Raw genomic sequence first — 288358 nt, 5'->3', positions numbered from 1 at the left:
TGGAGGCAAGAATTTTTTCTGTGATGAATTAGAACCTCTTCCCACATTAGGAGGGGGGGCTCCAATACAAATGAAATACAAATTTCCCCATAACTCGAGAACTAATCAAGGAAATGGAACCAACTTTGGCATGTGAAGGTTTTCGAGGGCAAGAAAATTTTCTACGGTGAATTAGGACCCCTCCCCACTCTAAGAGGGGGGGCTCCTGTACAAATGAAATACAAATTTCCTCCTAACTCGAGAACTAATCAAGCAAATAGAACAACATTTGGCATGTGGGTGTTTTTGGAGGCAACCATTTTTCCCATGATGAATTAGGACTTCTTACCTTTTTAGGAGGGGGGGGGGCTCCCATTCAAACGAAATACAAATTTGCTCATAACTTTAGAACTAATCAAGTAAATGGAACCAAATTTGGCATGTGAGAGTTTTAGATGGCAGAATTTTTTTTCTGTGGTGTATTACGACCCCTTTCCCTTTTAAGAGGGTGGGCTTCCATACAAATGAAATACAAATTTCCTTATAATTTGAGTACTAATCAAGCAAATGGAACCAAATTTAGCATGTAGGAGATTTTTGAGTCTTGAATTTATTTTATGATAGTTAGAGACCTCTCACCCCTGTGGTAGGGGGATATGGACTCTCATACAAATAAAACAGAAATTTTGGCGAAACTCAAAAACTAATCCAACTCGAGAAATTCGAGACTCTTCCATAAAACATTAATCAATAACAAGACCACAAAAACTATCTATAGTAACACTAGATCATTCAGGACGAGCCGGTCGCGAGTGTTGCCGGTGACCCGCCGTCGGAAGCGCCGCCCACTGGGGGACTTGCAAAACTCGAGAAGTGATAAAGATCATCCGAGATTCATGATTTATGTACAACACAGGTTAATTTGTGGCAATACGAAGTTTGTCGGGTCAGCTAGTATTAATTATAAAGCTAAATGTTGAATACTTGATACTAAATTATGAACTATATTAATGCTACAGAATGAAACTTAACCTACGCTGTTAACTACTAAATTAGAAGGAAAACGAAGGAGCCACTGATTTGTATGTATGCTTAATACAATTAAATTAAATTAAAATTAACAACTAAACTATGATAAACTTAATAGATTAGAAGCACTCATTCATCGAAATAAAGCTGTTCATTTAACCAGTGCGGTGACTTTCAATTTGGTGGTTCAACAATAAGCTTAATATCAAATCCAATATTATGTCATGTATTTTATAGCGAGTGAACACACTGACTACTTAAAAGTTTATTTCTTTATGCTGCTTCAGAAATTATTGGGTATCACTTGGTTTGTTTACGTCTGACGTTAACGTCAGCCTGGGTTACTTATTTTCAGGAAATTAAATTTTCGAATAGTAACAGGTAGCTAAGATTTGTTATACCTTCCACCAGTAAAACCCAGAAATATGCACACATTTTTATTGCACAACGAAAGTCTATCAGCACTAGATGAGGTGTTGAACTTTTGATAAACTCTATACCACCAAGAGCTTCCCCTCCGCTTATCTGTGACCCAATTAGAACCATTGCTACATACTGGAGTAAGGCCCATGCACCGTCATCGTGAGTGTCTGTTTGTTTACGGCAAAAACTTGCGCTCACTCGCCGAACATGACTTGTGTGCATGCGGCAGTGGCAACGGCAACATAAACCGATACGTGCGCCAGTGCACAGATACGAAGCATGATTGGAGCGCCACTCAGTACCCATCATCACCGGCATAATATACATATATACTTACGCCTGTGCGAGCGCAAAACACCATCAGTGAGTGACAAGGAACTGCTTTCGTTGTGGCTGCTGCTGAGCTACCACCGGAGGAGAAGCTCTGGCTTACAAAACACGGAGACCGGTCTGCGGTTTGCGTTCCGTTCAGTTGAGTTTGAAGTTGCGCTTCAAGCGAACGCACGATACGATTGGGTTTCTGTTTTTCTTTCCAACTGTCTTCCCACAAAGTGTAACACTGTAAGTGACTACGTGACTATTGGGAGCAATTTGAATTCTTCAAAAAAAAAAAAGGCGGTGGTGTGAACAAGTGAGAAAAAACAACAAAGATTTTTCCCAAAAAGTTTCCGAAGCAGTTTGTTTTTCGAAATTTAAATTTTTACTAAAAAAGCGAAGATACTCGAACACAATCATGCCCAGACCGGTTAAATTGTTTTACGATCTGCTGTCGACACACTCGCGGGCTCTGTATATGTTCTTCGAGGCCACCAAGATTCCGTACGATCCGATACCAGTTTGTACCACCAAAGGTAAGTAAAGTAGGTATAAGTGATGGTCTGATGCTGTGTTAATGCGATCCAGCAGCGTGTTGAACATGTTTTCGTGATATTTGCACATTTTCGCAGAATATTTCTGCAGAGTGAGCAAAAAGCAAAAAGGAGCCTTGATCACAAACATACACTTGAAAACATCGGCATGGTGATGTAACGGAACATTAGTAAAATGTTAAGAATTCTTCCTATATTAAAAGAGTATAATGGCGATATGTAACAACAATGTAAAGTTGACGTTCCGGTCAGAAAGTTTCCTTCACGTTTTGAATACAACGTCCCAAAGGAAAGCATATCACATACGAAACATGACTGATACAGTAGATTCACGTCCGACGTGCGATAAATCAACAAATCGCATGAGAGTGATGCAGCACAAAAATAGATAGATTTCTTAACACTCCTGATAGGTACTTAGCGGTAGAATGCTAAACTTTTTAGCCGTCCAAAAACATGCATCTAAATATTTCTGGCGAAAAAAATAAATCGGAAACAAATTGGCGCTTTCCGATCTTCAGTCAAGCGAAAGCGGTGAGGTCAGTAAGACAAATTAGATTAACACTGCTAATCAATCTAAATACGATAAAGGCACCAACAGCGTTATTGTTGCCAACGGTCTTGACTGCAAGTTGACACCTTAGCATCGTTGAAAAGACATCAAGATGTTTAAGAATCCCAAAATGAAGCCAAATACCGAAGAAAAGTTGAATTTAAAATCTAGACCTATAAAAATGGATTTCTGTCTGCTCTATGTTCCTTATAGAATCGAAAACTACTGAACCGATCGGCGCACAGAGGTGTAACTAGGACAAAAAGCTGGCCAAAATAAGAAAAAAAAATTTTTCGGTCTTCTAATATAGTATATATTTTTTTGTATGCTTAAATAGATGCTGCACAAAGTACTCTTAGTCAAAACACGTAGAAACATACCTGTAAGTTTTAGCAGGTGTATAAACATTGACAACATTTGAAACTTTGTTTTTCAAAATCATCAAGCATCAGGAAACGGATTCCATCAACAGTAAACCAAAGGATTAACAAAGGATGTTTATCAAAACATAGGTTCATCATAAGTAATTCTAACTGGTTTGCAGACACAAAATTTAAAATTTTGAAAATATGACTTGTTTTAAATAGTTTTGTCAAACAACTATTTTTTTACAATTTTGTGCTTTTTCAATGGTAAAATAGTTATCAAATCTTGCAGAATCTGGTCATATATTCTGTGGAGGAATGAATCTTTGTGGTATTCTGAACAAATCGGTACGTAAAGCTCATCCGGAAACGTCCGGACTGGCATTTGCGACCCTTTTGAAAATGATATGTTTTACATTGTTTTCAAGGAAATATCGACAATTCGCATCTAGTTGGGTACTATCTTTTGTGCAATATAATTCACCTTGAATACAATGGGTACGCTAGCTATACTACATGTCTAGGGATTATGAGGTCTGTTCTCTAGATGTGTCACTATTTGAATCAACATTCCCATTCAACAAAATTCGCTGACAAAAATAGAAGGAAAAATGTTAGCTGGATTTGCATATAGGGGTTTTTGGGGCCAGGGAAGGTTCTTATGATAGTTAGAGACCCCTCCCCCCACTAAGAGGGGGGGCTCCCATACAAATGAAACACAAATTTCTGCATAACTCCAGAACTAATCAAGCAAATGGAACCAAATTTAGCATGTGGGTGTTTTTGTAGGCACATTTGTTTTCTATGGTGAATTGAAACCACTCCCCTCTTTACACCCCCCCCCCCCCCCATACAAATGAAATACAAATTTCCTCATAACTCGAGAACTAATCAAGCAAATGGAACCAAGTTTTGCGTATGGGGGGTTTTGGAGGCAGAAATTTTTTAATGAAGGTTTAAAACCCCTCACCCCTGTGATAGAGGGATAAGGACTCTCATGCAAATAAAACAGAAATTTTTCGTAAATCAAAAAATAAACGAGCTCGAGAAATTTTAGACTCTTTCATAAAACATTAATCAATAACAAGACCACTGCGGGGGCAGCCCCCCGTAGAGACCACCTCTATCTAGGTTTATTTATTTTCCTAGATCTACTGACCTCTGTTACTTGCCTTCAGATGGGTCACCCCTGCGAAATGGTACTTTCTACGAAATGATTTTCCGTGAAATGGTACATCCCGCGTAAGCTTTTCGCGAAAAGGTATTCTGCGAAACTCTATATTCCGCGTTATAGTGAACTGAGAATTGGTGTTCCGCAAAATGGTATTCGGTGAAATGGTTTGTAATGATGGCGAATATTTAAATGCTATCCGCTTTATTCTATCAGGCTAAGCAGTGGGAAGAGTGGTTTTCTACTTTACTGTGAGGAAAAATTGTAGAGTAAGGAGGGGTAAAAGTGCGATGCGGGTAAAAGTGCGATTCAATGATTTATCAGTGCGGATTCCGAATAAATTGACTACATTGGCGTGGATGGGTGAGTACTTTCACAGCTTAAATCTATCATAAACATTTGTTGTTTACGAATCATAGTTGCTGAGTTATGGGTAAAAGTTATTTTAGAACGGTTTTGATGTAATATTTCGTTGTGCGGCAAATACGATATCAACAGGAGGATATTACTTAAGGGTGTTGTGGGTTCGAATCCAGTTATAATCTCAGATTACAGCTTGGTTCGACTCATGCACCTTCCAGCATTGGACAAAAGGTAGGAGTCAAAATGACTACTTGTCAAGCATAGCTACCAATACCCCCCCCCCCCCTTCCTTTCCGCTCTTCCCCCTCCTTCACCAAAAATTTTCATTTCTTTCCCCTACCGTCCCTTCATCAATTGTAGAACCATCGTTTCAAAAAAAAAAAATATTAAAATATATGTATGACCTCATTCCAAGGTCAAGACTAAAATCTTGAGATTAGTCTATGTAATTTTTTGTTATACGGGAAATACGATATCAACAGGAGGATATTACTTGTTGAAAATTTGTAGCAGTGTTTTACATCACTCGCGTATCTGTTTTGAAAATAAGGTGAAAAGAGTTTACAAAATATATTTCGCTTTTCCATAATTTAATCAAACCCCGTCAAGCGCCTGGCGGAGTAAAGGTGCGATTCACGGACGGGGCAAAATTGCGATTCACGGACGAGGCAAAAATGTAAGTAAAATGTAAGCTTTTGGCACTATATTACAGATACTAGAAATGGAAGATCTGCAGAAAACTGTGCACTACAGATGTTGGTCGAAGGAAAACAATGTTTTTCTGCTGATGAAACAAAAAACAAACGTTTGGGAAAGTTTCGATCTGTCGGAGGCTGCAATACACCAGCGCAAAATAGGAAAGGTGTAAATTGAGAATATTCCTGACCGAAACAAACCGCAGATTGACGATAATATGATTTTGTTAGCTACTGTTGTGCTAATTTCATGGATTGGAGCTTCGTACTTTTGCCCCGTGGTAATCGAACTTTTGCCCCGCTAGTGGGGTAAAAGTGCGAATCGGCACTTGATCAGAAGAATGAAGAATTTATTTTCAATAACACTATTATTCCAGATGATTTATAGTTGAATGTTAAGACATTGAGTAGCTGCATCACTATAAAATATATTTTGTTGTTGTTCTTCTTTATATCTCGCGAAAATTGATGACAACTTCAAACATCGCACTTATGCCCCGCCCTACTCTATATTAAAACACCCATGAACTCCCCAGAAACTTGCAAAACTCGAGATGGTGACAAAGGTCACCCAAGATTCACGATTTATGTACAACACAGTTTAATTTGCGGCAATACGAAGTTTGTCGGGTCAGCAAGTAATAAAATAGAATAATCAAAGTTAAGTGAGAATTCCAGGAATTATGGTCGTTTTAAGTCAAGTTTATTACAGTCTTCTATTGTAAAAGTTTTTATAATTAAAAGATTGTTTTCTCCGCAATACCTTAATTTTAGATATCATCAACGATTTTCAACTATGTTTTATTAAAATTATACCTTTTTGAATAAAATTACTCGACCCGTGGCACTAAGATATGTGAAAATACAGTGAAGAAGATACGTCTAAATGCATGGCTGTATTTTAATATTAGGTCTCCACAAGTGTCCACTAGTCGATGCACTACCTGCGGAACAATGTCGTTTTCAAAACAAATTATTGCATGTTTTCGAAGCACTGTTAATGATTACATGTATTTGAGTGCGCAGCGTGCTTCATACGGTGTGCAACCAAATTTACCCAAAGCAAGTACTGCGCACTTTGTTGTAAGTCCCTTGCACAAGGCAAATTTCCGAGTACATTGAAATAATCCATTATGTTTGCCGTTCATAAGAGTGGCGAAAGTCGGAATGTTAGGAACTGCAGAGGTATTACCAGCTTGTCTGCAGCTTCCAAGCCTTTTCAACTAATTGTTGGCACTGCAATTTGTCGTGTCCGTCGGTTATTTCCAACCGAGCCCTCCGGAATACGGAACAACGTCCGTCAAAGTCCACCTTCGAGCCTTCTGCAAATTACGGTTTTACTGCACATGGAATTCTACGGAACCACATTTGGGTACCACGAACCAGGGACAGCGTGGGTACGGATAATCACTGGGGTTGAAGAACTGTACGAGAACTGAAACTCAAAACTCGCTGGTATTGCTCCGTTGTGCTCGTCACTTCACTTTCAGTACATCTGTGGAGATGTAAACTGATCCAGGGATGTCGATCAACATAACGTTCAATTTTTTCAAAGCTACCGTCGGGTCGTAGGTTTCCTGGCCGAGTACGGTGCCACTGCATCGTGCTCATCTTATCGATAGGTGTGTCGACGCGTGCTAGGCGCTGGTAGTTCAGTAGTCATCTCTTCATTTTTGAAGTTGCTGCAACATAATCTGTGCTACAACGCTGCTGACAGCATTCCAGGTGCACTTCTCTTGACACATTTCGTCCTCTATGTTGACCGCACTCAGGAGTGGCATCGTACCGTGACAAATCATTAACATTCGAAGACCACGTGCTCTGATATTTCTTCTGCCTCCACTTTCCGGACAGACAGGCGTCAATAAGTCGATGCTTCCATCTACCGTTCACGGCTGTAGCCGTGTTTTGCTACCGTTTAGCCAGCGACTCCTCTCTCACCAGCTTCCGAGCTCCACTGGTGTTTCTTCGTCCATAGTAGTCGTTGTCTTACACAAGGCTGATGCTTTCAGTGACTCTCCTGTCTCCGGTCACACATCATTCTTCCCAAAGCCGACGATCACCACACTCACATCTCTGAGAAGCTTCAAAATCAATACACCACTGTATATCACGTTTCAAAAGTTGCAGAATTCCCGCCAATATCACCGTTTTACGTCCCACCGCACCGGTATTTCTGGTCTCGTAGAAAAGTAACCAGTTCTGGAAGGAATATAGCTTAGGATTCTACACAGATAAACCAGAATCGACATCCTATAGAGTGAGAGCCTCCTAGCCGGACCTGCTAAAGTCGTTTCTTAACCTTTCGTTACTCGCGCCAACTTCGATTTATAGCCATGCTAAAACCTAACAGAATTCACTCGAATACTAATCAGCGTTGCCAGATCAGCGGTTTTCCCGCTAGATTTAGCGGGATTTCAAGTCGGACAGCGGAACTTAAAAACCAAACAGCGGCTAGCGGGAATCTAGCGGTTTTCTTAAACAACTCAGCGGGATTTTAGCGGGATCTCGATTTAGCGATATTTGGTAGGCAAAAAGAGTGCTGAAAGAGAGGTTGACAGCAAAACACTTCGTTTATTGAGATTCTAATGTCTGCTCATGCATTGGCTGATTGTTCAGCATATTCTGTGGATTAGAAAACTCCGTGGTTTTTGCCTAGAATGGGATGAGTTCTGACAAATACTCATTAGAATTTACTGAATAAGAAGACCACCAAACCAATCCGTTTTTCGTATTCCTAATTTTTCTACAAACTAATTCGTTGCCGATGGTAAAATCCAACTTATTCATGAATTGGAAACAAAACAACACTTATGTATCTATATACATCATAGAGCCGTATTCTGCAAGTCATGTCGAGCAACTCGGCTCGACTCAGTCACTGTCGAGTGTCGAGTACAAGAAGAACGGGCAATATAGCGGCTCAATGCACGACCAAAACAAAGCTAGCTCAGGCGTCATTTGCTAACCGTTTAGTCACTAGCTTTTTGGCGATAGACTCAGTCGAGTTAGTCAACAAAATTGGGTCGCGTGTGACTTACATGTTACACTCGGCGTGACTTACAGAATAGGGCCCATAGTTTGGTATATACCACAATATTTGTATGATAACAAAACCAAAACAAATCGATGCTAAAACAAAATATAAGCGAGAACAAAGAGCCGATGCGCTTTACAGATATTTTTGATTTCTGGGTGCTTATGAAGATTGAAACATATCTTCTTTTGTCACCAAAAACCATAACCATTTGCCAGCGTTGCTGAAATTTTGCATGATTTTTATCATAGCTAGACACAGAAAAAGAATTTGTGCTAAAAGCTTCTTTCGAAATTTTCGCCTGTGTTCTTAGACTCTTTAATCTTATAAGTCTTGCGAAATTTCGTAGTAAACTGTCACTATATGAGGGATAACAAGATATTTCTTTTTCTGTTTCCTGAAGCCAAAAACTTCATCAACATGAATGCAGTAAATTTGCATAATGTTCAATTGCAATTTCTCAATTTCAGTAGATCATTTTAATTTAAATGCAAGCCTTACTGAAATGAATATATTTTTTATTCTGTACCAAAAACGAAAGAATAATATGACTTTTGATTCAGCGGGATTTCTAGCGGGAAATTGACTCTAAACAGCGGGATTTCAGCGGGAAATCGACCTCTGAGCAGCGGGAAAATGGGCAATCGACCTGGTAACACTGATACTAATGCCACTTGGTGAAAAACTCATCAAACTTTTTCCACCGTTTGAAAAATCTTGGTCTGCGGATCAACTTTGCTGAAAAGAGTAAATTTCTTTATTGCTGGAGTCCTGAGATGTACCGAGATGAAGTTAACGGTTCACAGGCGTTGTACAAAATACAATAGCGCAAGTAACGGAGGGTTAAATTGGACCACCTAACGGTGCAAACGTATTCTCCTCATCATTTCTATTCGGCCATCCCTTTCACCTTCCGTGTACATCGTCAACCTGTTAAAGGTGATCAGGATTCAGCAGGTTGAAGTTTGTGTCCCGTAGATATATTGGCCAATACGATGCTGGGGGATCCAACCAGTAGGCTTACCTGGCTCCGGCAACAATACTAGCTTCTAGTCTTTAGACCTGCCCAAAAAGCTACCATCTTCCAGGAATTGCTACAACGCTGTCCTGTACATGTTCGGAAGCGCGGTTTTTAATTCAGAGATTACAGAGTCGTCGGGCGTTTGGAGAAGGCTGAATTCGGCGATTGTTAAACAGAAAACTTCATAAACATTCGCAAATAAAAAGTTGAAATTTCAAATGGTTTAAAGACGACCCTACTAATGGAACCAGAACGTCTTCCAGTAGTTCCACGCACTGGTTGAAATGGTAGCAATAGAGGTTCGTGACGCATCGTGTCTCCGGAAATGTCATAGCGAAGCTATTCGCGTTGACGAACGTAAGCTGCTGCCACCTCCAAAAGTTTACTGTAGGGGCGAAGCAGAATAGGAATTTGTTAAAGAGCGCAAGAGATCGAAACATGTGGGCAGATTTTCGCCCACACTCATATATCGGAATCAGGGTTGCCACATGCACAGATTATTCTGTGTTTAACAGATATTTGAAAGAAATCGCCTGTGCAGAATCTGTATGCATAGAATACAGATTTTCGTCAAGTTACACAGATTAAACAGATTTTTGAGCTTTTACATGAGAGTGAAAGAGACGGAAATAGTCAGCAAAATGACTCTCTATCTCTTTCACTCTCATTGTTTTGCATTGGACAGATTTTTGCACAGATATTTTTCCTCGCCGTACAGATTGTCAGATTTTTCCAACAAAAACACAGAATTATATGTGGCATCCCTGATCGGAATCGGAGTTGCTTTGATCGTTTAGTGCCGTCAACGCGAAGTTCTAAAGGAAGGAGGGAAAAGCCACTTGCAAGATAAAGTGCTTATCCGAAGAATACGCCAGCAGTGAGTTAATAATTGGGAATACCGAATTGAGCGTGCTGACGTATGCCGCACGCACACATCGACGCGCGATTTGTTGTTGCTGTTGTTAGATTTTACAAGTTTGTTTTTGTTTTCCCCCAGTTATACCCCGGTAAAAAAACATACGTTTGACTGAAAAACGATAAGTTTTTGTAACCCTTAGCAAGCTCTATAGATTCCGGAATAGACGTAAGCTTAAACGATATATTCGTGGCGATATTTTTAGAGGATCTTCTTCAGAGCTGTGTATGTTTATCATTATCTATGGTTTAACCGAGGGTTTCTTTCTCAATTCACGCCAGTAGTAGGGTTTATTTATAATTCCCGTCGTAGTAAGTAAAGCCATTTTAGTTTTCATCATTTGTTGGATGGATTTAATGAATACTCCAAAAGTTCTTGTGGTGATTTGACTAAAACACTCTTACCTTCCTATCCGATCCGTGAACTGAACGTGAACTTGAAATCACTGACAAGCGATTATTAAAGCATATTATTGAAATTTCGCAACTGACTTTATTTCTTAAATTCGTCGTACCGTTTTAAAATCCGTCCATCTAAATTTTTCATCGTCCGAACTAAAAATCACAACAATCTTTACGAAGCTAACGCGCATGTATTTGTTTAAGACGGCATGACAAATGTTATTCTGCAAAATTTCTGCAGGTCAGGCAAGTTTTCCTGGCTGTAGAATAACGACAATGCCTTGCGTGAATTATTTTCATTTATGAATGACGGAAATTAAAACGATTAGTAGTCATTTTCTTCTTCGTCGCACGAAAAAAATGTAGAAAATTAGGCTGGTAGGACTCCTTTAATAAAAAAAGCATTAAAATAGATCTCAGCTCACTTTGATTGATCGCGTATGATAGACAACAAACTAAAATATTAGAGAATAACTAGTTTTGCATTGTGTGTCATAAAAATGCTGATATTTTTAATAATTTGTCGGATAGGACGGGAATAGGCAATTACGACGAAGCAGCAACATACCCTATGCACAACACAAATATTAATAAAGTCCAACTAGATTCGTCGTCATGTAGTTTATGTCGAAATGTAATTTGACTTGAATATGATTGGATAGACTCGATTTTTTTTTCTAGTGTAGGGTAACCAACGTATTTTGGACCCCATCAGCAGCTATACATAATTTGGACACTTCCATTTGATTTTGCTGTAAGTGTCCAAATTATGTACAGGTGCTGATGGGGTCCAAAATACGTTGGTTACCCTACTTAACGGCACGTCTATTCAGTGTCTGCACAGTTCGATTATGAATATTTAAGCAGGAATCCAAGTTCCTTCCTGATCCCCGATGCTTTGAACTTTCCAGGTGTTTGTCGTAATCCGTAATAATGTCGAAATTTTTCACATTTCTTGACCAAGTTTCGAATCACTGTCACCGTGCACGTTAGTTCACGAACAACTACTATCCCGGATTCGCTCAAATAACTATACTCGTCACCATTTTCTCCAAATCAGATCAAAACAAAATGCCAGCATTCATTGGTGTTTATTTTGCATACTAACACAACTACGAGGTTAAAAATGAAATGACAGATCGTTAAGGTTTCGGAAACGCAGGGTAAAGCCAGCCTGCCGTCCTATTGTAATGGAGTATTTTGCGGTTTCGTCACTAAACGAGAATGACATTAGCTGGGGCTCGTATGTGTAGGTTTCAGAGGGGAGCAAAAGGTGGAGGAGAGGATGTAAAAATTTCATCGTGCAAAATATGAAATATGGCATCAAAATGAAGTTTCAATTCAATTTAACCATTACTACAGTGTAGAGTTTATAGTAAGTGATTACAATTAAGTGAAGCCAAAAGTGTAGACTATTGTAATAAGTCATTTTAGATTCAATTAATGTCCACCGTTTAAACCGCACATTTTCTTGATTGCTTAATTGTAACTTAGCGTGTGTTTAAACGGTTTTCAGATCATTTCAAAAGTAGATTTATGCTACAATCTTAAATCACAGCCATTTGATAAGCGTAGATTTTTTCTCATAAACCGCCAAGTACGAGCTTGTTTTGTGAGCGCTAAATATAACTCACAGTTGATGGTTAATGTATTATTTTTTAAAAGCAAATTATTATGGAATAACACTAAACCTATCAACTCATTAATATTCCTAACTATTAGTATGGTCGATACTGAAAGGCAAGGCAATTGTTCAGTCGTGCTAAGTTTCGACTTAACACGGATGATTGCGCAGTTTCCTTCGAATTCTGTTCTGAGACAGCCTACCTACACCGTTCTTCAACACGGTTAAACAGGAAGTTATTGGGCCCTATCGGCAAAGGGGTGCTACAACATTCTTATTTTACACCGTGAAACTTTGTGTGGGGCTGAGCTTATTTGCAGGCCGCTGCTGCGTTCCAAACCACGGTTCGAAAAACGACAACAGCAAAAACAAACTCCATCGTCTGCAGGTCGAACGCTCGAACTCCTCGCGTTTGCGGCTGTGAAACCAACCACCATGTTTATTTTGATCTTCATTCCTCTTTGAAGGTCATTTTTGTTTTCCATTTTTTCGGCACAGGCACGCAGTTGTGGGGCTGCGGCTGCGACTGGCGACTCATTCAACTTCATTTTTGCAGGCAGGCGTGTATCTCACAATCTATTTATGGTTTGTTACCCCATCTTTCCATCCCAACCCAACCGACACACGCACATGGCACTCATTCTGGCTGGAACTCACCACCTTTGAACCGATGATCCGAGCCGTGTCGAAAATGTGCCCCCCGCGCCATGTGAAGCAAATCGATGCTAAGGCTGTTAGTGTTTTTTTTTCATAACTCAACAGTCACGCACTTAAGTATATGGTTAGTAGAAACAGCTACAGCATAAACAAACAACTTGCCACTTTTGCAACATAGTCTATGTAGGGTGCTGTATGTCTTCGTCTTCGTTCCCGTCAAGGAAACGGGAGCATTAAAACCACCTTTGATGCAAATTACTGTCGAACTATAACTGAGCAAGAGCATCATTAATGGATTGTCTCTCTGTTATTGACAAACAATAATGTAATGGAACCAGTATTTTCAGTAATTTTGAGCAGTTATTCAAACTATTTCTGGTCTTATTGTGGAAATTATACAGCCCGTGCAGGTGGTTCAACGTACATAAAAAGATTTTTATAAACAATTGCTCTCTACCCATGATAGACGAAAGAGAATCTTGCATATGATGACGTAAAATTTCTGTATGACAAACTGCCGCTGGAACATGACATGTTTCACTTCAAATGTAACTTGCAATTCTTTTAAAAACTCAAAAAATGGATTGTATCTAGTATGACGAAGTGAGGTCTGTAACCCTATGTAACAAATCAATGGCGCCAGACAACACCTGCACACGTCTAGACAGCGCCGGCCAAGCACACAAAACATTGATAGATATTATGACATAGCTATTAATTCAATGCTTGTTTGCTTTTGCAGAATAAACGACGCTTGTGTATGTAAATAAACTTCTGTACACTTAACCTTAAGTTCTGATAAAGTTCTAATACACTATAAAAATTTGTAACACTTAATCTGTAAATTACCATGTACTTTGCACTAGCTTGATTATAGGCTGTCCCACATCAAATTGCATCATGGAAAAACACTGTAGAAAACTACACATTGAGTATTTTCTCTTGAAACTTTGGGTAGAAGCAGCTTAGAGTGTATTCTGGACACTGTATTTTTATCGCTGCCAGTTTTTCGAAAATTGGAAAAAATGACGTCACCCGAGAAGCAACGTCGAGAATTGATTTTGCGCAAGCACCTGGAAAATCCTCAACTGTCTTGTAGTCAACGGTGAGTCGTGTGATTAAACGTTACTACGAAACTCTGTGCATCAAACGGAAGGAGAAATACTGTCAGAATGGATGTTCTTTTAGGGTTCAGGATCACAGCGTGTCGTAAAAGCGCTCAAGCGGAATCCCAATGCCAATGCCAGGGATATGGCCAAAAAGTTGAAGCTGTTCAAGTTTTTCAAGTTCAAACGGAAGGCGCCAATTGTGACTACCGGGACTATAAACGGGCAGATCTAGCTTAAGGAGTGTCTACAGACGCGTCTGCTTACTCTGTTGCAGCAACGCGAGGGCCCTACGATCTTCTGACCGGATCTAGCTTCGTGCCACTATTCAAAAGCTGTCATGGAGTGGTACGAAGCCAATGGGGTCACTTTCGTACTCAAGACATGAACCCCCCCCCCTCTTAACGCACCGGGGTAAGGCCCATCGGAAAATACTGGACTATAATGAAGCACTACGGAAGCATCCCAAGGAGTCGAATCTGAGGAAGACCTAACTTCATAAAAACGTCAAAGCTAAAAGCGTAACCAACACCTCGTAAAACTTATAATAAACCCAACAAATAACAAATTTTCGAGAATTATTGAAACTGATGATTTTACAATATTACTGTACAATAATTTTGCCCATCGCCAGCGACTACTTTTCCGTACTTTTACTTTTATTGCAATTTAAGATTTTATTTGGTTCACCCGTTATGTTGCGACGGTAGACCGTGCACGGGAGTTCCTAACCTCACTCTTTTGACAGCACTTGGTGGTTCGTTTACATAGTGTTAAAGTTTGAAAAATATCTATTTACGCCCGGCACGTGTTGGTCAAATTGTTTAATGAAAGAAAAGTGCTTTTTACGCATTTTTATGATTGACATTATAATCGACACAGTCATCTCTCACGAAAACTCAAATCGAAACCACTAAAATTTATGTAAATAAACCACCCGGTCATGTCATTCGACGGCAAAAAACATGAAATCTGGCTTTATTTTTCAAAAGGTCGCATAATGCATGTAAAAGGGTTGATTATGCGACCTTCTGAAAGCTAAAGCCAGAAATCATCTATGGACCAAATCATCATGCCGTCAGTTGACTGATACTGACGCCCTTGTTTACATTTTGGGCTGTTTTTTTTTCTATATCGAACGTAGCGTATGTGTTCAACATTTTACAGGGCTACACCTCATCGTCATCAGCAGTGCCTAGGGCAGGGGCACTCGGGCTGTTTCAAGCAGTCGTCTCCATTCAACTCGAATTTCGGCCGCTCGTTGTCAATTTCCCAGTCGTCTCAAAATTCGCAAATCGCTTTCGACTTGGCCAAGCCATCTTGCACGTTGAACCCCACTGTTCCAAGTGTCGGTGGGGTTATTGAAGAGAACTGTTTTCGTTGCACTGTCGTCTGGCATCCTTACGGCGTGTCCGGCCAACCGTAGTCTACCGGCTTTCACCAGATGTACGATGGGAATCTCTCCAAGCGATGCATGTAACTCGTAACACATATGCCTCCGCCACTCTCCGCTTTCAGTTTGTATTCCCCCAAATAGCATCCGCAGTATCTTCCGCTCGAACACGGCAATGACGCGAATGTCCTCCGTGAGCAGCGTAACTGCTTCAAGTCCATAAGGAACTACCGGTCTAATGAGGATTTTGTACATCATCAGCTTCGTACGGCGGCGCATGTTCGTTGATCGTAACGTTTTGCAAACGGCAAAGTAGGCCCGATTTCCCGGTTGACAGCGTCACTGGATCTCTATACTGGTGTTGTCGTCCGCGTTCACCAGCGATCCCAAATATACGAACTCATCTACCACTTCTAGTTCGTCGCCGTCAACGGTTACGCCCGTCGGAGGCACGCGTTTGTTTCCTTTGAGTCTGTTCCTGTCATATATTTGGTCTTCGACGCATTTATTTTTAGCCCAGTACTCCTAGATTACCGCCGCCGTCGCCAAAGTTCTTGGCTATGATATTAAAGTCATCTGTGAGGCCTAGGGGTTCGTTACCCTTGCTGAAAATCGTGCCTCTCGTTTCGAGCATGCAAGATAAGCCGTAACCTTGTCTCAACCCTCGCTGCGTGTCGAAGGGACGCGTCAGTTTATTCGGAAAACCGTTCTCGTGCATTATCTACCATAGCTGGCCTCGATCGACTGCAACGTATGCTACATTAAAATCAATAAAGATATGATGCGTGAGCACGTTGTACTCCCGACATTTCTGCAAGATCTGTCAGATAGCAAAAATCAGGTCCACAATTGCGCGAGCCTCCATGAAGCCCACAATCTGTTCCCAAGCCGCTTCCCTACGAAACCCTGTGCTATCAATGACAACAAGCGCAACGGGATCTGGGAGAGTACCATTGTAAGAGGCGTTTACCAGCGTTATGCCGCAATAGTTGCAGCAGTCGAGCCGATTATCCTTTTTGTAGATGGAAGTTACTGGAGTAAATCTCATGTTCAGTAATACCAAATTCGGCAGACGGAATTCGTCTCATTTATTTTCTAGTGTTCTTATGAAACTACATACATATAAAGTTTGACGTCACACTCGCTGTTCATAAGAACGACGGTAGAATAAAAGAGACGACGAATTCTGGCTGCCAAACCTTCTAGTACATAACATAGGCGTAAGTCAGCAATTCAACAGCTTGACATAAAGAAGCTTAGCATTTTTAGCCGCCTAAATCAACAATCATGAACGATTTCTTTACAACTATGTAAAGTTGCAGTTTTACGACAGCTCAGAATGTTTGTTGGAACGTTTACAGGTGCCGATTCTGGCGCTCGCGGAAGCTGAGAACAAGAGTTGAGTCATCAGTCAGAAGCCTGCTATGATTATCTCATTTTGCAACTAATCGCCCGCTATCGGGAAACTGTTAAAAGTTTTCCTATCACTAATTTTGAGATCACAGTACATTTCCAGTGATATTTAATACAAACCGTCACGTAGGTTTAGAAGCAGTTAGAATTGCATAGTGAGGACAAATCTCCATTTTATAAAAATGAAATGCCCACAAATAGTATTAAAATGGCAGCATACCAGTTGAAAGATGAGACAACTGATTTACAAATCACCCTGTATTCTTAATCAGGCACATTTGTAAAACGTTTAGATAAAAAAAGCAAAACCATGGGTTTATACCGTCTTTAGACATTACCCTTCTTTATCGACAGACTTCGCAGCCGACTGTTAGAGTACAGGAAAATTACGGGGCCAGTGCAACAATCCTACTGACTCTAACTAGCAAGCACCGCCTAACCGAGATTCGAACAAACTGGCTTGTTAGACCAGCATCGTACCTCGAAGCTAGGCTTGGCGGTTACGTTACGTTACGGTTACGTTTAGATAAACGTAAGCCATAAAAAGTACAACGCTCTGCGTTAAACATTGTTTCTACACATATTGATAAATACTAAACTTAATTTCGAATTCAACATACCGTGCTTCACTTAGTAAGCTCAGTTTTGTATTAATATGTAATTGTGCTTCGCTCACTGATGACCCTCGATTGTGAACTTTGCTGGAATTAAAAATTGAAAGTAATCAATGAAGCTTAACAACGCATGGCTGAGGTTGCACAGGTGTGAAATAATTTACTATCGATAAAAATTAGAACATTCTAGTAGGAAGAGTAAAACAAAACGAATATTTATCAACGGTTCATCGATTAGGTTCAAATTTCAAAAAAGATTAGCAGAAACAAATCAGAGACTGAGTCACTCCACCCAATATTTAAAACTGTTACATCGTCTGATGACTATTCTGGATAGATACCAGAGTTTGGTCAATCAATCAACGAAATGACAGCCTAACTCCAAACGATAATGGAATGCCAACAATCATTTAGTTATCTCATTTGTACATCTTCTTTTCTTCATCTCAACCCAATCACACACCCTCCAGCGTGCAGTCACGCAAATCATTTACCGAAGCGTCAAAAACGTGCGTCATCTGCATTCGACAGTCGCTACAATCGCAACAGTTGTATGTCTTCCGTGGGGTCAAGCAACTAAAAAAACTCGCTAAAAATAAACAAACGCGCAAAACAGGGTAATCATCAGACCAAACAAGGAGTTTACAAATATATGCACACTCAAAAAACCTCGTGACAGCCCCCTGGTGTACACAGATAACGATAACAAATTTCCAACGAAAACATGTCAACAACAAAAAAAATGCTAGCTGATCCGCTGACCGTTGTTGTTTGTATCCATACGAACAACATTTCTCTTTCATAATAAAAATAGCTTAACTCGAAATGATGTCATAACCGCTTTTTTTTTATTTCCACCTACTCTTTCAGGCGAACACCGATCGGACGAGTACAAGGAATGCATCGGCCGGTTCCAGCAGGTGCCCAGCATCATCGACGATGGTTTCAAACTGTCGAATGGCGTCACCATTCTGAAGTATCTGATTCGCGAGAAGTTGATTCCCGAACACTGGTACCCTCGGGACAGTAAACTGCGCGCCCGCATCGATGAGTACCTCGAATGGCAGCAAGACAGCGGTTCGAAGGTGTTCAACGCTTTCGTGCAGGAAAAATGGAACCTGGGCCTGCGGGACGCACGGTCGTCGCAGCAGAAGGCCGAAGAATACCGCCAGCAGGTCGATCAAACACTGAATCAACTGGAGCAGAACTGGATCCAGCCGGGTCGGTTCATCATTGGCGATCGGATTACGATTGCGGACATTCTGGCTGCTTGCGAAGTCGAGCAGCCCAAGCTTGTCGGCATGGATCCGTTCGAGGGACGGCCAAAGCTCTCGGCATGGCTGGAGAAGGTACGCTACACGATGACGCCCTACTATCAGGAGGCACATCAGGATTTCTACAAGTTTAGCGAAAAGATGGCGCTCAGACAAAACTGAAAACGAGCAGACAGGGACTGGCAGCCCTCAAACTCGCAGGAATCCATTAAAACATGGTGTGTGTTGTGTAATTCTAGAATGTTAGTCTTATAGATGTATTATATACATTTGATATGAATATTATTGTAGATATTAGTATGTACCAGTTAAGTTTCTAGTTTCTAAGTGGTTTTACAACAAGTCAATAAAATGGAAAGTATTTATCCATATTCATTCGTTCAATCTGTTTGCTTTGTTGAGGCTAGATATCTGTTCTCGCACAGGTGTTGAGGGATAGTATGAATAAATTAGCGAATTGAAGACAAGCTAAAGCTACGTTTGACAGCATACGTATGAGTATGAATGTTAATGTTACTAGTGAGCCACTGCATTCACTATTTCTAGCTTCGTTTGACTCGTAGAAAAGCGCTGTCGTTGAGCACGGAATGATAAATAAATCATTCAGATTTAGATAAACGGTTGATGTTTATTCCCTCGGTAATAATTGCCGGGTCTGACAAATAACAATTGGGAATATTTCACATTCATTTAATTGGCACCATTCACAACGCAATCGCAGGTCTTTACGCTACATTCTTCAAAACAATCTAAACTGGTTTTGATTGATTTCGAAATTTGTAAGAATGAAAGAAATCGTAACTAATCCTTTTGAAATTGATTGGACATTTTTTTAACCAAATATATGGAAAGTATCAATATATTCGCGTTAGTTAGATATCAAATAACATTCGCTTAAGCCCGAGCAGGAGCGAAGAACAAAATAATATAAAAACAATATCAAACTGGGTTATAATGGTATATTTTGTTATTGCATAGATATGGAGGTACATTGATAACACATTTTGTTATTGAGTAGATATTTTAAACAGTGGTTGTAAGATGAGTTTAATAACTGATTTTGGTATCATAACTTATTTTGACCTTAAAATGACTTTCGATATATTTCATAAAACTTTTTTTCATTGATTAAAGAGATTTTAGATTATAAATATTTTATAAAATGATTTTTTAATATCTCATATGCTACTGCATTTGTTATTCAATACCTTAATAATACTAAAATATGTTATTCTAAACTCTGAATACAGTCATGTTATTGCTTTGTTATTCAAATAACACAAGTAGTTATTCTTTTGGCCTTAAAGGAGCAAAATTTTGATATTATGTTTTGTTATTTTACCAACTATGTCAGCCAAAACAAGATCCAATTTTGATATTATTTATTCGATTTCCAATAACACATTTTGATATTTGATACATTTTGATCCTGCTCGGGCCCGAGCAGGAGCGAAGAGCAAAATAATATCAAAATGTGTTATTGGAAATCGAATGACTAATATCAAAATTGGGTCTTGTTTTGGCTGACATAGTTGGTAAAATAACAAAACATAATATCAAAATTTTGCTCCTTTAAGGCCAAAAGAATAACTACTTGTGTTATTTGAATAACAAAGCAATAACATGACTGTATTCAGAGTTTAGAATAACATATTTTAGTATTATTAAGGTATTGAATAACAAATGCAGTAGCATATGAGATATTAAAAAATCATTTTATAAAATATTTATAATCTAAAATCTCTTTAATCAATGAAAAAAAGTTTTATGAAATATATCGAAAGTCATTTTAAGGTCAAAATAAGTTATGATACCAAAATCAGTAATTAAACTCATCTTACAACCACTGTTTAAAATATCTACTCAATAACAAAATGTGTTATCAATGTACCTCCATATCTATTCAATAACAAAATATACCATTATAACCCAGTTTGATATTGTTTTTATATTATTTTGTTCTTCGCTCCTGCTCGGGTAGTCTTCCATGGACTTGAGACAGTACCCGAGCAGGAGCGAAGAGCAAAATAATATCAAAACTATATCAAACTAAGGTATAATACTATATTTTGTTATTGAATAGATATTGAGATATATTGATAACACATTTTGTTATTGAGTAGATATTTAAAACATTATTTGTAAGATGAGTTTAATTACTGATTTTGTTATCATATCTTATTGTGATCTTAAAATGACATTCGATATATTTCATAAAAAACTTTTTATTGATTGAAGGGATTTTAAATTATAAATATTTTATAAAACAATTTTTTAAAAAGTCGTGCTACTACATTTGTTATTCAATAGCTTAATAATACTAAAATATGTTATTCTAAACTCTGGATACAGTCATGTTATTGCTTTGTTGCTCAAATAACACAAGTAGTTATTCTTTTGGCCTTAAAGGAGCAAAGTTTTGATATTATTTTTTGGTATTTTACCAACTATCAGCCAAAACAAGGCCAAATTTTGATATGAGTTATTCGATTTCCAATAACACATTTTGATATTATTTTGCTCTTCGCTCCTGCTCGGATAACTCTGCTTACGGAAGACATACGTGCACTTGCACACTTTGAACGAAAGGTGTTGCAGACTATTTTTGGTGGAGTACAGACAGATAGCGCAACGTGGCGTACGCGTTTGAACCATGCTGTTAAGCCCAGCGACAATGAAACAATAATTTTATGAACCTCGAACAGCAATTGGTGTATTTCGCGAACGAAAGGTTATAAAATTCCTATGGAATGTATACTTTGTTAGGCCAAGTTATTATAAGTAGTATGTAAGACTTACTTTAAGTGTTTCTCGCTGACTCGGGCTTTAAATTTCTTGAGATGCAGTATAAAGCTTGTTCGTTAACGGAATCTATAGAACTGAATATGTTTAACTTGTTAGAAATTGATTGGCTTTGTGTTCAACATCTCACCTATCGACGGTGGTAGCGTAGCACGGAATCTTAGCCAGAGCTGAATTAGGTGACCGTATTCACACCTGTTCGTATGTTTAGACCTAAGAATTTGCTTTAGCTTTAAGTTATTTTTCGCTCACCTGCTTCTAAATCGTGGATAGATAGCTAATCGATCAAATATAAGATTTACCTAATACAATCTATACACTAGAGATTAAGTACAAATAGGTTAGGAACGATAGTTATAATATTCCACTTGCTTTTCTCACCGTTTAGTATTTAAGTATAGCAATCAAGGCTTTTCGTATGTAAGCTAGTATAAGCAAATAGGTTTACGATTACTTTTAACTAGTTTTACAGTAACTTTTAGATAGATTAAGTAGATTAAGAATAATTTTAAGTAGATTTAAGAAATCGCCGCTAACAGCACACTGATCTAGCACAGGTTTTGTTGTTATTCTGTTCTATTGTACGTCGAGATCGGTCAGACGAGTCCGCATTGCCCTTCGATCGCGGGACGATCCCTTGCATGCTGACTGGTGTGGTTGATCTGTCAGTGGCGTAGATTGGAGATGGGTGCAGTCGCATATCATTTCGACAGGGCGCAACTAACACATGCGTTGCAGGCATTACTTGAAAAGATTCTCTCCGTACACCTGGCGAAAGTTGGGATACTACGAAGGGTCGTCCACGTCGCAAGGATGCCGGACGATTGTGCAGCGAAATCCGCCCTGTTCAAGAACCACACTGGCACCAAGAATAGAGGGGCCCAACGTACTAGATGCCTCGATAGGTTGAAGCCGTCTTACGAGTGTCGAGACGCTCGACGAATTGAAGACGAGTAGCCCAGGGCCGAGTATAGTGGAGAGGAATTCTTGGTACGGCAAGAGCCACCCTGGTTCTCGAATGGTAGAAGTACAAGGTATTCAATAAGTTCGAATACAACTTTTCATCGTTGTGAAGTGCGCATCATGTGCATTTTGTGTATTAGTATTGGTGTCAGCTTTAGCCTTATATATAGGCTAACCGACGCGCAAGGTGTCGACTTGATGTCATTTGTTATTTGTTTACCGCGCGCGATAAAGGAGTACCGCAACAGTAGTAAAGTTGTTTGCGAGAGGTGAGCAACCCAGCGACATATTTCGGCGGTTAAAATCCCACGGGGCGAAGCGGAATTTCATCTATAACACCATCCGTCGGTACCGGAAGACGGACTCGGCCAAGGACCGTCCTAGATCCGGGCGGCCGCGTTCGGCGAGGACGCCAGCAGCCATCAAGATGGTAAGGGAGCGGGTTCGTCGAAATATGAGCGCCTCGATCCGGAAGACCGCTATTGACCTGGATGTGTCGATCGGGACTGGCCACACCATCATGGCGAAGGACCTGGGATGCAAGCCGTACAAGAAACGCGCAGTTCACGGGGTAACGGAGGCTACAGCGAAGAAGAGGTTGGACAGAGCAAAACTGGTACTTTCGCGGCACTCTGATCAGGAGTTCGTGTTTTCTGATGAGAAACATCTTGCAACAGCCGCACAATATCCAAAATGATCGGCTGTGGGCGCCGGCGTTGGCCATCATCCCCCCGTCCCACATAAACATCCCGCGGTTCCAGAGCGCCGCGTCGATGATGGTTTGGGGGCCGTATCCAAGCATGAGAAGCTTCCACTGGTGTTTACCGAGAAAAACGTGGAAATCAACGCCGCGTACTATAACACCTAGGTTCTGGAGAAGGTTGTGGCCCCGGCACTTCATGACCTCTACGGGAAAGATCATTACGTCTTTCAACAGGACGGCGCACCGGCCCACACGGCCGGAATATCGTCCAAGCGTGGTGTCGGGAGAATTTGATTGATTTTCTCGATAAGACTTTGTGGCCTTCCAGCTCCCCGGATCTTAATCCCCTGGACTTTTATGGATGGTCGTACATGCTGGCCAAGCAGAGCGACCATAAAGTGAGCACTATGGACCAATTTAAGAAGCTCATTTCCAAGATGTGGAACGAGATGCCCATGGATCAGGTGCGTGCCGCGTGTGATTTTTTTGAGAAACGTCTCAAGCTCGTCATAAAGCACAAAGAGGCTGCTTCCACCAAATATGTCGTAAAAGTTCTCAATAAAAATTGACTCAGAAAAGAATATCTTGTATTTTCATTTTTCAAACGCATTTTTAAAGCGTATTCGAACTTATTGAACACCCTGTAAGTGCATAGAGAGTACGGGATCCAATCTGGCCACCCCAATGGACCTGAACCTGGATTCGAAACTATACATAAAATAGGACTTGGCATTAGAATATAATTTGCATTTCAGTTTAAACTTAGATTCGGACTCGATTTGGACTTGAAATTGGAATTAAAATTGGTTTTTGATTTCAAACTCATGTCAACTTAAATTTAATTGGAAATTCGACTTTGAATTTCTCAAAATTGAACTTGAATTTGGCACCAGAGTGTTAAGTTAGCAGCTTTGTTTCTAATTGAACTGGAACTGAAACTAAAATTGGATCTAAAGGGAAGTAGGATTTGAAATGGGACATACAATTAGACTTGAATCTGTACGATATATATAAAAGTGAACGAGTATGTTTGTGTGTTCCGCCATAACTCCAGAACGGCTTGACCGTTGTCCACCAAATTTGGCACACATATTCTTTGACTTAAAGAAATCAACACTAGGTGGTTGACAAGAGCGGGGTCCCTAAATGGTAAAAGGGTTGCATTTCTCTTTCGTTTAGACCGATTGCAGTTGGGCAAGAGGTTAGGAGACAAAAAGGTGATGGTGTTATGGGGAGAGGGGTTAGGGAGGGACGCCCCCGAGGAGGAATATAAAAAAACGGCTGTGATTCTCTTTCGTTATAGGGATTATCAGAGGAAAAAGATACATTATTGGGAGGGTGCTGACTGGGAGGGACTTAACAGGGGGGCGACAAGGAACGTGAGTATGAATGTATGTTCCGCCATAACTCCGAAACGCCTGGACTGTTCTTCATCAAACATGGCACACATATTTGTTGACATAAATGCTGTCCATATTAACATTACAACACACAAAATTAATTAGCATAATTCGAGTTTTTATCCGATTGCCATCAAACTTTCAGTTCGAGAGATCGAAGCAAACTGCGGAAAAAAAGCGGACGTAAAAATTTTTTGCGCTGACATTTTCCATGTTTTTTGACAAAATTCAAGTGGATTAAAAGTGGAAACTATTATTTTCAAAAGTGTTTTGTTTCGGATAGTCATTGAGTGATCAAGTGTTTTAACTAAATGTTCACAAGTGGAGACGTCTTCGAAATATTACGAATGCTACTGTTGAAAAATGCCATAACCAAAACCTGTTTCATGAAATTCCGGTGGTTTAGAGCCCCTAGAATGGCAGAGTTCTCCTGATATTTGGCAACCTACGGTCTCATCACGGTAATGGTTGGATCGCCTCGCTGAAATTCTTCCGAAAAAATTACCGCACCAGCGCAACCCGTTTCAACCAACTACTTCAAATTTACCACCCTTCCTGAACATCAACCAAGTTAGCAGCACCACCTCCTACACCGATTCGAAAGACGGGACCACCAAACTTAGCTAACAGCATGCTGGACTTTAGGTCCAGGTTAATTATTCGACTTGAACCTGCCGGCAGCTGCCGTTCTAACGGAACAGAAGTACTGGTGAGATCGTTTTATAACTACATTATTTTAAAGTTGTTTTATGCAACTACATTCACGAAATAAGTAAATTTATTTACTTTATTATTGCTTCATTTTGTTGTTTAACAAATTAATTGATATATGCTATCATGTGGTTGGTGTATTTGATCTATTTTAGAGAGCGAAATAAGGCGCTATAACCTTGGCCAACAGCAGCCGGGCTTTTGGAGTAAATGCCATAAGTTCATCCCCAAGCCCCGAGGATCCGGAGTATCACTTAACCATTACTAGCATAGATACTCCCAACGAAAACAAAGTTAAAATTACTCAGAGACGGTTGGTACGAGACGTCCCCGTTTCTTCATCCCCTGTTGATTTAGAAATGCATCTATGTATGAATAACTTATTCACACAAGATTCAATTCGTATACCGTGGACCCCCGTTCGTTTGACCGTTTTTAATCTGAACATTTTTTAATTTGTACCCCGCTGGTTTGCACGACGTGCAAATTAAAAATGGTTCAAATGTCATTCTCAACATGGCATCATTTTCTTCCGCAGACAATGCCCGTGAACACGATTTGTTTGTACTGATCTAGCGTGTTTAATCAGTTTCACATTTCGTTTCCCAACGATTACGATAGAAATCCGATCGGAGAATAAAATATTCGCTGCTTGCAACTACCAACTAAATCAAACCATCAAAACAATAACAAAGAGCAGGGCGGCAGTTCATACAAGTTTCAGCATATTTAGGGGGCTGCTAGTTGTTTAAATTAAAAACTAACCCCGTTAGTTTGCATGAGGAATCGTTCAAACGAACGGGGGTCCACTGTAATCGTCTTTGCGGCAATACTTCACAGTTGGCCTGGCCGATTAAACATTTGTGATATATTTTTAATATTTTGCAAATGCTAATACTGACAAGAAAATAATTTGAAGTATTTCTATGATTAGAAATAAATAAAATTATTTCCAGGAATCCTTGATTGTGGCTGTGATTAATAAGATAATAAGATAATTAGATTAATAAGATAAGATAAGATAAGATTGCCATCAAACTTTCAGTTCTATCAGAGACTCAACGGATCTTGCAAAGGCTTTGTGCCACGGGCCGAAATGTGCAGAGATAAACATGGAGGTATCTTGACTGACGACCGTGCGGTAATCGAAAGATGGAAGCAGCACTACGATGAACAGCTGAATGTCGTGCAGGCGGAAGACCATGATAGCGGAGGAAGTGACCACATTAGTGTAGCAAGCAACGAAGATGTGCCATCCCCATCGATAAGGGAAGTTAAAGAAGCCATCCAACGGCTGAAGAACAACAAAGCAGCGGAAAAGGATGGCATTGGAGCGGAACTTATTAAAATGCGTCCGGACAAGTTGGTCGGCTATCTGCATCAACCGATTGTCAAGATTTCGGATACGGAACGACTACCGCAGGAGTGGCAAGACAGGGTTATCTGCTCTATGTACAAGAAAGGTGATAAGCTGGATGGTGAGAACTACCGAGCAATCACTATCCTGAATGCAGCCTACAAAGTGCTGTCCCAAGTCATCTTTCATCGACTATCGCCAATAGCTAATCAATTTGTGGGAAGTTACCAGACCGACTTTATGGAGGGTCGGTCTACAACGGACCAAATCTTCACTCTGCGGCAGATCCTCCAGAAGTGCCACGAATTCCGAGTCCCCACGCACCACCTGTTCATCGATTTCAAAGCCGCATATGATAGCGTAAACCGACAAATGGAAAGCATAAACCGGCTATGGGAAATTTTGGACGAAAACGACTTTCCGGATAAGCAGTAAGCTTACTAGACTTATCATGGCTACGATGGATGGGATCCAGTGCTGAGTGAGAATCTCGGGTGGATTGTCGGACCCATTCGAATCTCGCAGGGGACTTCGACAAGGAGATGGTCTTTCCTACCTGCTATTCAACATTGCGTTTGAAGGTTATAAGACGAGCGGCGATTGAAATCAGTCTTCACTGCTTCGTGGTTGAGATTGGAATGAAAATTTTATTTATAGTAAGTATTGGTTACACGGAATCAAGGATACATTATTGTATAGTTTAATAAGACCCTATAATCTCTCCCTCTTTTCAATAATGAACCTTACAAATAATTCGTATTAACAGAATACAATACATAACCATTAAGGTAGTTAGGTCTATGTTTAGTTCTTTGAGATGGTTGAGTTGGCAGTTCCGCAGAGCGTTTACGATTTTCTCTTTGCTTCTTTTCTTGAGGATTATTTGACGAAGATTGTTCATTCTTCGTGTCTGAAATGATATTGGGTATAAGATTCTTTTTAATAAGAGAAAATATAGATGACTTAATCAGAGTACCCGATCGAGACATTTGCTGAGCTTCGGAGTTTTGATTGAAAAGAGAATTTTGACAAATAATTTTCTTCGCATGATTCACGTGTCTATTACATATAACATCAGTTTTCCAATTCCGTAAGTGTAATCTGGTTCCTTCTCTTTTAATAACTATATACTCTTGCGGATTGAAAGTAGATGTAAGTTTATTTCTTTTTATTAAGTTTTTAACGACAACTATATCTCCGACATCAATGTTAGAAACTTTCGCCCGACGTTTTCTATTCGTGTAATTCTTTCCCTTTTCCTTAGCTTGTTTGTCATTGTCAATAGCTTGTTCAATCTGTATTTTCCTTTATCTTCCTGGTAGTTTGTCACGTATATTCCAGCCAAACATGAGTTCAGATGGAGAATAGTTAGTAACCGTATGAGGTGCAGCACGATAAGCAAGTAAGAAATCTTGCAGATCTGATTTCCAATCGCGACCCATAGTAACGCTAATTTTAATTGTTTTTAGTATTGTACGATTCTGTCTTTCAACCAATCCATTTTGAAGCGGAGCGTATGGAATTGTATGGTAGATTTCGATTCCATTTGAAATGCAAAAGGCTGAAAATTCCTCCGAAGAGAAAGGTTGGCCATTATCGCATACAAGCTGTTCAGGGTAACCAAATCTAGCGAAAACTTCTCGTAATTTAGTAATTGTATTCTTTGCTGCCATTGAAGATACGGTAATTGCTTCAAGATATCTTGAAAAGTAGTCTGTGATCACTAAAAGATGCAATCCGTTAATGACTTCAGTAAAATCGATGGCCACCTTTTTCCATGGTCTATCTGGTATATTAATTCTTGAAATCGGCTCAGTCACTAATGTACTAATTCGGTACACTCTTTCACAAAATTATCTACCTTTGGTCCATGCGTGTCCAGGTCCACCATACTTTTGCCCTCAGTCGTCGTTTTATTGATGTTATCCCTAGATGAGGATAGTGTGCCAATTGTAAGATGCGATGTTGAAGGCATCTTGGTATAACAATGCAATTATCCTTTAAAAGTAAATCGCCATCACTGGCTAGGCTGTTAGCTTGCGATTTGTATCTACATAGGGCTTTGGCCATCGTAGATGGCCAACCAATCCATCATTTGGAAAGGCAACCAATCCATCATTTCCTGCGATTCAATCCTTTTTAGTGGCAGCGGCGATTTCATCAATGCTAATAGCTGCTGGACAAGAAATGTCAGCAACTTCTCTGATGATTCGTTCAGATTCTTCGTCGAAACATTTTCCTTGATTTGGTATGGACTGACATAATCGAGACAATGGATCGGCTACATTGTTTTTTCCTGGTCGATACATGACTTTTTAATCATAAGCCATCAATCGTAATTTCCAGCGTTCAATACGGGCCGAAGGTTTGAGTCTGTCCCCGAAAATTGTAACTAATGGTTTATGGTCTGTTATTAGGTAAAAGAATTTTCCGTATAAGTAGTAATACAACTTTTCGCATGCCGCATAAAGCTTCACGTTCGATTTGTGCGTACTTTTGTTTGGTGGGAGTTAAGGTTTTGGATGCAAAACAGATTATCCGATTTTCTCCGGATGAATTGCGTTGTATTAATACCGCACCCAGTCCCACTTGACTACCATCCGCAATAACAAACGTCTCGTCTTTTAGATCGTAGAAACCGAGAATTTCACCCTTGAGTAAGATTTTCTTAATTTCATCAAAGTTTTTTTGGTGAACTGTCTCCCAAACTAATGGGGGCCCTTTTCGTGTTAACAAATTCAGAGAGTATGTAATAGTTGTTAGATTAGGAATATATCGATGGACAAAATTAATCAATCCTAAAAACTTTGTAGTTCCACAACTGATTTTGGTCTTTCCATTTTTTCAATTGCTTCCAATTTGGTACGTGATACAGAAATTCCTTGTTCTGATATTAAATATACAGGAAAATCATTTTCTTTTACACAGGAAACGACCTTTTCTGCATTCAGAAGAATGTCATAATGATTAAGACGTTCATAAACTAAATTAGTTCAGGCAATTAGTTGTTCATTGTCTTTAGCGGGTATTAAAACATCGTCAATAAATATGATAACCCATGGAAAATCTGCGAATATCATATCCATTACTTTTTGGAACAATTCTGGTGCTGTTGATAATCCAAACATCAGCCGCTTGTACCTCATCCAATTGGAGAAATAAAAGTAGTAATGTAGCGACATTCTTCTTTTAACATAACCTGATGGAAAGCTTGTTTAATGTCGAGCTTTGTGAAAGCTTTGTTTCCCCCGATTTTCTAGGAAATTTGTTCAAGGGTTGGTAAAGGATGTATTTCGCGAATCACAGCTTTGTTTGCTGCCCGCAGATCGACAGTTATACGAACTTCGCCTGAATTCTTTCTTTTTACAAGCATAGCTGAAACCCAATCGGATGCTTCGTTAACCCGTTCAATGATATCTCGGCTTTCAAGTTCTTTCAACTTTTCCAAAGTGAGCTCTTCAAGCGGGAATAGAATTCTTCTCAAGCTTTGACGGACAGGTGGAACCGTCAGATCTATTTTTATACAGACTTCAATTCCTGATTAAGTCAAACATTTCGATATATTTTGATCTAGTATTTCCTTTTATTATTATTGCTAAGTTATAACTTACCCTTCATACAAGGAAATGCGTTGTCGCTAATATTGAAAACAAATTCCATCAGACCTAGTTCGACCGCTGTTTTTCCGGACAGAAGTGAGCACTTGCCATCTCGAAGAACGTTGTCTTGAAGTATTTTGTGCTATCCTTCACGTCAGTTTGTACTTCTCCCAACACTGTTAATGCATTATTCGATCCATAACTGTTGAAAACCTTGCTACTGCCTTTCTTTATCGAATACGCCTCAAATCCAACACGCTTGAGAATACGCCAGTCATCTTCGCTTAAAATGTCTTCATCAGCACCTGTGTCTATGATGAATGTTAACGGTACACCTCCAACTTCGACTCCAACTGTCGGTTTTCCTCCCAGATGAAACAAGTCAAATACGCTGTTATCTTTGTTGTCAGCAGAAGTTTCGTGTACTTCCCGAACAAATCGTTTCTTCTTAATTGGTTTGGGAACTTCTACTGGGTTTCCATTTTTCTTCTTTTTGAGGAAACAACAGCGTGCAAAATGTCCAATCACTCCACAGCTTCGACACTTTTCAGATTTTGCTGGGCAGGCAGCGTCGTTCGAAAAATGTTGGTTGTCACATCGAGTACATTGTGGGCGGGATTGATACTTCCTTTTGGTATTTATTCTCCTCTCATGATGGATTCGTCACTTAAATTAGGATGTAGTTTTGCTATTTCTGGATTTAGTTTTTCTGTAGTTTCCCAGGCAGCAAGTTGATGATCAACGGATTCGTGAGTGCGGCCTATGGACAACAACTGATCCAACGTATAGTCTTTCTCTAACCATTTACGCCGAAGTTTTTGATTTTCTGTTGTTGCAATCACTTGGTCTACAATCATAGCACTAGTCTGGTCACCGTAATCACAGTAAGTCGCTTGTTTTTTCAAACGAATGACAAAAGTATCTAGCTTCTCGTTTAATCCGGGTTTGATCTGGCGAAACTTTTGCCGTTCGTATGTTTTCGATACCCGTGGAATGAAGTATTCATCAAGTAATTTCACTGCAACCTGGTACCGATTCTCCAAAATATGCTCCTCATTGGTTTGAACCTTAGAAATTATTTTTCGAACATCAGGTCCACCGAACAACATTAGGGATTTGAATTTTTCCTCGTGATCTTCTACGTCCTTCCATGCCAGATAAGCATCAAAATGCTCGCGCCATTTCTCCCACCGTATCGCAGTCGGGCCCTCGGTGTTCTCGATAAACGGCAGACCGAGCTGGTCTACCTGTTTTGTAATATAATGTCAAATAACCAGGAGCTGAGATTTTCGGTCTTATAAATCGTGGCGGTATAACGGAATCTTTCACAGAGGTTATTTTATAATTAAAAGTTTTTTTTCTTACTGCTCAACCTCATTACGGAAGTCAATCCATAACTCTTGATATCTTGCTTAAATGCATTCGTCAGTCGAGGAAGGGCTTACTGAAGTAAGAGTATCAACAGTTGACCTCTTCAACTTTAGCAATCGCAACCGCTGTCCTACGACCACGGATCATGAGATTTGTTGCAAAATCTCCTCTTTTCTTTACCTCTATTCCGGGTTCTGGTGATTCAACCAGAAAATTTACCGGAAAAGGCAGGTACGCAATTGGAACAACCTTGTGTTCCGTTATACCGTTTATACCGAATTACTCTTATATGTACTCACCATTGGCCAAGCCATCGTATTTCAACTTTCCAAATTTTCCTTCGTCGCCAAAATGTTGAAGTCTAAATCAGTCTCCACTGCTTCGTGGTTCAGATTGGAATGAAAATTTTATTTATGGTAAGTATTGGTTACACGGAGTCAAGGATACATATTTCTATAGTCTACTAAGATCCTACACGGAGCACGAACTTCAATAAATCCAGTCAATTTATCTGCTTTGCTGATGGCGTGAATGCTGTTGGCAGAACATTTGAGGCGGTGGAAGATCAGTACATCAGACTAAAAGCAAAGTAGAGAAGATTGGATTGAAGATAAATACGTCTAAAATGAAGTATATGCTGGCGGACGGGACCAAGCGCGACAGGGCCCGCTTGGGCAGTATCGTGGTAATCGACGGGAATGAGTTCGAGATAGTCGACAAGTTCGTATGCCTTGGCTCACTGGCAACAGAGGACAGCAATACCAGCCGTGAGATTGAAAGATATATTATCAGTGGAAGTCGGGCCTACTACGGACTCCACAAACACTTGCGGTCGAACAATTTGAACCCCCGTACAAAGTGTACACTGTATAAAACGCTAATTAGACCGGTTGTCCTTTACAGGCACGAAAAGTGGACATTGCTAGAAGAGGGCCTACGAGCACTCGCAGTTTTCGAACGCTGGGTGCTAAGAACTATCTTTGGCGGAGTGCAAGAGAACGGTGTATGGAGGCGAAGAATGAATCACGGGCTCGCGCGTCTGTACGGCGAACCAAGTATTCAGAAAGTGGTTAAAGCTGGACGGATGCTTTGGGCAGGACATGTTGTTAGAATGCCGGACAACTATCCTGCAAAATGGTTTTCGCATTAAATCCAGTAGGAACAAGACGAAGAGGGGCACAGCGAGCGAGGTGGCAAGACTAGGTAGAGCGAGATCTGGCGAGCACTGGGTGCCCGCGGAACTGGAAACTAGCTGCCATGGACCGAAACAGATGGAGAAATTCTACTGTGCAGGCCTTGTCGTAAGACGTTAGACCAATTAGGTAAGTAAGTATCAAATTTTCAGGGCATGAAATGAAACAATTAAACTTAGTTTTAGCGTCTATATTTTATTAAATTTCGCCTCCGTATCCGAATGACCATACTCTGGCCTTAACACCACCCATGAAATTTTGCACAACCCCAAAATCGACATGTTTTGCATATTTAGCCATGCTTTCTTCATTTCATCAACCGTTTTGACTACTTTAGGATGGTTTCAGAAGATTCTGCTTCATAATAGCCCAGCATTTCCCGATTGGCCACAGAACCTGTGTATTTGAGGGGTTATCATCTTTTGGCACGAAATGCCTTAAATGCCACTCCAGCACGGCCTTTGCGCAATGGCATGAAGCCAAATTCTGCCAGGAGATCCTAGGACAGTTGTGAGACTTCAGAAGAGGAAGAAGTCGCTTTTGGAGACACTCATTCAAATACACCGAACCATTTATGGTATCTGTGATCACCAGGGGTGTAGCCAGAAATTTTTCTTAGGGGGAGTTTTAAAAAAAATTCTAACAGCCTAACCTTTAGCCTGCACTTTTCGTAGACGGTGACGAACTAGAAGTGGAAGATGAGTTTGTGTATTTGGGGTCGCTGGTGGCCGCGAACAACACAAATAAGGAAATCTTGGGGCGCATTCAAGCAGGAAATCGAGTCTACTTTGCCTTCAGCAAAACGCTATCATCCGCTAGCAAACGATAGCCACAGTAGGATGCTGACAAAATACATAGCCCTTATTAGATCGGTAATTTTTATGGATTTGACGATGGTCACGGAGGACATGCCCACCCTTGCGGACGATATTTGACGGAGCAAAAGCTGGAGCCGGAGAGCGACGCAGGTTTACTACAATCTCTTTTAACGTCCATTCATTTTACATGATTTCCTTTTGCGTCAACATTTTTACGTCAGAAATTTGAATTAACGGCCTCCCTTTTTACGACCGATTTTTTGTACGTTCCCCAATAATAGACGTAGAACGAGACTTCAGTGTAAATGAATCACGAGCAGCAGACACTACTTGGGGAGATTACCATCGGACATCTGGTGAAAGTCGGTAAGCTACAGTGGACCGGCATCTTTGTCTCGAGCACCACGTTCCTCACAATCATGCGGAAGATTTGTGCCGATCCGGTGGACCAGACAGTTATAAGGAAAACGGTTCTATTTAACAACCCCACGGGCATCCAGAACAGAAATCCAGGCCCAACGTTGGTTCTACTTGCTCTTGCGACTTGTGCATTTGGAAACTATTTAACAAAATAAACAAACAAAACTACTGCTATACTATTACCTTACAGAAATCAAGGATTGTTTTTATTACCAATCCTTTCCCCATGTTAAAGACGTTTCCACAACACAATACATTCACTTTTCACTGCATTTCCAACAAAACGGCAACATGCGCATACATATAGAATTATATTACAGCTTAACACTACAGGTGTAGCGCACTAGTCTAACACAAATATCAAATTGACCTCGGAATAACCGTCGTACGTAAAAAATCTTCAACATTTTAGGACTAGGGGATTTTGTCACTTTTTTGGCGTACTTCCCAAGCAGAGACATCAAATTGATCTAGGTTTAATCGACCTAAAGAATCTTCGATGTGTTTGTGTTGGCCAGAGGAGATTGTGACACTTTTTTTTCTTAAAAGACGTTAAAAACTTTGACGACGTCTTTTCCAACCATTCACGAAGCGAGGATTTCCAGTTGGATAATGCTTCTTTATTTTCAATTTTTCAATAGTGCAATCTTAAGAATCAATATTTTTCTTCATTTGGGTCGATGCGTAGATTTTCCGATCTATTGAAGCAAAAATATGGAATATCGTTCGGAAAACTGCTGTTATTAGCGTTCAAAACCTGCCTACTTATTTATTGAGATTAATATTTTGGAATGACCCCCTATACCACCTACCTTCCAGGAAAACGTAGTCCTACGCCAAAAATATGAAAAGCTATAGAATTTGCCGACATATGGATTGTGCGGCAATAATTCTAATGAGGATAATCAGTGAACAACGATAAGAATTTCCATAAAAATTGCAATAGTCTGCTGGTATAGTTTTCAGTCTATTTAGTTTCAGTGTTCAGTATTCCTTTTACTGTTTGCTCAGATATCTCCACGGTTTTCTTAGCTCTATACTAAATTTTATCAACAGAAAGACTCGAACGGTGGACTCAGGATATTCTCTTTCATTTCTGCAATAACTACTAACTAAATTACTGAATTACTAAATCGTATTAAAGCAAGAATTAAAAAATGATACTGTCACAAATAAATGATCAAGCTATTATTAAAGGTTTAGCTATCGTATTTGTTCACTCTGATACATCGGAGATCAAACCAATCCATTCAGCGGATCATTTCGAGTTTCACTGTAGGTACTATTTTATATAAAAGTTTTATCGAAGTAGAACCCCAGGGGCACTTCCTTTTGTTACATACAACTACGATTAGAAATAGAATGAAAATCATGGTTTTCGGTAATGAAGTCTGATTGCTAGAAAATGTCGACAAATGTTGCAGCAAATATAAAAGCGTCAAAAAATAAAAAAATATATCTATCTTACAATATAAAAGAACGACCGCAGTACACATTACAGCTTCAACCGGAACTTCAGGAAAGGTAATTCGCCTGCAATGAGATTCAATACAATCGGTTAGTATAACAAACGGGCGTATTAATAAAGCACTGCGCATACATACCTCAAGAAATTTAGCCCACTTTTTTCCACCGACAAAGAGTTTAGATAAATCATCGACTTTCTTGAATTTACCGTTGATAGTACTGCAAAATAAAATAAAAGTCATTAGTCCATACCGTCTTTTCTATGGTCTTATGGACACCAACCGATGAGTAACAATTTGGTAGGCCGTCTTCAAGCCCACGGTAGGTAAAATCTGTACTTCTTTTATGCTGCCACGGTTGACGAGATCCAGCACGGCTTTGCCATGTTTCAAAGCCGTCATTTTGGGTTCCTTTTTACCTCCGACAGCAGGCGTCTGGTGAAAGTAACCGGCAATCACTTTATTGCTGATCGTCAACGGAGCTGGCTTCTTCCTGGGAACGACAGCAGTGTGCTCCAAATTTTCTTTTTCATCCTCGAACAGAGGCTCAAAATGTGGTTTTCTCTTCTTTGCCGACTGGCAGCACCCCTTCCGGTGTTGATGAGAAGTGGAATTTTTTCGCATGGAAATCCGAGTACTACGACGACGTACCATTCCATCTTGAATTTGCCACAAATAGCTCTCGTCAGGAATTGCTGTCACGGTGGCGGACGGTGCCGCAAAGCTTTGTTGATCCACGTTGGCACAAATCGCTCCGAATGGCATCCGTGGGTCGGAAAGACGCTTCGAGCGCCTTCTTCTAACAATAACGCCGTCCTCGTCAGCCTCACCGTTGTTTTCAATGGCGTTTTCTTCATCGCTATCGACATTGATCACCTCCCAGTGGCGGGGTGTTTTGTTGTTAGCCACAACGGTACTGTTCAATCCGCCCTCCCCAGCCGAATCGTCAGCTGACGACTGCTGCTTAGCCTGATCCTTCAAGCGTTGCAGTGCCGGATTCAATCGAATCGCTGTAGTTGGAGGAGCGGCACGGGATTCGTTCTGCCGCAGGTGACAGGGAGTGCTTTCGTACTTTAGTACGTGAGAATCGTTAATAGTGCTGATTTCCGAACGGATTGCTTCCTGAATTTCTCGGCGTATCATGTCCCACGGAATTGCACCAGCTGGGGTAGGAACTACATTCTCCGATGTTTCGGCAACATTGCTGCTGCTACTGTCCGGTTGTTGAGTGCTGCTGCAGTCAATAACGATTGGTGGGTTTACAGTAGTGGGTCCTTCTGGGCGGGCTTGCAAAGAAGTAGGAGCCTCTGCTGCCACAGCAGCAGTCGGAACTGACTGTATATGTTGAATCTTGGCAAACATTTGTGCTAATTTTTGCTCGATGGTGGCTTCAAAAGTCTCCATACACTTCTTCACGATGGGGCTGTAGCTGGAGGGTAATAAAGCAGTGATTTAGTTAGGTAAAGATAAATATTTGCAATTACAACGAAAAAGCAAAATAGTTCGATCCGAAATACTATTTAGAAAACCACTCACCTGCTGCTTTGTGACACCGCACTTGACGACGCCACCGGTTGATCTACCGAAGTCGAGCTGGATAAATTTAAACTGAAAATCGACGACCGCGAATCGGCCGGAATGGACTCGAAATCCTTCTCTGTTACGTCACTAAACCGGGGGAAAAGTGGAGGCGGTGGGGGCATCATCGCATTCTTTGCCTGCAAAGCCGCTTTCGTAGGTGGAGCCACCAGTATCGGTTCTGGCGCTTTAATAACCGGAGCCGGTGCAACAGTTGAATTCAGCTTTCCATAGTCCAATTTACGAATTTTACTGGGCGTACAGAAGGTGTTGCTATGCACCTTCTTCACCGATGAGCCGCCCCCACCGGGAGGTCGCTTGACCGCCGATTTTGGTGTTTTTGGATTGAGGTTCTTCGATTTCAGTGCCCCCGGAACGTAGCTTTTACCCGGTGTGCGAGTGCGTTCCTTAGCCTGTTCATTGCCGGAAGAGAAAAAGAAAAGAAACCGATTAGGTCACGTGTTTTGCAAATCAGTTGTAACCGCAAAGTTCCGCGACGCAGTTCGCGAAGATGTTTGCGTTTATTTACTCGTAGGTACTACAGTTGTTTGCCGCGGGTCGAGTAGCAGGGAAGAAAACGATCCTACCGCTCAAGGACGGCAGGCCGAGAATAGGCGGTGAATTCTTTTCGCTACGAAGCAATCTAACGATGTTTGATTCAATTGCTCTGACTAAATTGGCATAGTTTCGCATATAATTCTTTTAAATTGGAATTGGTATATCCCCCCGTAGTAAAATTCTTCAAGTTCGAGTGTGCCTGGGCGCGAATGATAAAAATGGACGTATGATAATTTTTAATTTATCACACCAGCAGTAAAGGTTTGAGACAACTCTAGAACACTCAATCTATTGGGAATTAAAACTTATCATTCGCTGTCAGTTCGGCAACGTTAAAAGAAGCCATCAATTAGCCATGCATGCTCTGTCATCACAGAACATAAAGACATATAACGGACCATCAGCTGTAAAACTATTTTGTGCAAATTACAGAGTTTAAACGCCAACAATAGATCACATGCAACTAGGCATGAAATTTGAAGCTCGCACGAAGCTTAGATGAATCGCATATCTGTCTGTGGGTCTGTGGTCTGTGGGCATCAATCAATTGTACTTAATCTAACGCAAAACCGGATCTGGAAGATTCGCACTGGCGACCAATAGTTTACCGAATTGTAGTAGAATGAAGTCTATAAATAAAAGCCATCCGAACGGATAACCGCAAGTCGATTGCTTCAAGTGTCCGCCGACGCGAGTTCTGTCGCCAATATTCTATGCGAATGATCAGCGCAAATTGAAGTGTCAATTCAGTGATAAACACAGCAAACCCAGCGGACGGCGATTTGACGGCCACACGCGGAATGACTAGCTACGATGAGGTTAGTGTGATAAGAGCGTTGTGCTTTTGTGAAATTTGCGATCTGGCCAAGCCAGCAGCAAGTGATAAGAAGACGAACTTAGCTGCGTTTGTCTAATTTCTTATGACTATATAAGGAGGTTACTAGTGATAAGATAGGAAACCCGGAGAAAAAACAATCGGCACGCTTAATAGGATGATTCGACGCTTTTTTTTCGAAATTGGCAGCTGATTTTGCTGACCGACCTAATGCAGAGTCATTTTATGAACCCTAAGCGTGCCTTTGATGATGACATAAAAATGAAATTGGGTTATCCAAAATAGTAGGTATCAAAGTTTTACGAGAGAGGAAAACATGTGTACAATTTTATTTCATGAAATAAATTTCCGTAAATGTTATTCTTCTCCCAATGGTGTCGTTTCGTCGACCTTCATTCTAATTCGACATTTTGCATTGTTTCTAACGTTACACGTACAAGCTACAAGCAACATGCAACTCTGTATATTTTGATGATCAATTCACAATAGACGTAGCAATTATGTGGTTTCTGCTATAGTTTTCTTTTTCAATCACTAATCAGTGAAAACTAACGAAAAGTTTCAAGGCCAAATAACCCCATATATTTTCTTCGTGATCGCCTTGCTTCACAGACAGGGACGACATCTAAATACACAATGTGTTTAATGTGATTTCAACTATTTTTCTTTTATAAAAAAAAAGTAACAGAGTTTCCCCGTCCCAACAGATTCTTTACATTTACACTGATTAAACCTAGACCATTTTGATTGATGTCTCTGCTTAGAAAGTACGCCAGAAAAGTGCCAAATTCTCCTCGTGCCAGCAAGAATACTTACGACCGCGATAAAACCTAAACGAATGTGATGTGTGTGCTTAGGAAGTACGCAAGAAAAAGTGACAAAGTCTCGTCTTCACAATAGGATTTCTTACGACCGCGATTAAACCTAGACCATTTGACGTCTGTGTTAGGAAAGTGCGCCAGAACAAGTAACAAAACTTGCTTGTCTCAAAAGGTCGAAAACTCTTTACGCCGATCAAACCTAGGCCAAGTTATATCGGTGTTGAGGAAGTGCACCACAGCTGTAGCTGTTGTAATATGACTCTATATGTACGCGGGCGTTTGCCATTTCATTGGAAGAATAGTAAAAAGAGAATGTATTGTGTTGTAGCAAGGATGTGCTACCGATAAAAAGGGATCAAATTGGTAAAATGTCTTCAACGTAGGTGGAGGATTAGTAATAAAATCAATCCCTGATTTCTATAAGATGACAGGATAGCAGTAGTTTTGTTCTTAATTTTGTTAAATTGTTTCCAAATGTACATTTTCGCCAAGGCAACAATGATATTTTCTCAAACTCAGATCCACTCAGTGATTTGAATGAAGCGTGTGCTTTGGTTTAAATGTCTTTATGCATTAAGGCTCAAAAGTGCGCAATTTAAATCTACAAATCCAATGCATGCTATGATCTTTTTGAGCATTGATTCGAGAAACATCAACTGTAGGCAGTTTCCCTGCTGCTGCTGCTGGGCTGTAGACAGCGAGTTAAGAAAACGTAAATGCCCATCAGTGATTGATATCTTTTCTCCTTCGGGTTAACGGTAAAACGTTTATTTTTTGCTTTGTTGAAAGACGGAAGGAGAAATTAATTCGTTTATGTGCTCTAAATATTCACCAATTTGTTCTAGATTATAGTATCAGATCATAGCATGTTAACTGTGCAAAGCGCTGGAAGCTGTGCTGTTCAAACTTGACAGACAATATCATGGGCGTAGCCAGAAAAGTTTCCTGGGGGGGGGGGGGGTTTTACAAAAAAAAAAATTGGAATAGCCTAACCGTAAGGAGTTTATTCAGGAAATGGGGAATTATTTTCAGTTAAAAGCTATTTTGGTTGAAATTGAGTGTTCTTTTGACTAAAAAGATAATATTGAAATAGTAGAAGCCAAATGTTTAAATTTTGCCTCCCAGTTGGCATTGAGATATGCCGTATGTTCGAATCTCGGCTGGGAGAGGCTGTTAGAGTCCATCGGGTCGAGTCTCTTCGAGACGCAGTGAAGGTGCTGTTAACAACTTATCTTGCATGATTTTAAACTTCGCTCTTGAAGTGATCCGACGAGCAGATTTCGAAACCGGTGGTTTGATTTTCAGCAAAGGCAGCAAACTTCTTGGCTACGCAGCTGATTTTGATATTAAAACCAGAAACTTTGCCACTGCAGAGACCATTTGCGCTAAACTGAAAGCAGTGGCTAGGAGGATTCGGCCTAAAATAAACGCGTCGGAGATGAAATACATTAATGACAAAAGCTCAAACGAAACGAACGTGATTTTTACGCGGACGGTAATCGTTGACGGCGACGAACCAAAAGTGGTAGATGAGTTCGCGTATGTGGGATCGCTGATAGCCGTGGACAACACAAATAAGAAGATCTAGCGATGTTGCTGTTCACCAATTACGGACAGCACAAATCCGCAGATGAAAGAACGATACCCACTATCTTTGAACTTATCCTATGGGCCAGAAGACGAATAGTATCGCATGACCGTACTTGACCATCTAAACTAAACTAAACTATCTCGGACAACAGTATTCTATTTATACGGACGGTACATTTTGTTCTAATATTCTTACATTTAACAAAGCTATTTGTCTCGCAGAGAATCCAGTAATAGATTCCGTCGCACTCAATCTCAGATAAAACAAGCGGCGTATTTGAACAGGACATCGAACCTGCTTTGCCCTTCGCAAAACGCTACGATCAAAAGGCATAAGCCGTCGTACGAAACCCCTACTAGGCCGATAGTTTTTATAGATTTGACAATACTGATGCAGGGCATACGCGCCTTTGCGGACGACATTTGGAGGAGTACAAGCTGAAAGCTAAGAGCAGCGGAGGTGCATGAATCAAGGGTAATAGATACTGCTTTTGGTGCGAAACAACCACTGGTTGAAAGCCCCATTAAAACGTTAATAAATAAATAGATACTGCTTGGGAGACGTACATTTGGCGAAAATCGGTAAGCCACGGTGTACCGGACAGGTCGTAAGGAAAACAGTTTTTCACAACAACTCCACCGGCACCCAGAACAGAGGGACTCAACGTGCGAGATGGCTCGTCCAGGTCTAAAGTGACATTTTTCATTTTTTAAATAAAAAAAATGCGACTTCAGAGACGCCGGGGAAATGAGCGACGAGTAACCCAAGATCGAGTTGAATAGAGCTTCAAAACAGTAAGAACCAACCTGGCTCTAAGCTGCTACTGACGACGATGAGGATCGTACAACATGCCCCGTAAATATTCCTGTGTTCTAAACAGCTGGCTGTGAAATTTCTAGCTTGAAAGTATAGAACAAATTTTCGTCTGGGGGGGGTTTGAACCCCCAAAACCCCCCCGTCGCTACGCCCATGGACAATATGAATGTCAAAGCAGAACTTGCATAAAATATTTCAAAATCAAGTAGGGTATGTTGCTCGTAATGTTCGTTGTAATTGCCTATTCCAGTCCTATCCAACACAAATTATTAAAAATATCAGCATTTTTATGACACACAATGCAAAACTAGTTTTTCTCTAATATTTTAGTTTGTTGTCTATCATACGCGATCAATCAAAGTGAGCTGAGATCTATTTAAAAGCTTTTTATTATTAAAGATGTCCTACCAGCCTAATTTCCTACGTTTTTTCGTGCGACGAAGAAGAAAATGTCGACTAACCGTTTTAATTTCCGTCATTCATAAATGAAAATAACTCACGCAAGACGCAAGGCATTGTTATTCTACAGCCAGGAAAACTTGCCTGACCAGCAGAAATTTTGCAGAATAACATTTGTCATGCCGTCCTAAACAAATACATGCGCGTTAGCTTCGTAAACATTGTTGGGATTTGTAGTTCGGACGATGAAAAATTTAGATGGACGGATTTTGAAACGGTACGACGAATTTAAGAAATAAAGTCAGTTGCGTAATTTCAATAATATGCTTTAATAATCGCTTTTCAGTGATTTCAAAGTTCACGGATTGGAAGGTAAGTGTGTTTTAGTCAAATCCGTACAAGAACTTTTGGAGTATTCAATAAATCCATCCAACAAATGATGAAAATTAAAATGGCTTAACTTACTACGACAGGAATTAGAAATGTGGCGTGAGACACATACCCTACTACTTTTTATATTTTTCAAGTTTTCAAGTTCAAATTTTTAAGAAAACAGTCTGAATTGATGCAATATCAATATCAGTCTGCTGAAGAATAATAGAGCCGCCGGAAAGGACCGACTCCCGGCTGAACTCTACAAAAATGGCCATGAACCGCTAGCAACGGCACTTCACTGGCTGATTTCAAGGATTTGGGAAGAAGAGAAACTGCCGGAGGAGTGGATGGAAGGCGTAGTCTGTCCCATCTACAAAAAGGGCGACCGGCTAGACTGCTGTAACTACCGCCGCATAACGCTGGTCAACGCCGCCTACAAGGTGCTCGCCCAGATTTTGTTGCGTCGTTTATCCCCAATAGCAAGAGATTTCGTAGGGCAGTATCAGGCGGGCTTTATGGGGGCCCGTGCTACTACGGATCAAATTTTTACTCTCCGACAAATCCTTCAGAAATGTCGAGAGTACAACGCATCATATTTTCGTGGATTTCAGAGCAGCATACGGTACCGTTGAACGCGAACAGCTATGGCAGATAATGCACGAGTACGACTTTCCGGACAAACTGACGCGGCTGATCAAAGCTTCTCTGGAACGAGTGATGTGTTACGTGCGCGTTTCGGGGACACTCTCAAGTCCTTTCGAATCGCGCAGAGGGTTACGGCAAGGGGATGGACTGTCCTGTATGTTATTCAATATCGCTATTGAAGGTGTGATCCGGCGAGCGGGCATCGAAACGAGAGGAACGATCTTCAGCAAGAGTAGCCAACTCCTAGCCTTTGCAGACGACCTCGACATCATTACTAGAAACCGTGGGACGGCGGAGGCAATCTACGCCAGACTAAAAACGGAGGCTAGGAGGATTGGGTTACAAATTAATGCGTCGAAACCCAAATATATGGTAGGATGAGGCTCCCGGGAAAGTAACGTTTGCCCCCCACGGACAGTGACTATTGACGGCGATGAACTGGAAGTGGTTGATGAGTTTGTATATTTGGAATCTCTGATCACCGCCGACAATAATACAAGTAAAGAGATTCAACGACGCGTTCACGCTGGAAGTCGAGCCCACTTTTCCCTCCGCAAGACGCTTCGATCTAGGAGCATCCGCCGCCGCACAAAGCTGACGATGTACAAAACGCTAATCCGACCGGTAGTCCTCTACGGACTTGAAACGGTAACTTTGCTTACGGAAGACATACGTGCGCTTGACGTTTTTGAACGAAAGGTGTTGCGGGCTATTTTTGGCGGAGTGCAAACGGAAAGCGGAGAGTGGCGGAGACGTATGAATCACGAGCTACAGCCACTGCTTGGAGAGATTCCTATCGCACACCTGGCGAAAGTTGGGAGACTACGGTGGGCCGGCCACGTCGCAAGGATGCCGGACGACTGTGTAGTGAAATCCGTTCTCTTCAAGAACCCTGCCGGCACCAGGAATAGAGCGGCTCAACGTACACGATGGCTCGACCAGGTTGAAGCCGACTTGCGTGTGTCGAGACGCGCAACGAATTGGCGTCGAGTAGCCCAGGACCGAATAAGTAAGCAAGTGATGCAATATACTGCTCATTCTTTGCTGTTTCTAGTACAGATGAAATGAACTCAGCTCTGCAAGCCTGAAACCAACGATTCGAGCGAATCACTTGCGCTCATGTTCATGTTGTTTTCTACATTGATTCATTCTCGACAATAGTGAATGAAATTAAGTGTGAATCATTCATTCATTTTGAACTGCCGACAACGACAAACGTAAACATTGCTCCGAAGTTTTAATAAATTTCCTTTACCTAGGTTTTGATTGATTTTAAAAAGCAGGCAGTTTAAAAAACTAAACTTTGGGACCTAAAATATCAGTCAAGAGCAAGAAAATTGACTGACAGGTTAGACCAGCAATCATTCAGTACTGTAATTCATGAATTAATTGTATTGAAGGGTAGAAAACTTCGAAAGATAAACACTGTCAGCAGCTCAGTAGTCATGTCCATGCGCTGACAGATAAAAGAATACTACCAAGGCTAAAACTGTATGCGCTGAATGCGTTTTATATTGGCCTTCATACAGAGTTGTCAATTTTTTCGAACATTTCACATAACATCATCATTTATTACGGAAATTTACAGTAAATCATACTGATATTAGTAATGCCCACGGACGAAGTGCCTCAAGATAGTGCTACAGAGCCAATTTGATCCTATAGATATTTTAATGTTATAACATGCAGAGTCTCGTTTTTCTAGACTTACATACTAGTTATTTGCAGTACAAAATATGTATTATAATGTTATATACTTTAATAGGGTTTTGTTTTCAGCTTACAGAATGTTTTCATTGGCGGAACTAGGGGGGCTAAGCCCCCCCTAGAAAAATGGACCTGGCCGACCAAAACTTGTAGAAAAAAATACCGGGGACTATAGCCCCCCCTAGAAATGTGCGCTAGTTCCGCCAATGAATGTTTTAATCAAACATTAGTAAAACCAAAATAATGTTATTTCCGAGTGCCCGAGTAAACTAAATAAAAATGCATGATAGTATAGTCAAGTGAGCGTGTGAGATTGTAGTAAGGTTACTGTGAATTTTGATAACGATCTTCGATTTAACGTTAACGCTGCGAAAATGAATGTGAAAGTGTTTAGACAGACAAATAATAAGACTAAACATTTTTTCCAATGACTGCTTCTCTTACGTCCGTTCGCCGTTATTATATAGATTCGTATGAATAACGTTTTTCTTGTGTCGAATAATCAATTAAAGAGTAAAACCTTGGGTAAAACCGTCTTTAAGACATTACTGTTCAGGACAATTACAGGGCCGAGATGAAAACCTTTTTGCAACTCACACTTTGCTTTGACGAATTTTTGATTCCGGGCTCAAAACAATGCTAGAATATTGCAATATGGCTCAGCATAAAAAAAATGTTTTCGGTGTTGAACTCCACCATTCTGCATAATAGCGCCAATAAATCTGTTTGGTCATGATGTTATCATTTCAATAGCACTATAAAACTAACAAGTTTAATGCGGTTTGACAAGCAACCGCAATTAGATCGCTTTTGTATTGATACACAATTGTATTGCTACGCCTTATCGTAGAAACACTTAAAGCTATTTTATGGGAGATGTTGCGCCGACAGCTAGTGTTGTCATGGTAATATGAGCAACCACAATAAATTTGTTTATTAACAGTTTTGTAATGGTTTTATAGCTAGCTATAAGTAGTTTTTGACTCGTATCATCTTGGTATTGCGTAATACCATGATAAAACTAGAAATAATGAGTAAGTGATGAAACACCGCAATAAAACCTTTATAAAATTCAAATAAAACTAAGCGGTTAAAGAATTGTTACTTGGGAAGGAGTCCAGGAATTCTTAGGCTGCTAAAGCCCTGTTTGGAACTTCTTTAATGTTAATCCATCATTAGGGACTGAAAGTTCCCAACTCATAGAAAACCTTCCGGCTAGCACTACAGACGGTAGATAATCTACAGACGCGCAAAGAGAAAAATTACCTAGTCGGCAACACTTTTTTTTATTTATTTTATTTAAACAGTTTTGGCAACCAGTCAGAATTGGATCAATCTTCCTATAATCTGCAGTAAGTTGCGTGAATCGCGAGGTATGTTCCGTGGTATTTCGCGAATTGCGACGCATATTTGGAAATTGAACAAGCCAACTGAATTTTTTAAAGCATTATATGATATATTGAAGTCAACTAATCCATATGTTATTACTAAATCAATAGTTTAAGTTTAAACATTTCAGGTAGATTACAAAACTTAGTCTTCCCTGCCTATACGAAACACAAGTTTGTTTACTGTGGTCATTTGGAGCCTCGATTTGACGGTTCGATTGGTGTTTTATGCCACGCTCTTTGCGCGTCTGTAGATTATCTACCGTCTGTAGCTAACACCAATTTATAAAAAGGGATCCTAAGTGAAAGGAGAAAACTGTAGAGGAATGAATATTCCAGCTGCAATCCCGAAGTTTTTTGAAAACTTCGTCTATCACGGGGTTTTCTTATATTTTAGTCGTGGTGACTAAGGCACATGAGCTAATTATTGGAGCCGACCCTTTTCATCTTTCGCTTCTACTTGCGCTACGCATTTCATTGCCCAATTCTCTACAATCTATTGCGGCAACTAAGAAATTCAATTCGGTAGAGCTAATTTTGTAGCCCTAAATGGATTATTGTGTAATGCGGCAAGTTCCTACCTAGCGCCTCCATGTGGCTATACCTAGAAATATTTAGATTTGTATGATTGAGTAACCAAACTAGGATTTTCAACTCCTAACATTACAACTGTAGTTTTAGGCGACCATTAAACCACACGACTCTATTTTCGAGTCATTATTCATATTATTTAAACTAATATTTTTGGTAGACTAATCTATTTTCGAAGAACGAAACAAAGCCCTATTTCCTTGGCCAATTGCAGCCTGGCTTCTGGTCTAAATGCCATTAATTCATCCCCGAGGGTCCGAAGTATTTATCACTTAACCTTTATTAGCAAAGATACTATATGAGAAGCTTTTAGTACGGGAGGTCGAAGCTTTCTTCCTTCCCCTTAATTTGGAGGAGTTGAATGGAATTAGGTACCGCCATCCGGGGTGAGATTGTGCCAAAAACCAAAAATGTTTATTTGTGAAAATTTATTATATCTATAGAAACTGGTGGCCTAAATTCTAAATGATGATGAAATTAACATATTTATTTATAACTTATTTATGGAACACAGATAATATTAGCAAGCTATTAAGCCTAAACAGGGTTTCAAAGTTCGCGTCAAAAATACTCGAAAATAACGCTTGTAAAAAATGTCCCCCATAAACCAACCCAAACAAGAAATCGCATCAACTTGCTATTTTTAAGGTATATAAACTAATCATTTACAATATATTGAAAGGTTATTACGCATTGGATAAGTTTTGATTAGGAAAATAGTATTTTTCGAAACTTTGTACTTTTCGTGCTTCACGGGGGTGAGATTGTGCCAAGTCATAATGATCGATCCAATTTGTGGATTGAACATACACAACAAAAATACGTCAGTATACACCAGTACACTCACATTCTTTGCTATTGAGCACAATATTTTGACAGATTAGATTGCATCATCCATTTTGTAGCAAACAGCATCATAGGTCTTCTAAATAATTTAAACTAATTTTTGCTTTTTCTCTGGAAATGTCAGATGCTTTGAATAAACACTCTAATATAGGACGAATATATTCTACCGTGTATAAACATCCAGTTTTAAGGGAGGATGGGGTGGGATAGGTCACATGTTCTGCGGCCGCGGGTTCTCGAACGAAGTAATGGTTACTTTTGTTAAATGATCAAATAGGTATGGCCCCTTAGGAAATTCCCTTTGCGGTACACATGCTGCGCAGTTGGTAATCGTCATTTTCCAGGATGCCTTCAAGAATTGGCTGCGTTAGTGTGAGATGAAATGCAAACAATCTGCTGCTTTGAGAAAGTATACGAATAGGCACATGTATACGAATAGGCATGGCATTTTGCATGCACATGCAAAATAAGCAACTTATAATCGTCATACGAATTCTTTCTATGTTAGGCCGTATGCAAGACGAGAAGGAGAGAACCCGAAACGATTCTGGTCATTAATGAAAAGCTGTCAAGCAATTAGGCAACCGATAAGCAGCACTTTTCCAGTATTTTTAATTTAAGCACTACCTCTGCTTACGAAATTAATTGTGTGATGCGTAATGCTTATTTCCAGAAATGTTCAATGTAATTCATATGTATCCGTAATCTCTCCGTCGAATTTGGTTCGATCGAGACAAATAACTTCTGTAACAAGTCCAAAGTTCCACAGGGATGTAATTAAGGACCATTACTTTTCCTCATATACTTCAACGACATTTGCTTTGTAATTCTATCTGGATGCTGAATATTCCTTGATGCAAGATCAGTAGAGGACTAAAAACTTGCAGCTGTTTTGGTAAACCGATTTACTGATTGGTGTTATGTGAACAACCTCCCTATAAGCGTTCCCAAATATTCAGTTAGTGGAACTGGACTCCAAGCTTACGTTCCAAAAACGCTTTTCCAGCATTAAAGCGAAAGCAACCCGCAACTTGGGATTCATAATGCGCATATCTAAAGCCTTTTGTGATCCGTATCCGTCTGAATCGAAAAAAATATCCGGGTAAAGCGTTAGACATGCAAAATAGAACAAAGAAATTGGACTAACGGGTGACAACTAAAATTTTGGACTTTTTTTCTCAAGCTGTCAAAAAAAGACAAAGATACATGACAAGATCTGATTTACCGAAATTTAAGATACATTATCCATTGTTGAAAAAAAATTAGTGTACATTTGAAAACGGTCCGTAATCGGTTGTTCGGCGAAGCTTTCGTTTGACGTCGAAACAGGAGCGTTGTACGGCCGTCATGTCAACTTTGCGAAGGCATCTCTTGATTCTACCAATCAACTGTTTGCAATTCGTGGCTCTCCGGTTATTTTTGTACACCAAGGAACTCAAAATCCCGAAGAAATCTTCAATTGGGCGCACTGAGACAGATTTCACGGGTCGTGGTTCATTGTGTTTTTTTTTTGGCGTACTGCGCTGATTCTCTATCCGGCCAAAACACGTATTGTCCATCTGCATGATGTTTTTGTAGAAACGAGATCAAAATTTTCTTCAAACATTCGTCTGGTGCATCTTAATTGATAGCCAAACCAGAGGGCTTGTTGGTGAGGAAACGAGAAAGGGAACGATGTCCTTCTGCGTCCATAATTTTGGCTGTTCTTCCACTACCTTGCTAGCGAATAGTTGTTGGGCATCTTAGGATATGGTAAACAGTCGAAGCCGCAACATATCCGTTTTTTAAATGTTGTACCGTTCCCGAGATTTCGGTGCAAGTTCGTAGAAGTTTCCAACGCTCTCGCGGAATGCTTCTTATTTTGACGCCATTTTAAGCAAAACTTGGTCAGCATAAACAAAACAAAAAATACTGACAGAAAGAGGAGAGAAAGAGCCAACACATACACACTCTCATTTCTCCCTGAGCTCGTTTGTTGTTGAGTATACGGGCCTCGAAAAAATTCCAAAATTTTAGTTGTCACCCGTTATTTCTTATATAAGAAACTAACAAATGTAGTCTCAGAACGTCAGAATACACAAGCTAGCTGCTACGGTGCGTAGCATAACGACACTGCTTCGACACGAATTCGAACAGAAGAGGCTGCATGTTGCAGGGTGGTCACAGAACTTCTTGAAAAAAAATCCCGACTTTTTCCCGATATTTTCCCGATCGGATTCAAGTTTTTCCCGACAGAAACTTCCTTCATTTTTCCGTTATAAAATAAAGGTAACATATGCTGTGTATATTGCAGTTTGCAGAGCAGAGCTAAGGGTCGAAACTATCACTCTACTATGAGTCTATGGAGTGCACTCGTCGATTCTGCCACGAAACAGAAGTGGTTCAAATAATGTAGTAGCCGAAAATCAGGTATCTTTATGGATAGCCTGGGCACGACTGGCTCGCAAGCCCACTAACTGTGCATCCAAATTAGTTTAAGAGTGCAGCACAACTAAGGGAACTTTCCCGCCAAAACAAAGTTTCATTATTCAGGGTGCCTGGACACTGCAGAAACGAGAGTAATAAGCTTGTTGACAGCCTAGCCAAACAAGGATCAGCTCAGACAGCAGTCCGTCAATGATACGCCAAGCTGAGGAGGGCTGTTAAGAAGTCTTGTAAGCAGGACTAGAGAGCCTGATCTAGCTGATGAATGACGACGTTACTTTTTACAGCCTTCCGCTAGTGACAAATTTTCGCAGGCTTCTGTCGTGCTCTGCAACATATTTCAATTTTCGGCGTTTTCCTGGCAAAGCACAGAAGACGAATCGATTAGTCGAATGTTATCTTCGCCGAGTTTTGTGTGGCTTTTGCAATGCTTTGATGCTTTGCTCTGCCGGCGAGTGAGCATCAGTTTGGTTTCATCTTTCTTTTCCTGCCGAAGCGCTACCGAATGCATGCTCACAAGGTCACGGGACAAATCGTTCCAGTCCATATTATTGCCCAACGCATATTCTCTTTGGGACACGGAGTAAATAGCCTCGTGTCTCCAGCGTGCGAAGAAAATATTAGCTCTGCTTGTCGTTTTCCGCCTTCTGCGCAAGATGAGTGGTCGTAAGAGTAAACAGTATTTAGGCATCGTTCGGAGGAAGAGGAAACGGTTGAACAGAAAACGAAAGCAATTGGATCGTTGTGAGAAGCAGATTACTCTGCCTCTGTATGCACAAGATGAGCAAAATGAAGCCTGGGCAAACCCATCTTTGTTAGCTCAAATGATGCATCAGCTTTTTAGCAATGTATTAGCAATAAGGAAACTGCAACTTTTCCGATGGACTGGATGCAGGGCATATTGGTCAAAATCACTAAGAAACTAACTAAATGCGGTAACTGGCGTGGCATCACGTTGCTTTGCATTACTCTCAAAGTACTCTGTAAGGTAATCCTCAACCGGATCCGAGAGAAAATCGACGCTGCTCTCCGGCAATAACAAACTAGATTCCCTGCCAATCGATAGAAATTCTGACCTGTTTTCTTCTGGTACTTGTTGGTTTCGAGAAAGTATTCGACCAAAACATGAAAACATCTGGGGCGTACTAAGGCGTAGATGAGTTCCTGATAAAGTAGTATATCTCATTGTTTTAGTGCAAATTGCCTCCTGTCGGTCCCTATATGTGTTACTGCAGGAGTGACATAAGGCTACATATGTACTGTCACCGCAACTGCTCCTCGTTGTGATGGACGAGATTTTAATTACAACCATTGACAGTTAACCAGACCGAGGTTTACCGTGGAGTCTTTTGACTTTGCCGCCCAGTTAGCTTCGAGGTACGATGCTGGTTCAACAAGTCAGTCGTCGTATGTTCGAATCTTGGCTAGGCGGTGCTTGCTAGATAGAGTCAGTAGGATTGTTACACTGGCCCCGTAATTTTCCTGTACTCTAACAGCCGGCTGCGAAGTCTATTGATATAGAAGGGTAATGTCTAAAGACCGTACCGTACCGTACCGATCCTAATACGAATTTTCAATTTAAACGTGAAATTCGTTCGATTGCCTGCAAGACGTGGTCCGTGTCGGTGGAGGCAACTGCAGGTCTTCGTTCTGCATCATTCAGGATTCGTGGTCTCACACTTGTATTTTCAATTAGGAACTCTATCGTCAATATCGCCACATAGAAACATAGATTCGGAAGCGTAAGTGGAGAAGGATCTGATATATTTTGAGAAGAGGGGCAAACGAAATCGGCAGGAAGACACTCAATAGGAGAACAGAGGAAGCAGATCTACAAGCTACTGACGGCGCACAGTGGGACGGCTTTAAAAATAGGCGGACATCAGCTTTTGCGGCGAAACTATTAAGTTTTCCGCATTAGTGTCTTGGCAAAAGTTTCTTGGTTTTTAATGTATTTTTTTTGTTAGATAAAAAAAATTACATTAAGGGGGTGGGTCAATATGTAGAGAAATTAACTTTTTTATTTTAGGACCAAAATAAACAGTCTCTAAGGAAAAGTGGTAGAGCACGTTATTTAAAGAGTATTTGGTGAAGGAAGAAAGTTTCTATCTCTTAAGGGAAAAAAGATATTGAGCTACACAATAACAAACCCCCTTAATATCAGTTTTCCTAATTTTACTTGCTTATTTCCATTTTTACGTATTTTTGATGTTCAGTAAAGTTTAAGATATAGCAAAAATACATCTTTTTGCTGAAGAGAGCGAAGCTCTAACCTTATGGGATTTTGAGCTGTTACAGTTTTCATATAATTTTATAGTGAATTTTAAACTGATTTATTTCAAAAAGGCGCAAGTATGCGCAGCCAACATCAGCGACTTTAAGTGTTGTAATGTAGTGCCTTTCATTTCATGTATATGCCACGGTGGAACACGGTGGAACATTTGAGCAAACTGCGACTAAAATATTACGTTTTACGTCTGAAAAATTACATAAAATAACATAATAGACCAATACAAATGGTATAAACCCGTTTAAAATAAAAATAAATCTAGTAAGGTATGATTTAAAAATTCAATGATGCTATATTTCTAAATAACTATTCATTTCTTCATCGTTAGCTTCGGAGGAGTCAAGAGTACCGCTTCCCGTTTGCTGTTTCAACATGTTCAAGGTGCATATTAGTCATCATATATGTTGTATTTTGTTCCTAATTGCATTAGCTTATGTTCACAGAGTATCTAAAAATCAAGATATATTTAACCGCTCAATGCTGTCATTTAATCCGATAATTTCAACAGTGGGTAAGAACACAAAACGGAAGAAAATGTCATTTAGTGAAGCAGCACTGAAGTTATTGCGTGAACCAGACTCTTCCGAAGCTAACGATGAAGAAATGAACAGTTATTTAGAAATATAGCATCGTTGCACTTTTAAATCATATATTAATAAATTTATTTTTATTTTAAACGGGTTTATACCATTTGTATTGGTCTGTTATGCTATTTTATGTAATTTTTCAGGCGTAAAACGTGATATTTTAGTCGCAGTTTGCTCAAATGTTCCACCGTGTTCCACTGTGACATATACATGAAATGAAAGGCACTACATCACAACACTTAAAGTTGTTGAGGTTGGCTGCGCATACTTGCGCCTTTTTGAAATAAATCACCTTAAAATTGACTATAAAATTATATGAAAACTGTAACAGCTCAAAATCCCATAAGGTTAGAGCTTCGCTCTCTTCAGCAAAAAGATGTATTTTTGCTATATCTTAAACTTTACTGAACATCAAAACTACGTAAAAATGGAAATAAGCAAGTAAAATTAGGAAAATTGATATTAAGGGGGTTTGTTATTGTGTAGCTCAATATCTTTTTTCCCTTAAGAGATAGAAACTTTCTTCCTTCACCAAATACTCTTTAAATAACGTCCTCTAGCACTTTTCCTTAGAAACTGTTTATTTTGGTCCTAAAATAAAAAAGTTAATTTCTCTATATATTGACCCACTCCCTTAATGTAATTTTTTTTATCTAACAAAAAAATACATTAAAAACCAAGAAACTTTTGCGAAGGCACTAATACGGAAAACTTAATAGTTTCGCCGCAAAAGCTGATGTCCGCCTATTTTTGAAGCCGTCCCACTGTGCGGCGTGGTCTTGCCTACTGTATTCAGATTATTATTGGAACCTAACCTGGCGACATGTGGCAGATGGCAGAAAACCATGGCAGATAACCGTCCACCAACCAGACTTGATACCTTTGTTCTGCCGAACCGCAAGCCAATGGACATGAACACATCAGTAATTAAGTCATCAGCAACCAGGTAAAAACGGGGAATATTACAATAATTCAAAATACTGGACGCGGTGGATCAGCCCCGTAACAGAAGAAGAAAGCTCTATTTATTACTAACTGTCTCCTCTCAGTTGGTCTCGTGGTACGATACTGATCAAATAAGCCAGTCGTCGTATGATCGAATCTATCAAATTTGCTACACACTAACAGTTGGCCACAAAGCATATCAAACACAACATTAGGAGGCCAAATCACTGACGAACTGACATGACACTGGCATTTCACTAATGACACATAAGATCTCACAAGCAAACGATCACTTGCTTGTAACCAGGTAGGCACAGTTGTTGTACTTTGCACATTTGCTTTTCGCTACCCGTTTTTTGATTTCATACATCTCTCGTAAAAAATCTACAGATCAAAGCTGACTACTTTAAGGTAAAAATATAAAGCACTTAACTTATACAAATTGTTATTCAATAAAAATTGTTATACGTGCGGAAAGAAGTATTAAAAATTTTTTAATAACCATGCGGCCAACCGGAAGGAGACGGTTAGCAATAAATGGAGCTCTCTTCTTCTGCTGCTGAACTGAACCACTGCGTCCAGTATTTTGAATTATTGTAATATTCCCCGTTTTTATCTTGTTGCTCATAATTTAATTTCTGATGTGTTCATCCGTTGGCTTGTGGTTCGGCAGAACAAAGGGATCAAGTCCAGCGACGTTCCTTGAGACCAACTGGAAGGCTGTACCCTCCACACACCACTATTACGAAAAAGCTGATACAGAGAGTGCCATGCGGTCACAATTACAAACGGGTTTCAGTTCGTCTTTGCAGGTGGAGGAAATTCCTGGTACGAAGATTTCGTTTGAGGTCTAAAGATTCATGTGTTTCAGAATTGTAGGGGTTTCGACATGTCTGCCAGATTCTATCAAGATATTCAACTTGATCATCTTTACGTAAATTCATGAATTCCCGATTTATAGCAATTTTCATCAAATTCCCGACTTTTTCCCGTATTTTTCCCGACAGGTTCCAATTCCCGACTTTTTCCCGCATTTCCCGCTTTTCCCGAGTCTGTGGCCACCCTGATGTTGCTAACTTGTGGAACGCCCGAGCAGTCAATAGACTGAAAAGAGCAGCAAGAATAAAGTTACACAGTACTCTCTAACCCAAGTGTGAAGTGCGCGATTCCGCAAATTTTCCAAGATGCACCGAGTTCCAAAAATTTATGGTCTATACTCTATACGATCAAACGCTGCTTTCAAATCACTGAAGATTAGAAAAATCTGCACTCTTTGTTTTATGATTGACATTCTAACCTGGCTCAAAGACGATATCTATGATTATCTCGTTTTATGATCTAAATGGGACTTTTTATTTAATAGAATAAATTTAACCTTTCAACTATTCATGTACAAAAAAGGAGCAAGGTTACAATGATTTTACTCACTTATTAAATGCTGCTCCTAGCTAAGTTGATTTCTGTTTATTACCCTTCTGTAGCTGTGTTTCTTACGATTTTTAAGTACCTACTAAGCAATATTTCTTATTTTGTCTGTCAAGCAAATTTGTAGGCATAAAGTTTCGCCAATTCCTTGACAGATAATGAATTATAAGAAATCTAACATTTCCCGATTTTTGAAGAGATTCTGGGCGAAAAAGTAAACAAACCAACGGGGTTTGTTTACTATTACAGATAAATCCTTTTTAAGAATCTAAGCCGAAATTTACTACGAGAATAAAAACACCCAAAACTCCAACACTCTCAAATGAGCGATGTTGGCTCGCACTTATCACCAGACTAATCAGAGGCACGCTGTCACACGTATCCCGTCGCTACCCGGTTTCGATGGTTTGGTGGACCAACACCAATAAATGCGGCACAACACAACACCAGCATCGACGCGTTCTCGGCGATATCACTGTTCGCGGTCGGTTTAATTTAAAAACACTCGTCAATCGGTAGTCCGGCTGAGAAGATCACTTGCGCAACGTACTAGCTGAAATCAACCGAAATTTGCCTGCTTCCTTGCGCAGTCATAACGTAGAAAAAAACCGGCAAAAAAGAATATAATAAGACATCCTTGGCTTTGGTGGCAGCTCAGTTAGTTAATACTGAATCGAGAAAAAACCCTAGGATAGTCAGTCTTAAGCGTTACAAAGTGTGTTCAGTGATATATCGTGGCAGCTACTATCGCTACTTACCATTGTTCCAGAAAATAAACATCAGGTTGGTTTAAGTGTTCCCTATCGGGTAGTAAACACGGCATCCTGCAGGCCGGCTGTGCATCCAAATGCAGACGACATACAGTAAAAAGCGAATGGCAAAGTGTATATTGAGCAGCAGTTGTAGAAGGTTCGAAATTTAATGACCAACTGTTGAGGCCGGTCCTCTCTGTAACGATCAGCTTTTTGTGATTATTTAACGATTTCGTTGAATTATTATCCGATGTTTTGCGAAATAATGAACGTAAAATGGAGGGACGTTGCACGCATTGCTGATCCCAAACAAATTAGTTCACCGCGCCAAAACACACCAATCTTCAAAAAACAGTTTCAACAAAAACGTGCTTAAGGCTTGCGGATGTAATGAAGCGTTTTAACAGGACCTATAATTCATTGCGTTTCTACGGCGTCAAAGCTTTTACGACACGAAAGTCGGAAAATTTATTATTCTGTAAAATAAAAAATTATTTTATTCCACAAGTAAGTGCAAATGCAATCTCACAAAAAAGCTACATTGATAGCGCCCAATTACAGGGGAAACCCCTGTTCTAACGATATTGCTAATGGCTTACACATTTAGCAAACGCTAAGTTTTCGGCAGAGGGAGAAAAACTGCTAATTACTAATAAAATTGCCTGCACCAATCAAGCGTTTAGGCTTGACCGCCTATCGGCCTCCTTCCGATAGTGTTCTTTCTTAGCGCCTTTATGTCCGTTGAGCCAATTGGAGCAATAAACCATTCATAGAGTGCAAATTTTGAACAAATCTTAAAGCTATGAGATCCTAAATGTTTTCGTCGAAATTCGCCTCTATACTTCACGACTGACATCGCCTTTAAAAATAACTACCTAGTGCACCACCATAAAACTTTTTTATAATTTATGATAAATCCGCTGTTTGCTCTTGAAGAGTTCGCAGGCTTTTTCAACAGCTCTGTGGTTAATGCGACTAACGTAGATGTCCGTCCACGAAATCTAAAAACATTTAGACTTCGTAAAAATAACATCCTCAACTGCGCTTCTCTGTACAACACTTTGCAGCTCAATGGTATGTTGAATAAATAATATCTGATATTTTACCCGCTACCCTGACTAATAATCGGGGACCATCGAAGTTGACACGAATTGTCCTAATCAGTTGTATTGAGAAACTATTTTCGCATATATTCCACGCTTTACTAAATCGTACGCTGCCTTGAAGTTTATAAGCAGTCTGGCTTCTCACTTTCTTCCAAGCCTATCTTACGATCCGGAAAATATAAATGTCTGTTCAGAATTCCGAAGACTGCGGATACATTCCATTGGCCAATGTTTGCGAAGATGTTTAATCTTTGTATTAGTTCTTTGAGTTCTTGTATTGCATAGAGCTATATCTAAGAAGTTGTATCTAAAAGAGTCAGCCGGAAACTGAAACAAATAGTTTTCATGGTCGAATTGAATTTTATTTAACTGAATAAAAACTTCTGGCTGTTTGCAACATTTATGCAGTTTGATTAGAGTAAAATGCTGCTTAGAAAATTCTTGATCGTTTGCTATCATTAACTCATTTTTTAAAATTCTGCGACTTGGTTCGGTCTGATTTAACACCGACCACATGATATCGCAACAAGCAATCAAGTTGAGCAGGCGAGTCTAGCAGTCGAATCAAGCAATCGAGTCAAGCAGTTGGGCCGAGCAGTCGAGTCGAACAGTCAAGTCGAGCAGTAAAATCGAGCAGTCTAGTCGAGCAGTTAAATCAAGCTGTTCAGTCAAGCAGTCCGGGCGAGCAGTTGAGTCGAGCAGTTGAATCGAGTGGTCGAGTCGAGCAGTTAAATTAAGCAGTTCAGTCGAGCAGTTTAATCGAGCAATTAAGTCGAGTAGTCCAGTCGCGCAGTTGAAACGAGTAATCTAGTCGAGCATTTGAGTCAAGCAGTCGAATCGAATGGTTTTGTCAAGCAGTCGGGTCAAGCGGTTAAGTTAAACAGTTGAGTCGAGCTGTTCATTCGAGCAGTCGAGTCGAGCAGTTCATTCGAGTAGTGTCGAGCAGTTCATTCGAGCAGTCGAGTCGAGCGGTTCATTCGATCAGTCGAGTCGAGCAGTTCATTCGAGCAGTCGAGTCGAGCAGTTGAGACAAGTAGTCCAGTCGATCAGTTTATTCGAGCAGTTGAGTCGAGTAGTCCAGTCAAACGGTTTATTCGAGCAGTTGAGTCGAATAGTCTAGTCGAGTAGTCCAGTCGAGCAGTTGAGTCGAGCAGTTGTATCGAGCATTTGAATCGAGCAATTGAGTCGAGCTGTCGAATCAAACAGAAGTCAAACAGTTGAGTCGAGCAGTCAAATCAAGCAGTCTAGTCGAGCAGTTAAATCAAGCTGTTCAGTCAAGCAGTTAAGCCGAGCAGTTAAGTCGAGCAGTCGAGATGGCCAGTTGAACCGAGCAGTCGAGTCGAGCAGTTTAATCGAGCAGTCCAGTCAAGCAGTTTAATCCAGTAGTTAAGTCGAGTAGTCCCGTCGAGCAGTTGAATCGAGTAGTCTAGTCGAGCAGTTGAGTTGAGCAGTCTAGTCGAGCAGTTGGGTCAAACGGTTCAGTCGAGCAGTTAAGTCGAACAGTTGAGTCGAGCAGTTCAGTTGAGTAGTCCAGTCAAGCAGTTGAATCGAGCAGTTAAGTCGAGCTGTCGAATCAAACAGTTAAGTCAAGCAGTTGAGTCAAGCAGTCGGGTTGAGTGGCTAAGTCGAGCAGTCTAGTCGAGCTGTAGAATCAAGCTGTTAGTTGAGTCGAGCAATCAAATCGTGTAGTCTAGTCGAACAGTTGAATCGAGCAATCAGGTTGAGCAGTTGAGTCGAGCACCCGATTCGAATAGTCGAATCGAGTAGTTGAATCAGGCAGTTCATTCGAGTTGTCGAGTCGAGTAGTCCAGTCGAGCAGTGGAATTAAGCAGTCAAATCGAGCAGTTGAGTCGAGCGTCGAATCGAACAGTTGCATCGGGCAGTCTAGTCGAGCAGATAAATCATGCTGTTCAGTCAAGCAGTCCAGTCGAGCAGTCGAATCGAACAGTCCAGTCGAGCAGTGCAACCGTGCAGTTAAGTAGAGCAGTCAAGTCGAGTAGTAAGTCAAGCATATGTGTCAAGCAGTCGAATCGAGTAGTCCACTCGAGCAGTTAAATCGAGCTGTTCAGTCAAGCAGTCAAGTCAATCTGTACAATCAAGCAGTTGAATCGAGAAGTCGAATCGAACAGTTCAGTCGAGCAGTTCAGTTGAGAAGTCCAGTCGAGCAATCAAATCGAGCAGTCTAATCGACCAGTCCAGTCCAGCAGTCTAGTCAACCAGTTGAGCAATCGAGCAGTCCAGCAGTCGACCAGTGAGGTGACTGGGTCCTGGTCAGGGACCTGGTTTTAGTTACCGATAAGCCTCTTATGACGTCCTATCAGAGACCTGGTTTTCGGTACAGACATAAGCCTCTTATATAAATAGATTATTGCCTGATTCCGTGATCCTCTACAGTACATAACCAGTGACTGACTTTTCGCTTCCTGTTTCTCTGCTAAAAATGGCTTTAGTGACCACGTGTCCAGCGCATTACAACCTACCAGCTGAAGTCCGGGAGTTGCGTTCAACATTTGGCGGTAAATTAGAATATGCAGGACCATGAAACGGCAGGTTGGTAAACGGCTGGATAATGCGGAATATAGACCCCATAGTGGTCGTTAGCCTCTTATCCAGCAACTCCGATCCCGACCTCCTCGTGGTACCAGCCGGAATACGAGCAACCTTAGCGAAGATCGGGTAACCAACCCCGGTGGAAACTAAGGTCGTATACTAACCGGGAAGGAGGTATAGTGAGTCTCGGCACTATAAGATGGCAGCCCCATCGCGTGACTCGGTAGTGTTGCCCCAGTACGGCTACACACCTAAATTAAACTTAAACTAACAACATTCAAGCATATTCGGAGCGGAATATTCGGCATCGACCTAGGCGACGGAATAAGGACGACGAATGGAGACTCGGGACTTGGAACTGCAGATCGCTAAATTTCGCAGGTTGCGAGCGGGTGCTGATTGAACAGCTGGAACCCCGCAAACTCGGCATCGTAGCTCTGCAGGAAATCTGTCGCAAAGGAGAGAAGGTATGGAAGATCCGTGGCGGAAAGGCCCAGTTTTACCAGAGCGGTGGCGCTACCAACGAACTGGGAACGGGCTTTGTAGTACTGGGCGGAATGCAGGATCGCGTGATAGATTGGAAGGCGATCAACGAGCGAATGTGTGTATTGAGGATAAAGGGCCGTTTCTTCAATTATAGCATCATTAACGTGCACTGCCCGCACGAAGGTAGACCCGACGATGAGAAAGAAGCGTTCTACGCGAGGCTGGAAGCAACGTACGACAGCTGCTCGTCACGGGACATCAAGATCGTCATTGGGGATATGAACGCCCAGGTCGGTAGGGAAGAAATGTATAGACCGGTGGTAGGACCCCATAGCCTGCACACCGACACAAACGATAACGGCCAACGATGTATAAACTTCGCAGCTTCCCGAGGCCTGGTGATCCGAAGCACCTTTTTCCCGCGCAAGGATCCACAAAGCCACCTGGAGATCACCTGACCAACGTACAATGAACCAAATTGACCACGTTCTCGTAGAGGGCCGGTTCTTCTCTAACATCACGAACGTACACTTCCGTCGGGGTGCGGATATTGATTCTGACCATTACCTAGTAGTAGTACATGGGCGCTCAAAGCTGTCCACCGTATACCGGACACGTCAAAGCCGCCCTCCTCGGCTGAACATCAGGCAGCTAGATAACCCACAAGCTGCCGAGAACTACGCGCGAGTACTGAATGAGGCACTGCCTTCTTCCGAGGAGTTAGGTGCTTCAAACCTCGAAGACGGTTGGGGCAGAATACGCTCGGCCTCGGCTACCGCGGCACTAGGTATTGAGCCTCGGAGTACACAAAATGATTGGTTTGATGGGGAATGCCAACAAGCGGTGGAGGAGAAAAAAAAATGCATGGAAAAAATATCTAAGTATTGCCACTAGAGAGAACCTGGCCAAATACCGACGAGCTAGGAACCAGTTGACCACGATCCTGAGGAGAGAAAAAAGCGCCAAAAGGAGGACAGAGATCGTGAAAAATTAGAGCAACTATTCCGAGCTAATGACACGAGCAAGTTTTATGAGAAGGTGAACCAAACTCGGAAGGGCTACACACCGAAACCTGACATGTGTAGGGACGAGGGAGGAAATCTAATAACAAACGAGCGCGAGATGGTCGACAGGTGGAAGCAGTTCTTCGATGAACACCTCAATGGCGAAGTCGCAGAAGGAGGCGGAACGGAAATTAACCTAGCAGCGCCCATGGAAGATAGTGATGTCCTAGCACCTGATCTCCAAGAATTCAAACGAGAAATCAGGCTGCTGAAGACCAATAAAGCCGCTGGGAAGGACTGCCTACCGGCAGAGCTTTATAAACATGGCGGAGAAACGCTAGCAATGGCTCTACACTGGGTTATTTCGAGGATTTGGGAGAAGGAAAAGCTACCGGAGGAATGGATGGAAGGAGTGGTTTGTCCCATCTACAAAAAGGGTGATCGGCTAGACTGCTGCAACTATCGTGGTATTACGCTAGTAAACGCCGCCTACAAGGTACTCTCCCAGATCCTGTCACGCCGGCTGTCACCGATAGCACAAGGTTTCGTAGGGAATTATCAGGCGGGTTTCAAGGGGGCTCGCGCAACTACGGACCAAATTTTTACTATCCGACAGATCTTGCAGAAATGTCGGGAGTACAACGTGCCCACGCATCACATCTTTATTGATTTCAAAGCAGTATACGATACGGTCGATCGAGAAAAGCTATGGTAGATAATGCACGAATACGGTTTTCCGGACAAACTGACGCGACTGATCAGAGCTACATTGGATCGAGTGATGTGTTTCGTACGCATCTCTGGGACACTCTCGAGTCCCTTCGAGACGCGACGAGGGTTGAGACAAGGTGACGGTCTATCCTGCATGCTGTTCAACATCGCTCTTGATGGGGTGACCCGACGAGCGGGCATCGAAACGAGAGGCACGATTTTTACCAAGAGTAGCCAACTTCTAGGCTTTGCAGATGACTCCAATATCATTGCCAGGAACTTTGCGACGGCGGAGGCAATCTACGCCAGACTGAAAGCGGAGTCTAGGAGAATTGGGCTAAAAATAAATGCGTCGAAGACCAAATATATGAAAGGAAGAGGCTCAAAGGAAACAAATGCGCGCCTCCCACGGACGGTAACCGTTGATGGCGACGAACTAGAAGTGGTAGAGGAGTTCGTGTATTTGGGATCGCTGGTGACCGCGGACAACAACACTAGTAAGGAGATCCAGCGGCGCATCCAAGCGGGAAATCGGGCCTACTTTGCCCTTCGTAAAACGCTACGATCAGGAAGCATACGCCGCCGCACGAAGCTAACAATGTACAAAACCATTATTAGACCGGTAGTTCTTTATGGACTTGAAGCCGTGACGCTGCTTACGGAGGACATACGCGCCCTTGCCGTGTTTGAGCGGAAAGTGCTGCGGACGATATTTGGCGGAGTACAAACTGAAAGCGGAGAGTGGCGGAGGCGTATGAATCACGAGCTACAGGCACTGCTTGGAGAGACTCCCATCGTACATCTAGCGAAAGTTAGCAGGCTACGGTGGGCCGGACACGTCGTAAGGATGCCGGACGACAGTGCGACGAAAACGGTCTTCTTCAACAACCCCACCGGCACCAGGAACAGGGGGGCCCAACGTGCACGATGGCTCGACCAGATCGAAAGCGATTTGCGACTTCTGAGACGGCTAGGAAATTGGCGACGAGTGGCCCAAGACCGAGTTGAATGGAGACGAGTGCTTGAAACAGCACGAGCCACCCCGGCTCTATGCTGCTGAAGAAGAAGAAGAAGAAGAAGCTTGATTAGTTCCAGAGTTATGATGAAATTTGTATTTCGTTTGTATGAGAGCCCCCCCTCTTAAAAAGGTAAGGGGTCCTAATTCATCATAGAAAAAATGGTTTCTTCCAAAAACACCCACATGCCAAATATGGTTCCATTTGCTTGATTAGTTCTCGAGTTATGAGGAAATTTGAATTTCTTTTGTATAGGAGCCCCCCCCCCTCTTAAAATTGGGAGGGGTCCTAATTCACCATAGAAAATATTCTTGCCTTCGAAAACTTTCACATGCCAAATTTGGTTCCATTTGCTTAATTAGTTCTCGAGTTATGAGGAAATTTGTATGGAAGCCCCCCCTCTTAAAGGGGAGAGGAGTTATAATTCCCCTCAATTTACCATAGAATAAATTCTTGTCACCGAAAACACCCACATGCCAAATTTTGTTCAATTTGCTTGATTAGTTCTCGAGTTATGCAGAAATTTGTGTTTCATTTGTATGGGAGCCCCCCCTCTTAGTGGGGGGAGGGGTTTCTAACCATCACTAAAACCTTTCCTGGCCCCAAAAACCTTCACATGCATATTTTCACGCCGATTGGTTCAGTAGTTTTCGATTCTATAAGGAACATACGGACAGACAGACAGACAGACAGAAATCCGTTATTATAGGTATAGATTTTTTATAACTGGGGCGTACCAATATAAAATTGATTTTATTGCGGTTGCTTGCCAAACCACAATAAATCAATAAATCTGTTAGTTTTACAGTGCTATTAATATGGTAAAAACTAGACCAAACAGATTTGCTGCTGTTATGAAGAATATTAGGGTTTAACACCGAAAACACCTTTTTATTCGAGACCATATTGCCACATTCGAGTATTGTTTTAGCCCGCAAACAAAATTTCACCAAAGCAAAGAGTGAATTACAGAAAGAAAGTCAACGTCAATCCGTTTTCATGTCCCAGGAAACGAATTAAAATGATTTTGCTAGAAATTGAGATTGACTAATTGAATATACTTATTATATTAAAACAAATAATTTTCAAAACTTGCAAAATTTCGATGGGGAGTTGATTTTATCCAGCTATTATACCATATTATAAAATTTAAAACGCATATGCTGCACAACCACGGAAACTGTCGAAAATTTACTAGATATTATGGTCACTATAAACCAAATCGATCAGGATGATTTGACAGTAAAACGGAAACTGTTTTGCTCACGGATATATATTTTCAAGTTCACAAAGCTGGCTGACTGATGACAAACTATTACCAGAGCAGGCGTTATCCTTTATAGCTTTGTGCAACAAAACGAAACGCTTTATTAAATTATGCCAGTGGCTGTCAACAGCAAAATTCATGATCGGTTTTATTGTTATGTTCAGCACAGTGTGATAAAACTACTTGAGCTTATAATCAGATCCTTTAAGAGGTTATAAGAACCTTGTGAAGAGTGAACCACTTTGTTGGAAAACAATTTTATAGCAGTCATCAGAAAGTTCTAGTTGAGTTTACAATTTTACTAGGGGCTTTATGAAATTGGTCATGAAAACCACTAGTGGATTGCAATAAATCTTAAATTGCTGCTTGGAAGTTCAACCACTGGAAGTTAAAACGCATTATCCTCTTGTACGCCACCAAGTGGAGAATGAGTGCGAGGAACTCGAGCAACTGTACCGATTTTATGATACACCGGAATTCTATCAAAAAAATCACCGAATCTCGCAATGGTCGGAATGTGCAGAGATAGGATGGACAGACGACAGTACGGATAATGAAAACTCAAGTGGAAGCAACACTACGACGAACACCTGAATGACGTGCAGGCCAAAGGCCGTTAAGGTAAAATAGATCGGTTATCCTCTATGGGCGAAGCGGACGGACCTGCGAACCCTCGGAGTTTTCGAACCGAGGATGCTAAGAACGGTGTGCAAGAGAACGGTGTACGGAGACAAAGGATGAACACAGTATTCAGAAAGCTATTAAAGCTGAACAGATACGTTAGGCAGAGCATGCTGCTAGAATGCCGGAAAAGTAAATGTTTTCGCATCGAACCCGGTAAGAACAAGACGAAGGACGAAGGGAACCGAGCTGGGTGGCCAGACCAGGTGGAGCAAGATCTGGCGAAAACTGGGTACCCACGGAACTGGAGACTAGCTGCTCATGGACCAGGTTAGATGGAGGAATTATGTTATGCAGGATTTGTCATAAGACGTAAGGAAACTTTTATGGAGACTTTTCTGGCTTAGTGCATCGCGACATTTTGTTGAGTGTTAAAGTTTTTTCTACAGCTCAATTCATATCTTTCCTCTCCATTCGTAAGCAAATCGGGCGTATTCACCACAAGGCCGTAACATAGGACCATCGCATTTCTTGTTGTACTTTAACTACGTAGCTTTACTTTTGCATGATAGATGTAAGTTAATGCCTACGCGGACGATTGAAAATTAGATCTCTGAAGTTTTTGGAGCGTCTTAGTAGAATACGAAACCTGGAAATTAAATAAAAACAAAACTTATCCAATTTAATTCTACTATGTATATATATATATACACTGAAGTCGCTTTTTACGCGGTTTTTTTAAGCGACTATTTTTACGCGAATTTCGGAATTTATGCGGTTTTTTACGCAAATTTCGGAATTTACGCGGTTTTTTACGCGAATTTCGGAATTTACGCCGTTTTTTACGCGAATTTCGGAATTTACGCGGTTTTTTACGCAGTTTTGATTTACGCGTGACGTATCCTTCGCGTAAAAAACGACTTGAGTGTATATAGTACGTATATATACATAGTAGAATTAAATTGGATAAGTTTTCTTTTTATTTAATTTCCAGAATTAGATCTCGTTCTTCGATCCATCGAAAATTGCCGTAATTTGCGAAAGCTGATGGATGTTTTCGTCAACTGCTGTCGCAAGAGGCGATTCATCGTTAGCACGGTTCAGTGTCAGATTATGACTTTCAATTAAGCTGTCACAGCCAAACATTGTTGACTCCAAAGAAGACTAAACATGTCAACGCCCTGGGGATTGTTTTTTTCTCAAGGTCAGTTATAATTTGAACCGATCGACTGTTGTTTCCAAAGTAATTCGCCAGCTCGGTTTTATGGGCAAAACTGGACCGAATTATAAGGATCCATACTGTACCAAGACCAAGACTTTGTATTATTGCTTAGTGAGAGCACTATTATTAAAAAAAAATGCGTGTCTCCTTATTAAGTAGCCTAGATATTGCCCAAGTAGCAATATGAGTTTTATCGTACTCTTATCGCGGTTTTCATGACCATTTTGGTCATAAAAGCTATCATAAACGAATCATCAGCGAATCCAATAAATGTTTCGTCTAAAAACACACGGAAACAAACGTGTGCTTTTAGACAGAACATTTATTGAACTCAGGGAATTGGGAAATAAATTTTACCAAAAGATATTGTTAATAATAGGATTTTATAAGCGTCCGTACCATTGCGCACTTAGTTTAATGAGAATTAATTGTTTTACCATGAAAACCATGTTTACTTGACATCTGATATTGTGGGATGTTATTTGTAATTTGCCCATTTCGAAGAAAAGATGTGTAAAAGGATGGTCTCTACTGGGGTTTGCCCATCCAATCAATCATCTGAATTCTATGGAGATCAAACAGGTTGGATGGCTATAAACAAATAAATATAAACATAAACACTGTAAAACCCAAGTCATTCTCACACATCTCTTTTTGAATAAATTTCAATGCGTTCCAATAAATGAACATTAAACTTAAAAGACAGCTTACCACATTGCTGACGAAGTTTTGTCTAATATGTTGCATATAGAAACTATCTATCCATGGAATTCCACTGATAAACAATAAATCTGTTCCTCCATTTACGAATGATTCCCAGCGAACATTTCAATTGAGTAACGATGAGGTGGAATAAAAATAAATTACACTATGACGTAGACAAAACATCGTACCGCAAATCACTTGAAACCGTTGACGAGGATTATCGCTGCCTGTCATGGAGATGAATTGGCAGCAAATGTCCACCATCCACAGGGGTCCAGTTGATGGACGGCAGTAGCTCTGTGATTTGTAATTAAAACAGCGAAGGTGTGTCTTCTAATACACCAAACAATAGCATCACCGGAATATACCTGGAAGTTGACCCCTCAAATGGTCATGTTTATTTCCTAAGGAACCAATATTGTGATAAGACGACACTGAGAATCTTCGACGACAACGACCTTGATTCCATTGATGGGAAGAAGCCTGTCGACTGACACTGATAAACAACAGTAATGTGAAAACCATTTAAATTTACTGCAACACCTGCAATTTTCTAGTCCAGTTTAGATATAAAATTTTATTACTAACTTGTTATTCAACCAGTAGATAACTTTGTGAAACAGTTTTGATCAAACACTGCAAGGTACCCTGTGGTGATTGCAGGTGTTTGAGTAAATTACTACGCGTTATTACGGTAATACAATCACGCCAATCACAAGCATTATTTACCATTTAGTAAACAACAATATTAAACATTCTGTACTGGTAGGTAGAGGCACCTTACGGGCGAAAATGAAAACAAACCAGATAAGCCCACCATAACGCGCGATGGCGGCTAGCAAGCACACGCCTGTGATCGTTATTTTCTCGTGCCACTTTTGCATTGTCATGGCCACCGGCCAGTGCCAGTCAGTGCGACCCTGGCAGTGATTGGATGATTTAACACTTTGATTGACTGCTCCAGGCAAAAATCACAATAACCGGATGTCGTTGGAAGTAAATACGAATGACGGCACAGGCCAACAAAAATAGCGGTTTTCTAGAATGGTATTAAATGTATTCATTCTTTAGTAGAATGTTTTTCGGTAAACCCTAGGTCTGTAATATGAGGTCTCATAGTAATAAATTGGACTTTAATAAACATAGAAATCTCCTTATTTATCCTTCACAGTACACGGAGAACAATGAAGATAAAAGTTTCAAAATTACTTCAACTATAGTTCAGAAATTTTTCCCCTCTTTACAGGTTATCATGTGCCTGGACGGAACCAACGGAACCGTCGGTAGTCTTCCGGTGGCCTCCAGCCAGCAGTTGCTTGAGAAGGCCGCCCGCGAAGAGCTGAGCTCCGATGACGTTGCCATCGACCTGCAGGCCGGATCCAACAAGGGTGACAACTACATCGGGATAGTGTTCCGGGCTCGGGTCGAGTGCCGTCGGACGGGAAAACACTTGAATATCATCGCCAAGCTGCCGCCGCAAAACGAAGCCCGTCGGAAGCAGTTCTTTGCACGACCCAGCTTCGAGCGGGAGATTAGTTTCTACACTGAAATATACCCAATGCTGGAGCAGTTCCAACGGGAGAAGGGTATCGATACCACGGACGGAGAACAGTCGTTCAATCAGATTCCACGCTGTCTGCGAACCTGCCTGGTGGAGTGCGAGGAGGTTATACTCATGAGAGATTTGAAGGAAGATGGCTTCGACATGTTCGACCGGCACAAGGAGCTGAGTGTAGAACATTTCCGTCTGGTGATCAAAGCTTTGGGACGTTTGCATGCACTCTCCTTCGCGCTGAAAGACCAGCATCCAGAACGGATAGAGCAGTTCCGAGGCATGAAGGAATTGTTTACATCTCGCGAGGAAGACGAACAAATGGATGCCTGGTTCACCGTGTTGATTACCAGAACACTTGAAACCTTGGATCCCGAGAAAGAACCGGATGTGTATGCCAAAACCAAGAAAGCCCTCGATGGGAAGTTTATGGATATGGTGAAGGAATTGACTCTAGGTGAAGCTGCCGAACCGTACGCTGTAATCTGTCATGGTGATTGTTGGAATAATAATATGCTGTTTAAGCACGAGGTAAAATTTGGTTATCTGAAATCCCCGTAACGCCCCTTACTATATCAAGTATTTATTTTCTAGAATGAAGTTCCTGTGGACTTCCGCTTGCTTGATTGGCAAATCAGCCGCTACGCGTCACCCGTTCTGGATCTCATGTATTTCATCTTTAGTGCATCGAACAAAGCATTTCGCGATCAGCACTACGAGGATCTGATGGATTGCTACTACGAAAGTCTGTCAAGCTTCCTAAAGCGGCTTGGATCCGATCCAGAACGCCTGTTCCCGCGGAAAGCTCTGGACCAGCAGCTGAAGCAGTTCGGCAGATTCGGACTGCTGATGGCTGTCATGATCCTACCGGTTATTACCACCAAGAGTGAGGACGTCCCAGATCTGGAGGAAATGGCCGAGAAGATGGAGAACGGAGTCGACCTAACGCAGGAGGTCAATCAATTTCGATCGGAAGACACCGAAGCAACCTACCGGCAGAAAATGTCCGATTGCTGCCGGGATATGGTTCAGTTTGGATATATCTAGACCCACGTTGCTCATCTCGAGGATGGATGCAATGTTTTACGGAAGCAGTATTTGTTTTCTACAAAAGTGTTATTAATAGTTTTTAGATTGTACAGGATTTATCAAATGCCAAAGTTTGGATATTTTCAAATAAAGAATAACACACAATACACACAATTGGATTGCAGTTTTCACGAGCATTATCAAGTACATATTGCATTTGTAAATAGTTTTACTCGGTATATTTTTAGCAGTTCAGACCTAGCGTGGTTTTGAGATATTTATCACGCAGGAAGAGAAAAGAAAAATAATTGTGTACAGCCACGTCCAAAATCCATTAATGTCAACTCGGGAGCTGGCAGAACTGCGAATTATCCTAATATTGCAGTATTGCAGCGCGAGTGAGGAAACTCTCACGACTACCCAGCTAGAGATGGTCGGGTATGAAAATTTTAATACCCGAACCCGACCCGTACCCGATTAAGAAAAAAATTAAAAACCCGTACCCGACCCGAACCCGCAAGTTAATTTTTTTAATACCCGAACCCGGCCGAATCCCGTCCGGCGCGGGTACGGGCCCGGGTACTCGACAATCTTTAGTGTTAAATGAGTCAATAGGGTGACCGGACGAGAGCCATAAATACGATAGCCATACAGACGGTTGCCATACGTACGAATGCCATAATGTATGGCTGATGGGGTGTCGTCAGTCAATAAAGGTACCCGTCCCGACCCGTACCCGGTGTCAAAAACAAAAATTAAGAACCCGTACCCGACCCGAGCCCGCAAATTATTTTTTTTTTTCAATACCCGAACCCGACCCGAACCCGGCGGATACGGGTACGGGTGCGGGTTTCGGGTAAATTTTCCGTTACCCGACCATCTCTATACCCACAAAGCACTTCGGAGTGAAGCCCTTGATCGGTAAAGTGCGGTAAGGTAATCGTTCGAAAAGTCAAAGCCGATTCGAACATCCTGGATTATGAATTGGCGAAAATAAACTGAAATGTACCCAACTGAATCTTTTTTTTTTCCTGTAAGCCTTCTTCTAGCTTATTTGTTAGTATTTAGTGCACATAAACAAACTAACTTATCCTTCTGCCTTTCAATAAAGCTGTCGTAAGTTTGAACGTTAAATCATCGCAATATTATGATTTGGGTTTTTTTGATTCTCCCAAATCAAAGCTGTTATAAACCTAACGGAGGAGAAAAGATATCAACCACTGGGTATTTACGTTTTCCAAACTCGCTGTTTACAGCCCAGTAGCATCACGGAACCAGTCTTCATTTGATGTTTTACGAACCATTGCTCATAAAGATCATAACATGCATTGGATACGCAATAAGGTTCGAAAAGCCCGAAACCGATTCTTTAGCACCAGATCTGTAGAAAACAGAAATCATCTACGAATCATCGAAAGTGACTACAATGATCTACTTATAGTGTCCTATGCAGCGTACGTGGACAGGGTGCAATTGAACTTTAATCGAATCCGTCGTCATTTTGGACTTTCATAAGGACACACAGGTCGTCAAAACGCACACCGAGTAACGTGGAATACAAAGGACGTGTTTTCAGTTCAGCCAAAGAAGCTGCCAACCTGTTTGCTAACTTCTTTAAAAGTGTGTTCCGCGCCAGTTTGCCCGCATCCAAGCCGGAAAGATTTCGTCTGATACCATCATACGATGTGGATATCCCTAGCTTTCGTTTCTCGGATAGGGATGTACTTGGTGTGCTGAACGATTTAGATGTATCAAAAGGTCCTGGAGTGGATGGATTGACGCTATTTATCATCAAGAACTGTGCGCAAGAACTGGCTACCCCGATATCTCTGATTTTCAATCGTTCTCTTGCTGACTGCACGTTCCCGTCCATTTGGAAGATTGCTAAAATGGTCCCAATTCACAAATCAGGAAGCATTCAACTCGTTGATAACTATCGTGGAATATCGATACACTCAAGTCTTTTTTTACACGGTTTGTTTTTTTCGATTACTCGAAAACGGTGCAGCTAAGTAACTATTTACAATCTACGTGAGGAATGTCGAGCTACTCCCAAATGTATTGAGAAATAAATGAATGGTGTCTGAGTTACCCCGTTCTTAATACTCGAAAAACTAAACCGTGTAAAAAAAGTACTTGAGTGTACTTTGTTGCCTTGCTAAAGTCTTCGAAACAGTCGTCCACCGTTTCCTGAGCAATGCTGCAAAACCTTTGATCAGCGAGTTTTAGCATGGTTTCGTCGAACGTCGTTCTACAACTACAAACCTTATGGCTTATACCAACACGTTGTTCCCTGCAGTTGAATCCCGTCGCCAAGTAGATTCAATTTACGTAGATTTTTCGAAAGCTTTCGACCTTGTTCCCCACACGTTTGTAATCGACAAACTTGCCCATCTGGGTTTCCCGAGTTGGATAGTTGAGTGACTGGAATCATACCTCACCGGACGAAAAGCTTTTGTACAGGCTGACCATGAAACCTCAACAACATTCAACGTCAGTTCAGGAGTTCCTTAAGGGAGTGTACTGGGCCCGCTTATTTTTATTCTGTACGTTAACGAACTCGCATATCGGAAATCATTCTTCGCTGACGACCTCAAAATCTTTCGAGTGATATCATCCGCCCAAGATTGCGCAGCTTTGCAAAGCGACATCGATCAACTCTTGTTGTGATGTGACGAAAACGGTATGACTGTAAACATCAAGAAATGTAAGCTAATATCTTTTACTCGCTGCCTAACTACTGAGTTCCCATACAAGATTGGCTCGGTCGTCCTTGAGCGGGCAAATTCCATACGTGACTTAGGTGTCATTTTAGATACCAAACTGCGATTCAATGAGCATGTAGCATTGCTGTAGCACTGCTGCCAAAGCTTTTTCTGTTCTGGGTGCCGTTCGCCGCCATACAGCATTTATTACAGACGTTTATGCACTGTATTGCTCATTGGTACGGAGTATACTTGAGTATGCAGCACCAGTATGGGCACCTTATCACGTGTCGCACGCCCTCAAATTAGAACGAGTCCAAAAACATTTTATACAGTTTGCCCTTCGTCAACTCCCCTGGACGAACTCTACAGAGTTGCCTCCATATACCTCACGCTGTTTACTGGGTTTACTGGTTGGCTTGGTAACACTCTCCGCTAGACGCCTAAGATTGCAACGAGTGATTATTTTTGACATTCTTACAAACCGCAGCGACTGTCCATCATTACTTGCAAACATAAATATAAATGCTCCAGCTCGCGTTCTTCGAACTCATGATGCACTTCTGTTGCCACTCAATAGGACAGACTATGGGAATGGTAACCCATTCAGTGCCTGCATTCGTGCTTTTAACGTTGTCTACAATCAGTTTGACTTTCATATTAGTAAAAATGATTTTGTAAATAGAATTAAGAATTTAACTTGAACAACAGGCTGTACGAGTATTTTCGAAGACAAAGAATCAATAAATAAAAAACAAAAATTCTTTAATTCAGTATTAACTCTTAGACTGTTTATTTGTTTATGAAAGTTACCTCGAGATTCGAAATAATTTTCTTCCATACAAAGTTAGCCCCATACCCCTGTTGATCCGTTAAAATATATATAGTTTAGCTACCGGTAGTAGGATGGAAACGCTGCCGATAGCAGTAGGGATGGGAAAACTATCATAATTACTGATAGTTATCAGTAAGCAATAATATCACTAAGTATCAGTAAGGTATCGCAGTTATTGATGCTTACTGATACAGTTACCCGTCGCCCCGTTAGAAAAATCAGTTGGATTAAATAAATGGTAGGTAGTTGCGTACGATAGACGAGAGTGTCACAATATATCGTCGTTGTCGTCAGCAGCCTAGAGCCGGGGTACTGCTCGTACTGTTTCAAGCAGTCGTCTCTATTTAACTCGATCTTGGGCCATTCGTCGCAAGTTTCCCAGGTAAAATTACTGATATTTACTGATAGTTATCAGTAACGTACTGAAACTATTGATAGTTATCAGTAACGATTTTTAATGATAGTTCCCATCCCTAGATAGCAGAGTTAAACAAAAAACGCTGCAATTCGCGACTTTTTACGCTCTTTAATTTATATGGTAAACAATTTTAAAATGTTTCGATCCCGTTTGATTACGTTATTATAGCATCAATCAGTCTTAAGGCATCAACTCCAAAAAATTGTGAATTTTTGAAAGATTAATACAGTGGGGTTTCGAATTTGGCAACAAATGCGTGTTGCCTATGTTGCCAAAATCGAAACCGTGTCAAAATCGAGACCCTTTTTCGGTATGAAAAAATTCAATGTAAATGCTTTAGAAATTGACTAAATATCATTAATCAACGATTGCAACCATTTTATGTTTGAAAAGTCCGCCAAGAGCTATCCGTCCGGTCTAAATAAGTTATTGAAACCCTGCGGTAAAACGTAGTCCTACGGCAATAAATATATTATTGTTCGAAACCACATAACTTTTTTTCATGAACATACTGAGGGCATCATTTTTGCGTCATTTAAAGCATGTAGGATTTATTTCTAACTCCCGTCGTATTAAGAAAAGCTACTCTAATTTTCATCATTTCTTAGGTGGATTTAATGAATACCACAAAAGTTCTTGTGCTAATTTGACTCAAACACAATTACCTTCCGATCCGCGAACTTCGAATTCACTGACAAGCGATTATTAAAGCATATTATTGAAATTTCGCAACTGACTTTATTTCTTAAATTCGTCGTACCGTTTTAAAATTCGTCCATCAAAATTTTTCATCGTCCGAACTAAAAATCACAACAATCTTTACGAAGCTAACGCGCATGTAACGCGCATTGTGTAGGACAGCATGACAAATGTTATTCTGCAAAATTTCTGCAGGTCAGGCAAGTTTTCCTGGCTGTAGAATAACGACAATGCCGTGCGTGAGTTATTTTCATTTATGAATGACGGAAATTAAAACGATTGGTCGACATTTTCTTCTTCGTCGCACGAAAAAAAAGTAGAAAATGTGGCTGCCAGGAATTCTTTACCGAAAAAAAAACATTTAAATAGATCTCAGATCACTTTGATTGATCGCGTATGATAGTCAACAAACCAAAATATTAGGGAATGACTAATTTTGCATTGTGTGTCCCAAAAATCACTGATATTTTTATCATATTGTTCAGGATAGGACGGGAATAGGCAAATACGACGAAGCAGCAACATACCCTATGTAGAAACTGGCTGATTTTATAGTTACAATATATATATATAGTTCGCGGATAGAAAACCAGGCGAATTGGCATCCCTGATTTTTTTTAAATTAAATTTGAAATTATGGAAAAATGTGCAGGTTTTTACGGAAAATAATCGCTGGCGGGTGTTGAAAATGACTAGTTCTATGAAAATAAAGTGTGTTTATTAACATTACTCCCACAATTCGAATTTTGAAAAACTTTTGGCTCCGTTTTAGACGTTTGATTGGCTCCCGATTTTTGTATCCGCCGAACTATATACTGGTCGGACTCGATTATAAACAGACTCGATTATAAATGTTTCGATGATATACAATTTTAGACTCGATTATATATAGTCCTAAAAAAATTGCTCCGATTTCGTTAAAACTCGCTCTATTTTTTCTTTTTTTGAATATAATTAAAGCCGTATATTTTTAGTTGGTCCCTAGGCCCCTTTCTGAATTAGGGTGGTTCTAAACAATGCACAGTGGGCAAAATCTATCGAAAAAACGGAACTTTTAACTGAGGTAAAAAGTGGCTTTTCTTAAGTAAAAAGTCACGAGAAATCGATTGGTGATGGTCTCAATGCGGGGAAATGACGAAAAGTAGCCCATTTTGCCCCATTTACCCCGATTTTCTAATAGTTTTGAAAGAATCATGAACAAACTCTCCCCAATTTGAGATTCTATGGTAAGGAAAGAAGTAGAACGTTGGGAAATAGGTATATGAAAAATTTTATTTTAACATAACATTATCTAGAAGTCCGTTTTGCCCCATTTTCCTCAAGGTTTTTTTTACTACAGGCAAAATATCAATTCGATAATTTTACCAGAGATTTCTAAGAAGGCCTGCCTATTGTGCACGTTGAAACAGTCAGAATATCGAATGACGATCAAGTTTTTCACAAAAATGTCGTGTGAGGGAGTATTTTGCGTTGTTTTACCCTACAACTTGCACTGAAATCTGAGAAAGTATTGATCGCAAAACGAGAAACTGTAAAAGTGTTCCGATTTCGTTAAAATTTGGAGTGTTTGTTCCTAGTCGAAAAGTTTTAGATCCATATTTTTTTATTGGACGCTTACTGTGTCCCTTTCTGAGTAAGGGTTGTCACAAAAATCATCAGGCTTTCTGATTTTACTTCATTCAAAACTCCATAACTTATGAACCACTGAACCGATTTTAATAATTGTTGTTCCAAATCAGTATTTCAATCAGCTTTTCAGAAAAAAACATTTGACTGTAGTTCAAAATATTCCAGACAACAAATATATTGAAACTTTGAAGAAAGAAAAAGCAACAAATATGATGGTTTTCGAAGCGCCCCTAAAAAGGGCACCCTAAGCGTCCAATAAAAAAATATGAGTCTAAAATTTTTTGATTAGGAACAAGCACACCAAATTTGAACGAAATCGGAACACTTTTACAGTTGCTCGTTTTTTTATCAATACTTTCTCAGATTTCAGTGCAAGTTGTAGGGTAAAACAAGGCAAAACATTCCCTTACACAACATTTTTGTGAAAAATTGATCGTCATTCGATATTCTGGCCTTTTCAACCTGCACAACAGACATGCCTTCTTGAAAATCTCTGATAAAAATATCGAATTAAAGCTTGAGGAAAATGGAGCAGAACAGACTTCTAGATTATGTTACGTTTAAACAAAATTGTTCGTATACCTATTTCCCAACGTTCTTCTTCTTTCCTCGGCATAGAATCTCAAATTGGAGAGAATTTGTACATGATTCTTGTATTCTAATGAACTATTAGAAAATAGGAGTAAATGGGGCAAAATGGGCTGCTTTTCGTCATTTCCGCACGTTGAGACCATCGCCAATCGATTTCACGTGGTTTTTTACATAAGAAGTCACTTTTTACCCCATAAAAACAGCGGCAACAAAAAGTTCCGTTGTTTCGGTCGATTCTGCCCACTGTGCAATGCGATTATAACCTACCTTCCTTCATAGCTTTTGAATCACTGCTCCGATTTAAAGCGTTGACGCAGCAAATGAAAGGTATTTTAATAAGGTTTTTAAAAGAAAAAAAAATATTTAAGTAGCAAGGTGAGTCAAAATTGCGTTTTTTGAGAGCACCCTAACTCAGAAAGAGCCACCTCAGGCGCCAAACAAAAACTATGAGCCTAATTATGTTCAAAAAGGAAAAAGTAGAGCGGATTTGAAGAAAATCGGGTGAATTTTTTTTTGGTAGTACTTTTCTGCGGAATTGTTGTATATTGTATATTGTGTTGTATATTGTTGTATATTCAATGTAAGACTCTTTTACACTTAAAAAACACAAAATTATGTATATAAAACAATGAAAAAAAATCAGAAAGGCTGTATTCCAGACACAACCGCGTAGTTGACGTAGAACTACATTAGGCGGGTTTTTGTGAAGAAACCGTGACTTGTCTTTCACACCATATTGACATATGTGTGGCGTAAAATAGCATTAAGTAAATAATAGTGTAATTTGTAATGCCAAAACCAAATATTTTTACCAGTGCCAGAATCGGAGTACAACCTGAAGTAGATTCAGTAGATTCGCTAATTGGGCCGACTGACAGTTGTTTGAAATTTTTAAACTCAAAAGTTCAATAGGATTTTGATTTCAAGTTGGAGCTTGGCCCAACTAACGAACCGTATCTCCCTCACGCACCCAGCTATTAACAAAATTCTCTCGTTAATACCAAACACTAATAACATATATATGTATTTTGATGATATCAAAAAGTTGTTATGTTAAAATGGCTTGACTATGCTACAGGTTGAGAAATCCAAATTTTTGCAAGCCGATCATTTTTCAGATCGTTTTATTCATTTTAATGATTGAAGGCTACTAAGTAAGTTAAAGTTGTTTGCAAAATGTTTTGTTGTATGTTTTTTACTGCCTTATACTGAGTTAACGGTCAAAGAAACATTAGCACCACTAGGGATCCCTTCTGCCTTGTCTTCTCCATCATTTTCGAAAGAAATTAATGCTTGACTATTGAATAGTAAAGAATTGCAGGCAACCCAAAATAATATAAAAACAATATCAAACTGAGTTATAATGGTATATTTTGTTATTGAATAGATATGGAGATACATTGATAACACATTTTGTTATTGAGTAGATATTTTAAACAGTGGTTGTAAGAAGAGTTTAATAACTGATTTTGTTATCATAACTTATTTTGACCTTAAAATGACTTTCGATATATTTCATAAATTTTTTACAGTGTATCATACAGTGAATGTTTGGTGTCAAATCGCTCCTATATCATTCAACGCATTTCGCAAGTTATTGCTTTCTCACCGTTTTGTGTTCTACATATAGTTAATTCAGATTCAATTTCCAACCTCGATAGTGCTTAGTGAAGCAATTCCAACAGCTATTAGTGATTAGTGAAGTGATTCCTATTTCTCCGTTTGCCTACTAGTGCGATTCAACATTTTGTTTACGTCTGCCGCCATCGCCAGATTTACCGTCACTGTAACGTCAGTCGGAAAGTCGGTTCAGATTAACCGTCACTGAACGCCGAAGAAGTCACTGAAGGCCGAAGACACATTAACCGTCAACGGAACGCCAACGTAAAAAGTCGATCTTTTCGAGCAGACTGTTGCCGCCTGTAGCAATAGAAACTATCTGCGACCATTGTGCTAAGCCGGTCCAAGATGATGTAGATCACGTTACGTGCATGGGTTTTTGTAACCAAGTTGTACATGCTAAGTGTGCTAAAATGAATGCGGCTTTCATGAAGGTTCTGCGCGAGCGGAAAAACCTGCTTTGGATGTGCGATGAATGTGTGAAGCTTATGCAAATTCCCCGCTTCAAAACGGTTATGTCTTCAGTAAGCTCAGCTGTCTCATCGATCGAAGATAGCCATCGTGTAGCCATTAGTGAGCTTAAAGAAGCTTTTTCAGTTAATAGTAAACAAATGCAGCAGCTTTCTAAGAAGGTCACCGAGACAGCGTCGACGCCACTATCTTCTAAAATAACGTTACGGGAACCGCCACTAAAACGTCGTCGTGAAGAGCGTGTGATGACTAGCTTGCCGCCCCTCATCGGCACCAAGTCCACCACTTCACTGACCATACCGACTGTTCCTCCCCCAAAAGAGCTCTTTTGGCTGTACATGTCTCGTTTTCACCCTAGTGTAAAGTCCGAGACCGTTACTGAATTGGTTCGGGACTGCTTACAGTGTGAGGATCCTATCAAAGTGATCCCTCTTCTGAAGAAGGATGCCGACCTAAATGCGATGAACTTCATATCCTTCAAAATTGGTCTGGATAAAAAATATCGCAGTGTCGCACTGGATCCAGGTACTTGGCCAAACGGTATTGCTTTTCGGGAATTTGATAACCCGAATTCCAAAAGTTATTGGGCTCCGCCTAACAATCATTCGTTGCTGACTACTCCTCGTGTTGAGGTAACCACGGTTGGCGATTTTTTATCCGCCAACACCGAACCGGGCTCTTCGCAAATGGAGTCCGCCTAGATATAACGGTCCGTTCAGTCCTCGATTCTGCTCCAGCTCCACCGTTACGCCGCTGGTTACCGGGATGCACCGATTCTAGCACTTTGGGAACTCCTGACCCCCCCGCCGTAGTCGCGCCTATCCTGCCTGCGTTCAACAGCCATCCCGGTCCCACGTGCGGCTCTGGGGAACGGGGTTTCCGAAATTGCTTTCATGGCAAGTACAAATTTGTTAGTCCGCAACTCACCACTGACCCGCTCTGCGCTTCTAGCCTACTGAATTCTAACGTCAATGGATTCCATCTGGATAGAAATGTTAATGACGTCTCCGACCTTGCTCCAGCTCCACCACTACTCCGGCAGCTACCGGGATGCACCGATTTTAGCATTGTGGGAACTCCTGACCCCTCCGCCGTAGTCGCGCCTTTCCTGCCTGCGTTCAACAGCCGTCCTGGTCCTACGTGCAGTTGCGGGGAACGGAGTTTCCAACATTGCATTCATGGCAAGTACGAACTTTCAAGCCCGCATCGCACCACTGATCCGCTCTGCGCTTCTAGGCCACTAGACCTCAACGCTCCTGCCTTCCATGGCCGACGCAGAACTGGTACTTCAACATTAGAGCCGAACAATGCAGCTGTTGCATCTAGCGATGTGGACGATAACCGTCTCATGCGTTGTTACTATCAGAACGTGCGAGGATTACGGACAAAGGTAGACGCGTTCTTTTTGGCTGCAAGCGAGTGCGACTACGATGTTATTGTGTTGACCGAGACATGGTTGGACGAATGTTTGTACAGTGCGCAACTGTTCGGCAATGGCTTTGCTGTCCATCGCACCGATCGTAACCCCTTGAACAGTAGATAAACCCGTGGCGGGGGTGTGCTGATTGCTGTTTCAACTCGATGGAACAGTTATATCGATCCAACGCCTGTGTCCAATGCTATAGAGCAGCTATGGGTCAGAATCGCTACGCCTCGTCGTGTTGTGAGTGTGGGTGTCATCTATTTGCCCCCGGATCGACGTAACGATATTAACAGCATTCATGAGCACGTGGACTCTATCGGTGCTGTTTTCTGCAACTTGGACCTCAGTGACTATGCTCTGCAGTTTGGGGACTATAATCAACCTCAGCTCCGGTGGTGCAAGTCGAGCGACGGGTCTTTCCAGGTCGACTCCCTAATGGCTTTATCTACTGCCAGCTCTACACTTATCGACGGTTTTGCCCTACATGGGTTGATGCAAGTCAATGGTATTGCCAACAAAAACGCCAGATTTCTTGATTTAGTCTTGAGTAACGAGGCCGCAACGCCAGTCTGCACCGTTTCGGAAGCAATTGAGCCCTTGATCACTCTCGACGCAGACCATCCTGCTTTGGACGTCCTGTTGAATCTCCCAACGCCGATCATTTTTGAGGCTGCCTTCGGGAATGATAGAACACCGGACTTTCGCCGAGCTGATCATGATGGAATCAGATCCGCTATCTCTCGCATTGACTGGCAGACAATAAACTCTGCTACATGTATTGACGACGCCGTCGATTATTTCCAGCGAACAATCGTAAACCTAATTAGTGAATTTGTACCCGACGCCCACCCGCCTTTAAAACCTCCTTGGTCGAACAATCGCCTACGCAGACTAAGACGGCTGAGGGCTAGAGCTCTACGACGATACTGTCGGAATCGTTCTCACCTTACAAAACAGGAATTCAACCGTGCGAGTAACGACTACAAGAAACTGAATGGATTTCTGTACCAACACTATGTTCTCCGCACACAGGCCTCTCTGTGCAGGAATCCAAAGCGATTTTGGCATTTCGTAAATTCCAAGAAAAAAGAGGCTGGTCTGCCAATGTCGGTTCACCTTGGGGAAGAAGTTGCTAACTCTGAACTTGAGAAGTGCGATCTTTTCGTCCAGCACTTTAGGAATTCGTTCAACGAACGTTCTGCCTCACCTGCACAAGTCGCCATTGCCATCAACGACTGTCCTAGTGATACTTTTGAGTTCCGTCCATTTCACATTAGTGAACAAATCGTAATGTCTGCACTCCAAAAGTTAAAGCTTTCTTATGCTGCTGGTCCCGATGGCATTCCAGCGTCCATTCTAAAGTTGTGCTCGGAGGTGTTATTTACTCCACTTACAAAACTATTTAACAGGTCACTGCAAGAGAACAAATTTCCTGAACCATGGAAATCCTCATTTATGTTCCCTGTCCACAAGAAAGGTGATAAGAGAGCCGTTCGGAATTACAGAGGCATCACCTCCTTTTGCTGCTGTTCTAAAGTTTTTGAGATTATTATCAATGAGGCGCTTTTCTGCTCATGTAAGAATTACATTTCAACTGCTCAGCATGGATTCTATCCCAAGCGGTCTGTTGCGACAAATTTGACCGAATTTGCATCACTATGCGTTCGCACAATGGACAACGGTGGACAAGTTGATGCTGTCTACACTGATCTCAAGGCAGCATTTGATCGAGTGGATCACGAAATACTGTTAAGGAAACTAGAAAAACTTGGAGTCAACAGATCCTTAGTCGCCTGGTTCAGATCCTATCTGATAAACCGATCGCTTCGCGTTAAGATCGGAGCTTTTAGTTCCGAAGTGTTTACGAATGTTTCGGGTGTCCCCCAGGGTAGTAACCTGGGGCCACTTTTGTTCTCGTTATTTATCAACGAACTTTCTGTCATACTGCCATCTGGATGCCGCCTGTTTTACGCCGACGACGTCAAAATATATAACATCATCAACAGTACTAATGATTGCGGCTACTTGCAACTAAGTGTAGATCGTATGCAGAGTTGGTGCTCCCGGAATTTTTTGACACTTAGTATCCACAAATGCAATGTGATAACCTTTCACCGTAGACAGAAACCGATCATGTTTACTTATTCAATTGCTGGACACAGACTTCAACGGGTCTACCAAATTAGAGACTTGGGAGTTACTCTTGACTGTGAGTTGACCTTTAAACCTCACTACAACGACATTCTGATGAAAGCCAACAGACAACTTGGTTTTATATTCAAAATCTCCGAAGACTTTCGCGACCCGCTGTGCCTACGGGCGTTGTATTGTGCACTAATAGTTTAGTAGTGTGGTATGGTATCCATACCAAGCGTGTTGGATTGCTAGATTCGAGCGAGTACAAAAAAGGTTTGTTCGCTACGCACTTCGTTGGCTACCATGGCGTGATGCTACGAACCTGCCTTCCTACACTGATCGCTGTCGGCTACTTGGAATTGATACCCTAGAACGGAGAAGATTCATCGCACAAGCTCTCTTTGCTGCTAAGATCATAACTTCGGAAGTCGATTCGCCTGAACTACTCCGGCAGTTTTACTTCTATGCTCCAGAGAGAGTTATACGTCAACGCAACTTTTTACACCTCGCAGCTCGTAGTCGACAATACGGACAAAATGAGCCAATCCGTGCCATTGCCAGTGCATTCAATCTCGCTTACAGCACTTTAACGACTTTAACGTTCCATTGCATGTTTTTATGAGAAGACTATCATGATCCTGTGTTCGTGCTATTTTTCATTAAGACAATAGTTTGTCATATGAATTTTATTCAATAAATAATAATAAATAATAATAATAAAACTTTTTTCATTGATTAAAGAGATTTTAGATTATAAATATTTTATAAAATGATTTTTTAATATCTCATATGCTACTGCATTTGTTATTCAATAACTTAATAATACTAAAATATGTTATTCTAAACTCTTAATACAGTCATGTTATTGCTTTGTTATTCAAAAAACACAAGTAGTTATTCTATTGGCCTTAAAGGAGCAAAATTTTGATATTATTTTTTGTTATTTTACCAACTATGTCAGCCAAAACAAGACCAAATTTTGATATGAGTTATTCGATTTCGAATAACACATTTTGATATTATTTGGCTCTTCGCTCCTGCTCGGGACTAACTGACGCAAAGCAGCAATTGAAACATTCAAAACTATTCTCGGGTAAAAGAGTCGCTGATTTTCCTCACTTTGAGAATTGCTGCGTTACTTCACATGCACGAATATCCCTTCTGCTGTGTTTCATTGTAAGACAACAGTTCCGAAAAAATTCTTGCAGTACCTATTCGCGACTGTAAAGAGCTACAGCCGATTTTTAATCCTGTTCGCACTTACACGAAAGCCCATTGTAAAAATTTGCGTGAAAACAAAAGCAAAAATACTTCCTTCACCTTTGTCTCACGCAAAAACCAAACAAATATTAGCAACTTCGTAGTCACGAATGTGGATACAATCTGGCAAAAGGAAAGGATTGCTGCTCACTTTTCTGTGACGTTTCACCTTCAGGACATCAATTTAGACTACTTGCAATGTTTAAAATTAAACTAGGTTGAAAGGAAGGGATGGTTTTATGCTTTAACAAAATTGTTTACTTTCAGGGCATAAAACTGGACTAGGTTTGTCGCAGTCCTAAGAAATCTTGTTAGGACGAGAGGACTTTATCATTCTTTCTGGCATACTTCCCAAGCACAGATATCAAATTAGTATAAGTCTAAACGTCATCAAGAATCTTCGACCTTTTGGGACGAGGGGGTTTTGTTGCTTTTTTTTTCTAAACATAAAATAATCGAAATCACAGAAAACAGATGGTGTATTCAACTGTCGTCCCTACCTGCGGAGCAAGGCGATCACAAAGAAAATGTATGGGATAATTTGACCTTGAAACTGTTCAGTAATTTTTAGTAAAATTAGTGATTGAAAAAGAATGTTACAAAGGAAATTACATAATTGCTTTTATGATCTTTTATGAATCGATCGGTATCCAAACCATGAAAATCCCTTCATAATTGGCAGAGCTATTATTAGCGTTCAAAATCTTTCATTTTTTCGTGACGCTGGGTTCAATCCAAATTTTAGGTTGACGCCCTGCGACTATATAATCGAGTCCGACCTGTATATAGTAACTATAACTGATATTTACAGCATATTTTTGGAAGCGAAATATCGTGTGTTGCCAAAAACGAATACTTTTGTTGCCAAAATCGAACCATGCCAAATTTGAAATCCAACTGTACATGATTACTTTTAGAAATTAGAATTTAGAAAAGTTGATAAACTGCATCGTTTTCGGACTGTAGTTTTTACTGTCTTTTTCATTTCGGTATTCTTTCAAGGCAACGTAAACGTATAAACGTTAACGATAAGAAAACTACTACGAATACTAATACTAACACGACCATCTTCATTCTCCGGTCAGCGCAACTGGCTCAATACATAAGCGTTTGTTTCATAAATTACATTATGTTTGTCAGACGCCGGCTTCGAGCTAGTAAGCTTTTAACAAAGGTGGTTCGGTTCACTCTCAACAAGGGAAGACGACGAAGAACACAATCAAAAACACTTATCTTGGCGTTATATAAAGTGACAAAAAAAATTGGTACGATAGGCAACATCACATCAGTTCAATTCTACCATCTGGACAGTATAGTGCGTTCCTCGCGAGGCAATGCGTGAAAATCTATAGCATTTAAAAAAAATTCACGTCGAACTAGTTCCACCGGAATACAACTAAGATGCAGATCACCGAAACTGTTCCTGTAGGCTATCCGACACTTCCCATTGCATCCTGTCAGCAGATGCTGGAAGATTTGCTCCGAACAGAAGTCCCAAATGACGATTTATCGTCACTGAATATAATGCCCGGCTCGAATAAAGGTGACAACTACAGTTGCATTATCTATCGCGCTCAAGTGAAAACCGGAGCTAAACAAACCGTCAGCATTATTGCCAAGCTACCCCCGCAGGACGAGACTCGCCGGAAGCAGTTTTTTGTTCGACCTTGTTTTGAACGGGAAATTTCTCTCTATACTGAGATATTTCCCATGATGATGGAATTTCAACGCTCCAAAGGTGTAGACCCGATGGACCGAACCGAAGGTTTCAATCTAGTGCCATGCTGCCTGCGAAGCAGTCTGACGGACCACGAAGAAGCGATTTTCATGCGTGATCTGCGCGAAGAAGGATTCATGATGGTGGACCGGTATAAAATATTGACCTTTGAAGAGTGTTCACTGATGATGCAGGCCCTAGCCCGCTTGCATGCACTTTCGTTTGCGCTGAAAGATCAGCAACCGGAACGAATCGAGCAATTTCGACAAATGACCGATGTTTTGTCCCTTCCGGAGGCCAATAGTTTGATGGGCGAACTTCACAATCAAATGGCTGCCCGAGCACTAGGTTTGTTAGATGAAAACGAAGAGCCGGAAGTGTATGCAAAAACAAAGAAAGTTTTAGGATTATCGTGGTCTGAGGTGGCAAAGGGATTACTGACAGCTGAGCCGGCTGAGCCGTATGCGGTTATCGGACAGGGTGATTGTTGGCACAACAATTTACTGTACAAGTATGAGGTAGGTAACTATAATTTATTCCAATAATGCTGGAGCAGAATATGAATATTATTTTTTAGAACGGAAAACCTATTGATATTCGCTTACTCGACTGGCAGTGTTCTCGATATGCATCCCCTGTTCTGGATCTGATGTACTTTATCTTCGTCGCTACGGATAAAAATTTTCGTGACAAGCACTATAACGAACTTTTGTCAGTTTACCATGGAACCCTGTCCAGTTTTGTTCGTCGACTGGGATCTGATCCGGAGCGGTTGTTCCCGTGGGAAGCTTTTCAATCACAACTGCGTCTTTTCGGTCATATGGGACTAGTGATGGCCGCTATGTGTTTGCCGATACTAGCTACCCGAACCATGGACATTCCCGATCTGGAAGATTGGTCGAAACAGATGCAGGAGGGAAAGAATGCCGGCCAAAGTTTCGACTCGAAGGAACTGCAAGAGACGTACCGGAGAAATATGACGGACTGCTGTCGGGACATGGTCCGGTTAGGATACATTTGAGGAAGGAATACCGCAAATAATACCTTGAACACGAAGCTATTAAACCGTATTGCGGTACCGTGTTTATGCCCTATTTCCGCGCGATTAATTTGGGGGCCTAATTCCACGCACCTGATGGCATTAAATCAACTATTTCCCCACACAACATGCACATTTCCGTCAACAATGTTTTAAAGGTTGAAAAAGTATACTTTCACTATACTGCCCGTGACCTTAAGACTAAGCGCTAGGAAATACCGCGGCGTATTTTTAAACGGTTTTTTACGCGCCACGTATCAGGCGTGTAAAAAAAAAGAATTAAACAACTTCCAAGCCCAATATTCTTACGGAGTAGCACATTTTAAATACTTGTCATTTGGTAGCAAAATCATTTATATCCGCTCAATGGTTCAAAAGGAATGAATTTTTAAATAGCCTATTGGCCCAGAACTCCACATTAAATAAAGAGTAGTAGAAATTATGTTTAGATATTTGGGACTATCCTAACTCAGGTACACAAAAGTTTAACAGAATTGCAACACTTTTGAATTTTGTTAACACTTTTTTATTGAATTGCGTGTCTGTTGCATTTTATATATAGTGCAGTGGTTAGAGAATTCGCAGAAAAATGATTATCGCCTGCATTTTACCTGCAGTACATTTCCCAGAATTGCATTCCCTCTAATGTACCATTCCTCAGAACGAACCACTCCCTAGAAAATCATTCCACAGAAAAAAAACATTTCATAGAAAGTTTGCAGGATATGAGTTAAATTTGTTTTATAAAATCTATTGTCCGTGGTCCCTACAGCCTGAAAAACTCGAAAAATGAGTGTACGAGCTGAGTTAACCCTTCGAGTACGATACAGAAATGGAAATTCGAACAATAGAATTTCCGAAAATCGTTCAAAAAAATTTTCTTTCGTTTTTGTCTTTTTTCACTGATTTTTGCATGGACAATAATACCTTATACATTAAAAGCAACAATAGATTTGACTTTCACGTTTAAAGTTTAAATAAAAATGGTTAAAACCCATATTTTTTTGCTCGATTAAAAAATTCACTTTGATTTTTTTCGCCCTCCAGTGGGCCAACACCAGGAGGACGAAAACTTTATAAAATATTTGTAATGGCCTAACTCATTTTTTTAAACTTTACGACTTGGCCCGGTCTGATTTAACACTGACCATATGATATCGCGACAAGCAATCGAGTTGAGCAGGCGAGTCGAGCAGTCGAATCAAGCAATCGAGTCAAGCAGTTGGGTCGAGCATTCAAGTCGAACAGTCAAGTCTAGCAGTCAAATCGAACAGTCTAGTCGAGCAGTTAAATCAAGCTGTTCAGTCAAGCAGTCCGGTCGACCAGTTGAATCGAGTGGTCGAGTCGAGCAGTTAAATCGAGCAGTCCAGTCGAGCAGTTAAATCGAGCAGTTAAGTCGAGTAGTCCAGTCGAGCAGTTGAATCGAGTAGTCTTGTCGAGCACTTGAGTCGAGCAGTCGAACCGAATGGTTTAGTCAAGCAGTCGGGTCGAGCGGTTAAGTCAAACAGCTGAGTCGATCAATTCATTCGAGCAGTTAAGTCAAGCAGTTCATTTGAGCAGTTGAGTCGAGTAGTCCAGTCGAACGGTTTATTCGAGCAGTTGAGTCGAGTAGTCTAGTTGAGCAGCTGAGTCGAGCAGTCGAGTCGAGTAGTCCAGTCGAGCTGTCGAATCAAACAGAAGTTAAGCAGCTGAGTCGAGCAGTCAAATCGAGCAGTTAAATCAAGCTGTTCAGTCAAGCAGTCCAGCCGAGCAGTTGAATCGAGCAGTTGAACCGAGCAGACGAGTCGAGCAGTCCAGTTGAGCAGTTTAATCGAGCAGTTAAGTCGAGTAGTCCAGTCGAACAATTGAATCGAGTAGTCTAGTCGCGGTTGAATCGAGTGGTCTGTTCGAGCAGTTGAATCGAGCAATCGGATTGAGCTGTTGAGACGAGCAGCCGATTCGAATAGTCCAATCGAGTAGTTGTGTCAAGCAGTTCATTCGAGCAGTCGAGTCGAGCAGTTGAGTTGAGTAGTCCAGTCGAGCAGTGGAATCAAACAGTTGAATCGAGCAGTTGAGTTGAGCGTCGAGTCGAACAGTTGAGTCGAGCAGTCTGGTCGAGCATTTAAATCATGCTGTCCAGTCAAGCAATCTACTCGAACAGTCCAGTCGAGCAGTTCAATCGTGCAGTTTAGTCGAGCAGTCGGGTCGAGTAGTAAGTCAAGCAGTCGAATCGAGTAGTTCATTCGAGCAGTAAACTCAAGCTGTTCGGTCAAGCAGTCAAGTCGATATGTCCAATCAAGCTGTTGTTGTCGACCAGTCGAATCGTACAGTTCAGTCGAGCAGTTTATTTAAGCAGTCCATTCGAGCAATCAAATCGAGCAGTATAGACCAGTCCAGTCGAGTAGTCTAGTCAATCAATTGAGCAATCGAGCAGTCCAGCAGTCGGCCAGTGAGGTGACTGAGAATACAACCCATTGCTACGAAAGCAGGGACCTGTTTCTAGTTACCGATATGCCTCTTATGACGTACTGTCAGAGACCTGGTTTTCGGTACAGACATAAGCCTCTTATATAAATAGAAGATAAGAAAATCGCAACTTTTCCTATAGACTGGATGCAGGGCATATTAGTCAAAGTCCCTAAAAAAGGAGATTTAACTAAATGCGGTAACGCGTGGCACCATGTTGCTTTGCATTACTCTCAACCGGATCCGGGAGAAAATTGACGTTGCTCTCCGGCAATAACAAACTAGATTCCCTGCCAATCGATGTGTGGATCATAACACGACTCTCCGTATTATGTTGGAGCAAGTCATCGAAACTCCGACCTGTTTTCTTCTGGTACTTGTTGATTTCGAGAAAGCATTCGACCGTAACACGAAAACATCTGGGGCGCACTAAGGCGTAGAAGAGTTCCTGTTAAAGTAGTCTATCTTGTTGTTTTAGTGCAAATTTCTGCACGATGGCCTCCTGTCGGACCCTATATGTGTTACTGCAGGAGTGACATAAGGCTACATATGTACTGTCACCGCAACTGTTCCTCGTTGTGATGGACGAGATTTTAATTGGAACTATTGACAGTGAACCAGACCGAGGATTACCCTGGAGTCTTGACTTTGCGCCCAGTTAGCTTCGAGGTACGATGCTGGTCCAATAAGCCAGTCGTCGTATGTTCGAATCTCGGCTAGGCGCTGCTTGCTAGATGGAATCAGTAGGATTGACACACTGGGCCCGTAATTTTCCTGTACTCTAACAGCCGGCTGCGAAGTCTGTCGATAAAGAAGGGTAATATCTAAAGACGATTTAAGCACAAGACTTTGCTTTTGCTTTGCTTTTGACTTTGGCCGATGACATTTTCTTGCTCTGCTGACGACAATATGATTTGCAGACCAACCTTGATGACAACTCCAAGATAGTAGGTCTCATATTCAACGTCTCGACGACCAAATCAGTGAGATTGAATATTATTAGTCCATCCAATTTCAAAGTTAGATACACGTATCAGGATTGCCAGGGACTTGGGACTTTGGAATTTGGGGATTTGGGCTCAACACAAAATTCAGATTACCGTACCGATCCTAATACGAATTTTCAATTTAAACGTGAAATTCGTTCGATTGCCTGTAAGACGTGGTCCGTGTCGGTGGAGACAACTGCAGGCCTTCGTTCTGAAACATTCAGGGTTAGTGGCCTCACACTTGGATTTCCAATTGGGAAATCTATCCGTCAATATCGACATATAGAAACAGAGATTCGGAAGCGTAAAGGGAGAAGCATCTGATATATTTTAAGAAGAGGAGCGAACAAAATCGGCAGGAAGACACTCAACAGGAGAACAGAGGAAGCAGATCTAGAAGCTACTGACGGCGTAGTCTTTGCTAACTGTATTTAGATTATTATTCGAACCTCACCTGGCGACAAGTGGCAGATGGCACAGAACCAAGGCAGATATCCGTCCATCAACCAGACTTGATACCTTTGTTCTGCCGAACTACAAGCCAACGGACATGAACACATCAGTAATTAAGTCATCAGCAACAAGATAAAAACGGGGAATATTACAATAATTCAAAATATTGGACGCAGTGAATCAGCTTCACAACCAATTTTTTTCAGTACATAGTAGAAGGTAGTTCCTACGCCAAAGTGTGTGCTACAGGAATGCTTCTATAATATTCCAGGATTTTAAGATCGTGATTAAAAAAGGCAGGAAAGCCGTCGCGGTCTTGGACATAGAGTCGTCAGTCTTTTTCGAACCAGTGATGCTGGTTTCGTAATACACAAATTATAAACCCTAACCAAGGCTATATTTTGAAGATATTCGAGAAATTATATTCAAAAAGAGCAGCCTCGCTGCTAAATACAACAGAAAACTTGATGAAGTTCGAATGTCGAACTTCAAGTATTATAGCGCTGTTGAGAAAACAACACAAGTTACGATTTTGAAAACTTTTCAATCGAAATAAAAAATCAGCATAAAAGGCATCGTGGAATCAATACGGAGAAAAAAGCTGCTCTATTAAACACTCTTCTCCCTGTCACCGCCGAAAAAAGTTGTGCCTGTGAAAGCTTTGCCGATTAAGAAAAAATCGTAGTCGAACATTGAAATAAACTTCGAAACAAATATTACTGTCATATATCTTTTTTGTTTTAATTGTTATCGTACTCAATAGAAGCTGAAATTGAAAGAATATTATTTTATCAAAGATATAATACTTTATGGTTGCCTCAACTGGCAAAAAGAAATGTTTCTAATGGACAGTATCATAATGGGACAGTTATGCTTTTATTTTTCGCATGGGACTGCTCAGAGTTGATATTTTTTGGAAAAATTTTCAAACAAAGTCCGTCTAAATTACAGTTTTTTAGGTAAATTAAGATATAAATAGGCTACTTTCGTGCTTTTCTCAAAGCAGATAAAAATCCATATGGGACAGTTATGCTTTTATGGACAGTATAACTAGTATACAATATGACTACTAAGGGATACCACACACTATAGTGTATCTGCACCATCGCAAATGACACAAATACAGTAAAACACTTAATCCACCTTTCCTAGCTTTCCTAGATGTCAAGAAAAATGTAAAAAACCTAATAACCTCAGTAAATCGGGTGTATCGACCATACCTTCTAACATTGGATATGAGCAGTGCTCACCGTTATACTATTTTGAAAGGAGTCTTACGAATCTTCTAAGCTGCCACATACGAACCAAACCCAAAAACGAGGTTAAAAAAATGTTTTCCTTTTCAAGATCTTCCAAGAACTAGTTTTTAGCTAGATCTGGCTTTCATCAAGGCTACAATTGTTTCTTACAGTATCGATGGTCTTTCGTGAAGTACGAGGAAGTTACACTGTTCTATATTGCAACATTTTGAAACGAATAAAACGATATTTTTTAGAAGTTCGGAGCCTGCCTGCGCAACCGTATCACAGTAGAAGTTGGTGGGTAGGAACCATTGGAAACCCGCTTATTAACTACATTCAGACTAGTTTTCACTTTCTTTTTCCTTTTGATACTCTATCGGGACGACGTCGACAAGTAGAATAATGCTGTACGACCATCTTCACCATCATCCGGCCCGACAGCGCAACCGACTCAATACATAAGCGTCCGTTGGATGAATTTCATCATGTGCGTAAATCACCGCCAGCGGTTTCCGGCGACGACGAAGAACACAATCAAAAACTGTTATCATCGGGTTCTAGTATAAATTGACAAGAGCATAGGTGCAAGCGATATCATTTCAGTTCAACCATCTGAACAGTGTGTTGCTATCGAGCCACCGTTTTCAATAAAAACGCGAGAAAAGCTGTACAATTTTCGTGCATTTTACACGTCGAGCTAGCTTTAACGGAAAAAGACAAACATGCAGGCCAGCAATACCACCCCTGCATCTTATTCGACGCTTCCCGTTGCTTCCTGTCAGCAGATGCTTTTAGATTTGTTCCGAACGGAAGTGCCCGATTGTGATCTGTCGTCTCTAAAAATTGTAGCCGGCTCGAGTAAAGGTGACAACTACAGCGGCATTATCTATCGTGCTCAAGTGAAAGGCGAAAAGAAACAAACCGTTAGTATTATCGCCAAACTACCCCCGCAGGATGAAACTCGGCGGCAGCAGTTCTTCGTCCGACCCTGTTTCGAGCGAGAAATTTTTGTCTATAACGAGATATTTCCAATGATGATGGAATTTCAGCGGTCCAAAGGCATCGATCCGATGAATCCAGACGGAGGGTTCAGTCAAATGCCGCACTGCCTGCAAAACAGCATGACGGATCATGCAGAAGCAATCTTTATGCGTGATCTGCGCGAGGAAGGATTTGTGATGGTGGACCGATATAAAATAATGCCCGTTGAAGAGTGTATACTGATGATGCGAGCCTTGGCACGGTTTCATGCACTCTCGTTTGCGCTGAAAGATCAGCGACCGGAACGAATAGAGCAGTTCCGACAAATGACGGATGTTTTGTCCATTCCAGAAGCCAATGGTCTGATGGGCAATTTTTTCGATCAAATGGCCTCCCGAGCGATGGGTTTGTTAGATGAAAATGAAGAGCCGGAAGTGTATGCGAAGACAAAAACAGTTTTAGAATCATCATGGTCTAAATTGGCGAAGGATTTACTAACAGCTGACCCAGCCGAGCCATATGCAGTAATAAGTCACGGTGATTGCTGGCAAAACAATCTGCTGTACAAGTATGAGGTGAGTAACGACCATTCATTTGAACGACTAGACATTAAAAAGCATTTTTTAGAATGGAAAACCTGTTGATATTCGCTTACTGGACTGGCAGCTTTCGCGATATGCCTCGCCCGTCCTAGATTTAACGTACTTCATTTTCGTCGCAACGGATAAAGCATTTCGTGATAAACACTATGACGAACTGCTGATAGTTTATCATGAAACTCTATCAAGTTTTATTCGCCGATTGGGATCTGACCCAGAACAGCTGTTCCCGTGGGAAGCATTTCAGTCACAACTTCACCGTTTCGGCTATATGGGACTAGTGCAAGCCACTATCGGGTTACCGATGCTAGCTACCCGACCCGAGGACATACCCGATCTGGAAAATATGTCGAACCAAATGCAGAATGGCGATAATACCGGCCAATCTTTTGGCTCAAAGGAACTGCAAGAGAAGTACCGACGTAACATGACCGACTGTTGCCGGGACATGGTCCGATTAGGGTACATTTGAAGAAGAAATAAAAGTACATTCCGTTAAAATCAGCAAGTGTTAGTTATATTTCGGCGAAAAAAAAACACCGATATTGTTCTTCCTCAATCCAAAAAATATCATTCACTTCAAATATAAACCTCCCAATCGAATGAGGCTCGATTAATAAGCAAGTGTCTTTCTGGGTAGCTGTACAAAGCTGTATTCAATAATTTAGGACTTATTATAAAAAATAATAAAGTAATTTTCAAAAAAAAAGACCAGTTCCGATCACTTACCTTCAGTTCGGCCGTAATGGCGTTGATTTGCGGATTATTCTTCAGCGTTTTTGCCCCTTGCGCAAACCGAATCGTCGACAGCGTCTCACTGAGATCCTCCGGAAGCGGGCTAACACAGGCCAACAAAGTCAGATACGAGTTGGAATTGAGCGAATCCTGCAGTACCGTGCTGAGGATGCTGTCACGATACGGGATCACTTTACTGCCGATGGACAATGCCTGCAGTACCTTTCCAATGCTCAACAAGCCCTGATTAATGTGGACACCTTCGGCCAATGCCACCCCCTGGTGGCCGGTGCGCCGAACTCCTTCGGAACCTGCCAAATCAACCAGATGCAGTGCAGAAACAATTCGGGCATCGTCATGCACGACCGAAGCATGGATGCTGAAAATAGCGTGCGATCTGGAACTGAGCGTATTCATCTTGGTCGGCCGTACGTGCCGGTTCTTGTTTCCTTCCATCAAAATATCCTGCGCTTCGCTCGCCCTGGTAACCTCACGCTTCGTACCACCATTAAACTTACACCCGCGCGTATTCACCGGCTCCGAAGAGCTTTCCGACAGCAAATCATATATCTTCTCGTTATAAATCTCCACAAATGACACCTCAATCTCATAGTCCTCTTTGTTTCTCGACTCTTTGAGTAAATCAAAGGTCTGATCCAGGGCTCGCGTTATCATTCCTCGATTAATGTCATGAGGGCCGCTATGGTCCCACTGCAATCCCATCGTGAAAGTTTTACCCGTCCCGGTCTGCCCATAGGCTAAGGCTGTGCAGTAAAATCCGTTTATCATTTTAACCACCAGCGGCCGAATCAAAGCATCGTAGACAAGCGCCTGTGAGGCTTCCGGCCGGAAAACATAATCGAACACAAATGGCCTTTCATCCACTATCAAAATCTGGTCATTTGCCGAATGACGTTGTATTGTGCTTTCGTCCTCTTCGCAATCACTCGGTCGCTCGCGGATGGCAATGCGAACCGGTTCCAATGCTTCACAGCTGGCGTCGGTAACAAGCTTCATGTTTCACTGATTATTTACTCAGCTTTGCCCTATATCATTCAAATTTTTCACGGTTCCAGCGGCTTAATTTTCTCACAAAACGGTTTATTGAAGTACGATGAAATTAATCACGACGCGAACAAACACGACTCTTCATTAATCAAAACGCGACACTATTTTAGCCATCGCTTCCCAAATCACGATGTATTTTGTAAACAGTCGAGTCGAACGATAACGGGCGAAAAGTGCGATTTTTAAAATAGGTAAAGCAGGCGAATTGAATCGATGAACAACGGTGATGGCCGATTCGCGGTTTCATCGAGTTTCGACCATCGATTCGTTTCTCGAGTAACATTTGAAAACGGTCTAAAAACTACCCTCAAAATAATTTTCATGTCGAAATTATAATTGGAAAAGTTTTGTGAATATTGCGCTCTTCACACTCAATTGGACTGCACAGTAGAGTGTCCCAAAATAGCACTATGTCAGAAAACCCGGGGGCTCACCCCTCAAATGATAGCTTAGGGTGTCACAATAAAACTTTTATATGACGTCAATATTGGTTGCCGCGATTTAGGGGTCGCACATTTGAGTTTTATGAAAAAATGGAATTTTTCAGGAGTAAATTCAAAAAAATATTTTTATAAATGTTAAAGTAGGTGAAAAAAGGTACTTAACTATTTTTTTCACAATCATTGGGATCTGATATATTAATAAAAAAATTATGGTGGCATTTCTGGAGTCATATTTGGCTACAAAAATTTATTGAATTCGGAAAAAATTTAAAATTTTCGAAATTTCATTTAAATAAACGTCAAAACAGGGTATCGAACAGTATCTCAAAGTAACGTAGCTATACTGTATAGATGGAAAATTTTATGACGAACAACTTTGCCGAAGAAAGTATGGACGTATGTTCAAATCTCGCTAACGTATTCACGTTTTTCTGAAGGCGGCACCAAATATATTTTCGCAATTTTCAAATTTTAGCAGTTCCACGTGAAAAAGGTAAATGATAAAACTTGAAGTATTTATTCTAAACGTTACCTACGTGTTTGATAGGAAGAAATATGCACCTTCCACAGAGTTTAGCACCATTTAGGCTCAAGAATCACTTTAAAAAAGGGCGTATTTATTTTAATAGCTACTATATTTGAAAAATCGTATTTCCCGAAACTAAGGTTGCTCCAAAACTATGCTTAAGCGTGAGTTGTAGAAAATTGATTTTCAAACCTGAAAAAATAAACACTGAAATTTTTTTTGACCCTTTTTATAATATCAGTAGATGGTAGAATCAGCAAGGTGTATTCAGACAAATTGAAAGGTATTATTTATTCTAGTTGCTAACATGGTAATATAACACGGATAACATATGAAAGGGGCACATTCAAAATAAAAAAATAAAATATATTAAACTGTTTTTTCAAATATCTTAAATACGGCTGCATTTAGAAGCTAATTATTATTTTGAACACGTGTTGTCAAGCACATATGAAGTCATTCTTCAAATTCAAATTATATATATGTATAACGAGAAATATAAGAACAATAATAAGAAATATAATAATAATCTTAGGTTACAAAATATTCATAAAAGTTGTTGTTCTACAAAATCCTTTGGTAAATGTTGTACCATTTCAGAAAAAATCTCAAAATGCTTCAAATCACCACTATTTTCCCAAAAAAAAATCGAAGTTACCATTTCCTGTATATTTTATTTTACATTTTTTCCTGACTTTAGAACATAGTGAATTTTTTTTCAGTGTTTATTTTTTCATGTTGAAAACTCAATTTTCAAAAACTAACGCTTAGGCTTCATTATGGAGCAAACCTAGTTTCAGGATATACAATTTCTCAAACATAGTACCTATTAAAATAAATACGCCCTTTTTAAAAGTAATTCTTCGGCCTAAATGGTACTAAATTCTTTGGTATTGGTACTTTGGTACACGTTTCCTCTTATCAAAAACGTGAGTGACGTTTAGAGTAAATAGTTCAAGTTTTTTCATTTACATCTTTCACATGAAACTGCTAAAATTTGAAAATTATAGAAATGTGTTTTGTTCCGCCTTCAGAAAACGGTAAATATCTCAGCGAGATTTAACGATGCGTCCTTACATTCTTCGGCAAAGTTGTTCGTCATAAAATTTCCCATCTATACAGTATAGCTACGTTGCTCGGAGACACCGTTCGATACCCTGTTTTGACGTTTATTTAAATAAAATTTCGAAAATTTTAAATTTTTGCCGAATTCAATAAATTTTTGTAACCAAATATGACTCCAGACATGCCACCATAACTTTTTTATGAATGTATCAGATCTCAATGATTGTGAAAAAAATAGTTAAGTACCTTGTTTCATCTATTATAACATTTCTAAAAATATTTTTTTGAATTTACTCCTGAAAAATTCCATTTTTTCATAAAACTCAAATGTACGACCCCTAAATCGCTGTAACCAATGTTGGCGTCATATAAAAGTTTTGTTGTGACACCCTAAGCTATCATTTGAGGGGTGAGCCCCCGGGTTTTCCGGCATAGTGCTATTTTGGGACACTCTACTGCACAGTTATTAAGTGCAACCTTCAAAACTGTGATGAAAAGTGTGGTACTGATAATATCGCTAGTAATCTTATATCGATAATACCATCAAACTTTATCGTCATGGAAGAATATCGAAAATTGGAGGGTTTAAAGTGAAATCTTCTTCTTGATTTGTTATTATTTTAACATTTTTGTTCTATTTCTTACGTATTTTTGCTTATATTGCCATATTATCGTTATTAATTATTAACGATAACAAAACTTTATCAATAATCGTTATAGATTTTGACCGACATTTCCCATCATTACAACTCTCCCATCTGAGCTGACATTGGATTTAGCAGTGGCGCCAGTACCAGTTGTAGGGAAAGCAAATAGTATTTAATTTTTCATTTATTGCATATATGCTGCATATTTATTATTAGTTATGAATTATGCGTGGAATTATGTATTTAGAAACTATTTTTATATTATTCTTTGCGTCGGTAACAACTCTACGTAAGCATTAGAATTTAAATAGAAATCAACCAAGATTCATGGTTTTTTCCCACGAAATTTTGGCAACTTTTCTCACCTACAAAATGTGTGACTGGACAAGTGTGTTCAAAATCCAACTTTCAATGCAAAGAGCAATATTTGCCATCCTACTTTTTCTGTACTACATATTTACATGAATTTCGGGTAGTAACGTAACGTAGCGGTAACGTGAAAATCAGGTGGATGTTATTATTTTTTCCAATAACAATCAGCTGAAAATCATGTAACTCTCTGTATAGGCGTTTTTGACAAGCTATCGCCCGCTTAGAGGCGCTGCATAAAAAAAAGTGATGAAAAGTAAAATCGCTGTCAAACTCCATACATTTTTGAAAAAAACTGAAATAAAATGCAGTTTTTGATTAACCCTTTCAATTGTCAGGATTTTAGATAGCGAAATATTGGAAGAAATTTGTTTATCTACGTTAAGGTAAGTGAAAATATTCGAATTAATTAACTTTATGGCAGAAAAATGTTAATGTTTGATTTTGTACCGCATGAAACAAAAGTACATAGAGTCAGCTGTAAAGTTTACATATCCTGGATAGAGAATCACCAATTATTTTCAGTCTTCAGCGTTTTCCAATGTGTTTTCAAATGCTAACGGATTTATTTTCTTGATTAGCATCATCTGCGCCAAGAACCAAACATATAACCTATCAGTTCGTAAACATAAATACACTTGCGAAGCTCTAATAATCTCCTGAAACAGAAACAATATATATCAAATGAAAGGTAATGCTTTTTCTTACCTTTATTATCCATTTTCATCATTCCCACTGTTGTTAATTCAATAAAATATTACATTTAAAGTCGAGTTCCATATAGGTGCCAGCAAGCATTTTGGGAATTGCACTTTTTTTGTAGTTCCAATAATCACAACCAGGTAGCGAACGGTAGCTCTTAGTTTTGCTCGAATTCGCCTATAGAGAAATCTACGTGATTTTTCACGTGGAAAGGACGTGCGGATTATTTTGAGTGTAGTATGGTGAACTGGAGAAAATACTGCAAAAATTAAATTTTGTATTCGAGTCCAGTTTTATAAAAATCTGCACTCTTAAAAAGCAACGAATTCGGTAAAATTCAAATTTAATCCAGCTTTCCACGAGCGATAATGGCGGTTTTTGAGCACAAGTGGGCACATTCATTGCAGGAGCGTCGAGTTTGCCCTCACGGAGTTACTATGGAAACATCCATGATTGTTTGTTGTTCGAGTGTAAAAATATAAACATTGTTTCATTTCTAGATAGAATTAACAAAAGGGCGAATGTCGCAAATGTAAACAAAACGAGTGAGAGTTATTTTTTGCTGGACCAGCATAGGAAAATCAACCCTCACTCGGTTTGTTTACGCTTGCGACATTCGCCCTTTTGTTAATTCTATCTTCATTTTGCAGATCAGCTGAAGTGGAACATAACCACCCCATTGGCAAGCAACCATGTTTTCGCTGCCAACATCTCGAGTGTGCGAAAATGAGATAGCATGTCAGCACTGCGTTTCACTCAACTGCCAGCAGTCTTATTTGGGCCCGCTGTCAAATTTTGAGCCCAGGACATGCTGTCGCTGACGTTCACTGCAGCTCGTTATAGAGATGTCGATGGGGTGAACATAACTGAACGGATTCAAACTTTTGTACCGTGTACCCCCGTTGGTATGACTAGTGATGTCCGATCCCAGATAACACAAAATCGTAATAGAAAGTTCACATTAAATCGTTTTCATGCCAATTTGACATTGGAATTGTATAATGATTAGAGTATGTCAAATCGAAGTGAACAATAAGTTGTTTTGCAGTCGTGCGTGTCTTCATATACAATTCATGACTGTGAATTATAAAGCAGTATAGACGGTTGCAATATTTGATTATATCTTAATCATATATTCAGGAGTATTTACTTGCGTGTTATAAAAACTACGCAAAATAGAATTACAAATAATTGTCAACATTTTCGCACGTATATCGCCTCCACTTTGGTACATATATGTTCTTATATGGCATGAAATATAACTTTTTCGTTCAGATATGATTTCGTATATCTCAGTTGCAATCGAGATATACAAACCAAATGGTTTACTGGGTTACTAGCCGTTAAAATCAGGTACATTGTGTCATCTCCTTAACGGTTGGAAGGAAAAGCTCCTGGCACTAATGTCGATATGGAAATAACTTCATTACTGTCCATCCATGTTTCGCTGAGCGCAAGGATATCTGCCGGTCTGAGAACCGCATCGGTTGAAATATCTGCTGAATGTGCGTGCGTTTAGACTCTGTACATTCAGGCTCAGCAGTACAGCATAATGGCTTACGTTAGATATAAATTCTAGAAGTTCAGTACCTAAAGTAACCAATTTGTGGTTTTCCAGGTGCCTAAGTTCCGTCCGTAATTCCTGGATGGAATGGTGATGCAGTTCCCTTGGCATGGTGAAACTTAAATATGCCTCTGTTATTCGTCAAATACAATCCTTCAATCGATGTAACTCTTGACATTCCCACGTACACCAACTGCTGTTCCTGTCCCTTGCCATACTCGTACGCGATTTCAGAAAATGTGCCGCCTTGACTCTTGTCTACAGTAAGAGCATTCGCACCTACTAAAGAAAATTGTATACGTTTGCACTTAATGCTACTACTTAGCTTAATATTTGCAGATCGCTTATCAATAGGTGTCCAATCGGGTTGAAGAACGTCATGCTTAGAGTACACAGCGGGCCTCGATTTGACCCGCAAGACCTTTCCAATGGAGTCGTTTTCTAATTTGAGCAATGATAATAAAGCACAAGTTGCGAGTATTTCACATATTAATATTTTGAACCTACATTATTTTTTATAATATTCTATCCGGCAAGTTGAAAGCATGGAATGGTATATCCATAAACAAGCCGAAAATGTTTGATGACGGATCCCGTACCCTACATTTTTACATCTTTTCGGCTTCTATAGGACTCACCTGTTACGTTAGGCGATACGCTGACCTCTACGTGCGCCGGAGCGGTCACCTCACGCAACACTTCAACGTTGGAGGGACCAGCTATTTCGTGCGATGCACTATCTAACGATGTATTGCCCACTTCAGAATACATTGAATCACTACGATTACCTTTTCTTCTCAAATGGTAGAATTTACAGTGCTCTGCCACCGTCAACGCTGGCCTCTTGCTGGTCCAGTTAATAATGTCTGCTCACGGACTCGCTTGCGGTATTTACGTATATATTTTGCTTGAAGCAATTGAGACATTGTTGAATCAGATGCACAAAATCACTCACTTCTCACTTGAATTGATTGTATGTTATTAATAACAATTTCATATGGTAACTATGGCGACGATTGAACGAATACTGTCTGTTCAGGTCCTCCAGAGCGCAGATGACATCGTTTTTAAATATTTGAATAATGGGGCGATTGAAATCGTGTGCTTGTTTATGGGCAAAACAGTTGACATTCGGCACTGGTGCCCCACTGCTGTACACGGTTTCGAAGAACGATACGAAGAGTTCTGCAGCGTCCCTGCTTGTGCAAGCGTCATTCGTCATTCGTCATCGTCGTGTACGGAATTAAGAATGCAGTCGTGTTTTTTCAGTTTCCTATTATAAGTTCAGAAACGTGCAGGGTTTTGTTTAACGCGGGACTGGATACTTGAGCTGTAGTTGTCATAAGTTGTTTGTAATCGTTCTTGATAAGTCGATTCAGCCACGCGGAGGAATGCTTGGAAAGAAAGAATCGTTTTCGAGATTTTCGTTGTAAGTTGCGCAGGTTGCGCTATTCCGAATTCCATTAAGGTTTGGCAAATGCAGAGTTGGAACTGTAGGAAATTTGAAAAAATTGTTCAACTTTACATGGAAATTCCAGAAGTACAAAACAAAACAATCTTCTGATAAAAACTATACAAAAGGCTTATCTTTGTGATTTAAATGGTATGCAAACCATAAAAATATATTCAGAATTGGCTAAGCTATAAGCGTTCAAAATCTATCACTTTGTCGTGTCGCGGTCATTTTTGCTTCTCCAACGTGCCACCCTATTAAAGTAAGACGTAGTCCTACGTCAAAAAAATAGCAAGAGCGGCATGGAAAATTATGGTTACCTGCCTGCCCCTTCACATGTGAGTTTCACAATTCCTTACCGACAAATCCTCTGGCATTTACGGTCAATTTTCCGCAGAATCCAACTCTATATGATTTAATCGACTGTCGATGTCGAAACGTCGAAGCGAAATCAAGAGCAACATTTCAATAGGGCCCAAGTGCAAAATATAAAAAAAACTGGTTTTTTGGTTATATTTAAAGCTTTTTTAAGTATCTATAATAATACCAAACATCATAGCGATTTGAAAACTTTATGAGTCTTAAAAAGCAAATTTGAAAAAGCCTTATGTGAAAACTGGCAACAAAGTTTTCATTTTGTGCTTCAGCCATTCTGTATGAAAAAGCCTATACGCAGTTTGTGTTTTGTTTTGCATTCGGCCCTATTTTTGTTGTGGGATTTCTACGCATAGTGGCGAATAATCACTGGCCATCTCAGGCTAAGTACGTTTAGTAAGTAATAAATACACAATTTTTGAATTTCCGTTGGTAATCAATTGTTAACAGCGCAAATTAAATATTTTAGAAACAGCCAGTTCTGCAGTTGCTGCTGCGAAGATGATCCCCGCCGTACAATTGCGCGAGAAACTCGACGGACGACCGAAAAAAACAATACGACGCTACCTGCATAAATAACACGGTCATTCACAGCCACGACATGTTTAGTACTTAAGCCAACAAACATTTAAGTTTGCGGCAACAAAAATTTAAGTTACTTTTCGGCTTACACGAAAAAAGCTATTTCGCTGTATATATATATCACCTGTGGAGGAACCGGACAGAGTTCGTTAGTTGCGCGCCCGAGACATTTACTATCACTGAACTGCCAAGGTGTGATGCACTTGCACGCTGTGGTGAGTTAGAAATGCTAAATGAATGAACTGCTGCTGCTTCACACTACCAATAGCGACTGTCGCACTGCCGCACCTCACGGGTAACACGTCCCGCTTCACAAACCTGTTCAACGGGGGCAGATTTGCCGATAAAATTAAACCCCAACTTTTCTAGTAGAAATAATAAAGCTGATCGGTGTCCCAGTTACGAATTTTTAACTTTTTCTAGCCATTGCGCTTCAAAACAACGTGATAAAAACAGGCCAAACGCGAAACGCTGTCTAAAAACCGGCCCAACACCAAAATCATATCACCACTGACAGTAAATAAAAGCCTCATGTCAAAGGCCCCATCAACAATTGATAATCAAATCAGCCTTATGAAAAAGTCGTATTACCGAATGATCTCCGAAAACGGCCAAACGCATATTTTTGCAAATTACAAAGTAAATCAATGTTTTTTCTGCTAGTTGTTGCATTACATATTAAACTATTATGTTTTTGCATCATAATGTGACATTCAATTCTAAGAAACACTGTTTATATCAAATAAGGAGTTAAAAAATGATGCTCAAGTTTCAACATCGATTTTCTCGAAACTGTCAGTTTTGACTTCGGCCTATTTGAAATGTTGCTCTTGAAATACGAAACTGTTTTCTTGAGGGGCTGCGTTTGCGTTCACTTGTGCAACGCGGTAATACATTAATGAACTTCATTGAAATAATATATTAATTAATCACTGAAACTCTGCAGTTTCAGTGACATGAATTACGAAATTCGAATTTAAATTTAAATTCTCGCGTAACTTTTCAAAAGGACCTAAGTGACATTGAGAGACTCTCTTTGACGTCCCTCTCTTCTGATTATTACGGCAACATAAATGCATTCTAACAAAAAAATTCCTCACGCTTAATTAGATAGTGACGCTAGCAACCGATTCATGCAAAGCTGGTGCTTCAAAGTGCATTTGCGTTGCCGTGGGAGGTGTAAGAGAAGAGGCACAAAGAGAATTTCTCATTGTTACTTAGGTCCTTTTGAAAAGTTACGCGAGAATTCATAAATGTTTTTTGACATGTCCATTATAGCACCCCCAGTTTGCGTCGAACTTCGAATCGTTGAACAAAAACGAAAAAATTCAAATCCATCATGACGGAGCTGTCAAATTGCGACTCTTTCGCCGTTTTCTGATGCAAGCTGATGGTGGTCGTGTACAATGAGGTTTAAAAAGGTGTGGCAAATGAAGACATTCGATGGTATTAGTAGCGAAAAATCAGAAAACGACGTCAAACTACAAAAACAAACCGCGTCGGACAATGGGGTTTGTTTTTGGAGTTTTACGTCACGCTTCATCGTGATTGGTCGACTTACGATTTCACCCACACCATGATGAAATTTCTTCATTGCACTAACACCACTTAACCAACATTGCCACACCTGTATATAACACATTGGGTCGTGTACGGTTTGCTTCGGCTTTTAAAACGTTACGAATTGTGCAAGTGTGTGAGTAGAGGTGCTGCTGCAAAGTTCCCATCATTCCGTCGCGAGAAACAAACTTGCAAATGCTGCTCGTCGACTCGTTTGTTAACTATAGCTGCTGAACTGCTGGTAATCTTTTTATTCGAAACGTCTAGCTGCTGGACCTCTCGTGGTTTTTGCCGTCATCGGCAGTTAGTGCGAGGACGGAATTTACCGGATAGCGGTTTTGCCTTCTGTCGTGTCATTCTCAGCGTAACATCGGGCAGTTTGTAAAGTTTGAAGCAACGTTCCGGGTTCGACCGCGAAAAGAAAAACACGGTTGATGGTATTTTCTTAAGAAAATCTTCTGGTGGATTGTGTTGCAGGAATTTAGTTAAGCGCATGTAACAGTGACCGTCGAAATTATAACTTCTAATCTAGGATAAAGAATTTTCGGAAGGGACAAGTCTTCCGGGTTGGCAAAATCTAAATCTCCGGAAAGTGGAGCCATTCGATCTATCCGGCATACGGAAGAGTCGAGAGTGTGCCATTATTGTGTGTTGGAAGTTTGTGTCACAAAACCTCTGAGAGGGGAGTGCTGCGGCTGCTGCTGCTGCTGAATCTAGTTTTCCATTTTTCTTTTTTTGCTCGTTTGGTGTGGGTTTGCTGGGCAGAAAGAGCAGTGTGCTTTGAAAGTTTTCGATTTTTTCTCGTTTAGGATTTTGTGAAATAAGCATATTTTGCTGTGTAGTTAATTCAAATTCCAGTAAATCCGGAAAGAGTCGTCAATGCCGAGCAACGGCTGATAGTTTTGAATGCATTTTGTTTTTGTTCGGCTTTATTGTTTCAACACGAGTGTCTAAAATTTGGCTTTCGATCGTTTCTTGGTGGGCTTGAAAATCCGGTGAAATATCAGTTGTCCTCAGAGGAAATACCAACAGCATTTAGTGTTGCAACTGGCAAAGCAAAAGTTCCAGCCATTGCATTTTTAGTGCACCCCACATTTCAGAGAGTGGATAAATCGAAACAGCAGCTACAGAAAAAGTAGTGTGCAAAGAGAAGTAGTTCAAGCTGTATTTGTGGTGAAACAAGAATAGCTATACATAGGCAAGTCAGCAACCATCGACCGACCAGCAGCGGAGGCACGAGAGTGCGAAAGTGTTACAAACCTAAAACCAAACCCTGCCCCGTTTGGGAAAAGCATCGACACGACAGCAGACAAAGAGGAAAACACACGTCCAAACCATGGATTTCTTTGAGAAGGGAAGCATAGTAAACATTAAGCGAAGTGATGGTGAGTAAAATCAATTGTTCCTGTAGACTCATATGCAAAGAATCGACGGAACTTCCGGTCCGGTGCGGATGGCCGTTGCTTCTCCATTCATTAATATTCGCATGTCGCAAAAAAGCTCCTCCCGAAATTTTGACAGTTGGGATATTTGCAGATTGATTCCGTTGCAGTGTTGCCAATACCCCAGGGCAGCGGTAAAAATTGAGTATTTTTCTAATTACATTCGGAATGGTCAAATAATATAAAACTAATTATAAAAAATGCTGGGTTTTTGTATCAAAATGTGTACGAATATGGTGGCTTCTTTGTACAATTTTACGCTTACATCAAACTTTGTTAGAGAATCTTTCAAAACCTTGTTCAAATAGCCACGTTTCTTTAATTGATCTTCACTGGTCCATCATTGATTTACAAATAATTTGTATTAACTGCAATAAAAAGTTTAAAAAGTATGGAGGTCTGTGCCTAGGGGAACGAACGAGGGGTTCACGTAGGACAACACGCGGTACAATTAGACAATGTTTGACAATTCGGAAATACTCAGTAGTTTGTTACGCAAATTGATAATTTACTGTATTGTAATAAATCCCCTTAAACATTAATATATATTTGTTAAATGATGTCTGTAGATGTCTGTACTCTGTCTACCATTTTTATCAGTTTGCTAGAGTTTATAGTTCCACTAAGAGTTAAACCATCAGGCCACAATTACACATCTTCTAATGATTGACGATGATTTCGCATTTTGAACATTTTTGCATTGCTTGTAGCACTAGGCAACTTTAAATAACTGGCTTGAAACTGGTATGCAGTTGACGAAGTTAGGTTACCTAAGGAGCTTGCTTACAGCTACGATGAAACCGAAAAAATAAATAATTATTCTTAGTAATCATTCACAACACTGATTCGTATTCGTCAATTTCCACGAAATAGTTCAATGTGATAGATCGATTTGAAGAATAATATCTTTCAACTAACATGTGCACAGCCGGTTAAAATATTAATTAGCTAACTTCCTAAGCTTCTTACTGGTTCCTTTTGGCACTCTACTTTACAGTTGTTTGCACAACTGACAGAAATCCTCTTGAAACTATGCAAAAAATTGCAAGCAACTAACTGATGCAAAGCACCAAATAAAGCGCTCAAAAACTATTCTTGGATAAGACAGTCGCAGATTTTACCCGCTTTGAGAATTGCTGCGTCACATCACACGCACAACTATCTCTACAGCCCTGTTTCCGTGCAAGACAACAGTTCCGAACAATTTCTTGCAGTATATGGTTGCAATCTGGCAAAAGGAGATGACGGTTCACTTTCAGGACATCAAATTGGACTGGGTTCAATATTCAAGCAACAAAATCGGTTGAAGTAGAGGGGTGGTTTTGCACTTTGGCCTATAAGTTTAAACATCTCAAAGGATCTTTTTTGCGACCTGTTGGGACGGTGAGGGTTTTGTTACTTTTGTTTTGTAAAAAGAAACCACACTAAACAGATGGTGTGTTTAACTGTCGTCCCTGCCTGTGAAGCAGGGTAATCACGTAGAAAATCTCGCGTAACTTTTCAAAAGGACCTAAGTGACATTGAGAGACTCTCTTTGACGTCCCTCTCTTCTGATTATTACGGCAACATAAATGCATTCTAACAAAAAAATTCCTCACGCTTAATTAGATAGTGACGCTAGCAACCGATTCATGCAAAGCTGGTGCTTTAAAGTGCATTTGCGTTGCCGTGGGAGGTGAAAGAGAAGAGGCACAAAGAGAATTTCTCATTGTTACTTAGGTCCTTTTGAAAAGTTACGCGAGAAATGTATGAGGAAATTTGACCTTTTTTTTCCATGTTGGGTATTTTTATCACTGCGACCATTTGTTTGATCTATTGTGATATATTCCCCGTTTTATTATAGCTATTTTGTCAAGATGACGCACCACTATCAGAAGTGATTGTCATTGTTTGACTAATAGCATTTGTCCAGCCCGGTGATGCACTTCGGATGAAGTGCACTACTGCGCTGAGAGTTGTTCTCCAAATATCAGAGGGTTCTAACAGCCCTCTTTCGAAGAACCTTAATCTTTTATTGAGAATTGCCGGACATCGGAATAACAGGTGTTCCGAGTCTTCTTTTTCTATGCCGCAGAAGCGACATGTATCATCATGAAGTTTTCCCATTAGCTTCAGATGATAGCGGACAATGTCCTGTTATAAGACCAGTATAAATGCTTAGATCTTTCTTCGAAAGCTCCAGTATTTTGCGAGTAATTGAAACGTTAGGAGAGATGAAACGTTTCGACTGCCTAGCATTGAAAGTGTTATTCCAATTTGATTCCACTTTCGTACATTCCCATGCTTTTTGCTCCATTTTTAAAGCAGAAGCAGATTAGCAACAGAAGGGCTCAGGTCCTACAAATTGATGAGATGATCCGAGTCTTGCTAGTGCATCAGCTCTCTCATTTCCTTCAATTCCACAGTGACCTGGGACCCAGTACAAGTTGACTTGGTTACGACGAGACAATTGTTGGAGTGATTGAATACATTCCCAGACAAGTTTTGATGTGCATGTCGCCGACTTTAGAGCATTTAGAGCTGCTTGGCTGTCGGACATGATGCATATATTTGAATGTTTATAGTTCCTGCGCAAGCACACAGTCGTACATTCTAGAATTGCTTGTATTTCAGCTTGGAATACAGTTGGCCATCTGCCCATAGAAATTGACATGTCTATTCCTGGGCCAGTGACTCCTGCTCCCACTTGATTGTCCATTTTTGAACCATCTGTATAGAAAACTGTCGAGCTTGGACGAATATCGGGACCACCATCTTCCCAGGAATCACGTCTAGGCTCAAATACACGAAATATTCGGTTGAAGTTGTATTTTTTCTCCATCCAATCTTCATTACTGGTTACAAGAGGATTAATACTAATAGTTTTTAGAATACTGAGATGACCTGTTAAGTCCCCTTCAAAAAGGTTCTTTGATCTTTTGATCCTCAGAGCACTTTTTTCAGCTTCTGATTGTATAAACTGATGCAATCTATACCTATAAAGAAGGATTTCTGTCTGTCTGTCCGTATGTTCCTTATAGAATCGAAAACTACTGAACCAATCGGCATGAAAATATGCATGTAGAGGGTTTTTGGGGCCAGGAAAGGTTTTAGTGATGGTTAGAAACCCCTCCCCCCACTAAGAGGGGGGGCTCCCATACAAATGAAACACAAATTTCTGCATAACTCGACAACTAATCAAGCAAATAGAACAAAATTTGGCATGTGGGTGTTTCCGGTGACAAGAATTTATTCTATGGTAAATTGAGACCCCTCCCCTCTTTATAAGAGGAATTATAGCTCCTCTCCTCTTTAAAAGGGGGGGCTTCCATACAAATTTCCTCATAACTCGAGAACTAATCAAGCAAATAGAACAAAATTTGGCATGTGAAGGTTTTCGAGGGCAAGAATATTTTCTATAGTAAATTAGGACCCCTCCCCACTTTAAGAGGGGGGGCTCCTGTACCAAAGAAACACAATTTTCCTCATAACTCGAGAAGTAATTAAGCAAATAGAACCAAATTTGGCATGTGGGTGTTTTTGGAGACAAAATTTTTTTCTATGATGAATTGGGACCCCTCCCCGTTTTAGGAGGGGGGGATCCTATACACATGAAATACAAATTTCCTCATAACTGAAGAACTAATCAAGCAAATGGAACAAAATTTGGCCTGTGATAGTTTTCGAGGGCAAGAATATTTTCTATGGTGAATAAGGACCCCTCCCCACTTTAAGAGGGGGGGCTCCTATACAAACGAAATACAAATTTCCTCATAACTCGAGAACTAATCAAGCAAATGGAACAAAATTTGGCACGCGGTTGTTTTTGGAGACAAATTTTTTTCAATGATGAATTGGGACCCCTCCCCACTTTAGGAAGGGGGGCTCCTATAGAAATGAAATGCAAATTTCCTCAACTCGAGAATTAATCAAGCAAATGGAACCAAATTTGGCATGTGAAAGTTTTCTAGGCCATGAATATTTTCTATGGTGAATTAGAACCCCTTTCCACTTTAACAGAGGGGGCTCCTATACAAACGAAATACAAATTTCCTCATAACTCGAGAACTAATCAAGCGAATGGAACCAAATTTGACACGTAGGTGTTTTTGGAGACAAAAATTTTTTCTATGATGAATTGGGACCCCTACCCACTTTAGGAGGGGGGGCTCCTATACAAATGAAATTCAAATTTCCTCATAACTCGAGAACTAATCAAGCAAATAGAACCAAATTTATCATGTGGGTGTTTTTGTAGGCAAGAATATTTTCTATGGATTTCCCCACTTTAAGAGGGGGGGGGCTCCTATACAAATGAAAAACAAATTTCCTCATAACTCGAGAACTAATCAATCAAATGGAACCAAATTTGACATGTAAGTGGTTTTAGACGCAAGATTTTTTTCTATGGTGAATTGAGACCCCTCTCTTCTTTAGAAAGCAAGTTATGGCCCATCTCCCCTTTAAGAGGGTGGGCTTCCATACAAATGAAATTCAAATTTCCTTATAACTTGAGAACTAATCAAGCAAATGGAACCAAATTTGGCATGTGGGAGTTTTAGATGGCAGAAATTTTTTTTATGGTTTATTACGACCCCTTCCCCTTTTAAGAGGGGAGCTCCCATACAAATGAAATTCAAATTTCCTTATAACTTGAGAACTAATCAAGCAAATGGAACCAAATTTGGCATGTGGGAGATTTAGGAGTCTTGAATTTATTTTACGATAGTTAGAGACCTCTCACCCCTGTGGTAAGGGGATATGGACAAATAAAACAGAATTTTTTGCGAAACTCAAAAACTAGGATCTTTGGCTAAATATGATGATTTTATATGCTCATCAATTATTTTTTCCATTGTTTTTAACACAACGGACGATAAGCTTATCGGCCTGAAGGATTTTGGTGAAGTCTTATCCTTCTTATTAGCCTTCGGAATGAACGTGACCCGTACTTGCCGCCATACTGCTGGTATATGACCTAGTATCAGGTTTGATTGAAAAAGGTTTGTTAGAATAGGTGTTAAAAACGCCTTGCCCTTCTGTAGTAGTACAGGAAAAATTCCATCCCTACCCGGTGATTTGAAGGGTTCAAAAGTGTCAATCGCCCATTCAACCTTGCTTCTTGTAAAAAATTTTTTGGCCAAAGTACAAGCATCATTCCTGTTTCTATCTAATCCAGTCATTTCACTCGCTATTTCGAGAATGTCTGTCCTGGTTTCAAGATTTACAGTTCTCAATGCCGGTGCACTTTGGTCTCCGCATGTATTAATGATTGAACAGGGAAAATGTGTTCTCATCATTAACTCTAATGTTTCCTTAGTTGAGTTAGTAAAAGAGCCATCCTCTTTTTTCAAAGTACCCAACCCATTAGAATGATCTTTAGCGAGAATTTTCTGCAATCTAGCAGTTGCTGGAGTATTTTCAATGTTTTCACATGTGTGCCTCCAGTGAATCCTCTTTGATCTTCGTATTTCCCTATTATAGGCAGTGAGAGTTTGTTTATACTCCTCCCACTGTTGTATTCTTTTTGCCCGGTTAAATAATTTCCGAGTTTTCTTTCTAAATTTCTCCAAAGTTTTGTTCCACCAAGGTACATCTCAATTCGTAGAGCGTTCCTTTGCAGGACAGCTTTCGTGATAAGCTTGTTGGATCAGGTTTGAAAGTTGTTTTGAGTTGTCCTCAAGTTCTTTACATGTCCTTGAGCAGCCTTTCAAGTTCTTGACTCCAACCTTCAGTTTCAAATTATACTGATCCCAGTTTGTTTTCCTGGGATCTCTTATAATTTCCTTAAGTTGCTGATTAGCTTCGTAATCAAATATGATTTGCTTGTGATCGGACAAAGATTCTTCATCCGATACGTGCCAATTTTTTATTTTATCAGTTATCGTTGGACTGCATAGTGTTAAGTCAAGTACTTCTTGCCTTATTGCGTTTACAAAAGTTGGCTCTTCCCCTTTATTGCATATATCTATATCATTTGATGATATATAGTCTAAAAGGAGTTCACCTCTGTTATTGGTATCTGTGCTGGCCCAAACAGTGTGATGGGCGTTTGCATCACATCCAATTACAAGTGCTTTGTTTTGTTTCTTGCAGTAAGAAACCATATTTACCACTTCTGGTGGAGGTACTTCACCCAAATCTCCTGGAAAATATGCAGATGCTACGCAAATTTCAGTCGTGCCATGGGTCGTTGGAACCTCCATCATTATTGCTGTGAGATCTTTTGTAATCAATTCTGTAATTGGAAAACTTTTTATGTTTTCACTTACTAAAATGGCAGCTCTTGGCGTGAGCTCACCTTCGGCGTAAATCAATTTACACGACGTTGTAGGAATTCCTTGTATCCTACCTTTATAGGTTAAGGGCTCCTGGATCAGTGCTACATCCAGGTTGCTTTCTGTGAATCTTCTACAAAGTTCAGCAGTTGCTCCCTTTGCATGGTGAAGATTCACCTGGACAAATTTAACATTTTTTCTTTGTAATTTTATATGATTTGTGGTACGACCGGGCTGTTTTGGGTTTAGTCCTGCACCGTTGACACAACTGGGTCCTGGGATTTGACTGATTATATCAGCATCGCCAGTTTCCTCTTGGGTCTTATCGATGTCAGGGTCCCTCCTGAGTGCTGATCCCCCACTTGATTTGTTATTTATATTTATATTAAAAGTTTCATTAATTGCTTCCATCTCAATGGTCTTAATTTGCTGGGAGAAAGAATCAGCTGTCCGTTACCAGCTTAGAACAGAGGGAGCAAATTACTGCACGGGGTGCCCTGGTACCATGCATGCTCCGTTCGACCTTGGGAGACTTAATTAGACCCCCCCAAGCATTCATCCTTAGGCACGGGTCGCGTTACACCGAGGATTGGGGTCCTCCTCCGCAATTTACTCAGAATGCAGCATGCTCCAATGTTGCTTGCTACATTGGGAGCAAACGTTTTTTTACAAAATTTGCCGCGGAAGAGACTCGGTGTGCAGATCTAGATGGATCCATCACGTGTTTGTCATGGAGCCATCCAGCGCTGCACACCGAAAGACAAATCTCAACACTCCTCCTTTATCCTGGCTTGTGACAGACAGTTTGGGTCCCGATCCAATTTCCCCATCACTTGTTCACTCTTTTTATGGAGTCACACGTGCTAGTTCATCAGCGTGGTCCCTCACTGGCGGAGTTACGACGAGTGATACAAAAGTAATGTCTATCCTTACGTAATTTAAAACATTCGACTGCTCGAATGCACTGCTATTCCGCCGGTGTCATCTGCAATAGGATTAATCAATCAAACGTGTTTCAAGCGCAGCAAAGCGGAAAGTATCGATGAAATAATTGGTTCATATTCAGTGAAACTTTTTTTTAGAGAAAGTTGATTGGACAACAACAAAGCACACAATTCCAATAATTCCCTAATCCGCATATCTGACAACACTGATCCGTCGTCCGTTGGTTTGCGCGTGAGTCACGACACGACCAACGGACACCGAACTTCGCTCGGATTGGAATCGAATCGGCTGCTGCTGTCGTCGTAAAACGCTAGAAGAAAAAAAGTAAAATAAAAGAAATAAGAATCGAATCGGTCGAATCGAAGCAAATGCAATACCACGCGAAGAGCTCTTGCGATACCCTTTATGGAATGTTGTCAGTTTGCTGCTGTGGTTGTTGTTGTTGTTGTTTTGGTTTTGCTATTGCTATTGTCACCGTTCGCAACTTGCTAATCAGTGGCTTTCAGTGTTGTTAGTAGGCACCACGAAGCAAGCAATCAACAACACATTGCAGTGCTGCTACAACGAAGGTTGGCGACCTTTCTTTCGTCTCCACACCGGAAAATGAACGCTTTTGCGTTCTGGAGATTAATTTGTTGAAAACATTTCGCTTTTGACGTAAGATTTCGTCTTACGGTGAGGTAGGGTGTCATTCCGAAAAATCTAAACACGAAAATTGGGCAGGTTTTGAGTGTGAATATATCAGCGACTTGCCTATTTAGCAAAATACTATTGGAATAAGCATAAATATCAAACACTGTCAGAAGTAACCGATCAGCCAATCACATGTAAGTATGCTTTTACTTCCCAAAACCGGGACGATAGATTTTGGAAAAAAAAAGTCGCAAAATCTCCATCCAACATATCAGAAATTACTCGTTTTGATCAAAGCTAAACCAAGCTGCTGTTCTGAAAGTAAACAATTTTTATGAAAAACGTGTAAAAACACTGTTCTTCAATTGATTTCATTGTTTAAACATTAAATCTAGTACAATTTGATGACCTGAAAGTGAACACTGAGCGATCATCCCATCCTTTTGCTCGATTCTATCCATATACTGCAAGAATTTATTTAAAACTGATATCTGGTATGAAAACAGGGTTGACAGCATATTCATGTGCATGTGACGTGACCACATCCCTGGCGCGACAACTGTCAGCTGAAGCCGCCTCCGGTAGTGGTGGTAATAGAGGTAGACAACAAATTTTGAAACAAAATTCATTTAATGCTGCGCAGTATGACGAATGGAGCGTGTTGTTTCCCCTCTGTCGTTTATTGTAAAAAAAATGACACTTAAAAGTCAGAATTTTTCCTATCTTATGTTGCCGATAACAGAAAAAACGAACATTTTTCCCTATCTACATCCCACATGCAACCAATTTTCTGAAGCATAAAACCGTATGATTGCGCAATTTTTACAGCTGCTGTCAAATTTGACGTAAAATCGAGCCAGCAAGCCTAGCTCAAACGGCTTCAATGAAAATGTATGAGCTTTATGGATCACCTATGGTCTGTGCCAAAAGGGAATAAATAAAAAAAAAGAAAATGTATCAGAATGACGTTCGTGCCAGGGATGTGGACGTGACGCAGCAAATCTCGAAGTGAGCAAGTCTTTGCGACTCTTCAATCCGAAAATAGTATTTTGGCATTTAATTTGCTGCTTTGCATCAATTAGTTGCGAACAAATTTTTGGCATACTTTCGATTGTATTCCTGTCAAATTTGAAAATAACTGATAAGCAAAATGTCAAATGTCAAACGAAGGCACAAGAGGACGTTAGCTAATTGACAATATTTTAACAGCCATACTTTTAACCGGCTGTCCGTATGTTAGTTGAAAGACAACAATACAATAATGAGCTGATTTTATCAGCCCCATGTCGAATTTAGGGCAGTAGATGAAATGATAAAATGACGAATTTAAGATAACCTTGTAATATAGAGGGCTTCTGTTAAAAACCAATTTCGCCGATTACATGTAATGTGCGTGTAATTTTCGTAGTATAATTAACATAATTCGTATTCATGATATATTTCTGATCGCCGATCTGCAACCCCGGTTGAAGCTTCAAGCTACGCCATGGGATTTTAAGTCACAACACAAAATGAAACGTGGTGAGAGTAAAAGTTCAATTACATCAGATAATGGCCGTATATTCTGATAGGAATATATAATGAAGCTGTACAAAACTTTTTGTCTATCAAATATTATCATTTGATGTCCCACAACTTGAATGCTTGGGCCAATTTTACATTTTACATTTTGAATACCTCAAAGAGCCAATTCCAAATTTCAGAAAGTGCTTGTCGGTCAGACTTGAATCGTTGACTGCACTGCACTAATCTACACTACTCACGTAAGAAGTTCACAAGCAGCAATCTCGCTTGGTTGCTCGATATGCGAGACTGAAACACAAGACTGCGTACTTGGTTAGACTTTCAAAATCCTGCCCGGGACTGAGTAAACATTACCCGGTTCCCAAGAAGTTTGTGAAATATTCAAGTGGATTCTATCGGGTCGAAAAAATATAACCCACCCGTTAAAGATTGCTTTAAAGGGCTGGTTTTTCTGAACTCTGAAGTAGACTTATTTCGGCACTTTTATTGATTCGGGTTAAGCTGCGAACTAAGTTAGTGAGAGACTCTTGTGGCTCACAGAACGCGCAATGCAAGCATAAGTAAAAAACTGCGCTAAAACTACTCAACTGAAGCACTCGCTGGGAAGTACTTTATTTTTTTTCGCTAGCGACATCAACATCCGAGCCATAACAAAGTGAACACCAGATTTGCACTCCTAAAAATTAGATCATTAAAAAGTTGGTTACTTTTTGAATGCGAGTATTTTTTTAACCATGTAACCAATAACCATTAACGTAACCAAACGTTTATTGGCATTTCTGGCATGTTTACTGCACGTTACTGTATATTAACTTTTCGACTGCATAGTTGTTGTAAATCGATACTGCCTATTAGTTGTTCTTACCTGGGTATTCTTTCAACCGAAACACTTTCTGAGAAGGAAGCAAAGGTTTTGCATTATATTTTATTAAAAACTGAAACAAACCATTTCGAGGAAATTCTCTTACTTTACTGCTAATGTCGTTCATCCGCCGGCACACACCTTCTTCAGCCACGGTATTGACCAACCGATCACACCAATTCTTCATCTGACCAATGTCACCGATGATTGCTTCCCTTATTAGGCCGTATGAATAAAACAGTTTGCTTTGCTTCTCCCGTTTAAATTGTATGGGAGCATTTGCTCTAACTCTTTTATTCATACGACCTATTGTCAACTCCTATTTCATTAACGCACAATACTTCTCTATAGGACGAAACTGGGGACAACAGTAGATCTGGCTAAAACATAACTAGCACCTGGTTGTACGACTTGCGAGCCCGGATTCCGGTCAACGCTGGTTGTTTAAGGCTCTGGTTGGAGTGTCTACTTATTCGGCAACATTTGTAGCCTTCCCGGAGATGGATTCACCACACAGTACAGCTGACAATATTCGTTTTTTCACCAAATCGCAATCCGGATGTGATCAGCCTAGATTTGATTGGCGAACGGCTGGATAATGCGCAATACCGACTCCGTATTGGTCTTATCCAGCAACTCCTGTTCCTACATCCTCGCGCTACTACGAGCAACCCTAGCAGAGATTGCGATACCAACTCCACTGGAAACTGTGGTCGTATACTAACAGTGAAAAAGGCACTGTGTTGTCTCGGCACTAAAGGATGACAGTTCCATCATGAGTACTTATTGTAGTACTTATTGGTAAATTTGTCGACCTTCTACTTCCGAAATTTCCAGCAGACGGGACTTACCAACGAAAAACTCTAGGCCGGGGATCTGCTTAGCGTCTGCTTTAATTCCCGGGGATCTGCTTAGCGTCTGCGTGGCCATGACCCGAATCGAAAGGTTCGGATTGCGCTTGAAGTAATCCCTCAGCTTCTCCTTGCCTTCACCGAGTCGGTCGTCTTCGCTTTTCTTCCGCTGACAGCTCGCCGCTAGGTCGTTAGGGTCTCCTTGAACGATTTTACCACACGGGATACGGTCGAATGATCGATTCCCAACTGTTTCGCGATTCACCTCTGGCACCGGCCTGGATTTTCTACGACCGCGCCCATGATTTGTCATCGAAGCACTTCTTGCATGGAAATCATTTTGATAATCACTTAACAGATTGTGACGAAATTTGGCACATGAAAACATTACACTCTAAACTAGCTTTACCCAAAATATGAATTTTTACTCAGCCAATAAAAAGTTATACACGATAGAAAGTGTTGCATTTTTTTCGAGTACAGTCAGAAGTACAGACAACGTATTTAAACTCACCGTACCGCAAACATTCAAGCTTATACGGATCGGAATATTCGGCATCGACTTAGGCGACGAAACAAGGACGACGTATGAATACTCGAACAGCTTGAGCCCTGCCAATTCGTTTTCATAGCTCTCCAGGAGACCTGTCGCAAGGGAGAAAAGGTTTGGAAGATCCCCGTCGAAAAGGCCCACCTTTACCAGACCGGTGGCATTACCAACCGGGTTTTGTAGTGTTGGCAGAATGCAGGATCGCGTGATAGATTTGAAGGCGATCAACGAGAAAATCTGTCTATAGAGAATAAAAGACCATTTCTTCAATTACAGTATGTATCGTCAACAGAGTATACAAAATGATTGGTTTGATGGGGAATGCCAACAAGCGGTGGAGGGGAAAAAACTGCTTGGAAAAACTATCTAAGTATTGCCACTAGAGAGAACCTGGCGTAATACCGACGAGCTAGGAACCAGTTGACCACGATCCTGAAGAGGAAAAAGTGCCAAAAGGAGCACAGAGATCGAAGAATTAGAACAACTATTCCAAGCTAATGACACGCGCAGGTTTATAAGAAGGTGAACCAAACTCGAAAGGGCTACACACCGAAACCTAACATGTGTAGTGACGAGGGCGGGAATCTAATCACAAACGAGCGCGAGGTGGTCGACAGATAGAAGCAGTTCTTTGATGAACACCTCAATGGCGAAGTCGCAGAAGGAGGCGGAACGGAAATTAACCTAGGAGCAGTACAGAACCTAGGAGCAGATGGATGATAGTAATGTCCTAGCACCTGATCTTCAAGAATTCAAACGAGAAATCGGGCTGCTGAAAATCAATAAAGCCCCTGGGAAGGACCGACTACCGGCAGAGCTTTATAAACATGGCGGAGAAACGCTAACAAAGGTTCTACACTGGGTTATTTCGAGGATTTGAGAGGAGGAAAAGCTACCGGATGAATGGATGGAAGTAGTGGTTTGTCCCATCTACAAAAAGAGTGATCGGCTAGACTGCTGAAACTATCACGGTATTACGCTGGTAAACGCCGTCTACACGGTACTCTCCCAGATCCTGTTACGCCGGTTATCACCGATAGCATCAGGTTTCGTAGGGAATTATCAGGCGGGTTTCATGGGGGCTCGCGCAACTACGGACCAAATTTTTACTATCCAACAGCTCTTGCAAAAATGTCGGGAGTACAACGTGCCTCCTGATTTCAAAGCAACATACGATACAGTCGATCGAGACACGCTATGGCAGATAATGCACGAACACAGATCAGAGCTACAATGAATCGAGTGATGCGTTTCGTACGCATCTCTGGGACACTCGAGTCCCTTCGAGACGCGGCGAGGGTTGAGACAAGGTGACGGTTTATCCTGCATGCTGTTCAACATCGTTCTTGAGGGGGTGATCCGACGAGCGGGCATCGAAACGAGAGGCACGATTTTTACCAAGAGTAGCCAACTTCTGGGCTTTGCAGATGACTTCGATATCATAGCCAAGAACTTTGCGACGGCGGAGGCAATCTACGCCAGACTGAAAGCGGAGTCTAGGAGAATTGGGCTAAAAATAAATGCGTCGAAGACCAAATACATGAAAGGAAGAGGCTCAAAGGAAACAAACGCGCGTCTCCCATGGAAGGTAACCGATGACGGTGACGAACTAGAAGTGGTAGAGGAGTTCGTGTATTTGGGATCGCTGGGGACCGCGGAAAACAATACTAGTAGGGAGATCCAGCGGCGCATCCAAGCGGGAAATCGGGCCTACTTTGCTCGTCGTAAAACGCTACGATCAGGAAGCATACGCCGCCGCACGAAGCTAACAATGTACAAAACCCTTATTAGAACGGTAGTTCTTTATGGACTTGAAGCCGTGACGCTGCATACTCGCCCTTGCCGTGTTCGAGCGGAAAGTGCTGCGGACGATATTTGCCGGAGTACAAACTGAAAGTGGAGAGTGGTGGAGGCGTATGAATCACGAGCTACAGACACTGCTTGGTGAGACTCCCATCGTACATCTAGCGAAAGTTAGCAGGCTACGGTGGGCCGGACACGTCGTAAGGATGCCGGACAACAGTGCGACGAAAATAGTCCTGTTCAACAACCCCACCGCACAGTGGTCCCATTGGTACCGGACCACACGTTTTTTTAATTGCGCCGAAATGGTTGATTATACTGATTAAGTAAGTCCAGAGAAATTTCTCAGCGTTAAAAGCTCTTTCATATGGCATGAACAATTTTTTGATTAATCCCCCTAAAAGTAAAATGAAAAATTTATTTTTTGAATAGTAAGAGATACAGCAAAACAAAGTTCTACAAATTTTTTGAAAAGATTATTATAAAGAACTTTGCCAAAGAAAGTAACCTTCTAGCTATTATAGTTTTAGAGATTAAGAACAATTTTAGTGGAGACTACGAAAATCAATTTTTTGACCACAGTTCTTTCTACAGTATTTATACGCATTTGACATGTTCGGCAAAGATTTTTTAGCAGTCAAATTACATACTTTTCTAGAACATAGTAACTTGCTATCGTCAATATTTGCGGAGAAAATTAAAGTTTTCGTTTAAAAGTTATACAATTTGCAACAGCAATAACTCCCAAACATGCAAATATATTCAAGCCATTTATTACCCATGTGAAAGTACAAGAAAAATACTACAAAATGCAAAACAAATTCGCTTGACCCTGGCTATCCCTCTACCACAACACTCGCATTGAAAATTGTTACTCGGTTGAATTTAATATGGCGTAGTGTAAAAACCGTGTTATCCCGATCAAGTAAGTGTGCAAAATAAATAATGAAAATATGTGATCCAAGCAGCATGAATTATTTGTAGAGATTCAGGAAAAGATTTTCAAAATTCGTTTTTTCTTGAAATTTAATTACTGCACTTCGAGGTGTACAAATTTCGAAGTGTATTTAAAGATACTTCATCCTCGAACGGCTCGAACGAAAGCGATTTGCGACTTCTGAGACGACTAGGAAATTGGCGACGAGTGGCCCAAGGTCGAGTTGAATTCAGACGAGTGCTTGAAATAGCACAAGCCACCCCGGCTCTATTGCGAAGAAGAAGAAGAAAAAGCCAACTCCTACGCTTTGCAGATGTTTTTGATATAATAGTCAGGATGCGACGGTGGAGGCAATCTACGCCTGACTTAAAGCGGAGTCTAGGAGGATTGGGCTAAAAGTAAATACGTCGAAGACCAAATACATGAAAGGAAGAGGCTCAAAAGAAACAAACGTGCGCCTCCCACGGTAACCGTTGACGGCGAGGAACGAGAGGTGGTAGATGAATTCGTGTATTTGGGATCGCTGGTGACCACTACAACAAATGCTACAATCAAAAACATACACTGCCGTACGAAGCTGACAATGTACAAAACACTTTTCAGACCGGTAGTTCTTTATAACTTTGAATCTGTGACGCTGCTTATGGAGGACGTACGCGCTTTTGCCGTGTTCGAGCGGAAAGTGCTGCGGACGATATTTGGCGGAGTACAAACTGAAAGCGGAGAGTGGTGGAGGCGTGTGAATCACGAGCTACAGCCTACAGTCACTGTTTGAAGAGATTCGCATCGTACATCTGGCGAAAGTCCGTAGCCTACGGTGGGCCGAAAATGTCGTAAGGATGCCGGACGACATTGCGAGAAAAACAATTTTATTCAACAATCCCACCGGCACTAGGAACGGTGTGGCTTAACGTGCCAAGGCGGCTTGATCAGGTCGAAAGTGATTTGGACTTCTGAGACGAATGGGAAATTGCCCAAGTAGGGCAATTGAAGGTTTTATTACACCCTTATGATGGTTTTCGTGACCAAAATTGGTCATAAATGCTATAAAAGCGTACAATAAAACATAAATTGTTACTTGGGTGGTCACGAGTGACCCAAGATCGAGTTGAATGGAGACGACGACGAGAATATCTCTTGGTTTCATTAGGATAAAATTGATCTTTTTTCGCCACAGGAAAGTTATTTTCATGTGGAATTCGATTTCAGAAAACATTTTCTTTTTCTTTTCTATAAAATCCACTGTGGAAAAAAAAATAAAAGTTGATACTAATATGTATACAACAACAAAGTTCCATTTAGATCAACGACATTATAAATCCGTTTGCAGTTTGTCTTGGAAATCCTTAATCGTACCACGTCAGCGGTATCATTGTTAATTCCTCACTAATCTAAATATTGTGTTTTTTGAATCAACTGGTCTGGCCTGGCCACACGTGCAAAGATTGAAATGCTAAAACCGCATGTCATGTCACTTCGAGAAGCATCAACATTTTTCACACAACCATTTGTTTTTACTTCAGGTTTATTGTTGCATTGTTCCAAAACATTTCCATCGGAATCGAAAAACCAAATTGTTTCGCAGCAATCCTACGTTAACAACAGCAACAATGCGACCGTGCCGCAAAAAGAAAACAAACACTCCAACTTTTTTTTTATTATTGTTTAAATACTCCGCGGTAACGTTTCCGGGACTTGTCAACCGATCACAAGAAGTGACAACAAAACTGTTTCTCTCACACATTTCTCAGGCCAGGGATGGAAGTCAGCTGTTGCACATGAGCTGACAAATAAGTTGCCGTCGTGGTTGCCGCTTCGTTCGCCTACGGCGGCCATGCTTTTCACCCGCGTTGCCTCTGTACGTATCTCCTTCCAAGTGATTTGCATGCGCGTGAACAACCACAAAAATACACGCTAATAACTGCGCACTGGATGACTAATATATAAAACCCCTATACAGACGTCGTCGCCCCGTCGGACGGCTCACAGTAATCGAACGGAATGGGAAATTGCCGTGTATCTCTAAGGAACGCATCCCACGCGGTCGATCAGTATTTGTCACAGAATTTAACAAAGCCAATGGGTTTCCCTGTTTGGAAAACGTTGGCTTTGCTTGCCGTACTGATCTTACGGTTGTTTGTGACAAGTACTGGTAACATCACTTAAAACGGTTCATTCATCTGCCGTAGGTTGTAGTTCCGTATCGATTACCTATATGATAGCAAAAGCGTAATTTGAAGCATACTAGACGGATTGCTCCTCGTAACGGACAATCAGCTTTGAAAACTTACCATAGTTTCGGCCGACACCCCCGCGTCGAACAGTAGAGGACCTATTAAGTGGTTTTTGTCTCATTTTGGGATTGAAAAATATTTCTGTTTTTCCTCATATTTTGCTCCAACAAAAAGTTTAGATTGCGTGATGTTCCGAAAAAAATAAAAAAAAACAATTAGGTATTTCTGTGTAGCTGTTATTTTGTCCACTACTGTATCGTAAGCTTCCTCCAGTTGCGACGGAGATCGGTGGTGGAGAGTTAACCGGTTATTATTATTTTTGTCGTGATCGCCGTCGTTGTCCTCAGTCCTTCTAGTCGTAGCAACCAATAATAAGCACACTCTGACTGACCGTATTTGGGTAATTGGGAAGTGGAGTGCTGCTGCTGCAGAGCCATGCAATGCCGTCATCAGCCAGCCAGCCGAACCGGGCCTGACCAAGTTGAGCCGAGCCGAGAGTATCGATTCGTCGATTGGAGAGCAAAAGAACATTACCTGTATAGTAGGCATTCCGCATGTTTTATTCGTTACGATTCTATGGGCGTGTTTGTGTGAGTTTTGCGCTTAGTCTCATGTGCCGCCGCTTGCAGATGCAACAGTGCTGGCAGCCCTGTTCCCAGCACGGTTGACTGATTTGATATGCATAAATAGTGGGTCGCGTGAAGTTCGATTGATGATTGATGTTTGCAGACAAGTGGAAGTTGATTTTCGATGTCGAGCTACCGGCTTTGGTTATTGCAGACCGGCAAAACGTGCTTGAGATGTGATACGATCTTCCGATTAGTTGACTCAACTTTTGCGGACCAAATTTACATAATGCTACGACACGGCTATCCTTCGAAGCGTTTCCTCCCGTACCCGTAAGATAAACTGTGGAATTATCGAGCCGAAAACAGAGTAACACAAATTATGACACTTGATTCTGTACAAAAAAGGTAAATTCAGGTTGATTCTTTCGTACGAGCTGAAGCCGTGGCACGACATTATTAGGCTATTTAAAGCTTCGAGCAGCGTAAAGTATATAAGAATAGTTTTTCCACCTCCAAATATATAGCTCCCAATTGTCAATAAAATTGGCACCCGCGTATTACATTGAAAATTCTAGCGCGACATTCGTGACCCAATGGAGCATAGAATCCAGTTTTTTATACGGAAGATGGTAACTGCTCTACTACGTGCCGACATCGGTATTGAACCTCTAACCAATTTTATGAGACGAGATGTCAAACACGTTTGGAGATAACCCGGCGTCGTCTAACGAGGAGCGGTCGATGAAACCATTCCGTTAGGTGACGTATTATCTAATCGCCAATTTCAAACCATGTACCTAACTTTTTCCGTTCAGTTCAGTGGTAGTGTGGCTATTGTTATTTGTCAGACCAAGGCAAGGCAGGCCATCACTGGCAATCGCTGCATCACCAATGCAAAAAGCATGTAGCCATGTGCTGAAGTAAAAATCAACCGTACGTAGTTCAATGAAAATTTCACCCCCTCTCCCCTTCGCTGACAGCCGCTGGCTGCGCTCCACTCAGTCTAGCGAACAGAAAATAAAAACGTTGCACAGAAAGAAAGCCTATTGCACTATCATCGGCTTTTACGCTTCCGTTCGCATCCGTCTTCGATGTGTAAGTTGAGCAGCATCGTTGCGCCTATAAACGGGATCGCAGAGGGGTTCCGACGAACGGATCGCGATTAGAGGCAATACGAATTGATTGGCAGGAACTAATCATTTGTAGGTACATAATGCAAAGAAAATAGTTTACGAGCAAATTCCTGGCCGCCAGTCAGTGTGAAGTATAATACATATGTTTTTCGTAAAGTGACTTCAAAACTTAGTAATGAGATGCAATGTACAAGCTTTTGTATTTATTTCAAACGAAAGATAGTGGAAAGCAAATTTTAACAAGCAATGAAATTACAACTTTGAATCGCGACCTCATGTTATAAACGATACTACCCAAGTAGCACACTGTAGGTCCATTATGTTGATGCAACCGAATTACGACTGAAATTAGTCATATTTCGGTTATCACAACAACTTTGTAACAACCGTGCTAGTATGAGGTATGAGACCGATTTCCAGAATACTTGGTAAAATAACTTTACAGAAACCAATCCAAGCAATCACCCATTTTCCTATTCTCGCAGATTACAGGAGCTTACTTACTTACTTTAGTGGCAACGGTCCGTTACCGATCCTGCGCCGAACGAATTATGGTCCTCCAGTACCGCCGGTCCTGGGCTGCCCTTCTCCAATCCCCACGAACACCAGCTGAACGTGCATCGTCTTCGACAGCACACACCCACCGGGTGCGGGGTCTGCCTCGGAGTCTACAGCCTCTTCCTGGTTCTCTGCTGAAAATAGTTTTAGCTACTCTTTCATCGGGCATTCTGGCCACGTGTCCAGCCCACCGCATCCTGCCACATTGCACTACCTTCACTAAATCAGCATATTTGTATACTAGGTACAGCTCGTGATTCATGCGACTGCGCCACACTCCATTTTCCATTTTGCCACCAAGTATAGATTGCAGAATTTTACGCTCAAAAACCCCAAGCACTCGCCGATCAGCTTCCTTTAGCGTCCATGATTCGTGTCCGTAAAGGGCCACCGGGAGGATTAGTGTTCTGTAGAGCGCCAGTTTTGTGTGAATTTGCAAACTACGGGACTTCAGCTGGCTACGTAATCCGTAGAAACCCCGATTCGCGGCTGCAACTCGTCGTTTCACTTCGCGGCTTACATCGTTGTCACATGTCACGAGTGTACCAAGGTATATAAATTCCTCCACTACTTCATATCGTTCCCCATCTAACTCCACCTCGGCACCAACACCACTTGAGCTCCCACGTTCCCTACCAGCAACCATGTACTTCGTTTTGGCGGTATTAATGGTAAGTCCCAATCTCGCAGCTTCCCTTTTAAAGGGCCTGAAGGCCTCTTCCACTGCTCTACGGTTGATTCCGATGATATCGACGTCATCCGCAAAACCAAGAAGCATGTGAGATTTCGTGATGATAGTTCCATGCCTTTCCACGTTTGCTCTTCGTAATGCACCTTCCAAGGCAATGTTGAATAGCAGGTTAGAGAGTGCATCCCCTTGCTTCAGTCCATCCAACGTCACGAAAGCAGCTGAGGTCTCACCCGCTATTCTAACGCATGATTTGGATCCGTCCAGCGTCGCACGAATCAGCGTAACTAGTTTCGTTGGAAAACCATGTTCTAGCATTATCTGCCACAGCTCATTTCGTTTAACTGAATCGTACGCCGCTTTAAAGTCCACAAACAGATGGTGTGTCTGCAAGTTGTACTCCCGGAACTTGTCTAGCAACTGGCGCAAGGTAAACATCTGATCCATCGTGGAGCGACCCTCACGAAAACCAGCTTGGTACTCGCCGATGAAGGACTCCGCTAACGGTGTCAGTCTGCAGAACAGGATACGGGAAAGCACCTTGTAGGCAGAATTGAGCAATGTAATTCCTCGATAGTTTTTACACTCCATTCGATGTCCCTTTTTGAAAATTGGGCAAATGAGGCCATCCAACCACTCCTCCGGCATTTGTTCTTCCTCCCAGATCCTGACAATGATCCGGTGGATTGCTTCGTACAGCCGCTCGCTCCCCGCTTTTAGAAGTTCAGCCGGGATACCGTCCTTTCCAGCAGCCTTACCGTTTTTCAACTCACTGATTGCCTTCTTAACCTCCTCCTGTGTTAGTGGCTCCACAGCTTGACCATCGCTTACAATTTCTATCCTGTCCCTGCTGATCTCCGTATTTACCTCTCCATTCAATAGTGTCTGGAAGTGCTCCTTCCACCTGGCTGTTACCGCCGTTTTGTCGGTAGGCAGGTTGCCAGCACTATCATTGCACATCACAGGCATGGCAAAATTCCTGCATCTCACCGTTTTATAGAAACTCCGTGTGTCGTTGCTGGCGTATCGCTCCTCTGCGCCGGCGAGCACGTGCTCCTCGTACTCGCGTTTCTCTAGACGATGGATTCTTTTTTCCGCTTTTTTCTAGTCTCTCTGTATCTCTCTCTGTTTTGACGCGTTGCCGCAGTGAGCATGCGAGTCCTGACCTGGTTCTTTTCGTCTGTCACTCTCTGGCATTCGGCTGTTTTCCACGCGTCGTGCCTACCACCTCTTTCGCTGCTGTTTGGATGGCACCATGGATGTTCCTCCACAGCCCATTTATATCTTCTTCTTCTACCTGCTGTTCTGCGATTCGCTGGTCAAGCTTCCTGGCGTACTCCACTGCTACGCCGTCTGCCGTTAACCGCTGGATGTTGAAACGCAGTGTTCTCTCAGTGCGAGCTTTCGCCGTGTTCGACAGCCTAGCGCGAATCTTACTCACTACGAGATAGTGGTCAAAGTCGATATTTGGTCCACGAAAAGACCGTATAACATCCGAAAAGTGCCGACCGTCAATCAAGACATGATCGATCTAAGAGCTAGAGTCTCCAATTGGATGCCTGCAGGTGTGTTTCCGAATTTTCAAACGTGGAAAGTAGGTGCTACAAATGGCCATCCCTCTGGCCGCGGCAAAATTTATGAGCCTCAGACCGTTATCATTGGTCGGCAGATGCAGGCTATGTCTTCCAATAACTGGACGGAAGAATTCCTCCCTCCCGATCTGCGCGTTTGCATCTCCGATGATGATTTTCACGTCGTGTTTTGGGCACTCTCCATAGGTCCTCTCAAGCTTAGCTTAGCTTAGCTTAGCTTAGACTGATTGCACATATCAATGGTTGCACTCAGTGATTGATCCGAATCAGTGAAATTGCACAATGAATCAAACGAATGGGGTTGGGAGTGACCGGTCATTCTCACTGTGCAAAATTCAGTGACTCGACATATGAAGGATCAATAACTGCGCCGGCCACGTCCTTGCAATCAGGTGGGATTGGGGAAGGAGTGTTAGTGTAATCTTTGTTGTTTTAGGGACCGTGTTAACCTCTGCATCCCAGCAAAGATTACAGGAAGGAGTTGAATTTTGTTAGTAACGTAGGTTTCGTTGGATCGGGATTCAGCTTGATAAGTGATGTGATCGTTTTTTTGTAAAGATTATGTATTTTTTTATATTTATTCTAATAGCGTTGTTCTTATATTCAATATTCATTCATTTATAAAAATAACACGGTTTCCACGGCGGGCAATCAGATATATCAAAACACATGCCGATATCTAAATTACCTAATAAAATAATCCGCGTAACTAGAAATAGAAGATATACCATATTAAGACGAATTGCAATAGTAATCAATACGACTGTATCAAATCAAACGCGCCATTATTCAGAGTATTCGGCCTTTTAATACGTATTCGTATTCGTTATTCACGTAACACAGTACGCTGATGCTCTAGCGCGCGACAATAATAGAGAACGCGACGATTTAACAATGTACAAAATCACATACAAAACTCTCGCGTAAAAAAACAACATTTACGGTCTAGCCGAGTTTGGTTTCGACTCTTTCCGGTGTTCGATAATAGATGGCGCAGAGTGTGATTATTGGTGATGTTCTTATTGGATAAAATTATCTACCGAAAAACAAATGCTAACTTAAAAAATACAACTTATCTTTTTAAACCGGCTATCCTCCAGCTACCATGAGCAAATCAGCAGTATAAATCACAACACTGCACGAATAAGCAGTATGTATATAAATCGTAAATTTCAAGTAGTAGGAGCAGCTAAAAAAATGCCGACCGTCAGCTGTTCTCTCAGACTACCTCCACTTTTTAACAACACTTATTTGATTCCATTTTTTCAGTTTTACGCACAAAAGACAAAATTCTTTTTTGTAACCTTTATTTTTGCGACTGAGACATTATATTTAACTTATTTTCTTCTTTTCACTTGTTATCGTAGTCACATATTGCTACCCACACAGTCGCATTTCCGTTTCCACTAGCATAAAATGTGAATTCATTACAATGTACACACAGCCGCCGGCAGATAGGCGCGAATATTCATTGCACGCATACATGCACGACGATTCCTGTACTGATCATTCGAAAAGAGAGAAAAAACATCGCGTAACATTCGGTAGCTCAATCTAGAAAACATCGTCAGCGACAGAAATTTTATCAGTCACAAAACCAACTATAACACTACAAATTTTAATAAATTTCGACGCAACTTTTGATTCACTTGCACTATTCGATATCAAACACTCGCGAACTTTATTTCTAATGCACTACATTTAGAGAAAAGGCCGAAAATCACAGGACCTGATATCGCCACGACACAGCAAGTCACTCTCCATAGGTCCTCTCAAGCTTGTCGTTAAACTCGTCTTTAGCATCATCGGATTTATCATTTGTCGGTGCGTATAAGTTGATTAGGCTATAGTTGAAGAATTTGCCCTTAATCGTCAACACGCATATACGGTCATCTACGGGCCTCCACCGGATAACTCGTTGCTTTTGTTTTCCCAACACTACGAAACCGACTCCATGTTCTGCTTTCTTACCGCCACTGTAGTAGATGTGGTACTTGAAAGAAGTGCCTGCAATAGGGTCTACTGCACGGAACTCCCTTTCTCCGGAATTTGGCCACCGCACTTCCTGAATAGCAGCGATCTCCACTCCGAGTTGATGCAGCTCTCGAGCAAGCAAGCCAGCCCGTGCCGGTTCATGGAGAGTTCGGACATTCCAGGTACCAAGTTTCCAATCGTTATCCCTTAATCGTTTCCTTGTCCCTTGCCGTGTCCTATACCGATTGTTCCGTCCTGAATTTCTTTGTTCGTTGTTCGTGGTAATTGAGTTTTCGGAATACTACCTCACCGGGGCCGCGATACCTACATCCTACATCCTACATCCCGCTGATGGGTCTGCCATATTAGCAGTGGCGACTCGTGGTGGTTTAGCTTACCTGTTCAAGGTTCAACCAGCGAAAAATACAAATTAATATGCAGCTTTTTTTATTATCGAAATTCTATATTTTATTCATAAAACAAACATTAGGTGTATGCACGTAGCGCTTGCTATGTTGCGTAAACGGTGTATTTCGTGTATATGCTGCCGCAATTCGCATAGCAGTTCCGGTTTCTATGGAAGCGGCAGAGTAGCGGCAGTATAAATACGCAATACTCCGTATACGCAACATAACAAGCGCTACGGGAATACCCTATAGTTACTATATATATATAGTTCGGCGGATAGAAAACCAGGCGAATTGGCATCCCTGATTTATGAAATTAAATTTGAAATTATGGTGAAATGTGCAGGTTTTTACGAAAAATAATCACTGGCGGGTGTTGAAAATGACTAGTTCTATGAAAATAAAGTGTATTTTTTTAACATTACTCCTGCATTTTGGATTTTGAAAAGCTTTTGGCTCCGCTTTTGACGTTTATTTGGCTCCCGATTTTCTATCCGCCGAACTATATATATAGTAACTATAGAATACCCCTATTATTTAAATAACAACGGAATACGGCGGTTTACTTTACCAGCAAACCCGTCTCTGAATTTTAACTACGAACCTAAGACTTTCCGTTCAATTTACCTATTGAACCAAATTCAAGAATAACCACCACACGCACCACAAGCAATATGCGTAAGTTGTTCAATGCTAAAGATGAACGAGTTAATGAGAAAATTTTGCGAATAATGCATGCCATCCCCTTCGTACCAATACATTGTCCTGGTGCTAATCTCTAAAAGCAACGTTCAAGCGTCATATTGAACGTTTTGCTCATAAGCTTCGTAACTCGATAAAATGGAATCAAAGCGCAGGCCATAGGAAAATGGGGTAGTAAGTTGTTCAATGCTGAAGATGAACGAGTAATGAGACAATTATGCGCCCGCGCCTTCGAGTAAAAGCTGTTTCACATTCTCTTTTTATCTCCTTCGTACCCAGAATCAACACCAGGAATAATGTGTTGGTATATGCTTGTGCATTGAGATCAAAGCAACGTTCAAACGTCGTGTTGAACGGTTTGCTCAGCAGCTTCGTAAACTAAACTAATAATTTACCGAATTATTCGTATTGCATGTGCGTCGGTTCAAACGAAATCATGAACTAGTGATGAAAACAGTGGCGACTCGTGGTGGTTTAGCTTACCTGTTCAACCAGCGAAAAATACAAATTAATACGCAGCTTTTTTATTATCGAAATTCTATATTTTATTCATAAAACAAACATTAGGGGTATTCACGTAGCGCTTGCTATGTTGCGTAAACGGTGTATTTCGTGTATATGCTGCCGCAATTCGCATAGCAGTTCCGGTTTCTATGGAAGCGGCAGAGTAGCGGCAGTATAAATACGCAATACTCCGTATACGCAACATAACAAGCGCTACGTGAATACCCCTATTATTTAAATAACAACGGAATACGGCGGTTTACTTTACCAGCAAACTCGTCTCTGAATTTTAACTACGAACCTAAGACTTTCCGTTCAATTTACCTATTGAACTAAATTCAAGAATAACCACCACACGCACCACAAGCAATATGCGTAAGTTGTTCAATGCTAAAGATGAACGAGTTAATGAGAAAATTTTGCGAATAATGCATGCCATCCCCTTCGTACCAATACATTGTTCCTGGTGCTAATCTCTACAGCAACGTTCAAGCGTCGTATTGAACGTTTTGCTCATTAGCTTCGTGACTAGATAAAATGGAATCAAAGCGCAGGCCATAGGGATATGTGGTAGTAAGTTGTTCAATGCTGAAGATGAACGAGTAATGAGACAATAATACGCCCGCGCTTTCGAGTAAAAGCTGTTTCACATTCTCTTTTTATCTCCTTCGTACCCAGAATCAACACCAGGAATAATGTGTTGGTATATATGCTTGTGCATTGAGATCAAAGCAACGTTCAAACGTCGTGTTGAACGGTTTGCTCAACAGCTTCGTAAAATAAACTAATAATTTTGCCGAATTATTCGTATTGCATATGCGTCGGTTCAAACGAAATCATGAACTAGTGATGAAAAAAAAATTTGTCGGGTTGAATTTTGTTGCCTGTCCTATGAACAGGTTGAACATGCGGACGAGTCGCCACTGGCTTACACTGTTTATAGCCTCATGAAACCATCTTATCTTATATCGCGCCTGTCAAAGTAAACCTCTAGTCAATTTTGTGGTGGTAACTAGCAGCAACATCTTTCGCTGACAGCCGCTGAACGTTAACCTCTTCGAAAAATTAAATGATTAAAATCGGCACACTAATAGTTTGCAACAACATATTTCATTCACGAGCAACCACAATGTGGTTAAAACATGAGTAATTAACCTATTCGACAGAAACTTATGCGCTGACAGTGGTGGTCTTTGGAACTAGCCGAACGGTAAGAAAGTTGACAGTTTGCTTGAAGAATCGGAAAAAAGTTCACTGAAATTCAGTTCACTGAAGTTCAGTGAAATTATTATTGCCAAATGTAAGAAAATTGTGTGCTTTATTTTTTGTAGGGCTTACTTCTAATTCCCGTCGTAGTTAGTAAAGCCATTCTAATTTTCATCATTGTTGAATGGATTGAATGAATACTCCAAAAGTTCTTGTGTTGATTTGACTAAAACACAAGAACGGACTTCCGATCCGTGAACTTTGAACTCACTGAAAAGCGATTATTAAAGTATATTATTGAAATTACGCAACTGACTTCTTAAATTTAAATCTAATTCCTAAATTCGTCGTACCGTTTTAAAATCCGTCTATCAAAATATTTCATCGTCCGAAGTAAAAATCACAACAATGTTTACGAAGCTAACGCGCATGTATTTGTGTAGGACGGCATGATAAATTCTATTCTGCAAAATTTCTGTAGGCCAGGCAAGTTTTCCTAGCTGTAGAATAACGACAATGCCTAGCGTGAGTGAATTTCATTTATGAATGACGGCAATTAAAACGATTAGTCGACATTGGTTATACATTGGTAAAACGTATGAAATTTGGCTAGTAGGACTTCTTTAATGATAAAAAGTATTTAAATAGATCTCAACTCACAAACAAACAACAGACAACAAACAAAAATATTAGAGAATAACTAGTTTTGCATTGTGTGTCATAAAAATGCTGATATTTTTAATAATGTATGTTGGATAGGACGGGAATAGGCAATTACGACGCAACAGCAACATACCCTGTATACTTTGTCAATGGTTTGTTTACAGTATATACGAGAAAATAATGTTTTTGTATTTTTGTGCGACAAAAGGTAGGTTATATATTACGTTAAATTATAAAAATTGATGTGCTCAAGTGGTAAAAAACTTGTTTTTTTTGTGAAATTAACAGAAACCAGGCTATTGCAAGCAAGATACAGGATAACCAAAGAGAACATTCATATTTTCATGCAGTGCCGGAGCAACATGGTTCGCTAGGACTGACAGATGTTCGAATCTCCAGAACTTTAACTTGAACCGATACAAAACAAACATAAAGATTTTGCAAAGTAGAAAAACATTCCTCTCTATACCTATAAAGAAGGATTTCTGTCTGTCTGTCTGTCTGTCTGTCTGTCTGTCTGTCTGTCTGTCTGTCTGTCTGTCTGTCTGTCTGTCTGTCTGTCTGTCTGTCTGTCTGTCTGTCTGTCTGTCTGTCTGTCTGTCTGTCTGTCTGTCTGTCTGTCTGTCTGTCTGTCTGTCTGTCTGTCTGTCTGTCTGTCTGTCTGTCTGTCTGTCTGTCTGTCTGTCTGTCTGTCTGTCTGTCTGTCTGTCTGTCTGTCTGTCTGTCTGTCTGTCTGTCTGTCTGTCTGTCTGTCTGTCTGTCTGTCTGTCTGTCTGTCTGTCTGTCTGTCTGTCTGTCTGTCTGTCTGTCTGTCTGTCTGTCTGTCTGTCTGTCTGTCTGTCTGTCTGTCTGTCTGTCTGTCTGTCTGTCTGTCTGTCTGTCTGTCTGTCTGTCTGTCTGTCTGTCTGTCTGTCTGTCTGTCTGTCTGTCTGTCTGTCTGTCTGTCTGTCTGTCTGTCTGTCTGTCTGTCTGTCTGTCTGTCTGTCTGTCTGTCTGTCTGTCTGTCTGTCTGTCTGTCTGTCTGTCTGTCTGTCTGTCTGTCTGTCTGTCTGTCTGTCTGTCTGTCTGTCTGTCTGTCTGTCTGTCTGTCTGTCTGTCTGTCTGTCTGTCTGTCTGTCTGTCTGTCTGTCTGTCTGTCTGTCTGTCTGTCTGTCTGTCTGTCTGTCTGTCTGTCTGTCTGTCTGTCTGTCTGTCTGTCTGTCTGTCTGTCTGTCTGTCTGTCTGTCTGTCTGTCTGTCTGTCTGTCTGTCTGTCTGTCTGTCTGTCTGTCTGTCTGTCTGTCTGTCTGTCTGTCTGTCTGTCTGTCTGTCTGTCTGTCTGTCTGTCTGTCTGTCTGTCTGTCTGTCTGTCTGTCTGTCTGTCTGTCTGTCTGTCTGTCTGTCTGTCTGTCTGTCTGTCTGTCTGTCTGTCTGTCTGTCTGTCTGTCTGTCTGTCTGTCTGTCTGTCTGTCTGTCTGTCTGTCTGTCTGTCTGTCTGTCTGTCTGTCTGTCTGTCTGTCTGTCTGTCTGTCTGTCTGTCTGTCTGTCTGTCTGTCTGTCTGTCTGTCTGTCTGTCTGTCTGTCTGTCTGTCTGTCTGTCTGTCTGTCTGTCTGTCTGTCTGTCTGTCTGTCTGTCTGTCTGTCTGTCTGTCTGTCTGTCTGTCTGTCTGTCTGTCTGTCTGTCTGTCTGTCTGTCTGTCTGTCTGTCTGTCTGTCTGTCTGTCTGTCTGTCTGTCTGTCTGTCTGTCTGTCTGTCTGTCTGTCTGTCTGTCTGTCTGTCTGTCTGTCTGTCTGTCTGTCTGTCTGTCTGTCTGTCTGTCTGTCTGTCTGTCTGTCTGTCTGTCTGTCTGTCTGTCTGTCTGTCTGTCTGTCTGTCTGTCTGTCTGTCTGTCTGTCTGTCTGTCTGTCTGTCTGTCTGTCTGTCTGTCTGTCTGTCTGTCTGTCTGTCTGTCTGTCTGTCTGTCTGTCTGTCTGTCTGTCTGTCTGTCTGTCTGTCTGTCTGTCTGTCTGTCTGTCTGTCTGTCTGTCTGTCTGTCTGTCTGTCTGTCTGTCTGTCTGTCTGTCTGTCTGTCTGTCTGTCTGTCTGTCTGTCTGTCTGTCTGTCTGTCTGTCTGTCTGTCTGTCTGTCTGTCTGTCTGTCTGTCTGTCTGTCTGTCTGTCTGTCTGTCTGTCTGTCTGTCTGTCTGTCTGTCTGTCTGTCTGTCTGTCTGTCTGTCTGTCTGTCTGTCTGTCTGTCTGTCTGTCTGTCTGTCTGTCTGTCTGTCCGTATGTTCCTTATAGAATCGAAAACTACTGAACCAATCGGCATGAAAATATGCATGTAGAGGTTTTTTGGGGCCAGGAAAGGTTTTAGTGATGGTTAGAAACCCCTCCCCCCACTAAGAGGGGGGGCTCCCATACAAATGAAACACAAATTTCTGCATAGCTCGACAACTAATCAAGCAAATAGCACAAAATTTGGCATGTGGGTGTCTTCGGTGACAAGAAGTTATTCTATGGTAAATTGAGACCCCTCCCCTCTTTATAAGGGGAATTAAAACTCCTCTCCTCTTTAAAAGGGGGGGGCTTCCATACAAATTTCCTCATAACTCGAGAACTAATCAAGCAAATGGAACCAAATTTGGCATGTGAAGGTTTTCTATAGTAAATTAGGACCCCTCCCCAGTTTAAGAAGGGGGGCTCCTGTACCAAAGAAACACAATTTTCCTCATAACTCGAGAAGTAATTAAGCAAATGGAACCAAATTTGGCACGTGGGTGTTTTTGGAGACAAAAATTTTTTCTATGATGAATTGGGACCCCTCCCCACTTTAGGAAGGGGGGCTCCTATACAAATGAAATGCAAATTTCCTCATAACTCGAGAATTACTCAAGCAAATGGAACCATATTTGGCATGTGAAAGTTTTCTAGGGCATGAATATTTTATATGGTGAATTGGGACCCCTCCCAACTTTAAGAGGGGGGGCTCCTATACAAACGAAATACAAATTTCCTCATAACTCAAGAACTAATCAAGCAAATGGAACCAAATTTGGCACGTGGGTGTTTTTGGAGACAAAAACTTTTTCTTTGATGAACTGGGACCCCTCCTCACTTTAGGAGGGGGGGATCTTATACACATGAAATACAAATTTCCTCATAACTGAAGAACTAATCAAGCAAATGGAACAAAATTTGGCATGTGAAAGTTTTCGAGGGCAAGAATATTTTCTATGGTGAATAAGGACCCCTCCCCACTTTAAAAGGGGGGGCTCCTATACAAACGAAATACAAATTACCTCATAACTCGAGAACTAATCAAGCAAATGAAACAAAATTTGGCACGTGGGTGTTTTTGGAGACAAATTTTTTTTCTATGATGAATTGGGACCCCTCCCCACTTTAGGAAGGGGGGCTCCTATACAAATAAAATGCAAATTTCCTCATAACTCGAGAATTAATCAAGCAAATGGAACCATATTTGCAATGTGAAAGTTTTCTAGGGCATGAATATTTTCTATGGTGAATTAGAACCCCTCCCCACTATAAGAGGGGGGGCTCCTATACAAACGAAATACAAATTTCCTCATAACTCGAGAACTAATCAAGCAACTGGAACCAAATTTGACACGTGGGTGGTTTTGGAGACAAATTTTTTTTCTATGATGAATTGGGACCCCTCCCCACTTTAGAAGGGGGGGCTGCTATACAAATGAAAAACAAATTTCCTCATAACTCGAGAACTAATCAAGCAAATGGAACCAAATTTGACATGTAAGTGGTTTTGGACGCAAATTTTTTTCTATGGTGAATTGAGACCCCTCTCTTTTTTAAAAAGCGAGTTATGGCCCATCTCCCCTTTAAGAGGGTGGGCTGCCATACAAGCAAAGCCATGGGTTTATACCGTCTTTAGACATTACCCTTAATCGACAGACTTCGCAGCCGGCTGTTAGAGTACAGGAAAATTACGGGGCCAGTGCAACAATCCTACTGACTCTAACTAGCAAGCACCGCCTAGCCGAGATTCGAACATACGACGACTGGCTTGTTAGACCAGCGTCGTACCTCGAAGCTATTTAGGCTGCCATACAAATGAAATGCAAATTTCCTCTTATCTCGAGAACCAATCAATCAAATGGAACCAAATTTGGCATGTGGGAGTTTTACATGGCAGAAATTTTTTCTATGGTGAATTACGACCCCTTCCCCTTTTAAGAGGGGAGCTCCCATACAAATGAAATTCAAATTTCCTTATAACTTGAGAACTAATCAAGCAAATGGAACCAAATTTGGCATGTGGGAGATTTTCTCACCCCTGTGGTAGGGGGATATGGACTCTCATACAAATAAAACAGAAATTTTTGACTAATCGAACTCGAGAAATTCGAGACTCTTCCATAAAACATTAGTCAATACAAGACCACAAAAACTATCTATAGTAACACTAGATCATTCAGGACGAGACGGTCGCGAGTGTTGCCGGTGACCCGCCGTCGGAAGTGCCGCACACTGGGGGGCTTGCAAAACTCGAGATTGTGACAAAGATCATCCGAGATTCATGATTTATGTACAACACAGGTTAATTTGTGGCAATACGAAGTTTGTCGGGTCAGCTAGTAATGTATAAAAAACGATTAAGGATCACTGCTGTGTTCGACTAGTTAAGTAGCCACACCAACTTTTAAAGTATTCTTCAAATTTATGCTATTGCAATTCACTATTTTAGAAGTATTTTTAAAATACCTTGCAAAACTGTAAATTTCTTACAAAGTTTGATGAAAATTTAGTAAAGTTTTCAATCGAAAACTAGTTAAAAATTAAATTTATTGGAAATTTTTTGAGAAATATACCGCATCTGACGTATGTTTTCGTTTTTATCATCATCGCAGCAGGTAGCACCACGGTGGCAGTTTTTACTCCAATAGGTCAATAAAAAACCCGATTTAATCCACCTAGTGGTGAAAGGAACCTTTGTTATACGGTCTTACTTGCTATTTGAGATAGAAATCGACACGTCTTCGAAACATAATTCATCTATTGGTTAACGTTGCGTGGTGCGTTGGTTTTCATTAAATTTTTGGAAATTTAATAAGTTTACAAAATTTGAACAAAATAGCAGCACCTATAAATTTTGATAGATCCTTTTTTCATGAAATTACTGAGTAAGGGTAAGCTGGTTGTTTCTAATTTGAGTAAGTGCAAGTAAAAGCAAGTTATAAGAGGAAATATTATTCTTTAACATATACATTGCGTAGTAAAAGTCTAGTTCATAGGTTTTTGAACTACGCATAAATTTCTGTAACGCCATTATTTAAAGACATCAATAAAGTTTTCTTGAATAAATTTCATCAATTTCTATTAACCTTCGATTACTCACGCTGTTGCATTTTGTACAACACGTGTAGGTTTTTGAATGCCATATTGTTATAAAGTTACAAATCTCTGCTTAACTAACGTATGTTCTTCAATTACCTTGTTATGAGTAAAATGTCATAATTATGCATTAATACTTTAAATTGTTGGGCAAATAGATCAGCATAAACTGACATCACAGAAACGAAGCAATCAGCATGTGAGTTGTACCGCGATTGGCCCTGGAAGTTTCTCTCGTTTCTTCATATGTAAAAATGGTGTCTGTATGCAGCAACATAATTAGCAAATATAAAATGTTTAAAATGTATCTGTTGGTAGTCGAGTCATTCGGGGTCAAAATTAAGGCTTTTTTTTAATCAAAGTTCTACAGTACCTAAACAAACAAACATAGAGGTATACTATATTAATCAAAGTTGTGTATTTTTACTATTTTTACAATTTTGTAATACATGAAAAAGGAATGCAACAATTACAAAAAGAGCTAAAATAGAAAAAACTGATCTTACAAATTCATATACAATGAATAAGATTTTTCTCTCTTCGCTTAATAGATAGAAGGTTACTGTATTCAACAAAATTTCTTGTAATAATATGTTCTAAAACTTTGCAGAACACATCAATGTGTTATATTGAAACTGAAGAAAAATAATTTTTTTATTTCACTTATAGGGGGATTAATCAAAATTTAAATTGCACCAGACGATAGAACAAATTTAAATTGCACCAGACGATAGAACTTTCAATTTCAAGAAATTCTTCCGAAGGTTCCATAAACCTAAAACCAAGTTTTCCCAGTCAAATTCTAATGCGCATGTCTTTTTGGCTTTGGACCATTGTGCGCACGAGTAACCGAATTACAAAAGTCGGCGCGAGTGTTGGAGGGTTAATATCTTTTGATCGGCAAAACCGATTCTTCTGAAATTTTGCAGATATATTTGTAGCATTAAAATCTCTAATTTGATGCCAAAATAATTCAAACTAGATAAATCATCTTAGATGAAATCGTTATAAATTATTGTAAATTTTAATGTGTTGTATTCAATTGATCATAACTCTCAAATTAAACGTCCAATCAAAAAACAAATCAATAGTGATCTATTAGGTTATGTTACCTGTCAAATGAGACTAATAGCGTCTAAATCGCTTTAGTCATTTCTAAGAAACAGGCGATAATTATTACCTTGTCAAAACAGGTTTTTTAAGCATAACTTTTAAACTGATTCTTTGTTTTCAATAAAATTTATCCGAAAAATTTAGTGTTAACAAGAGCTTTCATTCGATACCAAGATCGTTGAAATCGGTCATTTGGGTACGGAGAAAATCGTGTCACGTAATTTTTACTTTTTTACTTATAACTTTTAAACGAAATGTCGGACCTCGAAACAATTCAATAGTGATATAGTAGGCAATAATACCTTTCAAACAAAAGTAATAGCGAACAAATCAGTTCAGCCATCTCCGAGAAACAGGCGATAGAAAAGTTGCGCCCCGCACATACACACATACACACACACACAGACATTGCTCAGTTCGTCGAACCCTGTCGATTGGTATATGTGGCTCGGCCCTCCGGGCCTCGAATCAATTTCGTGTTTTTCGACCAATTCCTAAACCTTTGTTATAGTATAACAAAGGTAAAAAGTGCATTTTTGGTCACAGAGAATAAAGGATGTTTCACATCAAATTGCATAACGGATAAAACGTTGCAAAAAATTACCCATTGGGTATTTTCTCTTGGAAATTTGGGCGAAAGTAGTTTAAAGTGTATTGTTTACAGGCGTGACGGCTATACTTTGGGCTCTACCTGTGCTCTAGTGGGCGACGTTGTCTGTCTCGTCAGGTAGAACTGATGTTTAAGATCTCCCTGACACTTTGTTGACATCACATAAGGGCCCCAGCGCAGAGTTTTATACGCTAATGAGCGACCAGTTGGATAACCCGAAAAAATGGAAAAAAAGGAAACATCTACTTTTACAGTCACTACCGTTGTTAACGCCTCTCTTACTATCACCAGTAATGTTTTGGCTTTCTACATCATTATTAGTAACATTTCCTGTAATATTGGAATTACTCAGTGGTTATGGTAAACTTCATTGATTGCGCTAAGTCTAGCGTAGGTTCGAATGCTATTTTTTTTCTTTTTTGCGAGTTTGTGACAAAAAAGAACTAGATAGAATAGAACATAGAACATTGATAACTAGACTACTACGTGACTATTTGACCAATCACTTGACATTGTCTGATCTTGGAAGCTCCAGAGTCAATTCGCTACTGCGTTTTATTGGCTGTCGCAAGCTGTCTCGGCAGGCAGAAATGACTCTTGGAGGCCCCAATATAAGATCACCCCTCGGGCCTAAAAGCAAAGCCTGGGTGCTAATTCCGTTATCGAAATTTGACCTTCTGTTTTTTATACGTCAGACCTCGGGCCTAGTGTAGAAGTAATGCGCCCATCAGCGTCCAGCTAGTCAACCCCCCACAGATTACAGATTACAGAAAGTAGTTTAGAATGTATTGTTTACACTGTATTTTTATCGCTGCCAGTTTTTCGAAAATTGAAAAAAATGTCGTTACCGGAAAAGCAACGTCGTGAATTGATTTTGCGCAAGCAGCTGGAAAATCCTGTGAGATTAAACGTTACAACGAAACTCTGAGCATCGAACGGAAGCGTGCATTCGGTCAGAATGTATGATCTTTTAGTGATCAGGATCACAAGCGTGTAGTGCAAGTGTTTACGCGGAATCCCAATGCTTCGCTCAGGGATGTGGCCAAAACGTTGAATCTGTCCAAGTCTTTCGTTCAGAGAGTAATTTCTAGCTCTTTGTGTAACCACTGAATTCCGCCGGTCGATGCTATATCTGATCACTTGAGGATTCACTATGTGTATAATCCTCACTAACCTCCAGTTCATGTTCGGTATTAGTGACACACTGCCGAAGGTTACGTCGATGATGGATTCGCGTCCGTCTTCACGAAAACTGCTCACGTTGCCTTCGTTCAACAGCGCCACATCTAGTTTAGCCAAAGCTTCTCCTCCAACAGGTTGTACCCTCTGGAGTTAGTACATCTGCTATTCCACTCCGCCGCTCAAGCATTGAAGTCTCCTCCGATGATGATTAGCGTTCGCCCGATGAGCTTCTCGGTGAGCGCATCCAGCATCTGGTGGAACTGATCCATGGTCCATCTTGGTGGTGCGTATCAGCATCTTTGGCTCGAGCAGCACGTTCTTCACAATCACATAGAAGATTTGTGCTTTTGGTGCATAGCAGCTGCATATTTGATTTTGACAATCATGAAACCTTCATATGAACTCGAAACCACTTCCTCAATGAGAAATTTACCCATTACGTGTATCGCAGCCATCGCTGCTCTGTCGGCTGTCCAGTTATCATTGCCGGGTGGAACTCGGTACGACTCTGCAATTATTGCAACGTCACACATTGTTTCCGTTGTTGACTGCCGTGCTGCGTCGCAATGATTGACATTTATCTGGGTTACCTCCATCAATGTTAGCGCACCTTCGTTTTCTTATATGCTGGGCACTACAAGCCCCCCGTTGTGTGGACATTTCTCGTTTCGTTTTTGCAGAGCATGCACTGCAAAATGGCCGTTCTCGCCACATTTTCGACACGATCTGGTCTATCCGGACCATGACAGTTGCATGCCTGGTGTCCGAAGCCCCAGCACTTGAAGCATCACTCCATTTCCTTGACCACGCGAGGGATGGCTTTTAACACGCTCATCGACAACTCAACTTAAATTTGGCCTTTTTCAGTAGCTTGGGCGTTGCTGCCGCCGAAAGGTGAATCACCGCCTTCTGCGTTCCACCGTAAGCCTTTATCAACCGGATTACCAACGGTACGTCGCCCAACTCGCACCGTGCCTTCAGTGCACTTCTCAGCTCCTGCTCTGTTGTGATCTCGTCCAGATCCCTGCACTCGATCGTGGTTTCTTGGGAGAGCGCTTTCACGCTCGTTTCATTTCCCAGTACCTTGGCAACAAGCTCCTTGAAGGCTGCACTCTTGGCCGATGGACCCTTTTGCAGCTTTTTTTCCATGTTTGGACTCATTGCTGCGACCAGTATAGTTGATCTATTGTAATATCGCCCGGGTGTTTGCTGTATGACCTGCACTGCATTTCTTTTTGCTACAATCGCTATTGAGTGAGCGATATGCTTATTAAATTTATGCGTGCTTGTGTGTATTAGTTTTGTATAGGTTTACCCTTCCTTCAAAGCTTGATCTACTTGACCCACTTATTCCTCGCTACCAGCACTATCCCATATTATAGCCGTCCATGGCGAGGACTCATTCGTACCTCTGACCAGTACACACTTAACTATAGGAGGGATATTTGCCCTGTCAGGAGGCTTCAGTTGATAAATATAAAGAATTCAGCATGAAGGAAGGCTATATGGAGTGCCTGAGAATAAACCCATGCTAAAGTCACTTAACATCGAATGGCTTGATTCTACTTACATTCGAACCCACGACCACTCGCTTGTCAAAGCAGACTCGGTAACCTTGCGGCTACGGAGCCCCCCTTTTGCAGCTTTAAAAGCATCTCCCATTTGGGTCCATTTGGTCCTCACTACTTTTTCGCCAACCTCCTTCAACTCCAGAGCTTCTCCTACTTTACCAAGGGATGCTGCGTACGAAACGTTGGCGCTGGTTTCAACAACCAAAGCACTGCCTTTACTTCTTTCGCGCCTAGGCCTAGACTTCTGGTCTTCTTTCTTCACTACATTTTCTTTTTGCTTCTGCTTGTCCCTCTGACTTACAACAGGACGCCATCCACTGCATTCGCCCTAGTCCAGATCCACTTCTTCGTTAGTCTTCGCCTTTTTTTGCTCCTGCTCTTCACCAGGCGTTTCTCTTTTCCATTTACCCGAGCGTGGATTGAGGTCTGGCCGTCCTCTCGGCGTCTCCGGTACTTCGGCAGCTCTCTTCGTAGCTTCGTTTAGTGCATTTTCAGCATTCTCGACTCTAGCTCTCAGATTCTTCTGCTCGTGTTCAGCTATAATCACTGCTGATTTTATGCTTGTGACCAGCTGCTCTATGTGCGTGTGAAGGCCTGCCAGGTTTCAACGGGACGGAGACAGCCATGGCGTTAGCGTGAATCCCATTTCAGCAAGGTGCCACCTTTTCCTACTGAGGGAATACGATACCACGGCCGCCAGTCCATAGCGTCGAATCCAATTCATTCATCCATCCCGTGTCCATTAATCTATACCCTGGCCAGTATGTCGTAATTCTACTGTACCCGGGGCTACGACGCTTTAAGCGGCACTAACTCGCTTTGACGGAACTGCTTTTCGAATATTGTGGTATTTTACAGAAGTTTGACAGAGTCCACCATCAGACCCTAGGTAGATTCCGCAACTCGCAGTATGACCAGGGGGGGTCGTCAAGTCCCTGGATTGTCGTCCCTGCTGCCTCTGTGTATGCGCGTGTGTGTGACGCTTAACTTTAGTCGTCTGTTTCTTGAAGTTGCTGAAGCGATTCATGCACTATTACTCCCGTTTGAAAGGTATTGTGTTATTACCTAGTTGAGCACCATTGAATTGTTTTGCAGTCTGTTTGCAAGGTCTAAGTAAAAATAGTGAAAACCAAAAGACTCGATTTTCTCCGGAACCGCTCAACCAATTTTAGATTTGGTACTAATCTAAAGCTATACAGTCAATAGGATGGTTGTACTAGGCGTAATTGACTGGTTGTGAAGTTTGTCGATAAAGAAGAGTCAAGTTCTAACGGACGTTTATTCTTCAAGGCCGTATTACTGTCAAGTTTTGTGCAAAGTTTACTTAGAATGGAACAAACAGTTCAAAAGTCAGGCATAAAAATTTCTCAATTACTCGAACTTGGTCAAACCTATTTATGCGCCATCAGTTTTGTTTGAAAGGTAATATAGTCTTATGGATCATATGGATTATGAATTTTTTGATTGGACATTTAACTTGAAAGTTGTGAGCAATTGGTTTCTACGCATTAAAATTTACAATAATGTATTAGGGGGGGAATCCTCATCAACTCTTCCGGTCCACCGCTAGCTTGAGGTGCCAGGTGAAAACTCACTGATTACCTGTCGCTCTATTTATCTAAGGAAGGCGTCTGCACTGAATTATCTTAGTTTGAAATATTCCGCCCACTATTATCACAGTAGCAATAGTGGCAGTAGCTGAGCGGAATGGAGATAAGGACGGCAATGGGTACAGAACCAAGTCCCCCCCGGCTGGCGCTAAAAGATGAGCACGCGAATGCTAGGCCGCTGTAGCAACATCAACAACAAGGAATCCCCACGAGACACGGAAGGACCACAGCACACAGCAAAGGGAATCAAATCAGAGATCTCCACTTCCGATGGTCGCCAGGACAGGTTCTCATCAACAGTCCGGATATCATTGACTAAGCTACGTCGCAATCAGCCTCTGACGCACCAAGTTTCGCAAGCGTGCAGCAATGCAGAATACGTAAGCGCCAAATGTTTAGCAGACCTGCAAAGGCAACGCAGGCCATCGCTCGGCCATGCCCATGGTATGCCAATCGCATAAGACAAGTTCTTCGACGATTTGAAGAAACACACATTGAGTATAGTATACAACTGTAAGTAAGATTGCATATTCCATATTCAATTCATTATTTTATCTCGTTACAGCAAATCAAAAGCTCTCTACTCTATTATTTCACTTTCTATCTCCAACTATCTCTATGTAATGTATCTGAAACTAGTGGAACAGATTGGTCTGAGTCTTCTAGTGGAAGAAGCCGGTGCGCTATACGGTCTAGTGCATATCCAAGTAACAAAGCTTAGTAGATCACTTGGCTTGGTAGAGAACTATCACTCTTCGGATCACTTCGGATAACGGTCAGGCTTGGTAGGTTCTCACTCAACATATGCGTGCATATGTAGATTGGCAGAAAGTGTTCTGCCAGGGTGTGGACTATAAATTACAATTACAATTACAATGGTACAATTACAATGGAACGATGGTACGTACGTATAGAGATGGTCATATCATCTACCAGATCTGCAGTAATACACACGAGCTGGGCACAGCTTTTATAGTGATGGGCGAGATGCAGAAGCGGGTGATCGGGTGGAGCCCCCGAATGTGCAGATTAAGAATCAAGGGCCGATTCTTCAATATAAGCATAATTAACGTGTACAGCCCTCACCTCGGAAGTACCGATGATGACAAAGACGAATTCTACGCGCAGTTGGAGCGTGGATACGACCGCTGCCCAAGACATGATGTCAAAATTATCATCGGGGACTGTAATGCTCAGGTTGGTCAGGAGGAGGAATTCAAACCGGTGATTGGACGGTTCAGCGCCCACTCGCAAACGAACGAAAATGGCATAAGACTTGTCGACTTCGCCGCCTCCAAGAACATGACCATTCTTCCAGCATAACCTCTACCATCGGTACACCTGGAGATCACCCAACCAGACAGAATCACAAATCGACCACGTTCTGATAGATGGTCGGCACTTCTCAGACATTATCGACGTCAGAACCTATCCGGGCGCTAACATTGATTCGGATCACTACCTAGTGATGGTAAGGATATGTCAAAAACTATCTGTTGTGAACAACATACGATACCGCCGCCCGCCACGGTATAATCTAGCGCGACTGAAGCAACCGGAGGTCGCCGAAAACTACGCGTTATCTCTCGAAACCGCGCTGCCGGAAGAGGGTGAGCTGGATGAAGCCCCTCTTGAGGACTGTTGGAATGCCATGAAAACAGCCATTAACAGCGAAGCGGAGAACGTCCTAGGCAGTGTGACACCGAATCGACGTAACGAATGGTTTAACGAGGAATGTCAGCAGATATTGGCAGAGAAGAACGCAGCGCGGGTACAAATGCTGCATAGAGCCACCCGTCAGAATGTGGAGCGACACAAACAGAAGCGGAGGCAGCAAACCCGACTCTTCAAGGAGAAGAAGCGCCACCAAGAGGAGAAGGAGTGCGAAGAACTCGAACAGCTGTACCGCTTTCACGACACATGGAAGTTCTATCAGAGACTCAACGGATCTCACAAAGGCTTTGCGCCGCGGGCCGAAATGTGCAGAGGTAAAAATGGAGATATCTTGGCTGACGACCGTGCGGTGATCGAAAGGTGGAAGCAGCACTACGATGAACACCTGAATGGCGTGCAGGCGGAAGACCATGATAGCGGAGGAAGTGACCACATTGGTGCAGTAAGCGACGAAGATGTGCCACCCCCATCGATAAGGGAAGTTAAAGAAGCCATCCAGCGGCCGAAGAACAACAAAGCAGCGGGAAAGGATAGCATTGGAGCGGAACTTATTAAAATGGGCCCGAAAAAGTTGGCCGGCTGTCTACATCAACTGATTGTCAAGATTTGGGATACGGAACGACTACCGGAGGAGTGGAAAGACGGGGTTATCTGCCCTATCTACAAGAAAGATGATAAGATGGATTGTGAGAACTACCGAGCCATCACTATCCTGAATGCCGCCTACAAAGTGCTGTCCCAAGCCCTCTTTCATCGACTATCGCCAATAGCCAGAAGATTTGTGGGAAGTTACCAGGCTGGCTTCATGGAGGGTCGGTCTACAACAGACCAAATCTTCACCCTGCGGCAGATCCTCCAGAAGTGCCGCGAATCGATTTCAAAGCCGCAATATGATAGCGTAAACCGACAAGAGCTATGGAAAATTTTGGACGAAAACGGCTTTCCGGGTAAGCTTACTAGACTTATCATGGCTACGATGGATGGGATCCAGTGCTGTGTATGAATCTCACGTGGATTGTCGGACTCATTCGAATCTCGCAGGGGACTTCGACAAGGAGATGGTCTTTCCTGCCTGCTATTCAACATTGCGCTTGAAGGTGTTATAAGACGAGCGGCGGTCGAAATGCGGGGCACGATTTTCAATAAATCCAGTCAATTTATCTGCTTTACTGACGACGTGGATGCTGTCGGCAGAACATTTGAGGCGGTGGAAGATCAGTACACCAGACTGAAACGCGAAGCAGAGAAGATTGGTTTGAAGATAAATACGTCTAAAACGAAGTATATGCTGGCGGGCGGGACCGAGCGCGACAGGGCCCGCTTGGGCAGTACAGTGATAATCGACGGGGATGAGTTCGAGGTAGTCGACGAGTTCGTATACCTTGGCTTGCTGGCAACAGAGGACAACAATGCCAGCCGTGAGATTAAAGACGTATTATCAGCGGAAGTCGGACCTACTACGGACTCCACAAACATTTGCGGTCGAACAACTTGAGCCCCCGTACAAAGGGCACACTGTACAAAACGCTAATTAGACCGGTTGTCCTCTACGGGCACGAAACGTGGGCACTGCTAGAAGAGGACCTACGAGCACTCGGAGTTTTCGAACGGCGGGTGCTAAGAACCATCTTTCGCAGAGTGCAAGAGAACGGTGTATGGAGGCGAAGAATGAACCACGAGCTCGCGCGTCTCTACGGCGAACCAAGTATTCAGAAAGTGGTTAAAGCTGGAAGGATACGTCGGGCAGGACATGTTGCTAGAATGCCGGATAACTATCCTGCAAAAATGGTTTTCGCATCAAATCCGGTAGGAACAAGACGAAGAGGGGCACAGCGAGTGAGGTGGCAAGACCAGGTGGAGCATGATCTGGCGAGCACTGGGTGCCCGCGAACCTGGAGATCAGTTGCCATGGACCGAAACAGATGGAGAAATTATACTGCGCAGGCCTTGTCATAGGACGTTAGGCCAATTAAGTAAGTAAGTACAATTACAATTAAAATTTACAATAATGTATTACGATTTTAACCAAGATCAAGATTTTAACCAAGATCTGGTTTCAATTATTTTAATTTTTTCATGAAAAAGGACGTATTTAAAAGTACTCCTATTTTGTTCAAACTTTGTCAACTTATTTCTATTCAGAAAGTTTTAGAGCCGTTTTTTTGTTAGCTTTTGGACTGCCCTTTCTGAGTTAGTGTGATCCCAGATCCAAAAATCGTCGTTTTGCCAACCTTTCCTTTTCTACTCTTGAACGACTGAATCGATTTTCAGGATATTGATACCGAATGGATGGTATTATAATTCGTGTTATCTATTAATCTTTATGTATCTGACTTTATATAAATCGACTTATATACGTTAAGGAACAGGTGAATTATGTTTCGGAGACCTGTCGATTTCTATCTCAAACAACAAGTAAGATGATATAACAAAGGTTCTTTTCACCATCGGGTGGATTGAATTGGGGTTTTTGATGATTTAGTAAAAGCAAATGATACCTTGTAGAAATATAATAGAATTGTTGAGGTTTGGCAACTAGATGTTTATATCTTTTCTGTCCTTCTGTGCTTACGAAAATGAAGTCGTAACATAATACAATAAAGATAGCCAAATGGAGTTGTATCACAACACGAACATCATAATAATTATAAATATGTCTATCGCCAGAACCCTGCAACTGCTTTAGATATCTTAATAATCTCCGACTTCTTTCGTGCTTTGCTTTTACTTGTGCACAAGTACAAAAAGAAACAAAAAGAGACCAACAAACTATTAAATCACTTTAACGACAGTTAAACCAATTTCAAAATAACAGGCCATTTCAAGCTTTCCGAGTGTTTTCATTGCTCATCCAATTACCGCAACACAACACAAAAAAATCAAGTGATGTGTTATCTTCAGTCAGTCTTGATGAAACAAACACGGCTGAGGGCTGACTAATAGATTTCCACGGAAGAAGCGTTTACTGCAATTTGGTGTGGACCTGGCTTTGTTTGCCGGGCAGCTACAAACTGTCTTATCTTTTGCTATCCTAGAACAGCGGACCGTTTTTTCAATCAATTCCGGTTGAGGAGCAATCATAATCCATCAACGCCATTCATCATTGCAACCGATAAACACCGGAAGCACCGCCGATGCAAGCGGCGAAATTCCATATAAAGGTATTTTTTCAATTACGATCCGTACAATACCTGCCTGCCTGCCTGGCCCGGATTGTGTGCTGCTTCTAGGGTAAACGATTAATTTATTCATTCAACGCTTAGCTAGTCCCAGATGTATTGGCTTGTTTATTCATAAAAACAACGAACACTACATACGCCTATGCCAGGCTGAACAAACAAGGAGCCGAGTTGTAACCCATCGAGATATTGGAATCGTTTGCATAGTCAATGTTCACTATATACTTTTTCAATGCTGTGTTGTTACTGGTGGGCACTGAAAGGGTTAATGCTCAATGGATTGTCGCTTGGATTGTGCATATCTGTGCTGTGCATCGTTGAATCGAAATTGCATTTAATAGAAAGAAGAAAAAAAAAGTTCGCCAGCGCACCCAGCCGCCAGTAGCGAGAAAAAGACAGACAGAAGATGGTAAAAAATGTACGGTGATATCGGTTAAACGATAATTAAATCCGGCTATAGATATCATCCATCCACCGTTGCCCGCCGCGGGCAGATTTCCAAACAAATAAGCGTATAGTTTTTTGCAATACACCTGATTTCTTTCCAGCTCGTGACGATTCGGTTTTGCGATGGTTGGATTACTTTGCGCTATGTTGGGAAATCGGAGATGAGGCACAAATTTAGTAGTGGTATTAAGGCAGAAATGACAACACGACTCTTTAGATTTTGTGTTAAGAAACAGGATGTAACAAACAATACTTAACCAGTCAGTTGAAGCGAAGGTAGATTTTTATTATTTAGATATTTATATGACAAAAACCAACAGTTGAACATAAAACCTCCAGTGGAAAACGCATTAAAATATTACTGAATTCTTCAAAGATAAATCCAGAATTATATACTCTTTCAAAACCTTTATTTCGAGCTTACTGAGTCCTAATGGTGAAATTCAAATGAAACGTCAATCATAAAGATTAGAGAATAAAAGTGGTTAAAGGATGTCCCACATCGAATTGCATCACGGAAAAAACGCTGTAGAAAATTACCCATTGGGTATTTTCTCTTGAAAATTTGGGTATAAATGGTTTAGAGTGTATTGTTTACACTGTATTTTTATCGCTGTAAGTTGTTCGAAAATTGGAAAAATGGCTTAACTCGAAAAGCAACGTCGCGAATTGATTTTGCGCAAGCGCCTGTACTCTCTCTCTCTCTCTCTCTCTCTCTCTCATCTCTCAACTCTCTCATCGGGATATCGAAAAACAACTCGGTATCGTACTGTCAACGTTGAGTAGTGTGACTAAACGTTACTACGAAACTCTGAACACCGAACGGACGGAGAAATGCGGTCAGAATGGATGCTTCCGTCAGGGATATGACCAAAAAGTTGGATCTGTCCAAGTCTTTCATTTAGAAAGCCAAGGACCGGGAGGGACTGCATACGTACAAAAGGCAGAAAGCTTCAAATAGTGACGAACGGCAAAATGCGGTGGGAAAGTCACGGATCCGGGAACTGTACACCCAGATGCTAAGTAGCCTCATTGTCTCATCATGGATGATGAGACGTCAAGGCGGACTTCCGGGGCTACTGTTCTCCACCGCCCAGCACTAGTTTGATGTTCCGGAGGAAGTAAGAAAGCAGAAACTTTCAAAGTTTGCCAATAAATACATGATTTGGCAAGCGATCTGCTCATGTGACAAACGGAGTACACCGTTCGTGACTACAAGGACTGTAAACGGGCAGATCTACCTCAAGGAGTGTCTGCAAAAGCGTCTGCTTCTCCTCTGTTGAAGCAACACGAGAGCTCTACGATGAAGTCAATGATTACCGTTCGTGAGTAGCGTATTTTCATCTCTTTTATTTTTCTCCGAATTCTCCTAGCTTCCGCTTTCAGCCTGACGTAAATTACCGCCGCCGTACTAAAGTTCCTGCCTATAATATAAAAGCCTAGGAGTTGGCTATCCATGGAGAAAATCATACCTTGTCTACACCCTCACCGCGTTTTGAAAAGCATCGAAAGTGTTCCCGAGATGTGCACGATACATCACTCGATCCAATAAAGCTCTGACAAGTTGTGTCAGTTTGTCCCGAAAACCGTGTTCGTGCATTATCTGCCATCACTGATCTCGATCGACCGTACCGTCTGCTGCTTTGAAATCAATAAAGATGTGATGCGTGGGCATGTTGTATTTCTGAAATTTTTGATGATGATGATGGTCCCACCTCATACCTCTACAACGGTTTGTTTGAGTAGGACGGTTTATCTACTTAAGATATTTATAATAAAACAATGTAGCCAGGTGGTAAAAGCAAATAACGAGCTGGCTTCTAATGCAGACATATCAACCTTTCGAGCGAATATCAAAATTTCAGAAAACTGTCCAAGGCTCGTTCAAAATGTTTCCAACCCGAAAATTATCTGGACTTGATTAGGAATCGAACCTAATATTTTAGAGCTCGAGCTAGTCAGAATTGGTTCTAGAGAACGATCTAGAACTACGGGAGAGATTCTGCAGTGCTTTGGTTCTCAAGATCTGCAAGATCTGTCGGATAGTACAAATTTGGTCCGCAATTAACGAGCCCCGTGAAACCCGCCTGGCAATTCCCTTCGAAACCCTGTGCTATCGGTGACAGGCGGCATAACAGGATCTGATAGAGTACGTTGTAGGCGGCGTTTACCAGCAACATGCGATATGCGATAGTTGCAGCAGCCGAGCCGACCAGCCTTTTTGTGGATGGAACAAGCCACTCCTTCCATCTATTCCTCCGGTAGCTTCTTCTCCAAAATCTTGAAAATAACTCAGTGTAGACCCGTTGCTAACCTTTTCCGGCCATGTTTATAAAGCTTTGCCGGTAGCGTTTCTAATTCTTCACGATCTCTGTCCTCCTTTTGGTGCTTTTTACTCAGGATCTAGTCCACTCAACTGGTTCCTTGCTCGTCAGTATTTGTCCAAGCTATAACTTTATCCTAGCATTTTTTCTTCTCTCCCTCGCTTGTTGGCATTCCCCATCAAAACAATTATTTTGCATATTCAGGGGCTTTTCACCTAGTGACTCTCCGACGGTCGAGCGTATTCTGCCCCAAGTTTCTTCGACGTTTGAAGCACCTAACTCCTCGGATGAAGGCAGTGCCTCATCCGGTATTCGCGCGTAGTTCTCGGGAGATTGCAGGTTATCTATCTGCCTGATGTTCAGCTGAGGAGGAAGGCTTTAACGTGTCTGGTATATACGATTGACAGTTTTGCGACTGCGAACATATACTGTTGCTTGGTGATGGTCAAAGTCAATATCCGCACCCCGTAAGAAGCGTTTGTATGTGATGTTAGGGAAAAACCGGCCATCTATGAGAATATTGCCAATCTTCTCCATTGTACGTTGGTCAGGTGATCTGGTGGTTTTGTGGATATCTTTGCGTTGGAAAAAGGTGCTTCTGATCACCAGGCCTTGGAAAGAGTATACATCGTTGGCCGTTGTTGGCGTGTAGACAACCATTTGAAAAGAATAATAAAATTTAAATTGTTGCTTAGGAGCTGAATTGCAGGCTTTGTGGATATCTTCGTGTTATTATACAATGGGAGCCTGTTACCAGTCTATAAACCATTAATATTTTTTTTGAAACGATGATTCTACAATTGATGAAGGGACGGTAAGGGAAAGTAATGAAGGATTTTTTTCCGGGAATGAAGGGGAAGGGTGGAAAGGAAGGGGGGCGGGGGTAATAGGTAGCTATGCTTGACAAGTTGTCGTTGTGACTTCTATCTTTTGTCCAATACTGGAAGGTGCATGGGTCGAACCAAACTGTAATCAGAGATTATAACCGGATTTGAACCCACAACACCTGCCAGGGCGTGTCGCTCACTGGTACCCGTGTACCTTTGAACCACAGAGGCGCTGGACAAAAGAAGTCTGCACAAACCCCCTTATTAACCATAGCGACATGGGTTGGTCTATTTTTAGACACTTATTGTGCCTCTTCCTCCACCTACTGTAGAAACCACCGACCGAGAAGCTTTAATCTAACGTGTTTTTACTTTCAGGACGACGACACTGTGCAGGCCCTTACGACTTGCAAGGTACTGCGTGTGACGCTGTTCGTCCGAAAGCGTGTTAGTCCGCGTTTCTCAGCGCGGTTCTTCGGAGAAAGGCTCCGTTCCTATGAAAATTGACCAAACTCGTGACTTTAGTCATGACCTTGAAATGCGGTCAGGCATATATTAATATTTTTTTTTTGAATCCTTCATTCCCGGAAAAAAAATCCTTCTTCATTACTTTCCCTTACCGTCCCTTCATCAATTGTAGAATCATCGTTTCAAAAAAACAAATATTAATATATGCCTGACCGCATTTCAAGGTCATGACTAAAGTCACGAGTTTGGTCAATTTTCATAGAAACGGAGCCTTTCTCCGAAGAACCGCGCTGAGAAACGCGGACTAACACGCTTTCGGACGAACAGCGTCGCACGCAGTACCTTGCAAGTCGTAAGGGCCTGCATAGTGTCGTCGTCCTGAAAGTAAAAACACGTTAGATTAAAACTTCTCGTTCGGTGGTTTCTACAGTAGGTGGAGGAAGAGGCACAATTTGTGTCTAAAAATAGACCAACCCATGTCGCTATGGTTAATAAGCGGGGTTGTGCAGACTTCTTTTGTCCAGCGCCTCTGTGGTTCAAAGGTACACGGGTACCAGTGAGCGACACGCCCTGGCAGGTGTTGTGGGTTCAAATCCGGTTATAATCTCTGATTACAGCTTGGTTCGACCCATGCACCTTCCAGCATTGGACAAAAGATAGGAGTCACAACGACAACTTGTTAAGCATAGCTACCTATTACCCCCGCCCCGCCTTCCTTTCCACCCTTCCCCTTCATTCCCGGAAAAAATCCTTCTTCATTACTTTCCCTTACCGTCCCTTCATCAATTGTAGAATCATCGTTTCAAAAAAAATATTAATATATGCCTGACCGCATTTCAATGTCATGACTAAAGTCACAAGTTTGGTCAACTATAAACCATTACTCGACCGATCATTAAGATCCGTAACAAAGCCGTACGTAGTGTTAATCGCACGTAGAAAACATCGTTTATTACATCGTCGAATCAATCTTCGTGGCAGTGCACGTTGACGATGGTGTAACTCAAGAAACGGTCTTTATCTTCAATAGACACATTCTCATTGATCACTTCTCACTCCATCACACGATCTTAACTTCTGCCCAGCACGATAAAACCCCATTTGTGGAGGTGAACACCTACGAAATTAGTGTTATCGTTCGAGACAACACGTATCCTTATTCAACCACCCGAAACGAGTCTTCGCTGTCGCGTGAGCCAATCTTTAAAATTTATAAAATATTCGGAAACAAAAAAATATTTATCAAACCTACTCATCTCAAAATGCAATGAACTGGAAGGTGTATATTGTTTTAATCTTGCTGAAACTCGCAATAACTGATATAACAAACCAGTCGTCGTATGTTGGAATGCATTTATGCACTGTCCCAAGATAAGTCTACGAAATAAGTTGATCGCAGCACGACTTGGACGTTCGCGGTAGTCGACAAAAGTTTTAAACCATAGAGTCGCATCCGCCTCCCAACCATCAAGACTAAACAGCTGCGCGCCTTATTTCTAACGAGAATGAGTTGCCAAACCCCAGAAACCGACCGCTGCCAAGCACCCCACTGTCTCCGCAGCCTGCATAGATATATGTTTGCAACAGCGTAATACAGACGATTGACTAATTATGTCAACGTTAAAACGTCGAAACGTTTTTCTCTCCTTTTTGAATTTATAAAATTAATCAAAAATTTTAATATTTTGCTCCCATGTTCCTTCAGCGGTTTACTTTCCCTCTTCTTATTCTCTCCCTGGTTAGCTTTACCTGTACTTCATTTCTTATCGAGATGACTTCACTTTATACATTCTAGAACCCTTCAATCAACATTAGCAGAAATCTTATTTGGAGTAAATGGGAACATCATTAGAATGAATGATGTAAAATTTAGGATAAAAATCATCCCCTGATATTTGTATTTTAATCAATGTAAGATTTTTCTTCCATATCCAATCGGATCCGGTGATTTTGCTCATTATCCTTTGTAACATGAGCCGGCTTCTCCATATACAGGATTTTTGGGAGAGTTTTGCGAGAATTAAGGCTATTCAAGTGTCCGATTAATTTAGAACTATTAGTTATCAGAGATTCCTAATTCACAACTGTATTCTAATATATACAGTAATACTTCGATATAAAGCAACCTCGATTCAAAGCAAATTCGATATAACGTAACTCGATACGTGCGAAAATTATTTCTATATCTTAAATGTTGTAAGTTATAATTCAATTTTAAATTTTAATTAACTAAATCTTTGCTTCTTCGCATTTCTTAACGAATCTTTCAAACTACATGGCCAATCATCGTGAAATTTGAAAGTCAACGGTTTGAAAGTCTACCCTTTCATTTGCAATTAATTTCTTTCGAATAGGAATAAATTTCGTTTGTGCTTCGATATAACGTAAGCTCGATATAACGGAACGAAAATAAAAATAAAGTTGCTTTTTATCGAGGCATTACTGTACACACATTCAGAAATAAGCATAAAAGCAGTGTTATTATTCATCGATAAAAGTACTGATTCGGTTTGAAACGCTCTCAAAGGTGATTCCAAAGCTCAAATTCTCTGGCAATTCTTTTCTAGCTGAGAATGATTTCATGAGTGATTGAGAGAAAATCATATTAAAACTCACGCTTTTTCATGCATGCATTGATCGCAAGTGATGCAATCCAAACACGAATAGCCTTCATTTTGAATCATCGCGATGAGTTTTGATGAATCGACAATTTTAAGAAATAAGCAAATGGCACTATAGAAGCATTAAGTACGTTATCCTGACCGCTCCTAATTCTTCGGAGCTCCTAATTCTTCGGAGCTCCTAATTCTGCGCATTTTTCTTTATATAAATACTAGCTGACCCGACAAACTTCGTATTGCCACAAATTAACCTGTGTTGTACATAAATCATGAATCTCGGATGATCTCTGTCACAATCTCGAGTTTTGCAAGCCCCCCAGTGGGCGGCGCTTCCGACGGCGGGTCACCGGCAACACTCGCGACCGTCTCGTCCTGAATGATCTAGTGTTACTATAGATAGTTTTTGTGGTCTTGTATTGACTAATGTTTTATGGAAGTCTCGAATTTCTCGAGTTCGATTAGTTTTTGAGTTTCGCAAAAATTTCTGTTTTATTTGTATGAGAGTCCATATCCCCCTACCACAGGGGTGAGAGGTCTCTAACTATCGTAAAATAAATTCAAGACTCAAAAATATCCCACATGCCAAATTTGGTTCCATTTGCTTGATTAGTTCTCGAGTTATAAGGAAATTTGAATTTCATTTGTATGGGAGCCCCCCTCTTAAAAGGGGAAGGGGTCCTAATTCACCATAGAAAAAATTTCTGCCATCTAAAACTCCCACGTGCCAAATTTGGTTCCATTTGATTGATTAGTTCTCGAGATAAGAGGAAATTTGCATTTCATTTGTATGGAAGCCCACCCTCTTAAAGGGGAGATGGGCCATAACTCGCTTTCTAAAGAAGAGAGGGGTCTCACCTCACCAGGAAAAAATCTTGCCTCCAAAACCACTTACATGTCAAATTTGGTTCCATTTGCTTGATTAGTTCTCGAGTTATGAGGAAATTTGTTTTTCATTTGTATAGGAGCCCCCCCCTCTTAAAGTGGGGAGGGGTCCTAATTCACCATAGAAAATATTCTTGCCTACAGAAACACCCACATGCTAAATTTGGTTCCATTTGCTTGATTGGTTCTAGAGTTATGAGGAAATTTGTGTTTCGTTTGTATGAGAGCCTCCCCTCTTAAAAAGGTAAGGGGTCCTAATTCATCATAGAAAAAATGGTTGCCTCCAAAAACACCCACATGCCAAATATGGTTCCATTTGCTTGATTAATTCTCGAATTATGAGGAAATTTGTATTTCATTTGTGTAGAAGCACCCCCTCTTGAAGTTGGGAGGGGTCCTAATTCACCATAGAAAATATTTTTACCTCCAAAAACCTCCACATGCCAAATTTGGTTCCATTTGCTTGATTAGTTCTCGAGTTATGAGGAAATTTGAATTTCATTTGTATAGGAGTCCCCCCTCCTAAAGTGGGTAGGGGTCCCAATTCATCATAGAAAAAATTTTTGTCTCCAAAAACACCCACATGCCAAATTTGGTACCATTTGCTAGACTAGTTCTCGAATTATGAGGAAATTTGTATTTCATTTGTGTAGAAGCACCCCCTCTTAAAGCTGGGAGGGGACCTAATTCACCATAGAAAATATTTTTGCCTCCAAAACCTCCACATGCCAAATTTGCTTGATTAGTTCTCGAGTTATGAGGAAATTTGTATCTCATTTGTGTAGAAGCACCCCCTCTTAAAGTAGGGAGGGATCCTAATTCACCATAGAAAATATTTTTGCCTCCAAAACCTCCACATGCCAAATTTGCTTGATTAGTTCTCGAGTTATGAGGAAATTTGTATCTCATTTGTGTAGAAGCACCCCCTCTTAAAGTAGGGAGGGATCCTAATTCACCATAGAAAATATTTTTGCCTCCAAAAACCTCCACATGCCAAATTTGGTTCCATTTGCTTGATTAGTTCTCGAGTTATGAAGAAATTTGTATTTCATTTGTATAGGAGCCTCCTCTCCTAAAGTGAGGAGGGGTCCCAATTCATCATAGAAAAAATTTTTGTCTCCAAAAACACCCACTTGTCAAATTTGGTTCCATTTGCTTGATTAGTTCTCGAGTTATGAGGAAATTTGTGTTTCTTTGGTACAGGAGCCCCCCTCCTAAAGTGGGGAGGGGTCCTAATTCACTATAGAAAATATTCTTGCCCTCGAAAACACCCACATGCAAATTTTGTTCTATTTGCTTGATTAGTTCTCGAGTTATGCAGAAATTTGTGTTTCATTTGTATGGAATCCCCCCTCTTAGTGGGGGGAGGGGTTTCTAACCATCACTAAAACCTTTCCTGGCTCCAAAAACCTTCACATGCATATTTTCACGCCGATTGGTTCAGTAGTTTTCGATTCTATAAGGAACATACGGACAGACAGACAGACAGAGATCCTTTTTTATAGGTATAGATTTTTTAACATTGTGCATAACTCATTACGTTATATTACGCCGTTATTCATAAACGGGCCACAATATTTGAGTGCGAAATAATTTAACGTGAAACTGAAAGTATTTTATATGGCAGAAAACATCGTCGTTAGCACCAAAGCTAAGATTGTCCTTCTAAAAAATTAACAAATTTATGATCGAAATGCTTTGCAATGATCAAATTACCCAGCATAATTAGAAAGAATAATTAGTTTTAGTCATGTTTCAGACAAAAAGAGTGATTGCATGCATTGCTTTCCTTAGGCAAATGCGATGCAATAATGCGCAGATTTAGGCATTTTTAATTTTTTTAATATCCAACCTCATGGGACTGTCAGAGAGCGGGGAAGTGGTTTCTAATTGAAAACAAATTTTTAGTATTAGTGTAAAGTGTAATGTTCAGTATGCAGAAAACCCGAATCAATTCGCCCTTCACGTTATCGAGAATAAAATATTTAAAATGAGGCAATCAAAATGATAACAATATTCCTTCGCCACCCGGACAGCTCAAGAAGGCCGGATCATGGATTTATTTATGGTAATGGCTAATGCCGGGTTTTTTGGTGTGCTTTCAGCGTATAAAGACATAAACAGAATGGCAGGAGTATTTATTTTCACTTTTTGGGTGCGTAGAATTAGGAGCAAACATGCGCAGAATTAGCAACATGGGCAAGAAAGTGCGCAGAATTAGGTACCGTGGATAAGTTTACAAAACGAAAAATATACTCAATTCTTGGTCGACTTATAATTCCCATATTTTTTACCAGATATTATAGACCGTAGCACTGCCCGCTGCTGATATCCACGTTGTTAATTTAAATCTAGAATACTTAGAATAGCGGAAGAATCATAAAAATGTCTTAACTGCGCAGCATATGGTACGTTCACGGTACATAGAACCGTCAAAAAAAACTTTTAAGTTGCCAGAGTTACCAATTGTGAAAATTTAAATCGGTGATGAGCTGGCGATGAGCTATCATCGCGATGAAAATTAGAAACATTCAACAAAAGCCCTACACCACGTGAAGGTTAAGATTCGCCGTGGGGGGAATGGTTTTTTTTGTTTGTTTAGATTATAGTCACTTTTACTAGTTTTTTGTCATTCGTGACTTCTGCGGGGTTGGGATTTGAACCCGGGTCCTCGGCGTGAGAGGAGTGAATGCTAACCACTACGCCGAGACTGACTAGGAGGAATGTTGTACTATGTACAATTATGTAAAAATATACTCGGGCTTCCGTGGCTAACATGGAGTACGCCCACATGTAACAGAGAAAAAAGAATATAGTAAACTGATTTCGACAACGCACAGTGGGGCAGATTGATCCGGCGCTCGGACAAAACCTCATAACTTCTTTCATATGCTTCGTAAAGCTTTATTGTCTTCAGCAACATTGTTTGTAATAAAATTGCGCATCTTTCTGTAAATTTTAAGTAGTTGTATTTTTATTCCTATAGATGGCGTTGAGATCTAACTTTTTAAATAATGACTTTAGAAATATTGTGTCTTCAGAAAAGTTGTTTGTCCTGTAAAGTTACGTAAAGTTACTGAACATACCAAAATTGTAGGACTTACGGGAATCAAGTTATAAATATTTTAAATACTCAAACACATTTTTTAAGTAGTCGAAATTGGTAGTGTGACGACCTCCTATACAAATTATCACAATCTGTATATCAAGAGTAATTTAGTATTATTATTCTGGTATAGGGTAAATCAACCATTTGTGGACCTTTCTATACATTATTTTGAACTCGTTGCGCTAAACACACAACCAATGGCACTTACAATATTAGTAACTTTCGAATAAGCCTAAATATATCAATTTCTGATGCAAATCTATATTTTACAGATTTTTTAAAACAGATTGGAATGTCCATTTTCCTTTTATGGACCCTTGCGGTTTACAATAGAATAACGACCGGGTCCATTATAGGAATTTTAGTGTATTTTGCATGGAGAGAGTCCGGTAATGGCGACATTTTTTGCATTGTATATAATGGACCCACTTGTTGAAAACGTCAATTTTAAAGCATTAATAATGAAATGCAGCTAAAATTTTATCAACTCAAATGTGTGTTATGTTTAGTACGGTTTGTTTCATGTTATATATCCTCAGAAATAAGAAGTATAAGCTAATAAATACCGAAATTTTATCCGAGTGTCCATTACAGGTAGAGGGTTTACTATATAGGTTAACTTACCCTACTATCTGTTTTAGTGCATTCATGTAATTTTTTTAATTCATTAGTTTGGCCATACGCAGCAAAAGGATATGAGTGGCGAGATAGGCTGTCATCGGCCTCAGCCAAATCCTGGCAGAAGGCACAAAAAATAACGAGTAACTGACAGAGTATAGCAATCTGTTTATCCTGCAAACACGTATCAACATGTTCGACTCTGAATAAACAAAATGGAGGCTAGTTGAATCGAGCTGAAAGTCCAATCGAACATATTCTACTGCCAACTTGACTTGAAACAGAGCTAATTGGGAAAAAGCTGTTAAGTAGCCGCCTTTACAATGTCCTGAATTCCCCTTATCGACTCCGATGTATCTCATAACGATAATAATGCTATGTCTTACATATACAAGCATGACTATTTAACGTACATCCGGAATGAACTTCGCACTGGCGCGCGCATTTATTAATTTGTAGCCTAAAATGCCGGAAAACATGCATTCGAAAAACTTGAATACCTCCGAACATCGCAACTAGTAGCAGCTAATTTTTTGCTTGTTACTAGTTAACACCCTGAATGTTGATTTTATGGTAGTGTCAGAGCGGAAATCTGTGGAAATCTTTTTCTACACGCTATTGAAAATTGACAAAAATAACAAATATTTTGTTCTAAAACACTTCGTCAGAACATAGCCTACTAGTAAAAAATCTGTCTTAATATCACCTAAACTATTAGTTTATAATCCCTTTAATGTGAATTGTCCTTTAAAAGTATAGAATTTTAAGCAGCATGGTAGCCAGATACTAAAAGATTAATTGATATTTATTTTTTCATTTTCCAAAAATTTTTTACACTGTGTTTCACCTTCTTTAATGCCTATTGAAAAACTACTTATTAAAACTATTTATGTATATTTTTTATAGATTATGTGTCTACTATACGTAGAATATTAAGTTTATAGAATATCTCAAATAAAAATTTTGAGGTTTTGTCCGAGCTTTTTCGGCTTCTGCCCCATAGTGCGACGGTAAAGGGCTCGGTGAAATTTGAAAATACAGTTTGTTGATTAATTAAATGAGCTATTGCCAATAAATAGGTTTTTCAAAAACAATTACATCGTATTGTATGTATGTAATGTATATAAAACCAATTCAATTCTGGTTAATGCATGGTTAATCGTTCTGGTACGAATTTATACTTCGTGTCATCATTGCATAAGTAAACTATTGAAAGTAGTTAACTAAAAAAGCTTCAAATTAGCGATGTAATTTTACTTTAATGTACTGCGTACAACATTTTTAAATAGTTCAAAAGCAAATAATAAAATTTTCACTTACTGGGCCACAAAGTACAGAAAAGCATAATTTCTTTACAGACAAGATTGCTTCTCGAGATGGTTCACAGAATTACGCAATTTCGAGCGAGCATGCCAATGATTCAATTTATTTATGAGCATTTATATTAGCAGTTTCTATTATTTGCTATTTGATTGAGGAAAGAAGTTGTTTGAAACTACTTAGTTTTTATACTCAACAAATATTATTTCCAAAACATGTTTTTTAACAAAATAAACTACTAAAACCAGGGTTTTAATAAGTAGACTCGGCTCTTATTACGCAACATTAGTATTTCGTAAGTACAGCCAGGTGACCATTTCTGTTGCTGTGTCAATTATTTGAATTATTGACATTTAGTTTTCTTTTATAAGACTTAAAAAAAAATAACAATCTACATAGATTTAATCAGCTTTTGTCTCTTTGTTTCCCTTGTTTCCTCTAAACTCATTCAAATTTACCCGACCCGAAAAAGTCGCACTACTACGGATCGTTTGTCTGTTTCCTAGCTTAACCGGCTCAGTACAGCAGCTCTGTGTTATTGCCCACCGTAAGTCAATCAGCTGGAACGGATTTGTGATAAGGCACGGCCGCCAGTGATTCTCACAGTATTGGTGTGGCTCTCACTCAGGTGTGTCAACTATACGGCGCACGTTACTCAATTGCCCTCCTGTGACAACTAGCATTGTTGTACTGTGACGGGATTACTAGCATTATTGTGGCTACCGATGGCGATGCCGATCGAGGTGGTGGACAATTATACCTACATTAGTATTTTGAATGATTGAAGCCCACAAAAACCGGTTGGATTTTTTCTAAGGACACAATATAGTAACGAAATAGGAAAATTAAGTAGTTTAGATTAAAGATATCAATTTAGTTATGAGTTCTACTAGTGAGAAACAAATCCTTAAGGTGAAATTAGTCATCATCGATTCTGCAAATTTCAAAAGCAGTTTTTTTGTTTGAAACAAAAATTTTGTTCATGAAAATATATTCTTTTTTTTAAATACAGAATATCTGTTTTGCACGCAAAAACTGCTTCCGAAATTGGGCTTTCCGATGAGGAGTTAATGACTGCTAGTTTCCCGTTAAAAGTAATTGAAATAATTTTTGGTTGAATTTAGTTGTAACTGCGTAAGTGAAACCCTAAATAAGTCGAAAGTTCATCAACCTTGAGAAACGCTATAATTCGCGAACAACTTGAACGGTTTCACTAATCTACCATGACGAAGTTCCAGACGAAGTTAAAACGATTGTCGAAGCAATTTATCAATTCTGTGAAGGTAACTTCTGAAAAAGGACAACTTATACGTCGGCCGACCGAAGGGAAGGATGTGTCCCCCTATCAAAATACTTTTTCTCTGCTTATGTTCGCCCATTCTTTCCAATCCTTTCATACAACCAAGTGAACCCTGTGTGGCCGCATGGTCACGTTCCACCATAATTGTTACTTCACTCAATTATTTATGACATTCGTTCGTCTTCTCGTAGCAGCGTCGAATCGATACAAAGTTGTTGCCCAACAGCACTTATATGTCACTATATTCGAGAACCATCATTGCCAAAATTGCGCCTTCTTATATGACATGCTCGGATGCAAAGCTTCGCTTTGCCGCAATTTCCAAACAGCCCTCAATGTTAAACGAAATTTTTGTCCTGGAAAGCTTACCAAATCCATGAACAACATACATATCAACACGCAATATCGGTTATTTCCGATATGTAGTTTGTCTCTTTCGGGCATTACTTTTAAAATATTCATGCCTCTATATGGTGGTGCGCTGGAGTATCGATCAAACTTGGTCGCAATGTTTGTGCCGCGCACCGTCATAAGTTGCATTTTAGTATTTGTGAAACCGAACAACAACGCCGGAAAGATGACAGCTGCTTGATCAGCTGAATAAGTGATGCACACCTTTCCCGATAGACAAAGAGGAGAGAGACAGGGAAAGGGCATTCTGATTGGGAGCGGTTTGCTGGCGATAAACAATGGGCTGTAAAATGGAGGAAATGAATATAAAACTTCAAAATATTGCAAATAAATAAAATCGTATGTTATGAGGTAGTCGAGCTTGTCTCTGCGAAACTCTATATTTCAATGCAGCACTTTTTTGGAGCCTTCACTGCTTACTGCATTATATATGATTCACTGTCATGGCTGTGATCCGGATTTTAATAAACTACAGCCCTAATAATTCTTAAATATTTTAAACGCTATTGTTGAGAGGACCGGTATAAAGGTACAGGTTTTTCACTTTCTCCAGATGTTCTAAGGATTTCACTCCGAAGCGAGGCTTGCACATTGCGGACAGTCGTGAGAGTTTCCTTGCACTTTTTAATCGCTCTCGCCACAGTAGTTTCAGGATATTCCAGCACTTGTACTACGACATAAATATACGAAGCTAGCTCATTAGGTATAAACAAAAATTATGCCATCATCATCCAATTCGTCGACGTAAACTTTGTAGTAGGCCTCAATATGGTTTACACGTGGCAAATGTTTTTTTCCATTCATAACAATGAAATGATGACGGGGGAAAAAACTCTTTGTTTATTTCATCGAATTTATCTACGTCACAAAAAAAACGAATAGTCGCGGGATAGCAAACCTTGTATCTTTTAGTCATGCAGTTGTACCAGCTCCCGACCCCGAGTTGACACTGGATTTGATTTTGAAGGTGGTTGTGCACCTTTTTTTTTAATTTTTCTCCTGCATGATGAATATCTCGGGCCACTCGGGTGTTTGATTCATTTTCCTTGTAGTTTTTACTACTTTTCAATACCAATCCCGCGCCTGAAGGCAGGAAATGCGAAAACTAGTTATAATTTACTCTCGGACAAGAGGTTTCATTACGCACCTAGGACCGGTACGAGCGTGATTACTTACCCTGGAAAGAAGTTTCATTGTTGGTAATGCAGAATTAAGTACGAAGGAATGATGTAGAAGAGCCTGAAAATAAACCACATTGAAGTTACTTGACATCGATTGATCTGATTCTGCTAAGATTCGAACCCACGACCAGGGACATGCACATATTATTCTGTGTTTAATAGATATTTGAAAGAAATCGCCTGCACAGAATCTGTATGCACAGAATACAGATTTTCGCCAAATTACACAGATTAAACAGATTTTTGAGCTTTTACATAAGTGTGAAAGAGACGGAAATAGTCAGCAAAATGACTCTCTATCTCTTTCACTCTCATTGTTTTGCATTGGACAGATTATTGCACAGATATTTTTCCTCGCCGTACAGATTGTCAGATTTTTCCAACAAAAATCACAGAATTATATGTGGCATCCCTGCCCACGACAACTCACTTGTCAAAGCAGACTTGCAGCAACAGAGGCCATCTTTCCTGAATGTTCCCTTCCTTGCTGTTCGCTATCTAACTGCACTCCTAGAACTTTGACATGCTGTATGAATAAAAAAAATGAATAAATAATTTGAAAGATTGTAGTACCGTCAGCTATGTTTTGTTTTTTGTCGCTTCTAAAAGCCGAGAAAAGAAATGGGTCTGGGTTGCTGCCTTGTGGGACTCCCGAATCGATTGGACCTTGTTCCACGAACGGAGGCCATTACAGAGAACTGTTGTAAGCGTTCTGACGCTGCATAACGAACTAAATTGTCTCCTTGCGACAAATCTTCGATAAAATTCGAGAATTCAACTGGCAGACCTCAGATATTGCTACAATTGATGATTGGATGACAACAAAGACAAACTATGACGTTCCCTTCAAAGTGATTAAATCAAGCCGATATGTTTGGAAATCTGGTGGGCCAAGCTTGCGTCCTGGTTTAATTATGTCCCGAGCAGGAGCGAAGAGCAAATTAATATCAAAATGTGCTATGGAAATCGAATAACTCATATCAAAATTTGATCTTGTCTTGGCTGACATAGTTGGTAAAATAACAAAAAATAATATCAAAATTTTGTTTCTTTAAGGCCAAAAGAATAACTACTTGTGTTAATTGAATAACGAAGCAATAACATGACTGTATTCAGAGTTTGGAATAACATATTTTAGTATTATTAAGGTATTGAATAACAAATGTAGTAGCATGACATATTAAAAAAATATTTTATAAAATATTTATAATTATAAATCTCTTTAATCAATAAAAAGAAATTTTATGAAATATGTCGAATGTCATTTTAAGGTCACAATAAGATATGATAACAAAATCAGTTATTAAACTCATCTTACTAACAATGTTTTAAATACCTACTTAATAACAAAATGTGTTATCAATGTATTTCCATACCTATTCAATAACAAAATATAGTATTATACTTTAGTTTTGATATTATTTTGCTCTTCGCTCCTGCTCGGGGTTCTACACCGATGGATCGAAGATGGGTGAAAATACTGGAACTGGAGTTTTTGGGTCTGGAGTCAGTAAAGCTATAACAATAGGTCACAGCCCGACAGTATTTCAAGCAGAAATTCATGCCATTTTATGATGTGCGAATATCTGATTAAATAGAATGTACAGATTTGCAAATACCTGCATATTTTCAGACAGCCAAGCAGCTCTCAATGCGTTTAAAGCTTTTAATTGAAGCTAGTGTGAGAATGCATTCTCTCTCTTAGGCAATTGGCCACGAAGTAGGAACGAAATAACTTTATACTGGGTGCCCGGCCATTGTGGTATTGAGGGAAATGAAAAAACCGAGAGAAGGTTCTGCATCAAATTTCATTAGTCCAGAACCGTTTTTTGGAGGCAGGGAGTGTGCTCTGAAAACCGAAATAAGAAAATGGGAACTATCCATGGTAGAATCAAATTGGAACGCCGCGAATACATCCAGACAAGCAAAAATATTCATAAGACCAAGTGCAGCAAAAGCCGGGAAATTATTAAATCTTAGTAAAAAAGATCTTCGGGTAATTACTGGTCTGTTGACCGGTCACTGCCCAAGCAGATATCACTTAAACAAAATAGGTAACCTAAAGCCTAACTGGCACCGCGTGCTATGTCAACCAATGTCAATTATACCTTGCTTCTGACAGTATATCTAACTAGCACCAAATCAAATATTCCTTATTCAACAATATTTCTTATCAATGGACGCAGTTGTAATATGGCTCTACAGAAGAGAACAAAACTGGCAGACGCACTATAATCGCTAAACAGATTTCAAGGCAGCGTACGATTCAGCAATGCGAAATGAGTTATGCCGGATTATGTTTGAATGCTTAAGCGGTAGTTTTTTTAAAGACATTAAGCCGTGTGAATAAAAGAGTTTTTTTTAACCTTTTCCAAAAAGGATTACACGGGAAAAGCAAAGTAATCTGTTGTATGCATACGGCTTATTGTCATTGCGACCAGTATTTTGATCAGTTGTTACAGGTACAATGACCGTACAGGTGTTTTATTCTGCACTTTATTCTTTTTGCAATATTTCTGTAGAGTAAGTGAATTGCTATTTATAATCCATGCTTAAGACTCGACATTTTTGCTCTTTACTTCTTTTATGCTGTTTACTACTTTTCAATAAATCATTAATAGTATAATTTGCCCTTGGAGAAAAAGCTTCATTGCGCACCTCGAGCAACTAGCCCCTCTTGTAAGGTGTGTATGTGTGTGTTTTTTCCTTACTACTTTTGCATCACCAATCTCATCCTTAGAAAATCAGGTAGTGGAACAAGCTATAATTTGCCTTTGACGAAGAGGCTTCATAACGCTCCTCAAGCTAGTACCATTCTTATTACTTGCCACGGCAAGCGGCTCCTTTGTTGGTAAATGCAGAATACAGAAGGAAGCAAGGAAGTATTTAAAGTAGCGAGGGAGACATCTTGGAATCTTGGACTCGGAGCTATGGCAGATAATTCGCGAGGACGGTTTTCAGAACTGTCATTTCTGAACAAATGCGACGAAAACCGAATGTAGGGAAGGAAGAGTCTCAAACGATTTGGCTGAGTACAAACTGAATGTGTAGAATGGCGTAAGTGTATGGACTTATTGGATATTGAACATGCTTCTAAGTTTTGCGAACGATCGATATGGTTATCGTTATCCCATCGACGTTAACCGTAGAGTCATAGAATACTTTTACGAACTGCGTAGCTAGATAAGGTCTCTGCCAAATCGAAGTATATGGTGTCTGGTAGAGAACGTGGTAGCTCTTCGGGTGTTTCAACTGCGGTGGTGATAGTTTTGAAGTGGTCGACGAATTTGTTCAACTTGGTATATTAGTGACATGTGACAACGATATGAACCGTGAAATAAAAAAGCAAATAGCAGCGGCTGCCAACAGGGCCGTCTGCGGATTACGTAGCCAGCTGAGGTCCCGTAGCCTGGGACTCCGTGCGAAACTCGCGCTCTATAAGATACTAATTTTTCCCGGTAGTACTATACAACCATGAAGCGTCGACGTTAAAAGAAATCGACTGATGAGCTCTTAGTGTTTGCCGAAATTTGCCAGCCACGTAGCAAGGATGCCGGATGAGAGACCAACGAATACAATATTATACAATATTCAACAGAGATTCAACAGATTTCTGAAGGAGTTAGAACCACGTATCGTCTTTTATCTGGTGACTTCTGTTGAAGGTTTAGTCACTACCCGAGCAGGGGTTTAGAGCAAATTGAAAACAAAATTTGATATCTTGATGTAACGGATTTTGAATACTCGGAGTGATTTCATTTTGGTCGACTTAGCGGTTAAAATATCAAAATTGATTGCAAAAATTCCACGCCGTGAAATTAAATTGAATACTACTTTTGCTATCAAAAATATCAAACGGAATACTAATCTTGCTGTTACACAATATTAATAGGAAAACAGAATTAGTTATCATTTTACTATCATATCATCATCATTTTGCTATCATCATATAATTTGAACCAACCATTTTACTAGAAAAAAATTTAAGTGAGAATAGATTGATCTAAATATTTAAGGTTTATTTACATCATATATAGAATCTACCAACACATTTTCTTTCAATAAAAATGAAAGCAAAATGATAGCAAAGTCTGATACATCATAAGTGCCATTTTGAGTTGGTAACAAAACATGTTTTCTATTTGATATCAACAGCAGAATATGTAATAATTTTGATATACTTTTGTTGTGAATCCTTGCTCGGGTAGTCACATTGATTATTAATACTAGCATTAACCGATTGTATTCAAACGAAATTCGTGCGGATCGTTCTAACATACACCCCGGCTGAATCGGTACACTATTTGGCTATCAAATGCTCTCTGTTACTGGCTGAAATCTTATATGACAAACCGGCAGGGATATGTAAAGATAGGATCGATTGTATCGACAACATTCACTACGCAGTGCGGTGTTTCTCAGGGAAGTAATTTAGGACCTCTTCTATTCGCTCTCTTCTTCAATTATATTTGCCAATTTGCCTGATCCTATCAAATGACTTTGCGCTGGTCTACGCGGGTGATTTGAAGATTTACCTCGCCATCCGCAAGTTAGATAATTCTTCCCGTCTACAAAGTAAGCTTGACAGGTTTACCAGATGGCGCCGACTATATCACTTCGTGATTAGTATAGTAAAGTGCTGTTGAATTTCTTATCGTCGTCTGAAGAATCCTGTTCTGTACTACTCTACTAGACGTTCTGTTAGATTACCAACTGACTTTTCAAATGCACTACGCATCTATGTAATGAAGGTCAATCGCCAGCTTAGTTTCATTTCGAAAGTTGCTGCCAATTTCACCAATCCGCTGTGTATTCGCGCATTGTACTGCTCATTGGTAAGATCTATTCTCGAATTCGCGTCAATTGTATGATTACCCTATGAAGAATTGTGGATTTCCTAAATCGAATCAGTGCAGCATAAGTTACGCGCTATGAAGTGTTCCATGGACACATCCGCAAGATTTGCCTTCTTATTCTTATATTATTATTACTAGCTGACCCGACAAACTTCGTATTGCCACAAATTAACCTGTGTTGTACATAAATCATGAATCTCGGATGATCTTTGTCACAATCTCGAGTTTTGCAAGCCCCCCAGTGAAAAAATTTCTGCCATCTAAAACTCCCACATGCCAAATTTGGTTCCATTTGATTGATTAGTTCTCGAGATAAGAGGAAATTTGCATTTCATTTGTATGGAAGCCCACCCTCTTAAAGGGGAGATGGGCCATAACCCGTTTTCTAAAGAAGAGAGGGGTCTCAATTCACCATAGAAAAAAATCTTGCTTCCAAAACCACTTACATGTCAAATTTGATTCCATTTGGTTGATTAGTTCTCGAGTTATGAGGAAATTTGTTTTTCATTTGTATAGGAGCCCACCCCCTCTTAAAGTGGGGAAATCCATAGAAAATATACCATAGAAAATATTCTTGCCTACAAAAACACCCACATGATAAATTTGGTTCCATTTGCTTGATTAGTTCTAGAGTTATGAGGAAATTTGTATTTCGTTTGTATGTTTGTATGAGAGCCCCCCCCCCTCTTAAAAAGGTAAGGGGTCCTAATTCATCATAGAAAAAATGGTTGCATCCAAAAACACCCACATGCCAAATATGGTTCCATTTGCTTGATTAGTTCTCGAATTATGAGGAAATTTGTATTTTATTTGTGTAGAAGCACCCCCTCTTAAAGTTGGGAGGGGTCCTAATTCTCCATAGAAAATATTTTTGCCTCCAGAAACCTTCACATGCCAAATTTGGTTCTATTTGCTTGATTAGTTCTCGAGTTATGAGGAAATTTGTATTTCGTTTGTATAGGAGTCCCCCCTCTTAAAGTTGGGAGGGGTCCTAATTCACCATAGAAAATATTCTTGCCCTCGAAAACTTTCACATGCCAAATTTGGTTTCATTTGCTTGATTAGCTCTCGAGTTATGAGGAAATTTGTATTTCTTTTGTACAGGAGCCCCCCTCCCTCCTAAAATGAGGAGGGGTCCCAGTTCATCATATATATTATATGTACGAATTATATGAAAATTTTTCCAAGAACGGTACAGTGAAGTTACAGCATAAAGTGTAGTAAACAGTAAAATTCATTGTAATCGTAAAGTTTTTACATTAAGGCGAAACCGAAAGTGGCTAACGTTATTGTGTTAGTGCGACAAACACTGTACTGTACATCTCAAGTGTTTGTTAAAAACCTAAACGTTTATTTGAATATTGCATTAGTATTGGTAATATATGTCAAATAGCGGAGCTTGCAAACATAAACAGCTGATCCGCAGCCAACCGCACTGACTACAAACATCCCGAAAAAAGGTTTGTTTTCTTTATCAAGGCATTCCGATTCAATCAAAATTAACAGCAGCAATTGAATAATGCGTAGGATCACTAGGATGTTTAATTAATCCGCTTGCATCGGATTGCGTTTTTGATTACTACGTTTGCGTTTTGTTTGTTTACCTCACTCTAAGCTCATCGATGCGGCGAAAGTTGAAAGCTCTTTAAAAGCTCATTGATGTGACGAAAGTTTGATACTGTGTTGCTGCTTTTTCGGAAATCGCTAGTTCAACGAAATATGTGCGCAACCAAATATCTATTAACTAATTCCAAATTATACATTGGTCGCTTTTATGAACACGTAATGATCGATATGATCAGTTAAATTTATTTTCCATTAGCAATTATGTTTTGCTGAGCGTTTATCGATACATAGCAGATCGATAAATTGAATTACAAGTTTTAGGAAACTATAACAGCGCTGGAAGCACTGATTACGTGGCGAAAGCGTACTCTGCCAATTCAGATGCATTTTTAAGGTGCAAACCAATACATGCTTCGAATGGTAGCCATTTACCCAGCCATCTTTGAGCCACTTTAGGTTTCCCCTTAATATGAACACATTATATGAAAAAATTTCCAAAAACGGTACAGTGAAGTTACAGCATAAAGTGTTGTAAACAGTAAAATTCATAGTAACCGTAATGTTTTTCAATTAATATTCGTAATGCATTTCTATGCGGGTAATCACTCCCTTATTCGCTGTAAAATTGGCGGTTTTCATTAAAATTTACTGTGACTACTATCTAGTAGACTACTATTTTACTATCGTAAAATAAATTCAAGACTCCAAAATCTCCCATATGCCAAATTTGGTTCCATTTGCTTGATTAGTTCTCAAGTTATAAGGAAATTTGAATTTCATTTGTTTGGGAGCTCCCCTCTTAAAAGGGGAAGGGGTCGTAATTCACCATAGAAAAAATTTCTGCCATCTAAAACTCCCACATGCCAAATTTGGTTCCATTTGATTGATTAGTTCTCGAGATAAGAGGAAATTTGCATTTCATTTGTATGGAAGCCCACCCTCTTAAAGGAGAGATGGGCCATAACTCGCTTTCTAAAGAAGAGAGAGGTCTCAATTCACCATAGAAAAAAATCTTGCATCCAAAACCACTTACATGTCAAATTTGGTTCCATTTGCTTGATTAGTTCTCGAGTTATGAGGAAATTTGTTTTTCATTTGTATAGGAGCCCCCCCTCTTAAAGTGGGGGAATCCATAGAAAATATTCTTGCCTACAAAACACCCACATGATAAATTTGGTTCCATTTGCTTGATTTGTTCTAGAGTTATGAGGAAATTTGCATTTCGTTTGTATGAGAGCCCCCCCTCTTAAAAAGGTAAGGGGTCCTAATTCATCACAGAAAAAATGGTTGCCTCCAAAAACACCCACATGCCAAATATGGTTCCATTTGCTTGATTAGTTCTCGAGGTATGAGGAAATTTGTATTTCATTTGTATAGGAGCCCCCCCTCCTAAAGTGAGGAAGGGTACCAGTTCATCATAGAAAAAAATTTGTCTCCAAAACCACCCACTTGTCAAATTTGGTTCCATTTGCTTGATTAGTTCTCGAGTTATGAGAAAATTTGTATTTCATTTGTATAGGAGCCCCCCTTCCTAAAGTGGGGAGGGGTCCCAATTCATCATAGAAAAAAATTTTGTCTCCAAAAACACCCACGTGCCAAAGTTTGTTCCATTTGCTTGATTAGTTCTCGAGTTATGAGGAAATTTGTATTTCGTTTGTATAGGAGCCCCCCCCTCTTAAAGTGGGGAGGGGTCCTTATTTACCATAGAAAATATTCTTGCCCTCGAAAACTTTCACATGCCAAATTTTGTTCCATTTGCTTGATTAGTTCTTCAGTTATGAGGAAATTTGTATTTCATGTGTATAGGATCCCCCCCTCCTAAAACGGGTAGGGGTCCCAATTCATCATAGAAAAAATTTTTGTCTCCAAAAACACCCACATGCCAAATTTGGTTCCATTTGCTTAATCACTTCTCGAGTTATGAGGAAAATTGTGTTTCTTTGGTACAGGAGCCCCCCCTCTTAAAGTGGGGAGGAGTCCTAATTTACTATAGAAAATATTCTTGCCCTCGAAAACCTTCACATGCCAAATTTGGTTCCATTTGCTTGATTAGTTCTCGAGTTGTGAGGAAATTTGTATGGAAGCCCCCCCTTTTAAAGAGGAGAGGAGTTATAATTCCCCTTATAAAGAGGGGAGGGGTCTCAATTTACCATAGAATAAATTCTTGTCACCGAAAACACCCACATGCCAAATTTTGTTCTATTTGCTTGATTAGTTGTCGAGTTATGCAGAAATTTGTGTTTCATTTGTATGGGAGCCCCCCCTGTTAGTGGGGGGAGGGGTTTCTAACCATCACTAAAACCTTTCCTGGCCCCAAAAAACCTCTACATGCATATTTTCATGCCGATTGGTTCAGTAGTTTTCGATTCTATAAGGAACATGCGGACAGACAGACAGACAGACAGACAGAAATCCTTCTTTATAGGTATAGATTTATATGTAATACGATGTAAAGATCATCAAGACCACCTATAGTTGGATGATTTTTTATACAATAAACAAGAACTAACGCACTTGTTCCAATAGACATTTATGTGCATATTATATGAACTATAGTACACAGATATTTTAAACATGTCCGAATATCTCGACAAAAAGTTAAACCATCAGATTTCTAACAAAAACGATCTTCTAAAGCACTTGATGTACGAACGGGACAAAATTATGACCGTATACGCGAAAAAACTCATAGACAGCATTCCAAAATGACTAAAGGCAGTTGCAATGAGCAAGAGATGCCATATTAAATACGAATCCTCAAAATTAGGTCACATCTGCGAAATCAAGATTGTTAATTCGAGTCCTGTCTTCTTCAGCATAGAGCCGGGGTGGCTCGTGCTGTTTCAAGCACTCGTCTCCATTCAACTCGGTCTTGGGCCACTCGTCGCCAATTTCCTAGTCGTCTCAGAAGTCGCAAATCGCTTTCGACCTGGTCGAGCCATCGTGCACGTTGGGCCTCCCTGTTCCTGGTGCCGGTGGGGTTGTAGCCAGGGATGCCACATATAATTCTGTGTTTTTTGTTGAAAAAATCTAACAATCTGTACGACAAGGAAAAATATCTGTGCAAAAATCTGTCCAATGCAAAACAATGAGAGTGAAAGAGATAGAGAGTCATTTTGCTGACTATTTCCGTCTCTTTCACTCTCATGTAAAAGCTCAAAAATCTGTTTAATCTGTGTAATTTGGCGAAAATCTGTATTCTATGCATACAGATTCTGTACAGGTGATTTCTTTCAAATATCTGTTAAACACAGAATAATCTGTGCATGTGGCAACCCTGGTTGTAGCCTGCTGATTTTCGCTAGATGTACGATGGGAGTCTCCCCAAGCCTGTAGCTCGTGATTCATACGCCTCCATCACTCTCCGCTTTCAGTTTGTACTCCGTCAAATATCGTCCGCAACACTTTCCACTCGAACACGGCAAGGGCGCGTATGTCCTCCGTGAGCGCACGGCTTCAAGTCCATAAAGAACTACGGATCTAATAAGGGTGTTGTACATTGCTAGTTTCGTGCGGTGACGTATGCTTCTTGATCGTAGCGTTTTACAAAGGGCAAAGTAGGCCCGATTTCCCGCTTGAATGCGCCGCTGGATCTCCTTACTAGTGTTGTTGTCCGCGGTCGCAAATCGTGCCTCTCGTTTCGATGCCCGCTCGTCGGATCACCCCCTCAAGAGCGATGTTGAACAGCATGCAGGATAAACCGACTCCTTGTCTCAACCCTCGCCGCGTCTCGAAGGGACTCGACAGTGTCCTAGAGAGGCGTATGAAAGACATCACTCGATCCAATGTAGCTCTGATCAGTCGTGTCAGTTTGTCCGGAAAACCGTGTTCGTGCATTATCTGCCATAGCTTGTCTCGATAGACTGTATCGTATGCTGCTTTGAAATCAATAAAGATGTGATGCGTGGGCACGTCGTACTCCCGATATTTCTGCAAGATCTGTCGGATAGTAAAAATTCGGTCCGTAGTTGCGCGAGCCCCCATGAAACCCGCCTGATAACTCCCTACGAAACCTTGGACTATCGGTGACAACCGGCGTTACAGGATCTGGGAGAATATCTTGTAGGCGCCGTTTAACAGCGTAACACCGCGATAGTTGCAGCAGTCTAGCCGATCACCCTTTTTGTAGATGGGACAAACCACTCCTTCCATCCATTCCTCCGGTAGCTTTACTAGCGTTTCTTCGCCATGTTTATAAAGCTCTGCCAGTAGGCGGTCCTTTCCAGCGGCTTTATTGGTCTTCAGCAGCCCGATTTCTCGTTTGAATTCTTGGAGATCAGGTGCTAGGACATTACTATCTTCCATGGGTGCTCCTAGGTTAATTTCTTCGCCATTGAGGTGTTCATCTGTCGACCACCTCGCGCTCGTTTGTGATTAGATTCTCTCCCTCGTCCCTACACATGTCAAGTTTCGGTGTGTAGCCCTTCCGAGTTTGGTTCACCTTCTCATTAAACTTGCGCGTGTCATTAGCTCGGAATAGTTGCTCTAATTCTTTACGATCTCTGTCCTTCTTCTGGCGCTTTTTCCTCCGCAGGATCGTGGTCAACTGGTTCCTAGCTCGTCGGTATTTGGCCAGGTTCTCTCTAGTGGCAATACTTAGATAATTTTTCCAAGCAGTTTTTTCCCCTCCACCGCTTATTGGCATTTCCCATCAAACCAATCATTTTGTGTACCCTGAGGCTCAATACTTAGTGCCGCGGTAGCGGCCTCTCCGATGGCCGAGCGTATTCTGCCCCAACCGTCTTCGAGGTTTGAAGCACCTAACTCCTCGGAAGAATGCAGTGCCTCATTCAGTATTCGTGCGTGGTTCTTGTCAGCTTTCGGGTTATCTAGCTGCCTGATGTTCAGCCGAGGAGGGCGGCTTTGACGTGTCCGGTATACGGCGGACAGCTTTGAGCGCACATGTACTGCTACTAGGTAATGGTCAGAATCAATATCCGTACCCGGTCGGGAGCGTACGTTCTTGATGTTAGAGAAAAATCGGCCTTCTATGAGAACGTGGTCAATTTGGATCATTGTACGTGTACGGTCAAGTGATCTCCAGGTGGCTTTGTGGGTATCTTTGCACGGAAAAAAGGTGCTTCGGATCATCAGGCCTCGGGAAGCAGCGAAGTTTATACATCGTGGGCCGTTATCGTTCGTGTCGGTGTGCAGGCTATGGGGTCCTACCACCGGTCTATATATTTCTTCCCTACCGACCTGGGCGTTCATATCCCCGATGACGATCTTGATGTCCCGTGGCGAGCAGCTGTCCTACGTTGCCTCCAGCCTCGCGTAGAACGCTTCTTTCTCATCGTCGAGTATACCTTCATGCGGGCAGTGCACGTTTCTTCTCTCCTCTGTAGGGTGCTCTTACCACTGCGTCCATTATTTTGAACTATTATGGTTTGCCCCGTTTTATTATTTTACTATACGCTACAAGCTTACCTATCACTTATTGAGGAAGTGACAGGCTGGTAGCTGGAGCGAGACATGTGCCAATCAGGGATGACTAGGTTTATGAACCTAGTTACCCTGATCGGCGACGCCAACCAGATCTCCCCTTTTTGAGATACTGCAGTCTGCGTACTATGTGTGCTCCACGATTGCAGAGCAAGTGTTCCGAGGTTAAATACCATATTGTACGAAACTGAGATTCCGAAGATGATATTTACTCGGACAATGTTCTGTTGCAAGACCGGTAAGCTTGCTGAGATCTCTCTTATTGAGACTCAGCAACTTTTGAGTAACCCAGGGAATTGGAAAACGATTGTGTACGCTTTTTGCATTGTTTGTTTATCGCTCTCTGTCTATTGGGACAATATAATAGAAATATCACTGAACCCACTGTTCCAATTAATAGGACGCATATTCTTTCTCTCTCTCTCTCTCTCTCTCTCTCTCTCTCTCTCTCTCTCTCTCTGTGTCTCTCTTGTTCACAAAACATTTGACTTAGTCTACTAACTAGGTGGGGTGAGAACATTTCCTGAGCTTTTATTCTGCGCTATTTCTGCTCTTTCAGAAGAGTTGTAAGAGATTGAAATTCATTTAATTCGTAGCAGACAAATTATATCTTGATGTACCCCACCCCGTTTTGCTTCTATTTGCTTAACATTAAATGTTGATGCTTCAATTTTGTTATTTCGCAAATCGCCGGCCAGTGGTACAAGTGGATGGAATTTCAGAAAAACTAGAAAACAAATGAGATGCATTCCGCTTTATTTCAATGTTTCGTGCACAGTCAAATTAATTCACTGTAGGCCTAGTTCTTCTCTCTGATTTTCTATCAGATGGTATAATTGTATGGTGTATTGCAAGTTAATACAATTTTAAACATACAACGCAAAATGTTCAAATTGTCTGTTACAGTAGAAGGATAAAATTGAAGCACACATTTCTAAAATAGTTTTCAATCGATCCGTTTTGGCCTCTCCAACACTACACCGCGCCGACTGTTCCGTTAGCTAGAAATGCGATCACCGCCCCTCTCGCGCGCTATCACTTTCTTGCTTATGCCTCCGTGTTTTGGGTTCACCCCCGATTTGGCCGTTGTTGTTGCACTGCTGCTGCCGCTGCGTCCACGTGCAGACTCAAACTCAACCCAGTAACGGAGCGCGACGCAACAAGATTTGCCGAACCGACGGTGCCTCACTGCCAACGGAGTTCCCCAGATCTGTCTATTGGTGGCCGCTATTGGTGTACGTCTCTCCCACCATCGATCCCATCAATATCGCGCCACACCGATGGGAGAAACGAAAGGTTGTGAGAAACGTGTGACTCGCTGTCAGGTCTACGCGCGAGTAATAACAAACCGAAGAAGCAAAAAACACGCTATTATAACAACAACAACAACAACAACAACGAATGTGACGGGAACCAACAGCCGTCAAGTTTGAGAATCAAGTCAACCGAATCGGATCGCAGTAGCAGCAGGCTTTCCAGGCGAAGCGAAATGTGATATTGACTCAGTTTTTCATCCGTTTTCAAGCAAAGTGTTACCGTGTGTAATCGTTCAACTTTCCCAGACGACGGCCGGTGGTGATTGTTATTCGTTGCACAGTCCGTTTAGTGCTCAAGTCCTCGACAGTTCGATGACAGTTCCGAATGCACTGTGTGGTGCCTATTTGTCGATTTACCTATTCGGATCCAACTGCAAATCGTTGTTGTCCAGTGCATAGTGCCGTTGCTAGTGAAAATGCTTTGGTTGAAAAAACGTCTCACCTCGCTGTTTGGCGGTGGAAAGTCCCGCAATCGGGACAAAAGTGTTGAAAAACTGTTTCAAACAACGGGAGAACCGCACAATCATTGCCATTTGAGTGCCGGGGTTGGAAGTTCTAAATCATCCGTATTGAACAAATCGAAAAAACACGATGAAAAGTCAAGCAAATGCCGCTGTCAAAAAGTTATTTCCCAATGTAAAAGTTTATTTCTAGCTGAAACCGTTGTAACGAAATTAATGAGTGTCCTTTTCGATGTCCATTTCAATTGCAGGTCGCGTACATTCCGCCATGGTGTCCCGGATCCACGAGGCGTCACGCTCGGTCACCGTCGAGTGGTACGAGCGTGGCGAAACCAAGGGCAAGGAAGTCGAGCTGGATATGCTGCTCGAGCTGAACAAACCGGAACTGCTGACCGATGCGGCCAACAGCGACACTACGTTAGTGCCACAGCTTAGAAAGGATCACATTACCCCGGCACCTGCCAACCTTGCTAGGGTGAGTACTTGCAGTGATTTGGCGCATTCAGAAAGCGCAGACCTTGTAACAGTTTACTTTTGCGTTCGATCAACAAGGAAACATGCTTCATCCTTCCGGACTCGGGCATCGTTATGAGCGCGTTGTCATCGTCTTCAGCAGAGTACGAAAATATCGAGCTAACAAGTTGAAACCGGGTCAGGTCAGGTCCTGAATTTCGCGAACAGGCAAACAGACCATAACTTTCCTTCTTCCCCTTTAGTCATTCATACACCTTGATGCTTATCTGCGTAACGTTACATTACATTACTATGTCTCGCAAACGAATCTACCAAGCGTAACGGATTGAGCAAATCCGTACAAAACCCTGATATTAGAGGTGCTGTTGGCGACACGGTTTCGGCTGCCAATGCACCCACAGCCGCACAGCTCGAGTCGGTAGAAAATAAACTTTGAAAGTGGATCGTTCAATTTATTCAATTCGTTCATCAACCATAAACAGGCAACAATAACGTACCATATATGTATATGGCCAAAGTTCATCTAGTTATGTGTTGTTATTATTTTTTTCTAAAGTGCACAATATGTGAAAGATATTTTTTTCCCCTTCGCAGTGGCGGTTGTGGGTGTTTCACCTTCACATCACAACCGTTGGCGCTGCCAGGCACCATCCATTCGGGGTGCACGTTTTGGTGGTTCCCTTAGAAACCAATTTGCAATGAAGGCTGTGATCGAAACTGCACGGCAGGTTCGGTTGAGCTAGTTTGGTGCAATAAAAATGAGTATTTTGAACTTGATAAACAGTGGGCAAGCTCAAATTTGCGTTTTGGTTCGATGAGCTAGTTTAGAAACCGTTTGAATTTGCAAATGTTTGCAATCGTCTTTTGCAACCTTAAGATAGTTTTGCATTGACCATTCTGCCCGGATATTGCGTGCCATGGGTTCATTTTATGTTTGAAAATATTTTGCATTTTTTTGTTTTGGAATATGTAAAAGTAATCAACGTCAATATCGTTCAAAATAATCACTATGGATATGGTTTCCTTTTTTGAAAAAAGCAACAAGAGCATCAAGCTTCTCGGCAAACTGCTGTCTATACAGATAACTTTCACCAACTAGTCTCATCAATTCATCGTAACATATGAACATAAAAACTGTTTCTATTTTGCCTAAAAGTGCCAAACAGTTCATATTTTTTCTTTACTCTGCTTCTTTACTTGTATTTATGTAAGGAATTTTTTGCTTTACGATGCACGTTGGTTCAAAAGAACGAAACGTGGAACTTTATTCCCAGCATCTTTTGCTTTCGTTTTAGCAATAAAGTATTATTGAAACTTTTGTTCGTATTTATACTCCCTATAATCTGAAAAGTTGTCAAAAGTTAATTACGGTTTGCTTATAACTAACTTTTTTATGTCAGGAGATAGCGACATGGTTTCTCCGGCAAAGTTGTAGAATAAGTAGACATTTCTAGCTATATCGGGTCCAAAGTTATGCAACATTTTCTATGGAAACTTCTTAAAAATTAGTTTTTCATACTTAACTCACATACAAACAGGCATAATTCTCACTGTTCATTCCTTCGCACGCTGTAATAGTCATTCCAAATTTATTGTTGGCTAGGTATGTCGCCGTACTCGTCAAACTAGCGCTTTTTAAGGGTCCGACCACGGGAAATGGCCGAAAAACGATCATACACATAAGCATTCCAGTGCGGCGTGGAACAACTTCGGCTGAATAAAACGCCGCTCGTGGAAAACCACGATTCTCAAACTTTATGTACCTTTTTCTCAGAAACTACACAACGTATTGGAATAAACTTTTTTTTGTTTTGTTGGTAGTAGCTTGGCAAAGACTTTTATAACTTTTGAGATTCGTAAACAAAACACAGCTTGAGAAAAAAGAAAAAGAAGACAAAATTTTATTTTTTCAGGCATCTATTTTCATTTCGGAGGGATACTCCTGTTTTATGTCGATCATAGATGGTGCTGGTGTTAAATGCAGAATACGTATGACGATATTTTTTGTTGATTTTTCTTCCAAGAGTTGTATCTGTTTATCTGTGCTTAACTTTTGTTAGTTGCATTTTACACGCATACATTGTTCTAGGCAATTATCGAAGCACTCAAAACACACAGAACTCCACAAATCTCTGAAGCCTCTTCTTGCAAAGTTAACACATATCTAAACTTTACTTTTTCTTAACTTCACAAACCTACAGGATGGAAGGGGGCAAGTGGAGACGTGAAATCAGTGCTTCACCTTGAAGCTTAGCTGCCGCTACTAGCATAACAGTCCTATTTTTATAGGAAGCTCCATAGAAAATGAGTCTGTTTTGCGAGTAGCGACTGTTAGGTCCAGTACTACAAACCTGTATAAGTGCCGCTTGCCCAGGCTAGTAAAATTAAGGCAAAATAAAGCTTAATATGCGATAACTTTATTGGAAAAAGAGACTTGCAGCCTTCTGCAAAAACATGTGTTTTAAATGCTTCGATAATTGTGTAGAACAATGTGTTTTTGTAAAATGCAACTAGCAAAAGTTAAGTATGGTTAGCTAATTTTTAAGGAACTTTCAAAGAAAATGCTTTATCACTCTTTGCACTCCATGGAGATACAAATTCCATTTCTCCAAAGAAGTTGCTTGTTTTTACATTTCCACATTGCCGAAGCGACCGTGCCTCTATCTCCTAACACAAAGTAAGTTTTTGGAGTTTCATAATATTAAACTATGACTAACTTTTGATTAAATTTCAAGTTCTTACTTCATAAGAGACTATATTGGTAAAATAAAAGCAAAATACGTTGTGTCCTTTTGGACCATAGTACAATAATTGCTTCCTAAGATATGCATTTTTGAAGTGGATAAATTGTTCAGGAAACTCAAGTTTTTCTTACATTAACCAGGAACAACAAGATACGCTATCGTGTACAGTATTCCCCCAATAAGGACGCTAATAGGGACCGCGTTAATCGAAACCGTGTTAATGGAGTCTACGTAGCATATGGGAATTGACCTAAGTGGTTCCAACATGGAATAACTTGTGATCTTGACCGTATAGAACGTTGGTGTCTTCGACAAAGTTGTTCAGCAGATCGAGGGCTTTTCGTTGGATTGTAGTATTTCGGAATTGCCTCACTACATGGCGCTAGCGTAGATGTAATATTTTTGTAAAGACTGTATCTTGCGCTGCTGATTATCTAGAAAGTTGCGGTCTTCGGGAAGGTTACTTAAATGACTGCTACCTTCAACATGGTTTGGAAAATAATGCAGAATTGACTCAACGGACGGCGCTAGTGTATTTGTGATATTTTGTGTTTGCCATAATACTCATGATTTTGGTAATGTACAAGAAATTGTTTTCTTCGGAAAGGTTGTTTAAGTGACAGTGGTTATTTAACTAGTAACTAGGCGAAAAAAATAGAGATTTTTTAATCACGCAAAAAAAATTGAGATTTTCAGGAATGTTTACTTCTAATTTTAAGTCTAATCGTGAAACCCGAATCCACAGACTAACAGACGTAACACTTCCTTATAAATTTAGCAATGCTAAAGATTTATAGCTATAGACAACAGCGCCAGCGCAAGCGAGTAGCGTTCTCGCGCACCGACTGTTGTTTGAGTCTTGGTTTAAGTGAACATTTGAAATGATCGTTTTTATTGGCGATGGAATGAGGCTTCAGTGTTACGTCTGTTAGTCTGTGCCGAATCTATTCTTGCTTTTTATGTATACGTTATTATTTTTCTTGCAAAAAACTTCCGAAATAGGGTCAAAATCGGATGAATTTTTTTTTGCCGATTTTCGGAAATTACATTATTTGTACTTCCACTTTTGTTTCGTGCTAGAAGCGTCAGTACTCCGTACTTTTTTCGAGTTCTTTAGGCTGCAAAACCCAGAGATCATTGATTTTATACAAAAAATCAGAGGGGTTGTGTACAAGACACGACCGCATATATAGGTGACGCAGGACTACGTAAGTCTCTTTATAATGATAGTAGCATGTATTCATGCTTGTAATCATTCGATTCTTCATGTATATACATGCTATATGCAACATATATACATGCTACATGCGTTGTATGTAACATTTATCAAAGTAGTAACATTGCATACGTTCAATTCTCAAAAGATTGTGCATTTGAAAACCATTTAACAAAATCAAGAACACAAACTATTGCTTTCCTGCTACCTTACTGAAATTAAAGATTGTTTTTATTACCCATGGTTCCCACGTTGAAGGGGTTTTACCAATTCAATCCTATTTTATCAACAGCACATCTTTTCACTGCACTTCTAATGAAACGGCAAGCATGCGTATTCACAGAGTCGTATTATAACCGAACACTACAGCTGTAGCACATTTTTCCAACACAGATATCAAATTCGCCGAGGTTTAATCGTCTCGCAGTAAAGAATTTGCGTTCTGTTGGGACAGCGAACTTGTCATTTTTTCTGGCACACTTCCCTAACACAGACATCGAATTGGACGAGGTTTAATCACGTTCGTGAGAAATCTGTTGGCACGAGGGGGCTTTGTCACTCTTTCTGGCGTACTTCCCAAGCAAGGACATCAAAATGGTCTAGGTTTAACCGCGGTGTTAAGAAATCTTGTTAAAATGAGGAAACTTGGTTACTTGTTTTGGCTTACTTCTTAAGCACAGATATCAAATTGGTATAGGTTTAGATCATCACAAAGAATCTTCCAACCAATCACGAAGCGAGAATTGTGGTAAAGCATAGGTTCATTATTTTCAATTTTTCAATAGTTTAACATCAAGAATCCATACTTTTCTTCATTTGGGTCAATTCTTAGAAGATTTTCCGATCGATTGGTGTAAGAATATTGAAAATCGATCGGAAAACCGCTGAGCTATTAGCGCTCAAAACCTTTCATTTTTCGTGACGCTCGCATTTTTCGATTTTTTGGAATGACACCCTATCTCAAAACTTGCCGTAAGACGTAGTCCTACGTCAAAAAAATGTACTCAAGTTTAACAAAAAAAATTTTGCCCCCCGATTTTTAAGGTCAATTTTAAAGGGCGGGGGGACAATAACTTTAAAAATAATTTGCAACGGCCTAAATATTGCTATAGAGTATAATTGAGCGTTCAGCATTGCAAGGTACAGCCTATATAAGAATACTACACATACGCGCCGCGAGTGAGTTCTGCGCTATTTTGCATACCACCTTGAAGGTGTCAGTCATTTGAGCAACTTTCCCGAAGACCGCAACTTTCTAGATAGTCAGCAGCGCATGATATAGCCTGTAGAAGAGTATTACATATACGTTAGCGCCACGTAGTGAGACAATTCCGCAATAATATAATCCAATGAAAACCCGTTGATGTACTGAACAACCTTCTATACGGTCAGGATCACGAGTTATTCCATGTTGGAACCAATTATGTCAATTCCCATATGCTACGTAGACTCCGATAAGAACGTTTGACCGCGTTAATGGAATCACTCGAGACCGTCCTTATTGGAAACGTTCTTATTCGAAACCGCGTTATTCGGGGGACTGCTGTAATTTTAATCACTAAAAGCCTATGAATTGACAAACAGGAAACTACTTAGGCGGTGCTGCTAGATAGAGTCAGTAGAATTGTTGCACTAGTCCCGTAATTCTCCTGTACTCTAACAGCTGGCTGCGAACTCCGCCGATAAAGAAAGGTCAAGTCTTAGAAAGTCGTTAAGGCCAAGGTTTTGTTTATGCTATCTTGAATCAGTAATGGCGGAAAGAGCAAATCCTATTTTTCGCAGTTTATTCTTAAATACATACTCCTCCTTTTCACTGTGATATTAGGATCAGAGAATTTCGATAAAATAATGTAAATATGCCCTGCAAGATGGCATATCTAGTTGCCGCAATTAGTTTACTTATCGCAAAAATACTGTTCGACAGCGATGCCAGATCAGCGGTTTTCCCGCTAGATTTAGCGGGATTTCAAGCCGGATAGCGGGACTTAATAACCAAACGGCGGCTAGCGGGAATCTAGCGGTTTTCTTAAATAACTCAGCGGGATTTTAGCGGGATCGCGATTTAGCGATATTTGGTAGGCAAGAGTGCTGACAGAGACGTTGACAGCAAAAAACTTCGTTTATTGACAGTCTAATGTCTGCTCATGCATTGGCAGATGGTTCAGTATATCCTGCTGATTAGAAAACTCCGTGGTTTTTGCCTACTGTTTTACCTGACTCACTGCGAATATGCGTATTTGAAATAAAACGTAACTATACGCTTTATTCGTTTATAACGCATATGCAGTTAATATCGATAACAAACGATTTTTTGTAAGTTGTGCTTTTGTTATTGCATTTAATTTGTAAAAAGTTGCATAAATAACAATTCAGTTTCACAATACAATTATTGCGTACTACTGGCACATGAAATATAACGTTTAAGTACGTTATTTTTAATGATCAAAATTAACGATCTTTTCGATACAAGGGCGATATTTTTCGAAACCTTTCGAACCAACACGATCCCGCGAATACAACGCATTTCGCAGTGAGTCAGGTAACACAGTAGAATGGAATCAGTTCTGACAAATACTCATTAGAACTTACTGAACAAGAAGACCACCAAACCAATCCGTTTTGCGTATTCCTAGTTTTTCTACAAACGAATTCGTTGCCAATGGCAAAATCCAACTGATTCATGAATTGCAAACAAAACAACTCAAACAACTTATGTATCTATATACATCATAATTTGCTATATACCGCAGCATTTGTATGATAACAAAACCAAAAAAAATCGGCTGATGAGCCGATAAACCCTAAGTCTAAAAGACAAATCGGTACATTTTTGCTAAAACAAAATATCAGCGAGAACAAAGAGCCGATGCGCTTTTCAGATATTTTTGAATTTGGGCTGCTTATAAAGATTGAAACATATCTTCTTTTGTCACCAAAAACCATAACCATTTGCCAGCTTTGCTGAAATTTTGCATTATTTTTATCATAGCTAGACACAGAAAGAGAATTTGTGCTAAAGCTTTTTTCGAAATTTTCGCATGTGTTCTTAGACTCCTTAATTATAAGATTAAGGAAAGATAAGATTAAAGATAAGATTATTCTTGCGAAATGTCGTAGTAAATTGTCATTATATGAGGGATAACAAGATACTTCTTTTTCTGTTTCCTGAAGCTTCGTCAACATGAATGCAGCAAATTTGCATAATGTTCATTTAATTGCAACCTCTCAATTTCAGCAGATCATTGATTTCAAATGCAAGCCTTACTGAAATGAATATTCTGCACCAGAAACGAAGGAATAATATGACTTTTGGTTCAGCGGGATTTCTAGCGGGAAATAGACTCTAGACAGCGGGATTTCAGCGGGAAATCAACCTCTGGGCAGCGGGAAAATGGGCAATCAACCTGGTAACACTGCTGTTCGATAATTTCTTATTCGGGTCTGATTTTAAAAGTCCTAAAAGTCTCTTCCACTGCTTTTCAATTGATCCCGTTGATATCAACGTCATCCGCAAAACCAAGAACCATATGAGATTTCGTGATGATAGTTCCGCGTTTGCTTTTCATATTGCACCTTCCAAATCAATATTCAGTAGCAGGTTAGCAGGAGAGTGCATCTCCTTGATTCAGTCCGTTCAGTATCACAAAAGCGATTAAAGTCACCCGCCATTCGGACGCATGATTTTAACCCATTCAGCGTTGTACGAATCAACGTAACTGGTCTCGTGAGAAAACCATGCACTAGCATTTCGTTTGACTGAATCAGATCATTTCGTTTGACTGAATCTTACGCCACCTTAAAGCCCACAGACAGGTGATAAGCAGGTTTCATTTTGGGTTTTTTGCTCAGTAGATGCTCATTTGACTACTGCGCCTCAACGATCCAGAATTCGCAAAAGTAGTAGGGGAAGACGGGGTAAGACGGCCCCCCTAAGCGAATAAATTGCTAGCATAAAATGTGTACGAAAATTCACATTTTCTTGTTCCACACATGGAAAAGCATTCGTTTATCTACCTTTAAAAATTATATAAAGAATTAATTAGTTTATTTTTCCGTGATTTTTCATCAATTTTCGAAACGTCTAAAAATTACTCGTTCACAACCAGGCGGGGTAAGAAGGACCACCAAAGGGGTAAGACGGACCATGGCGGAGTAAGACGGATTGTGGCAGACTTGAAGGTTTCTTTGAGTTTTAAACACAATTTCAATATTATTAACTAAGTAAGAACAAGTTCTTAAGGGGTGTTTAGGTACATGCTAAAAGAAGGTATAGTTTAATTTAGATACCTGCTAAAAGAAGGAACTTTACTACTAGTTCAATTTTGAAAATAAGAGTAGATGTTATTTTACTCCACTGGCTTTTATTTACTCTTGGCGTTATTTTTGTTGATTTGTCAGCAGGACGTTTACTCTTCGAATGCCATTAACTTTAGGTGAAGGTAAAGAAGGCAACGTTAAGTGAATTGGAATCATCGAATTTTGATTCCGTTAGATCCAAATTTACATTGATTGTGTTATTCGAATGGCACTTGTTGGCTTCTTTTGACGTGGGAGGCTCTGTGTTAGACAGGATGATCTCAGATTCAGGGATAATTTTTATTACAGGTGTACTCTATTTCGAAAAAGACACTGATGAAGCCTGCAAGTCGTAAACGAAATGCGTATCTGTCAGAATAATAAAATAGTTCGTCAAATTTAACAGGAAAAAGGTTGGTTTTTTCATTCAATATTTTTAAAATCTATTAAGACACTAAACAGAAGAACTTTAGGTAATTATGAGCACTATGACGTATGGCCCTTTTACCCCGTGAAAAATGGCCCGTCTTACCCCTAGCTAACAATTTACATTATTTTGCTTTTATCTCTCAATCCGTACTATTTTATATACTTTTTCCGCCACACGCAGAACAAGAATTGCTCAATCAGTGGTAAGAGAAACGTCAAAATACTTAGCTTTTTTTGCTGAAAAACCTTAAATTTGTTGCTGCTGAAATTATATCGCATGAAGACACTCCGAACGAAAAGTTTGTTTTGATTCTAGTTTTGACGTTGGATACGGCCGAGTGCCACAGGTTGTCTCGAAAGTGTTTAGATAGGCTAATAAACAAAACATACTGGAGTATTTGTAGAAAATTTAAGGATTTCTTGACGAAATCGATGTGGTCCCTTTTACCCCGCCGGGCCTTCTTACCCCTTGTTCCCCTATAGAAGACAATTGTGGAGATAATTATTATCTATAATATTGCCAAAGAAAGTATAGTTTTATCTTATGTATTTACGGCGCTATGGGGCTGCTACCTCGTTGGTACCAAAAAGAGCGCTCATTTGTCTACCAACGGGGTAGCAGCCATATAACGCCGTAAATATAAAAGATCAAACTATGCTTTTATCAACAATATGGAAGATAATAATTAACTCTACAATTGTCCTTTACACCACTTGTTCGAATTGTGTTTCGCTGAGACTGCAGTCTGCAAGTTGTACTCCCGTAACTTGTCTAGTAACTGCAAAGTAAACATCTGATCCGTCGTGGAGTGACCCTCCTGAAAACCAACTTGGTACGCTCCGACGAAGGACTCCACTAATCTACAGAACAGGATACGGAAGAATCGAACCCTTCCTACAACATTTATTCTTCCTCCCAGATTCTGACAATGATTCGGTGAAATGCTTCATTCAGCCGCTCACTCCCCGCTTTTGGAAATTCCGACGGGATGCCTTCCTTCCCAGCAGCCTTACCGTTTATCAGAGGCACGAAGCTAACAATCAATGACGAGAACGTGCTGTTCAAGCCACAAGTACTGATACCGTTTATCAGCTCACTGATTGCCTTCCCAACCTCCTCCTGTGTTGGTGGCTCCAGAACTTGGCCATCGCTCACAATTCTAATCCTGTTCTTGTGGGGGGCTCTGTAGCCGCCAGGTTACCGAGTCTGCTTTGACAAACGAATGATCGTGGGTTCGAATCTTAGTAGAATCAGGCCATTAGATGTCAAAGGATGGCTGTAATTGGGGACAGCGCTGTCATGTGGAATGAGGTGGGTAAAGTAGAGTACGCATAGAAGGAAAGATACCCAACTACACACAAGCACGCATAAAATTCAATAAGCATATCGCTCACTCAATAGCGATTATAGCAAAAATAAATACAGTGCGGGTTATACAGCAAACACCCGCGCGATATCACAATAGATCAACGATACTGGCTACTCGCAGTGATGAATCCATACAGGATAAAAAAATGCTGTTCTTGCTGTTTCCTGTGTTTACCTCTCCATTCAGCAGTGTCTGGAAGCAATGTTGCTATTCATCGATAAAAGTACTGATTCGGTTCGAAACACACTCAAAGGTGATTCCATAACGTCAAATTCTCTGGCAATGCTTTTCTAGCTGAGAATTATTTAATGAGTGTGAGAGAAAAGCGAATTACCACTCACTCTTTTTCATGCAATGATTTGATCGCTAGTGATGCCAATCAAAAACGAATACCTCGCATTTTGACTCATCGCGATGAGTAGCGATGATTTATCAATTTTGGAAAACAGGCAAAAGCGCTATCGGATATTGAATTATACCATCAAAAAAACTAACACTTATGTTGGTTTTTCAGTTCGACTATTAGCGTGTGAGACAGAGATACCGAGCAAGTATTTTCGAGCGTAATCAATTCATATTTTGCTCACCAGTTCGGCGATTCATTGCGAGCAATCAGGATACGATAGAGTTGCCAGTTGATAAGATTTAAATCGCTGATGAGCAGGTGATGAGCCTTCATCGTAATGAAAATTTGCCACATTATCTGGAAGTGCTCCTTCCACCTGGCTGCTCTCGCGATTTCGTCAGTAAGCAGGTTGCCAGCACTATCATTGCACATCACAGGCATGACCAAATTCCTGCACCTCACCGGTTTGTAGAATCTCCGTATGTCGTTGCTGGCGAATCTTCTCTGCGCCGTCGAACACGTGTTTTTCGTACTCGCGTGTTTTAGACGGACGATTATTTTTTTCGCAGCTCTAGTCTCTATAGCTTTCTCTGTTCTGACGTGCGTGGTGCGTCTATAGCCGCAGTCAGTATACAACTCCTGACCTGATTCTTCTCATGCAACACTCTCTGGCATTCGAAGTTCCGCTGTCTTCCACGCGTTGTGCCTACCATCTCTCTCGTAGTTGTTTCAATGGCACCAAACCATGGAGGTTCCTTCGCAGTGTACTTGTAGCTTCTTGCTTGTTTTACTACTGTTTGGCGATTTGTTGATCAAGCTTTCTGGTGTATTCCATTACCACGCCATCTGCTATCAACCGTTAGATGTTGAAACGCAGTGTACTCTCAGTGCGAGCTTTCGCCGCGTTCGACAACCTTGCGCGAATCTTAAACACGACGAAATAGCGGTCAGAGTCGTTATTTGCTCCCTGAAAAGCCCGCCATTGATGACATCCCAAAAATGTCGACCGTTAATCGATCGAAGACTTGAGCGATCTTAGAGCTGGAGTTTCCATTTGGATGCCTCCAGCAGGGGTATGTCCGAATATTCAAACATGGAAAGTAGGTGCTATAGATGGGGTAAACGGGATTACAACTTGCAGACCCATCATCTGATCGTGGACTTCAAGGCAGCGTATGATTCCTCTGACCGCGGTGAAATTTATGAGCCTCAGACCGTTATCATTGGTCGACATATGAAGGCTATGTCTTCCAATGACAGGACAGAAGAATTCCTAACTCCCGATCGGCGCATTTGCAACTCCGATAATGATGTTTACGTCATCTTTTGGGCACTCTACATAGGTCCTCTTGAGCCTGTCGTAAAATTCTTCCTTAGCATTTTCGGATTTATCATTTGTCGGTGCGTAAACGTTGATTAGATTGTAGTTGAAACATTTGGCTTTAATTCTCTTCACATCTATACGGTCATCTACGGGCCTTCACCGGGTAACTCGTGGCTTTTGCTTTCCCAACACTACGAAACCGACTCTATGGTTTGCCTTTTTACCGCCACTTTAATATATGTGGTTCTTGAATGAAGTGCCTGCAATAAGACTCCCTTTCTCCGGAATTTGGCCTTTGAATTTCCTGCACAGCAGCCATCTCCAATCCGAGTCGATGTAACTCTCGGGTAAGCAAGTCAGCTCGTGCCGATTAATGGAATGTTCGGACATGCCAGATACAGTCAGTCCACAATCATGGGTCACACACAATTGTCGGTCATTTTAGCTTTAACTGCTAATTTCCACTTAAATATCGCCTAATGATTGATCAAATCATTAGTGCTACCTATGAGTAATAATTTTATCAATTAATTAGTATAATATTTATGCATTAATTGGTAGATTAAGCTAAAATGACCCACAATTGTGTGTGACCCATGATTGTGGACTGACTGTACTAAGTTTCCAGTTGTTACCCATTAATCATTTGGACTTGATGTTTGACTCAAATTAAGCTTCAAATTATAATTATCACATAATATAAGACTTGGATTGGGACATGAAATTGAATTTAAAACTAAGCTTTCAATTGAAATTAAATTAAACTTAAAATTTAAAGTTAAAGTTCCACTTAAAATTTGATTTAAGACTGGATTTTACGTCATTAGTTTATTTATCACAAACATTTCGAGTTATTATTAAAACCTCCGTACTTTTTGGCTATTTTAACTTGAGCAAATCGTACATCGAGAGACCGCATCATCCTTCCATAGTGTCATCCTTTTAATCACCATTTGCAGATACCGGTTTTTTACGTTACCAATCCCACTAGTGGAAGTCACAGTTAGTCGCTTGTTTATTTAAGGTACTCCTCGAAGGCTTGAAAAATATTCTTAAGTCTTTACTTACACATCCTTTGACGACAGAATTGCATGAAGCTTTCTTGTTTCCAATATAATGGATAATTTTATTCGGAATAGTGGAGGACCTATATTACTACCTTGCGGGACTGCAATGCTAATCGAGATTAAAGTACTATGAACACTGTTTATAACGTAGCATAGCTTCATTTCCAAATTTTCCAGCTTTTTATCAAAACATTAGTGACTCCGTATTGCTCAAATTCTTGCAGTATAAATGGGTAGGTTGTGGTATCAAATACTGTATTGCGGTCCGCGAGTAAGTCGTCACCTAGATTTTTCCTTTGGTCATTTTCACAAATTAACTTATCAGCAAGCTTTATCAATGGCAGTTGAAGTTTCCCGCCAGTTTTTCCGGAAGTAATATTGAAATTTATACAGCCGCGTTGTGCAAGTACAGAAAAAAACAAGCCGGTTTATTTATTTTCATTTTTTGTTGTTTTTGGCTAGATAGATAGCCAGATGAGCCTCCCAGTTGGCTTCGAGGTATGACGCTGGCCTAATAAGCCAGCCGTCGTATGTTCGAATCTCGGCTGGGAGAGGCTGTTAGAGGCAATAGGATCGTTGCAACTGGCCCCGCAATTGTCCTGTACTGGCTACAGCTGGTTGCGAGGTCTATCGTATAAAAACAGAAGCTCAAGTTTCGATAACGGAATGTAGCACCTAGGCTTTGCTTTGCTTTGCTTTTTAGATAGCCAGATTTAAATGCTGGAGAGGCTCTTCTAATTTTTAAGACATAAGGATAAGGCCCGGTATCTTCTGTATGAAGAATTAAACCTGGATTCCGAAAGTTTACCGCCCAAATTGATTCAAAAGGAATGAAAATGCTATTGGCCATCTCAGCAACTTTACAATCTGAGTAAAACTTTTCCGTCAATTCGCAATTTTATCGGTTCACCAGCGTCCAAAAATTTTTTTCAACATTTTCAAACATTGGAATGACTAGATCTTTTTTTTATGTTTTCGTAAAGGTACTATCTTTGACACCGTTTCTTTGCAGGTTTTAACTTTTTTGAAACATGAGCCAGCATTTCGCTGGCTGAATATGTATCATTAGAGCTAGTTTTGACTTTTCGAAAGCAATTATTTTTTATTTGAAAAGCGTAAAATATTGTACTCTTTCATAAAATGGCATGACTTGATTGATTGATTCAAATAAAAAATAATAAGCATTAGCAAATGCTTGAAACTAATTTATGAAAGAGTACCATATTTTATGCGCTTCGTCGTAAAAGAAGTCTGGTAGTAGGTAAAATCTTCCGTTCCGAGTGAGAGAGGAGAATGTAAACGCTCTCAGCTGAAAATCACAAAACAGCGAGAAATTAAGCCTGTGAGTTTGGCATTCGGCATTCTACGAACACATCGTAGAATTTTTAGTGAGCTAAAGATTCACTGTTGGCTTGCATATAGCGCATGTCGCACCATCCTGGTGAAACCACAGATCACTCAACCGCAGGTTCTCAGCTTCTGACCATGAATCATACAGTTGTCCGTAAAGGCATTTGGCTAAGCACAATCCGTATCTATTCATCAATTCCTAAGTAACAATTCGGGTTTTATTGCATACTAAACGGTCCTTGTAATTGAAATTGGTAATGTAAACCGCAATATAGCATTATATAAATGAGAACTGTTTTCTGGTTTTCATACGTATTCAGAAGAGCTGTTTTCAAAGTTGAAAAAACACAAAGTATGTACGAAATCTTGACCCCAATTGAGATAATCGAAACAGTAGTTGAATCAATTAATAGAACAATATCAAAATGTTTCCGTTCTCAACCTACAAAATGGGCGGGCGCTCTCAAGTCTACACCCCGTGGGACGACAAAAAAAGCAAAACAATACACATCCTTGAGTGTGTGGCCTTTCGTTGCAAAGCTCACGAATTAGCACTTGCCAAAATGCATTTCTCATTGTCGTCACGAAAAAACTGGCCACTGAATTTCGCAAGACCTCCTCCGACGAGCGAGCGGTCGCACTTTCGCACAGTCAAGCAATACGGGCACTCAAGTCATTGCAACTTGTATTGAACATTCCAACCACCAGCGGAGTGGTTCCATGGCCAACGTGTGGAAAAATGGCATCAAAACTCGCTGGTGCCAATTTTCCGCATGCATAATGCCGTTGCCATAATGGCTGACGGCGGCATCTGCTAGCGCCGCAGTATAGCGGAAAATCTTCCACGTGCACCCCAACAACAGTTGAACCCGCCGGCGAATTGTTGACCGTGAACTTTTGCCGAGCTGCAACGGTATGCAACGTTCGTTGCGCTTTCGGCTGCATCCGCATCGATAGCTTCTAGGTGATGTATGCGAATGACAGTCAGCTTAAGTTAAAATCTGGGTATTGGTTATGGTGAGATTCATGTACTGATCCGTCCCTTGACGCGATCGACTTGATTTATGACCAAAAAACATTACGTTACTTCCGAATGTGTTGACTTTAATTGAGCATTAATTTTGAACCACAATCTGTGTGAACCCACTGGGCCCTGGTGGGGTTACGTACAACAATAGCGTTATGTCGTTCCGTTCTTGCAGCAAACCTAGTTCCGGAATTCCACCATGGAAACCGGAAAGTTTGTTTATTTAGCGACTCGCTAAAAATCCATATTTTACCTCGATTTTACCATTCTTCGGCGATAATTTAAGCAGTATCATCATTCGTTGGGTTATATCGCGATGGCCAAACCGAAATAATTTGGTACTGTCATAGTGGCGCGAAGGAATTCCGATTAGTCGGTGGAGGTTCGTCAGTGTTTCCAGTGGAAATAACGGTTTTCAAAGTGAACCTTCTCTCTATTATCGATGGAAGTTTGTTTAATCCAGCAGTAAGCAGTAAGCTTTTACAGTAGTACGTTGCCATTTTGGATGGTGATTTTGTGTGAGCCAGTATTTGTCATATCCGAAAAACAAACGGATGAAGCATGTTTCCTATATTCTTCGAGATCAGTTTCAACGACATCCACAATAATAATCGCACGCGACAACGCAGAACCAGTTCAAATTCCAGTGAAAAGGTGTTGTTATTTCATTTTACAATGTATCCATATCGCCGCATAGCTAACCCTAATAATTCATATACTAACAAGCAATACCCGATGCATTTTTCTCTCACCGTTCGAAAAAAAAAATAATCATGTCTTCCCCTCCCGACCGCCACACGTACCCGAAACCGGCAGGAGTATTCACAATCATCCGCGGAAGATGATGGTTTCCTTGAGGATCAGGAAGATCCAACGTTGCTCCAGAACAACGCCAACAACAACAATAACCACGGCAGTAGCAATGGAACCAACGGAACCGGACCGGGGTTAGGCGGGGGAACCATGCCTATCAGCCGGTCCACCAATGCGGCTTCCAAGGCGGTAGTGTTTTTGCTCCTTAAAATTATTGTTGGTTTTTTTTCTTCTCTTGATTTCTCCTGGCAGTGTCTGTGTGTATGCGCGCGTGTACTTGCGCGCGTGTTTTTTTTAAATGGTCTATCAAGTTTTTTCCCCTATGTTTCTGGAATTTATATACTCTTTAGCTGGAATAGTATTTCTGCTTTTGGTTTGCACTGCAGAATTGGTAGTATATTTTTCATTTGCACTTGGTTGGGTTTCTTGTAAATATTATAGAAAATGTAGAGTGAATATTCACCGGATACGTTATTATAATCAAACAAATTGTCAGGTTTAAAAACATACGCGATGTAAATAAAACTTATTCGAAATGTTTTGCTAGTAAATAGTACAAGCAAACAATGGCGCTTTGAAATAAAGTCAAGGAAGTACTTTAAATTTTTTTTTAAATTTTTTAAACGACAGGCTTGCCAATAGGCAAAGGAAATGGTAAAAGAAAGTATTGAAATACGGGTGATTTATAGCATCACTAAAGCGGAACAGAGAAGTCGTGAAGGGGAAAAAGAGAAAAATAGGTTCGTAGTTCGTTCCTTATTCTAAAATTCTGCTGAAGATCTACCAGGTGAACCAAGCTCTAATGCAATGAGGCTATAATGAGAATGGGAACCAATCATAGTCGCATTCGAGCTCAACTTTCCTCCTAGTCATCCGTGACCTACCGATATTACGAAGTCTTTGAACCACAGAAGACTGGATCATATTTAATATTCCGTTCTTTCTCTTTTTACAATTTGTCTCGCCGTGGGGGTACGATAAAATAGCTATAATTCCTTACTTTCTTCAACAATTTTCTTCGTCTATTGAATGGACACGTTATAAAAAATATTCAAATTTCTGTTTCCATTACTAAATCAACCCAAAAACATGCAGTTAATCTACTTGAATCTATGTGAATCTATTTCACACGCCAATACGTATATTTTGATTGCACGGAAAATTTTATTTGCATTTTTTGTGGTGTATCATGTCATCAAACTAATTTTACATTAATTTAAAATAGCTTTGGACTGAATTAACATTTAAGAGCCGTTGAAGATGTTACAAAGCAGGATCGAAACGTTACTGTGACAGTAAAGTAAATGGCTTCAATTGCTTTAAGATCGAGCAACCCAGTTATACTCATGAGTACTTATATAATCGGATAATGCTGTGAGACCAATCCCAGAGGAACACTTGAAATTTTATAGTACACCGGGAAACGCATAAATTGGTAGATGATCAATAGCAATAACAACTGAAAGGTGTTTTTTTATGTTTGTTTTTACCTGACTCAGAAAAATGAAAATTTTCTTTTCAGCTGCTCAATATTTTCTATTTTTCCATAGATTTAAAAAGCTTCACCTTTATCTAATTTACAAGTTCTACTAAGACAATTTCGAAGGAAAAAAATAAGTCAAGGTTGTCCGTAACTAGTATATTTTAGGGGAATTCAAAATTTTACTTCATTGAGACAATATTGACAGGTAACTGAAACAAAAGTAAGAAAAAATTTAGGTAAAAGCTAGAACAGTTTTGTTACATATTTACAGAACTAAAGTTTTGTCCTGTTCAAAATAAACGACGGTTTGAAACGATCAACTTGCTGATGTTTTGTTGATCTTATCCTATTTTTTGTTTTATTATACAATTTCCATCAACCATGTCTATATGTTTTATAGCGTTACTTCATCTTGAATATGCAGGCAAAGTTCCTTCACTTCAATCGTACGGTGAGAAACAAGTCTGGTGACGGCACTTTTTTTCGCCAAAACAGTTCAAGGTTAATTGAAAATATATTCGAACTCGCTCTCCTGGCGATTGCGCGTCAGGCTTATCACATGGCGACCATACACTTAGTAGAGAATTCTAATGCCAATGTTTGACATTTGCATAGATACTGGAAATTTGGTGGTTTTTGGTTAAAGTTGGTCTTGGACTAACACTGTCTAGTCGAATATAGTTATAGTGTCGAATCTGTTGCTCCTTTATCTAGATTTTGTCTGTTTTTTAATTTTCCCAATTTTGTCTTATATCCTTTTTAGTATATTTTAGTGCATCTAAATTTTTCTGTTTTCATATTCGTTCTTACAATTTTTGTCTTATTTTTGCCAAATTTTGACTCATGTTTTGTTTTTATTCAAGGACTCACGCTTGAGTCACCTTTCTCTCAATTTTACCTTCGTATTGTGTTAGCTTTCGCCCCATATAATTATTTTATTTTGCCTAGAAAAACAATTTTCTTTGCAATGAAATTTGTTTTAAATTGGTCAAAACAAACACAAAGCGCCACGTTACACATGGATGGCCATAAAGGTTGGTTGAAATGACCAAAAGAAGCTTTAACCAATTTACTCACCGTGAAGGCACCTAATTCCGATCACATGCCATAGGGGTGATTCAACTTTGAAGTCTAAAAAAATAACTTTTTGTCGTTTATTTACAAGCTATGCATTTTCAGTGAGTACTTTAAATTGTGTTTCGTCGAAAAATAATGAAACACAAATTATTTATCAAAAGCAAACAAAAATCACCACTATGATGTATCCGTGCATCCCATTCCACCCCAGTTAACGTCCCCTTATGTCAAGGAAAATGTGTGCCAAGTTTAATGACGAACCGTCCAGATATTCTGGAGTAATGACACTACATACAAACATACAATCTCTTTTATATATTTAGAAGATTTGAATTTCCTCTCATATCAGAGGACACCTGTTTTTTGCCTTCTTGTCACCTTCACGTTTGCTTTCGTTTCAGAAATTCCCATAGTGCAGGTAACCAATTTTTTCTCTCATTTGGACGTTCCCCCTGGCTTCTGATCAACTGTAACTCCATTTTATCACTGTTTTCTGTCTCAGAATTCCTATAATAAAAGACAAATCCAGCTTTTTTATTTGTTTTGATCTCCCCTTTTATGTTGACCCACTCCGTCCGTTTTCAACACCCCTCCCCCTGTCCCATTATCACCCCCTTTTCTTTTTTAGCGACCGCCCCCCTCCCTTCCCTCTTTTTGGCAACTTTTATTGCGATATTAATCATTAACTTTGGTTGAATGATGGTATAACGCAAAACAAAGATAATACGAATCAAATCATACTTATTGATAGCTATAAAACCAATAATAAAACTTAATAAAGCAAATTTATAGCAAATAATAAAACTGTTAATAAAGCAAATTTATTGTAGTTGCTTATATTATCACAGGAAATGATAAACTGATCTATTAAAACCTGCATCAATAGAAGAAAAAGATCCCAGAACAATTTAAAAAGCCTAGGTGCTACATTCCGTTATCAAAACTTGACCATCTGTTTTTATACGACAGACTTCGCAGCCAGCTATTAAAATACAGGACAGTTGCAGGGCCATTTGCTACGATCCTATTGGCTCTAACAGCCTCTCTTTCCTAGCCGAGATTCGAACATACGACGACTGGCTTATTAGGCCAGCATCATACCTCGAGGCCAACTGGGAGGGCTATCTATCATAGTAAAATTTAATGTGCATATGCTGCACAACTACTGAAACTGCTGCAAATCTATTAATTATTCTATCGGATACTTCATTATAGTCGCTATTAGTCGATCAGAATGATCTGACAGTAAAACTTTGACTTTTCTGCTCGCGGATATATGTCGGTTTTATTGCTGCTTTCAGCAGAGCATGATTAGATTACTTGAGCTTATGACCTGAATATTAAACAGGTTATTAAAACATTCTGAATAGTGGGTCACTTGCTCGGATGGCAGTTTTATACGGGTCATCTGAAAGTTCTAGTAGAGCTCATAGTTTTATTAGCGGTTTTATGAAATTGGTCATGAAAATTGCTAGAGGGTATAAAATAAAAGTTTTATTAAACTTAAATTGTTGCTTAGGATTGCTCGGTACGAATGTTTTTTATTTTATGAATGTTTTGACGGTTTTAGTTAGATAAGTCGCAATTCTGCTTTAGAGGCATCAGTGGCAAAGACGCACCAGAAATATCCACATGTACAACTTCTATCATTCCAAATGCATAAAAATGCGCCCATTTGCATTTGACCCATTTGAAATTTCTTCTCCCTAGTAAGAGACCGTCTCCACCTTGTGTCAACCCCCCTGCGCTGATTCTTTTATGCCAAATGTGTGTGTGTCAAGTTTGATGAACGGACGGTTCGTTGGCTCCTTCCCAGTCACTTCCCCCTTCTGTCATGTAGCCAATTATGCGTCTGATTGCTTTCCTTTCTGATTCCCTCTAACGGAAGCGAAACAAAGCTTTTTTTCTATATATAACTCGATGGACCCCCCCCCTTTCTATAACCCTCCCTTCTTGTCTCCCAGTCACTTGCACAACCGCAACAAGTCTAAATGTAAGAGAAACGCAACTTCTTTTTTGATTTGGACCCCCCCCCTCCGTTGTTGGTGACCACCCCCTCTTTTGTCATTACAACATACATTCATATCACTTTCTTCTTACCCTTTCCCCCTTTGGTTCCCGCCCAGTCAGCTCCCCTTTCTGTCACGTACACAATTATACATCTATTTGCTCTCTAAAAATCCCTATAACGGAAGAGAACCAAAGCTTTTATTCATATACAGTATTCCCCCGAATAACGCGGTTTCCAATAAGAACGTTTCCAATGAGGACCGTCTCGAGTGATTCCATTAACGCGGTCGAATGTCCTTATTGGAGTCTACGTAGCATATGAGAATTGACTTAATTGGTTCCAACATGGAATAACTCGTGAACCTGACGGTATAGAAGGTTGGTGTCTTCGACAAAGTTGTTCAGTACTTCAATGGGGTTTCTTTGGATTATAGTATTGCGGAATTGTCTCCCTACGTGGCGCTAGCGTATATGTAATACTCTTCTACAGGCTGTATCTTGCGCTGCTGACTATCTAGTAAGTTGCGGTCTTCGGAAAAGTTGCTCAAATGACTGCCACCTTCAAGGTGGTATGGAAAATAGTGCCGAACTCACTCACTACGCGGCGCGTATATGTTTTTTTTTTGTATGCCAGAAGGGCATTGGGTTAAAAGGACACTGCGACAGTCTTAATGGGCGCGTATATGTAGTATTCTTATACAGGTTTTATCACTATTTTGTTTTCAAATCGAAACTTGCAACTACTTAATAGATTTAAGAGTGGCGAATGAACTTTTAGATTTAAAACCACTCTCTAATAAAAATCAATACCAACGAACTAACTTAATAGGCATTAATATAATGCAGCATTAATAATGTGACTTTAACGACATACGTAATGTTACTTTTAGTAATTCAGCTCTCTCGTGTTGCATATATTTTTCATGTCCGTTGAAAGCTAAATGCGAGCAGTGAAAAAATTCTATGGAATTTTATCGACTGCCAACGTTGCATTTTGCAGAGAATTTTCGTCCAGCATTGTGTTAAATAACGAGCAAAATATTAGCTTGTTTCCCAACTAGTTAAATAACCATTGTCACTTAAACAACCTTTCCGAAGAAAGCAACTTCTTGTACATTTTACCAAAATCATGAGTTATGGCAAACACAAAAAAATCACAAATACACTAGCGCCGTCCGTTGAGTCAATTCTGCATTATTTTCCATACCATCTTGAAGGTGGCAGTCATTTGAGTAACCTTCCCGAAGACCGCAACTTTCTTCAGACAGTCAGCAGCGCAAGATACAGCCTATACAAAATATTATATAAACGTTGGCGCCACGTAGTGAGACAGTTCCGAAATACTACAATCCAACGAAAAGCCCTCGATCTGCTGAACAACTTTATCGAAGACACCACCGTTCTATACAGTCAAGATCACGAGTTATTGCATGTTAGAACCGATTAAGTCAATCCCCATATGCTACGTAGACTCCATTAAGACGGTTTCCATTAACGCGGTCCCTATTAGCGTCCTTATTGGGGGGATTGCTATATTCCTCCTCGAGGCCACCCACCCAAACCCCACCACACCACGCAACTACAAACGGTCTAAATAAAAGAGAAACGTAACCCTTTTACTTATTTGAACCTCCCCCTTGATGAGGACCACCCCGCCTTTTGCTAGATATTTGAACACCTATGAATAACCGTTTCCAGGATCTTTGTTTACTAATTACATAAACAATGTAAAGTGGAGAGAATCTCTTGTTAATCTCCAAATCCCCGCCACATCAATCTTTCACGCACTATATTTGTTTATTACTTTCGCGTCGTTGATTGGTTAGCGGATGGTTGTCATTGAAGGTTTGCTCAGCCACTTTAGATCTAACATGGTGTGTCAGACCCTTCTCGGTACCCCTTGCTACTTTTGCTACCTCTTCCAAGGGTTCTTTTAAACGTATTTCCAGATTTATTCTCGTCTGGCAGATGTAAGCCTTTTTGCAATGTGAACAAATGATTTCGTAAATGTCCAATTTTCCGTATTCCTCAATCGGGTACCTAGTTCATCCCAACTTACTTTTGTTTGAGCTGGTTGTTTCGGTGGGGAAAACGAGGTCGATTCCAAAGTTTTTCATTTTTCGGCGGAGAGGGCGTGTTATGTTTTCGTCGTATTCTACTGCCACTCTCTGATAGTTCTGGTGTTGTTGGTGTTAGTGTCGTTAGAGTTTTTTTATATTATTCCCTTCTTTTCTTAACGATAATGGCTTTGTCGGTCCTTTCATGATATCCGTTCAGTTTTGCAGTTGCGAATATGTATTTCATTTCGTTTTGTGTCCCTAGCTCATTCAACGGTAATGTTTCCACCCTATGTATCATATGATCCTCCTCTTCTGTTGGGTACTCTTACCACTGCGTCCAATATTTTGAATTATTGTGGTATGCCTCGTTTTATTATTTTACTATACACTCCAAGCTTACCAATCACTTATTGAGGGGTCAGTCCCGGCGTAGTGGTGAGCATTCACGCCTCTCACACCGAGGACCCGGGTTCAAATCCCAACTCCGCAGAAGTCACGAATGACCCAAGCTGTTGAAGTGACTATAATCAAAAAAACAAAAAAAAATCACTTATTGAGGAAGTGACAGGCAGGTAGCAGGAGCGAGACATGTGCCAATCAGGGATGACTAGGTTTATGGACCTAGTACCCTGATCGGCGACCCCAACCAGATCTCCCCTTTTTGAGATACTGCAGTCTACGTATGAAGTACTTTAATTATCAGACACATTGGTAGAACCAGAGGTCACAGGAGCTGATATAATTGGTGGGTCCCAAATTTATGCGTGTGAAAAAATCTGTGAATCTGGCATCTATGGTCGCAAGACCATAGTAAGCTTAAGCTAAGGTAAGCTTGCTGAGATCTCTCTTATTGAGACTCAGCGACTTTTGAGTAACTCTCATCCTCGACGTTACATATTTTATATGAATAATTCTCGCTGAAACGGGGCCACTACAGACACGAGGTCTTCAAATATCGGAACTTTTGCTCTGAGTTGGTTGAAAATGGTTAAAAAATAAGAATTACACTTTTGATACCTCGAAATAGTGGACCCCTCGTTCGCCAAGGGGCCTAACAGCTTCAAAAAAAGTTGAATTTCGAGCAAACTTTGAGATCTATATCATGAGATATTTTATAATTTGCCATGAAACAACTAACAAATGGCCCACAAATTTTATCAAAATATCGTCGTTTTCGCCATGATCCCCCAACCAATTTTAATTTCAAGACCACCATCGGAAAGCTGAGAAAAAATGCTATAAAACATTCATCAGGTTAGGTGTGCAATGGCATTAACTAAATAAAACCATTAATTTTCTGTAGTAAGATTGTCCGTTATATAAGCGTTGTAAAACTTGATACAGATAATTAACCGTCTCGTTTATTTAATGCCACTACACATGTAATTTGATGAATGTTCCTTATAACATTTTTTCGCAGCTTTCCGATGGTGGTCTTAAAACTAAAATCAATTGGGGGAATCATGACGAAAATGGCGATTTATTGATAAAATCCAACATGGTGACCAAATCCAAGATGACCGCCGACTTTTTTTCACTTCGTTTATAAACCCTATCTCTCCTCTTTACAAAACCGTGTCGTTTGTAGTTTGTTTTATAGCAAATTTTGAAAATATCACAATAATTATATGAAAATTGTGAACCTTTCTACAAATAACTGGTTGTTTTATTCAGTGAATGCCATTGCACACCTAATTTTATGCATGTTTCTTATAGCATTTTTTCTCAGCTTTCCAATGGTGATCATAAAATGAAAATCGGTTGAGGGGCTCATGGTGAAAACGGCCATTTTCTGATAAAACCCAGTATGGCGACCAAACCTAAGATGGCCGCCAAAAAAAAAATTCACTCCATTTGAAAGCCCTGTTCTTCTTCTTTACAGAATCGGATCATTTGTTAGTTGTTTCATGACAAATTTATGAAATATCACATGATATAGATCGCAAGATTTGCTCAAAATTCAACTTTTTTTTAAACTGTCAGGCCCCTTGGCAAACGAGGGGTCCACTATTTCGTGCTATCAAAAGTGTAATTCTTATTTTTTAACCATTTTCAACCAATTAAGTGCAAAAGTTACAATATTTGAAGACCTCGTGTCAGTAGTGGCTCCGTTTCAGCGAGAATTACTCATATAATAAACATGCTGGGATCTCTTTTATTGAGACTCAGCAACTTTTGAGTAACCCTTATACTCGACGTTGTATATTTTTAGATTGTTTGAGCGATTGTACAGCCATCCTACTGGCCACAACTGTTCGGCTCTCCTTTTGTTTCAGCCCACCCACCAGCACACAGTCAGAGATCAGACAGAGTGAATCTCGACCCGTGAGTGCAGAGTTGGAGCCACATCTTCATTTGTCGACTCACAACGAGTCGGCGTGTTGAAGATAGACGAGGATCAGGACTGAACCTCTGCTAGCGCATCGTTCAAGTCCTGTTCCTCCCCTATTCTCCTCTCCACCTCATTTGTTTCTTTGTTTTTCGGCAGAGAGAGCATGCACGCTAAGAAATCGTCCACTGCATCAGTGACCGGCTTGATGCAGCAAGGGCAAATTACTGTGGAGGGCGCCCTGATACTCCACAGGCTCCGTTGCGGCGAGAGAATTTATAGAACCCCCTCCACTATTCATCCCTTGGCTCGTGTCGCGTCACACCTTGGATGAGGAGTTTATCCATCAATAGCCATGGATAACAGCTATTAAAACCATCCTCCTTTAGGGGCTTTGGACCCTCTGCTTTGGTTCTTAGTAGCCTTACCTCCTACAAGAACCGTCTTGCAGGCGGAGAGTTTACACTCAGCCTTCGCATGAGTGCCCCCTTCTCTGTCCGCATACGGCCCTAGTTTTCACCGGTTGTCCGATTTCCACTAAGGAAAGTATCCCGGATACTACCACGAGGAGGTAGAGATAGGAGTTGCTGAATAAGAGGCTGTGGAACTTCGTGGTAGTTCTGGAGCGCATTATTCAACCATTTATCATCCATGTATCATATGGTAGAAAGCCGCAATTTTAGGCTGATACGAGTGACTGGATGAGTTAATTATAACTTGTTTTCTATTGGTGAGCTTTCTGTATGTCTCAAATTCCAAAATTTCCATTTGCCCCAATTGCCCCACTATGTTCAAAAAAGAAAGATTCTTTTTTCTACCTTGTAGGTAAAGTGTATGTCGTTATGCGTGCTGTTATGAATTGCTAGAATTGTTTCCAGTTTTCATTTTTCGATTATGTTCAAAACGTCATCGACGTATTGCCACCAACTTCTCGAAAGTAATGGTTTTGGTTAGCCATAAAAAGTTCGCACAGGAACGAACGGTGATAGCGGATTGCCCATTGGCATATTTTGCGACTGTTTGTAAAAGTTACCCTTGAATGTAAAGTAGTTCTTCTCCACACAATCGCGTCAGCTTCAGATATCCTTTTACTTTTTTCCTCCATGCATTGTCCCCATGTTGCTTCAATAACCAATCTCGCAAGATGTTTACCGATTCTTTCACAGGGATGCTAGGGAATAAAGCCGCAACACAAAGCCTGCAAGTCGCAGGCGAAACGCGTATCTTTGGTGAAAAAAAACTAATAGTGGAATTAAAGGGAAAAAGTTTTTTTTTTTCATTTAGTTCTTCGTATTCCAATAAGACGCTCATAAAAAACCAAAATTATTGTAATTGGATCAGTGGTTCAAAAATTTTATATTTAAACGTAGAAAAGTTAACAAAAATAACGATTTCTGAGACCACTCTAACTGCGCCAAATAAAAAAATAGGGTTTATCTCTAATTCCCGTCGTAGTAAGGAAAGCCACTCTAATTTTCATCATTTCTTAGGTGGATTTAATGAATACTCCAAAAGTTCTGCTGCTGATTTGATTCAAACACACAACAAGTTCACACAACACACAAAGCGATTATTAAACCATTTTATTCAAATTACGCAACTGACTTTATATCTCAAATTCGTCGTACCTTTTTAATATCCGTCCATCAAAATTTTCCTTCGTCCGAACTAAAAATCACAATAATGTTTACGAAACTAGCGCGCATGTATTTGGTGTAGGACGGCACGACAAATGTTATTCTGCAAAATTTCGGCAGGTCATACAAGTTTTCCCGGCTGCAGAATAACGACAACGAGTTGCGTGAGTTATTTTCATTTTATGAATGACGGAAATTGAAACGATTAGTTGGCATTTTCTTCTTCGTCGCACGAAAAAACGTAGGAAATTTGGGTGCTAGGAATTCTTTAATGCAAAATGGCATTTAAATAAATCTCAGCTCACTTTGATTGATCGCGTATGATAGTCAACAAACTTAAATATTAGGGAATAACTAATTTTGCATTGTGTGTCATAAAAATCGCTGATATTTTTAATAATTTGTGTTGGATAGGACGGAAATAGGCAATTACGACGAAACAGCAACATACCCTATCAAAAAATAAAAAAAATCAGAGCTCTTTCAAATTTCAATAGTACTTTTTTGATGGCACTGTTGATATATTGCTTTAGAGCAATTGACAATCTTATTTTCTGATGAATTTTCTTGAATTTCGTCCCGATTCGCCGGACATTTTCTTGCGACGACATTTGGAATTATTCACAATGCAGCTGCATTGTGCTGAACGATAATTACCCATAATAAAATAACAGCCTTTTCAGCGGTGATAGTGACATCATTTCCCAGAAAGTGAACTTAATTCACTCATTCAATATTGATTTTTCCACCGAGTCATCCCCGCGCCGTTTCTTCGCGCCTCGTTACAATTTGCTCTAAGAGGCCACGGTCAAGAAGCAAGAAGCGTGATACACCACGCATATGCCAGGCCAGCCGCGCCCAGCTGTGGTGCACCACGCCACGGCGCGGCGGTGTATTCGGAAGTGAAGCTGAGTGCTAAAAAGACGATGATGATGATGCGTAAGCAAATTCGCCACTTTAAAGTGATTAAACCAATTGAGCCCGGCCGGCCGAACATTTCCACCGGCCCGGTCGTTCCCGATTTATCGATCGTAGGTGCACCATAATCGACGATAATTATTAGCGCTTAATTGTCTTCCGATTGCTTGTTTGGTGATGATATATCTGTTATAGGTTTTCTACTTTTGCTAAAACTGTTTTGCGAACTGCTCGGTCAAATTTAAGTGCTCCCGGTAATGTTGGCAGATTGTGAAAATTGCAATCCTTTCTCGCAATGTGCGGGCCCCTTTGCACAGTCGAATCAAAGCACAGCAAGCCTGAAACGGTACCAGCATGCAATGCAACCAGAGTTCGATTTTATTTTCAATTGCCTTGAAACATCAAGCTATGTTGGTCAGCTGCAATGTACGACAGTGTTGCATACGCCAATATGAAACAGTTTAAATCACGACTAAAAATAGGAAAAAGCTGAACCAACTGCGAACTCAAAGCGAAAAGGAGAAATGCACTGCGAAAAAGGCTATTTCAATAAACATGACCAAAATGAGAATGTCAATCCCGAGAACACACTCTACGGTGCACTTGGAGTTTTGAACTGTTTATGTAAACAAGGTCATTGTACAGTCTTGGAAAAATGAAACAAAGTCACTAATAATGAAAAAATTATAATGAAAAAAACTCACTAATTAAATTGATAGTATTCAATGTTATGTTGAAAAACATCACAAACTTGTTTGTGAAAGTTCATGCAACCAGCTCGTTTATCTTCCGAAAGTACCGAAATGATCGTTGTCACTGCTCAGCATAATTACGCTCATTCGATCACATCTGGTAGATTTGCATAGATGCAGTTCAAAACACAATGCCATCATCACCGTGGAGAAAGCGGGATGTGGAAAACAAACCGCAACTAAATGAGGCCGAAGAGGCCGCAAACTGCCCGGCAGCTTCCGGCCGTACGCACGCACGCTCATCCAGTTTGACGACCCGACAGCAGAGGCAGCAGCAGTGTTTGTTTTTAATAATCGTAGCAACCAAAACAAAAAAAAAACGTAAGGCTCGTTGAATGCCCGACTGCAAAAAGAAAATATTCTGATTTACGGCGAACGAAATTGAAAACTAAACTGCTGATTGCCGGTAATTAAATTTCAATAGTAAACAAACGTACCCGCCGGTGTGCAGAGAAAATTTTGGGTTTTTCTAGTCGAATCTGGCAGCTGTTTGGCTGGTTAATTTAACATTGCAATGTTCACAACATAAAATCTGACGTGAAATGAGAGTTAGCCGATCGATTCGTTGCAAAATGTGAAAACCCAATCTTATCCACCTAGCGGTGAATAAATTTTTGATATCATCGAATTGCGTCACTGCCTTCACTTATATGTTGCTAAACTAAATAAATTTTTGCTTCGTAGAATTGATACTAAACGTGGTATACAACAAAGTGCAATAGAAAGTGGGATCATGTAGTGGAGTTTGTTATATTGTTTATTTTCTTTGTGACATTCATGAATGCTCCAGCCCCTGCTTCATTATCATATGCAATAAAAGACGTGAGTAGACTCAGTAAATATCGTTGTCGGTTGAAAATTGAACTCAAATAAAATTTAGTGAAAGGCAATAAAATAGTAAAAATCAAGTGAAAGCAGATAAAAAAATAACACAAACCAAATTAGGTGAAAGGAGATAGCATATACAGTGGTATTCCGATTATATCTACACCTGTTTTAATCTACACCCGAATTTAGGTACCCCCGATTTTGTCTACCATTTAGACCCGGTTTTATCTACCTTTTTTTAAATTGTCATTTCGGCATGAAAATTTGGAAGATTTCATGAATTTATGCATAACAGGGAATGTTTCTCTGTATTTTATAGTTTACTATATGGCATCTGTGGCACATGTAATTATAATGCTGAAGTCAAATACGCAAAGTAACTTCCATTTATTTTGTAACGCATATTTTTAACATTTCATAAAGATCCTTTGTGATATTTTTCTATACCGTAACGCTTACGGGCACATCCCGTCTCCGCTAGAAACTATGGTTATCACCTTTCTTTCCATAAAAATTCTAATCTTTTGAACCATTGAACCGATTTTAATAATTTTATTTCCAAATAAAAGGAATTTTATGAGCTTTTCAGAAAAAAAAACAATAAACTGACGTTCAAGGTTTTTTATGATTGCAAAAACATTTTTTGTAGGAGCCTTGAAACTCTTAAAATCACTTAAAACAATTAAAATATTTTGCCTTTCGAAATGCCTTTGCCACTCGAAAACCCGGAAATGGAAAGAAGGCTTTATTTTTTCATTATACTTTCAATGGCAAGCTAGTTGTTTATATACGATATCAAAAAACAGATATCTGACATTTTTAGTTTTTTAGATACTCTTTTTTAAGAAATAAAGATACGAAAATGCAATGAACTCGCACGGCGTTTTATATTAGAGACACATTTCTTTGTCAAAAAAACTTTTATTACAAGTAAAAACAAAAACCATGCGTCTCCATTGTATTCTCGATACTTTATGAAAACTTTCTTTGGTTCTTTGGTCTACACACCATGGAAACATAAAAAGTGAATGTTTTCAATGTTTTTGCGATAATAAAAAAAGTTTGGGCTTTAGTCCAATATTTTTTTCCGAAAAGCTCATTAAAATACTTTCCATTTGGTATTAACATCATTGAAATCGGCTCAATGGATCAAAAGTTATGACTTTTCAAAGAAAAAAAGGTGGAAAAATGGAAACTTTTGGGACCACACTTACTCAGAAAAGAAAACCGTAAGAAATAAAAATAACCAAATAAAAATACAGATCTAAAATTTACTGCAAAGGAATAAGTACACAAAATTTGAATAAAATCGGAGCAATTTTGAATTTCGATATGTCTTTCATAATATTGCTGAGTTGACATGCATTATGGCTAATGTGAATAAAATGAGCCCTATGCGTAAAATTACGCTGAAATCTATATCTATAAAAAAGGATTTCTGTCTGTCTGTCCCTATGTTCCTCATAGAATCGAAAACTACTGAACCGATCGGCGTGAAAATTTGCATGTAGAGGTTTTTGGTGCTAGGGAAGGTTCTCTCGATGGCAAAAGACCCCTCCCCCACTAAGAGGGGGGGGGGGGGGCTCCCATACAAATCTATGCCCATAAAAATGGATTTCTGTCTGTCTGCCCGTATGTTCCTTATAGAATCGAAAACTACTGAACCGATCGGCGTGAAAATTTGCATGTAGAGGTTTTTGGTGCTAGGGAAGGTTCTCTCGATGGCAAAAGACCCCTACCCCCACTAAGAGGGGGGGCTCCCATACAAATGAAATACAAATTTCCTCATAACTCGAGAAATAATCAAGCAAATGGAACCAAATTTGACATGTGGATGTTTTTGGAGACAAGAATGTTTTCTATGGTGAATTGAAATCTCTCCCTGCTTTAGGAGGGGGGGCTCCTATACAAATGAAATACAAATTTTCTCATAACTCTAGAAGTTGGGGGAGTTGTTTTCTACTTTACTGTGAGGAAAACTTGTATATTAAAACACCCATGAACTCCTAAGAAACTTGCAAAACTCGAGATTGTGGCAAAGGTCATCCGAGATTCACGATTTATGTACAACACAGTTTAATTTGTGGCAATACAAAGTTTGTCGGATCAGCTAGTAATACATAATTGAAGAAAATGATCAACATTAACAATATTTTTTGTTCATTTAAATTATTTTGGAGAAATTTATTTTTCCCCAAATGCGTCTACTTTCCAAATATATCTACCGAAAATTTTCGGATGGGTAGATAAAATCGGTAAACCACTGTACTATGTACTGCATGTACTACTCGAGTCACAGTACAGAACACAACTTTAACGGTTTTTTTTATTTTATGCATAACATAAAAACAAAAAAAAAATTAACAATGGAATTCATGGGTTTTGAATTGCATCGCTTAAACTGTTCAATTTAGCACAGTATTTTTCAAAAAAAAATCGCTCCGAAAACTATTCCAAATCAAGCTTATGTCATGCTCTAAAAAAAATCTAAATTCTCGCCGTTTTACAGCAAACCATAAAGAACAGTGGAATTTATTTGCTTCCTTTCTCGTGCTTCGTTTGAATAATGACGATACTTTTTTTTGCAATGCTTAGCTAGTTTGTGCTGCCGCCCAATGAGCATCAATTTTCTTTCATCTTTTTCTGGCGGAGCACCACACTCAAGTTCTTGAAGCACACCGTTTCGGTCCATATGTGTGAAGAAAACATTAGCTTTGCTTGAAGTTGTGCAGTTTCTGCGCAAGATTAGTTGTAAGAGAAAACAGAATTCATTCAGCATCATTCGGGGACAGAACCAACGCACAGTGGTCCAAAAGGGCGAAAAGTGGAACTTTTTACCCTTGTTATACTATAACAAAGGTTTAAAAATTGACCGAAAAATGCGAAGTTGATCCGAGGCCCGGAGGGCCGAGTCACATATACCAATCGATAAGGTTCGATGAATTGACAAACGTCTGTGTGTGTGTCTCTCTCTGTGTGTGTGTGTGTGTGTGTGTGTGTGTGTGTGTGTGTGTGTGTGTGTGTGTGTGTGTGTGTGTGTGTGTGTGTGTGTGACGCTTGACTTTAGTCGTCTGTTTCTCAGAGATGGCTGAACCGATTCACTCGCTATTACGTTTATTTGAAAGGTGTTATCACCTTGGAAATCACTATTGAATTGTTTTGCGGTCCAACGTGACATGATTTTCTCCGGAACCGCTCAACCGATTTCAACAATTTTAGTATCAAATGAAAGCTCTTGCTACCGTAAATTTTTTGGCAAAGGTTTATCGAAAACAATCAAGCGGTTCAAAAGTTATGCTTAAAAATGTGCTTTTTCAAGATGTCTATTAGTCGAACGTTTCTCAGAAATGGCCAAACCGATCTATGCGCTTTTAGTCTCATTTGGTAGGTAATATAGCCTCATAGATCACTATTGATTCGTTTCTTGATTGGATGTTTAATTTGAAAGTTATGAGCAGTCGTGTACAGCATAATAAAATTTACAATTTATAACGATTTTAACCAGATAATTAATCAGATTTTAATTATCTTAGTATCAAACGAGAGGCCTTAACGCTGTGAACATATCTGCTAAATCTTATTAGAATTGGCCTTTCCAGACAAAAGTTATTTGAAAAACATTGATGAAATTATTTAAGCAAAATTTACTGATATACACCAAATAGAAAAAAAGCGATCTTGTGCTCTAGCTCAAAAATGCCTAATTTTCCAGGTAGTGTGTCTTTGGAAGAGTTTATTTACAAAATATGACGCAACTTTCTACACTATTAGGGTGACCGTAAATCTACCTATTAGGGTGTTACAAATTTTTGTTTTTTTTAAATGCGTCCAAAAAAGTACAGTGTCTCTACAAAAGTTGTAGAACTGTAGTAAACGATTTTTTTTAAATGCAGCGAAAACTGAAAAATTGAGATATCGAAAAGCGGCTACGAGACAATTTAGATAATTAATTTTTACACGCCAAAAAAAATTCAGCCAAATCGGTCCTCTAGATACTGAGATACACGCACCATCTCTTAAATTATATGGTTTTGAGGAGAAGGCGTTTAAACTATTGTACAGCATTTGCACTTCCCTTCAAGTGATCCCACAGTTTTACTGCAATGTCTCAACGAGTACCGAAAAATACTTTGGGCTCAACATTTCTGAAGATAAAAGACTTCTGAAAATGCAAATCAAACCAGTTTTCCTACTTTCCAGTGAGGGTCCCCTTAAATATCAATCCTGCCCAAGAACTTTGCACACGATTTTTTGATCGCTTTCAAATATTGAGTTATCGGTTCTTACGTTGGCATAAAAATAGTTTTTGTAGTGACTTTCAAATATTCTATAAAGTTATCAGTAGATTACATACACATGCACATGTGTTGATGATAACTACCATTACTGCCCATAAAAGCAAAGCCGTGGGCTTAAACCGTCATTAGACATTACCCTTCTTTATCGACAGACTTCGCAGCCGGCTGATAGAGTACAGGAAAATTACGGGGCCAGTGTAATAATCCTACTGACTCTATCTAGCAAGCACCGCCTAGCCGAGATTCGAACATACGACGACTAGCTTGTTAGACCAGCATCGTACCTCGAAGCTAACTGGGCGGTATTACTGCCCATAAATGCATAAGAATTCCGTGTGATTTTCACCACTTTGGGGATAAGCCTGGGGATCATCTTTAAATTGTTCATGCTTTCAATATTCCAAACAGTAACGTTATGTTTGTTCCCAAAATTTTGAAAATATCAAACTATGTCAGTCACAAGTTACAAATAAACGCATAACAGTCTCAGTAGTGAAAATATAACAATAACCATCTGCTTTTAGAAAATGCCTGGAGCGATTTGACTGAATAACTAATAAACGCAAAGATTTGTGGCCTAAAAGAATTCTATTGAACAGAATTTGGAACGGATGTACGATTCCGAAGATATGTCTGGAGCTTATGGCACATAAAACATATGCTAACCGTACCCTAATATGGGAGGGTGGGGACAAGCGGCACCCATGCGAGTTTGTAGTATCTGACCTAAGCTGCAAGGTGAAGTACTGATTTGATATATCCACTTACTCCATCTTATTCAAAGAAAAATAAAGCTTAAATAAATCAATAACTTTGTTAAGAAAGGTCCTAGAAATTTACGGCCTTTTGTAGAAACATGTGTTTTGGGTGCATCGATAATTGCTTAGAACAATATGTTCTTGTAAAATGCAACCAACAATAGCTATGCACGAAAAATTAATTTTTCAAGTACTTACAAAAAATGTTCTGTATCTCTACGCCCGACAGAGATAGAAATATCATTTCTTAAGCAAATTTGTTTGCCTTTATGTTTTCTACAACTTTTCCGAAGAAACTCTGTCCGTGTTCTCCATCGCAGAAAAGTTATTTTTTTATTTTTATCATAGTAAGCCATGGATAACTTTTGACAGTTTCAGATTATGCGAGGTATTTCTACGAACAAAAGTTCCGAAGTCATAATACTGCTAAAATGAAAACAAAAGACGCTAAGAACAAAGTTCTACTTTTCACGCTTTTGGACTATCGTGCTACGGTTGCACAGTGGTCCAGAATCACAAAAAAGCGGACATTAGCAATTGGGTAGAAAATGCGTAATTTTTCAAGGATGGTGTCTATGGAGAAGTTTATTAGTAAAATATAGCGCATCTTTCTACACTAATAGGGTGACCTTGAATTCACCTATCGGGATGATACAAACTTTTTTTTAAATAATTTGAATAGAAATTCTTTCAGAAACCTGTAGAACATAGTAAAATAAGTAGCTTTGCTGAAAATAGTAACTATCTCTCTCTTACTTGTTGCGAAATATAATGATGTATTTAAAAAAGCACTTGAAAATCAATCCTATGCTCAATAGCTTTGCACATGATTTTTTTTATTGCTATCCAATGTTCTACAAAGTTTTTCGGTATGTTAAAATACACATTTTCTCTAAAGACTGTTTGGCGCTAGGCGTCTTTAATATCGTCGTTAGGAGTCTCCGGTGCGTATACGGGAAATGATAGAATTGGGAGAATAAAACAAAACTCCTAATATTACGGGCGGCAGTAGTTTAGTGAATAAATCATTCGAGTACTAACCGAAAGAGCGGGGGGCGCGAGCCCCACCTGCCGTTGCACAACGCAGTATATTTTTGGTCTTGGCTGGATCATCGAATTGTGACTCGTTTATCCGGGAGTCAAAATAATGTCAGTGTGGGTAAATATGGGTAAAGTGTGGGGTCATTTTGAAAAGATAATACTCAATTTAACAGTAAAACTCTTCTAAATTCTTGGTCGGTTTCGATATAAGCGCAAGAACGTCTATTGAGAAAAGCGATGACAAAAATGAGGTCCTGTAAAAATAGAATGTCGTTAAAAGGAGCATCATTGACCATGTACATTAAGCTAGAAAGAGTACCATCTTAATTCAAACGAAAGCCTAACAAAGACAGTGTTCGATTAAAAGAAACTATGTGCAATGCATTTATTTCGGGATTTTCCGGATTATTGAGTCGTAAGATTATTGGGTGTCAGATTAGCGGGGAGATTCTGTAGTTAGACAAAAAATATTACAACATAAAAACTCGGAAACAATGAGATGATCAATTTGGCATCACTTTCCGATTGTGTACATAGTAGAATCAATAAATCTAGAATGCCAGTGTCGCTGTATGCGTAACGCTGTTGTATGCGCATATGTGTGAGTGCTCGATTCGAAACGGGAATCTGATTGTCAAACTGAAAAGACAACCCATTAAATAATCCTTCCTGCGTTTCCGTAAATCACGTAGGACAAATCACCCGATTTGGTCGTTTCGGGGTATTTCGTCGGCAGGAAATATTTTCTATTGGGCAATTTGACAGAGTTGTTCCCGTCTCCAAGACACGAACCAGTAACATGTTTGCCACCAAAATATCCATGAAACCCCAGCGACACTGGAATTCTATATATATATTAATTACTAGCTGACCCGACAAACTTCGTATTGCCACAAATTTTACTGTATTGTACATAAATCTTGAATCTCGGATGACCTTTCTCACAATCTCGAGTTTTGCAAGTTTCTGAGGAGTTCATTGGTGTTTTAATATACAAATTTTCCTCACAGTAAAATAGAAAACAACTCCTCCCATTGCTTAGCCTGATAAAATAAAGCAAATAGCACTTTAATATTCGCCATCGTTACAAACCATTTCGCCGAATACCATTTTGTGGAACACCAATTCTCGGTTGACCATAACGCGGAATATAGATTTTCGCAGAATACCATATCGCGAAAAATCTTACACGGGATGTACCATTTCACGGAAAATCTTTTCGTAGAAAGTACCATTTCGCAGAGGTGACCCAACTGAAGGAAAGTAATAGAGGTCAGTAGATCTAGGAAAATAAATAAACCTAGATAGAGGTGATCTCTACGGGGGGCTGCCTCCCGCAGTGGCCGGCGTTAGAGGCAGGTCGCCGGCAACACTCGCGGCCTGTGTCCGTCTCGCCCTGAATCATCTAATGTTACTATTGATAGTTTCTGGTGGTTTTGTTATTGACTAATGTTTCATGAAAGTGTCTTAAATTTCTCGAGTTCGATTAGTTTTTGAATTACGCAAAAATTTCTTTTTTGTTTATATGAGAGTCCTTATCCCCCTACCGCGGGGCTGAGGGATTTCAAACCATCATGAAAAAAATTCCTGCCTCCAAAACCCCCCATATGCCAAATTTGGTTCTGGAGTTATGAGGAAATTTGTATTTCAGTTGCATGGGAGGCCCCCCTCCTAAAAAGGTAAGGGGTCCCAATTCATCATAGAAAAAACTCTTGCCTCCAAAAACACCCACAATTTGTATTTCATTTGTATAGGAGCCCCCCCCCCTCCTAAAGTGGGAAGGGGTCCTAATTCACCATAGAAAAAATTCTTGCCTCCAAAAACGTTCATATGCCAAATTTGGTTCCATTTGTTTGATTAGTTCTCGCGTTATGAAGAAATTTGTATTTCATTTGTATGGAAGCCCCTCCCCCCTCTTAAATGGGAGAGGAGTCATAATTCCCCTCCTAAAGAGAGGAGGGGTCTCAATTCACCATAGAAAAAAAATTGCCTACAAAAACACCCATATGTTAAATTTGGTTCCATTTGCTTCATTAGTTCTGAAGTTGTGAAAAAATTTGTATTTCATTTGTATGGGAGCCCTCCTCCTAAAAATGTAAGGGATCCTAATTCATCATAGAAAAAATGCATGCCTCCAAAAACACCCACATGCCAAATATGGTTCCATTTGATTGATTAGTTCTCGAGTTACGAGGAAAGTTGTATTTCGTTTGTATGGGAGCCTCCCCTCTTAGTGGGCGGAGGGGTCTCTAACCATCATAAGAACTTTCCCTGGCCCCAAAAACCTCTACATGCAAATTTTCACGCCGATTGGTTCAGTAGTTTTCGATTCTATAAGGAACATCCCGACAGACAGACAGAAATCCATTTTTATAGGTATAGATACTGTGTACATGCATTCGCAGTGTACGGGACGTTCGATAAAGTATTTGACCCCGCACACATATAAAGATTTTTTGACATTAGCTGTGGCCCTGGCAATAGAAATAATATCAACAATATCTCCTCTGCTCTTTGCTCCCCTCGCACTCCAACATAATCGAGCCTCAGCTAATGTCATTCGCGTTAGTGACGAAACCACAAATTACTTCATTGCTCTAGTTTCATGAAGGGCCTAGTCGATCACCTCAATACTTCGATTGCTCGCCTAAAGCGTAATACACTCAAGTCGCTTTTTACGCGAAGGTTACGTCCCGCGTAAATCAAAACCGCGTAAATTCCGAAATTCGCGTAAAAAACCGCGTAAATCCCGAAAATCGCGTAAAAAAACGGCGTGAATTCCGAAATTCGCATAAAAAAAACCAAAATTTTGCGTAAAAAAAACTTTGTGTATTTCAACACTACGCGAAAAAATAGACGTTTTGAGCACATCCGCGTAAATTCCGAAAATCGCGTAAAAAAACCGTGTAAATTCCGAAATTCGCGTAAAAAAAACGCGTAAATTCCGAAAATCGCGTAAGAAACCCCGTAAATTCCGAAATTCGCGTAAAAAAACCACGTAAATTCCGAAATTCGCGTAAAAAACGCGTAAATTCCAAAATTCGCGTAAAAATAGTCGCGTAAAAAGCGACTTCAGTCTATTTCTAACCGTTCTTAAAAGAAATCGTTTGAATTCCCGTCATTCATAAAATGAATCGCGTAAAAAAACCGCGTAAATTCCGAAATTCGCGTAAAAAAATCCGTAAGTTCCGAAAATCGCGTAAAAAACCGCGTAAATTCCGAAAATCGCGTAAAAAACCGCGTAAATTCCGAAATTCGCGTAAATAAAAACCACGTAAATTCCGAAATTCGCGTAAAAAAACCGCGTAAATTCCGAAATTCGCGTAAAAATAGTCGCGTAAAAAAACCGTGTAAAAAAACCGCGTAAAAAGCGACTTCAGTCTATTTCTAGCCGTTCTTAAAACAAATCGTTTGAATTCCCGTCAAATGAAAGTAACTCACGTGACACATTGTCGTTATGCTTCAGGGGGAAATATTGCATGCCGTCCTACACAAATACATGCGTGCTCAATTCGTAAACATTGTTGTGATTTTTGGTTCGGACGAAGGAAAATTTTGATGAACGAATTTGAAAACGCATCCGAATAATAAAAGTAAAGTCAGAGGCGTAATTTCAATAAATTGCTTATAATAATCGTTTTTAGTACAATTAAAGTGCACGGATCAGAGGGTAAGTATATCTTTGAATCAACTCAGTACAAAAGCTCTTGGATTATTTGTTAAAATTCATCCAAGAAATGATGAAAATTGATGTGTCTTTCCTTACTACGATGGAATTTAGCACCCTATTTGCAAGCACTGCCTTTATTAAACATAACTTTTCAAGGTTTAAATAGAAGTTGTAATAATAATACATTAAGTAAATTGTCTATATTATTTTTAAAAATGACCATAAATTGGTACTAAGATGTACCAAATGCACTTTTGAGTGGGGTTTCAATTTCTGTGCACTTTGTTTCATTATTTCGGTTGGTTAAGTACCTCATACAAGCTATTATTCAACGAACTTATTTTGGTTTTGTAGCAGTGTCTGTCCTTCTCTCATTCTTCGTTTGTTTATATTTACTCTTATAGGTGAAACTTTAAGTTTTACTACATTTGCCACCGCGGCGTTGTCATGCAACACACTGTACTAATGATATGATTCGTTTTTTTTTTCATCTTCTTTTTATTTCAACTTCAACCCATAATCACCGACATCGATGTCTTCGTCGCCCTTAACCATGCCTACAATGACGGCCAACGAACGCTACGGGCTCGCATGGGAATCATCGTTGCTGCGATCATCGACAACTGTGGTTTGCTTGCAAAACCGTCATCATCGAATGTGACGAATGTTCCTCCTACGTACATTTGCGTCAACACTTCTACTGCTGCTGCCGCGACTACTCGAACTACTACATTCATCGCTCAAAACAGAATGCTACACAAGGTGCAATCAGCAGGCTCAACGTGGTAAATGGTAAGTGTTATTTTCCTACTGTGTTTTTTTTTTCTTTGTTTCTTTTTTCTCACACCCTATTGGCGTCCAGCCGTTTTACTTACCTGTCATGACACATGTGGGTGGGTAACTCAGTTTTTTCCTCTGTTTTTTTTTCGCAGTGAAGCCAGCAAGATCTTGCATGCAAAGTGGCATGCAATGTTAGTTGTTTGAAATTGACCGGTTAGAAAGCACAGTAAAAAAGTAGTAGCATCAAAGCACTGTTTTGATCACAGTGTAGCTTTCTTTTGTAGCAGAAAACTTCGTGTTATAAAAAATAATCATTTTTTTCTGTTAAAGTACCTACATGCTTAAAATTAAGCTAAATAATAAAATTAAACAATAGAGTTAAGAAAACTGTTCTCAGTAGTTTTCTTAACTCTTTTGTTTAATAATTATTACTATGCCGCGGGTCGTAGCTGTCATTCATTTTTATTTTAGATTAACTATTTAATGTCTGAAAATTACTGAGTGACTAATTACTTTTGTGTAATGAACGGAAAAAAACACATTTCCTTATGTTGTCATAAAGTAGCTAAAATGTGTAAACATTTTCTATTGGCGCTGCTAGTTACCTTTCATTTAACAAAGAGATAGAGATTTTTCATTACCTCTGTGCAAAATGCCCATCTCTTTCCGGGGCATACACTTATGCTCCACTGGCAGCTTGTACACCTTTTATGTGTTGTTTTTATTTCACTTTCATTTTTTAAATTTTAATTCATTTGTGCTATGTTGCACAACCGTAGGTATGATTCATGTTTTTTATTTTTCGATCTAAGGTTACGAACGGTTCGAACGTGAAAGCTAAAGAGCCTCGACCGATACAGAAAAATATCGAACGAGAATCGACTATTGGAATAATTGCTCGGTTGACTTTCCTTCATTAAACTGCGAACTTAAACTCGTCTGTTACATAAAAACATTCCCCTTGACAATTACTATTCATAGTGATTCACGGTACATAGGAACACTAGTTGTACAATACGTCAGGTAACAGCAAGTCCGATCTAACTTTTATATCGTTTTCAACGTAATACATATAAAGAGGCTGCAAAATGTAAGCGAAAGGGCTCCGATGAATCATGCCTTTTAGGTTTATCTTTAAATTACACAACGAAAAGTACTATGTTCTGCGGTGAAACAATTTGCCAAGGTGCAAATGTGAGAGTCACACACAAACTGATAAGTTTGCTCGAATGTCAAAAAACGATAATATTAGATCTATGTCGCTCACAAAACTTAAAAAAAAAGTTTTCAACTAATTTATTTAACATGACATGATTTATTTACTTGACATAACATCAACCTAGGTTCTTAATTCTAAGGTCATTTCATTGAAAAGGTCAAATCTTGGTTGTTTGTATCAAATTTCAACAAGCGACACTAATTTCAAGGTACTTTTTATCCCCCTAAAAGCACACTCAATAACCGATCACAAGTGCTTGAAATGGGGAGATCGGACGGGTTTGTAAATCTAGTGATACAGGCTTGACGTAGGACTACGAATGTAGATACGATTCGTCGCCTCCCCAGAAACAATTTATCGATTGAAACCAATTGCGGTGCCATTATTTGACGTAGCAGCATTCCATAAATTTGATGCTGCCGTACTATTCCTGATTTTTCCAAAAACCACAAGGAAGTAATTTAAGACCGCTTACATTCATTCCAGCGTTACGAGACACCATGAGCAACCATTTTTAGTCTTCAAATCAGTTTTTATTTTTACAAATTGTTGGTAAATAACTGGCTACAAGTGATTAGTTATATTTACTGAAGCATGAACCAATTCATACAGTGAAAATAGATAGCCATGTTGTCTCGTGATAATGCTGGAATGGGTAATTTCTATTATCTTTTTATTCCATTTGATTAAGAACTTCCCCTACAGGGAAATGCGTGAACATTGCTCAAGGTTTTGAGAACAGTTTGAGTTATAATTCAATGGGATTTCATCAAAACGTTGTATTCGCATATGCAGTATTTAAGCACAGGCATTGTACAGGGACACCGCCGTGAACCTGGCAATTAGGCTACCCAGTGGCAAGTAATTCAAAGTGCAATGCTAAACAATAGCTTTTAATGTCATTTTAGCGTGTTACGATGCAACTAACCAACCACCTTACTTGATGTCAATGTGCGAGTGAACTTATGTTACCAATTCCCCAGCAACCTGTATAATCCGGAAATTGTTTTAAACGAAAAATAAATGTAAATTACAAAAAAGAATTATAAACTATTACAATTACAACAATTACAAAAAGAATTTTCTTGAAACTAAAGGAAGCTTCGGTCATGGTCCGTCGTCTTGCGGGCCATAACATCAACAATCGATCTGCTCCGAAATGGTTCAAATAGAGAACTTTTTACGTTACTGTTATCGTTACCTAATTTATGATACGAGCGCATACTAGCATATGACGACTGCGATGCATGGTCGTTGCACAAAGCGTGGAAGGAAAAAATAATGTCCTTGTCCACACAAGGAACACGAACCCGTACGAGGACACCACGTGTGCGGCTAATGTTCATAATTTTCAGCGTTCGCGCTGCTGTTGATGGTTCACGGCAAACGAATGTGATTGCTTATCGTGATTGCGCTGTTGCATAAACCGAGAAAGGTGCTCTCGGTTCGTTGCACAATGTTTTTATTGATCGAATGTAGTCGAAGTCGAGTAAAAAGTTTTCATTGCTCGATATAAATTTATTTCTTGCTTACCCTCCTAGAGTAACCCATAAAACACGTATCGTCATTAACGTTAGTACTTTGCTAGTTTGACTCCTAATCGCATGGAAACTACATTTCTAAAATTTACGTAATTGGTTCTAGGACTAAGTCATCATCGAAAGCCACAACTTCGAAACCATTTACCCCTCAGGTTCCTGGAAGATTAAGAAAGGGTATGAGAACTCCTCCTGATGGGCATCCTTCGGTTGCAGTTGACAGCCCTCCTAGTTTGCATTGAGCCCTTCCAGTTGCCTTGTAATGTTTGCATTGACTCTCGGAGAGTCATGCTTGCCATCATAGATTAACTTACATGTACATGTTAGGATACCTTGTGTTCTTGCTCCGTAGACCCAGGGCTCTTGAATCAGGGCCAAGTCCACAGCGTCCTGGACCTCCTGAAAAGTACGCGTGATGTCGCTTTCGCATTATTGAGCTTTATCTGCAGCACTCTAGTGTTCTGAAATTTATGAATTTTTCACGCGCTGGCTTCTGGGAAAGACGAAATCTCCGGAGATGTGTATTCACTAGGATCCGAATTCGCTTTGGATGTAGGGGGAGCTGGCACCACTGTTTTGTCACGGATCTTACTAGAGTTTTTTGGACCAATTGTGGACCACTATTTTAGTTCCGCAACGCCCTGTTTTGCACTATTGGCCCCATTGGTAACCTGATTATTAGGATTCTTGGAGCTTTGAGACTCAGTACCAGCGGAGTCCTATCCTCCTTCACTCGCTAGTACTGGTTTCACAAATTTTAACCTCCATGTCCTGTGATCTGTGATCCATAGCATGTGATTCGTACGAGCTGACGTACAGAAACTTCATCTACAGTTTGCGATCATTTCCCAAGTATTCCATTCGGATTTGATCGCTGCAGAATTCACCATTTGTCAGTAACGTGATTATCGTTTCGAATCTCTATGAGTCTCTTGAGTCTCTCGTCATTGAATGTCGCACTTTGTGGAAAGAAAGCATGAAGAATTTCTGGATGCGAAATATTTTTGCGTCCAGAGCAACAAGTCTTGCTGTGGCTGGGGCTGGGAACCACCTTCTTTAACCAATCCGAGGTTTCCTGGTATTTCCAGGTATCCTCGGACCTGTACGAAAAGTTAAAGAATTTGTGTTTAACCTGCTCATTTCGTTTTTGTTCTGTTGCTATTATTGTCAATGCATCCTGTGTTGAATCTAGCTGAACCGTGCTGGGCTTAAATAGCTCAGTTCAGTGCTGGGATAGTCCTCAGAGAAGATTCCAATGATCTGACCTACAGAGTCTCGTTGTAGGAGACACCAGTCCATGGAGTCCATGGGATGCTTCTGGGTTTCACTAGTAGCCTTCACTCAGATCTCTCCGTCACGAGCAGGATGGGGGGTTCACTTTCGCACATCCTGTCCCACTCGATTTCGGGGGCATAGACTCCCCTTCTGTTTTTTAGAGTTCGGCTTTCCTCCACTGCTAGGCAGCGCCGATCCTCTGTTATACCTGACATGGAGTCAGACTAAGTTAGTAAAGGGTGTCCATGGTAAAATTGCAACACACAAAATTAATTCGCAAAATTCGAGTTTTTATCCGATTGTCATCAAACTTTCATGGTATCAAATGAAACAATTAAACTCAGAGGTTTTATTTTATTAAATTTCGCCTCCGTCCGTATCTGAATGCCGGTACTTTGGCCTTACCCCAGGGGCGTAGCCAGAAATTTTTCTTAGGGGGGGTTTTACAAAAAAAAATTGACATAGCCTAACCTTAAGGAGTTTATCCAGGAAATGGGGAATTATTTTCAAACATCACAAGCTATTTTGGTTTATACTCCGGGTTCTTCATTTGACACAAAAAAATCAAAATGATATGAAAGTAGGTAAATGTTGCAATTGCGCCTCCCAGTTTTTATCGTGGTACGTTGTATATTCAAATCTTGGCTGGGAGAGACTATTAGAGTCAATAGGATCGAGTCCCTTCCAGGCGCGGCAAACGTCGAGACAAGTTGGCAAGCTTAAGCTGCATGCTTTTCTACATTGCCATTGAGACATTGAGAAGGTTATCCGGTGAGCAAAATCGAAACGAGAGACTTAATTTTCAGTGAAAGTAGCAAACTTCTTGGCTACGCAGATGGCTTTGATATTGTAGGCCGAAACTTCGCATGATGGTAGAGGCTCAAAGAGACGAATGTGCACTTTTCGTGGACGGTAATCGTTGGGATCGCTGGTGGCCGCGGTTAACACAAATAAGGAGATCTTGCGACGCATTTAAGCAGAAACTCGAGACTACTTTGCCCTTCGCAAAACGCTTCCATCCGCTAGCAAACGATAGCCACCGTACGATGCTGATAAAGTACATAGCTTTATTAGACGGGTAGTTTTTATGGATTTGACGATACTCGCGGAGGATATGCCCGCACTTGCCGACAATATTTGACGGAGCAAAAACTGGAAGTGGAGAGCGGCGGAGGTATAATAGAATCTCTTTTTACGTCCATTTATTTTACGTGATTTCGTTTTGCGTCAATATTTCTACGTACGGAATTGGAATTATTGTTTCTCGTTTTACGTCTAAAATTTGAATTAACGGCCACTCCGACTGATTGTTCTTACGTCCCATAATAGTGGACGTGAAACGAGATTTGCGTGTATATTAGAGTGTCCCAAAATAGCACTATGTCAGAAAATCCGGGGGCTCACCCCTCAAATGATAGCTTAGGGTGTCACAATAAAACTTTTATATGACGTCAACATTGGTTGCCGCGATTTAGGGGTCGCACATTTGAGTTTTATGAAAAAATGGCATTTTTCAGGAGTAAATTCAAAATAATATTTTTAGAAATGTTATAATAGATGAAACAAAGTACCTAACTATTTTTTTCACAATCATTGGGATCTCATACATTCATAAAAAAATTATGGTGGCATGTCTGGAGTCATATTTGGTTGCAAAAATTTATTGAATTTGTCAAAAATTTAAAATTTTCGAAATTTCATTTAAATAAACGTCAAAACAGGGTATCGAACACTATCTCAGAGTAACGTACCTATACTGTATAGATGGGAAAATTTATGACGAACAACTTTGCCAAAGAAAGTATGGACGTATCTTCAAATCTCGCTGAGGTATTCACGTTTTTCTGAAGGCGGGACCAAACATATTTTCGTAATTTTCAAATTTTAGTAGTTCCACGTCAAAAAGGTAAATGATAAAACTTGAAGTATGTCTTTCAAACGTTACCTACGTGTTGGATAGGAAGAAATATGCACCTTCCACAGAATTTGGCACCATTTAGGCTCAAGAATCACTTTAAAAAAGGGCGTATTTATTTTAATAGGTACTATGTTTGAAAAATTGTATCTCTCGAAACTAGGGTTGCTGCAAAATGATGCCTAAGCGTGAGTTGTAGAAAATTAATTTTTCAAACTGAAAAAATAAACACTGAAATTTTTTTTGACCCTTTTTGTACTATCAGTAGATGGTAGAATCAGCAAGGTGTATTCAGGCAAATATTAATTCTAGTTGCTAACATGGTAATATAACGCGGATAACATATGAAAACGGCACGTTTATAATAAAAATATAAAATATTTTAAACTTTTTTTTAAATATCCTAAATACGGCTGCATTTAGAAGCTAATTACAACACAACTGAACGTGAACGTTTAGAAGCTAATTACGACAACACGTGTTGTCAAGCACATATGAAGTTGTTCTAAAATTCAAATTACATATACATATATGAGAAATATATAGAGAAATATAAGAATAGTAATAAGAAATATAATAAAAATCTTAGGTTACAAAATATTCATAAAAGTCGTTGTTCTACAAAATCCTTTGATAAATGTTGCTCCATTTCAGAAAAAGTCTCAAATTGTATCAAATCACCACTATTTTTCTAAAAATAAATCGAGGTTACCATTTCCTGAATATTTTAATTTTACATTTTTTCCTGACTTTGGAGCATAGTGAATTTTTTTTCAGTCTTTATTTTTTCATGTTTAAAATTCATTTTTCAAAAACTCACGCTTAGGCTTCATTATGGAGCAAACCTAGTTTCAGGAGATACAATTTCTCAAACATAGCACCTATTAAAATAAATACGCCCTTTTTAGAAGTGATACTTGAGCCTAAATGGTGCCAAATTTTTTGGAAGGTGCATGTTTCCTCTTATCAAAAACGTAAGTGACGTTTAGAGTAAACAGTTCAAGTTTTTTCATTTACCTCTTGCACCTGAAACTGCTACAATTTGAAAATTACAGAGATGTGATTTGTTCCGCCTCCAGAAAACGGTGAATATCTCAGCGAGATTTAAAGATACATCCTTACTTTCCTCGGCAAAGTTGTTCGTCATAAAATTTCCCATCTATACAGTATAGTTACGTTGCTCTAAGACACTGTTTGATACCCTGTTTTGACGTGTAATTAAATGAAATTTCGAAAGTTTTAAATTTTTGCCAAATTCAATAAATTTTTGTAACCAAATATGACTCCAGACATGCCACCATAACTTTTTTATGGATGTATTAGGTCCCAATGATTGTGAAAAAAATAGTTAGGTACCTTGTTTCATCTATTATAACATTTCTAAAAATATTTTTTTGAATTTACTCCTGAAAATTGCCATTTTTCCATAAAACTCAAATGTGCGACCCCTAAATCGCGGCAACCAATGTTGACGTCATATAAAAGTTTTGTTGTGACACCCTAAGCTATCATTTGGGGGGTGAGCCCCCGGGTTTTCTGACATAGTGCTATTTTGGGACACTCTAGTGTATATGAATCATGAGCAGCAGACACAATTTAATAGAGATTAGAGGGGAGATTACTATCGGACATCTAGTGAAGCATACGGTAAACTACGGGGGACCGGACAGTCGTAAGGAAAACGGTTCTATTTAACAACCCCACGGGCACCCAGAACAGAGGGACCCTACGTGCGAGATGACTCAACTTGGTCTTGCGATTTGCGCCTTCTGAAATGCCTGGGAAATAGGTGACGAGTAACCCAAGATTGAGTTGCATGCAGCCGACTAGTTGAAGCAGCATGAGGTCTATGCTACAGACCACGACAACGAGGATCGTACAACTATTCCCGTAAATTTTCCTGTGCTCTAAGCAATTGGTAGCAGAAATTTCAAGCTTCATAGTGCAAAACAAATTTTCGTCTGGGGGGGGATTTGAACCCATGCCCATGCCTTACCCTCATCCAAGAGATCTTGCACAACCTCAAAATCGACATGGTTTGCATATTTACCCATACATTCTTCATTTCTTCAACTTTTTTAACTACTTTAGGATGTTTCAGAAGATTCTGCTTCAAAATAACTTAGTATATCTCGGTTGGCCGCAGCACCGGTATACTTGAGGGGTTATTATCTTTCGGCATGAAATCGGCATTATTGGCCACCACGGCCTTTGCACAATGGCATGAATTCGAATCCTTCCAGAAGATCGTAGGACAGTTGTGAGACTTCAGAAGAGGAAGAAATCGCTTTTGGAGACACTCTTTCAAACACGCCTGTCTATGTTTGTGGTACAGGGGTCGCGAAGGGTGTACCACGTTTTCCACATAAACAAATTGCTTGCCGAATCAAGAATTTCTTGGCAAAGTTCGACATATTCTGTTTTTGGAGGTTCTCTGGAACATTAAAGTTATCCTTTGCAGTAGGTCTTTGCCCACCTGATTAAAAAGACTCACACAGTATAAAAATGCACTTTGAACCTTCTCCATGCAAATTTTCAGTTGATTTTACCCAACGGGTCAAAAGTTAATGCAATTTGAGTGTGTTGTAATTTTACCGTGGGCACCCTTCACTTGCTACCGTACCCACTTTGCAGGAAGCCCAGAAGTAAGTAGACTTTTCCCTTTTCCTTTTCTGAGCTTTGGTTCGCTTACGTTTCCATGAAACGTCATTCCCAACTGGATCTTTAATTTCAGGTCCGTATCTGGTTATGCTGTTTATTCCGTCTTTCTTCATCTGCCGACTCGCAACGAGTCGGCGGGTTCAGGATAGGCATGGAACAGTACCGAACGTCGCGCTAGCGTTCATTGTCTGTTTCTCCCTTATACTCATTACCTACTTCTTCAAAACATTAGTTTCTGGCAGTGAGAGGCTGCCGGAGCCTAGTGGTTTGTTAGTGTTAAGGTTTTCCATAGAAATCCCACGAGTAGCACGATAAGAGGAGGTCCACTGTATCAGTGACCGGCTAAATGCAGCAAGGGTAAATAATAGTGGAGGGCACCCGGAAACTCCACAGGTTCGGTTTGCGGTATATGTTAACCCTTCCACATCGTCCATCACTCGGCGTGGGTCGCACGACACTTTAGCTTAGGGGGGTATCCATTCAAATCTTTACGTAATAGCCATGGGTAATAGCTATTGCAAACATCTTCGTTTTAGGGGCTTTGGACCCGCTGCTCTGGTTGTTGGTAGTAGCTGATTCTTTTGGACATGCTTACAGGCGGAGAGTTTTCAGTCAGCATTTGTATTAGTGCCTCCTTCTCTATCCGCATACAACCTTAGTTTCCGCCGGTTACAGGACAATTACAGGACTAGTGCAATGATTCTAGTGGCTCTATCTAGCACATCCCGTCAGCCGAGATTCGAACACATGACGACTGGCTTGGTAGACCAGCATCTGGGCGATCAACGGCACAAAATAAGGAAACGATTAATGTATAACGATTGGAAACTTATAGTGTCTGGAATATCCAAAGTCTTCATGAACCGGCACGAGCTGGCTTGCTTGCTCGAGAGCCACATCGACTCGGAGTTGACATCGCTGCTATTTAGGAAATTAATTAGTGATCAAATTCCAGCGAAAGGAAGTTCTATGCAGTAGACGGGACTTCTTCCAAGTACCACATCTGCAACAATGGTGGTAAAAATAGAACATGGAGTTTCGTAGTTGGCTTCGTTCGTACCAACGAGTTGCCCGGTGAAGGCCCGTAGATGACCGTATGTGTGTGTTGAGAAATAAGGCAAATTCTTCTATTACAGCCTAGTCAGCGTATACGCGCCGACAAATGATAAATCCGATTATACCAAGGACGAGTTCTACGACAGACTCGAGAGGACTTATGGCGAGTTCCCAAAATTGACGTGAAAATCATCATCGGAGATGCAAATGCGCAGATCGGGAGGGAGGAAATCTTCCGTCCTGTCATTTTGAGACTTAGCTTTCAACTGTCGACTAATGGGAAAGGTCTGAAGCTCATAAATTTCGGCGCGGCCAGAGGAATGGCCATCTGTAGCACATACTTTCCAAGTCTGAATATTTGGAAACACACCTAGTACACAGTAGCTCTCAGATCGATTGTGCACTGATTGACGGTCGACGCTTTTCGGATGTCATCGATGTACGGTCCTTTTGGGGACCAAATAACGACTCTGTCCGCTATCGCGTTATGTGTAAGATTCACGCAAGGTTGTCGAACGCGACGAAGGCTCGCACTGAGAGGACACCACGTTTCCACATCCAGCAGATGACGGCAGATGGCGTGGCGGCGGAATACGCCAGAAAGCTTAAAAAACGAATCACAGAATAGTAAAAAGAAAGGGAAGAAGATAGAAGTGGACTGTGGAACAACCTCTATGATACCATTAAAACACTTGCGAGAGAGGTGGTAAACATGCCGCGTGGAAGACAGCGTAACAACTGGTTCGCTGCTGAATGCCGGAGAGTGTCAGATGAGACGAACACGCTACACGTCAGAACTGAGAAATGTATAGAGAAACTAGGGCAGAGGAATGAATAAACCGCGAGTACGAAAAGTGCGTGCTTACCGGCACAGAGGAAAGATTCACCAGCTGCGACACACGGCGTTTCTACAAAACGGTGAGGTGCTGGCCCTCGGCTACCAACAGCCAACGGCCAACAGAGTTGAAGGAACAGACAGAACAGATTTGTAGGAACTTATCAAGCCGGCTTCGCCGATGGACGTTGTACAACGGATCAAATATTTACACTGCGGCAGATTCTCAAAAAGAGTCGTGAATACAGAGATCCCGCGGCAATCGAGCAGACTAACCCCCTGTACAAAGTGTACCCTATACAAGACGCTTGTTCTCTACGGCCATAAAATTGTCCAGCTCAAGAAGGCCCTGCGAGTGCTCGGAGTTTTCGAAAGATGAGTGCTAATAACGATCTTCGGCGGCCTACAAGAGAACGGAGTATGGAGGCGGATGATGAACCATAAACTCGAATAGCCCTATGGCGAACCCAGTATCCAAAAGGTGGCTAAAGCTGGACGGATACGATGGCCGGGCATGTTTGTAAGAATGCCGGACAACTACCCTGAAAAGATGGTGTTTGCCTCAAATCAAAGATGGTTAGACTAGGTGGAGCGAGACCTGGCGGAGAGTACTTGGTGTTCGAGGAATTAGAGAGCGGTAGCACACAACTGAGTAAATTTTAGAAACTTTAACAGTCTTTGTCTTAGGACGGCAAGCCATCTAAGTAAGTTATGATGTGCTGGTAACCTGCTTACTGTGGAAGGAGAACTTCCAGACGCTGTTGAATGGAGAGGGGAACACGGAGATCTGCAGGAACAAAATTAGAACTATGAGCGTTGCCCAATCTGGGGAGCCATCAACACGGCAGGAAATTAGGAAGGCAATCAGTGAGTTGTATAACGACAAGGCTGCTGGAAAGGACGGTATCCCGACTGAACTTCTAAAAGTGGGAAGCAAGCGGCTGTACGAAGCAATCCACCGGTTCATTGTCTGGATCTGGGAGGAAGAACAAATGCCAGAGGAGTGGTTGGATGGCCTTATTTGCTCGATTTTTAAAAAAGCGACGTAGACTCGAGTGTAATAACTATCGAGGCATTACATAACTCAATACGGCGTGTGAGGTGCTCTCCCATACCCTTCTCTGTAAACTGAGACCGTTAGTTGAATCCTTCGTCGGCGAGTCGCTCCACGGATCAGATGTTTGCTCGGATTGTTACTTGACAAATTTCTGGAGTACAACTTGCAGACCAATCAGCTGATCGTGGACTTCAAGACAGCGCTTTAGTCAAAGAAAATTAGCTGTGACAGATACATAGTGCTAGAATATGGTTTTCCAACGAAAAGTTACGCTGATTCGGGAAGCAGCAAGATTGGGACTTACTATTAACACCGCTTAAACAAAGCATATGGTTGCTGGCAGGGAACGTGGAAGTCCAAGACGGGGAACCATAAGAAGTAGTGAAGGCATTTAGTTTTTAGTATCTTGGTACCAAAACATGTAGCAACGATGTAAACCGCGAAGCAAATGACAAACTGCAGCTGCAAATCGGGCTTTCTACGGATTACGTAGCCAGCTGAAGTACCGTAATTTGCAAATTCGCACAAAACTGGCGCTTTCTAAAACACTAATCCTCTCGGTGGCCCTTTACGGATATGTATCATGGACGCTAAAGGTGGCTGATCGATGAGTGCTTGGGGTTTTGAGTGTAAAATTCTGCGATCTATACTTAGTGGCAAAATGGAAAATGGAGTGTGGCGACAAGCTGTGGTAGACTGGACACGTGGCCAAAATGCCAGACGAAAAAGTATTTTTGGTAGAGAACCAGGAAGAGGCCGTAGACTTCCGGGCAGATCCCGCACCCGATGGATGTGCGCTGTCAAGGACGATGAACGTTCAACAGGTGTTCAAGGGGATTGGAGCACGACAGCCCAGGACCTACAGTACTGGAGGACCATAATTCGTTCGGCACAGGATTGACAACGGACCCTCACCACTCAAGTATAGTAAGTAGTACATACCACGAAGAGGTAGGAATTGGAGTTGCTGGATAAGAGGTTAAAGAACACACATCAAGGATTTGCTATGCCACTCGAACCAGAACGATAAGAGGATGGTTTCCCCCTCCACAGTACCTCCATAGTTTCACCGTCTGCTCTCCAAAAATAGAGCCGTAAAAATCAAAAACGGCATAACCGTCTTTCTAATAGCCGCACTAATAGCAGGTAATAACCCGGAACCGATATGAAGCTAACTGTCCAGTCCAGGCACAGGAGCTCGCACTCAGCTGAATTTGAAGCAGACGCAGTCCAATTTCTATTATTGGAAACTTGCTAGTAAAGTTAGTATCACTTCTACTTGACCATACCAAACGATGGTTACGGTCGTCTAATAGACTTCCATAAGAATATCAGATTGGTCTAGCAGGAAAATTCTATATGTATGAAAGTCACGTTTGTCATTGTACGGTTTCCACGGTCACCAATTTCATATACACACTCCATGAAAACATGGAAAGAGCTGCAGTACGGAGGAAAAATGAAATAAAAGCTTGTGCAATTCACTGCCGTGCCGATAAAGCGAACTGAAAAGTCATATTCTTCCGCATTTTTTATTTTAGCTAGATGGTAGTAGTCGTTGTACTAAACCTCTAATCCACTCCTTTTAGGATGTATTGCTTTAGACTAAACTGGGTTTCGGTGTGTAATTTAATTTTACTTTTTATTGTTTCATACCGAAAAACTCACTGCAATCCTGGCCATCGTTTCATTCAAATCCTTGTGCACAATAGTGATACGAACTTAATCGACCGAGCAGTAGCAGTTCCTGCATTCTTACTACCGTTATAGTTTTCCCAAGGACTGTGTTGCTGCGCTGTGTGGCACAAAAACACGCACGCACACAGTGACGGAAGCAATCTTTCATATTGCAAGCAATCACCACCTCCGCCCGTGCACTGTGGAGAAGAGTTAATGGATGCAAGTCGTCCTTTCGTGACAGCTTTCGTTCCGCAAACAGCAGCGAGAGCCGAGAGGACTCTCGTCAATCGGAGCGAACGCCATTCGCGAAACGGACGTCGTAAGGAGCGTGTGTTTGATTTTCCGCCCGCGTGTAAAAACGTCGAGTGGACACCTGTTAATTTTCCCTACGCGCTGTGCTGTGCCTTACGTTCGGAGCAGCAGGTGAATTCACTTCTATAGGATTTTCCCTGCGTTTAAGCAGGCGATAGGCGCGTTATAATCGGTTCGAAAAATTAGGGCAAAAGTACTAATGTGAAGGGCAACGCGTCCCCAAGCATACATTAAATACACACAGCTCGGTCGATTAGGATCTACGGGGCCGTAACGCTGGTGTCTGTTGTGACCGGTTCAGCTGCTGTGCGTGGGGGTTTGCGTTTTCGGAGGTAGTTCACCTCTGTTGCCTATTTATTCAACGGCGCTTCTTTGTTCGGTGAGTCACGATTGTGAAGTTTACAGATGACATATAGGCAAAAGCTAAATATGGTTCATGTATGGGGTCGAACTTGAAGCTCAAATAATGGACAGCTTTTTTTGTGTATCCTTCGGAATCGAAATTAGAACTAAATTAAGCATTGATGCGTGCTGAGTGATTTTTTTGTGTGTGTTGTGTAAAAGTGAAAACCTCAAAATAGGGAATCATCCTGTGTGGTAATTTGTTATGATTAACAATTATTATAATATACTTGACGATTTATTCAACAAATCAGAGTGTATTGGGATGAATGATTGTCTAAAATAAAGGTCTGCAAAGAATACTGAATATATAAATTTTTCAGAATATGGATAATCTGGGTTCTACTTTAACAATCTGAAATGCCGGTAACCCGATTCTATTGAATGGATTTCAATAGAGTAGGGTGGGGCATAAGTGCGATGTTTGAAGTTGTCAAAAATTTTCGTGAGATATAAAGTATGACAACAACAAACTATATTTTATAGTGACGAAGTAGTAACTCAATGTCTTCATATTCAATTATAAATCACCTGGAATAATAGTATTATGCATAAATAAATTCTTCATTCTTCTGATCAAGTGCCGATTCGCACTTTTACCCCACTAGTGGGGCAAAAGTGCTAAACACAAATCCATTAAATTAGCATAGCAGTAGCTATCAAAACCATATTATCTTCAATCTGCGTTATGTTTCGGTAAGGAATATTCTCAATTTGCACCTTTCTTATTTTGCGCTGGTGTATTGCAGCCTCCGTCAGATCGAAACATTTCCAAACGTTTGTTTTTTGTTCCATCAGCGGAAAAACATTGTTTTCCTTCGGTCAACAACTGTAGAGCACACAGTTTTCGGCAGATCTTCCATTTCTATTATCTGTAATATAGTGCCTAAAGCTGTATATAATAGGCTCTACATTGTTGCCCCGTCCATGAATCGCACTTTTGCCTCGTCCCTGAATCGCACTTTTACCCCGCTAGGTGCTTGACGGGGTTTGATTAATTTATGGAAAGCGAAATATATTTTGTAAATTCTTTTCACCGTATTTTCAAAACAGATATTTGAGTGATGTAAAATGCTGCTACAAATTTTTAACAAGTAATAACCTCCTGTTGATATCGCATTTGCCGTATAACGAATAATTGCATCAAAACCGTCCTAAAATAATATTTGCACATAACTCAGCAACTATGCTTCGTAAGCAACCAAAGTTTACGTTAGATTCAAGCTGTCGAGGTAGGCTCATCCAAAGACCCATCCATGCCAATGTAGTCAATTTACTCGGAATCTGCACCGATAAATCATTGAATCGCACTTTTACCCCTCCTTACTCTACCTATTTTTATGGTAGTTATTTATGTTATTTGTCCAAAACATAGCACTAGGTTTCACTTTAGTGCAGGGTGTACCCCACAAACATAAAAATTAAACTCAAAAATTGGAAATTGCAAATTTCAAACGCATTAGTATAACTGTATGGATTTAAACCAACAATGATCGTTGTGAAAATGTTTTGTCACAAATTTGATACCTTTTATTCATCAAATTTGTGACAAAACATTTTTTTAGTAATGAAAACAGTGAAAAGGTTCAGTTGCTGTCGAGCAAACTTCAGTCAACCGCATCAACAAAACTTTACTAATACTCTGAAAAAGTTTTTGGTATTTCATAAATTCCTTTTTCTACTTTTCTAATTTCTAATTTTCTAATTTTCTAATTGCTGCACTCTCATATCTGAACGTATGCTTCTATAGTATCATCAGCACCTCCATTGCGAAGCTTATCACCTGCAAACGTACGTATTTAAGGAGGCAATAGTGTTTCTGGTGTTAACTGTTTTACGTCTTCAGAACCTGACACAGTGACGCTCGTTGCTTCTTTTCTGATGAGTATGAGCAGCTGGCTCCCGTTTGCCTTAAGATACGCTACTGGTCTAGCAAGCCAATCGTCGTCGGTTCGAATCCCGACTGGTAGCGACTATTGGAACCAATAGGATAGTAGCCCACGGCCCAGTTAGCTTCATGATACGATGCTGATTGAACAAGCCAGTCGTCGAATATTCGAATCCCGGCTGGGCGGTGTTCTCGGGGTCGCGTCGGTAGGATCGTTGCACTAGCCCTGTAATTACTTACTTACTTACTTCAGCCGAGAGCCGGGGTGGCTCTTGCTGTATCAAGGGGCCATCCATATACCACGTGGACACCTTAGAGGGGGGTGGGGGGTATGAAAATGTCCACGCTTGTCCACGGAAGGGGGGGAGGGGGTATGGGAAATGTCCACGTGGACAAGTTTTTTTTATACAAAAAAAAAAAATATAAACTAGAAAGAGAAATATTGATTTTATCTACATATTAGCATAAACCATTGATCGTTTGTTTTCAAACTCAAGGAAAGTGTTATCTTCTGAGGGATATATGTGCACCGAGCATTACAAGAGTGCATATGTGGCATAATCCGCGCTTGCGTCAAATGTGGATTGCAAATACAGCTCACCACAAAAAGGATATCCATGGGCAACGTATTGTTAAAAGATTCGCTCTCAGAAAATTTTACGAACCACGTCGGAAAGATCTTATGTTGTGTAAAATCAATATCCAAGCTGAGGCACTCTGGTTGGACAGGGATACTCTTGACGGAGATGAATCGTCAAGCGAAAATCGTGCTGAAACGGGCTCTTGTAGTCGATAATATTTCGCAATAAACAAGATCACTATGAGCAGAAGAATTAAACTGGATAACATGCCTATTACAACGTTCTTTTACGTAAGCTTTTTCCCTATTTTTTTTTATTAATTACTGAATAAGTCAAATTGAAAACAGGATTTAGCACCATGCATTTCGGTTTGTTGAATTTCACATAAGAAAAAAAAAAGTGTCCACGTGGACAAACAGGGTAGGGGGGTGGGGGTTGAGTCAATGTCCACGGAGGTGGACGGGGGGGTTGAAAATTGGTATTTTTATGTCCACGTGGTATCTGAATGGCCCTCAAGAATTCCTCTCCATTGTACTCGGTCCTGGGCTACTCGTCGCCAATTCGTTGCGCGTCTCGACACACGCAAGTTGGCTTCAACCTGGTCGAGCCATCTAGCACGTTGAGCCCCTCTATTCCTGGTGCCGGTGAGGTTCTTGAAGAGAACGAATTTCACTACACAGTCGTCCGGCATCCTTGCGACGTGGCCGGCCCACCGTAGTCTTCCAACTTTCGCCAGGTGTACGATGGGGTTCTCTCCAAGCAGTGCCTGTAGCTCGTGATTCATACGTCTCCGCCACTCTCCGCTTTCCGTCTGTACTCCGCCAAAAATAGTCCGCAACACCTTTCGTTCAAAAACGGCAAGTGCACATATGTCTTCCGTAAGTAAAGTTACTGTCTCAAGTCCGTAGAGGACTACCGGTCTGATTAGCGTTTTGTACATCGTTAGCTTTGTGCGGCAGCATGTGCTCCTTGATCGAAACGTCTTGCGAAGGGAAAAGTAGGCTCGATTTCCAGCTTGAATGCATCGTTGGATCTCCTTACTCGTATTATTGTCGGCGGTGACCAGAGATCCCAAATATACGAACTCATCAACCACTTCCAGTTCATCGCCGTCAATAGTCACTGTCCGTGGGAGGCAAACGTTACCATCTCGGAAGCCTCTTCCTACCATATATTTGGTTTTCAACGCATTAATTTGTAACCCTATTCTCCTAGTCTCCGTTTTTAGTCTGGCGTAGATTACCTCCGCCGTCCCACGGTTTCTAGTAATGATGTCGAGGTCGTCTGCAAAGGCTAGGAGTTGGCTACTTTTACTGAAGATCGTTCCCCTCGTTTCAATGCCCGCTCGCCGGATCACACCTTCAATAGCGATATTGAATAACATATAGGACAGTCCACCCCCTTGCAGTAACCCTCTCTGCGATTCGAAAGGGCTTGAGAGTGTCCCCAAAACGCGCACGTAGCACATCACTCGTTCCAGAGTAGCTTTGATCAGCTGCGTCAGTTCGTCCGGAAAACCGTACTCGTGCATTATCTGCCATAGCTGTTCGCGTTCAACGGTATCGTATGCTGCTCTGAAATCCACGAAAATATGATGCGTGGGCACGTTGTACTCTCGACATTTCTGAAGGATTTGTCGGAGAGTAAAAATTTGATCCGTAGTAGCACGGGCCCCCATAAAACCCGCCTGATACTGCCCTACGAATTCTCTTGCTATTGGGGATAGACGACGCAACAAAATCTGGGAGAGCACCTTATAGGCGGCGTTGATCAGCGTAATGCCGCGGTAGTTACAGCAGTCTAGCCGATCGCCCTTTTTGTAGATGGGACAGACTACGCCTTCCATCCACTCCTCCGGTAGTTTCTCTTCTTCCCAAATCCTTGAAATCAGCCAGTGAAGTACCGTTACTAGCGTTTCTTGGCCATTTTTGAAGAGTTCAGCCGGGAGTCGGTCCTTTCCAGCGGCTCTATTATTTATCAGCAGACCGATTTCTCGTCGGATCTCTTCGAGATCGGGAGCCGGTACACTGTTGTCGTTTGTAGGTACTCCGAGGTTAACTTCCATTGCGTCTCCTGCTGCTATATCGCCGTTGAGGTGTTCATCGAAGAACTGCTTCCACCTGTCGACCACCTCGCGCTCGTTTGTGATAAGATCCCCTCCCTCGTCCCTACACATGTCAGGATTTGGTGTGTAGGCCTTGCGAGTTTGGTTCACCTTCTCGTAAAACTTGCGGGTATCATTAGCCCGGAATAGTTGTTCAAGCTCCTCACGATCTCTGTCCTCCTTCTGGCGCTTTTTCCTTCTCAGGATCGTGGTCAACTCATTCCCCGCTCGTCGATACTTGACCAAATTCTCTCTCGTGGATATGCTCAGATAGTTTTCCCAAGCTCTTTTTTTCCTCTCTATCGCTTCTTGGCATTCCCCGTCAAACCAATCATTTCGTACACTCGAAGTTTCCACACCTAGCACCGTAGTTGCGGCCGAGCGTATCCTACTCCATCCGTTTTCGAGGGTCGAAGCATCTAGCTCCACAGAAGAATGCAGAGCTTTATCCAGTACGCGCGCGTAGTTTTCGGCAGTTCGTGGGTTGTCTAGTTGCCGAATATTTAGCCGAGGAGGGCGACTTTGTCGCGAGGTATAAACCGTCGATCATTTTGAGCGCACATGTACTGCTACTAGGTAGTGGTCTGAGTCATCCGCACTCCGTAGGGAGCGCACGTTGGTGATGTTCGAGAAAAACCGGCCCTCAATGAGAATATGGTCGATTTGGTTCGAGGCTCGTTGGTTAGGTGATCTCCAAGTGGCCTTGTGGATATCTTTGTGAGGAAAGAAGGTGCTTTTGATCACCAAGCCTCTGGAAGCCGCAAAATTGATGCATCGCTGGCCGTTATCGTTCGTGTCGGTGTGCAGGCTATGGGGCCCAATCACCGATCTATACATTGTGTTGTAACGCAGCAGATATAAGAAATGCTTTTGTAAATCGAGCTTTTTATTGCGTCGATCAAAACTAAAAATATAATTTGACCGTTAGAATTAATTTTGTCTTCACGTTATTCCTGCTTCCTACTTACATTATTATTTTCTATCTGCCTTTTTTATGCGAACTTATTTCCTGTCTGTCGTACCATTCACGTTGAACCACCCTAATAAAGGTTTTTCCGGCTTTAGTTTTCAATGTTATCGTTATTCATTATAATCTACTTACTGTTCCAATATTTTTCAGTATATATATTTCTACCTTTCCGTTTCTAGCTATCCGTATCTTCCCTCGTACTTGTGCTCGTACCTATAGCTTTAAATCAATCGTTTAAACACTTCAAAGCATAACATTGTTTTACATTTGACTTACTCGTAACTATTTTTCTTCCTGCAAACACTTTTCTTGTCACTACGAACAGCTATTTTCCTTCGCGCTATCTTCTAACTCACTCGAGAAATCTTTCCAAACTTTATTCTTCCAAAAACTCTTTAACTTCTACTATCAACACTTTTTTTATCCAACTATTTAGCATGACTTTCAATTTTCTATGCTCTATATTTGCTTCTATCACTATGACACCACTTTGTTTATCTTCTTCTGTCAACCTCACCAGTGTGGCCAGAACACATTGCTTCCCTGCCGATTTGGGCGTTCATATCCCCGATGACGATCTTGATGTCCCGTAGTGAGCAGCCGTCGTATGTTGGCTCCAGCCACGCATAGAACCCTTCCTTCTCGTCGTCGGGTCTACCTTCGTGTGGGCAATGCACGTTTATGATGGTGTAGTTGAAGAAACGACCTTTTATCCTCAACACGCACATCCTCTCGTTGATCGCTTTTCAATCCATTACGCGATCCTGCATTTTGCCCAACACTACGAAGCCCGTTCCCAGCTCGTTGGTCGCTCCACCACTCTGGAAAAATCGGGCTCTGCCGCCACGGATCCTCCACACCTTCTCGCCCTTGCGACAGATTTCCTGCAGTGCCACGATGCCAAACTTTCGGGGTTCTAGCTGATCGAGCAGCACCCTGTCGCCCACCAACGAAATTTAGCGATCTGTAGTTCCAGGTACCAAGTCTCCATTCCATGTTCTTATTTCGTCGCCTTGGTCCATGCCGAATATTCCGAGAAGATATTTCTTGACTCTTGTTGTAACCGTCCTCTTGTGACCGACCAATTATGCTGTGCTCCAATAACCGTCTGTCAATAAAAAAGGGTCAAGTCGCTTCAAGGGTTAAAAACGCTTATACCCAAGGCTTTGCTCGCAGCTAGCTGAGGAGTATCTCGAATGAAATTCAGAAAGTTAGGTTCCAAAATGCAATATAGGGGGACTGGGGGTATAATGCCCACGTTAAGAAGAATATCATATTATTCATCAATGCAGCATGCATTTCCAGAAACTAGACTATAAACTTTAAAGTAGAACAGTTTTTTACCTGACATGCTCGTCCTGAAGCATAAAAATCAATAAAACACGTCGAAATCGTGAAATCATATAAGGCATTTGAAAATTTGTTTTCAGATTCGTTAGGGGTAAAATGCGCATAGGTGTGTACAAAACGAACCACAACAAAGGGTCAAAATGCACCACTACAAATTAGCAAAATGCACTGTATGTTTTATTTCAATGCAAACCCAGCACGACTCAGAACAGCGTGAGGACCTACCTACTTGTTAAATCAGTTATTCCGGATCGCGGTTTTGCAATCGCCAGGTCCATTTTCGCTGGAGCGGTCGATGCTAACATATCACACAAGGGTTTTTCTTGGTACCTTGCCGGCAACGCGTCTTTCACTGTTTTTCACTGGTTTTCACTACCGCCGCAAGTGGCAGGCTCCGGCCAAGACCGACGGTGGGTTTTTCTTATGTAGCTTCGCGACATCTTAACCGCGTTTTTCGGAGCGAATCAGAATTAAAACAACACTTTGCTCTTTGCTTTTACCAACGTTTTGACGTTTGCCTAAAAGTGTATGGGCTACTAGATCGATTTACGTTTGGTTGCACTGCAAGTAAATTCATGCTTCTCACGGCGCATTTTGCCCCGCTAGAGCTTGTTTAAAAAAATCGTATAAATCACATAAATAATAATTCAATTAAGCAATTTTACGTTGAGTGCTGGATACCGAGACCATTGTTCAAAACAAGAGCCATTTACAGATACGTAATATTGTTTATTGGTGGCGTAATGTCTTACGAAAAAAGTTGCGAAAATTGTAAGAAATAAGCCTGCAAATAATTTTTTTGTTTTTTCATAGGATTTATGTAATTTAGAAAGCTTATATGCTCAGCACAAGTTTGTAATGTAAAACAGAAGCGATTGGCACCTTAATTACCGTTTAAAAGTGAGTAATTCGTGAAATATTACAGCGGCGCATTTTGCCCCGACTGGGCATTTTACCAGCAGTTACCCTAACACCAAAACTTTGCTTCACTTTATGGACGTCAGAGGTTTGGGGACTAAAATCACTAGGCTACTCTTACTGTTATCCAGTTTTGGATATGATGTTCTAAGACTAATCTCAAATTTTTTAGTCTTGACCTTGAAATGCGGTAATCCATATATATTAATATTTTTTGAAACGATGGTTCTACTATTGATGAAGGGACTGTAGGGGAAAGAAATGAAAATTTTTTGGTGAAGGAGGGGAAGAGCGGAAAGGAAAGGGGGGGGGAGGATATTGGTAGCTACGCTTAACAAGTAGTCATTTTGACTCCTACCTTTTGTCTAATGCTAGAAGATGCATGAGTCGAACCAAGCTATAATCTGAGATTATAACTTTCCCCTACCGTCCCTTCATCAATTGTAGAACCATCGTTTCAAAAAATATTAATATATACCTTTGAACCATAGAGGCGCTGGACAAAAGGAGACTGCAAAATCCACTTATCAAGATAGCGACCTTATTTCGGAATATAATCGCGTGTTCTCCGTCATTGCCTGTTGAATTTCACCACGTTTTTGGCGACCAAGTTGGATATGGTCGCCATATTGGATTTTATGAAAAAATCGCTGTTTTTTCATGAGCCCCTCAAAACTGATTTTTGTTTTATTCACCTAATATTATGAATGTTTCTTGTACCATGGACTTAATTGGCCTAACATCTTATGACAAGGTCTGCGAAGCCGGGCCCGGCATCGTCGAAACAAATAAATGAAACTGACTTTCTGACACTTTTTGATGAAGTGACTTGCTTCATTTGTAGCACAGAACGTTTCAAGCAAGCTTCAGTTGAAGTTGGTGGATGTTTCAATTGACGGCGGCAGAAAGTCAGGCACGATTTGTCGACATTGACTAGGTTAACTTTAATATGCGTTGCATTGTAGGAAATGTTATTTGTTACTCAATTGAATGCTGGCCTTCTTCTGAATATTTGATAGAAAAGTACAAATGAAAAGTTGAAACCGATAGTCATGATGAAGCGAAACCCGTTTCGCTGACGCTGACTGAAGCCAGTTCGAAACTGAAGCAGTGCTGCTTCTGTTGAAACGGAAGCTTCACTGTTTCATTGTTGACTGACGCTATGCAATTGAAGGTGACGTTGGTGGGCCCTGCTGCGAAGTATAATTTCTCCATCTATTTTGGTCCATGGCTGCTGGTCTCCAGTTCCGCGGACACCCAGTGCTCGCCAGATCTCGCTCCACCTGGTCTTGGCACCTCGCTCGCTGTGCCCCTCTTCGTCTTGTTCCCACCGGATTTGATGCGAAAACCATTTTTGCAGGATAGTTGTCCGGCATTCTAGTAACATGTCCTGTCCAACGTATGCGTCCAGCTTTAACCACTTTCTGAATACTTGGTTCGTCGTAGAGATGCGCGAGGTCGTGGTTCATTCTTCGCCTCCATACACCGTTCTCTTGCACTCCGCCAAAGATGGTTCTTAGCACCCGCCGTTCGAAAACTCCGATTGCTCGTAGGTCCTCTTCTAGCAGTGTCCACGTTTCATGCCCGTAGAGGATAGCCGGTCTAATTAGCGTTTTCTACAGTGGGCACTTTGTACGGGGGCTCAAATTGTTCGACCGCAAGTGTTTATGGAGTCCGTAGTAGGCCCGACTTCCCCTGATAATACGTTTTTTAATCTCACGGCTGATATTGTCCTCTGTTGCCAGTGAGCCAAAATATACGAGCCCATCGACTATCTCGACTATCTCCCCATCATCCGTCATCCCCGTCGATTACCACGGTACTATCCAAGCGGGCCCTGTCGCGCTCGGTCCCGCCCGCCAGCATATACTTTGTTTTAGACGTATTTATCTTCATTCCAATCTTCTCTACTTGGCGTTTTAGTCTGGTGTACTGATCTTTCACCACTTCAAATGTTTTACCGGCAGCATCTACGTCGTCAACAAAGCAGATAAATTGACTGGATTTATTGAAAATCATGCCCCGCGTTTCGATCGCCGCTCGCCATATAACACCTTCAAGCGCAATGTTGAATAGCAGGCAGGAAAGACCATCTCCTTGTCGAAGTCTCCTGCGAGATTCGAATGGGTCCGTCAATCCACCCGAGATTCTCACACAGCAGTGGATCCCATCCATCGTAGCCATGATAAGTCTAGTAAGCTTATCGGGAAAACCGTTTTCGTCCAAAATTTTCCATAGCTCTTGTCGGTTAACGCTATCATATGCGGCTTGGAAATCGATGAACAGGTGGTGCGTGGGGACTCGGAATTCGTGGCACTTCTGGAGGATCTGCCGCAGAGTGAAGATTTGGTCCGTTGTAGACCGACCCTCCATGAAGCCGGCCTGGTAACTTCCCACAAATTTATTGGCTATTGGCGATAGTCGATGAAAGATGACTTGGGACAGCACTTTGTAGGCGGCATTCAGAATAGTGATTGCTCGGTAGTTCTCACAATCCAGCTTATCACCTTTCTTGTAGATAGGGCAGATAACCCCGTCTTTCCATTCCTCAGGTAGTCGTTCCGTATCTCAAATCTTGACAATCAGTGAATGCAGACAGCCGGTTAACCTGTCCGGGCCCATTTTAATAAGTTTCGCTCCAATGCCATCCTTTCCCGCTGCATTGTTGTTCTTCAGCCGCTGGATGGCTTCTTTAACTTCCCTTATCGATGGGGGTGGCACATCTTCTTTGCTTGCTACACCAATGTGGTCACTTCCTCCGCTATCATGGTCTTCCGCCTACATGCCTTTCAGGTGTTCATCGTAGTGCTGCTCCCACCTCTCGATCACCGCACGGTCGTCAGTCAAGATACCTCCATCTTTATCTCTGCACATTTCGGCCCGCGGCACAAAGCCTTTGCGAGATACGTTGAGTCTCTGATGGAACTTCCGTGTGTCGTGAAAGCGGTACAGCTGTTCGAGTTCTTCGCGCTCCTTGTCCTCTTGGTAGCGCTTCCCAGGTAACCAGTAAGTATTAATATAAGCAGTAAATCAGTAGTTTATTAGCATCCCTGGCGTTTTATATTGCAGGTTGTTGTTTATCAGCTTTTTGACTGCATAACTGTTGTAAATTGGCATCCACAATTCTATTTAAATTCTTCTTGTTGGTAACTAGCTGCAAATCAGCATTGTCAGCACTATAAGAGGACTAGCAGTAAAGTAGCCGTATATTTTGCCAAAATAGCATTTAAGTAGCATTTAAGGCAACTTAAATGCTTATTGGCTTGCTTTTAAATTGCATTGGAAATGCTTATTGGTTACCAGGGTTCTTGTCCTTGAAAAGTCCGGTTTGCTGCCTCCGCTCCACATTCTGACGGGTGGCTCTACGCAGCATTTGTACCCGCGCTGCGCTCTTCTCAGCCAATATCTGCTGGCATTCCTCGTCAAACCATTCGTTACGTCGATTCGGTGCCACACGGCCTAGGACGTTTTCCGCTACGCTGTTAATGGCTGTTTTCTCGGCATTCCAACAGTCCTCAAGAGGGACTTCATCCAGCTCACCCTCTTCCGGCAGCTTGGTTTCGAGCGATAACGCAGTTAATTTAGGCAGCTTGAAGTCTCCTATTGATAGGATAAACTCAACATCCGAACGGAAGAACGATCTGATAATATACTGCAAAACTTTTACCTGCTCTGGGTAGCCGCAACGTAAAGCGATCGATAATGCAAATTTATGCAAACTGCATAACATGTGAAGCCATGTTGCCGTTATAATTGGAACGTCGTAGTCATAGTTGCTCAATTACAACCGCAGTTGAGTGATTTTAGTACGCAAATCTCTCTCGTTCTGATAATAAATCGAAAGCAGATGACCGTATTTCAGGATTGGAGGAGTATCGAGATTACTACGTTGCGAATTCTTGCCTGCGATAACGGCTTGGGTACAGGCTGTAAGGATTGCGGGACGCTGGCGGGAATAACATTACTATACCGAAAGGATCCGAGGCTTCCAAAATGCTTGCAGGTGCAGGCGCATCCCGGTAGCGCCAGGTTAAAGGTGGATGGCTTCTCGGCGACAGATGACGAGAGGGTGATCGATGCACGGTGTTCAGAATACTGACGTATACGAGAAGGACAACAAGTTGGAATGTAGGAACTACCGAGCGATCACAATTGTCAACGCAGCCCATAAAGTGCGTTCTCAGATCATCTTTCGTCGTCTATCGCCGCTAGGAAGTAGATTCAAGTTAGTGGAATTATCAAGCCGGTTTTTTACGGATGGGCGATCGATAACGGACCAAATTGTTGTGTTCTGTGTTATGGTGGATCCTCTGAAAGTGTAGCGGATACCAAGTCCCTACGCAGTCCCTGTCTTAGTCACGCATTCAGTTCATGCAGACTTGTTCTTCTTGCTCTCTGAAGAGGTTATGGGCTACTGCTGAAGGCCCAAGATATATAAAGTCTGCCTTGAAGAACTGCGAGAAGAAAATTTTTGACAACTGAAACTATAGTGGAAAAAACAGTAATCAAAAAATGGGAGTTGGAAGTGGAATTTTTACTGGTACGTGAGAAGCTGTGGAAGTTCGTGGAGCCTGGCCAGCGACCTGCGGAGCGATCCGGCACAGAGATGATTCAAGGCAATGAAGCGGAACTTTTAGAATGGGAAGAGGGAGACAAACGTGCAAGAGCCACGATTGGGCTGCCTGTCGGGTCTACCCAGTACAGCCTCATCAAAGAGACGAAGACCGCAAATGAAGCTTGGGAATCCATCCGTGATGCTCATGAGAAACAGGGACGTACTAGCAAAACTACAATCCTCAGGAAAATAATGCGGATGGAGTACAGTGACGGTGAAGATGGTGAAGGATCTGTTCGAGAAACTCGCGATCGCTGGTCAAGAGCTTGACAAAGATCTGAAGGTGAACATTGTGGTGGGATGTCCGGAGACAGACCTGACAATGGAGCTGATGGATGAAGATGCTCGGCGCAAAAACTCAAGCGGAGTCGAATCAGCGTTGCGAACGGAATTTAAAAAAAAACAATTCTGTGCCACTTCTGTCAGAATCCTGGTCACAAACGGAAGGATTGTCGACAGTGCAGAAAATGGAAGAAGTCAAAGCCTAGAAATCACCAGAAAGCATTAGGGTAGCGGAGGAAAATAGAGAACAGTTCGCATTTTTTTCAAAGACCAATGCTGCAGCCATCGTAAAGGAAGTTATTTCACCGTGGATCATAGATTCAGGAGCTTCCTGTCACACGTGCAACGATCCGTCCAAGTTTCTGAATATCGATTCAAGCGTCACCATGGAAGTCACTGTAGCAGACGGAAAGTAAACTTCCTCGAAAGGCATTGGAACGTGCTTGTTGGAGTTCTGTGATCAGAATGGAACAAAGAAATCGTTGAATCTAAGCCGTTCATGCTGGAGTTGGAAATTAATTTGATGTCTGTTTTGAAGCTTACGAGCAAGGGCGGTAAGGTTATTTTTCAAGATAACGAGTGTAAACTCGAGAAAGGACGACGCATTGCTGCAACGGCTACCGCGCCAGGTGGACAGCATTCCGTGACGGCAACATTCAACGGCGGTACAAGCTATGAAAGTATGCCAGGAATCAGACCATGTAGACAGTTATAGTTGACATTGAAAGTTAAGATACCGCGACAACGAAGCGATACTGAAACTAGAGAAGTAGGAGCTTTTTTGATAGCGATGTTTGCGGGCCAGTGAATACACAAACTTCTGGAGGAGACCGGTACCTTTTGACGTTGCTTAATGACTACAGCAGGTATACGACTGTATATTTCTGAAACCAGAAGTCAGAGGTGGTAGATTGTTGCAAGCAATTCGTTCGTGCAGTAGAAAATCGTTATGGTAAGAAACCAAATTTTTTTAGACCGGACCAAGAAAGAGAATTCAAAAACACCGAGATAGAGTCGTTCTACTAAGCAGAGGGAATAAAGCAGTAATTCATGACAGCGTACACCCCTTAATAGAAAGGTGTTGTGGAACGCAAGAATCGATCGTTGGTTGAGATGGCGCGATGCATGATCCGGGACGCGAAGCTACCGTACAAGTTTCGGCAGAAGCTGTAAATACGGCGAACTATTTGCAGAACCTACTTCTAATAGCTGCCGTGAAGCAGACACCATTTGAACTATATGGCCCAAATGTCCAAATAATATGGAGAACGTGCCACCCGAGCCAAAAAGTTCTGAACTATATGGCACGATAAGAAACCGGTTTTAGCGCATCTAGCAGTTTTTGGAACCCCCGTAATTGTCCATATTCCCAAGGAGAAAAGGTCGAAGCTGCATCCCAAAGCAATAAGGACGATCGTAGTTGGATATTCTGATTGCCACAAGGGCTACAGGTTGATCGATGCGAGAACACACAAGCTGAGGGTCGATATATGCGATTTGTTCCAGGTGATACACTGATACATTAAGAAAGACGAATCGGTTGTTGAACAACAGGTAGGCGAAATCCAACATTCTGTAGGACAAGATCGTGTCCCAGAGACCAATCTCGAAGAAGATACACAGAGCGTTATTTCGTTTCCTGATGATGAGTTTTCCGATCTCACGAGTGGAAACAAGATCTTTCTATGACTCGGGGGGAGATTTTAGAGGAGCTGAATGAAACGGTTGTAAAAGTAAAAGGCGATGTCAGGTGTTCATCGCGGAACAACAAGGGAGTTCCACCTCTACGTTATGGTTAGCTGCGAAGTCGCAAGATCCGTGTACAGTCACGGAAGCAAAGAATAGTCCACACTAGAATGAATGGAAAGCCGCGATGAAGGAAGAAATTAATTCCTTGAAAAGCAACATTACGTGGGTCATGACGAACCTAACAGTTGGCAAACAAGCAGTAGGATGCGAATGGATTTTCAACCAAGTACCTGTTAGCAAGAGGAACCGAACGCGATCCTTCTCGCAAGTGTCGTAATCGACCGGAATGAATTCGAGGTGCTGGACGAATTTGTATACCTCGGGATGTTGAAGAACGTCGGATAACAAACGCAGCAGCGAAAAACGCAGGCGTATTCTTGATGAAAGCCGTGCTTACTATGGACTCCACAAGACCATAATGTCGGGAAAATTTTACCTTCGTAATAAACATGTCATGTACAGAACGCGAATAAGGCCGGTAGTCCACTACTGGCACGAAACGTGGACAACACTGGACAGAGGAAGCACTGGCCATTTTAGATCGTCATGTGCTTAGGATCTTTGGCGGAGTATGTGAGAACGGTGTATAGAGGAACTTCGGTGAATCCAGTAGCCAGAGACGGACAGCCAAGGACCGAGTATGTTGGCAGAACATTGTTATGCAGGTGAAATCCCAAAAGCCGTCGCACAACGATAAGTAAGTAAATAAGAACGCTGACGTTTTGGTGGACATGGAATTCGGGTCCCACACACATGACCGTCCGTTTGGCGGTGGAATACGAAGGCTATGCATGATACAGCCACCGGTTGGCGCAGTCATACCTGCGATTGTACAGCAGAACGAATGCGTTCTGATCTTTCTTTTTAGCATTTTCGTTTCCATCAAGCTTCCTTTCCCGTTTTGAGCAGTGAATGACTGCAAAACAGTCAATTGCCGAGCAGTCACCGCACTAAAGAAAAGCAACCATGCTATCATAAGATTCAATACTATAAAACAAAACAACCACTACCTGTGCATGGGAAAAGTCGGACGGACGCCATCCGATACAAACGAATCTTTTTTCTTGTATCGGACCGACGCCGAATGACAAACTTTTACTGTGAGTAGCCGATTCGGAGACAAAAAAGAGAAACGAAAAAACATGCCACCTTGTGCTCTCAGTTAGTTTGCAGTTTACACTCTTCAATATGAACGCAAAGCGGAAGAAACTGTTGGCTTCTCTTGAGAGGCCACATCATAGATTGTCGGCTGCACTCTTCGCAAGCAGCAGATTGACTGCATTCAAAAAACAGTCAAATGATCGTGTTTGAAGCGCAAGTCGAATGCAGAAAGCGTACGCATACGCATTCACGCAGTCACAGTCAACTTGCGGTCCCATTTTAAATCACTTCTATAAATCCCTGATACTTCGTTTTTTTATATCAATATGCATTCATGTCTTTTCATTGTAGTCTAATCTATATCCATTCTAATACATACTTTGGCTTATTAAGCTAATTTAAAACATTTATTGGGTACGAAAATTAAAAAATTCTTGAAAACTAAGAAAAAACTCAGGCACCAGAGGGTTAAACTCCAAGTTTTATGTAACTGGTAACTGGGTTGGTAACAAACACAAGCAACCTTGAACAAAGAATAGTATGTTACCGGCAACAACTACAAATTTGTGCCCCTGCCCATGCTATGCTGCGCTACGCTACTTGAAAAAAAAGTGTAGCCCTATTAGGTGGATTTAATAAAAAAAAAATAAATTTTATACTTTTTGAAACACACATTCCTTTTAATTGCACAGTTAAACTATTGAGAAAGGCTTTCAAACATAAAATACTTGTTCAGATCCGTGGAATTCTGGTCGCAGATTGTTTCTCTGCGGTACATAATGCTGTACAAAAGAGAGTCGAAGTACTCAAAACCGATTCTCTCGTTCAGCGTACGGTATGTTGAATACCGATATAACCATTAGCACCAAAAATGCAAGCTATAAGCTTCCAATTACAAGTAAATATATATACTCGTCAAGTCCACGCACATGTTAAATAATACCAGGTGGGCAGAGCTCTAAATCAGACTGACTGCAAATTTACAAACGAAAAATTACAATCTCATACCCCGGCAAAAAGCATCGGTCAATTAATACTCAACTAGTTAATTTGCCTTATTTTGCCAAATAATAATATATTGATGTAAACTAAACAATCTAAAAGCATCAATCAGTATATCGCCAACTTTGCAAGCTTTTGCACGCTATATTCAGCAGAATATCCACCACAGTAGGTCAATTACAGGATATGTATTCCACATGCATTCGTTGTTCAGACCAGCAGCCTCGCTTACTTCTCGCACACAGGTAACTACCTGAATCTTTCCTCGAGGATTTTAATGGCAACCCGCTCGACGTTGCAAAAAATAATTGGCTCACAAGCCATAACTTTCGAAGGATAAGCAAACTCTGCTGATGCACTTCGCTCATCATTTTATAATTGAAAAATCAATGCAGCACTTTGGTGGAATCCAGCAGGGATTAGCTTTTCAATTGATTATTACTGACGCCATGCAGGGGGGAATGTAATGAATTGATGAGGCCTATTAGGAAAAATTATTCACGGTAAATATTCTAAACCTATCAAGGTCGTAATATAAACGTTCAAATGTTCTAAATTGATATTTGCCATGACAGCTATTTACGTTGAATACCATGTCTTCAAGTGACGTTCTTTCATTGGCAATTAAGATGAGCGCACGCATAGAATAGTTGATAAAACATTTTACTTATGTGATTCCACGATTGCACCGTGTGCAACAATTATTAGAGACTGCTTTTAATCACATGACCATATGTACATAGTTTGTACGGCGACAATACATTTTACGGTTGAAACTGTGTTCATTACGAATACTGTGCATTTTCAACTACTATCCTGATCAACTCGAACGTTCTCCTGAGCTGAAATGCTTGCGTTGATATTTTACTTCAAACAATATTTCAGAGCATTTTACTCTGATCAACTAACCCTCATATGTTTTGCACCAACACATTTGTCTTTAATGCAACGGTCGCGCGAGATATCCGATGACCTGACAATGCCCTAGTTTTTGGGCATTCTTTGCCCGCCTCCCCAGAGGAACACCTTCAGGAAGACCCTAGCAAGCGATCATGCGCCCTGGGGTCGATGAGTGTGGTATCGGCCGTAATTTGCATATCAGATTGGTGGAACCGGCCGGTGGCATTGGCTTCCGGTTTCGCGGCTGCGGTCATCAGATTTCCTTTTCACGTAAATTACGACGAACGACGATGGGTTTAACCTAACCTGGCCCAGTTTAGTGCAGTTTTCTCCGAATCGCTGTGCCGCCGTGTCTTTCACTCAATGTGCTTGCTGCTTCTTATATGTTTGCACAGGAGAGTAGCTCTATATGCAAAAGTTCGCAAAAGTTTCGCTTCCAATTCCTCGTCTAACACGACCAATCATGAACGAAATCGAAACTTGTGGCGTGAAGAAACCCAATTACCTACCTCTTTGGTAAGCTTCCGAAAGTTTTTTTTATTTTATTTTTGATTTTCTTTCTGTTTTTCACGCGGTTGCTCGAGAGGTGGACCGAGACTGAGTAAAGGGTTTTCACATCGTTGACTGGTAGTCGGTTGCAGTCGTTCCCTGCATGTGGTTTGTTGATTGTAGATCAATCGAATGGATTGTAAAAATTAGTTTGACAACTTGATAGTAACACAGTATGGCAATATTTGGAATGAGTCAACTGTAAAATGCAAATTCAAACGATTGCGGTGTCAGCCGTAAAAGCTGGTGTTAAAAAGAAAAATGTAAAAGTTTCCCTGCAGAAGCATCGTACTGCAGCGGATTTCAATGCAGGTTTGCAGATAATTGTGTTGTTTTATTGAACACTGTCTTTGGAAGAAACTGAGGAAAATTTCGCAAAATTTCCGTATAAAATTTTTATACTTTTAATGAATATAATAAGTTGAGAATTTCTGCGACTCATCACTTTTATTTTATCGTCTTTTGCAGGAGCTGCTCGCGCAGCACGAACCTCGCTGGCTCCCAGTTACAACGGTCACGATCAGTCGGAAAACATTCCCCCACAGAAAGCCAAGCAGGCCAAGGTATTTCTACTCGAATCCGCCAATCACCTGAATCCAGAATAATCCGCTTACTGTTTTCCCGCAGGCCCAGCCAACCAGCCGAATGTCGATGGCTTCGCAGCCGGCTCCGGTAGCCACTCAGATCGCACAACCGGTGGCGACTACGGCCGCCGCGCAGCTCAGTGCGGCCGCCTCGAACTCGCGGCGATCGTACGTGGTCAAAGAGGTGGAACGGTTGAAGGAGAATCGCGAAAAACGTCGAGCCAAGCAGGCAGTCATACGGGAGGAGAAAAATGCCCTCATGAACATGGACCCAGGAAACCCGAACTGGGAACTGGCGGCCATGATCCGTGAGTACCAAAGCCAGATTGACTTTCGACCGCTGCTCGATGGGCAAGCCATCGAAGATCACCAGATTACAGTTTGCGTACGTAAAAGGCCACTCAGCCGGAAGGAAATGATGCGCAAGGAATTGGATGTCATCTGTGTGCCCACGAAAGATACGCTTATAGTTCACGAGCCCAAAACCAAGGTTGACTTAACGAAGTTTCTAGAAAATCACAATTTTAGATTTGACTACGCTTTCGATGACTCCTGCGGCAATGAACTGGTTTACAAGTAAGCTTTTCCTAAAAGAATTTCTATTTATGATCAAATTAACAAAAATTAACAAAAATATTTCAGATATACCGCCAAACCGTTGGTGCAAACCATTTTCGAGGGAGGAATGGCCACGTGCTTTGCCTACGGTCAGACCGGATCAGGAAAAACGCACACTATGGGCGGTGATTTCAATGGCAAGGTACAGGACTGCAAGAACGGTATCTACGCTATGGCAGCCAAGGACGTATTCGCGTATCTACATAGCGCAAAGTATAACCATCTGAACCTGGTGGTTTCAGCGAGCTTCTTCGAAATCTACAGTGGAAAAGTAAGTAGGATTATGGTTACATAAATTGTGATTGTTTTATAAAAACAATTTCCTCGCTAGGTATTCGATCTCCTCTCGGACAAGCAGAAGCTACGTGTCCTCGAGGACGGTAAACAGCAGGTCCAAGTGGTTGGGCTCACGGAGAAGGTGGTCGATTCCGTTGAGGAGGTTCTAGGTATCATCAATCACGGTAATAGCACTCGAACTTCTGGCCAAACCTCGGCCAACGCCAACTCTTCGCGATCGCACGCCGTATTCCAGCTGGTAGTACGGCCGAAGGGCTCCATGAAAATACACGGTAAATTTTCCTTCATCGATTTGGCCGGTAACGAACGGGGTGCGGACACATCGTCCGCTAATCGACAAACCCGCATGGAAGGAGCAGAAATCAACAAGTCACTGTTGGCGCTAAAAGAGTGCATTCGAGCGCTGGGCAAGCAGAACGCTCATCTACCATTCCGCGTAAGCAAGCTGACGCAGGTGCTGCGGGATTCGTTTATCGGAGAGAAAAGTAAGACCTGTATGATTGCTATGATTTCGCCGGGATTGAGCTCGTGCGAGCACACGCTAAACACGCTGCGATACGCAAATCGCGTTAAGGAACTGGTGGCCATTGATCCGTCCGAACGGTCGGACGACGTTGAACCGATGGAAAGTGACGAGCCGAAGAATGGTGTCCTATCGGAGAACGATCTAGCACAGCTGCGATCGTTGAACGTAAGTTGAATACCGTTAGTCGGGAGCATAGAAACTAATTTGTTCGTGATTTTTTTTCTGCACAGGAACATGATATGTCGGTTGAGCTGTACAACCAGCATGCGGCCATTTCGGACTTGCAGCAAACGGAGGAGGAGGTGGTCGATCACCACCAGAAAGTAAACGAATTCCTTATGAAATTCTTGCCCGAATCGAGAGAACTGTACAAGCAAACAAACTATGTGGACTATGATCAAGATGGTAAGTTTGGTTTTTATACAATTTTTGCCGTTAAACGAATGCATGACTCACAAACAAATTACATATCTCTAAACCGTTGAGCTTTTCATTTGCTTTTCTGTATTTCGGCGGCCCGGTTGGTCGAACAAAAGTGAATTGGCGTTGACGGCAGTATTGCAGTTTTCGTAACCTGCGTTCGCAGTGGCAGGAAACGCAAAAATACTTCCCTTCCTTTCTTTCTCACACCAAAATCTTTACAACACCAGCAACACCGTCATTGCGAACAGTATTCTTCATTCCATCAACAAAATGGGCGAAACAACTCATTCGAAACAAATCTAACGAAAGTAAGATCCGTCGAAATACAGAATGAGGCTGGCTGTTTCCTTTGAGGGACAATGAACGTTTCTGGATATTGATTTTCCACTTTCGTTCCCCAGGCATCTAACGATACCGTCTTACACTGCTTAACCTCCTTATGTCGCCTTTATTTTTGTTTGCCAGAAGGGCATTGGATTGCGCCAGCGCACTAGAGAGAGAAAAAAGACGAAGCAAAATTTTCAATGAGATGGTTTTGAATACTTAACTGTTGTGACATATCATATCAGGTACGGGTTTCAAACAATGATGGGTTCGAAAAACTATGTTGCAGCGATATTTAAGAAATAATTTTCAAAATGCTATCTTTCTCGATCGCACTAACGCTGTTTGATGCTTGCGCTGCTTCGGCCTTAATTATCGTCTTTTGTGACAGGCCCCGATTGCTGTATGTCGTCTTACTTTACCTTGCAATAATACGATCTAGTAGCCACTGCTAATATAAAATACTGAAAAAGGTTGGTTCCACAAACCCCTTTTAGTTGGGGCTGAAAATATTTCGAGAAAATCAGTTATTTGTTTTCCTACAATTGTGTCAAAAGCACATGTGGGATTTCTCAAACAAACAATTCAAGTAGTTCGTAGACTACCATCGTTGTATGATGGTTCAGGTATACTTTGCTCAGCTGACTTGCTAACTCTATCTAGCAGAACCTCCAAGCCGAGATTCGAACGTACGACGATTGGCTTGTTAAATTAGCATCGTAGCTCGACCAGCTTAACACTAACCAAACGTAATGGCAGAATGCCAAATCCGGATAAAACAGCGTCTCGCCTCAGTGAGACTGCAGGAGGCGCTTCCGTAGGCAAACGAAGAAGTTTTTTGCGAATTTGTCCACCTTCTTCCTGCTTACCTCCTTAGGAACAGTCAACTGTGATGTGGCAACGTAAGACTGCTGTCCTTGATGTAAGTCTCGTCCTCTGTTACGCACGACACACCTCGGTTTCGTTTCGGTTTACTCTGGCCACTGTGTCTTGTTTGCCGTTCCGGTTCGGTGCCTTCCGGACCTTGAAAACGTAAAGGTTTTGGAAAACCAGATGGAAACATTCGCCGTATGTATCACAAATGTTGACCGACGTTTCTACAGACTCCGCAGCTTCCTGGTGGTCGTGCCGGACCACCGTAGGGTCATCTGAATCTCCTTGAATAACTTTACCATCCGGGACACCGTCGAATGATGGGTTCCCAGGTGCTTTACGATACATCGGTGAAACGCAGTCCAGTTTTCCATGACTGCGCACATGATTTTTTGGTGGATCTGCTCTTGCTCTGATGCTGCCTCGGTAACCACTTAACGATTTAACAGATTGTGATGAAATTCTGCCAACGAAAATTGAGCTTGTTTTAGTAGAGATTTCATCATTTTTTTAATTCTACTATAAAAAGTAATCTATGTGTCTTATTTTTTTCGAGTGCAATGTTTATACTTTGTAGAGTTTTGGGTTACCTTTCCAACTTCCTTGTGGGTGAACGATTCATCATAGTCAACCCTGTCAACACGAACTACTGAAGATGTAACAAGATAACTGGTAGATCGCCCATAGATTGTCGTAATTTCTGGAAGGCTACGTCAAGCTTTGTCTGAATAGCGATTCAATTCAGTGCTCCATCGCTGGAATAAACTCCATGGCAAACATCGACCAGCAGTAGCCGTTGTAGGGCAAAAAAGACGCCATTGTGTCTTATAGCAAAGCAAAGCCTAGGTGCTACATTCCGTTATCGAAACATGACCTTTTGTTTTTTTATACGACAAACTTCGCAGCCAGCTGTTAGAGTACAGGACAATTGCAGGGCCAGTTGCTACGATCCTATTGACTCTAACAGCCTCTCCCAGTCGAGATTCGAACATTCGACGACTGTCTTATTAGGCCAGCGTCGTACCTCGGGGCCAACTGGGAGGGTTGTGTCTTATTATACTAACCATTTTTTCGTGGTTGAATCGGTCAAATACTAGATCCTGAATCCGGTTAAGGATCACCTTGCAGAGTACGCCCAATGTTTCTAATCGAGCGAGAAACCAAAGATGCCTAACTCTTCCGCGAGCGTGTCTGAAAAGCATAGTATTCAACACTTATGCCACTCGGGCAAGCGTAAGACAAACAGAAACCGTTGCTGTGTGCAGAAATTCTGCTACCTACATCTTCGCAAACGCACAGCCTTGTAGTCTCTTCCTGCATAGCCCACTCGCGAGGCAAACAACTTGTGAGCATCCAGTTGCTTGTGAGGGCTAGCGGCGCCTTGGGATATAGATTTTGCATTACTTTTTTCTTCTTCATCTTCACCCTCGATTCTACTCGCAAGTGATCGATATCAGCAGCTCGGACTGCAAGGACGAGCGAAAGCGACGACCGTGGCTGCTAGATAAATACACACCCGCAAAAACTATTTGTCACAGTGCATGAATAAATAAGAGCGAGACTCCGAGCTGACTGAAAGCTCTGAGCATCTCGGTTAAAACTCCTTATCGCTGCTTCAATTTGAGTCCCAGATGGAACCTTAGATTTTGCGCAAATAATTCGACAAAAAGTGAGTGTCAAGTTTTGCTAATCTGCTTCATTTGAAACTTATCCCAGTGCGCCACCAGTCTCACGACCAGCTGATTCCCCACGAAATTATTGACTCGGGAATAAGTTATGCTGGAAGACGATGTGAGGATGTGCGTGCGCGAGTGAGTGGGTAACAGAATGTCTGCACATAGCACCGGCGCTTGTTTCTGTTTATGCCTGCGTGTGCGGCGTAAGCGTTGAATGCTATGTTCCTCATGCTCTTTCGCGTGTGAGTAAGCATGGTTGACTTCTCGCTCGATTTGCAACGTTGATCTCTTTCCTCGTGATGCTGGTTGCTCTTCAACGGTTTCAGTTTTAGCTGACGGTAGCTCTAAAGCTCTAGGTTCATGTCCTCGGCGTCTCAGAGCAATACGCAATACCAATATCAAGCATCCTGGTATTGCCAAAGAACTCTAGAGGCTCAGTAGCAATCCAACTTCTCGTTATCGGGAAGCATTTGCACCTCGCATGTCAGAGTAGAGCAATACTCGTCCTTATGATGTCTTGTATTCACCTGAAATCGGCCAGTGGGCCAAACTTAGTCCCAGAATTTCAAGAATCAATCAGTACATTCTATGTTCTGAAAGTAGTGATCACTAGTCAGATAGAGTTCTTTTTTCATTTTCCGTAACCACCGAGTTGTTGGCGTAAAATCACTGTCAAACTGATGGGACTTCTTGGGTGTACCGGAGAGGAGCCGCATAACGAGTTTAGCTACCCACCTTAAAATCAATGCTGTTTGAGTTTCCCATCCCTAGCCTGGATAACCAATGCTCAAGAAAAAGATCATTTCTACTTTTTAGTTTTCCGAAGAAAAATATTTTGTACGAGTGGTGAATGACCCGTCGGATAAACCACTCAATAATAAACTCAACAACAAGAACTATTATATTGATTCGTTGACAGCTCCGACTCGATTTCTCTTTAGTTTATCTACTAGCTCAGGTATCTTATTTCTCCGCTGCTTTTGACCAACCAAAGCATCAAATCACTAAGCTGGAGATTCTCGGCAACGAATAGCAACTGCTTCACTGATCCAAATCGCACCTGTCAAATAGTTGCCTTAGGCGGTAAACCGTTCGGTGAATTTTTTTTATCTAATGATTTAACGCTGCAGGGTCCAACTCCACCAATTGGCAGGTTAAAGGTTTTTAAATCCCTGCTGCTTCATTGCTATTTATACACTCATACCTTCTCTTTATAATTTAATCTATCCATTTAAATATTTGGCTTAATTTATTACGTAATTTGCAACATTTGTTTCTTGCGAAAGTTGAAGAATTCCTCAAAAACTAAGAAAAAGTTGGACATTAGACGGTTAAATTTAAGGAAAACAATTACTGACCTGTCAGATTTGAACTAAAGGTTAGAAACATCCGCCAAAAATTTCTCTGTATTACGACTTACGACGATTCAAACTTCGAACACTTAAGCCATGCTGAAACTTTCTTCAAAGTAAAATGCTCGAAAACATCTATATTCTACCCCCATGAATGGTTCAATAGCATGACAATTTATTTATTTTCATGGGAAAATTTAAAAAATGAGGATAAAATGTTATTTTATAATGAAAAACACTAAAAAACTGCTGTTCGGTTTTGATTCAAACTTCGAACACTTGCATGGTCGACATTCAAAGCTCGAATATTTCAGTCTCAGACATCGAATACTTGTATTACTTTGAAAAGTATTAATGTTTTTAGTGTCATTCAACCTTAATAAGTGAAATTACATCCTTTTTCTAAACACTGTTTTTTTAAATCCACCTAACAGTGTGATTTAAATTTTTCACGCAATAATTAGTTTCAATCCTTATTTCTGAAGTCAATTGCTAATATTTACGAACTCCGTGAACCACATCTAAAGGAAGTTTACTTTCTACAGCTTTATCAATGCAGACAATTAATTTTCCCGAAGGAAAACCCGAAAAAACCGGATATTGTTCCTGGGTGTTCGAAGTTTGAATCACACCTCAAAACGTGATTCAAACTTCGAACACTTTTTATTTATCTAATATCTTTGAAATTGTATTTTAACTATGTTTTAGTACATATATATCTTGCACTTACCTAATAATCGCGCTGTGGGAAGGTAAATGTTCTAAAATTGGGAAAATAATGCAAACGAAAAAAAACAGCTACTTTTGCATGAAACGCCTAGAGTATGCGAACGAAGTTAACATCTGAGTTCTCACTTTTTTCCAACGCCTCCCGATTTCTTACAAAGAGTCCTACAGTTCAAAGTCATACCTCACCGGATAGAGGACATTCTAACGAACACGGTGGTGTACAATAAACATAATATTTTATAATATTAGCGATACTAACAAGCATTTTATTCTGAAGTGTTCGAAGTTTGAGACTGTTCTAAGTTTGAATCAGAACGGTATCAACATTCCTCGATTTCCCTAGCCAACCATTCGACTTTGTTTTCGAAACCCAACGGCTGCTCTGACACTTGCGCACTCCTGGGGCCTGTTTCATCTAAAATTTGGCACATATTGCCTGAAGTTACTTCATTTTACGTAGGTTCGTACGGATCCTAAATACTGCTCACCTGTATGGAGCGACTAGCACCAGAATGGAGTCAACTGAAAATTCCTTGTATTTTTTAATCCTCTAAACTGACAACCATTCCCTCAAAAGCTCCGCAAAAAAAAACTAGAATTCACTCTTTTTTCGTGTCTCATTACAGCTTACTGCAAACGTGGCGAGGAACTGTTCACCCAGCTAGCCGAGATCGCAACGACCTGCAAGGATCTGATGTCGGAGTTCCGCGCCAAGCTAGCCAAGGAGGAAATGCTGTCGCACAAGATCAATCCCGAGCGGAAGTACAAGTAGAAAAAAAACAACACCCGCGCGTGAGCGCACCACGCACCACCGCGGTGGGCGCTGTGTATAGGTGTGCGTTATTTTTTCTTCTTCTGTTTTTTACTGTGTGTCGTTTGTTTTTCGTTTTTCGTTTTCGTTTTTCGTCGGTGCAATTGGCAACGGCAACGAATGCGGAAGCTGCGCTATCCATATTTCCAAACAAGCAAGCAAGTTTGCACCACCAGCACTTCGCTCGAGAGGGGGTCTGTTTTATCTCCGAATAGAAATCTTTAAAAATTGTTATGATACGAAAAACGAAAGGCAAGCTCCCGTATCAGAAAAGGAGTCGTGTAGAGAAGGAGAGAAAGAGACGAAAATGCAAAAATGTTTTGTGTATGGTATGCAAAGAATATTTATTAATTTAACACCTTTGCCGTATCAGCTTTTTTTTACTATTTTTATTTTTTACTCTAATGCTACACACTATAAGAGACGGAAAAACGGACAAGCCAGCTATGTAATAAAGGAACGAGATCTAAGGTTGGTGAGTGAGTGAGAAAACGAGAGACAGTAGGGCATAGTTGAAACAAGGAAATACCAGCAAGTGGCATTGCGAGAAATGAACAAACAATACATTAATTCGCAAAACGATTCCTAATAAAGAAATATCATTAACACTAATACTTCTGCTTTCTCGAAAGAGTTCCTAAGGTAAATCGCACGTAAATTCCAAGTGTGAAACTGGAACGATCGGCAAAGCGGAACGACCAACATATAATTGTTAAGCATTATTAAACTAATCGATCAAATCATAAGTTGTCTCTCTTAAATCACCGCAGGACCCATCTGCAGAGATTAAACAGATTCCAGTAGTTCTCTTTAGTTCATGATACCAGTTTGTTTTTATTTCAACTGTATGCGTTTAGAATTGACTGATCTGCTTAGAAATTTGTCTCTGGTAGTCTCTGCTAGTTGCCGGACGTTCGAATAACTAAAAGCATATGTTGTCCAGCAAAATGCAGTCTTTGCAACAACGCAGAGGTCTCAGGATCGTTGAAGACAAAAAAAGCTAACAAATGATGTAGTGCGTGCATGAGAGAAAGTAAAACAGTGAAAGATACTAAAGTTGTAGATAGTAAGAGCTTATATAACAAAGCAAACAAATAAATGAAAGACAACACTAAACACAGCAGAAATATAAAAAAAATACTTATAGCAAGAAATGAATATAGAAACTATCAAAAGAAGCCCATATTTGGTTTGGTAGACGTTTCTGTTTTGACGCACAAAAACAGACGAATATCTGAGTGAATATTTAAATTAACAAAGGACTTTCTTTTACAGTAGTACTGCTGGTCGATACCAGATAGCTTCGCTTAAATTTATTTTAGCTTTATTCTTCTACTATTCAAACCGTCTATACCTACGAACCGTGTTGCAAACGCGAACAATAATTTCTTTTAACAAAAATTGGTTGCGAATGGCTTCTGAAACAGTGATTATTCGATTAAACTTGGTTGTTTTAGAACGAAACGATAAATCTTTTTTACTCATGCTACCATTGTAACAAGCAAAATTTAAAAAAAAAACGAAGAAAAAAAAAACATATTTCTCTGCGTGTTCGTTATTTGTAGCTGGTTTTATCACCTTTATTTTAATCCTCCATTATTCCAAGGTAGGCAGATGTGAGCCATTCAAAATTTATAACTAGTCAATGAAACTTGTTGGATTGGTAATTGGGCTGGCCACGTCGCAAGGATGCCGGACAACTGTGCAGTGAAATATGTCCTTTTCAAGAACTCCACCGGCACCTGGAATATAGGGGCCTAACATGCCAGATGGTTTGACCAGGTTGAAGCCGACTTGCGTGTGTCAAGACGCTCACCGAATTGGCGACGAATAGCCCTGGAAATGAGGATGGTCACACCATCTACCAGATCTGCGGCAATACACACAAGCTGGACGCAGGTTATATAGTGAGGGGTGAGATGAGCGGGTGGTGGCCGATCAACCCACGATCCTGAATTTGCAGATTAAGAATTAAGGGTGCACAGCCGTCACCTCGAAAATACCGATGACGACAAAGACGAATTTAATGCGCTGTTGGAGCGCGAATACAAACGGTTCCCAAGACATGATGTCAAAATCATCATCGGAGACTATATAATTCTCAGGTTTGTCAGCAGGAGGAATATAAACCGGTGAGTGGACGGCTCAGCGCACACTCTAAAACGAACGAAAACGGCCTAAGACTTGTCGACTTCGCCACCTCCAAGAACATGGCCATACGTAGTACCTTTTCCCAGCATAATCTTCACCATCGGTACACCTGGAGATTATTCAACTAGACGAAATCACAAATCGACCTCGTTCTGATAGATGGCGGCACTTTTCAGACAGACGTCAAAACCTATCCGGGCGCTAACCTAGATTTTGTTGAAGGTTAACCAAAAAGGACCGGAAACGGTGGCTCAATGACGTAGTTAAGACAAACACCTGTGATTACTAGCTCAGTACAAGAAAGAATGAGAATGTATGACAATGTCTAAAGAGAATGGTTGCCAGATGGGCAGTTAAAAATGAAGCGTTGCTTCAAGAACCGTGGGGTTCAACACTCCTTCTCTACGCTGGGTTGTCGAAGGCCAATCGCCTCCCGGTGTTACCGTAGCTTGATTGCTTGCAGGGGTTTGGTGAGCAGGTACTGGAGACGGACGATACCTTCTCGAACCATCTCCTTAATATAACTGTACTTCGTATCGATGTGTTTGGTTCGCTTCTCCGCACGGTCACCCATGATCAACGCTATGCAGCTTTAATTATCCTCCTGAACTAGCATTAGAAAATCCAGTGCCTCACCGACGTCTAGCATCAACTTCCTGAGCCATTGTACCTGCTGTAGGCACTCTGCTAGCGCGACGTACTCGGCCTCGGTACTGGAGAGCGCCACACACATTTGCTTATGGCAACTCCATCCAATAATGCCGCCGCTGAACTTGAACAGATAACCCGAGTTAGACTTCCGGTCGCTGACGTCGCCGGCACAGTCGGCTTCTACGTAGCATTCGAGTTTCCCGTCATCGTTGCCCAGACATAACTCCGTGTCGATGGTACCTTTTGGGTAACGCAGTACCGGCTTGGCCTCGCTCCAGTCTGCTTCCTTCGGTGCGGTCACTCGCCGGCCGAGACGGCTGCATATAACAAAGGCCCTATGAGACTCTGATATTGCTCTGCATTTTGGAATCGTCTGGTCTTCTCCTCCGTTTGTTCGAGAAAGCCGGGATCCATCGGGATTGTCGACGCTTTTGCATCCTGCATTCCGAACCACTCAAGGACACGATTCAGGCAGGCCTTCTGGTTGATGCGGTACTGTCCATTTACTACTCGAATTTGGATGCCGAGAAAGAAGGATAAGTCACCCATAACAGTGATCTTGAATTCACTGCTCATCGAATTCATTCTCCGTAGCACAGATAACAATGACGACATCGACGTAGATGAGTATAAAAATGTACCTGTCCGTTTCCTCCTTTATGTAGAGGCAAGGATCCGCCTTCGATTGATAATACACCATCAGCTTCAGGACCTTGTCAAATCGCTTGTTCCAAAGGTGAACAGCCTTGTTTCAGCCTATGCAAGCTGTGCTTCAAACGGCAGACTAGTTTCCGATCTTTGCTCTCATAGTCCGGCGGCTGCCGCATATAAAGCTCCTCCTCAAGTCGCCCGTGAAGGTAAGCGGTTTTGATGTCGATTTGCTTAGCCATCATCTTTATCCTACTTGCGATAGCTAACATCGTTCGAAATGTTACCTGTCGCACTACGGGAGCGAAGACCTGGTCGTATTCTGTCCTAAATCTTTGGCAAACCTCTTGCGCCACAGGCCGGGCCTTATAACGCACGAGGTTGCCGTTCTGGTCGCTTTTGCATTTGTAAACCCATTTGCTTGCAATTAGTTTCCTGTTCGGAGGCAACTCTACTAGCTCCAGAGTGCAGTTTTCCCGGTGCAACCGCGTCTCGTCGTCCATTGCCGATTTCCACGTGGCGGGCTGTGGACTGGAAATAACTTCATGAAACGTTTTGGGTTCGGTCGGGCTATGCTGCATCATGATGGCTTCTTCTATATATCTGACCGGTAGCACTCCAACGGTCGTTCTCTGAGAACGTCGCACATGCTGTGGTATTTATTTATTTGCTTCTACCATTGGATCCAGTTGGTCATAATGTTCCTAAGCGCTATGAGCATCGTCACCGTCGAGTCGAAATCTTTGCAACCAAGCAACGTCGTCGTCGACCCAGCCATGGAATCCCTCGTCCTCAGAATCATTTCCCAATACATTTTGTTCCACTGTCACTTTTGGAGGCTCGGTTAGTGTCAATTCCAATTCATTTTCGGCTGGCGTTGGCTGTTCAGCTGCTTCCTGTCAGTGCGTCTCGTTACCGATCGACTCGTTTTCGATCTCCAAGAACCTAACATTTCGGCTTATCACGATCTGACCGGTGGCAAGGTTGAACATCCTGTAGGCCTTATGCTTTTCTGAATAATCAACAAATGTCATTTTATTGACTTTTTTCACCAGTTTCTTGCGCTTCACTGCTGGAACCAAAACATATGCACTGCACCCGAATAGTTGAAGATCCCGATCTAAAGAGCTTCCTCCCGAACCAGGGGCCGCACTCTCACAGTCACCTCACCTCACCTCACTTCTTTCACCCGTCCTATTCTCACAGTCACGATCACCTCACCTTACAGGCCCCATTTGATTTGTACAGTATGACTCTGAGACAGTGACTCTGAGAATCACAAATTGTACTCTCACCTAAAAAACCTAAAAAAAAAGGTGAGGTGACGGTGAGAATAGGACTCGAAAGGGGTGCATCCTACTGCTGTTGAAGGCAAGCGGTTTTGTAAGTAACAGGCAGTGTTGATTGCTTCGGCCCAAAATCGTTTCGGCATACCAGCGTTCAACAACATGCATCGGCCCATGTCGCCCAGGAACCGATTTTTTTGTTCAGAAACGCCATTTTGTTGCGGAGTATTCCGCCCTGATGCCCTCTTTCGCATAGAAACGTCGAAGCGCATTGCTGGAGTTCTCGCCTCCTTGATCGAAGCGGATAACCGTGGCTTTCGGGCAAACTGGTTCTCCACCATTCTGACGTACTCCCGGATACATTGTTCCACATCCGACTTTTCCTTCAGGAAATAGATAAACGTGTACCGGCTATGGTCGTCGATGATGGATATAGCGGCAACCCCCTGGAGTCACCTCCATAGGTCCGCAAACATCCGTGTGTACAATGTCCAGGACTTTCGTTGAGGTCTTTTCGGCAACTTTCGAAAATGAAGGACGAACCTTTTTGCCCTGGATGCCACACTCGCAGGTCCAGCGAATGTCTCAATCCGTCACCTTCATACCTGTAGCCAAACCCTTCCGCTTTATCTCTCCCAGCACTTTCGGATTCCTGTGGCCGAGGCGGCGGTGCCATATGTTTTGGCAATCCTTCGTATGTTCTCGCGTTTTCACCTGCAACAAACGGTCGTTTGCGCATCGCACAAAGTCACCAACGGCAAGAACTGTCTTGCCTTACACCAGTTTACAGCCGGATTCATCGAATTCTGCCCGCACACCTTTCGATGCAAGCTTACTGGCCGAAATCATATTTCCGTCCAGGGAGGGGACGTACAATACACCTATCAACGTCAACTGAACAGTTTTACCATTGTCAGCAACACAATCGATCAAACAGTCTTCAGCACCTTCAACGCGATGTTCGGTATCGTCCGCGATAATTACACTTGCATGAGAACTCGACTCCATTCGGAGAAACGCACTACTGTCATTGCACATATGTTACGTCGCCCCAAAGTCGATCAACCACGATCGAAATTGATTTGCATTCATATTTCGCCGCACCATAAACGTGAACGACATTGAGTCGTTTTCACGCACTTGTTTCACTTTTTGTTCCTGTTTCGATTTATTCTTCTTTGGCGGTGATGAGTTCGATGTACTTGAGAAATTTGTCTACCTTGGCTCACTGGTAACGGCGGACAATAATACCTCCCGTGAAATTTGAAGGCGTATTATCAGCGGAACTCATGCTTACTATGGGCTTCACAAGCAATTGCGGTCGAGCAGACTAAGCCCCCGTACAAAGTGTACCCTGTACGAGACGCTTATTAGACCGGTTGTTCTCTACGGGCATGAACCATCGACAACGCTCGAGGAGGACCTGCGCGGACTTTTCGAACGACGAGTGCTAAGAACGACCTTCGGTTGTGTACAGGAGAACAGAGTATAGAGGCGGAGGTCCACATGAACTCGCACAGCTCTATGGCAAACCCAGTATCCAGGCGGGGCATGTTGCTAGAACGCCAGACAACTACCCTGCAAAGATGGTGTTCGCCTCAAATACGGTAGGAGCAAGACGACCAGGAGCGCAGCGAGCAAGATGGTTAGACCAGGTGGAGCGAGATCTAGCGCAGAATACTCGGTGTCCAAGGAGTTGGAGAGCGGTAGCCCACAACTGAGTTACGTGGAAAAACCTTGTTCAACAGGCAAGCCACTTAAGTAAGTATGTTATTAATAATTAGTTACTTATGAATTCCCTGCGATAAAACTGAACCTTGTCGTGGTGTAGGGCTTTTTAACTAATCAGTAAATAAACAGCGGTCACGTTTACTTCTGAATTTCAAAATATTTTTGTGATTTCAAGTGGGACTCGGGGTAAAAATTTACCAAATGTGATTATTGCGTTGTTCAGAAAGTGCTTTTATTCCGTTCAAGAATAAGGCCAGTATGGGGATAATAATAGATTATTAATAGATGTTTCTGTTTCTGGGATTCATCCCTATTTATCACAACTGTCACAAATATCTCCAAAAAATGTCGGATTGATTGGGTCGGTGGGGGCTTAAGGTTAGTAAGGGGTTGTACGCGGGATAGCAAATCCAGTCTGATACCGAAGGACCACTCTACAATGATTACGGGTAATAATAGAAGTGCTTAGGTAGTAGGACCGAAAATTAGGTCAATCCGTGTCGTGTGTTCGAGTCTCGGCTGAGCGGTGCTGCTGGATAGAGTCAGTAGGATTTTTGCACTGGCCCCATGGCTGTCCTGTGCTCTGATGGCCGGCCACGAGGTCGAGTCTTAGAGCAACGTTTAAGCCCACAGCTCTACTGCACTAGCTCTTTGATCTAGAGGGTTGGAAGGCGGGTGCGGTTCTATATTTTAAAGTTTCTGTCGACTACCGCGAACGTCCAGCTTATGCTGCGCTCAATTTACTTCGTATCTTGGGACAGTGCATAAATGCTGGGGGGATGAAAGACTAAATTTACCCTAATAAGTTGATAATCACTAATGCTCCAAATTTGCCTATCAGTTCATTTCTGGTTGTTTGTGTTGGAAAATTGATTGCGGGCGTGCGGCTGAGGATCGGTGTTAGGCGGGGCTGACGAATTCTCCACTTCTTCACTATATTGCATTTTACAACTCAAGCAGTACAAAAAGTCCAAAGCACATTTACAAATTCGATCTATCATATTTCTTCTCATCATCATCTTCATCATCATTATCATCATCATTATATTTAAAATATGACATTCCAGCCTTTGGCAGAGAGATCTTAGAGTCTGTTCGTGGAGTCCGCGCAGAGCTCCGCCTGCGGGCATAGACGTTGTCGGCTATGCTTGGGGCTCTATCTGTGTTTTAGTGGGCGACATTGCCTGTCTCGTCAGGTATAACTGATGTTTGAGGTCTCCCTGATACTTTGTTGACATCACAAAAGGGCCCAGCGCAGAGTTTTATACGCTATTAAGCGACCAGTTGGATAACCCGAAAAAAGGAACAAGGAAATAATTAGTTACTTATGAATTAAGTTATTTCTGGATGAACTTATTGGTATATTCATGCTTTTATTTACTTATCTACTTATTCATTTTATATCCACTCGCCAATTGATTCATGAATTTCTGCATCAACCTACTTATTTTGTTAGAATGCCGGATAACTACATTTGACACATTCCGCCGTGACGTTACAACGTTTTGACTTTTCTTTGCACAGTATTTATGTTTTAGCTGGAAAAATCGTTGAGAAACCCCCAAATATTATTATATATTTGGAAAGAGCATAAAATTTCCTATTAAAAGTGAACAAATTAAGAGCATTTGCTTTGCTCAGATTGTTTTGGAAAGCAAATATGTAGCGTGACGTTACAACGCGCCAGAAACACGTCTTTTGGTTCTTCTGTCAAAAAACATGAAAATTCTGCTCCCTTTCAAATTTTATCTAAAGATTTTCTTCTATGATTTGATAAGAGATGAATACTGAACAACTTGCCGTTTTCAGAATTCCGATAGTTAGTGAAGTTAATTTTGAAACAGCTTTTACTTTTCGTGACGTTACAACGCTCTGGTTTGCACAGAGAGGGTCGTAGCTCCGTTGTAACGTCACGAAAAATCTGTTCATTTAATATTCGTTAATTATCGCTGTTGCTGCCCTCTGTACATAAGGGATAATAGTATAATCAATATATATAGAATGCCAGTGTCGCTGGTGTTTCATGGATATTTTTGTGGCAAACATGTTGCTGGTTCGTGTCTTGGATACGGGAACTACATTGTCAAATTGCCCAATAGAAAATTTTCCTGCCGACGAAATACCCCAAAACGACCAAATCGGGTGATTTATCCTACGTGATTTACGGAGAAGCAGAAGGATTTTTTATTGGGTTGCCTTTTTAGTTTGACAATCAGATTCCCGTTTCGAATCGATCACTCACACATATGCGCATACAGTGTAAATACGTAATTTTCAAATGTGTGATGTTTACCACGAGCACTGCAGCGACACTGGCATTCTATATATATATTGATTCAACTGGGATAATCCAAAAATGTGTTGTTAATTTGTCTTTCACTATTTCGCCTACGTAATTGTGGGGTTGTTCACAAGTTAGTAGCGCAGTGGGAGGGATGCTAAGAAAGTGAGACATAAGTAATAGCATCAAAACCTTAAGACATTGCATAATAGTTGCTTCAGAAAAGTTTCTTCATTTAAAAAGCACTTTCTCGTGGTGAAAAAATATTCGGACATTAGGGTGTCCTCAAGCAGATACAAAAAATATTTTCTCTATTTTAAGTCAGAAATGATAGCTGTCTACAAAATTTTAAGAAACTTTGTTGAATACTGAAGATTTATATTTCGTACATGAAAAAAGTTTTAGTGCCAAACTCTTAGGGACACCCTTAAAAATAGTTTTTTTTCTTCGATCTAGCTCTTTAATAACGCTTCGTATGGCTTGAAAATGTTCTAATAAATTGGTAATCTAATTAAATTGCACATTTTTGTCGAAAATAGTAGGCTCTATCTTTTTCCCTTTAGAAGCTATTACTGGCTTTTTTATTTTTATATGTACTCTTTAATGTACTGTACCTCGGGGAAAAGCAGCTATAAACAGCTAATCTCACTTGTTTTTTGTGAGTCAATTTATGATGTATTCCACCATGTACAATATAGGACAGAACACTGAGGAATATCTAAAAAAAGGTATTATGAAGGCAACCGTAGGTGAACATGTCGAAATGAAAGAAACAAGGGATAGCTCCTAAAGGGAAAAAGATAGAGCTCTAGTATCTTCGACGAAAATGTGCAATTTAATTTGATTATCAATTTATTAGAACATCTAAAAGGTGTACGAAGCGTTATTAAAGAACTAGATCGAAAACCCTGTTTTTGAGGGTGTCCCTAAGAGTTTGGCTCTATAACTTTTTTCATGTAAGAAATAGAAATTTTCAGCGTTCAATGAAGTTTCTTGAAATTAGTTTTTCTTCAAATGTTCTGTAGACAGCTATCATTTCTGATTTAAAATAGAGAAAATATTTTTTGTATCTGCTTGAGGACACCCTAATGTCCGAATATTTTTTCACCACTAGCAAGTGCTTTTAAAATGAAGAAACTTTTCTGAAGCAACTTTTATGCAATGCCTTAAGGTTTCGATGTTATTACTTATGTCTCACTTGTTTTGAATCCGTCCGGTTGACCGCCGTGACGTTACAACACGAGCTTCAATCAGTTGTAACTTAGGTTCTACTTTACTTATCTCCATTCTTTAGGCACCGTTTTAAAGGTATTTTTGAGTACAAAGAGCATACGGATTATTAGATTGTTCGAATTTGTACTTTTCTGCGAAAGCGAAAAAGTACGCCTTTTTCGTGACGTTACAACGCATGAAAATGGCCCTATTTCATCCACTTGAAATACAAAATAACTGCAAAATTACATCCAAACTATTTTTGGAATGGATTCAGCATATATTCCTTTGTAAGTTGGTCGAAAACAAGTGATATTATGAAAAGTTTTAGCGCACTGTAGCAGCATTTTCAAAAATATCACGAAAAATCATTTATTTCTTGTAAATTTCATTTATTTTCGATACACGTTTTATATAACTTCCGAAAATGCTAGAATACCAGTTACGGCAGTTTTGAAAGGTTCATACATTGCCAAATCATGGAAAAATAATCAACAATGCAAAAAGCATGTTTTATAAAATGTCTGATTGGTATACCGGCCCGCGGAATGTGTCATTTACATATCTACCTATTTATTTAATAGTTCACTTATTTTCCACCTTTTATGTATTTTATATTTATTTGTTAATATATCTCATATATTTTTTAGCAAATAGCAAAGTCACGATTAAAATAGACTAATGCTCTTTTTCTATACTCGATATAGATTGAAACACTCTAAAAAGGCACAGATTAATACTCACAAACTGCTTGGTATCAAATCTTGTAAAAAATATCAATCTATACCTATAAAAATGGATTTCTGTCTGTCTGTCCGTATGTTCCTTATAGAATCGAAAACTACTGAACCAATCCGCGTGAAAATTTGCACGTAGAGGTTTTTGGGGCCAGGAAAGGTTTTAGTGATTGTTAGAGACCCCTCCCCCCACTAAGAGGGGAGGCTCCCATACAAATGAAACACAAATTTCTGCATAACTCGAGAACTAATCAAGCAAATAGAACAAAATTTGGCATGTGGGTGTTTTCGGTGACAAGAATTTATTCTATGGTAAATTGAGACCCCTCCCCTCTTCATAAGGGGAATTATAACTCCTCTCCCCTTTAAGAGGGGGGGCTTCCATACAAATTTACTCATAACTCGAGAACTAATCAAGCAAATAGAACCAAATTTGGCATGTGAAGGTTTTCGAGGCCAAGAAAATTTTCTATAGTGAATTAGGACCCCTCCCCAGTTTAAGAGGGGAGCTCCTGTACAAATGAAATACAATTTTCCTCATAACTCGAGAACTAATCAAGCAAATGGAACCAAATTTGGCACGTGTGTGTTTTTGGAGACAAATTTTTTTTCTATGATGAATTGGGACCCCTCCCCACTTTAGGAGGGGGGGGGGCTCCTATACAAACGAAATACAAATTTCCTCATAACTCGAGAACTAATCAAGCAAATGAACCACATTTAGCATGTGGGTGTTTTTGTAGGCAAGAATATTTTCTATGGTGAATTGGGACCCGTCCCCACTTTAGGAGGGGGGCTCCTATACAAATGAAATACAAATTTATAATTTGAGTACTAATCAAGCTAATGGAACCAAATTTGGCATGTGGGAGTTTAAGTTGGCAGAATTTTTTTCTTTGGTGTATTGCGATACCTTCCCCTTTTAAGAGGGGAATATAAACCCATATAAATGAAATACAAATTTCCTTATAATTTGAGAACTAATCAAGCAAATGGAACCAAATGCGGCATGTGGGAGATTTTGGAGTCTTGAATTTATTTTATGATAGTTAGAGACCTCTCACCCCTGTGGTAAGGGGATGTGGACTCTCATACAAATAAAACAGAAATTTTTGCGAAACTCAAGAACTGATCGAACTCGAGAAATTCGAAATTATTGACTAAAACATTAGTCAATAACAAGACCACAAAAACTATCTATAGTAACACTAGATCATTCAGGACGAGACGGCCGCGAGTGTTGCCGGCGACCCGCCGTCGGAAGCGCCGCCCACTGTGGGGAGGCAACTCAGTACTGTCTAGGTTTATTTATTTTCCTAGGTCTACCTGGGTTTCCTGGAACGAGCGACAGCGAGTATGGAGAGGATCGCGAAATGGTACTTTCCACAAAAAAGTTTTCCGTGAAATGGTACATTCCGCTTAAGGTTTTTCGCAAAATGGCATTCGGCGTAATGTTGTACAATCATGGCGAATATTACTATCCGCTTTCTGGCTATGCAATGAGGGTACAGGGGAGTTGTTTTCTACTTTACTGTGAGAAAAATTTATATATTAAAACACCCATGAACTCCCCAGAAACTTGCAAAACTCAAGATTGTGACAAAGGTCATCCGAGATTCACGATTTATGTACAACACAGTTTCATTTGTGACAATACGAAGTTTGTCGGGTCAGCTAGTGATTAATATAGGACGCAAGGAGAATTTCTGGTGAGGATGTTCTATTATACATATTCTTATATTCATATAAATTTGATCCATAATATTATGCATGCATTTGTTTTTGGGTACTATTATAACACAAATAGTACCAAAAAACAAATGCATGCATAATATTATGAATCAAATTTATATGAATATAAGAATATGAATAAGGTACCCCAAGTGGGGCAAGTGGGAATACGGGGTTAGTGGGAACGGAGCTCATAACTCTCTTCAACCTCATTTTCTCCAAACAAACCTTTCTAGAAATGAAAGATACAACTCAAACGCGTGTATTAAAATTATAGATTATTTATAGCAGGCATTCCAAACGTCAAAATTGGACTTTAAATTTTAGCGTGATTTTCAATTTGCTTTGTAAGTTTGACGCACCTTTCTAGAAATGATATTTTGGCCACAAGCTTTACGTTAAAGTACATATTTTTTTGGCAGTAGGTAAACATAACGAGTGTATTAACAAATTACACCTGAAAACTAGTTATTTAATTTGACAAATGGCATTAAAAAAATGGGTCGAAATAAGGTCGGCACTTCGAACCGCCCGGGGCAAGTGGGACCTATAAAAAATAATGTGTTTCAGCACAAAACTTCCTGTCTTAATACATTTTTTAGATGAATTACCGAACATTTTCAGTTCAGTTACATAATATTTATATCAGTAAAGCTTTAAAATAAAACCGAAAAGGACTAAACCAAGTGGCCCCAAAAAAGAAGCCCACATGCACAGCTTATGAGGGAACTAACAGTTTGGTCACATTTTGGTTACACCTAAACGATGTTAATTGAATTTGGAAAGGCAAATTTGACATAATTAAGCAAATCTGCAACTGGAATTGAAACAATAAAGTGTTGTGGTTATTACAGCGTAACTATCTCTTATGAGTAGCTCTACCGAATTGGGCATGGTAGACCAAGCAGATCATAATCGTAGTTTTGAGCTATTAAACAATGGTTTATCCTAAATTACGTCTCGCAAGAATTGGATACAACGACATATTCAACTACATTTCATAACAATAATGCTTTACAACGTAATTGCTCACGATCTGTGTTTTATATAAATTATAAAGTCGCCCGTTGTGATCTGAATTGGTTACGCTGTTTTCGAATGAACCCTTCGCACAAATATTGTTTTTGATGCTTCTTGCAATGCTTTTACATTTCTGTATATTAACTTACACAATTTACTATGATTTTATGCTTTTTAATCAAATTTGTATATAGGTCCCACTTACCCCGGTAAATGGGGCAAGTGGGACCTATCGTCATAATTAGTCAATACAATTAGTCTGTACTGCCTTGTGCCGAAGACTGTAGAACAATAAATAATTTTGAAAATTCTCCTCCAGCTTCATTTCATGTAATTTGATAGGCCTTTTTCGTAATTAATCCTGCGAAGTGATACCACTGAAGAGTTTCTGTGCTGAAAGAATTTTGAAATAATCATAGGTATAGAAAACACAGTGAAATAAATCCAAACTATGCATTTTTTAGGTCCCACTTGCCCCGGTGTACCTTATAGAATAATATATATTTCGGTAAATCGAATTTGATTGAGTATGAAGCACTTATGAAGATTGTGTGATATTTTGCAACAATATTTTGCAACAAATCAATTCGAAAAGTACATGTTGTTGAATTGTGAAATGTCTGAGATTTATAAATAAGTATTTTTTATTTATTTAAATGTCTCATGTTCTGGTAAAATGTTATAGAAATTAAAGCTGTCAGAATAACTATTTATTTACTGAAATTTTTCTATCAAGCGTATGATATTTAATGTTCAACACTAAAGTATTATTTTTTAGACAAAATTTAACAGCCTCATTATTTATTTACCATTTTACAGCGGAGAAACGAAAGGGTGCGCATTTTGCCCCAAGTTACCCTAGCAAGGAGTTATTTAATACTACAAACTGAAGTTAAAAGACATAGGATTCCGAAAACATTTGTATCGTCCTTATCTAGGCCTGCATACCTGGTCAAAACACTTTGAATATTTGCTGAAACATTTATGTTTAGAGCTTTAAAAATACAACTTTTAATAAATATGAACAGTAATCGGCAAACATTATTTGAAACATTTAAAACAAACACATTTCGAACTTCACTTTCTACGTAACGCCTGCCAGCGTTAGACCACCCGTGCGGTGGCCATGTGACAGTCGTTCCTATCACCAGGAAAACTGAATGGCACGTGCGGGCTTGCGCGTTAGTCACCAATCTCCTTTCTTCATATTGAGTACATTGCAATACCTACAGCCAAGCAGAGCGAGATTTTTCCGACTGGAAAAGTTTGTTTTGACAAGGGATGAAGTATTGAATTACGACGGGGTGTACTTTCCTGTGTGGCTAAAATTATTCATATACAAGTGATAACAGTGGACATATTTCGTTCTTTGCTGCATAAGTTAAATGATTTTCAATCTGTTTCGTCATCATTTTGGAAGTAAACTAAATCTGTTTAGTTCGATAATCGTTAGAGAAAAACATTCACTATTTTAACATGTGCGTAAAAAAATGGCCTCCACACGAAAAAGTCTTCTCTTGAAGAAATAACAAATTGATTCACTTTCCAAAAAGTGTTCAAAATCCACACGGCCGCAATGGCCACCAAACCGCCTCAGGACACTTCCGGGCTAGGCTATTCGTACGTAACTCCCGGTGGAATATTCCTGAGGGTAAAAAATACGCTCTCGCAGTTCAGTGATTTGTTCAGTGAGTTTAACAAATATATTGCACCGGCCTACTATCACGACCGCTGTGAACGATCCGTCCATATGCGACTATATTCGATGAACAAGCGTGAATTCGTGGTTGTATTTCTGGCGTTACTTGCTTGCTTCGGGTTGGCTGTTTTCATCGGATTAGCAGGTCCACCGATAACAGTAACTACCATGGTCACAGGAAGCTCGCTGATGCCAAATACAACCGGTTCGGGGGGAGGTGGGGCGGATTATCTAGCTAATGGCCCGTTTGTGATGCGAACTCCCCTGATGACGACGTATTCGCAGCAGCTGTGGTTGATTGCAAGCATCGAGACGGACAATAACGACGATGAAATTTTCGATAAAAGCTTTCACGTTAGTGTCGCCATCGATGGTCTCACCATGGAACACAAACCGACGACTATTCTACGAGCGGAGCACGGGAAGAACCGTACGCGGCATCTCAGCTGTTCGCGGAATGCCTGCGAGGAGTTCATAGTGCTGCATCTAGGATTTTTGGACTATGCACACTACATAATAACCGTTCGGTTCTATGGGTTGGAGAGCTTCCATCACCGATACAACATCAATAGTGTGCAGTTCTACTTCAAGACGTATAATCCGGCTTTCACTCAGATTGAGATTTGGTTCCGGTTTATATTTCTATTGTTTACATTTATTGTGACCTGCTGGTTCGCACATACTTTGCGCAAATATCCCATCTACGATTGGTCGATCGAGCAGCGGTGGATGTCGATTCTGTTACCATTGTTGCTGCTCTACGACAGTAAGCTCGAAGTTCGGAGTTTTCAAACAGATTTTGACAAGATTCTTACTATTCGACAGATCCCATCTTTCCGTTAATTTTCCTGGTAAACAGCTGGCTTCCGGGTATGATCGACGCCATCCTGCAGGCGACTTTCCTCTGCGGGCTGCTTCTGTTCTGGCTGTGCATCTATCATGGACTTCGGCAGAACGAGCGGAAATTGCTAACCTTCTACGTGCCGAAGCTGATCGTCCTCATGCCGCTGTGGTTGTGCGCCATCGTGCTGGCCACCTGGGAGAAGTGCAACGAGATGAAAGATCCTACCTACAGCCACTTCGTGGATACCGGAAACTATAGTGTAAGTAGATACTTCTTCATTATGGCGAGTCCTTTTTATTAGGTGTAGATTTATATGTTAATCAGTATTATCAATTTCCCACCCTTTCAAACGCGATGAATTATAACGGTCGCGGGCGAAACCGTCGCCAGAATCGTCGCGGGGGCAAATATCGTTTATTTTGTCAAGTAAATCAATAGCTTACGTGCTAGACAAGCATAATATGTACTTATCACTTACATACAGCCAAGCAAATTCTTTCTGCGACGATTTCAAGCTATCAAAAAAGTGAGCAGCGCATTTTGTTACCAAAGAAACGGGCAATAGTTATGAGAAACCGGGCAGGGTGGTGTAGTTTCGCTGGTAATGACAGACGTGCTACACATGAAGGAAGCAGCTACACACAGGTGGAAGCAGCACTTCGACGAACACCTGAATGGCACCCAGGCGGAGAACCATGGCGGCGGGGAAAGCGATTTCGACGGTGCAACAAACGGGGAAGAGGTGCCAGCCCCAACGATAGGTGAAGTTAAGGAGGCCATCATGCTGCTAAAGAACAACAAGTCAGCTGGAAAAGATGGCATCGGAGCGGAGCTTATTAAAATGGGACCAGAAAAGCTGGCCGTTTGTCTGCACCGACTAATTATTAGAATTTGGGCTACCGGAGCTACCGGAGGAGTGGAAAGATGGGGTTATCTGCCCGATCTATAAAAAGGTCGACAAGTTGGACTGTGAGAACTATCGAGCGATCACCGTTCTCAATGCCGCCTATAAAGTGCTGTCCCAAATCATTTTCCGCCGTCTATCACCAATTGCGAATAGATTTGTGGAAACTTATCAAGCCGGCTTCGTCGAAGGTCGGTCTACAACGGATCAAATATTTACACTGAGACAAATCCTCCAAAAGGGTCGTGAGTACAGAGTTCCCACGCATCATTTATTCGTTGACTTCAAAGCCGCTTATGCTACCATCGACCGGAAAGAGCTATGGAAATGGACGCTATGGAGCTATGGACGAGAACAGCTTCCCCAGGAAGCTCATCAAACTGATTAAATCTACGATGGATGGTGCACAGTGCTGTGTTCGTATTTCGGGTGGATTGTCAAGTTCATTCGAATCACACAGAGGGCTTCGTCAAGGTGATGGTCTTTCATGCCTGCTGTTCAAAATAGCGCTACAAGGTGTTATGAACCGAGGGGCGCGATATTCAACAAATCTAGTCAATTCGTTTGCTTTGCCGATGACATGGATATTATCGGCAGAACATCTGTGGCGGTGGTTGAACAGTACACCAGACTAAAGCGCGAAGCAGAAAAGATTGGGTTAAAGGTAAATACGTCTAAAACAAAGTACATGCTGGCCAGCGGAACCGAGGCCGAACGACACCGCTTGGGCAGTAGTATATTGATCGACGGCGATGGGTTTGAGGTAGTCGATGAATTTGTCTACCTTGGGGCACTGGTAACGGCGGACAATGATACCAGCCGTGAGATTCGGAGGTGTATTATCAGCGGAAGTCGTGCTTACTATGGGCTCCACAAGCAATTGCGGTCGAGGAGACTAAGTCCCCATACAAAGTGCACCCTGTACAAGACGCTTCTCTACGGGCATGAAACATGGACAATGCTCGAGGAGGATCTGCTCGGAGTTTTCGAACGACGAGTGCTAAGAACGATCTTCGGCGGCGTACAGGAGAACGGAGTATAGAGGCGGACGATGAACCATGAACTCGCACAGCTCTATGGTGAATCCAGTATCCAGAAGGTGGTTAAAGCTGGACGGATACGATGGGCAGGGCATGTTGCAAGAATGCCGGACAATTACCCTGCAAAGATGGTGTTCGCCTCAAATCCGGTAGGAACAAGACGACCAGGAGCGCACCGAGCAAGATGGTTAGACCAGGTGGATCAAGATCTGGCGGAGAGTACTCGGTGTCGAGTTACATGGAGAAACTTTGTTCAACAGGCTTTGTCTTAGGACGGCAAGCCACGTAAGTAAATAAGCTACACATGAACCCAGTTAACATATGGGTGAGTGTGCAAATGAAGGATTCCAGATCAAACAATTCGGGTTGGTGAAAGGTTTGTAACGGATTTGCTCTAGAAATGTGATAATATAGAGTTTCCAAACAGCTGAAGCGTGACGGTAAAGCGTTTCAGATATTTAGTGAGCAAAATATCTGAAGACCCCGACTTATTGAAAGAACGTTTAAAATTTGTTGGTTCTCACTGTCTGGTGATGTGTGAATGGCGAGTGAACGTAGCAAATCCAGGCAGATGCGAATTGAACATCCGAACTTGATTTCAGACGGAGATTTGCCTTCAAGTGCTGACGTGATAGGAAGCAGTGGTGACATGGTCAATACCATTTTTGAGACAAAACTCTGCACTGGTGAACTGTGTGCCGCTGTCACTGACTAGTGCCTCTGGCATTCCAAGTCCTGCAGAGACTACGTTGGATAGCAATCGTGGAAGCAGACGTTGTTGATCTTCATTTTTGACGTAGGACTACGTCTTACGGCAAGTTTTGAGTTGGAGATTCCAAAAAATCGAAAAATGCGAGCGTCAGGAAAAATGAAAGGTTTTGAGCGCTAATAGCTCAGCGGTTTTCCGATCGATTTTCAATATTCTTACACCAATCGATCGGAAAAGCTTCTAAGAATTGACCCAAATAAAGAAAAGTATGGATTCTTGATGTTGAACTATTGAAAAATTGAATATAATGAACTTATGTTTTACCAGTATTCTCGCTTCGTGATTGGTTGTTGAAAATGACGTCATCAAAGTAGGAACGCGTTTTCACGCTTCGGCTTATAATTCAGTCAATTTTCAATCGATTTCCAAGATATTTACACCAATTGATCGGAAAATCGATTTGGAAAATATTGAAAATATAGAAAACTATTGATTTTCAATGCGCGTCATTGAAAAATTGAAAATAACTCTAACTCGGTCGTACCAGAAATTGTCGCTTTGTGATTGGTTGGAGTAATTTCCAATTATTTTCGAACGATTCTTGGTACAATTCAGGAATCACCGAGAAAGTTGATGGAAAGTTCCATTTAATTCTACTATAACAAAGTTACAAGAGAATTAAATGGAATCCTACCCTTTCTCGTTGATTGCTATTTGGCTTGAAAATTCCTTATTGAAATGTACCACCAACGACAATACGAGTGGTGACGCAGTCGTGCACGTCTGCAGTTCCCGGTCGGTCGTATTCATCGGCTGCTAAGGAAAGGAAAGCATGCTGGAGCTGGAGCACTCGTTTCGCTGCCGTGATGGAATATCTGGCTGCTGAAGTTCTTGAATTGGCAGGAAATATGCTGCTTGCGACAACGAAACGATCAGAATTATCGTCACTTGCAGCTGGCCATCCACAACGATGCAGAGTTGAACAAATTGCTGTCCGGTGTCACCACTGCTCAGAGAAGTGTCTTTCCGAACATCCAAGCTGTTTTGTTGCTGCCCAAGAAGACGGAAAAGAAGGCTTAAATTTCCAACATATCACGTCGACGAAATGTTCTTTTAAGGACGAAACATAATGTTCATGAAGATTTGAAGAATTGTTGCTCACTGATTTTAATTCTATTTAATTAGACTGATTCTAATTGTTCGCTTCTTATCAAATAATTTTAACCTCTCGCGCTTCTGTTCGCTTGTTGCTGCTGGTTAAGTGGGTCGTCTGGGAAGGTACCAAAGCAGCCAACAAATATACCAGCTCCAAGTAGATGTATTCGGTCAAGCGTCAAAATTCATAAAACCATGGGTTTAATAAAATGAAATACTTTTGATAACATCTTTTGCATCTTCATATAAGAATTTGTTCGTTCTTCAAAGAACGGTTTCCGGTAATTGATGAAACCTATAAAACTTGGAACTTAGGGCTTTTCACTCGGTTTTCTTTAGCAACACAAATTTATCCATCACCAATGCTACAGTAATAATACGTAACGCAATTTTCTTTGGCAGCAAAAGGCGAACGGCTCACTGGTAACTTTGCGCTTCTGTTCAGACTGAAATTGAAATGCTCTATTTTATTTAACGTACATGATGGAATGAAGGACCATGAAAAATGAGCGGGACCGATTCTTGTCGCTTGCTCTGGTACATAACACGAGGTAAACCGGCGAACAGCATTATTCAAACGATAGCTGAGCTACTGCCAACATCTTATTGTCTGGACGCGACAAAGGAAGAAGCACCAAGGGCAAACGAAAGTCACGCTCGACTCGTGCACGTTTGCAGTTCCCGGTCGGTCGTGTTCATCGGCTGCTGAGGAAATGGAAAGTATGCTGAGCGTGTGTTGAAGCTGGAGCCCTCGTTTCGCTGCCGTGATGAAATATTTGGCTGCTGAAGTTCTGGAATTGGCAGAAAATATGCTGCTCGCGACAACAAAACGACCAGAATCATATCACGTCACTTACAGCTGGTCACTTGGAGTGCTATTTCATCGTGACATACACGAACGGCTTCGTTGATCGCATAGCTGCTGAGGCTTTCCGGTTGGTCCGTTGCAAATCCGTGCCTGGTTTACGGTTATCGGTACTCCAATTTACCGAACAGAGATTTACGTTAAGTGCGTTAGTGTAAGTTTATTGCAAGCTGGAGTTATGATAATCAAACAATCGGTCCTTTTAAGGGCCACACATCGATTGAAGAGTTTATTATATTTTCTTGCCCAGTTAATACCATAATAACACAGGCAACGAGCGAAAAGTTGAATTTTTCGCCATTGCGGAAGACCAACAAATGACGGAAATAAATATTCTGGTCATGGGCGACATTTTCTGCAACTTCCGAACCGTGTGCTGGTTGTAAATGCTTTATTATCAGTGTTCTTTTGTTAGCCACAGAAAAGTTGCGCAAAATTTTCAATTTTTTGAAAACTCGCCCGTACCGTCTACCGGTTACCAGAGGAAAAGCATTATTCAACGTAGAAACAGATCATAAAAATTTATTTACTGTTTGGTTTATAGAGTGACTTCGTTTCGTTTTAATAAAATAGATTCAATCAATTCATGGATATAACTCCAAAATCGGTTGAAGATTGAATGTATACAATGTTACTACTTTGATAAACGTTACGTATGTAGCTTGTATACATGAAGAATCGTATTTTTACATACATGGATACATCCTGCTATCGCTACAAAGAGACTTACGTAGTCCTACGTCACCTGTGCGGCCGTGTCTTGTGCACAACCCCTCTGATTTTTTCTTCTTCCCATATCAAAAATAACTCTCTACTGTACTCGGTCCTAGGTTATTCGTCGCCCGTCTATTGCTGGTGCCGGTGGGACTCTTGAAGAGAACGGATTTCACTACATAGTCGTCCGGTATCCTAGTGACGTGGCCGGCTACGTCGTACGTCGGATAGTTCATATGCCTACGCTACTCTACACTTTCCGTTAGTCCCCTGTTAAAAATAGTCCGAAACAGCTTTTGTTCAAATATGACAAGTACACGTATGACTTTCGTAAGCAGAGTCTCAAGTCCGAGGACTACCGGTTTGATTAGCGTTTTGTACATCGTCAGTTTCGTGTGGCGGCGTATGCTACTTGATCTAAGCGTCTTGTGAAGGGAAAAGTAGGATCGACTTCCAGCTTCAATGCGTCGTTGACTCTCCTTACTCGATTTATTATCGGCGGTGACCAGAGAACCCAAATATATGAACTCTTCAGCCACTTCCAGTTCATCGTCAATAGTCACTGTCCGTGGGAGGCGAACGTTGCTTTCTCTGAAGTAGAGGTGGGCAAAACGGCTCTTTTGTGTGAGCGGCTCCGAACCGTTCGTTTGCTGCTGCGAACCGATTCAAATGAGCGGCTCATGGCTCACAGTTCGTTGTTCGGCAGGTTGACAGTTCGGAAAATTACGATTCCCGAACCAAACTTCGTGTCGCCTTCGGGTGCGTTTGAGGAACCGTGGTTCTTTTTCAAGAGCCGTTCGTTTGAACGCTCTGTTTTGTGAACCGGTTCATTTGAACGGCTCGTGAGCCGTTCGCCCATCTCTACTCTGAAGCCTCTTCCTATCATATATTTGGTTTTCGACGCGTTGATTTGTAACCCAATCCTCCTGTAACGCCTCCGTTTCTTGTATGGTGTAGGTTTCTAGTAATGATGTGGATGTTGTCTGCGAAGGCTAGAAGTTGGCTACTCTCGTTTCAAACACACCTTCAACAGCGATATTGAATAACATACAGGACAGTACATTCCCTTGCCGCAACCCTCTGCGCAATTCGAAAGGATTCGAGTGTTCTCGAGTCCTTGTGGATTTGCGGAGAGTAAAAGTTTGATCCGTAGTAGCACGGGCCCCCATAAAACCCGCCTTGTACAGCTCTTCGAATTATCTTGCTATTGGGAATAGACGACATAACAACATGGGGAGCACTTTGTACGCGATGTTGATCAGTGAAATGCCGCAGTAATAACAGCACTCTAACCGATCGCCCTTTTTGTTGAAGAGACAAGCCACACCTTCCATCCACTCCTCCGGTAGTATCCCCTCTTCCCAAATCCTTGAAATTATCCAGTGGAGTGCTGTTGCTAGCGGTCCTCGGTCATTTTTGTAGAGTTCTACCCAAAGTCGGTCCTTTCCGGCGGCCTTTGATCTGAACGTTTTTAATCTGAACCCCGTTGGTATGAATGCGTTCACATTCAAAACTGATCAAGTGTCATACCCAATTGACGGTTAAGTTGATCGGGCAAATTGAAAAAAAAGCAAAAAAACTTAATTCGTTTCTTGCTCAGCAACTTTGGCAATATAGCTCATAAGCAACTTATCTCTCTCTCCAGCACTCTAAATAGACCATTTTAGTTACAACTGTCGAACCAGTTTCCTTTTCTATAATCTGGATGCTCAGAATTCGCGCATATTCGACATGTTTTCAAAACGTTTGTTTTCCTCAAATGGCGATTGTCCCTCTTTCAGCGTAAATTTTACCTACGTTTTGGCGCACAACCCTGGTGCATCGCAGAAAACAAGGGAAAAAATAGACTTCAAAATTGAAACAGAAGGAATCTGGTTAGTTGATATCTGGTTGCAGATACTGTCGATTGGCAGCGACCCGATTTAGTTGCAGGTGGGAAAAACACATCTAAGCGTTTTGGCTTTACTACACTCCACTCTGACGACAACTGAACGTGTGTCCTATTGACTGACGTATGCGTTGCTTTGTCACAGCCAGGGCCCGGCATCGTCGAAACAAATAAATGCAACTGACTTTCTCTTACCTTCACTTCATTAATGAAGTGACTTGCTTCGTTTATTGAACTAAACGTTTCAAGCCACCTTCAGTTGAAGTTGGTGGCTGTTTCAATTGACGACGGCAGAAAGTCAGGCACGATTTTTCGACATTGACAAGGTTAACATTAATATACGTTGCATAGTAGGAATTTTTACTCACATTCAATTCATTTGCATTCATAGTTGCTGGTCTTCTTCTGAATATTTGATAGAAAAGTACTAATGAAAATTTGAAACTGATCGTCGAAGTGAAGTGAAACCCGTTTTGCTGACGCTGACTGAAGCTAGTTTGAAACTGAAGCGGTGCTGCTTCTGTAGAAACCGAAGCTTTACTGCTTCATTTATGAGTGACGCTATGCAATTGAAGATGACGTTGTAGGGCCCTGGTCACAGCACAGCGACAGCATAACTGCGGCTGGAGAACTGGGAGAAAAGTGGATCAGCGCCGTGTTGCCAGTCCAGTTGCTCACCACATTTAGCAGCTAACCTGGATATACAAATAATGATGGAGTACCACGAAGATGTTCCACCACCGGGAGCACTCCACACTAGTGACGGAAAGAATGATACTTACTTACTTTAGTGGCAACGGTCCGTTACCGATCCTGCGCCGAACGAATTATGGTCCTCCAGTACCGTCGGTCCTGGGCTGCGGTTCTCCAATCCCCACGAACACCAGCTGAACGTGCATCGTCTTCGACAGCACACACCCACCGGGTGCGGGGTCTGCCTCGGAGTCTACGGCCTCTTCCTGGTTCTCTGCTGAAAATAGTTTTGGCTACTCTTTCATCGGGCATTCTGGCCACGTGTCCAGCCCACCGCAGCCTGCCACATTGCACTACCTTCACTATATCAGCATATTTGTATACTTGGTATAGCTCGTGATTCATGCGTCTGCGCCCCTCTCCATTTTCCATTTTGCCACCAAGTATAGATCGCAGAATTTTACGCTCAAAAACCCCAAGTACTCGCCGATCAGCTTCCTTTAGCGTCCATGATTCGTGTCCATAAAGGGCCACCGGGAGGATTAGTGTTCTGTAGAGCGCCAGTTTTGTGCGAATTTGCAAACTACGGGACTTCAACTGGCTACGTAATCCGTAGTAACCCCGATTCGCGGCTGTAACTCGTCGTTTCACTTCGCGGTTTACATCGTTGTCACATGTCACGAGTGTACCAAGGTATATAAATTCCTCCACTACTTCATATCGTTCCCCATCTAACTCCACCTCGGCACCTACCAGCAACCATGTACTTCGTTTTGGCGGTATTAATGGTAAGTCCCAATCTCGCAGCTTCCCTTTTAAAGGGCCTAAAGGCCTCTTCCACTGCTCTACGGTTGATTCCGATGATATCGACGTCATCCGCAAAACCAAGAAGCATGTGAGATTTCGTGATGATAGTTCCATTCCATTCCACGTTTGCTCTTCGTAATGCACCTTCCAAGGCAATGTTGAATAGCAGGCTAGAGAGTGCATCCCCTTGCTTCAGTCCATCCAACGTCACGAAAGCAGCTGAGGTCTCACCCGCTATTCTAACGCATGATTTGGATCCGTCCAGCGTCGCACGAATCAGCGTTACTAGTTTCGTCGGAAAACCATGTTCTAGCATTATCTGCCACAGCTAATTTCGTTTGACTGAATCGTACGCCGCTTTAAAGTCCACAAACAGATGGTGTATCTGCAAGTTGTACTCCCGGAACTTGTCTAGCAACTGGCGCAGGGTAAACATCTGATCCGTCGTGGAGCGACCCTCACGAAAACCAGCTTGGTACTCGCCGACGAAGGACTCCTCTAACGGTCTCAGTCTGCAGAACAGGATACGGGAAAGCACCTTGTAGGCAGAATTGAGCAATGTAATTCCTCGATAGTTTTTACACTCCATTCGATGTCCCTTTTTGAAAATTGGGCAAATGAGGCCATCCAACCACTCCTCCGGCATTTGTTCTTCCTCCCAGATCCTGACAATGATCCGGTGGATTGCTTCGTACAGCCGCTCGCTCCCCGCTTTTAGAAGTTCAGCCGGGATACCGTCCTTCCCAGCAGCGTTACCGTTTTTCAGCTCACTGATTGCCTTCTTAACCTCCTCCTGTGTTGGTGGCTCCACAGCTTGACCATCGCTCACAATTTCTATCCTGTCCCTGCTGATCTCCGCATTTACCTCTCCATTCAATAGTGTCTGGAAGTGCTCCTTCCACCTGGCTGTTACCGCCGTTTTGTCGGTAAGCAAGTTGCCAGCACTATCATTGCACATCACAGGTATGGCAAAATTCCTGCATCTCACCGTTTTATAGAAACTCCGTGTGTCGTTGCTGGCGTATCGCTCCTCTGCGCCGGCGAGCACGTGCTTCTCGTACTCGCGTTTCTCTAGACGATGGATTCTTTTTTCCGCAGCTCTAGTCTCTCTGTATCTCTCTCTGTTTTGACGCGTTGCCGCAGTGAGCATGCGACTCCTGGCCTGGTTCTTTTCGTCTGTCACTCTCTGGCATTCGGCATCAAACCAGCTGTTACGCTGTTTTCCACGCGTCGTGCCTACCACCTCTCTCGCTGCTGTTTGGATGGCACCATGGATGTTCCTCCACAGCCCATTTATATCTTCTACTTCTACCTGCTGTTCTGCGATTCGCTGGTCAAGCTTCCTAGCGTACTCCACTGCTACGCCATCTGCCGTTAACCGCTGGATGTTGAAACGCAGCGTCCTCTCAGTGCGAGCTTTCGCCGTGTTCGACAGCCTTGCGCGAATCTTACTCACTACGAGATAGTGGTCAGAGTCGATATTTGGTCCACGAAAAGACCGTACATCGATAACATCCGAAAAGTGTCGACCGTCAATCAAGACATGATCGATCTGAGAGTTAGAGTCCCCATTTGGATGCCTCCAGGTGTGTTTCCGAATATTCAAACGTGGAAAGTAGGTGCTACAGATGGCCATCCCTCTGGCCGCGGCAAAATTTATGAGCCTCAGACCGTTATCATTGGTGGACAGATGCAGGCTATGTCTTCCAATAACTGGACGGAAGAATTCCTCCCTCCCGATCTGCGCGTTTGCATCTCCGATGATGATTTTCACGTCGTGTTTTGGGCACTCTTCATAGGTCCTCTCAAGCTTGTCGTTAAACTCGTCTTTAGCATCATCGGATTTATCATTTGACGGTGCGTATAAGTTGATTAGGCTATAGTTGAAGAATTTGCCCTTAATCCTCAACACGCATATACGGTCATCTACGGGCCTCCACCGGATAACTCGTTGCTTTTGTTTTCCCAACACTACGAAACCGACTCCATGTTCTGCTTTCTTACCGCCACTGTAGTAGATGTGGTACTTGAAAGAAGTGCCTGCAATAAGGTCTACTGCACGGAACTCCCTTTCTCCGGAATTTGGCCACCGAACTTCCTGAACAGCAGCGATCTCCGCTCCGAGTTGATGCAGCTCTCGAGCAAGCAAACCAACCCGTGCCGGTTCATGGAGAGTCCGGACATTCCAGGTACCAAGTTTCCAATCGTTATCCCTTAATCGTTTCCTTGTCCCTTGCCGTGTCCTATACCGATTGTTCCGTCCTGAATTTCTTTGTTCGTTGTTCGTGGTAATTGAGTTTTCGGTATACTACCTCTCCGGGGTCGCGATACCTACATCCCGCTGAAGGGTCTGCCATCTTAGGTATAGCTTGCGGGATACAGCATTTCATATTCAGCCGCCCGTTACGAGACAGACGCTGTGTGAGCTGCCCATCACCTGGAGAACAGGCGCTCTAGTTCGCACCTCCTAGCTTAGCTGCTTCAGTAAGTACATGAAGCATTACCGGGTAAGGCCATCGACCGTCATCATTTGACTTAGATCTGCGTGGAGGCGCCAGGTGGGAGCTTGAGAAAGCCAGAGCTATGTTTGACGCTCCTTCCAGGGCACTCTCTCCATTTCATACCCAGGAAAGAATGATGCGATCCATAAAATCAGCAGTGCAAGCCGTATACGATAGTATCCGACAGCTGAACAATAAAGAATTGAAGAAACTGGTTGTTGAAAAATCTGAAGAACAAGAAGCTCTCACTCCTCTAAGGAAGCTCCAAGTGGGGTAAGACATAAAGCTTCAATTCTCATCGTTTCCCTGTCTGGTACGAGAGACGCTTGGAATTAAATTCAAGTGAACATATATTTATCTTAACGATTGGCGTAACATTCTGCTTTATCACAATATTATTTACACACATACCCTTCTACCATCATTCCAGGGATTCAAGACATTTTTCTACATCTCCGGAGCCATGTACCTGCTCTATTTGCTGTTGTTGATTTTGCGGGCATACAGCGAGCTTCGATCAATGCCTTATTTCGGTAAGTTGCATGAGCACCAATTTGTTTTGACGTTTCCCTGGTCACCACCAAAAAACGAATCTGCTTGTTTTCCAGACATGCGCCTAAAATTCCTGACTCTGCTAATGCTGTTTGTGCTACTGATTACCTTGATCATTACCATGTGTCGTTTCGGTTTCGGCATCCTGGAGGATAATTTTGTCGCACAGCTGAACACAACGTACAAAAGCTCTGCCCAATTTATGGGCTTCTATGGACTGCTGAATTTTTATCTGTACACAATGGCGTACGTGTACTCACCGAACGGTAAACCCTTGCATGGTAAGTTAGAGGAATAGATAGCCGAAAAAGCATATACTTATTTCTATTGTTGTTATAATTCTAGAAGCAACCATCACAAAGGATAACCCAGCGTTTTCAATGATTAACGATTCGGACGAAGAGGTGGTGTACGGATCGGACGAAGAAAGCCGGCGACCGCTGAACTCTTCCTGCGGCAAAGGAAATGACTACGACAGTGACTAGAGGCAGAATTGGGTGCTTCCAATCTACAGAGTGTAGAATATGAAATGAATGAACTTTGGTTTGGGATTCCAAATTAGTGGAAGCTCGACTCGGAAGGTCGGCACTGGAAGGAAACGAACAGGCATATCTTTTTCATTACTGGAATTTTAGATACTGAGTGTGCTTTTTCCACGAAGAATTAAATGCGTGTTTGGGTGTTATCTTCTTTTAACGAAATGGCCTTTCCTGATCGAATTATATTGTTATTATAGGTAGTCCACACAGTTGGATGATTATGAATTATGTTTCGTCCTGAAAATTGCAGCCCGTTTCAAACTGTTAGGTGTATTACGAATATTTTGACCTAAATCAATACCATGTAGAATATAAGAACGTAGTAACGTAATGGTCCTGGAGTACATTACAAATTACAAACTAAATATTGAACAATATTTGCATCAGTAGGTGAGAAAAAAGAAAGTCCACAGACTGCTGACTCCGTGTGACAAATGTAATTGAACAAAGTATAGTAAATAAAAATGTTTTATCCAGAAGAATTGAGTAGTTTGTTAGTGCTGGGATTGGGTTAGTAGCCTCATTTGAGCCAATATTCGCCTGATGTGACTGATTTGACGAGTTATTAATTGTGTAAACTGTATTATTTATACTTTTGAGCGATTATATTACTCTCAATAACGAGAAAAAAATTGTATTCGTTCTCGAAACTGCTGGAAGGAACATAACGTTGATTTGACCATAGATGAATAGTGTAACATTCGGAAACTTCGAGTTACTCATTTATTGATTCCTAATGCACAGCAATTGCTGGGAAACAACCAAAGATCTTGCAACAATAAGTATTGTGATCTAAATAGAACCACTGCAATACTTCCAGGTATTATCAATATTGTTAAATAACTAAATATTTAACTTTTTTTTTGGGAAATGGCGTATGTAGTCAAACCAAAATCGTAACAAATTTTTAGTTACTCTCGCTTTTATTTTTAAAGCTTTTTCAAGGAATCGTAACTAGTCTGTCCGTTGTCTGAAAGATTTTGTCTGAAAATGTCTAAAATTGTCGCTGCTGTCTTATGTTTCCGTCTTAGGTTCCTATAGTTTGTCATTTGTTGTGGATTTTTAGTATCTTTCGTCGCTATTATTTTTGAGTTTTGTTCTGTTTCTGCACTATCGATCTAAGAGTCACCTGGTTCTACAGGTAGTCTATAGGTGACTCTTAGACAACGGACAGATTAGTTACGATTCCTTGAAAAAGCTTTAAAAATAAAAGCGAAACGTCGGAGAGTAACTAAACTTTTGTTACGATTTTGGTATGACTACATACGCTATTTCCCAAAAAAAAAGTTACAAACAAACACAAGTCGACACTATACTACTAAATATTTAATGTTTCTGAAATAAAAAATACATTTAATAAACTGACCAGATGCTTTAAAGCCGATGAAGAGAGGGCTCGCATTTCCCGCCATCATAGTTCCCTAACTGGGTGGTATTCAAGTGTTGGCCAAAGCGTTACTTGCACCTGTATAGGTCGCCGCAAAAAGCATTGGCGGGATGCGTTGTGTTTCTGGTAGAACTTTCACCACTCCTGAGAAAGATACCGCTGCTCCGACTCCGCATACTTTACCTTCGTCAGGCAGCGCTTTTTCTTCCAGAAGAACTGAGTTTGCTCCAACTTCTGGCGCAAATTGCGCAATTTACGGTCCGATGTTCCAACCACAACTACGAGCAAATGTGCGTACTTTTGAGCTATGTCAAGCCGACTCATCCGCGCGAAATTCAACTGAGACTGACGCCAGTACCGTACCGAATATTGTTTACAACGTAGGGTTTTGGGCGCATTTTTGCAGTGGTCATATTCGTGCTACAGGCTGGTAAATGGCTTGGTAATGCGTACCATCAGTGCCTTGTGCACTGGGCATAAAATAGACCCCACAGTGGTTGACAGCCTCTTACCTAGCAACTCCTACCCCAACCTCCTCGTGGTACCAGCCGGGATACGAGCAACCTCGGGTGGAGATCGGGTAACCAACCCCGGTGGAAACCAAGGTCGTATGCTGACAGGGGAGGAGGGCTCCTTCGAGCTACGTTGGCCCTCCGGCGATACTGTGGGGTTGGTTGCGGGCTTTGCAAGCCTGAACCACTAAAAAACTAAAGCAATGGACTCCGTAAGTAATAATAATAACTCTAATCGGAACAATCGGCAAAGACCCAGGCGACGAAAACGGACTAACGATTGGAAATTAGGAACATGGAACTGTCGGTCTCTAAATTTCCTCGGAAGTACCCACGTGCTTTCTAAAGAAGTGAAGAACCGCAAGTTCGACATCGTAGCGCTGCAGGAGGTATGATTTTTTTTGTATTGTTTATGCAGGGAGAAAATCTTCATAGACAGCACCTTCACGGTGCCGAATAGGATTCACATGGTGCCAACATGCGCCTACCTAC

At 40.9% G+C, this 288358-nt stretch overlaps 5 protein-coding genes and 1 long non-coding RNA gene across 12 annotated transcripts; 4 read left to right on the top strand and 2 right to left on the bottom strand.

Moving 5' to 3' along the window:
- The first annotated feature begins 1904 nt into the window (after positions 1-1904).
- Positions 1905-19298, top strand: LOC128745092 (glutathione S-transferase theta-2-like). Its single transcript, XM_053842076.1, has 2 exons — positions 1905-2282; positions 18500-19298. Exons 1-2 carry the CDS (start codon positions 2165-2167, stop codon positions 19063-19065), a joined length of 684 nt encoding a protein of 227 aa, XP_053698051.1. The 5' UTR covers positions 1905-2164; the 3' UTR covers positions 19066-19298.
- A 16155-nt stretch (positions 19299-35453) lies between these two features.
- Positions 35454-94586, bottom strand: LOC128733150 (uncharacterized). Its single transcript, XM_053826785.1, has 5 exons — positions 93529-94586; positions 37243-37697; positions 35990-37135; positions 35845-35926; positions 35454-35773 (listed from the first exon to the last, which is right to left on the bottom strand). The coding sequence occupies exons 1-5, from the start codon at positions 94549-94551 to the stop codon at positions 35756-35758; spliced, it is 2724 nt and encodes a 907-aa protein (XP_053682760.1). The 5' UTR covers positions 94552-94586; the 3' UTR covers positions 35454-35755.
- On the top strand, positions 56043-69713 carry LOC128733151 (uncharacterized). 2 transcript variants are annotated; one of them, XM_053826787.1, is made up of 3 exons: positions 56043-56310; positions 68214-69050; positions 69114-69713. In XM_053826787.1, the coding sequence occupies exons 2-3, from the start codon at positions 68220-68222 to the stop codon at positions 69564-69566; spliced, it is 1284 nt and encodes a 427-aa protein (XP_053682762.1). In that variant the 5' UTR covers positions 56043-56310; positions 68214-68219; the 3' UTR covers positions 69567-69713. The 2 variants fall into 2 exon arrangements, with proteins under 2 accessions (XP_053682762.1, XP_053682761.1); XM_053826786.1 differs by lacking the exon at positions 56043-56310 and adding an exon at positions 65283-65370.
- Positions 94587-104049: 9463 nt separating the features above from the next.
- On the top strand, positions 104050-259123 carry LOC128733096 (kinesin-like protein Klp10A). 6 transcript variants are annotated; one of them, XM_053826708.1, is made up of 10 exons: positions 104050-104129; positions 104989-105273; positions 177592-177815; positions 217407-217449; positions 249865-249959; positions 250024-250556; positions 250623-250869; positions 250930-251586; positions 251652-251826; positions 257425-259123. In XM_053826708.1, the coding sequence occupies exons 2-10, from the start codon at positions 105225-105227 to the stop codon at positions 257568-257570; spliced, it is 2169 nt and encodes a 722-aa protein (XP_053682683.1). In that variant the 5' UTR covers positions 104050-104129; positions 104989-105224; the 3' UTR covers positions 257571-259123. The 6 variants fall into 6 exon arrangements, 5 of the variants coding, with proteins under 5 accessions (XP_053682683.1, XP_053682680.1, XP_053682681.1 ...); XM_053826705.1 differs by having other exon boundaries at positions 104054-104129; positions 104698-105273; XR_008411861.1 differs by having other exon boundaries at positions 104059-105273; positions 257425-257938; positions 258031-259123.
- Positions 236892-237330, bottom strand: LOC128733097 (uncharacterized). Its single transcript, XR_008411862.1, has 3 exons — positions 237207-237330; positions 237063-237149; positions 236892-237000 (listed from the first exon to the last, which is right to left on the bottom strand). It is a non-coding gene; the product is annotated as an uncharacterized LOC128733097 (long non-coding RNA).
- Positions 259124-272633: 13510 nt separating the features above from the next.
- LOC128732520 (transmembrane protein 181) lies at positions 272634-286017 on the top strand. Its single transcript, XM_053825785.1, has 5 exons — positions 272634-273522; positions 273582-273859; positions 285307-285409; positions 285485-285709; positions 285774-286017. Exons 1-5 carry the CDS (start codon positions 272634-272636, stop codon positions 285911-285913), a joined length of 1635 nt encoding a protein of 544 aa, XP_053681760.1. The 3' UTR covers positions 285914-286017.
- Positions 286018-288358: the final 2341 nt, after the last annotated feature.

This window comes from Sabethes cyaneus, chromosome 1, assembly GCF_943734655.1.
Source record: "Sabethes cyaneus chromosome 1, idSabCyanKW18_F2, whole genome shotgun sequence".
Taxonomy (NCBI): Eukaryota; Metazoa; Arthropoda; class Insecta; order Diptera; family Culicidae; genus Sabethes; species Sabethes cyaneus.
Note: the sequence above shows the minus strand (reverse complement) of the source record. Positions and strands in the feature narration are given on the sequence as shown.

Bases quoted from the DNA above. Each gene is read 5' to 3' on its own strand.
- LOC128745092 (XM_053842076.1), top strand. From the start codon at position 2,165: ATGCCCAGACCGGTTAAATTGTTTTACGATCTGCTGTCGACACACTCG. The intron at 2,283-18,499 runs GTAAGTAAAGTA...CTACTCTTTCAG, and splicing joins ACCAGTTTGTACCACCAAAG to GCGAACACCGATCGGACGAG.
- LOC128733151 (XM_053826786.1), top strand. The intron at 69,051-69,113 runs GTAAAATTTGGT...TTTATTTTCTAG, and splicing joins ATATGCTGTTTAAGCACGAG to AATGAAGTTCCTGTGGACTT.
- LOC128733150 (XM_053826785.1), bottom strand. From the start codon at position 94,551: ATGAAGCTTGTTACCGACGCCAGCTGTGAAGCATTGGAACCGGTTCGC. The intron at 37,698-93,528 runs GTAAGTGATCGG...GGCAATGAACAG, and splicing joins CCATTACGGCCGAACTGAAG to GCTAAGGAACGCACTCGCAC. The intron at 35,927-35,989 runs GTTGGTGTCCAT...TTTATTTTGCAG, and splicing joins TACCAAATTGTTACTCATCG to TACTATCAACGGTAAATTCA.
- LOC128733096 (XM_053826708.1), top strand. From the start codon at position 105,225: ATGGATTTCTTTGAGAAGGGAAGCATAGTAAACATTAAGCGAAGTGAT. The intron at 177,816-217,406 runs GTGAGTACTTGC...CGCTCAAAACAG, and splicing joins CACCTGCCAACCTTGCTAGG to AATGCTACACAAGGTGCAAT. The intron at 217,450-249,864 runs GTAAGTGTTATT...CGTCTTTTGCAG, and splicing joins CAGGCTCAACGTGGTAAATG to GAGCTGCTCGCGCAGCACGA.
- LOC128732520 (XM_053825785.1), top strand. From the start codon at position 272,634: ATGGCCACCAAACCGCCTCAGGACACTTCCGGGCTAGGCTATTCGTAC. The intron at 285,410-285,484 runs GTAAGTTGCATG...CTTGTTTTCCAG, and splicing joins TCGATCAATGCCTTATTTCG to ACATGCGCCTAAAATTCCTG. The intron at 285,710-285,773 runs GTAAGTTAGAGG...TTATAATTCTAG, and splicing joins GAACGGTAAACCCTTGCATG to AAGCAACCATCACAAAGGAT.